General features: G+C 41.1%; 1 protein-coding gene and 2 non-coding genes across 3 annotated transcripts; 1 reads left to right on the top strand and 2 right to left on the bottom strand.

Moving 5' to 3' along the window:
* Positions 1–72,192: 72,192 nt before the first annotated feature.
* On the top strand, positions 72,193–225,693 carry LOC117272198 (contactin-associated protein-like 4). The gene is made up of 24 exons (XM_033650981.2): positions 72,193–72,398; positions 115,507–115,617; positions 132,267–132,460; positions 137,698–137,845; positions 142,720–142,926; positions 152,616–152,791; positions 152,900–153,028; positions 157,089–157,356; positions 157,607–157,750; positions 161,188–161,359; positions 175,057–175,163; positions 177,105–177,224; positions 178,686–178,886; positions 183,816–183,978; positions 185,782–185,909; positions 186,484–186,654; positions 189,799–190,017; positions 200,631–200,870; positions 205,948–206,172; positions 207,929–208,062; positions 211,057–211,144; positions 218,484–218,702; positions 220,829–220,900; positions 224,777–225,693. The coding sequence occupies exons 1-24, from the start codon at positions 72,314–72,316 to the stop codon at positions 224,971–224,973; spliced, it is 3,918 nt and encodes a 1,305-aa protein (XP_033506872.2). The 5' UTR covers positions 72,193–72,313; the 3' UTR covers positions 224,974–225,693.
* On the bottom strand, positions 162,633–162,715 carry trnal-uaa (transfer RNA leucine (anticodon UAA)). The gene has a single exon. It is a non-coding gene; the product is annotated as a tRNA-Leu (tRNA).
* trnal-uaa (transfer RNA leucine (anticodon UAA)) lies at positions 167,460–167,542 on the bottom strand. The gene has a single exon. It is a non-coding gene; the product is annotated as a tRNA-Leu (tRNA).
* Positions 225,694–278,072: the final 52,379 nt, after the last annotated feature.

The raw sequence follows: 278,072 nt of genomic DNA, 5'->3' as shown, positions 1-278,072 counted from the left end.
TGTCCGGGCTCAGCAAAGAGGTCTACACAGGATACTCATATACAAAACATGAAAAAAATTAGCTAAAATGAACTAGGTGTTTGAAAAAAAAAAAAAAAATCTGGATGTTTTGTGTGTTGTCTTGCTGTCCAAGGTGCTGATCCTGGTACCCCTAATGCAAAGAGACACTGACCAATATCATGTGTTAGTAGGTAGGTGTCTCAACTAGTGTGTATGCTTCTTAAAATTGCTGTATTCAGTATTTTTGTACACTGCCAATGTGCCAAAGAATCAGATGACTACCTGCATATGAAAGGGATTGTTACTAAGCGACCAACCGGTTCAACTCTCTCTCTCTCTCTCTCTCTCCATATATATATATATATATATATATATATATATGTATGTGTGTCATTATCAACTGACTTATTTTCCTTAGCTCTATGAAGTGTCTCAGTGTCTTTAAGCTATGGCTATTCTTTTTCCACCACCTTTTTGTTTTTGCTTTTGCTTTTATCAATAAAAGCTCTAAAAGCTGACTTTAGGCAACCTGCCCAGCACCAAACTGCAGATAAACAAAGTTAACGACTGGACACGGAACATTTAGATATTTTGTTGCCCCTAAGTGGTCAATACAGGTTTAGATAACTCATTTGCAATAGATAACAGCTGGTGTTGACAACATAATATTTTCATTATTCTTCCATATTTAAGGTATGCAATTGTTTTTCTGTTTTTTAGACTCATTCTAAAAAAAAAAAAAAAGCAAACCAAAGTTAACTGCTGTTATCTCAGAGGTCTGCATGGTCTCACAACATTGGACCTTCATTTATCCAGGAGAAGCGTTCTGCTGAGCCTGCATGCTCCTATTTAGGACTGACCTACTTTAAATTGCTCCAGTTACACCTGATAGATGAGGTCAGGACAACCACTGTTCCTGTGGTAGTCAGTAACTGAATACACATTTTAACTGTATTTTCGAATGACTTTAACCTGAAAAAGGTCAAGTAAGCCTAATTCAGTTAGGATTTGTGAAGTTTTTAAACTGTAGTTGCAATACTGAAGGGCATATTACACATCAAAATGTGGCATGTTACCAAACATGCTTTGCTGGACACTTGGGCCGGGCTGTGGGAGTGGAAATCTAATGTTATTAAGGCTGGAACCTGACATTATTTTAATCAATTGAAATGTCCCTATAGACAAAAAAATGTCACAATTTCAAAAGGCCAAGCTAATGTTGTAATGCTCTTTTTGTTTTAAACAACAGTACGAAACACAAAGGGCCGTATCTTACACCCGGCGCAAAGCGGCACACAATGCTGCTCAACTGTCGTTGCTAGTTTCAGACAGACACAGTTGTCATTTTCATGGCTAGATCCCAGTGTAAGTAGCACATGTACTTGCGCCCATCTGTGACCCCATGGGTGTGTAGGTATACAAGTGAGGTGTGGTCAGGCCTGTTGATGCTGTATTGCTCTTATGAGCCAGCAGGAAGCTGTTGTGCCATTGACCAATAAAACCTGGTTTAAAGTCAATGGCAACGTATTTTTACTGCTATTTAAAGGCCGTATTCTGATAGTAAGATGCGCCAACGTAGGGGTGTTCACAGTGTGCATACACTCTGCTGTTACACACACAGGGACATGTGAAGAGGTTGTGGGTGGGCGAACTAATACATCATTAATGAGAAAAATATTGGAATATATGTAATAAAATATATAACATTCTCTAAAATGTGAGCAGAGCTGCTGAGCTGCTGCTCCTCAGCAGAATCGCCATTAAAAAAGATGCTGTGTGCATTTACACATGAGGAGCAGCATAATCCACTAAAATGTTAGTTCTGTTTCTTTGTTAACTTTATTACTGTAGTTTTTTGTTTGGCTGCCTAAATTCCCCATGATATTTGCTGCAGTGACATTACTGCTCTTATTACACACTGTCAGCAGAAAACTGCTCACTTCTCTAATTTCCCAAATCTCCCATGTAAATAGCAGTGTGTCATGTGCAGGCACACCTGGCTTTTAAAAGGAATGAGAGATGACACAGTGATTTAATGAATTCACACCTGTAATTAAAACAACCCCTTTGCGCACTGTGGTTTACTTTGTGCCAAGACTATGTGCTGTTTAACTGGTGCCATGTACTTTAGACTATAAGCTCTATAGATTATTTAAATATGGTTCAAAGATATTAAATTTACAGTTGTTTTAAATCGAGAAAAGCAGCAAATCTTAACATTTGAGAAGGTAAAAACAGCAAAAGTGGCTGTTTGGAGGAGTGGCTCAGTTTCATAGCTTTTAAGAAAAATGATTCAATAAGAAACCAGTGGAAACAGCGTTATATTATTGCAGGTCATGTAATATAATCTCAAATAGAACAAGCTGCGGATCCAGACTTAAGGCACTGATGAGGGAACTTTATGATGACTTTTCGTCTGAGAAATCGAACACTGACCTTGCAGTCCCCCCTCTGAATTATAATCAACTTAAATTTGAAAGTTAATATCAGTACTCTGTGAACTCAGGCTGTACAGAATGAGGAGATTCTTCTGTTAAATTAAAATTACACGGTGGCTGTGGCTGCCACGGTTGGTCCTCCAGAGTGTGGCTGTCGTGGCGGCACCCCAGGCCTCATGTCAGACTCCGTCAGTGGGGACAATCTTTAGCTGCCTCCCCAAGGAGTCGCTCCCTCCTCAGCATCCGCTCCACTTCACCCTCAGCCCTTTGTGGCTCCTGCTGATAAGGCCAGGCTAATATGTGCTCAGTCGCTGGCTGCATGGGAAATGATAAACACAGGCTGAGCTGCTGTCCACTCCATCTGGACAATAGACGCTGGAATCTAACTTCAAAAATGCAATTGGATTTAATCTTGAACACAATCTCAAAATCATGTTTTCGTTACGCTTTAGAGTTTTTTCTGATGTTATCTGAGACTGTCAGTAACAACACTTGTAGTAAATATTTCTCCATTTGTTTGCACCAATTCATGAAGTTACATTTGTTATTTGAATAATGTACATTGTATTTATTAATCTATTGATTTTTTGTGGAGTAATTTATTGTGTAAACTATGAAAGGTCTGTCGCAAGCCCAAAGTCACATTTTTGTGTAGTTTAGGCAGTTGGTGAGACAAAACAAGTAAAGGTATTCAATTTATGATAGCACAGAACAAAAAGAAGCAGCAAATCTTAACATTTGAAAAGCTGAAACCAGCAGTCGTTTGGTATTTTTATGCCCTCTGCGATGGTAAAAGCCATGTCCTGAGGCACTTCTGTTTTCACGTTGTCTGTTTCTCCATCCCAGTCTTGTGAACACAATGTTCCAAGAAAACCTTGAGGGAATTTCTATAAATTTTGAACAAATGTCTACTTGGACTCAAGGATGAACTGATTAGATGATTGTGGTCAAAGGTCAAGACCACCGTGACCTTGCTTACATCCCATTGTTGTGAACGTGATATCTCAAGAGCTTCTCAAGGGAATTTCTGTCAATTTGGCACAAATGTCCACTTGGACTCAGTGATGAACTGATTAGATATTGGTGGTCAAAGGTCAAGGTCACTGTGAGCTAGTCTGTCTCATTCTCATGAACATCATATCTCAAGAAAACTTTAAGGGATTTTCTTCAAATTTGACACAGTTGTCCACTTGGACTCAAGGATGAATTGATTAGATTTTGGTGGTCAATTGTCAAGGTCACTGTGACCTCACAAAACATGTGTTTGGCCATTTGTTTGTATGACTGTCTTGATAACAGCACTAGGCTACTCCACAACTGAATTTGCCACATAACGTTAGCTTCAGTCGCTGTATGGGTAGTCAACTCATCTAATACTGATGGTAAGTTAGAAAGTTAACAATGTTATTTGCAATTATTTTGTCAGAATAGATTTTCATCAGCAGTGGTGGTTGTTTAACAATAAAGACAACAACTCCCATGATCCCACGCTACTTCACGATGTCATTGAAGTCGTTTGTTATTGTTTTGGTTAAGAGATCCCTAGATGCAGAAATGACATACTGTGCGTTTAACTTATTGTTTACCACATCTCTACAAAGGATTGTGTTTAATTTCAAAGGCTTGTGTGTTTTATTAATAAGATGCCTGATAGAAGATTTCTCCATTAATGTAGGTTTTATCAAACAGCTGAGTGACAACTGGCCTCAGAGGATGAGGAGGCGTGACCATTCCAAGATGGATGGAGAGACATGAGGAGCATTAACGATGGTGGACAGTGACAGGTCAACCCACACACATGCAGACACTTGTATGTAGTCTTTTATCTCTTCTCTGAGTGTTTGAGTGTGTGTGACCACCTCTAAGAAACTCCCCTCCCGTCTACACACATGTAAATCCAGACAAGACCTCCTCTGTGTCCCTCACTACCAGTTCTGCATGGCAATTATAATCTTCTCAGTCATTTAAACGCAAACACACACTCACTTAAGAGGCTGTCAGAGTTCCTCTCTGACTCCTGCTAGCAGCGCTGCATGATGATTACATTCCCTACAGTCATTTCTGTTGCCAGTAGCGGCACACCACTCTGCTCTTAACCCAGACTCAATGCTTACAGCCAGGTGGGCCGAGTGTGCCGACTTGCTCCTCGCTTTCCTCAGAGGCTCAAGTGAATCTAAACCAGAGAGAGAGGCTTTATATGCAGCACAGCTACTTCACGCTGTGTGGCTTTGGTATATTGAGCTTTTCTTGAAGAGGTTTTTTAGTTTCGTCAGTAAGCTCCCATCAAAGGAGGTGTGCTTATAGAGAGCCTAAATAAAAACTGGCTAAAAAAGAAAAGCTGAAACGGGTTGTTGTGGTGTTGGTTGCTAAAAATGGTACAAATTAAACAGATTAGTTTGGTGAGGAGATAACTTTTCTAGGCTGGGGGAAGTTTTACAGATATCAAAAGTTGGTTCATTGATTTAATACAAAAGAACTGACTAGTTGCCATAGATGTAGCAGACCAGAAAACACTCATATGAGCTGTTTTTGGAACAGTCAAGTTTGCTGTTTTGGAAAGCGCCAGCAAAAAAGTCATTTTGTTGCTCAGGTATGAGGACATGTTTACTCTGTGAAACCCAGGGACCTTCTGACCATGTAGCTAAAGCCGAACTGGATTGCTTGAAAAACATCACAACAACTACAGCTACCTTTGGTATCACAGCTCTCGGCCGGCTTTTGTCTCCACATGGCTTTGAGCTTCAGTGGTTACTGCAGGCTGTGGGAGAGATCTCTATTAAGATTGACCTGAGTGACAAAAGCTGGAGGTAGCTAAAAAATCCCTCTCTGGTTGGCAGTGTAAGCCAGTCACTACAGAAAGAAAAAACAGCTAACCAGCAAGATAAAATCTGCTGGGAGGCTGCTCAGTCTCTCAGAACGCTGCTCTGAATTTCTACCATTTTTTTTAATCAGAGACAGGACTGTAGAGTGTCTCCTTATCTGTCAGAGTGAGCTGAGAACTCATCCTGTCAAAAATATATTTTACACCCCACTCCATCCTAACCAGATTTTCTCCCTTTACTGCTCTCCTCTTGCAGAAAGACCCAAAGTGTTGATGTGTGAGCTGGTGTGCTCTCAGGTGATATCTATTGCTGCCTTTAAATGGCAAACATCAGGTTGCATTTGGGAGTTGTGAGATCACTGATGCAAAATGACTGACAGCACAAATGGGAAATTAGAATTTAAAGATGCTACATTTTCTGTTAGTATTATGGAGCAAGAGAAAAGCAGAAAACAGGAGTAGTTAAAACATTAAAAAAAAAAAAAAAACAGTGAACTAAACTCCCACCCCTCTGTAGATGTTCTACTCTGCTCCATCATCAGTCATTTTCTAATGTATTTGAAGCTAAGCATCACTGAGCAGATGGCCCGACTCATTTGGCACTAACTAACTCCAAAATGAGAGATCTACTCTTTGGGGTAAAGTGACACCTACTTCACAAGTTGATTGATTGTCTGAAGCTCCCAATTTGGATGGGATTTAAGACTGTGGGGCTGGTTCAGTAATTCTAATATGGGATATGCTGAACAGATACACTACTGTACGTGCGATATCAATAAGAAACCTGTAGACCTACTGTTTTCGGGTTGTTTGTTGGTCCTGCTGTATTTAAGCACCTATGTTTTTAAGTGAATCTTAGAGGCCACCGCTGACAAGGGTTAAGGCTTTACCAAAGAGAGAAACAAGAAGTTTGTGCCTCCACGATGTTTGGCTGCCTTGTTTTAATTCCCTCACCACTCAAAGCAAAGGTGCCAGTTTTCTCTTGACATTTTGATTTGATGACTGACAGCAAAATGGCAATGTTACCAAGTTAATGAGATTTATCCAGAAAGGCCAATCTGCTGATCCACAGCGACGCTGTGACATTTCTTTCGCTGCAGATTGATCGATAAGTGGCCAGACCTTCCCCACAGGCTAAACATTAAAACAAAAACACAGAAAAAGAATGGACTTTAAATGAAATCTCTGGCTGGAGCAAAACAAAAAACTTTTTCTCATGCACAAGAGATTGGGTTGAACATTTGCAATATTCTAAAATATGGAGAACATGTTAATGGCATTGTCATTATACCGGTACAGGAAATGTGCTTTGAACATTATTTATTCAGAACTTTAGCAGGGAAAGCATCTTTTTTTTTGCTTAAAATCAGAATGTGAAGGTGCCGTGTTGTCCATCAAAGCATCTTTACAAAAACACCACACAAATGGACATCCTGTATAGCTTGGAAAAAATAATCCCTGAAAACATCTTAAGCAAGTTTAAGCGTTTGATGAAATCAGTTCTTTTGCCTTTAGATAAATTAGGACTGTTATTTTGTATATGAGTTTTGTGTTATATATGCAGCCAGGAGCTTAAACATATTCATAGTTTGCTGAACAACCAACCAGCCGCCGGCTTTACATCCATGCTAGCAGCTGCAGCCTGAGCAAAATATAAATTAGCTACCTGCTCACTGTCCCAACTGCTCAAGTTGACTGTGGGTTTAAACGGCAACTTCCAAGTATGCATGTGTAACTGTCTTCCTTCAAAGGAGTACTTCACCCCCCAAATGTATTTGTGTATCAGTTACTCACACCATGTCACGTTGAATTTGTGACGGGGCAGTGATAGGCCAGCAGCTCCTGTGTTCAGCGAGGTAGAATTACTGTTTTTGTCACTGGCTGAGGTCTGGCTTTAAAAAGAGCATTGATAAGTTTCACTTTTAGTTCATTTCATCATTGGAAAGGGCTGTGTGTTTGGGAAACACTGGGCACACGACTGGATAAATGGACTTGGATTATACTGCATGAGTTGTGTGAGAGACACAGATGTTTTGATATAGTTTTGCAGTTGTTGAATGAAGTCACCTATGACTTGAACTCATCAAGAATTTTCCTAGTTTTTGGTTTCTTTGCTCAGCAGCAGAGGCATGCGAGAAAACTTAAACTGAAGAAACAATCTGATCTGCTCAGCTCATCATTTATTGAAGTTGCGTCATGAACAGAGACAACACAAATAACTTTCTAGAAAAACATGAAAACATTTGATACATTTCTAGGTTTTTTTTTTTTTTTTTCAACATTTTAAACCCCAACAGACTGAACTTCTCTGTTGTTCGGATGACACATTTTTATAAACATCTTTTGGCTGTAGTAGTGACACAGATCAGTAGTGAAAGTCACAGAGTCAGATCTACGCCAGCATTGTGTGTGTATGTGTGTGTGTTTGTCAGGCATTAATCCAAAAACTGTTTCTCCAACTTGCCTGAGGGTGCAGCTGTCTCCATCAAGGGCAAATGGAAGCAAATAATAGAGCAGATTAGCATATAGTGTCAAGAAACAGCTCAGGGATTTGTCGCCACACTTCTGCTGCACACTGTCTCCAGTAAATGTATTCACTGCACAAAAAACACGGGGAAAAACACGTCCTCCTAAACTTGGGACGTCAAGGCTGAATAGCTGTTTTGCTTTTGCTCTGTATTTTGCTTTTTAAGATACTGGAAGCAGCTAAACCTCCATCTGAAATCATTAAATAAATCCTGCAGATCGTTGCAGCATCTGCTAACACAGCATGCTTGGTTAGATCAGTGAGTTTCCTGCTCCGCAGGGAGACTGTCGAACAAAAGCAGGAGGAACGGCACGTTGTGATTTCACATGCTCGGTTAAGTTTGACCAGCGTGTCGGCTTCGAGCGTCGTCGTCTTGCCTGATTACTCCCAACAAGTTCCACTTCTCCAGTACATTTGCTGTCAACAAGTTCCAGTGGAAAACATCACACGCTTTCATTTCTGAAGTCATTTGCATAATAGCTGCCCTCTTGGGCACCGTGAGCCTTTTGAGGGGAAAAAATGCTTATATTTTTCTATTTTTCTTCTATCTAGGATCTCAGACTTTGTGCTTTAAGAAATAGATTGTATTTTTTCTCTCTGCATAATGCTGCAATACAGTTTCCTAATTGCCCCAGTAATATTTAAAACAAAAAAGAACTTGGGTATCAGGAAACGGATGAGAAAAAAAAGGTGTTTGTCTGTTCCCTGTTAGGACGGAGGAGGTGTGTTGGCAGGAAGTGGAGATGTTTGTGTTTGCTGAGCTGCTTTGGAGGGAAAAGACGATGTTTTCTCCATGTTTCCGTCACTAATCGCTGTTTAACAGAAAGCTGCCAGAGCAACACAACAGTCCTGGAAATCACAACAGAGAGAATAAAAGTGGGGGAATCCTTCTGCTCTGTGAAATACAAGTTAGCAGGTTTAACTGTGGAGCTGTGAATAAAGCCGCGATGCTGCAGGATTGAAGGGAGAGAAATAAAAAGAGCAGCTGAGATGCTGAGAGAGAGAGAGACGGGCAGTCATTCTGAGTTATGTAAATTTCCAGAAGCTGGTTCCAGTCATCGTTCCCATTGTAGATTGTGGTGTAATTGTGCTGCTGTTTGCTGCTGATAAACCTTTGGAAGAGTCCGGTCTCCACTGGATTCTATCAGGAGGCTGTCAGACAGAAAGTTTTGGCTCAACCAGGCAGCCAGGAGGGTTTTTGGTAGCAGCAGTTTTTCCTCTTTGTCTCTCTGCACTGTCAAGATGACACAGCATGTGAAGAGAAGACAGAGGCAGCAGACAGAGACAGATATCAACACCTCAGTGTCATCATACGTACACGCAGCTTGCTGAACGTCTGTTATCTGCAGCAGCTCACAGTACTGAGAGTGCATGGACTCTGAGTTTAGACGGTCCCGGTGGAAATAAAACCACTGACTGTGGAGGAGATGCTCCACTGGTGGAGCTTCACAGGACTTCTGTGTCTGTTTCTCTGCAGTCTGTGGCTCCATCAAACACTTTCCTGACAGTTTGCTCTCCGGTCACTTAAAGTTTTAACACTGAAGTCTGCATGGAGGCAGTGCTGGAAAAACTTGAATCAGTTTAATATCAGTTGTAATATTCATTTTATCCTCCAGCTGAACTGAGTGTACTCAATAATGAGTGTCACTGACAGAATCACCAGATTTACTTGCTGGTGAGCAAAAGCCAAAATTTGCAATATGTTACATCCTGGTTTAAAGTGTACCAAAAGACCATGAAAGCCACAGGAATAGTCATGATGCAATTAATCTTTAACTGAGGTAGAATCCCACAATAAACAATGCTTAGATCCTCAATCCTGATCCTGATCCATGATGTTGTGAAAAGTGATGAGATAATTTTCTGATTTGTGTACTGATGCGCATTTGAATGGCAAAACTAATAATCAGTGATAACTATCATTCAAAAGCAAATCTTACAGTCTTATCAGCCATTATTAAGATGAATTCTTAGTAGAGAAGAGCAATCTTCAGTGAAGGAAGAAGTATTCAGATCCTTTCCTGAAGTAAAAGTACCAATACCACACTGTGAAAATACTCAAGCACAGGTTAAAAAGTCTTGCATGTCAAATCCTTAAGTACAAGTATGTATTATCAGCAACATGTACCAAAGTACTCACTGTGAAGTACAATGTCTCTGTCAGTGTTTTAATATGAATATATTCAAAATTGTGTTAATTTTAACTCCTTTATACACTTCTGGCTTCTTTACATCAATGCATTATACTCTATAACGGGGGTGTCAAACTTATTTTAGTTCATGTCCCACAAACAGCCCAGTTTGATCTTAGATGGGCTGGACCTATGAACCACCGCACAATAACCTATACGTAATATCAGCTCCAATATTTTCTATAGATGGTCATCCTTTTGCAAAACAGATGAACAGCCTTAGACGTCTCCATTGTTCTATCTGAGAACTGTTTTCTAGTCACGGTGGGAAAACCCTCTGAAGCAGAGTTTTGTGTGAAGTAGGCAACGCATTGTTTAACTTGCTCCTGAAACCTGGCACCTCTTTGTGTCATCATCTAGTGCAGTGGTTCACAGCTGGTGGGTCGTGGCTCTATTCTGAATGGACCGCAAGTGACTTGCAAACGTGACAAGTTTGTAAAAAGGACACTTTATTTTTAAGTACAGTGAATTTCCGGCAAAGAGCTTGGATTTCAAAGTGCTGTTTCCTGCTGTAGAGCGCGTGACTAACGGACAGCTACTTGACAGAGACCACAAACTAGCTGGCTAGGAGAAATCTGGACCCCAGTGCTGGACCAGTTGGGAACCACTGATCTAGTGGGCCGGTTTGGACCCTTCGGTGGGCTGGTTCTGGCCCATGGGCCGTATGTTTGACACCCCTGCTCTATAAGATCAAATATTTGTAGGCAACATATCGAAGAATTGTAGTGTAAAAAAGTAGCTATAGCTGTCGAACAATGTAGCTGACTAAAAGTACAGTATTTGCCAAGAAGCTGCAGAAATTCTTGAGTATCTTGAATTCGTACTTAAGTTGTGCGTAAGGTAAAATCTGACCTGTGAATCCATCTGAGCCAAAAAGATGATCACACCAAATGAGAAAACGCATGCTTAAATATGTCAGTGGTGCTAGATTGGAGTGAATTTATGAGATATGAAGAGAATAGTCCTAAACCCAAAGTAATATAAGCACACCTTCAGGTCAGCCAGCGCAACAATAAAGCAATGAGATTAACAGGACCTAAGACAAAACATAATCAGTATTCTCTTCAGCCCTTTATACATTCAGTCACATTTAATCCAGTCTGCTTTAATCATTAGTTTTAAAAGAAAATCCTTCTCACTAAATGCTTCCTTTCTGTTTGCTCAGGCGTAGTGTGGAGGACAGAGCTGTTTGATGACTTTAAGCCACTCGGAGTGAGGATTATAATCATTCCGCAGGACTGTCTGGGAAAAAAAAAGTCTCTCAGAAGCAGGAAGCACGAACAATGTCAGACTTCATGTTAATGATTTAGTATGAATACTGTCATTTACTTGCAGTAATATCACAGACTTTGTTCTTTGTTGTGGTGATATAAAAGTATACTGACATAGCTGATGACTGTCAATATCACTTACTTACCAGTAGCTATAATTTAGAAATTATGAATGATCTGTGGAGGGTCCCAAAAATGGAACGCTAAAGTTAGGCTGTTACACATTGTGCTGTTCCCATCACTATGACATGAACACAGTGAGGTGATAAATGGGATAAAGCATTAGAACTCACAGCTGCTGCAGACGCACCTGCCTCTCACTACTTGTTAACCTGATAACTGTCATTAGGGAAAACCATCGGCAACTAATGAGACATCTGTGCGCTAAACTATTAAATAATAAACAGCAGCTTTTGCAGATGAAGAGGAAAGCTCCAAAACAAACTTGTTGTGCCTGTGGATGTCTGGCTCTCTGAGGACTCTTTATCTGCTGCCGCTGAATGCTAATGGAAAACAAAAACCCCTCATAAGCATTGTTTCAAATTCTCCCAAACACAACAAGTCCAAGGTCATTTCATCACGGCAACAACAACAGGAGGTGTTTTCGTCCAGTGGGAGTTGGTCTTGTTCAGTGACTGAAGCTCGCTGATGTAGACGGCTGTCCTTGGCTAAACTGAACAAATTTCAGATGAACAGTGAGCTCTGATAAAAGTGAAGCTTTAACAACTCTGACTAGATTTAAAGACAGACACTTTGAATTCATAGTGTGCTGTGTTGCTTTGATGATAAGGGGAATATTCTGAACAAAAGATCGCTTTAATCAATATTCAATACACTTTGGGAACCGTAGTTGTAGTCTAAAGCTGTAAATCCTTTATGAGCCACAACAATATGAAACAGAGTCTGTAGCTGTGAAGAACAGAAGGAGGACAGTAACATATCCCAGGCCTGCTGTCTGCCTAAAGGAAGCCAGAAGTGTGTTACTGCTTACCGCAGGGCAAAATCATTAACTTATTAGTACATAATTTGCGTAATTACATGCATTTTTACAACACATACAAAATTAAAGCAACTGCAACATTTCATATTTCAAGTCTGATAACCAGACTCACTGGACTCATGGCAGACTTGTCAGGCTTGTCCAGTTCACTAAAGTCGGTCTAAGTGCTGCTCAACAGATTTCCTGAAATCTAGTTGAATGAGTGTAGGTTTGGGAGGTGAAAAATCTTGAGGGCTTTTCCTTGTGCTTACAGTATGTTACCTTACATACAACTAGCATTGATTAAACATTAATCTGGCAAGCCAGTAAGAACTGGGCATCTTCCCTCTAGAAACAGATTAGGTTAGATCAACAGATGAATTGTGTGACATCAACACATGTTCCTGGACTAGTGTGGAAAAGACAGACTCATTCATAGATTTGTACATTTTGAATTCCTGTGCTCATGTTATTAGAAATTATTATCTAATAAAGGAACTGATATTTAGCCATACATTCAGTAGGGTTACATACCATTGCATTTAAGCTGGTACTGGTTCTGGTACATGTAACTCGGTACTGATACCAAATGGTACCTTTTTTCAGTACTTTCGCTGTAATGACAAAGATGTAAAGGGTGATATAGTACACTTAAACACAATTCCACTCCTCTGCTCTTTTCTAATCTCACACGGAGCTAAACTTCTGTTGCTGTCTCCCTGCTTGTGTGTGTATGTATGGCCCCATTGCCACCAAGCACTTTTGGTATAGTACCTTTAGAACCAAAAGTAACCCATACAAACGTGTACCTAGACCCTAGACCTGTTTAGCATTTCCACACTTAAATGTAGGCGGGGTTGTTTTCACTCACTGTGCTGTCCAGCTTTCACTGTATTCCTCCTCACTGGTGATACAGACAAATGTCTGCACCTCATTTATCATCCACAGAACAGGGTAGACACACCAACATTTTTTTTTCTAAAAAAAAAGAACAGGCTGGAGTAAGAGTTTCTCTCAATGGGATATTCAAAAATAGCTGGTTTGTGCATTGACTCCTTGTCAAGTAAGAGCAGGAGTTTGGTGCTGCAGGAGCGCACCAGAATGATGCTCCACCACGTTTTTCTCCAAATGAGTATTAGAATATATGTTGGTTGAAATTCATAAACAATTTTTAAATGCTTAAAGACCCAATGGCTACTGAAGCATATGTCATTCAACAAGGACAATAAAAACAAATGGAATGGTCATAATGACATTTAAGGTGTGCTGATTGATTCTTGTCGTCAACTCCTACACCTTAAAAGTTGCCAGTAGCTGCTGGCGGTAGCCTTTGAACAGCAGAGTCAATTGAATTATTTTTTCTCAGTCTGTAGCTGCTGCTAGAAGCAGCAAAACATCCTCTCATTTTGTAGTTATAGTTTACTAGTGTATGAAAAACTTGCCACAGTATGAACAGTGGTTACATCATCTTCAAAACCAGCCACAACTCACCCCTGATGGTTCTCTTTTTACCAATCAACTGACTGCAATGTTTCTAGCTTTATCTTACAGTACCAGATCAATGTGCTAGGTACCCCAACAGAGGGGTGACGGAAATTGGGATTGTTAAATTGATAACATCCACAACTTTTCACAATGGAAACTGAAAAATAACCATTCCATTGTGTACTGAACTCAACTGAACCAGACTGCTTGGTGGAAACAGGGCTTATGTGTTTGTGTGTCTGCTCGTCTAGCAGTGATACTAGGCTATTACTAAAATAATATGCTATAGAAAAGAAAATGGACCAGATGCAGAAACTACTGCAGCACATCGCCGCTGCAGCCATAGTTTTTGGCTCACTGGGAAGCCAGTTGAGTGACTGCAGAACTCCATGGCCACCATCCTGGCTTCAGGGCTCTTTGGCCTGCAGGAGAGCATACATTTCAATATATATGAAGAATGCTTCTGATCATGTTTAATTGGACTACCTCTTATAAGCACATATCTCAGGACATCAAAATCAAAACACAACACAGCCCCCATTTTCCTATAATTAAATTACAATAGTTCTTTGCCAGAAATTTCCTTAAAATTTAGGAAATATTTGCCTGTAAAGTCACCAGTTGCATTTCTGGTTTGTCTGTGGTCAACATAAAGAATGGTCCACTTATTTTGTCATGAGAAAATGACCATCTCTCCTAAGTTACATAATAAGACAACATTTCAATTACACCAACATCAATCAATTTAACTGCTGACTATAATCGTGTCCTGCATTAACAGAAAACAAAAGTAAGACTACACACAGTGACACAAATAATGCGGGAGCAGGAGCTTATACCCAATGCAAATGGACTACAGCAGCGTATATTATCATTTTATGCATAAACATTCACTGTGTGTCTCCTGGATTGTGTTTGTTCCTAGAAAGTGTTGAGAACAGACCCAGCTGACTCTGCATGCTGCGTGAATTCCTGGCTGGTTTTACACCTCTGTGCTCAACATTTTAATGATGAGCCTTCTGCTCATGGAGAGTTACTGTTGACTGTGCTTAAAAAGAGAAGCAGAGGTCTGTTCGTGCCAGACATCAGAGACAGCAGCTCTTAGGGAATTTTGTGTTTTCCTCATAGCAGACAGTAATTGCTTTCTTCATTCTGGCAATCCTGGCATCTTTTTAGGCTATTTCATAGTTCTGCCTCTATGTAAATGATCTGCTCTGGTTTTTAGTATGCACACTGTTTCCAAATCAGGCTCCTTCATGGCAGAGTGAGACTGGTATTTGGTCTGAGGCAGTTTTATCATCTTTCTGCTTGGTTGGCGTTAGACTATATGAGCTGATGAGCCTTTACAGTCTGTACAAGCCTTTAACTACAAGGAACAACACATTTCAGTGGTTACATTGTGCAGCGTCTTGGTAATGACAAAGAAGTACAGACTAAAATTGAGAAGAAATTTGATGCTACATTTAAAGTGATTTTTACATTGAGGCTATGAGTGTGCAGCTGCTATTCTGTAAGAGAAAACATCTCTCAACTGCCAAACCCCAAGTCGAGTTCACAAAGCAGCACAACACTGGCTTGTCTGCTGTGTGTGGTCAACATTTTTGTTAAGTTTGTGTGTGCTGCTTTTATGTCTGCCGGATGTTTGGTGATATCTTCCTGGCAGTAAGATAGCTTTCTGTTATCATGAGGTTCAGACTCGCTCAGTTTCACCTCTGTGAACAACTTTAATGTTTTGATTTCACCCCAGTTTTATCTTTTTTATTATTTGTTTGACTCCGGTCTTTCCCACAGTGTTTATAGCCTCGCTGAAGACCCACAACAATCACTGCTAAGTCACTGGTTCCACTCTGTTTCCATGGTAACCACATAAAGGCCATTAGCTGGGTGCAAAGGAGACAGGACCTTTTCTTTTTCCTCTCTGTGGCTGCTTATCATTTCACTGCTGACGTGAAGATTGGCTTCATCGTCAGCATCATCGTGTTGCATCGTGTCTTTACTTTAGGTTGGTCTTGCTTTAACTCAGACTGTGAAACTTAAAACTTGACCTCCACAAGGCTTCGTCTGTGTGTCTGTGTGCATTTCTACTTTGCCTATAGATCATCTTTATGCTGTGATTTAAGTGTTTAGTGTTAAAGATGAAACATGCTTTCCAACATTTTAAGGAAGATAAGTGTATTATTTTTGTTTTGTACAATCATAGAGTGAAAAAAGGAAAGAAGCACAACGCAAAAGTTTGTGCACCCCAAGACATTTGAGCTCTCAGACAACTTTTAACAGGGTCTGAGACCTTAATTAGCTTATTATGGCTCTGGCTTGTTCACAGTCATCATTAGGGAAGGCCGGATGATGCGAATTTCAAAGCTTTATAAACACTCTGACTCCTGAAACCTTGTCCCAACAATCAGCTGCCATGGGCTCCTCTAAACAGCTGCCTAGCACTCTGAAAACTAAAATAACTGATGCCCACAAAGCAGGAGAAGACTATAGGAAGATAGCAAAGTGTTTTCAGGTAGCTGTTTCCTGCAAAATGTAATTAAGAAATGGAAGTTAACAGGACCTGTCAAGTTGTGGTCTGGACAACCAAGAAAACTTTAAGAGAGAGATGCTCATAGGATTGTTAGAAAGGCAAATCAGAACCCCTGTTTGACTGCAAAAGACCTGCAGGAAGATTTATCAGACGCACAGGAGTGGTGGTGCACTGTTCTACTGTGCAGCGATACCTGCACAAATATGACATGCATGGAAGAGTTATCAGAAGAAAACCTTTCCTGTGTCCTCACCACAAAATTCTGCATCAGAAGTTTGCAAAGGAACATCTAAACAAGCCTGATGCGTTTTGGAAACAAGTAGAAAATAGAACTTTTGAACACGATGAGGAAAGGTATGTTTGGAGAATAAAAAGGGTGCAGAGTTTCATAAAAAGGACACCTGTCCAACTGTTAAACACGGAGGTTGATCGATCCTGCTTTAGGCTTGTGTTGCAGCCAGTGACATGGCGAACATTTCATGGGTAGAGGGAAGGAAGGATTCAGTTAAATTCCAGCAAATTCGTGAAGCAGACATCACACCATCTGTAAAAAAGCTGAAGATGATATGAAAAGAACACCCAACTTTTGCATGCAACTGTACGGAAAATTGCATTCATGAAATTCCTTTTTATATATATATGTATTTTAAATCAATTATGTGGGGTATATTTTAAAGGACTAGTGTGTAGGATTTAGTGGCACCTAGTGGTGAGGTTGCATAATTGATTGTTCAACCAGTGCCAAGTGAGTAGATGTGAAAACGCATATTGCCCTATTTAGAGCCAGTGTTTGATTTGTACCCTCCCCTTTCTATTGTAGAAACAACAAGGCGGACTCCATATTTAGATATTAACAGCTCATTTAAAGATGACAAAAACACACCTATTTTATGTTTTAGGTTATTATACACTAATGAAACATGAAACAATGAATATCACATTTCTACCAATCAATGCCCCTAAATCCCACCCACTGCTCCTCTAAGCCCATGTTTACACGAAAATGATCCACTGACAGCAGAATCATCTCTCATTTTCGTTTTGAAAAAAGTTCCGCGTTTAGACAACAACGTTTTGATAACAATCACCGTGCACACAGATCCACAAAAATTACCAAAAACGCTGCAGTATACATGCCAGGCTAGTAGCTGGTGGTGTGATGCTTATGCTTCCTTCTACAGAGCAGCGATGTTTAAAAAAAAACAAAATGGCAACCGCACAAACGTTTGTCTGGATGGACAACGAGGTGGAGCTGCTACAGTAAATCTACACTATGATGGGGAAGCATTGATAAATTCAACAGGGTGAGCAGCACAAGCAGAGCTCGGGAGTCCGCCATTGTTGTCGTGATGGTCGACTTTCTCGCGCATGCCTAGTGACTGGAAGCGTAATGTGCATGTGCAAAAAGTCTCCGTTTTCAGAGGAACTGCATATTGCAAGTTTACATGACAACGGAGACGGTGCCGTTTCCAAAAAAATGCACTCTGGAACCCGTATTCAAAACGTTGCCTTTTCAGGCACCCAAAACACTGCTGTCGTATAAACGATAGGCTAAAATGCAACTTAAGTTTACCGTTTTCAGTTGAAATCGTTGTATAAACGGGACCTAAGACCCCACAAAGAAAAACTGACTATATTCATTGTAGTAAACAAACTTTAACTGGCTTCATGGTGAGAGTATGCACATCATTAGCATTGCAAAAGGACAGCATCTTCAAATAGAAGCTCTGCCTACAGAAAACATTATGTCACTGAAAAATACACATGATCTTTGAGTTAATCAACTCCAGAAAATGTAACAAAATTTCCTTTATTCACTCAATAAACTAGGGAGTACAAGATGATATTTCCTTATCAATGACTGCGATTCCCCACAGTTAGAACAAAACTCGTAGTCAAGGCAGTTCTCTGTGGGGTTTGTTTCCTACTGGGAATACATGTTCTACAAAATGTATGCGCTCCCAGTATGCAGAGAAACTTTGGATGAAAGCAGCCACTAAACTGTCCTAAAAAAAGCTGTTCTTTATTTTCCTCCGGCACCATTTTCAAACTCAATTTACCCCCTAAGGAGATTTAACACATGAAAAAATAATTAAAGCATGTGAAAAAGAAAAAAAGCAAGAGGAGGGTATGAAGAGAATGGGAAAATTAAGGAAATGAGAGCAGAAGACAAAAGGGCAGACGCTGAGGGGGAAGGAGTGCACAGCAGGAGGTGAGGAGCAGAGAAGAAGAGGCATGTTGACTCCAGCCCTCTCATTATAAAGGTCATTAGTGGTTCCTCTCCTCTGGCGGCTGATTAATAACATCATTTAGATCAAAAGGCCGCTTAACTCAAGACCTCCGAATTATAGTTTAGAAAAAATAAGGTCATCAGAGAGAGGCAGAGAGTTGTGAGGCAGCTCTCTCGCTGCAGTCAACACAACTTTCTGTCTGTAGTCTGCAGCTACATGATTTTTAAACAATTCATTGGCGTCTATGTTAAACTCTAAAGCTTCAAAACTGAACAAATGTTTGTTTAGAAAGCAGCTGACTGCTCTTAAGTGCACTCAATATGGAGAAATAACAGACAGGAAGTGTTTTAATCTCTTTGTGTCGTCTGAGCTGGAACCAGCCACTAATGAAACAACATCTAAAACGAGTCTGACTGATTCTCACCTCACTTCAGTTTGATTATTTATCCAGTCGCACCTTTTTCCTCTCGCCCCTCTGTCTTAACTTCATAAACCTGGCAGCACATTTGACACTCTCTCTCTCTCATTCAGCGGTACACCTGGCTCAGTTTGAGTTTTAATCTTCCCTCTCGGCAGTCTTCATTATGTGTGTAATTGTCCTGTTTCTTTAGTGGCTGACTTTGCCTGCAGCTCAGAGAGCAGAACAGAGCTGCAGCCAGGTTGTTAATGACAGCAGAGAAGAGCCACAGAGTCAGACCGAAGGTTCAGGAGACTCACAGACAAAGTAACTGTTACCTGCTTCATTTGTCACATCAAACCAAGACGAAACAATGTCTTCACAGCTTGATGATGTTTTTATATGTGGAAATATGTGACAGTATATGCAGCTATCACTCATATCAATCAGGGTCTGACTACTTAAATTGCTTAGGTTTAAAGAGGTGAAGTAACTTCTGATAACTGCCCTCAGAGATGATTCTCCAGCTAAAGTTTAAACTGAATAAAAAACTTGAAACTGGATCTGTTCCACCGAAATCACAAGGTTACTTTTTCTTTGAAGTTTGCCTTGCAGATCGTTTCATTAGCAATCTGACTCTGTCCAGGTAAAACTACACAGAACTGCCGCTGCTTTGTAATGAAACGGCAAACTGCAGAGAGTCTGCAGAGACGAGAGCTCTCCTCCTCCACATTTACAATATCGCCAGCCAGCGCGCTGCAGGCATCCTGCTGCGCTGATCTGAGACACAGATCAAGGTAGAGCAGGAGAGAGAAAAAGACAGAAAGACTGAGATAAAGGATGGCTGGTTCAGACAGAGGAGAGACAGAAAGGCAGCGTGTTGCAGCAGGTGGAGAGAAACCCTTCTCATTGTATTAATACTGACGGTACAGCTCTGCTGCTTCACTCCGCATCTGAGATTCTCACCTCTCCCTGAGCTCCGTTTAACGCCTCAACAGTTATGAAATCATTAATTAAGCCTGTATCACATCTACTCCCACAGAGCCCAGTGTGTGTGTGTAGTGTGTGTGCATGTGTGTGTGTGTGTGTGAGGTCGGCAGGCAGCTACCCTCCTGCTTTTCAAATGCAAATATAAAGAAGAGAAGTCATCGTGTTGTTCTGCAGTGTTAACTTCTCCACGGGGAAAATGTCTCTACTAAATTAAACAGGACAGGGATCCCACATCTGCGTGAAAACAAAAAGAACTCTTTGATTGATTACCTGCAAAGAATGAAGGTTACTCTGTTGTCGTACTGCGTTAAACTGTGGATGACAGTTCATAGCTTTTATATTTTCATGAATGTGAGTTTCTCTTTGACTTCAGGGAGGCAGGTTGTCATCAATTGTAGAAGTCAGTTCATGCTTGTACACTTTTACTGCGGCCTTGGATTTGTTGAATTTTCAACTTGTGGTTTATAAACCTCCAGGTCTTCACAAGATTGCTTACTGTTGAGGGGAAATTTTTAAAAAATTACATGTACTACATGTTTCTCGTTTTGATCATATCTTACAAACCAAAAGTACTATACATGTTGATTCAAGTCAATCTACTGATTACTTCTGCACATCAGAAATGCTGGTATGATGCCATAGTAACTACTTGAGTGTTGTTGCATCATCAACGCATTAAACCGTTACATTAAAATTGGCCCACAGTATAGTCCAAAGGGAAATTAAAGCTGTGAGCTCCTTGCATGTAAAGTGTGAATATATATTAAGTCTTTAGATGCCTACAAATAAACAGAACCGCAGCTGTAATCTTACGGCACATACCAGGCTCTGAGCATGACAAGTTCTGCCTCTCTGCATGTTCGCTTACAGCCACTCTGATGTTCATTTATCATCATGCACCTCTTTTTATGTATGCACATCTAAAGCACTAGAAAATCTGGACTTTTATAAGCAAGAAGCTCCCGTTTTTTACGCTGTAAAAGACACATGAAGCATCTGTTCGCCTTGTTTGCATTGAACTAACTCAACTCCTGACACTTGATACATTATGTTTTTTTCTGTTGCTACAAAAACACCCTGACAGCTTAAGATGCAGTGGATTCTTCTCTCAGCAAACTTTTTTACACTGAGCTGTCAGACCCAACACTGGATGGATAAAAAACATCGCTTAGCAACAGGGAACTATTTTTTCCTCAGTGGCGGGCTAAAGATAAAAGTCTGAAACACAAAACACACAAAACTTTTCTCTTTCTTGAGACTTCAAACAATAATCACAGCATCACAGCAGTGCCAGTGTGTCACAGTACACACAGCTTTCATTCTCATGTATTACTTCTAAGGGCTTACCCAATAATATATATTATTAATAATATCTACTTTGGTGCATACAACAGTATGTGTTGTACTTTGGTTGTTTAATATTCTTAGGTTTTTAATCAAGGAAGTGTGTTCTTTTTTATGGAGTTTTGGATGTGGATTTTTTGACTGCTTGCAGGGCTATGGAGCAGTGTTTGGGTGTGTAGGTACCCATTTTGTGTATGGTCAAGAGCATGCTAGTAACGTGATGCACTTCCTGCTAGTGTTGTAGTCAAGACCACTAAACTGAGACCAAGTCATGACCAAGACCAGAGTGTTTCAAGGCCAAGACAAGACCAAGACTTTGAGGGGTCGAGACCAAGTCAAAACTAAGACCAGAGACAGTGTCACACACTTACATGATAAAATGTCGAACATGAAAACCATAGACACTCCTCAAACTGCAGATTCCTCTTCATTCACCTCTTTTATTGCTATTCTTTATGTGTGTGTGTGTGTGTGTGTGTGTGTGTGTGCGCGCGCGCACGCACATGCACTGTAAGAAATGTGTTGATAAAATATATAAACAGAGGTGAAATATATGTGTGGGAATTTTGTTTTTTTACAAATACAAACACCAAAGGAGCTGAAATCAACTTTTGTAGACTTTTGTTTTTTGTTTTTGCACAGTTAGTTTATTGATATCCCCCACACAGTTGTGGTCTTCCCAAGTCCTCTTTGTCCAAGAGCGAGACAAGATTCAAAAGGCAGGTGACTTCAAAAAGTGGTCTTGAGACCAAGACCGATCTCAAATACTACAACACTGCTTCCTGCCAGTGATTTTCCAATTATTCCACTAACTGACAGATGGTAATGCACCAAGACCAACAGAGGACTTTTTGGTAACAAACACTGAAGGACAATAAAACTTTGATAGAAGAAAACTCCACAGCATACCTTTTACAATAAAGAAAAATTCTTGTAGCAGCACACTTAAAGGATATGTGCTGTTGTTTCAGATCAATGGAAAACAGTAAATAATATGTATAGTTAAGTATAGTCCTGTTTATGTGTTTGCACTCATCTGAAAAAAGACATAGGCTGTAGCCCAGGGACGCCAGGGGCGCTGGACAACGTGGGAAGGTGTTGTCGGGAGGAACATCAGCATGGCGGATTTGTGGAAGATCCCGCAGGCAAGGCTTAGCTTTTTCATCCGAGCAACATATGACACACTTCCCTGCCCACTGAACCTTCACCTGTGGCTTGGCCAGGAAGAATGCTGCCCTCTCTGCAGCAAACCAAATCGAAGGTTCAACCACATCCTGTCTGGCTGCGTGACTGCGTTCTTCCAAGGTCGATACAGGTGGCGGCACAACCACGTCCTGACCAAGTTGGCAGAGGTACTAGAGAGGTGCGGGCAGGAGCTGAACTGAGGCCAGCCTCCACCAGCAGACAACCACATCTGGTTCATCAAGGAAGGCCAGGGCATTACAGACAGTACACCAAGAGCCACACCAAGGGCAATCCTTACTTCCCAGGACTGCAGCATGAGAGTCGACCTTGGCAGAAAGATCCAGTTTCCCAGAGAGATCACCAGCACGAGCCTCCGCCCAGACATTGTGATATGGTCCAGCAGCATCAAGACCGTGCTCCTCATCGAGCTAACCATCCCATGGGAGACAGGGATCGAAGCTGCCTCAGAGAGGAAGAGGCTGAAGTACTCAGACCTTGCGGCCAAACGCAAGGAGGCAGGCTGGAGAACCACCATCTATCCAGTTGAAGTAGGATGCTGTGGCTTCGCGGGTACATCAGCCATTCGCCTCATGAGGTACATGGGGATAACTGGAGCAAACCAATGCAAGGCACTCAAGGACTTGGCAGAGGAGGCAGAAAAGAGCAGCTTCTGGCTTTGGTTGAGGAGAAAGGACCAGAGTTGGGGTGCCACATAGCCAGAGGTTGGCTGGGTGGCGCCCCGCCCAGGCCTAGCTGCAGGGGGTGGCAGGGAGACGTCCCTGCTACTGCTTCACCACCTGGAGGCATTTCAGGTTTAAAGGAGCGAAACGTTGATGATTGGTGACACCTTGTTGATGACCCTGCAGCTGGCCAACCATTAGGCACCGGAGGAGGTGTGACAGGCAGTGATGCCATAGCAGGCAAACACCTACTTGTATACTCAATGTTCTCAGCTCCTACACTAAGCTGCTAAAGTGCTGGAAAGCGCAAGCTCATAATAACCTGCAGAGAAAGTCAACTACAGTTCAGAACATTAGTGTGAGGTTCAAGTAAAGCTTCTGTGGTTGAGTATAGGAGAGTGTGTTAGATAAAGTGATCATAGTTTGATGATGCAGAGAGGGGAAGGTGTGAGCTAAAGCATCATTACAATTCAGCACAGACTGAACCTGCTAACCTCCATTTCAAAGCCATATAATGTCAGGCTGCAGAGATTGATGTGTGTTAATCTTTTTTTTTCTAAGATATTTTTTGGGGCATTTTTAGCCTTTAATGGATAGGACAGACAAGTGTGAAAGGGGGAGAGAGAGAGGGAACGACATGCAGCAAAGGGCCACAGGCTGGAGTCGAACCCAGGCCACTGCGGCAACAGCCTTGTACATGGGGCGCCTGCTCTACCACTAAGCCACCGATGCCCTGATGTGTGTTAATCTACCAGGAGATGATGATTGTGATGATGATGAGAGGAAATCTTCCCAATCAGAGACTATTTCGAAAAAGAATCTCAAGCAGTTGTGTTTTTTCGGTGATTCCCACATAATGCATGGTTTTGTCCCTAAAATGTAATCAGTGCTCAGTTTGCAAAGCTTTGATTGGTCACACACCTGAAAGCTTTGATTGGCTGAGCATCTAAACCGACACAGAGCCTCTGATTCTGAAGACGGATACTGAATGCTAAACTGCCTCAAAATCACACCAACAACCATCCAACAAGAAAGGAGAAATTATTCAGAAACCAGAACACATTCAAGTCTTTTTTTAGTTTCATCATCATCTTTGTGAGTGACCATCTGAAATGCAACAAGATGACAATTTACAACCAAGGAATACATCAACCAGGCTGTGAGCAGCAGCTGTAACAAAATGTTTGTCTTTAATCTGTGTCAAGGCTTTGACATCACTTGGTGACAGTAAAAAATGGACACAGATGGTTTTAGTTAAATTGTCTTTCACTGATACACAACAATACAACAACTTCAAAATAATAACAAATAGAACATATATTAGACTTTCCACGTTGTGCCTTGAATTTTGATTTTTATATTTGAGTTAAATTAAACACAGGAAGGAGCAAGCATGCTTTGTCAAATTAAGGACAAGAAAATCAAGAAAATGGCCAAAAGAGGACAGAGGACCATAAGATTTGGTTGAAAGGGACAAAAAGCTTGTAACTGGACCTTTGAGCAGAATATCTGCGAAGAGATGTTCTCACTCTGCACATGAAATAGGTGCACACACAGTATCATTGTCATATTCATGACACGTACGCGCCAGCTAATTTTGTTCTTACCACTGTGCATATGTTGATGAATCAGAATCAGTCTAAATTGACAGGCGTGTGGCCGCTATCTGCAATCAGCATACTGTCACACTCCCATTTCTCTATATAAAGAAATAGGTTTACCTAGAGATGTATCATGGAGGAAGCGGTGACGTATCTTCTACACACATATTAAGGCCCTGACACGTCAGTGAGCGTCTGTGAATGTGAAGGCAGTCACAAACAGCTGATAAGCCTTCATCACTCTCCTCAAACATCTTCTAACAAGGCTAGACAGGGCATCTTATCACCTGCTTGGTGGTTGATCTGAATCTTTTATTTACCCTGCATGGCTATTAATAAGCTACCAATTAACCAGTTGGCTGGAGCGAATGTGTGCAGTTTCTGTCAAATAAAAACTGGGACACTTTGTTTTCATCGTGTAAGTTTTTAATTACTAACTGATGAGGATCAAAGGGCGTCAGTTTCATCATTATTTAATACATTTGACCAATCCATTAGTAAATTAACAGATTGAAATATTGTCTATTAAAGCCTTCTAAAAAGACAAGTTTTAATATGTATGCATTTAGTTAAATGTTTGTGTTTACACTTTCTACGACAGCCGAGCCTTTTGTAATTCGTGTGTAGGTATGGTCTGAGGTAGTTAAAAATTTGTTTGCAGAGTATGATCAAATTCACGTAAGAATATATTAGATACCAGATTTACACAGTTTATGCACAGATTGGCGCACACGCAATGTTCGTGAATGGGATCCATTGTTCCCAGAGATCAAGAATTAGCTTAAAGGAGCTATATGTAAGAAATCTAAAGCAAATAATCATAAAATCCTCCTAATATGTCACAGAGACTAAGGAATAATGTTCATATAACATACTGATCTCACCGACAACAATAGTACAGCCAGAATATTCGCATTTTAAAAAAAAAATTACGGTACGCAAATCATGTTTATGTTTTGAATTTGTGTTTTGGCCTGTTGCGCCACCCATCGCCGTCTACCAGTCATGCAGTCAGTAGAGTCTCAGCATCAGTTACAGTTATGACTGAGCTACAATGGCTGACGGTGCGACTAAACCCAAACAACCTCGTTATGATTCCCAAAAACGCCAAGACAAAACTCGAGGCAAAGCGAGGGTCTATATAGGAGATGCTTTGGAACGGTGGAGACAGTTGAAAGCGGAGAAGAATTTGAAATCGGATGTCGAAGTGGCTACTCTTCTCCTGGACAGGTAAGCTTTAGCCAAAGTTGGCTAACTAGCATCATAGCTAGACGGGGATGGACATTTCGAATACTTTCAACTGTTATTCATTTTCGATCATACACTGTAGCCCATGTGCAGGTGGGTCATCGACCTGACTGATTTTTTTGAGAAACAAACGTTAGCAGCACAGCAAGCAGCATTAGCAGTGTCCCGGTACATAGCATTAGCAGCCGGCTCCTCCTCAGCTGTATCCTGGCAGCAGCGTTAGCAGCAGAGTAGCCGGACTTGCTCGAACGGTCCGCTGGAAAACTGAAGATCAAGGACGCGGCGACGCAGCCCTTGCCCGTGGGCAAACAAATCAGTCTCCAGCGTGCCACTGTCCAGGAACCTCGAATCTGAAGGGGAGGGGGGGCGGACACAACTTGCGGCAGTATTTTGAATTTGAGTACAGTAACCATTTAGGCCACATTCTTACATATGGCACCATTAAATGCTCAGATATAAAAAAAAGTGAGTGCAGTCTGGTGTCCAGACAGGATCAGATCTCAGGTTCTTTCAGACTAACACAATGAATGCCTTGCTTCTGGGCTCATTGGCAGCTCATCAGAGGATTAAATGACATAGATTTGACCTTGATATACGTGAAAGAGAGATGGAATAAATGTGTTTGTGTGATCTCCCCGAGGAGCTCCATTCACCATCTGAACACACAGCCCCAGTGTCCCGTCTGCTCGCTCTTTTATTTCCACACCTGGAAGGCTGATGTGTCGGACAAAAACAACCTTTTATCTCTCCTTCTGCCTCCTCTCTTTCTCTGCGCTCTTTCATTCAGCCAGTGTTCGAATTCCTTACATCAAAGTTGGCAGAATAATGCGAATATCTCTTTTCTTTGTTCCCTCTCGCTGTCTGTCTCTTCTTATTACCTTACACCCTGCACTCTATCACTTTAACTTTCTCTGCCTCTGTTGCTTGCTCCCATTTGAAATCCATTTCTGTACCTGACAGACTGAATGTCTCTGTCGTTTCCTTGAGGTCAGTTATATCATGACTGGGGCCTTAGTAAAAAGAGTTTTTCAATGACATCTGTAGAAGCAAAAAAGTCAAGGTCCCGAGCCGGGCCAGTTAGCTCGCGACCTCGCTCTTCTCCTCTCAAACGGACTTTCTTTGTCTTCCATTAGATATCAAAAACTCAAATACTCAGAGGTCAAAAAAATCACTGGAGACACGTAGAATCAGATACAACTGAGTTTAATGTGCTCGCAGGCAACAAACACATCACAACCCAAATGAGCCAAGCTCCGGAGCAAGGCTGGAATTTCTTTGTTTGCGCTTGCTCTTTTATCGTAGAATTTCTGCTGAGTCATCTCTTTCCCTTAATCCTTCCCACTTGGCTCTGATCGTAACGATATCCCACCTCTGCTGAGTCACTTTTTCTCCACCATAATGGTGTCATATTTCTGCTGAGTAATGTTTTTCCTAGATCTAAGACCGCCTCCTCTTACTAGGGTCATTCTCAGGACAAGCTGTAATTCCCCTAATTTTCCACTAGTGTTTTCTGAACCCATCCTCATGCTATTTTTAGAAATGATTCACAGTGAGTCCTAGGTACTTCTCCACCACAATGCTTAAGTGCTCAATGAGTGTGTGTGTGTGTCATAAGAATACATGAAATATTAAACCAGTGTGTAATTTGTCAGTTGCACAGATTATATTGCTTCAACACATATCTTTTAAAGGTCAGCTAAAAGGTACAGTATATGTCTTCAGTAAATCAGTACATTACACTACACATCTACAGCACCAAATATAGCCGTCATTCGTACATGTAGACCAGTAAAAACAAATTATCCTGGCAGGTTTTGGATCGTCTGCTTTTATAACATTTTGTTGTAATTGTCTGACAGTCGCCACAGGCACACAATGAATTTCCAAAAGGACACTAAACTAATTAAGTGACTTGAAAGGATGTAATCTGTCTCTACCAAATAAAATGCATCACAGCACAATGGTGGATTAACAAATCTTTCTGCTGCTGTTTTTATACGTGGACACATTCAGGTTAAGGAGAAAGCCGTGGTCTTTAGAAAATAAAAATAAAAATAAAAATATTTTTTGCTGATGTTAAACTACATTTTTGCGTACAGGACTGAGCCACAAAATTGGGTAATAATGCCCAAAGTTGTAAGGGAAAAAATGGTTTATAAAAACCTGGCCAGAGTAAGGGACAAGCGAGGAGGGCTGCTGGAAGGGTTTTTTTGCTGAGTTTAAAACTTAATTTTTCACTTTAAGAAAATGTCTCAGGGACATGCTTTGGCATCAAGGACCGTCCTTGACTTAAATTAAAAACATTTTAATGGGGTTTTTTTCATGCGTTTGATCTAATGACACAGGACAGAAAAACACTCCAATACATATCCCACAGTTCTTTTAATCAGTGGAAATGTCTAAAAATAGCAGTACTACCAGGTATTGTTCAATCAACACGTCTTTCAACCTTCAGTGCCAATCAGCCTCATCAATTAACACGCTCTCCTTCAGTTACCTCAAAAGCGATTTAGTTTCTTTTGTCACATATCAGCCTTTGGATCATGGAGCTGAAACGAAAGGATTGGATTTAGTTTACAAGGATGTCTTTGTGTGTTTTGGTTTAGCATATTTTAGGAAGGTGAAGGCTAAAGAGGACCTTAGTTTTATCAAAGGTCATTGAACAGGATGTGGTGACCTGCCTGGACCTGACCTCTGATATCAGGGAAGAGGATTCCCATGAGATTAGGCATTTAAAGCACACAGAGAAATCATTAAGCTCTTATTAGCTTCATCGCTAAAAGCTGTACACATCAATAGCAGGTCTGGGCTTTGTGCCATACAGCCTCTTTAAACCTACGACACACTGGCTGATATTTAGGATTTACAGCAGGAATTCACCTCTCGAAGTAAATCACCAGCCTGAAGATGTGAGGAGGCAAAGCGTCCACAAATGAGATAATTGTTGTGTGTAAGCGAGGGCTCAGAGAGGACATTGATGGGAGTCGAGGCGTTGATAATTCTTTCAGGTACAGGCTTTGGTTCACTGTGATCTCTGTATTTTTATCTCCCTCATTCATATTCAAGACGAGACGTTCAGACTGTGTCGAACGGATGATAATTACACAGAGCTGAGAGAGTTTTACTTAAACAGCCAATGTGATGTGACTGAACGTAGTCCAGCGCTTCTGATGGGAGGACTGGTTGGACACCAACAGCCCACGATCCTCTGCTGTTTGATTACAGACTACCATTGGCAGTTTCAGATGGAGCTGTGAGCTATTCATCTTTTTGATTCTGTATAGTTCACCAGAAACAATATGAAGAATCACATATTTTTACTGTTGATGAAGCTCAGTTGACTATTTGCAGAGCCCCTCCCTGAAACAGTCATCATCCAATCACAGCTTAGCAACCATAACTAGTTGCCTCAAATTTTGGATTTCTCAACTTGCCAAAGAGATCTGTGTGTGTGCACTTCTGCCTTTCCAAGACCAAACACATAAGCTAATGTATAATAAGTGTATCAGTATGTTTGTCTGATTTTAACAGGCTCCAATGCCGCTAACATTAGCATACCTGGCTAAGTAGCTTACTGCTTACAGTAATAACCTAGCATCACATCCAAGACCAGAGGATAGCAGATCATTAGCTACCTACATTATTTTGTGGGGTTATAACTGCCTGTCTTGGAGCTGCATCCTGCTCTTAAAGGGAAACTTTGGTAATTTTCAACCTGTGCCCTGTTTGCCCTCATTTTTGTGTCTAAATGACCAATCGGGACACCAATTTTTAAAATTGGTTCAGTTTTGAGAGACAAGACTCCAGCCATAGCAGCAAATCAGGCTGCACCATAATCCCCGTGGGCACTTGTGCACCGTCAATTTATGTGTAATAAAACTGCTTGTTTTTGACACTGACAGGCTCAAATTGTTATTTGCAGTTTTCCTCAATACTGGACCAATTTAAGAAATTTGTTGTCCCCATTAGTCACATAGACACAAAATCATGGGAAAATTGGGTCCAGATTCAAAAACAGCAACGTTAACTTTCTAAAGTTAACTGCATTTTGGGAAGTTTGGCCTTTTTGGAAAGCAGCCTAAAGTGAGACAGTAGATTTTATTCTTCCTCTTACACCTGAAAAGTTTAATGTATAACCAATAAAGCACAATATTACATAAGGCAATACACTCAGGGTTTGCTGCTATAGCATTACTTGGTCATGTATGATCAGTAGCTTATAGTGGTCAGTGTTAGATATTGCTGTATAGCTGGCTAAGTTGCAAACAACAGTTTTTGGTTTTACTGTTCCTGGCTAAAAAATTATTCTGGTGAATAACTGCCATTGGCTAAAACCACAAAGCCAATCACAAGCTGCTAAATATGATAAAAACAAAAACTTTATCCCAGCCCAGCCCTCAGGCTTGGGCAGTATTTTTCCAGACTTCCATACCTTCATGACATTTCACCAGGGTAAAAACTGAGCTGTTGGGGACAGACATTATTGTAGCATTTACGACATTGTCAAGCCTATAATGTTTTGTGTCTGATATGTAGTTAGCCTGCTTAGCCAAGCCTTGCTGGGTTTAAATACTTACAGCTCTTGTGTAAAGAATAAATAGGAAATAAGCGCCCCTCCTCCATTGATTCTTACTGGAGGACTCTTGTTGCTGGGGTGCGTAATGACACATCAGTGGTCTGAACAGAGATGATAGGCGGGTTGTGATGCACTTTAAGGTGTGAATGGAAGTTTGACACCCTCTTAGCCACAACTGTCATGTTGAAAAGGGTGCAAACAGCTTTGTCCATGTTGGCTGGCTCAATAAAAAATTCAATAAAAAAATGTGCAGCACAAACTTCTTTACTTTTGCATTGATTTATTTAAAAAGGCCAGTGTTTTGGTCTCAGAGAGCTTTCTCAAGACAACCCTCACAAAGTGACACAGTGCTTACATAAAACTCACAATAGCAACTCATCAAATCAAGGTCACCATGACCTATGACTTCAAACAACTTCTGTGATACCTGACACCAAGGAAAACATTCTTTACTTTTAGTATCAAAAGCAAAACAAACAGACAAAAGATGTGCATAATAGCACTGAAAATACTGTAAACCAGGATATTCAAGGGTTCAAAAAGATTGGAATTCTGTTCAGAGAAAACAATGTTGAAATTGAGTATTCAAATAAAGCAATATTTAAGTGGCACACATTTTTTGACAATAAAAAAAATGTGTAGCCTATACACACATTTGAAAGACCAACTCTTAATAAACCCACAAAAATGGAAAAGTAATCTCTGAAGTAAAAATGCCCTGGTCCATGTTAGACACTTGATAACAGCTGGGGTTAGAATAGTTTCACAGGACATTTTATAAGAAGACCCTGAGATCCAGGTCCTCATTCATTCCCAAAAGTGTGAGTCAAGTTCAGTGATCCAGTAACCTTTACATTTCAGGAGAGCTTCATTCAATTTACCTCCACGTCTGAAAATTTGCACCCTCTCAATACCATTATACCAGTATGAGGTAACAGCATGTTTCATCTGTGCAAAGTGGAGGGCAACGGGACTGTCTTTATTCACAGTTTGAATGGCTCAATAGTGCTCTGCCATTCTGGTTTTTAAGGATCTGGTTGTCATGCCAACGATTACTTTACCATGAGGACACTTGATGAGGTTGATGACCCCAGTGGCACTACAGGAAATAGTGCCCTGGATTTTGTGCTCTTTTCCTGTTATGGGGTGAGAAAAGGAGGAGCACGGGGATGTGTGTTGGTATCGTGTACATCGTCCACGTTTGAAATTTACCTCTGGTAATGGTGACAACAGCTGGGAAAGGTCTTTGAGACTGCAGCGTTGACCTTTTTAAAATAAATCAGTGCAAAGGTAAAGAAGTGTGTGTGACTTTTTATAGAGCTAACTTTTCTGGGGGACCTGATTCCCTGCACCACCAAATAAGCAGGAGGTGTGCGAGTTGTCTTCGACTCATGTTGGCTGGCTGACCCATCTCATTGGGATCAAAATACTCCCAAACAGGGGCACAGGCCTAAGTAGTCCTGTAATGTTATCCCAACCACTCGCTGCACAGCTGCCATCTTTCTCAGCTCAGCTGCCTGGTTCACCAGTAGAGAGTGACCTCTGGTGGTGCATGCTGTGCACTACAGTACATAGTCTTAATACGGTATCTCTGTATCAGTTTAATAGAAAAAGAAGTGTTTGTGTTTTTGATGGTAATGAAAATCAAACCTGCGGAATTTCTAATTACCCTGGTATACCATAATACTTTGATACCACCAAAGCCTACTTACCCTCACTTTTTGTAACTGCTTTTTATTTTCCATTTTCTGAGTTGCAGGTCAAGAGGAATACACTCTGCAATTACAAAACAAAACTTAGGTCTCAGAGTTTAACTTAGGAATTATGAACTCAGACCTTTTCAAACTTAATAGTTTGTTAATTCACTCTGTTTAATCCAACTTTGCACAGTGCTTATTTCCAAGAGGCCCAGAGTTCATGAGAGGCCAGAGTTTATTTCAGAATCACATGAATTATTTTCTAATGGCTGTAAACAGCATTCATTTAATCACAATTAAGATTCTGAACTGCTGAATGTCAACATAACAGTGTCAGTTTTCATTTTAATATTTATTCATCACACAAAGAAACTGACGATGTGGTGTGAGATTTTGTTCTCTCTCTCTTTTGTCGGGTCAGGGCATTAATTAATTCTACCGTGACAAAAAGGGAATATTAAGCATCTAATTAGTCCTGGTAGAACGTAAATGAGTGTTGCTATGAATAAATGACCTGCTGAATCAAGGCTGCTATTTTACACCTTTGAGGAGAATTAAAATGCATTTGCAGGTTTCACCTTTAGAGACAGAGGGAGGGATAACATAGAGGGAAGATATAAAAGCAGAAGACCAGTTCCACACCTTTATGGTCTTGTTAAAGCTGTCCTCTCTCCTCTTCTCAGATTACCATATTACCACATTATTTGCCTCCCTGGCCCTAAAGCAGAAATAATCCATTAACCCTTTGAACCTGCAGTCACTGAAGCACAAACAGCTCCACTCTGATTCAGTAGAGTCATTAGCGTCTCCATTAATTCTTCACACTCAGCAGTTTGGCTCCTGTAGACAACTATTCAAACAGCCGTGGACTAAACAAGCACGTCTTCAGTTACTGAGAAAAAGCTCATTACGGCAGAGTGAATCAGTTCTTCCTAATATTCAGCATGGAGAGGAAGTCACAATTCAAATGAAGCTGTGCAGGTCAAACATTACAAGGCTGAACCAACAGATGATTGGTGACATTTTGATGGCGAGCACCAAGACTGTCCTGAGCTCTGTGTTCTGTGCAGTAAAGTGTTTCAGCTCACAGATAAAAATGTTGAATTATCATATAATTGCTTGACCTTTGCTGCTGATGGGAAATGAGGTGTTTAACTTACTCTGTCAGTGGAGATCGAGTCTCATTTATGACGGGACTGAGGAGGACTTAAAGGGGTCCAGAAGGAGGCGTTGATGTTTGAAGAGCACCGTTTTTTGTTTTTTGTTTTTTTTTGATAAGGAAGTTACTCTACAAGGTTTTATTAAATCTTGTTCACTTTGAGGGTACATCAAATGTGAAACGTATTTGTTGACACTGAAAATAAAAGTTGATCTTGAGATGGCAGCAGAGCAAAGGATAGACTGTTTTTATCTACTGCTATAAAGCATCAAGTGGACAGTAACCTCCAGGTCTGTTACTTGTGGTCATATCTGTAATTAATTGTCCAGCTTAGAACAGACAGTTATTTCCAATGTTGTGCAGGATTTAAAGTCCTCACATCAACATATCTAATATTAAAGGCCATATATGAACAAAGACAAAAAGAAGTAGCATGTGAGCTACTATATGCAGTAATCCTTCAATGCAATTCACTGTGAAACTGACAGTTTGCTCAGTCTCATATTGGCTTTGTTGTACCAGTTAGGACAGGACAAATTATACCTTTACCCAGTGATTGTACATAATTTTCTAGAATACTGTAGCTCCTCCACCCAAGGTTGATTTTAGCGCTGGTCATTGTGTACTATATTGCTTGCATTGTTCATTTTAGGCAGAAACCGTGCTTAGGGGGCAAACAAACTTGAGTTTGATTGAACCAAACCAAACAGGACAGATGTGAAAGCACCCTAAGCTGTGCAAGGTCTGGTTTTGATCTTTGTTAGGTTAAATGATGCTCTTATATCAAAAGTATTTCACTTCTGTCTATTCGGTAGAATAATTTCTTCAAGTTAGGCAAGGTACAGAGAAGGGATACTGAGATAGACTGACAATACTGAATTTGTCAGTCTTATTCCCTCTGGTAGATATAGGGTACTAAAATAATCTTTTGACATGCTGAAATCTGGTGTTTTTAGCTAGCTACAGGCATTTTGTTAGTGTTTCAGCCCTACATGTTGTAGTGCTGGTTGTTTCCCCCTCTGGTGGGTGTGGTTTTGTGTGACATGTTGCGCTCTGCCTCTAATGTCTGAGTTGTTCAGCTTGAAATGTAGCTAAAAATAACCCCATTTTCAGCAAATAACCTGGACCATATCAACTATGTGCTACTTGTCAGCACCAGTTCACCCAGGTGGAATACATTTGTTGGTGAAGAAAGTGGAGCATCGAATAGGGCCTGATTTTTAGTTAGTGAAAATCCATCCAGAGCCAAAAAAGAAATAAATACTGGAAACACAACTCCAATGAGATGAGAATTTTGCTTCGTGTCTACTGGATGTCTAAATAGGAAATTGTTTGCCATGACTTTATAAAGCAGTTTTATGTCCAAGGTGGGATTTTCTGTTCTGACTTGGATCATGGTGAGGATAATAAATCTGATTACACATTTGTACCGCGTTTGCATCATCTTTTGTCCTGTAACAAGCTGCTGGTGGACTGATGCACAGAACTTTTGCAATGGAAGCTGACTGCTGCATGGAAATATCCTCACCTGTTGTGGAATTGAGGTCAAAGCTTTCTCTAGGTTTGTTTTCTTGGCGGATGCAACAACGCCCAGTAATATCTTACCTCTCTCACTCTCTCTCTCCCTCCTTCTCCCATTCTCGTAATAGATGTTTACATGGGAGGAGAAATAGTTTGCTCAGATCAGCGGCTGCTGTCAGTAGGAGATTGGTGGAGGAGAAACTAGTGTCAGCTGTGACAGGAGGGAGCCCCGCAGAAGAGATGACCAACACTGACAGGAAAAAAGAAAGAGGAGGAGTGAGAGAAAGAAGAGATAGAAGAGCTGATGACAGACGGAGACAGACAGACAGGCAGGAAGAGGACAGCACAGACACAGTGAGTGGGGAAAAGAGGCAGAGGAGGAAATGACATATGTGAAGGAGAAAATTAATCTAAATGGAGAATGTAGCCTGAGGCAGCGCTAAATGCATTAAGAGTTAGTGAAGAGCAGGAAATTATGTTATTACCAAGGAGTGTGAAGCAGGTTATTAGACATGAATAATTGTCCAAATGTATATGTGGGCAATTTCCTCTTTATAGGTTCGGTCCCTGAAACCAGAACTGCAGTACTGCGGTATTTGAGTGTTACATTAGTTACATTATGGGAAGTGTCTTTTTTTAAATCTGACCCAAACTAGGGAATGTAACAGAATGGTGGTGTTGCAGAGCGTTGCATCAGTGACACCTGTCGCACAAACCAGAGTGGATTAGAACTGTCAAGGTGAAATGTACTCACACAGTTTGGTGGGAAACAAGCAGAATTTGGACTTTATTTTTCTTCAAGTTCTTTTTTTTTCCTCCAAGTTGAACATAAAGCCTCTTCCCACTGTACCAAAAACACTCTTAACACCTGCAACATCTGGCTTTTGTCTTTAGTGGGAAGGGTTGCAATCAGCCAAATTACTCTGCAGTAGTCAGGTATTTAACGGCATTTCAAAAACCTGCATACATACGCTAATTTTGGTGGGAAAAGGGTATAATACACCTTTATTAAATACTTCATCTTTCCTTGCAAACGCTGCAGCATCCCCTCTGCTGTTAACTTCTTGAATCATTTAAACATGCACTTATGCAGACACACTGGAAAAACAACAAGCAGTATCTTCACAACAAGAAGATTGCCCGTCCCTCTCCCTTGCTGTCTGGGCATAAGTGAGTCCTACTATTTTATTGGTCAAACTTCAGGCAAATTCTTTAGTCTATTAGCATTTTCAGTCCACTGAACAAGCAGGCAGGGTTTTGCTGGCTTGCTCAAGACAAGTCACATCATGAACATTCCATATGTAACACGGATCAAGCTTGCAATCTTCCACCTATTCCCTTAACCGAGAGTCTTTGTCTGAACCTGGACTTTCAGTTGTCCACTAATCTGTGGTCAGTCCTCCTTGCTATTAGCTGGTTCACTTCTTGGAGTCGTCCAAATCCATCAGTGTTCTCAGAGCGTCCAGTAATCTATAGATGGTCACTCTGTTCTAATAGCAGGTTTAGTCCGCTGACCCTCTCCTCATCATTTCACACCACCGAGACAGCTTCTCTCTTTTAGCGGCGTTTTGTTCCAGATGAGAGCAGCTGTCAGTCACAGCTGACGGGTTAGAGATGCTCAGGGGTTGAAGCCTCCCATTGTGAAGCTCAGGGTCTAATATCACGCTTCACAACACTCTTCAGGGATCCCCAAAAATCAGGCTTTCAAACAGTCACTTTAGAGCCAGAATGTCTGAGAGAAACAAAACTTAAAAACTAAAAGTAACTGATGTGTAAACCTCCTGAATAAAACACCAACATCCTAAAAAAATAGAATAGCACTTCAAATAGTTACAAGAGCTGTCATCATGGTTTCATTATTTAAAATACATGTTTAAGGACACAAGATGGGCTGATGAGGCTACTAGGCTACATAGCAACTGATATCAAGGGTTATCTCCATCCTGGATCGATGTTTTACTCCAGGAGGAGATGCTGGAGTGTGTGAGAAAGAAAATGTACTTAATTCCTTAAGCATGTAGGCAATAAAAAACTGAGATGTGCTTAGTTTTTGGACTTTTATGGAAAAGTACCTATGTGCTGAAGTTCCCCCTCTTTTTGGGGCTTTAAGTGGTTTCCTGAGTTTTGCCAAGTCAGACCTCTTCTCAGTGTGTTTCCAGATTGTGAGAAGAGTCTCAGCAGGAGGAGTTGGTGCTTTTCCTGCCTTGCTGTGATAGTTCAATCACTTCTCCCCTCTGGCTTCTTTCCTTCGGCCTTCGTTCTCGTTTTTTTCCTGCTCCAGGTTATTCTGACATTGCTGCTACAGGGTTTAATTCTCACTGTTCTTTGCTCTATGCAACATGTTCATTTCTTAATAACCATAATTTAATATAGTGGAAATTACTGCAATTTCTCTGAAATTACAAAGCAATCAGCACTGCCAGTACAGGGTGAATTACTGACTGGTTTAAATTAAAATAGAAATAATAAACCTGGGAGCACTTCAGCGTTATTAATAATCTATGTTAATTTAACGACCTGCCCAAAATTGTAAACTTAACTCCTGCAGCAGTTTGATGCAGATAAATCTCTGTAACAGCCCAGTTGTCATGTTAGACAGCTCAGAAAGCAGCTTCGGGATCTCATCTGTTGTTTCATCCCTGCAGATGTCAGACTAGACATCCTCACTCAGACTCTGAATCTCCTCACAGGATCTCTCTGCTCACAGTGTCTGTCGACAGCCTTTTAGTTTACAACAGCACCAGAGGTATAGATGGCATTTGGCAACATGTTGCATTTCAGAGTGAAGAGCAGCATTCACGAGCACATAAAAAATGTGACCTTCAGGTTCTGCAGTGATGATATGAGAACTGCAGTACCTCTAGGTGATACAGTCTCTTCTATAAAGACAACACAGACAATTTAGAGGGGTTTGTGCTGCAGAAAACCTACGTGATATATTTTCTGAGCTCTGGCTATATCAAGGTTGATGCCACAGTGGATGGTCCGGAGGGACTGTCAGAAACTCTGTACTGCTGTGACTGGCTGTTTAGCTGTGGAGCAAAGAGTGTTGATTTTGACTCCTTTGACTACAGCCACAAAGCCTTTCTGCCATCATTGCATCTCAGCAAACTGCACTAAGTCCACAGCTCCACATCCAGGTGTATGTGGACACTGGCGGAACGCTGACAGACAGCCCACGACCATAGGCACGGAGCCTGCCGACTTCCCACCCTCCTTCTGGTTCTCTGGCGGAAGAGCAGAGCACAGCCAGTGTTAGTGGGGCTTGCTGGAGGCTGCGTAGGGGCTGTGGGATAGAGCCAGGCGGCTGAGAGCCAAGCCAGGGGTTCATGCCCAAGGCTGAGTGCCTGCTGCCGGCTGTCCTCCAGTGTCTGGTCACCCCTGGACGTGGAGCTGTTGACTTTGTCTTTTTTTTCAGCGATTCCGTGCCCCTGCTTACCGAATGTTTGTTCGCTATGATTGGACGAACACCATTTCACACTATTGCCAATCACAGCAAAGCAAGGCTCCGGACCATCGAGTCTGAATCAGTCAAGTTTAGTGCAACTTATGAGCTGATTGGACAACATCTTATTTGCATACTTTCGCAACGTATTGTGGTTGCAAAGTTTTGGCCTCCTACTTTGGGTCGTCACTTACAACTGAATCTACTGTTGTAATACAGTGACAATATAAGCTGTGTGTCAGCCTGTATGGCACATTGCATAGACTATCTGTGTCTTAACACATGGCCCCAGTAAACTGTACCCAGATATCAGCAATCACATTTTAATTACAAAGTCATCATTATAGATAGAAACAATGGCTTAAGTGCTGTGAGAACAAGGACTTAATGTTGTATCCACCACCAAGATGGCCTCCTTGTGCAGAAGGATCTTTGAAACACTAGCATTTGCGTTTCTGGACAGAACCTTTTGAAATTCTTCAGTCAGTTCGCTGCAGGTCTCTCCTCAGGACTCCCTGCTGAAAACGTCTTTGGTGCTCAGCAGGTTGAATTTGGGTGGTTTGATGTACTCACACAGTTTGGTGGTTTGCTTTATAAATAGAGTTTGCAGAGGAGCTCCTTGACCAGCAAATGCAACACAGAAACCTACAGCAGCTTAATGTATTCCAAATTCTCCTGAAAAGTTGGAGGCACATTTGCATGCATTTTTTTTCATCACCTTCATTGTTGTGTTAGGTCATAAATGTAGAGTCTGACGGAGAGTAATCATACATTGTGTCACAAAGAATTTATGGTACTGTCTATGGCCAATAATCAGAAGAGTCATAGAAGTGTTATTGGTATTGCACCTTTATTCCTTTATGGTGATATTTATAGTCATTTCCAGTTCCACCTTTTCAGGTATTTCCACCTTTTCTGTGTCTCAGTTGATAAGAAACTGAATATTTTTTTAATTGTTAAACAAATAAGCAATATGATGACTTGAAAACAACATCAACAACAATTATACAGGTGTGTTAGCCCTCTTTAAAGGCATAAGTGCACATGATGCTATTCCTAAGTGACCGGTGTAGATTCACCACAAACCGCATCCTGGGGGTTGACATTTTCCCTGGATCAGAGTTTCATGATTTTCCGTCTGAATCTGGACGTTCAGTCACGCCATCATGTTGTCCAGTGATCTGTGGTCAGTTCTCAGTCCTGTTAACAGGTTCAGGTCTTGGTTTTGTCCGAATCCGTCGGTGTTGTTCAGTAATCTGTAGACAGTCACTCTGTTCTAATAGCAGGTTTAGTCTGCTGACCCTCTCCTCATCATTTCACACCACTGAGTCAGTGTCTCTCTCTTTTAGCAGTGTTTTGTTCCAGATGAGAGGAGCTGTCAGTCACAGCTGATGGGTCGGAGATGCTCAATGGTTGTTGGGACTCTGAAGCCTCCCATTGTGAAGCTCAGGGTCTAATATCACGCTTCACAACACTCCTCAGAGATCCCCAAAACTCAGTAAAAAACAGTCGGTTGTAGCCTACAGACAGGGTATTCAGAGCAAGCTGTGAGGTCAGTTTATAACCAGAGGGTCTGAAAGCAACCAAAAAAAACAAAAAAATCACATGTAATTGATGTTTAAATCTGTAAATGAAACACCAGTGGCTGGCTGCTGTAAAGATGGAGTCGGTGTGTAGTCATCATTAGCAGGCATGGTGAGTGTGAAGTCAGCAAGAAGTCCTTTTGCAGTCCTTAATCACACTTTTTAAACTCACTTAAGGAACACTATCACATGTATAGATATGATTTATTGAACTTACCATAATGTTAGTACCCTAGAGCCATTAATGTATAATGCTATGATGTAATAGACAAGCATAGCAGCACTTATGTTATTCAGCGCCATTAGCCTTTGTTTTAATGATGTGCTTTAACCTTATCATTCAGGGATTTGCAACCCTTGAGAACAACAGGCTTCTTGCAGGCTCACAACTTTTTTACCAGTGGGTTAACAATCTAACACTGTGTGGATAAAACTTTCAATAATATTGTCAGACACTTTTAATAATCATAGCATGTCAGTGGCAAAAACAAGCACTTTTAGTGGATGTAAAATGATGGTGGGACATGCCGTGAATATTGAAGCCTGGTCACTCTCTCACTTAATACTGGACCAATTTTAAGAAATATTGTTTCATGATAAAACATGATTCCTGCCCCCGAAGTTCCCGATAAATACATCTTTCCTGGAGATGCTCTCTGTCTTTTGAGGTAGTTCCAATCACGCTGATGTATATTCAAGTGTTAATTTTTCTGATACGTTTGGTTTTAATTAGTTATTTGATGCTATAAAAAGACGTCATGATTAACAGATGTGTCTGTGTTCAGTATACTCACAATTAATGAAGCTACTCTCAGTTGAGTCGAGTGTGTGTAAGGGCAGGAGCCCAATAATGCAGATCCACTGTCTGATCACTACTGCACAAACTCTCTCCAAATGATGTCACCAGTGCAAAATGCAGCCCCTGTATCTGGGATATATTGGCATCATTTTTGTATATAGTGGGAGGAAGTGGAGATGCATAGTCCATCTTTATATACAGTCTATGGTTTTGTTCAGTAATGCAGGTATGTGGCTGCCACTTACTGGTAATGTATTTCAAAAACCTCCATTGTTGACATTTTTATGCCTCTGTGCTGGCGGTAGTCATAGCCAGAGGCATTGTGTTTTCGGGTTCCGTCTATTCGTCCGTCCGTCCATCCTGTTCTCGTGAACACAATATCTCAAGAGCGCTTTGAGGAATATTCTTCACATTTGACACAAATGTTTAAATGGACTCAGTGATTAACTGATTAGACTTTGGTGGTCAAAGGTCAAGGTCAGTATGAGCTTGCATCCATCTCAGTTTAATGAACGTGACATCTCACGTACACCTTAAGGGAATTTCTTCATCGTTGAGTCCCAGTGAATGTGTTTGCCAAATTTGAAGTGATTAGATTTTGTTGGTCAAAGGTCAAGGTCACTGTGACCTCGCATCTGTCTCATTCTCTTTAACGCAACATCTCAAGAACACATTTCTTCAAATTTGGCACAAACATTTACTTGGATTCACCAATAAATGGATTCATTTTGGTGGTGATAGGTCAAGGTCATTGTGACCTCACAAAACATGTTTTTGGCTCAAGAAGTCTTCCAGTAATTATAACTAATGTGTGAATTGCATTTTACAGAAATGCCTACTAGAATAAAATCATGAAGTGATGACATTTTATATCCAAAGGTCAAAGTCAACTTCACTGTGACATCATAATATTCTGCATAAAACACTTTTCTGGCCATTAATTAACACCTTAACTCGGGAACAGAAGGGAGACATTTGGTCAGACACTGAAATAGTGACACTGATCTTGAAACTGTGCTGATATGATTTTATGTGCTGTCTGGGAAATAATTTGTGTGAAACATCCATGTTTCCACAAACATTGATGTAAACTGTAAGAGAAACTCCAATTGTGTATCACAATTGCAACTCAAAAAAATAAATCAATAAACATCCCACCAAAAACTTTATACCTCTGAAACAACTTGACATTTTTTAGAAACAGGTTGGTTAGATAAATTCAATAATGAAAGCTGTTGGCACAGTCAGTCACTCAACCCATCAGTCAGTCACTCAGTCAGTCTGTCACTTGGTGCTTTAGAGAGTCAGTAAGTGGAAAATCACCTGTCAGTCGCTCCAGAGGGTTCTGGTTTCCCACTAACAGACTTACTGTAGTCCAAGCTGTTGGCAGGAATTCTTCCCAACAACAAAAAGATATTTTAGTCCTGTACGAGCTTCAGGTTATATCCTGAGGTTTAATCTTCACATTTGTCTTCTTGAATTACATTGTACCCCGCCCCTTCACCAATCACGAGGGTAACGGAACACGTGTAATTACAGCAGTATATTTCACCCTGCTTCTATTAACCTCAGTCCATTTCTCTCCTCTTTCTGTCAGATTTCACAGCAGGTAAACTGTTTCTCTTATCTGTCTCGCTGTCCTCAGTGAAATTACTGCAGCGGCTTGTTCTCTGTTGAAAATATCTGCAGGCAAATGCTGCTTCACCAACGCTATCTCTCCATTTCTCTCTGTCTGAGTGTGTCGCAATAAACAAGATGGTTGTTCCATCCTTTATTCACTTGAAAAGACAGAGATAATCTGCAGTAACAGCACGATAGTTTCACAGCATGTTCTCAGATACACACAGGCCAATTATCTCATGCAGAAAGCATTAACTTTATATTAAAACTAAATAAGTGTCAGTGAGTGTGACTCTCTGTTGAGTTTGTGTCAGTCAAAACTCAATTCAGGGTCTGATTTTCTCCCATACCAGCAGAAATGAAAGGAATAGGCACGTCGAGAGATAAGCTGTTGGATCAACATGATATTTCAACCATTTACCGGACACTCTGTCAACACGTCGGTCTGCCTGATGTGAGATAAACAGTAATTGTATATCCTTCGTATATTTGAGGAAGCTTAAGGAGCTCTGATGTCTCTTATCTTAAAAAGAGACATTTTCACTTCTGAGGCTGTTCAGTGTGTAAGGGAGATAAACCGAACACAGCTTCATAGGTTCAGATAATTCACATTATTTTCATGTATATTTTTGCTCCTGTCTGACATTGTGTGAACAAATCTCGTCTTAGTAAAGTGAACAGAGATCTGAAGCACAACTTTCACAAAGAAAGAAAGAACATTTCCATTTCTGAGGCTGTTCAGCTTAATCAGATTCACTTCAGAAAGTGCAGACATTTCACGCTTTATTCAGACGTTTTTCTGTCTAAGACTTTCTGAATACATTCAGTCCCCATTAAAGAGACAGCAGAGCAAAGAGGAAAATCCCCTGTAAGTTAAATTTTCCGCTACTGTTATTTCCATTATGACCGAGTATGCTCCTCACTCATCATTTTAACTTCAGCACTGGTGCAGAAAGTTGAGTATGAAAACCAAGTGTCATATTTATGCTTTTATATCCAAAGTGTGACACATGAATGATATTCTACACAAGGGGAAAGGGGGTGTAGTTTTCAGTAAGAGGCAAGAGTAACTTCACTTGGTATGGTATTAGTTAATTTCTTTTTTTTATGTTTCTCAGTTACCCATGACCAAACTAGTTTTGGATCCATGGTATGAAAATCTTCGTAAAGCTAGTTTAAAGGGCTGGTGAGCATGATTGTCAATGAGTCAGGAGACATTTACAGAGGTGAGGCCAGTGGTGGAGGGTTTGTTCATTTAATTTCAGTTCATTGCCCGGACCTGCAGGGGCCTTTAAAATGAAATGTCTTCATGGGACGACTTTTCAGATGGGGATTTTGTGATATTGGAGGAGGGTTGTGTGAGCTTGTAATATGTCCAGTGCCAATAAAGCTGAGTGTAACGCAATGTTTAACAGAGTAGTGACACTGACAGTGAGGAGGAGGACCCCGGAGAGCGTGGACCAATAAAGCCATCACTCAGAAAGGCTCTCCCCCAACTTTCAAAGCAGCCGCAGCAACACAGAAGGACCTGAGAAATAGGGATCACATGGAAATATGGTGATTGTGGAGGAGGGTTGTGTATATACAATGTGATGTATTGTAATATGTAACAGAGTGGTGACACTGACGGTTGTCTCCCTGGAGGTGGCACCAGCACATATATACTGTGAGGTCTTTTAGTACATCAGCTATTGGCTTTTCAAACAAAATATAAACTGGCCTGCTACGGATTTAATCCTATAGTTTCTGGATTCTTTTCACACTGTTTTTTCTGGATGGTTTTGGTGACAATGACAGCGAAATGCTGCTGCATACTTGAATTTATTGTTGTTTTTTAGTCATCGCTATACTTTAGACTAGCTGTGACAGCAGGGCTGGTATTATTTTCACCTTGTGCCTGTGTGTGTGTGTGTGTGTGTGTGAGGTGGTGTGTCATCATGGCAAAATGTGGTCCCGGAGGCACCTATCATAGCGAGAGCTACCCCAGAAGCAGTTTTGAATACTTTGCCAGGTGTTTACATGTCTGTCTGCCTGTGGACAGATTTTGCCACATGATAGCATCACAACAGTGCCAGATGCAGTGAATGAAGGCCAAATTTGAGATGGGTGTGGTCAAGGGTGCTGCAGGCAGGGGGGTAGGAAGTACAAAAGGGGCCCTTGGTCCCACCACTCTACGCCCCTGGCCCACATATGTTTTAGGTTGTGGATCACTGTATCGTGGCTGGAGTGATCCCTTTGCAAGATGTCTGGTACTTATTTGATAATTCATTGACTGCTCTCTGTTGAGCCAAATTGCCCCTCTGGGACATTAAACCTTTACTCCTGCTGGGTCTGCAGTTGAAGAGCCTCTCTGGGCACCGGCAGGTTTCATCTGTGGGCTCCCAGATTTTTCTCTGACTGGGTTTAGGTTAACGTAAAGCCCTGGATCCGAGGGTGTTGCTTGTGGTTCCCAGGCTCATTCTCCAGAGTCCCTGCTGCAGGCTGCTCCTGCAGTCATCCAGCTGGTTTGATAAAATGACTTTGTCAGTCTGCTCCCTCATTATCCAGCTGCTCTGCTCTCGCCTCAGGTTTGTCTCTTTTTTCTCTTTGTTGGAAGTATTTTAGAATAGTTGGTGTCAACTAATAAGATCTTGAAAAGAAATGAAGCTCCACTGAAATGACTTCATCCAGAATAATTTGATTTTCCCCTGACTCCGCTGGCTGACCAGCCATCCATCCATCCCTCAGTCTGTCTGGCCTGTCTGCACATCCCATTAACCAGCCAGTGTTCTCGGAGCCATTTGGTCACATTTTCTCTCTTTCCTCTCTGCACTACAACAAAGTTGTTGTGATACTGAGCGCAGATGCACTTCAGCAGCAGTGACTTAAATGGGTAAACCAATATCCATTCAATAACATCACATTGCGACAAAAAATCTGCCGGGGTAAGTCCACATTGAACTCTTGTGCATGAGTAATTTATGAACTACATCATTAATGTTCTCACCATAATTCTGGGCTTATTGAAATTTCCCTTAAAAAAATTTAATGAAGGTGAATTGAAATTCTATTTTCAGGTTTAATGAAACCCTCTTTTCCTGTGTTCCTTTTAATGAGGCCATTAATGCACAAAAAGCTCTGGTGGAATCCATTTACACTCTGGTTATCTACAGAGCCCTGATTGACGAGTTGATTAGTTTCCTCTCAGCACTACTCAAAATTAAAATTTGATACTCCCTTCAGAGTATCACGCTTCCTGGACTTGCATATTTAGATTGTTTAACTACCACATAAAGCCTATTACATATGAAATAGTAAATAGTGTATAAAGTTACAGCCAAAGTGAAATCCATGTGTTCCAGTCAACTGCAAAGAGATGATCAATGGGTTAGCAGGAAGGTTATTGTCTTAATGCAATAAGTTGATATATGCCCCACTGACTGAGTTCAATACAGTAAATGCAGCTATTTTTGACTTGGCAACATCAATCACAATTATTTTGCTGCGGACGAACTTGTTGCACCGTCTCCACTTTTCATTATTGCCTCCAAAAAATAGAGGAAAGTGAAATATGCTATTTACTCTTAAAAGTTATGATCTCTGAGACGTCTGCCCTTTTCACTCGTGTTATTCTGATGTCTCTTGTTGACTTTTAGAGGGCAGAGTCAGTAGTGCAGAGCTGCTGTCTGCTGCGGTGTAATCCAGCAGTAAGCGTATTAATTCCTGGCAGAGACGAGCTGTGGTGAACCGACCAACAACTCAACCGTCTGAAGCTTCCAGGAGGCTGCTGCCAGTCTGATCAGCTTTGTTCCAAAACAACAAAAAACCCGAGTTGCCCTGAAAGAGAAACCAATAGGATTAGTGAAGCTGCCGTCTGTAGTTGTCTAACATCAGTGTTTCAAGGATAAAACAGAGGAAAAGTTATACTGAGCTCACTTTTAATGCCGTTTGGATCTCCTTTCTTGTCTGGCCTGCTTTCATCAATCCAGGATTATTAAAAAAAAGAAACCTTCGGGCTGTTTTTAACCTTTATTGAACCAGACGTGTAAAAAAAAAAAAGAAAAGAAAGTTAAATTTAAAAAAATATATATCTATAGCATTAGGAGGAGTTGCTCCAAGGTGCAGGAAAGTCAGATAAGATAACTCAGTCACACACAAAGTTGGGTCAGGTTCACCTTCATCCAGCAGTCTGAGCCTGAGCAGAAGGAGCTCAGTGCCTGGCTTAAAGGCTTTAACCGCAATTAGTCTTTTTTATGTTTAATTTCTATACAGGTTAAACAAATAAGACATTGAGCCCTTAAGTTTTTTACCATTTATGATATAGATAAAGCAGGATTAAAACTAAAATCATGTTGGATTGATGCAATCATATAAACATGGTATTTATTTCTGTAATCATTGGACGAATTAAATTAAAAAAAACTCACACCATCTGCCTTTGGCTACAGATTTGTGTTGCTGTGTGCTCATGTTGTGCTGCTCTGCACCATCCAGGCAACATGATTTGAAGGAGAACATCAAGAAATGTCTTTCCATTTGCTCCCCTGTAATTGGCTTAGCTATTTCAGAGTGATGACACCAGTGATGTGACTGGCTGGGAGTGAATTATTATATTATTCAATTTATATTTTTACTTCACCCTTTTGCACTTTGCTGTGCTGCACATACGTGAACTAAAATAGCAGGAGTGCTTGGAGACACCCACACAATCTGTACACCTAAAACCTGCCGCTTTGCATAGTTTAAAATATAGCCGGCCCGGTAACGTGCTAATTGGTAAGATTTAGCGGTGCTGGTTGGCAGCTCCCAGTATTTATTTTAGGATAATTGCCTCCTGGATCAAACTCCATACTCCAAAAGCAGACATGTAAGTGTATCTATTATATCCAACTCTTGCGAAGACAGCAAATAAACGTATTTGACCCAAAATGGCGAACTTCTTCAAGGCGACTTTTTTGACCAGACAGTATCTGCCTTCTCTTAAAGAAGGCTGGATAACACTCACGAATGTTAAAACCTTGTCCACTTTCCTCAAAGACTCTTCTATACTAGTGGTACTAAAAATAGATCTTGCAGTGCTACAGTAAAGATGTTCACTTGGACTCAGTGATGAACTGTTTCGATTTTGGTGGTCAAAGGTCAAGGTCCCTGGGACCTTGCGTTCATCTTATTCTTGGGAATGCAATATCTAAAGAATGCCTTGAGGGAATTTCTTCAAATTTGGCGCAAACATCCACTTTGAGTCAAGGATGAACTGATTAGAAATTGGTGGTCAAAGGTTAAGGTCACTGTGTCCTCGCCTGTTGTATTCTCGTGAATGTGATATCTCGAGCAGCCTGAGGGAACTACTTCAAATTTGGCACAAACATCTACTTGGATTCAACAGTGAACTGATTCGATTTTGGTGCTCATAGGCCTAGGTCACTCTTACCTTGTCCGTCTCATTCTTGTGAACACCTTGAGGGAATTTCTGTAAATTTGGCACAAACATCCACCTGGACTGAAGAATAATTCAAGAATTCTTACGCTAATTGTGACAAAGTTTCACACAAAGGTCTAATAGCATATAATGATAAAGTGATGATATTTTATATCCAAAAGGTCAAAGGTCAGCTTCACAGTGACATCATAATGTTCTGCATAAAATACTTTTCTAGTCGTTACTCAACATCATATCTCAGGAACAGAAGGGGAGACATTTGGTCAGTACTGAATCTTGGGTGTTCACCTTGAAACTGTGCCAGTGTTTCCCCTACCATTATATTAGGGGGGTGCCCCATATATCATACATTTTCCTGAACAAACCCGACAGACTTTCTGATTTTTAAGTCCAAACTCGATCCGAGCCCGACGCCGTTTATCACCTGACATAGTTATTGTTATGGACAGAGTGTAAATGACCATCAAAAGACTGCTGTTACACACAGTCAAACACACCACTTGCACAGCAGCGCAGCAGGGTACTGTACACACACTCAGTTGGAGCGGAGCCTGTGTTGCTTTCAGGTGTTGTCACGTAAATAACAAATTCCAGCACCTGAATAGGCCATAGCACAACACAGCAGCATGTCACGAAAATCTTAAACTGTTTCTTCAGACACACCAGGGATGTTATTCTTATAATACTGACCTCTGGAAATACGGCTGTAGTGTTTGCAGGGGCCCGCAGTGATGAAGACATGCAGCTGCACACAGACAAAAACCTGTCAACTTAACAAAACCAAATTTCTGTTCTCTGTAAGATCAGATGAAGTGCAGCTCACCTGTAGTCCACCCAGCAGAGCTAGGAAGTGCTCCTCTGAGGAAACCTGCTGCAGTCTTAATCATCTGACTGTGACTGGCAGCCTGCAGGCATTTTACACCATCTGTCAGGTAAGGCTTAAACAACGCAGAACTATCCCTACCTGAGGCTCTCCAGCTCTATCTAACAATCTTACTTTCCACACAAAAGACTGGATCTAGTTTGCAGGGGACTTTTTATGCACTTTTCAGAGGGTTTTTTTTTTTTTTTTTTTGTCAGTCATTAATTCTTAGAGAAGTTCATTAAATCCAGGCAGCAGAGGTAATTATATGAGTCGTTAAAGCGCATGGCTGGTAGGTGTTTTTCGTCAATCCATGATTAATATTACATATTCTTAGATTTAATCTCGTCAGAGAGGGACTTGATTAATCATTGATCATTAGAGGATTGATGTCAAATGGACATGAAGGTAATTTGAGTGCTGTTCTTTTGTTTTCAACATATATTTGAATGCTTTTTGTGTCCCAGATGAGTTCTTGTTTTAACATATGAGAGTCTTATTCCACGGTATAGAGGATCAGCTGTACACAAATTCAGCAGACTCAGTCATTTTGCTTTTGCTACATGTTAACACACCTGCAACCTATTTTGTGTCCTGACTATATTTAAATCCTCAGGGGACCAACTCTAGTTTTGTTTTCATAGACTGCACTGAAACTGGCACAGGTTGAAGAGCTTAACATCTCTACGACCGCTTTAATGCTGACATTGTTTTGTTGAAATGTAGCTACGAGTGCATTTTATAAACTTACTAGAGAGACGAGACAAACTCTTGCTGGCAAGAAAGAAACACAGCTCTGATTTGATATTTTATTCACCAAAAATAAATAACTGAGACTTCTTGTTTCAATGTACTCATCATATTAAGATGATAAGATGATGCACATCAATTTAGTACTGAACACTCAAATCCTTGTTCCAGGATGGGGGAGCCCTTCTGTGCAGAGGTTGCATGTTCTTCCTGTGTCAGCGTGGGTTTTCTCAGGGTACTCCAGCTTCCTCCCACAGTCCAAAGACATGCATGTTAATTGGTGACCCTAAATTGCCTGTAGGTGTGAATGTGAGCCTGAATACAGGGCTTATTTGTGGCAACAACTTGGCATAAGTTAACATTTAAAACCTGTTGAACCCGAAAGTCCCCCAGCCAATTGGGGGACTTTGAGAGGGACTTTACAAGCACAGTGTGTAACAATACACTGATCACGAAGAATATAGTGATGTTGCACATCAAATTTAACAGCAGGCTGTAAAAAACCTTTTTACATGCCCCAAACACAGCTCATACAACAACTAAATAAACAACAACAACAACTAACTCCAACAACTCCATACAGCACCGATATCCCGAACCACTCGGTATATTTTGGGCTCTAACTCGACCACATGTTATTCAAAATACACGCCATTCATCTCAAATGAAAGCTGAGACTCCACTGTTTCCACACATATGCACCAAATCACTCTACCACAAACCATCAGAGAGCTACAGGCCAAAGAACAACAACAACAGAAATCTTTTCGCCAAAATGTATTTGTAATATGTCTCTTACCTTGTTATTTTTGCAGTGAAATGCGCATTCTGCTGTTGATTCACGTTTCATTCTCGTATTACCGGATGTGGTCCGTCATTCAAATGAGTCCGGTGGGTATAGTGTCATTCTATTGGCTCTAACGAATCAAACGAGGTGTCAGTCACTCAAATCGGCCAAGCCGTTGCGGAGATACGGGCCTCCAAAGCTCAGAACAGAAACTCAGTTTCAAATGTAGTAGGTGTGTATTGGTCAGTTTGGAGTGGGAAATAAAGTAAAAAAACTAAACGGTCAGTTGTGTGTGTATATCCTAAACATCAGTAGGGGTTTACAGAAACAACAAATGAAAGACATAGGATTGTACATGACAAAAATCACATGCAAACATGGTGCAATTTTGGAGAGCTCGTCTGAATTTTCTGTACTAAAACCTCTCTTACTTTATCAGAATCAACCTTTGCAGAGTTAATGTTCACATAATGTACTATGATGTGATAGAGGTTTAGAGCTGCAGCTGCATCATTCCAAAGGGATACTCATCCTGAAAATGCTTTTTTTAAGGCGAACCTCAAAATGTTTCATTTGTGCTGTGTGCCATCTTCATTTACTCCTCACATATAACACATATACTGATATTTACACATCTTAACAAATCTCACAAGGGTTCCCTTTACCATGACACCAAAAGTATTCAAATAGACCTTGTGGTTGCAGAGATATAGTCATTTCATTATGGATATGCAATTTTCGAGCAGAGACCTATAAAATAGGCTTAGGGTTTAAAAGGTTTTAACGAATCATCTTCTGATTTTCAGCGAAGCACATGGGTAGTTCCACCAATAGTATAGTGTTATCAAACTCAGCTGGCCAATAAGAGCTGAGTAGTCTAAAAACAGCATGCACACACACACACACACACACACACACACACACGGACACACACACATGGACACGGACAGGGTTTCAACACACACTACTTCCAAGCACATGTTGTTTAGGTGTCCATTACAGCCTGATATCCAAATGAGTGTGGGTGAATGTGCAACAGAAATGGACAATTGAACTGCGTTTGAATGATTAGCTTGTGTTAGCTTGACCGCCAGCTATCGGACACTTAACTTAGTAGAGCAGGGCAGAGAGATGGAAGCAAAATATATTAAACCCGGTGTTAATACAGCAGAACTGGAGAGAGGGGTGAAAAATAAATGGAGGCGGGCATGGCTGGAGGAGGTGGGCACTGAGGGCAAACCATTGAACTGGGTGCTGGGTGCAATACAGTAAAGAATCAGCAAGACTAAGGTAAGTGTGGGTCAGTGGGTTATATGCACAGCAGCCATCTTTAACAAAATTATAGTCAGACAATTGACAAAGATTGCCGCTGTGCAAAAGATGTAGATCAGCCCTGTGATAGTCTGGTGACCTGTCCAGGGTGTACCCTGCCTCTCGCTGGGATGTCAGCTGGGATAGGCTCCAGCCCCCCTGCAACCCCTAACAGGATAAGTGGTTACAGAAAATAAATAAACACTCAAATCCCATTGAGGGGCTTTGTTGTGATTATTTTTAAAGTATATATATATATTTTTTGCCTTTGATGGACAGGGCGGTTGACATGCAGCAGGGGGCCACAGGCTGGACTTGAACCCAGGCCACTGTGGCAACAGCCTTGTACGTGGGGAGCCTGCTCTATCCACTAAGCCACTGACATCCCTGAAGTATATCTGATATTTGTGAAGCATAACTTTTATTCTTCCTCCAGAGGTTTTATTTTTTTGAACACTGAAATAATCTTTATATTTTCTTTACTTTTAAGAACTTTTAACAACTCAATTTTAACTAAGAAAAGAGTAGTCCAGTGATGTAGCATCGCTAGGGTTGGGACTCGTTAGGATTTTAACGATTCCGATTCCTTACAGATTCCTTCTTAACGGTCCGATTCCTTACCGATTCCTCTTACCGGTTCCTACATTATATTCATTATACTTGCTATAGTTAAACAAGTATATAATAAACACAAATGCAATCATACAAATACAAAAACTTTATTCTAACTGTTGCACAGTACAATTAAATGAAAATACACATGTGTGGTGTGTATTTCAGATTTAGAGCTTGTATCATCTCCCTGAGAATATATAACAACAAAAAGTGATTCTCTGATTTCTACAGTAACACTTTTACCTCAAATTAACCACAGCAATGTAATAAAAAATACTTATATGCATTCATGCTTGGGCACTGTTATTTACGTGACAACACCTGAACATAACACACACAGACACACTGACTGTTTGTTTCTACCTCTCTCCTCGCTGGAAGTCTCGGACCTCCCGCCGCCCGCCCCCGCCTTGATTAAACGCTGAAAATTAAATAAAAGAGGGAGACAGGTGTCTCCTATTTTATCTTATTTTGTTATATTTCTGCTGCTCCCCTCGCTGGAAGCGTCGGACCTCCCGCTCCCGTCTCAAACACGGAGGTCTCCCTCTCCGCTGAGCACGCCCGGCCTGTTAAATAGCCTGTAACCATGACAACTGTGTGACACAAACTCAGTGCTTTAGTGATTAGATACTGTCGGGCTCGGTCGGGTTCAGACAATCTAGGAACCGTTTGCAGGAACCGTTACGCCAAACGTGATGGAACCGGTTCCGGAACCGGAACTTTGGACCCGGTTCCAAAAAAGAACCGGATCCGGATGCCAACCCTAAGCGTCGCACTTTTTTTTTGTAACTCAAAATCAATGCAACAAAACCATATATATATTTATTCTTTTTTATTGCATGTATTCTTTTCTCTTCTCCAAACCTGGTACCTACATTATCCACAATGCTACTTAACCCACTGACAGTTCGGTCTGATATCCGGGTGTTCACCGCCACAGTAGCAGTGGCTGGTGTAGCTTTGAGCCGCTAGCTTCAAACAGAGATGAGGAGCAGGCTACAAAGGTCTGGTTCTGTTAACCACATTAAAAACACTGAGTCTTGTATTTAAATGGTCTCATAGAGTTTAAATGTCTCTGCAACTCCATTCATCAGTTTAACAACACTAATTGAAGGCTAAATTAAAAGGAGACGTGAAACCGGTTCCGGCAAAATGTGATTTTTATTCAGATGTGTTGGCAGCCAACAACATGACTCTGGGATGCTGACGCACAGTGGGAAACTTTCTCTGCCGCTCTGCCAAAATCAAATGTGTTACATGAATAAATTATTGAAACTGGAAGAAGAAAGAAGGCTAAAATGGGATCAATTGGATCCAAATGGAAATATATTCAAATTTGTCTTCCTTCATTTGTTTATTGGGGGAAATAAACAGGCTTCAATTGATCTCAGTCTGTGAAAACAGAATGAAAATCATGTTATTTAAAAATATAAGTAGGATTTGAGTGTTTTTAATGTGGTGCTATTTCTCTGAAATTCAAATATATATATTGCTGATACAGTCAACTATCAGACACTAAAAGTCTTCTGCAGGAACGTTTTTCAAATCAAGGACAAGGATACTCAAACACGCATATCACTTTGAATTTGGCATTGAAAACACAGGACCACACACACTCTCACTCCCTCCAGCTTGCTCCTTTACCTTGATGTGTTATTGATAAGGCTGCAAGGTAAAGCCATGTCCTCTCTGAAGGTCAAACATAAACAAAGAGGGATAGAATTTGAAACACTAACACACACACTGCACTCACGCTCATCCACCAGCATGAAACTGAGGTGATCTCCAGGGAACATTGCAGCCCATTTGGCAAGAACATAAAGACTAAGTGTTCCTGTTTGTAGCCAAACAACAATGTAAATATGCCAGCAGGTGTAGGAGTGTGTCTAGACTGACTTTAAAATCAAAATCATCTTTATTGGCCGCATGTATTGGACAAATACAAGGAATCTGGCTCTGGTTGGATACAAGATACTGGACATAAGAAGTCTGTATATTCTGTACAGACAAGAGGTATTAAAATAGATATGTTGAAGGTGTACATACACAATCATCTAGACAACAACTAAACAACAATGTACAGTATCCATATACAGATTAAATCCTTGCTGAAAAGTGAATTAACGGGCTGTGGTCTGGTCATCTCTTAATGTGATTTTCTTTTCATACATATGTTATGAGCATTGTTTGTTGAGGGAGCCTTAGATCTTCATTGCCAATGACTGCTTGTCTGTAATTGTTGTGCATATGACAATAAATAAATGAGTTGAAACTTAACACGTTATGGCCTTAGATCAGATGTGGGTTGTGAAGGATTCAAGTTTTTATTCTCGGGTTGTTTTATATATATAGATAGAGTACTTTTGAGAGGCCTAAAACTGTAAAACTATCCTCTATCTCATAAGGTAAGGAGCAAAATCAGAAAAAAAGCTATTCTTATTTTTGGAATAATTCCCAAGTAAGTTTCCATGATCGTGAATTAACGGATGACTCTGCGGAGTCCATTATGTCCTGATGGTGGAAAAAAATAAATTAGACCATTTATTTATTTTTTTAATGTGTCCTGCAGTCAAAATTTAAAGTTTCTCACAAGGCATATCTGAGTTTGCCTGGTAACACCTGAGAGTTTGACTAATATTTTGAATCCGACTGATATTTAAAAAAAAATTTACCGAGCACACTATGTGCCTGACCCTCATGGGTTTACAAGACACAAAAGTATAGTTGCAGTGGTCCAACATTCCATTACTTTTCATTTCAGACCTACAGTTATTTCAAAGCTTGGGCTTAAACAAAATTTTGCCTTCTCTCTCCCAAGCTTGGCAAATAAAATGTGCAACAAAACTACTCCAGTTAATAGGAACAACTTTAGATACAACTTGTCATAGGGAGGTATTTCTAGTACACTCAGCTCATAGAACCTTTTGGTTCAGCTATGTGCCAGAAAGCTAACATCATGCCAGCAGGATGCAAAGTCATTAATGTTGCATACAGTTGGCAAGCAGTAAAAATAAACCGTAAAATAAAAGTATATTTAAAAACAAGACTAGTAATTAGGTGTTAGCTTTCTTTGTACTGCAATAAATTGTAAACAGAGGCTATGACTGCAACCCTGTTGCCATGGTTACTCACTGGAACTACTTACTTTTTATCAGGAGTAAATGGACACCTTGTAGTCAATTAGAATCGAGCTTTCACCCAGCAATGTTACACGAGAGACGGCTGTGATCCGGTCGTAGGCCGAGTGCTGATTACAGTCACAACCGTGATGATATTCAGTACAACAGCATGATCTCGAGTGTGATATTGCTTTTATACAACAGTTCTACAAGTGTTATTTATCAGCTAACAGTAACAGGTTATTCAGCTCCTCCAACACAAATAGTTCCACAGATGTTGAAACTGAACTGGTGCCTTGCAACACAAACACTTTCCTGCACACTAGCTTGCTACTTTGTATAGGCCAAAGCTAGGTCTGCAAGTTATCTGCAGGCCAGCTGCTTAGTATCGTGCATTTAACTATGTTCCCATAGTGCCCCTGTTGACTGTTGCTTTGGCGGCCTGTATGATTCCAGTGAGTTAGCTTGATTAGCTAGTATGTTGCTCCATCCTTTCCTGCTCTCCATGGAAGGTCACCAGTAACTTTTTTGCAAGCTTTCAGACCTGCAACACAAACAAGTTTTTATGTTTTTATATTCCGTGACACATTATGGATAACAATTCACATCGTATTTTATGTATGTACTGTATGTATGTATAAAGCATCTCGCTTGTGCCCACTCACTGCCATAATCTCCCTCGCCCCGAGTCCTGCATCAGACAGTTTCTGTATGGCAGTGGCCCCCAGGCTGTGGTTGGTGTAAGATGTGTGTGTCCCTGCCTCACTGCACATCCTGGATAACATCTTTGACAGCTGGTTTACTCCCGGGAGAATGGCAGTGTACCAAAGGCTGTCCGTCGCAGCCGCTACCCTCCTGGGCTGCAGGCACAGGGCTTTTGCATCAGGTAGAATTTTGGTCAGGTATTTTTTCAGCGATGATACTGGTCAGAGGGAATTTCCTCGCTTTTCAAACATTGCTCCTCTATGATTTTCTCTGTTTTTCTCCAGTGGGTCTTTATGATGTTTTGTCTCTTCACTGAATGTCATGGTGAAATACTTCGTTCCATTTTTGTCACGTTTGAGGATGAATGAGTCGGGTTTGAGATCGCAATTGTCTTCTTTGCCCCTGTGTCCAAAGTGCAACTGAATGTCATACCACACCATGTTCAGTAAACCTTGGGGATTGTCCGGACTTGGTGTTGCAGAATATTTTAAGATGTGCAGGTCTTCAGGTGAAATCACAGGATGATGTGTTGTTCTGCCTTTCCCTGCCCTTCTTATCTCTTTAACAACACCTTTGAAAACATTTTTAGGTGATATGAATTCGGAGTCCGGCATTAAATTCTGTTAATGACTGACCGGAGGCACATTGATGTATCAGTTTAAACCAGCCTGAAGCCGGTGGTCACTGCTAATGCTGGAGAGCTTCCCTTTAGTTGTCCGGATAGATCCATAAAACTGCCTCAAGACTGTACCCAGCTCGGTCTTCTCAACGGACTGAATGTTCGATGTTTGTATTTTTGAGATTTAACTAAGTCTGAAAGAAGTTCCAAGCCCATCTTGTCTGCCTTATTGTGTTTGCTACATTTTTGCTCTTCTCTAATTTGTCAAGGTCAGCTGATGTCATAAACGCCAGCCTCTAACCTCCTCCTCCTCCTCCAAACCCACAGAACGCTGTTACATTTGTTACATGGTAAAGAGCTGTTTTGCTTTGTAAGCTCTTTCTAGCGAACTGTAGGCTCGACATAACTCGGTGCTATTTGGCTTAAATGAGTATTTAATTAACAGCAGACAGAAGGGCAACCCAATTATTACAGCCCTTTCTACCCACAATGCAGTGCATCAGTATACAGTACACAGAAGAGTTGACTTCTCTTTGAAACTCATTTCTGGCTCCCAGCAGCTTGATCTCTGCTCTCCTCTCAAAGAAACTCTGAGTGCCTTTTCTGTTTTAGCCAACTGGCCGGCCGGTCAGGCAGCAGGCCTCCAACAGCCTGCAGCTGCTGCTGTGAATATAAAGCAGAGTCAGAGTGCATCGATCACTAGCCCGCTCCATCTGGTGTTCAACAAAGAGTAAATACGAGCGTGGACCAAAAAAAGATGAAGCAGCGGCTTAGAAACAACTCACATCATGTCAGAGACACTTTGAGCCTTTAATGCTTTGGTTTTGTCCATTATCTACCAATAACTGTTCTACTGAGAGCTCACTGTGGTTTTGAGCCACTACAATACATACTGATGATGATTGTACCACTTTCAGACAGAGAATTTAGACTAACGGCCTGGTCTAGACAGTGGCACGTCTTTGCAAATTGCCACAAAATATATGGTTTTAGATGTTCAGTATCAAAGGGACTACTCACTGTCCTCTTTCTGTTGTTGGCGAGCGCACCACTTACAAACTAGCAAGCTTTCAGAGATTCTTTTCATTTCATCTGTACTATGCAGTTTACTCCAGTTCTGCTCTATAGATCATACATCATGTCAATCAATAAAAAAGTTTAATTGAACAGGAAGAAAGTGTCTTAGCTCAGTTGCTGTTTGCAAACCATTCCTTTATTTTGGATCATTTACACTCGGACAGTGGCTAGATAAACGTGGATGGTGCAACACAGCTACATAGATATAAAAGCTTATTCCATTATTGGAGTTTGCAGTTCTCTGTCCCCTCAAAGGTCAACATTCTCAAGACTGCTTTCCTATCCCATTCTCACCCCCAACGTGTCAAATACAGACGCTTGGTCAGTGGCCCTACACATCAAAATATGATGAGCTAGGTATCTTTCCTGCATCAGTTTTGGGCGCCCAGGGACATTATGTCACAGGAAATTAACAGTTTCTGCTTGTAAAATGCCTACAGTCTTTTTCAAAATGAACTTTCAACATAGGAAAAAAAAATGTTTTAAGGTTTCCTTCTAGATTTAGGCAACAAAGCATTGCAACTGTATTTGGTTCCACAAGGGACACGAACAGCAGGCTCCTGAGTTTAGATTGACCTGCTCACCATATGTGGACTTTCTCACTCTTAATACTACAGTAGGCTAGTTACCCAGAGCATCACAAAATGCCGCCTCCCACTGCGTCTCATTCCGCTGCTAAGGGTCCCTCAGTGCATCAGTATCTGACGCACTGAGGGCCATTGACCAAGGGTCGGTAATTGACAGGTTGGGAGTAAGACCGGGTTGCCCATGCTTGGTCAACAGCTCAAATTCATAGTTCAGAGTTAGCCAGAATTTGACTTGATGCAAAAAAAAATAATATCGATAATATAACCTCCATCCACGCTGTTTATATGTTAGAGTTATTTTGACATTTAGAAACGTGACAGCAGATGTCACTAATAACATAAGCGGGATCAGACAGTGACTATGGTGAACTGACCTAAATGAATAGCATTTATTTCTAATCAATATTAATGTAGAGACGCACACAGAATTACTAACAAATCCTGAGTCAGTGTTTTCTCAAAAACTACACAAATATTCAGCTTTCCCTAATTATGCATGGAAAAATGTTCTCAAACATGACGTTAAAGACAGTATCAAGTGTGTGGAAATTAACAGAGCAAACTCAATGGAGATGCTTTAGCCAGAGATTAAAGTTGCAGCCAGGATTAATTGCCAACCACAAATCATCCACATAGCACTCTTATAGTATCGCTCACTTAGTTTCAGTTTTATTCACATTCAAACGGCACACTCAACAGCCTCTCTCTCTCAGCTCATTCTCATGCTGCTCTCCTTTCTGTTTTTCAAAAGTCCATTCAGCGTCTGTTTGGCTATTTTGAAAGTTACCATGGCAAGGGAAAAAAAACACTCAATTGTTGATGATGTGGTGCAGAAGTAACGTGTTGCCTCTCCACAGGGATCACCGGTTCAAAATATAACGACAGCTTAGACTGGCTAACTCTGAGGTTTAATAATGAAAGGCCCCTGGGGTGTCAATGGCTGAATGAGTGCTCAATCAAATAAAAGCGTGTTTTTATGGAAGTATATTGACCACAAAAGATTTGAGAGCGCACAAAACTAAAAAACTGAGTCCCCTGGGCACGGACTCAAAGGAAAAGCTGAGTGTCACCTGTTCCAATTTCACCTGGAAGTGCAGGGTCATCCTGTTAGACACTTTCTTTTACTTAGGTCCCATTGTTGTTTACTAGGAAACACATTCATATGCAGATCAAGGTGTTACTTACCACAGGTTGTCATTTTTACATTCTGTGTGTGTATGGATAAACAAATTCAACACAATGTGTTAATTAGTCAGTTCCAGAGGTACTGGCAGTGTCACAATGTAGTGAATACAAGGAACAGGGGTAGGATACAAATGGAGATGAAGCAGGCAGAAGGGATCAGTGATTTATTGGTAGTATAAAGGCTTACGCTAAGGCCACACTGCCTGCCTGAGCAGCGCGTGACGGCTACCTTGCTGAACTGCTGCGGCTCGCACACTTGAGGCGTTCACACAGACAGTGTTGTTGCTGGGGTGTTGCTGCAGAGCTGCCTGCTGCTGTAATTACTGTATTACCAAGACTGAAAGCCAATACTTTTATGGACCTGTACAAGCCACTGCATTGTCAACAACACGGTCATGCAAATATTTCACAACAAAAAGCCTCATGTTAAAGGGATAAAGGGATTCTGTCACAGAAACATTATCAGAGGAACAGAGAAATGGACACAGGAAAGGTTGAGTAAAATAGAAATATATATCTTCTGGGAGTAATCTAGTTAGTGAAACTGTAGTGAAAGGTGGTATAATGTTAATCACACAAAAAAAGAATAGGTGAGATTCCTATTCTATAGATGTTTCGCAGCTTAATAGCGCTGCTCACGCGGACAGAGTGGCTGCACTGACCTCTTAACACGGGCACATGGCAGAAGAAGCAGCTTTGATGGTCTGGCAGCGAATTAATGGAACAGGGCTGGGCTGCCCATGACTGAGAATGTTCCTATTTGACCAATAGTTGTCATTTAGGGCCATTAGTGGACCAGTCACCTGCATGTTTACAATATTAATTTAATTATTATAGTATATATTTTGGGTGGGGCAACACAATGGTTTGAGTCCAAGGTGTGAGAAAGAATAGTATCAGTAACATTGTTAACACTGTGCTACATTACAGAGAAATACAAAACCGTACTAATGAACCTTCATTGATACAGGCCTATATTTTACCTACAAGTGCACGTCACACACTGAGCCTGTTAATGACACTGTCGGCAAAGCAGTAATGATTGTGCGAAGTGGCTAATGGGCATGTAGCTATTTACATGCTTCAGATGATACATCATGTTTGTAGTTAACAAATGAAGATGAGTTTACATATCACCTTGGGTTCGTCTCTCACCTTCTCAAAATGATCCCACACTTTGGATTTCCTGCCTGACATGTTATTAACTAGCCTGTGTAATAACTGCAGGTACCAGTCCTGGCAATTAACGTTACTCCTGTCTGACTGCTGAGTGTGGCCACTTCCTGTGTCTGTCCTTTCAAATTAAATTCCCATATGGTCCAGTCATATACAGTACAGGCCAAAAGTTTGGACACACCTTCTCATTCAATGCGTTTTCTTTATTTTCATGACTATTTACATTGTAGATTCTCACTGAAGGCATCAAAACTATGAATGAACACATGTGGAGTTATGTACTTAACAAAAAAAGGTGAAATAAGTGCACACTCTTGGCATTCTCTCGATGAGCTTCAAGAGGTAGTCACCTGAAATGGTTTTCACTTCACAGGTGTGCCTTATCAGGGTAAATTAGTGGAATTTCTTGCTTTATCAATGGGGTTGGGACCATCAGTTGTGTTGTGCAGAAGTCAGGTTAATACACAGCCGACAGCCCTATTGGACAACTGTTAAAATTCATATTATGGCAAGAACCAATCAGCTAACTAAAGAAAAACAAGTGGCCATCATTACTTTAAGAAATGAAGGTCAGTCAGTCCGGAAAATTGCAAAAACTTTAAATGTGTCCCCAAGTGGAGTCGCAAAAACCATCAAGCGCTACAACGAAACTGGCACACAGGAGGACCGACCCAGGAAAGGAAGACCAAGAGTCACCTCTGCTTCTGAGGATAAGTTCATCCGAGTCACCAGCCTCAGAAATGGCAAGTTAACAGCAGCTCAGATCAGAGACCAGATGAATGCCACACAGAGTTCTAGCAGCAGACCCATCTCTAGAACAACTGTTAAGAGGAGACTGCGCCAATCAGGCCTTCATGGTCAAATAGCTGCTAGGAAACCACTGCTAAGGAGAGGCAACAAGCAGAAGAGATTTGTTTGGGCCAAGAAACACAAGGAATGGACATTAGACCAGTGGAAATCTGTGCTTTGGTCTGATGAGTCCAAATTTGAGATCTTTGGTTCCAACCGCCGTGTCTTTGTGAGACGCAGAAAAGGTGAACGGATGGATTCCACATGCCTGGTTCCCACTGTGAAGCATGGAGGAGGAGGTGTGATGGTGTGGGGGTGTTTTGCTGGTGACACTGTTGGGGATTTATTCAAAATTGAAGGCACACTGAACCAGCATGGCTACCACAGCATCCTGCAGCAACATGCCATCCCATCCGGTTTGCATTTAGTTGGACCATCATTTATTTTTCAACAGGACAATGACCCCAAACACACCTCCAGGCTGTGTGAGGGCTATTTGACCAAGAAGGAGAGTGATGGAGTGCTGCGGCAGATGACCTGGCCTCCACAGTCACCGGACCTGAACCCAATCCAGATGGTTTGGGGTGAGCTGGACCGCAGAGTGAAGGCAAAGGGGCCAACAAGTGCTAAACACCTCTGGGAACTCCTTCAAGACTGTTGGAAAACCATTTCAGGTGACTACCTCTTGAAGCTCATGGAGAGAATGCCAAGAGTGTGCAAAGCAGTAATCAGAGCAAAGGGTGGCTATTTTGAAGAAACTAGAATATAAAACATGTTTTCAGTTATTTCACCTTTTTTTGTTAAGTACATAACTCCACGTGTTCATTCATAGTTTTGATGCCTTCAGTGAGAATCTACAATATAAATAGTCATGAAAATAAAGAAAACGCATTGAATGAGAAGGTGTGTCCAAACTTTTGGCCTGTACTGTAGGTTTTGATTTATTTTGACAGGGAGCAACTACTAATAAACTTTCATGTTTGTTTCTTTCTTTCTTTGTTGTTTCTACAACTAAGCGACAAATGAAATCTTACATACTACGTTTGGTCGACTATTAGGGGGGCAGCCCTATGGTATATGCAAACTGAGAAGCTGATGAGGGAATGAGATGCAGTTGGGGAAGGCCAGGCAACTGAGAACAGGTGTGTGGATGGGTGGAGCAGTCAGGTGATGGGGAAAGGAGAGAAAGTCAAAAGGCATCTCGTGGTTGGATAGAAAATGACAATGAAAGTACCTGAGGAATAGGGAATGTGGTCTGTTTTTTAACTTGGGACTGGTAGTAATATATCCCCATGCCTCCAGTCTTAACAGTAAAGTAATGTACACACTGGACGCAGAAGTGTGTTGATTTATCAGTTGATGCATGAGCAGTCCGGAGCAGTCGCCTGACCATTCACACCGAGGGCCAGATGCATTAACGATGTGTAAGCACAAAAATCATGCATACTCCATTTCCCCACACATAAACTGGTATTTATAAAGGCAGAATATGCAGTGAGAATGTGTACACCTCACACATTCCTCAGACCAGGTGTTCACACAGCTTTAGCTGAGGTAACTGCGGATGATATGATAATGACGAGATAAAATATGAGATGATACAAGAGTAACATTGTTTTTAGGTTGTTGGCCAATTTCAGTCAGTAAAATGTCAAGCAAAGGCACATTTATAAAGTTAATTTGAAATTACTTAGGAGCAATTAATTTCATCATTATTGTTATTTACATTAATCTCCTTGTTGAGGGTCTTTTAATTTCATTGTTGTGAAGCACTCTGGAAAGTCAGTGTCAGCATGAGCACTGTGAATGAATCGCTGATCATCTTTTTGATGTCTCATAATGATGATGTTTGAGATTTTGCTGTGATGATGGTTTGTAGAAATGTGATGAATTAGTGGTTATGGACACTACAAATTGCCACAGCGGCGCATAATGAGAGAACTTTGTCAATGCAACGCAGTCAGTAAAACTGCACTTTTGTCACCGTATTTCTCACTGACAGGTGTAAGTAGTAGGAGAGGGGTAAAAGTATTGATATGCAAACAGGTGTTTCAGGGCATTTCACCATCCATTTATGGTGAACAGTGGATGTGGAAATGAGGCTTGTGCATGTGTGCTCAGAACCACAATGATCAAGACTTCTAAAATAGAATCAGGTGTATGCATGGCTTTATAAATCTGACGAAAAGAATGCGCATGCGTATCTCTGCCTTTATGCATACACACAGTTTTACTTGTGAGTTTTATGCATGCGGCCCCAGGTAGATGGATGGGAAATGGCAATGAAGGGGGCCTGGGGAAAAAGGAAGGGAATGGTCTGTTTTTTACTTTGGACTGCCAGTATTATATCCCCCTACTTCCTGTCTTAACACTGAACTAACCACATTGTGGCTGAAGCTACATATTTAACGCACAGACATGAGAGTGCCATGGGTCTTCTCATCTGATGAGGCAAATGTTGATACTGACAGCCAGTAGTTTTCATCCATCAACATGGCTGAGCCACTTACATTACTCGTCACTATGAATATTTCCCCGCATGCAGATAAGTCCATGCTGTCTTCACATTTTGGTTTGATTTCCTTCTCCTGCTAAAATCTCCAAACTGACAAGACGAGATGTTACACTGTCTACCAAATGAGCTCCATCCAGGTTTGACTGGCGAACATCAGAGAGAAACTTCAAGGGATGGCCAGTCTGTGCTTGTAAATGAGGGAGGCTGGGTTGCACTATCATGTGAGACTGACGCTTTTTCTTGAGTGCTTTGTCTGATATGATGCCAAAGGATTCCTTTAGTGTCTGTGTGAGACATACAGGGCTTTCAGCTAACTCCAATGTAAACCCCACCATGGCTGGACACTCAGAGCAACTGAGATAAAGACGAAGACAGTTCAGCATAGGAAGGCGATCAGGGTGGACTGAGGGGTCAAACCAATACAGGACTTTCACCAGGGAGGCCGCTGTTATTGTCTTGTGTGAAACCAAAAGTCAGAGTTATTTGAACTTGTGACTTTATAGTTACGTGACATACATCAGTTGACATAACATATTGGGCTCTAGTTTTGCAGACCGGGCGAGGCGGGGGCGCAGCGCACCTGCGCTTCGCCAACTGGGTGTGGCCAGGCGGATTTTGCAAGTTTGGCACACCGTGCGCCTGGCGCAGCTACTCCTCTTTCCCACCTCTGTCCCTCCTACCTGCGCAAGTCGGAAAGAGGGAGGAGAGAAGGCGTGGAGTGGGTTTTACACACATCACACCAATCAAATGAGCCCCTCTCCTCACCCTTAAATGCGCCACGTGAAGGCGTAATGAGAGTTTACTCAATTCGCCATGGCAGAAGAGAGCAGCAGCGTCAGATGGCCAAACTTCTCCCAGGAGGAAACTGATGTTTTGGTCCGGGAGGTCCAAGCTCGCAGTGTCCGAATATACGGAACTGCAAGCAGACCTCCACGGGCTGATGATGCAAAGGTAGCCTGGGAGGAGGTCACCACAATTGTAAATCAATGTTGCGTTTCCCTCATGCGCGCGCGCTCTCTCTTTCTCTCTCGCAGTCTCACTCTGTTTCTTTTCTTTTGACTTTTCTAAGATGACAGATGCTGCATATATACTCCCTATCTGATGCTGTGGCTGTTTGTGGTTGGCTGAGAGGGATGTGAACTCATTAGTTTGCAGCTGTGTTAACCAAATCAGGTTGGGTTTCCATTACGCGTGCTAAACGTGCCAAACGGTGCCAATCCCCTTTGATCTGACATCAGATGTGACGGGACAGTCGATATAGAGATACATTTATGTGCTGATTGCAGATAGTTGCATTGAATAGTGGTTTTTTGGCTATTTATTGGAAACCTGCCTGTGAGGTTTTGGTGATGTGTGCGCACTGTCTGCCGGTCAGCCAAACTTCGGGTTACACCGGCTGCGCTCCCCCTGTGCTGACAGTAGACCTGGTTTCAGCTGATGAGCTTTTAGCGCACCTTCGGCGAAGCCTTTTGGCACAAAACTGTCACTGCGCCAAGCTGGATCTGTCGACACCTCCCCCTGCTGCGCCGCCACACCCATCTCAGCACACCTCGGTCTGCCAAACTACCAAACTGAGCGCGCCTCGGGTTGCGCTGCTCGAAACTAGCTCTGCGCGGGGTTTGCCACCCTGCGCTGCGCCGGGAAACTAGAGCCCATTAACTTATGTACATCAGTTAAGTTCAGAGCAAACTTTTTTTTTTTTTTGACCCAAACTATGGCCTTTTCCTGAACCTTACCAGACGTTCATCTCAAAAAGACACTGTTAATTTAATGACTATAAACTGTGAACACAGAAGTTTGTTTTAAAAACCCTGTATACATGTAATAAGAGGGAATTGACACATCCAGAATTGACACTAGAGGGGTATCTATACAACATCACAGACTGTACTATAGGGTCAATTTACATGCTGCTGTATTTGACAAGTTGGGGATGAGAACGTGTTGGTTTACCAATGAGTAACTTTTTGGCTACAATCTACTTTCTCTTTCAGCTGTACAGTCTTCATTAATACAGACATATATTGATAAAGACTTAACTTTTTAGCTTGTGGAGTAAAAATCTGTTTTCGTTTTATACTCTTCTCTGCAAAAGCACAACACTGTTAGCAAAGACAAATAAATGGCATTTTTTCTTTGACATGATGCAAATTGCTGCTGAGAGATTTCATCAAATCTTTGAAACACAGCGACAAGTTATCTTCTTTAAACAAAACTGAGATTGCATCACTTCGGTGTCATTGTCGTTTTAACAGAAGAAGGTTATTTTTCCTTAACAGAAACATGTTGTTTTAACGGTGCTGGTTGAAAGAGCATCAGACCTCTATCCATTGCTCCTTTTCCTGGTTTTAGATTTCAGTAATTTTTATTTTCTAATTCTCCTTATCTTTCTAACTCTCCTGCTGTGTGTGTCACCGTTTGCGTTCGACTCTCTGGATTTACGATTAAGTTTCAAATCTTCCCTGTAACCAGAGGCCTGTTGTTTCCTCTTGGTGTGTTTGTAACGTATCTCAGGTTTGCAGTTTTAAAATCTCTCACCCGTCTGATTTGAACATTAAACAGCCAGCTGGTTTCTCTGTGTGAGGTGTGTCTGCGGGCCACCGAGGTGTGTGAGGCTCATGTTGAGAGTGTGTGTGTGTTAGAGCACGGTGTGATCCCTTGTTTCTCTCAGACTCTGGCTTCAGTGCTATCTGATTCCCCCGCTGTGTTTGCTCTCAACAGGTTTTTTATCATCCGATTCCCCTGCTGTCTATACTCTCAGTAGGTTTTCATTATCAGATTCCCCTGCTGACTCTCTCTGCACGTCTTCCCCTCTCCTCTCTGTTTTCAAGGCTTTTTCTTGACCATCCAGTGAATATAACCAAAAGCTTCTCACCCATAAATGTATTCAGTTAATAATCAGTGCTGGACCTGATCTGTTGAGCATGACACCATAACCTCATCCCTGGGCACTTCTGTGTTACACAAATTGGTCTGAAACTCCTGCTGTGTATTGATTCTGTGTTGCTGACCCACCTGTTGTAATAATCAGTACCACAGTCACTCTTGACATCCAACGCCGGTAGCCAAGTTTCCATTCAATTGCAGTGCAGATTATAAAGGCAGCATATCACTATTTGCTATGTAAAGATATGGTGGAGTAATGGCAGTATTGGGCTCGTTACTCTAAAAATGCAGTATATCTCTCATTACTCGTTACTCTTTTCAGAAGTGATAATATTACTATACTTATTACAGTAAGTCATTACACTACTTGTGATATTACTTTTCCGTTACACCCCATAAAATTGGTATTTGCATTATCTCCCCAAGATTGAGATGTTTGCCTCTGTGTGAATATCAGGGTAATCGCTGTTAAGTGTAGCTAATGCTAGAGAGCTTCTGTTTACTTTGGGGGCTTTCTGTTGCCTGAGATTAGTATTTTCCAAAGGCTCTGCCTAAAAGTTCATCCACATATCAAGCCACAAGCCTCATCACTTCTTTGTAGCAGCAGCAGCTGTCCACAATTAAAATCCAGTGTTGGTTGTGTAGCCAGTGTAGGGCTACAGCTGAGGAGGGCTCACCTTTGGTGGGGTGTCTTTCCTGGAGCTTCATTTTTGTTGTGTTGTTAGTAGCTGAGGTGTTTCAGACTGGAGGTTTGGGGAGGTTTTTTTTTTGCAGTAGAAAAAGTTTCAGTCGGACTCCCTGCTGCAACAGTGTTCTTGTCATCTTTCCTCCTGACAAAACCAAAGTAATGGGAATATTTCCAGCCGCCAACTAGCTTGCTGCTTTATGACGTGCAACGACGATTACGAAAATGAGTCAGCTGATGTGATTGTTGTATTTCACGTTAGTATTGATGTGAGAACAAAAGCAACGTTGTAACGAGTTGTTTGATTTTGGAGTAATTGTAACGTTATTACTGAACTTTCATTAGTAATTAGTTACACTACTCGTTACTGGAAAAAGTAATATTATTATCATGTGTGTAATCCACTGGCTATATCATCACCGCAGCTTTGCACTGCGCTCATACACTGGTTATCAGGATATCAGGACAGCGCCGTCAGAGAAGCATCGCGACTACCCTCCAGTTTCCTCTTGGTCATTGTGTCAACTGTGTCAGCGTTTTTGCAGTTGTTTAGTGCTGTTGCCATAGTTAGCACCATTAGCTGCTAACTGGGGTCACATGGCCAGAAAAATATTGTTTTTGAAATCTGTAGACTCACATTGCTATTCTGATTACATAGGTTAATAACTACAAAGAAGAAAAAAATTTGGTGGAGCACTTACTCGGAGCATCAAAGGGAACAAAAGTTCGTCTGAAAACAACTAACTGAAAGCAGAATATTATAACATGCAACCTGTATGCTGCACATATTGTATGACACTGACATCAGCCACTCAGAGCAGTGCATAAATTAGACACCTTTAACAACTATGTTGATTGTGGTTTAGAACATTGTCAAGTATTTATTTGTTAAAATAAACAAGTAACTAAGTCCACTAAAAACAATGTCTTCTTGCTGTTCCCACTGGTTTTCTCCTCATCTGCCTGGCTGTTTTGTAGCACCTGATGTTCCTCACAAATTTAACTGAAAGAAAGAGAGACAGACAGAAAATAAATATTAGTGCATAGTTAAACTTGAATAGAAATATACAAATTACAGCATCACTTCTGTTCTTCAAAATCTCTTTTCCAGTACATGGCATTTGTCCTGAGAAGCAGACTCAAATGAGCTGAAGAGATCGTTAACCTTTCTAACTCTATTGATCATGACTGAATGATAGTTATACTGATGATAATCCACATTAAAAAATGCACAACAACCAGCTCTACTGACCCCCCTGGCTCTAAAGTGCGCTATTAAACTGTCTGATAGCAGCACAGGTAATTATTATGAATGTCTACTTACACTGCGGGATGCCAGGAGTGTCTCCTATCATGTTGCGTAACTCGATTTCTTTCAGCCTGATGTTAAGCTCACACAGTTCGTCTTCCTCGCTCCATGAAGCTGAACCAGGAACCTCTGCTGTCATGCTGAAGACCTCAAGAGGCTGGTAATCAGGCACTGCCAAACACCCCGATGCCGTCCAGGCTGCTTTAGCTTCAACCTGCTGACTGGTTGAGCTGTTATGATTGGCGCCAGCTTTGCAGTCCTTGTTAAAAGAGTCTGTAGAGGAACTGCTGGTCAGAAAGTTCAGCTGTGTGGGTTTAGGGTCAAAAAGTGCCCAGGTTTTCTTGTTTTCTGCTGTTTTGTCATGAATAGAGGGGAAATAGCTGGCAGCAGCCATTTTGCTCAGAGAGTGCAGTATTTTTGTTTAGATTTCAAACTAAATGGCATCATTAACAGTTCTAGAACCAGGAAAGGTTGTAGGTTCAGTGTCACATAATGTAGTCTGCATAAAAATAAATAATGTAGTCTGCATTCTGTAAGCAAGGATGATCAAATATACATAGTAGCCTAGAGGTATAATTTATATCTTAAAAATGGGCCAATATAACGATAATTAAATAAATCTTTTAAAAGTTACAAGTTATTTATGTTCTGATGTAATGTTTAAAGGGGCTCTATGCTAAATTCAGAGCGTATGATTGGTTTGTACATGGTTCTCAATGTGGAGGTGGCTGAGCTGGTGTCGAGCAACTAACAGTTCTAACTCCATGAACAGCGTTATACAATGGCAACAGTGCTGACTGAGCTAAGGTGCTAACAAGGGGGAAACCAGAGGGTGGGCGTTATCCTCCCACGACAATATCGTCCCAGTATCAGTGGTAATCACCATGTAAGCACAGTGCAGAGCAGCGATGATTAGCTAGCCAGTGGGACACACACATGCACAAACATTCAGATGCATGGCCGAACCGTCTTACCACAACAAACCACAGAGAAGCTCAGATTACAGCACACACAGAGGGAGAGTGCCTTCATTCTCTGCTTAGGACACCATTACTCCACTTCATCTTTACAACTCAAATAGTGGTTTGCTGCTGTATTAATGCTCTGAATATCACATACAGAACCTTTAAAGAAAAACTATCAGGGCAGCTCTTACAAGAGAGTTAGAGAAATCAGCATCAGCAGTTTAAGATATTGGAGAACACTGCATGCATCATTGATGAAATGAGCCTTGCTCAGAGACTGAAAGGTGATGGCAAGATTTTGGAGAGACTGCTGGTTCTGTGCTTAACCTAGCATTGCACAAAGGAGGAAACGGTCTGTCAATAGTAGTGTTTGATATATGCTGAAAAAATGTCAAGAATGCAGAGCGATGGAGTCATGGTTCAGCATGGATGGGCAGCTGATGACAAAGGTATGATTTTAATAAACACAATAAATAAAAGTACCATCTTGCTCTAATAATGAGATAGTATAAATATATAACGGAAATTTCTGGACATTTGGGCTCCTCCCTGAAATGGATGAGAAATATCTTTCCCCTTAGTCTTCCAGGTATGTTGATGTTAGACTGCATGTGGTGACCCCCAGCTACTATAGCCAGGTGCATGTGATCAGATCTGTAAGCTTCCAGACTGCTCCTGCATTGCCAGCAAACTAGAGTGCAAAGCAATGTGCCAGCTGCAGACCTGCAGCAATCAGAGGGAAGAGGGGAAGGATGAAGAAGTTGTTGTCAAACTGGTTGGCTACAATGATCATAATGAAGATGGTAATGAATAAACAGGGTATGAATACTTGAGAAAGGATATTAGTGTGCAACCCGGTCACCAGGATAATATGACAGATACATTGTATGTTTTATGTAGTGGAGATGGAAGCTTTATGTTTCTTTACATTTCAGCAACACTTTAGCTAACGTGTGGTAAGGTTTAGGCATAAAAACCACTTGGTTATGGTTAGGAAAAAAAATCATGTTTTGGCTTAAAATACCCAGTATGGGTATGGCACAATCCTGGTTGGACACACAGTGACTGTGTAAAAAAATAAATGCTTTTTATTGCACCAACCTGGCAAAAAATGCAACGGTGTCTTGGTTAAAAACAACCGCTTTTCGTAGCACTTTCATTGATGGAAACGCAGCAATGACTCGTTAAAAAACGACCGGTTTTCGTGTTTGTGGATCTTGTGCATTTGTCTGCAGCTTGGCCAATGTCTCACGTTGGTGTCACTCCATCCACCATCCCCTACACCTTCTGATGATAAAGTCAGTTTATACTGCGTCTTTTATGAAACGTTGCTACGATGATATGTATGAATGGTACAAACAGAATGTATTCACAGTTTGCAGAAAGAGCCCAGTCTCACACTGAAGTCGTCGAAAGTCACATGGCCAGTGACTTGCGGTGTCAGAAACCAACGGAAAAAGGCATCCTTTAGCGTTGTACTGATAAGAGGCCGGTTGCCGTTATAGTTTAACAGCGTCTGGTGGGAACAAGGATGAAAGTTAAGGCAGCGAAAGTCCAACAGGGGTGGACAGGAGGGGAGGTGAATGGGTCCAACAAACACCGACTTTCACCCGAGAGAGCAGTGTTCGAATCCCGAAAGATTCTAAGGCCAAACCCTGTTCTTTTTTCCTAAACCAAACCACATGTTTTTGTTGCCTAAACTTAACCACGTTTTTGATGTTGAAGGGAAAAAAAGTCTAATTGCTCTGTTGTAGTGCTTTTATTCTGAAAGAGTCTGTATGTAAATGTTAAATTTCCTCTGAAAGCAGAGGTGTATTTTGAAAGAAGACAATGCATGTAACAGGCAGAACTTGACTGGGTGTCCCAAAACATCAACAATCAAAGCACCCAGGGTAGCTTGCACGAAAGTCCATGACCAAACATCAATATGTGAGGAGGTCAGGGTGAGAATGTGTCGGCAGAAACATATGCCAACACTTTCCTCCGATAAGTGGGCTGTAGTATTAAAGTATAATCTGAAGTTTTGATGATAGTGATGATGGTCACTATAGTAAAGTTGATGAAAGAGGTAGAGTTCTTCAGTGTGACAAGATTTTTTTCATTCTTTGTATCGACAGTTGGTGTCATTGAAGGTTGATAACTGTGAATAAGATGCCACTTGGGAATAGTTATCATGTTGAAATATCATCTAGAGATACAGACTTTTTCAAAATACCACACTAGAATTTGTCACCTTGGTTTGTACCAGTCAGTCAAGACTGTGTCCTGGGTGATGGATTGTAAATGGTGACCTGTCGCTGGTTAGTTGTCAGCAGCACACTCAGTAGAAGATGAAGTGGAGGACCCAGTTTGGCATTGCAGAGGGTCTGGAGACCGCTTTTATTCAACACAGTGACTGAAGAGGGGGTTTTCGGAGGAGGAGGAGGAGGAGGAGGCGCACTGAAGTTGGAGCAGTGACCACATATTTATACCATCTCTCTCTCTCCCTCTCCCTCCCTCTCCCTCCTTCCTTCCTCCCTCTCTCCCCTCAGTCGGGTTTGAGGAGATCTCTCTTGGAGCTGGAGAGGAGAGGTTGGCCGTCTCTCTCCTCCAGCAGCCGCCGGGCTTCTCTGCAGCCTTCCCGCCGCTTCATCATCATGGATTTTGGGACTAAAAGAGTCGCTGGGATTATCGCTCAGGTCGTCCTGCTTCTCTCCAGCTCGTACGGGACAACCGGAGAAGGTGAGCGGGCTGTGCGCTTTTTTACTTTCCCCGGAGGAGACCTAGCGAGTCCGGGCAGCGCAGACCCGGAGGGGCGGCTGTAAAATGGGGTTTCATCCCTCTGTCATTCAGCCTGGGAAATTGCAAACCCTCTGATTTCTGGAATAAGACATTTGCGCAGTGTGTCTCATTTACTTACTATAAGTGCAGTTTTCTAGGATTTTGTTGTAGGGCTGTGCGGTTTTGCACCTATTGGTTGCGCATCAGTTATCGGTTGTTAAAGAGAAATAAGGATAATTAAGGCGATATGATGTGAATAATCATTAAATATTAGCGTATTTATAATAACTTGATCACTTCTAACAATAATTAAGGTCGTTATTTTTGCAGTAGCTGTAAAGCAAACCATGTCTAATATGTAGGATATAACTTTTATGCAAGGCCCTCGTCTTATTTATTATACCATGTTTTAAACACGTGTTTTACTGATCTCACTTCTTCCTGGAAAGCTTTGCATTTTCTGACACTGCTGCAGAGAGGGTTTGTAATTCACAGAGCTGTGTGTTTGGCAGTGAGAGGTCTCAGCTGTGTGTTTTTATCCTCAGTGGGCAGAAAGAAGCATTATCGCCACTATTAGAAGCCAGTTCATCCACCGTGTGCATAAAACAAGGTTATCTGTTTTCATTCTGGTTAATTTAGTGCTCAGTGCAGCATGATGAGCATCCTGGGACTGAGCCACATTTTTGTGCTCTCACACCCCGCCAGAGTGTGAAGGTGTGTGAGAGAGAAAAGCGGTTGTATGCAGGTTGGAGAGGTTTGGGTTGGGACTGAGAGGTTGCTGGTTTGGGGTCTGTGATTTCTGTTAAGGGGAGATAACAGTTTTTCTTTCCGTAAGTGCCACAGAGTCATGTTTGACATCAACATGAGGCAGTTTCCAGGTCTCAAGCTGTGTCAGTGTGTGGATATGAAGTGGTGCGTTGCTGTTATGCTTCCCTGCCACAGGAGAGAGGGAGAGAGGGAGGGAAATCCAAGTGGAGAGATGGGGAGAAACAGGATGAAGGGAGGAGAGAGGAGGGCAGTGTTGTACGCTTCTATGTAATTGAAACAGATGGCGGAAAAAGTCCTTCATCCCTTTGCTGTGTTATTCTCGGCTTCCACGACACAATGATCTCTTGTCCTCATTTTCTCTTCTTCATTTAACCCTGTTTGCCAGTTTCGTGACTTCCTGCCTTTGTTCTTCAAGATATTGCAACATGCGTGCAGAGCAGTTTCCATCCTCTTACTTTACTGTCTCCAGTCTCTCTTTCTCCTCACATCCACCTGTCTTCAACCCCACCGCACATACAAACTTATGGTGTGCAGTCAAACCCACAAATCTTTATTTTAAATTCCAGTGGACCTCTCAGAGTTTCAAAAAACAAAGGGATCATGAGGCTATAAAACATGGATTCTTAGGTTTGAATTCTTCACTAAGAGTACATGAGATACGGTCTAATAGTGTGGAATTAGATAAACTACTTGAAAGGAAAGGGTAAAACTGGATGTTAATATCTTTAGGAATCCCCATTTTTCACTTTAGCAAGGATATTATACCCGCACTTGCAGCGTAATGATACCAAAAGTGTTTTCGAGTCGGATCCTCCTGCTGCAGTTTAATATTACAACCATCGGCTTGAAAATGGCACCGAGAGAGACAGATTGCGTCTTCTACAGTTGGTTACAGACAGATGAAGGAAGGAATGAGGAGATGAGTGAGGAGGAAAAGAGGCGTGTGTATGAAGACAACATTCTTAGAGTATAGCTCCTCATCCATCCTTCCCCCATGAAAGAAACATCCACAGTCTCACCAAAACATCCGATTCTCCCTTTTTCCCCCTCCTGTTGTGTCTCTTCTGCTCTTCCTGACTCAGATCTGCTGCTAACTTTCGGTCCTCTCTTTTCCGACTCATCTTTCTCTTCCTGTTGTTTCCTGTCAGGCTCCCTCCTCCTTTATCCTCCCGACACATTTGTCTTTATTTATTTTCATACCCGCAATTTTTTCCTTTCCCCTCTTCTACCTGGATTTCCGCCCTCCTGCTGCTGTGTCGCATTTTCTTCTCAATTCTTCCTCTTTTCCATCCTCCTCCTTCCTTTCTAGTTTCTCTACCTATATATGCATATTTTTTTTCTCCCTGTTTCATGTCCATATCCCTTTCTCACTCTGCGTGTATTCACTCTCCCGCTGCTCACTTCCGTCTCGCACTGTGGTTTCATCTGAAGGTGTTTATATTTGGTTGCAGCTGATACAGGGTCTAGGAATATTTTGTGAACCTGTTCAGCTTACAGCCAGTAGTATTTAACATCTTTGCATCTTTTTCAGAATTTGTATATCAAACACAAACTTCTCCTGAAAGAGGAGGTCTACTTGTATAGTTTCCATCCTTTTTTTGACTCCATATTTTGAGACAGTTTATTTACTAGCCCTGCACTCCCCTGCAGGTGTTTTTACTTCCTCTGTCTGTACCTCTGCCGGGGTTGAAGGTGGGTGGAGCTTAATGAGGTCACCTGAATTCATGTACCAACAAGCATTATAAAGATGTAGTTTGACCCACCATGGCTTCTTCACCAACGCTAACAAGGGATTCAGGACAAACACACTCTGTACATGCCCACACTGTCCTGAGAAGAGGTCTTTTCAGTGAAAGCACCATGATATTAGCTATTTGATCAAATATAGCTAATATAGCATCTAGAGGTGCAGCCAGGGGGAGGAAAGGGTCGGCTTTGGGAACCTCAGAGTTGTATCTCTACTTTTTGCAGATGAGCTGGTTCTGTTAGCTTCATCACACCGTGACCTCCAGCATGCACTGGGGTGGTTTGCAGCCGTGTGTGAAGCGGTTGGGATTAGAGTCAGCACCTCTAAATCTGAGGCCATGGTTTTTTGCTGGAAACCGGATTGCCCCCTCTGGCTTGGGAGAGAGTTACTGCCTCAAGCAGGGGAGTTCAAGTATCTGGGGGTCTTGTTCACGAGTGATGGTAGAATGGAGTGTGAGATGGATCGGTCGGTTTGGTGCAGCATCTGCAATGATGCAGGCGATGCGCCAGACTGTGGTGGTGAAGAGGGAGCTGAGCCAGAAGGCGAAGCTTTCGATTAACTGGTCCATCTACGTCCCAACCCTCACTTATGAGGGCCATGAGCTTTGGATAGTGACAGAAAAAATGAGATTGTGGCTGAAATGAGTTTCCTCCATGGGATGGTTGGGCCCAGCCTTAGAGATAGGGTAAGGAGCTGGGACATCCAAAGGGAACTTGGATAGAACCACTGCTCCTTCATGTAGAAAGGGGGCAGTTGAGGTGGTTCGGGCAACTGATCAGGATGCCTACTGGGTGCCTCCCGTTAGAGGTGTTCAGGGCATGTCCCACTGGTAGGAGGCCCCGGGGCAGACCCAGAACACCCTGGAGAGATTCCATATCTCATCTGACCTGGGAACACCTTGGGGTCTCCCAGGAGGAGCTGGAAAACGTTTGAGAGAGGGATGTCTGGGGTGCTTTGCTTGGCCTGCTGCCCCTGCGACCTGGCCCTGGATAAGTGGATAAAAATGGATGGATGTTAATAGATGGATCAATGATCAAATATTGCCCATATATTTGATGGATTATGTGTATTTGATCAAAGATTTTGTAAACAAAATCATGAATCTTATTAGAAATGGAAATCCAGCTTTGATTCTTGACATTTTTTTTAAATTGATCCTTAGAACGCATTCATGACATATAACCCTTTTTTCTGTTTCATACCTGCCATACACAAGTTAAATCAACTAGAGTTAGGCAATCTTGTCCATATCCTATCGTCCTATCGCCATCTAGTGAAATCGCCAATGAACAATGTCATCACCGGGGGGGGGTCATTACGCGTCGCCGCTGAAACGTTCACTTATAGCCTCTCTTTGGCGTTTCAGCAGCTTTATAAAACTCTTGAACATGTAATGGCTCCTTAATTAGCAAGTTGACTTTACATAGACGGCATATCTTTTCAATTTCTCCTGACAGTGTGTTGTTTGGTTTGTTCACTGCTCCGCGACATGTGCGTTAAGGCCCGAACATACTCGGGCGGAACATATGCGGAACGGATTCCGCGGAGGTCCGTGCGGACTCAAAGCGGACGTCCACAAGCCCTGTGCGCGCAAAGCTCAGATTTTACGACCACGCGGACTCCGCTCCGTGCACCAGTGACTGCTCGGCATGTATTTTTCACATCGCAGGGATTTTTCACGGACATTTTTACAGAAAACTACAACGCGGAAGTGCACCCCCCGCTCTCTCACTAAGCAGCCTCCCTCTGTCTCCTCTCACTCAGCCTCGTTCAGCCTCGATCTTGTCAGCATGCTCCACACACATGCTGTCTCCCCCCACACCTCGCGATTGCATTGTCATTTAAAGAAGACATCGTGAAACAACCCTTCTATCGCCGATGGACGATCGGATCGCCCTGATGCATTGTTGGGATTTTGGCAACAAGTCCTTCAATTAACACAACAAAATGCATTATTGTTGTGTTTCTGATCTGACACTTATGTCAGGAAGACATAGTTTCTCTGTGTTTTCCATTACTGTCAAATGATAAATCAGTTTTACGATGGGACAACGCTGTGGTTAAGGTTTGGCTAGGTTTAAGGAAAGATCATGCACTGGGGTTAAAATACTACTACCTTAAGGTAAGGGGACATCTGCTGTTATGGTTCCAACAATATACATATAGTTAAAAGTATACTACGCAGGTTTTTTTCTAAAAACAATGTAAGTAATCCTCCTCAGTCACCACTTCTGAACGAATAAAAGTGTGTGGCTATGTATTTTTCTGCAGAAACTCTGCCATCTGCCTGTATTTTCTTATTTTCTGTGTTTGGGATGTTTATGGGCGTGTACGTGCAACCGACAACCATCCACAGTATACCTTTAAGGTTATGGAATGATCGTGGTCATGGTTACCAATGTTGGAAGAACAGGAGACTTGTCGTTCATCTTGGAGGGACAGTCTCAGTTTTGGAGGTGTGCATGACTATGCATCTTTGAGCCTCTGAGACCTACAGTTACTCATAACACCCCTCATTGTGTTGCTTTGCAGAGGCTTCCGTCACAGCTGTTTAATGATGATGAGAAAATGTCTGTGATACATTTCTGCCGTTAAATGAAAAAAAAAAATATATATGGAACATGTTTTACAACCTATTAAATATGTAAAATAGGAAATTACATTAGTTTTTCTTTTGCCTTGATCATTTTCTCTCCCTCGCTGTATATTTCTCTCTCTCTCTCTGTCTATCTGTTTATCTCGCCTGCTCTGACCCAGCAGCACACTCATCATGCACAGACCATAAACCACAGCAGCATATTAAGTTAGGACTGCAGAGGTGGAGGGATCCCAGCCACAGGTTTCAGACCAAGCTTTACATCCCGCCTCCCCACCCCCTGCAGACAGCTCACTGTTCATAATGGAGGTGGTGCTAAATGACAACAAAGTAGAAATACATATTTAAACAGCCACAGATGGTGCTCCGATGACTTGTTAGCCGGAACAACGAGAGCGAGTCACTGGTGATGAGATTCAAGGAAGTCAGCGTGTGAAACAAGCTACCCCGCAGGGCCGTAAAGCCACTGCGTGTTTAATCGCCTTCCAGTATTACAATATGAAAGAGTCCCTGTGTGTTTAGCAGCTGAGAGACTGGCAGCCAAGCGACTAAAATGTAAGCAAAAATGCACCTTTCAACTGCCTGAAACCGTGGTTTGTCATTATACTCATTTTTACTGCAGGTTAGTTCGGTGTTCAAGGATAAAGGTGTGATGTTCTTTTCACCTTTTTTCTCTGAGGAAAAAGCACAGAATGATTCCCTGAAGGTTTGAAAAGGCTGTAAACAAATGAATGTTGTTGTAGTTCAGTGTTGTTGCTTGCTTATCTTTTGTGTCTCTCCAGATATTGTATATTAAGTGGCTGAAAATAAACTGATGACTGGGCAGCTAAAGCTCAGGTAGTCTCTATACAGATAATTGCATAGGTATGCAGAATCTGTAGGCAATGGGACAAGATTTTGGTTTTGGAGATGTTCTGGTTTGCGTTTGTAGTCCGAGTAGTATTGACCAATCACGTTTGAAGGTGGACTGTCTGTGTGAGGAGGTGGAATACTTTGGCCAAAATGCCATCTCGGAAACCATCGACTATCGTCTGTAAATGTTTTATCTTGGGTTTTTTTCTAAATTTACTTGCATTCATAAGCAGATATCTGTTCGTAGAGATAAGCTGAAATGACAGAAAGTCTTGGCCCGGGTATCCAGATTTCCCGAAATACTGGCTGTGTCCCTCAGTGGCTTTATCGTTGCCAGACCGACAGCTGACGAGTTCTGAGATTGCGGCTTAGATGATGCAACAAGTTGGCCATTAATCATCAGTGTTGGTGGTCGAATCCCAGACTTTCCTGTCCAAATGTCGATGTGTCCTTGAGCAAGACTGAACCTTGAATTGCTCCCAATGAGAACAAGCATCTGCCGAATGTAACATGATGTAATGTAAAAACAAGTGCATGTCTGTTGTGTTTTGGTGGTGACTACACTTTTGGGAAATGGAAGACATTTCTGGGATGCAGAAAGTGGTATAGTATACCTAAGTTTATGTCTTTGTCAGCATTAGAATGAATGCTTTGTGAAAGTAAATTAGGCAAAGACTAATTATTGCAACATGCTGAATATCACAGACTGATGAGATCGAACAGTTTCTCACTTGGGATTTTACCTAATGTAACCTGGTACCAGGTAACCTGAGGCTTTGACCTCTGTCAGTCTGTCAGGTTCAGTTATTGTATTAAAATTAACTTTTTAAGACCTTTTTAATGCCACACAGGACACAGTTGAAAACAAGTTTCATAATCATGCAAACCAGAATATGAGAGTATGATGGAAAATGAGTAGTGATTATATGGACTGGACTTCTTTTCTGTTCTTTTATTTCAGTATTTTCCATCAGTATATTATACTGATCGTTTGATAGCTTGGTGTGGGAGCTCTTCTGTGCAGAGTTTGCATGTTCTCCCTGTGTCAGCGTGAGTTTTCTCTGGGTACTCCGGTTTCCTCCCACAATCCAGAGACATGCAGGTTAATTGGTGACTCTAAATTGGCTGTAGGTGTAAATGTGAGCGTGAATGGTTGTCTGTCTCTACATGTCAGTCCTGTGATAGTCTGGCGACCTGTCCAGGGTGTACCCTGCCTCCTGCCAGATGTCAGCTGGGATAGGCTCCAATCCCCCTGTGACCCTCAAGAGGATAAGCGGTTATGGGAAATGAATGAATATTATAAATATTGTTAACATTAAATTAATGCGGCCTGGACCTGGATAAGTGACGCATGTGACAGAGATGAATTAAGCAATTAAAATGATGAATTTCATTTCAGTCTTTGCTAAGGCTGAAACTTGCCCATTATGTGACGACCATTAACTTACTGTAGCTAACAGTAGTGAAGGTGTTTTTTACAGGTCTGATGGTGACACAAAATCCATAGAAGCCTATCAGACACAAAGCATTTTGCAGGGTCTCCTGACATCCCACAACCAGATACTAAGACATTTCAAATAAACATAATTGCCTACAGTAGGCAAGATAAAAATATTTAAGACTTTTATAAATTACATTTAAGATGTTTTAATACCATCTAAGGCCTTTTTACACAGAAACTGAATTAAATTAATTTTTAGACTTTTGAAGACTTGTGGATGCCCCAGTTTGCTCTCTGCAATTGTGAACAGTATGAGTATTTGTTAGAACAGTCCGCACAGCCCCTCTGTTCAGCTTCTCTTAGCGTGCATTTAAAATGTTTTAACGGGGATGCTTGCAGTCAAAGATTTTGTATCATAAGATTAAAATTGTGGAATTGAATTGAAATGAGTCTGAAAAAAAAAGCAGAAGTGTTCAGCAGACCTTCCCTGAATAACAATAACAGCACCATTCGAGGGTTCTTTCATTAGAGACAGTTATGTTTTTTTCTTTCTTTCTCTGTTTATTGGTTCTCTGCTGTGTCTCTAATTGTGCCCTCAGAAAGTTTTGTTGTCTTATAACTTGTTTTGTTCTGATTTATTTCACGGTTCCTCCGAGCACTGCAGTGCTGTGAATTCCTGTCTGTATTAATTACTGGATTTAATTAGCTTTGCTGTATTGTTAGCTGGTGGTTTCTCTCAGATGCCTTCAGAAATCCTTTTGATTCTTTGACTTCGCTTTTACCCCCTTTGGATTGCAACTGCTTCTGAACACATAAGCTTGGCATGTCTCCAACATGTCAGCCTTATTTAGGCTTGCTGTGATGCAAGCCTTGTTGTTTAGTTGTGTCATAAAAGTGCACTTTAAGTGTTTCTATCGTACTTTGCAGTGGATGTTATATAACTATACAGTAAATCTGGACGAAGAAGACAGCAGCGTCTTTGGCTGCAAGCCTCGTCAAGTTGCAGGAGGCTTTTACTTTTCTCAGTCTCTTACTTAATGTTGATTAGGATATAAACTAAAACAGAACAAAATGTTACACAATACTCCTGCGCTTATGAGGACATAATGCATCCTCTAGCCCCCAGCCACACATGCATAAAAATAAGATCCAAAACCAACTCTGATGGCCTTTGCACACAAAGTCCGTATTTTTCGTATTCATGTTTTTTAAGCCATCATCTGATAAACATTGTTATGCACAGAAACCTTGCAAACCAAGTCCAATGCTTTTTATTGTCATATTGGTTCCAAAAATTTGCAGCACAAGACAAAATGGAAAGACACTTTTCATCCCTCGCCTCTTTCCACTTGAGGTATCGTCCTGGCTGTCACCACTCTCTCCCACTGTCTTGCATTTGGCACAGTGGCTACCTGAAAGGGCTGAGCTGTCCCTCCTCTCCGACTCCACACTGTCTGGCTCTCTCTCTCTGTCTGCATGCGGTCCACATCCACCTCCTCCATCATCATCTAAATGAATATTTCTATCTGACCTCTTGAAAGAGAGCTGAGTTATGAAATGATTATGTGCATTCTGTTCCTCTCTCGTGTTGCGGATGTGTCCCGCAGATTACGCCACATTTTTTCAGCTCTCTAAAGACTTTTGACCGATGTAAAGAAACGCAGAAAATCAAACCTGTTCCGAAAACTTTAATGACAAACAAAATTAGTGGGGTATATATGCAAAGGTGATTGACACAACATGAGGTACAAGATTTTAATTTTGGATGGACAGTACGTACTTGTGCAACAGCCTTTAGAGGGAAATTCCATAGACCCTTTTAGGCCAGATGTCACAATGATGTCAGTTTGTTAGCTGGAGACAAAACACAACTTGCCATTGCGTTAGGCTACATAGGAGTCTAAAGATGTTGCTTTGTTGTGATATTGGGAACCAGAATAGAAGGAGTCATGGCTCAGAACTTACATTTTATCACACACCAGCTGCCACTGCCCGTCAACCAAAATAAAGATAACTGTGGTTAAATGCGATGAAACAAAAGGACTGGACAGAGGCGATCATCAAAAATGCTCACATGTGCAGGTCAGGGAAAAGTATTACTGTTGTAGGGATAAATAATGTTATGTGTATTAAGGGTTGTCATGCCCACCTACTCAGAAATGGGGGAGGTATTAAGACGACTGTTGGATTTCTCCATAGCACTAACTTTTTAGAGCATTATCTAACGTTAGCTTTGCCTGAAAACCATTCAGGTGTCGTTCTCCTCTGTAAGATTGGCCTAGTAATAAACCACAAAGCCGGCCATCCCACCTTCAGCAATCCTGTCAAGTCATCCATCCACTGAGTGAGAGCATACATGTCGGCCAGTCTGGTCCTGGTGGCCAATGTTTACCTGTTCAAGTAACGCTCCTGGAGATTGAGTGACCTGACATGGTGTGTTCGAAAATTCAGTCTGATGCTCCACACAAAATGAGAGCCCTGTTGGTCGAAGAAACAGAATGTTCTATTTCTACATGAATTAACAAACGATTAAGTTAATCACACGTTCACTTTGCTCGGCACTGTGCTGCTCCATCTCCCCACACAAAAAGCCAAGTGTGCGCTGCTCCGTATAACCAAACGGTACATTAAGCCAGCGCTCCGAATTTACAAACAGTTCAGATTGTGCATTCTTTTGTGCCGTAGCGCACTCTGAATGATTATTTCTGAATCCACCACTTGTATCATCGTCCTCCATTTTCTAAAACAAGCCAACAGAACTCGCTAGCTAGTGCTAGCAAAATTTTGTGGAGAATTGTTTTGCCTCCAGCTCAGTCCCGCCCACCAAAAACGTCATACTTTTTACTAAAAGTAAAGGGTCTATAGATTTGTGATGATCCAGTGATGTCACTTGAGTCAACATTGGTTGGTGCTAAGACTGCGGCGTTGAAAATGAAAGAAAGAAAATGGGGGTATGGTGTTAAGTTTGTGTATCTCCTGCAGGCTTGCATTACATCAGCTGCATAACACACACCAAACTCTTAGTCTGACTTTACAGTGGTTGGGTTGCGTTGTGGGTTATGTGGGCTCCAGATTCAGATAAGGAAAAAGAATGCATTAAATTATAAATGTTTTTATCCTATTTTTAAACTATCCAGTATGAGTTTGAAAATCTTGTACAGGTACAGTACTCTTTTAACTCTCAGAAATGTGGAAAGTGTAGAAAGACCAAAATGTTCTTACTCAAAAATACCCTGATTCTCAAGGTCTAAAACTCAAATCGGTCCTCTTACAGAATGCAGCACATTTATCTTTAAGCTAGAAACAGACACTGTTTATTGCCGGTTCAAAATTAATGACTGTGTATTGGCCCTCCGTGAAAACATCAGGCAAACATGAGGCATAGTTGACATGGATAGGAAGATACAGCTGCCTGGAGTTAGACACATATCCACCAGTGAGGTTCAAGGATCTCTCTAAAGTGTTATACCTAAAGTCACTTAGGGTGTTTTCACACCTATAGTTGGTTTGCCCTGGTCCAGATTGGGTCCGTCATTACAGTGTTGCATATTGCTTTTGTGTTTACACTGCAGCATTTACAAGTTTTCTAATTGCTCAGAATTTCCATGTAGGGAAAGTCCAGAAAGCAAACAGAGTAAAGAAGAGCTGACTCCTGTTCTGCTAACGTTCCACTTTCCAGTTTCACAACAGAGGGACAACAATGTGTGTTGATTTTGGCCCTGGACACTGTTTATTACAATGTTTGCATTTATCACTTTAGGCAAATGATAGTTTGAAAATGAGGTGCGGCTGGAAAATAATCTGTTGATGAACTGCAGTCGCAGGAGATGCATATCAAGACAGTTCAGAAGGAGGCGCACATTAATCCTCCTAAACTGTGACAGGTTCATCAGCTGAAAATATTTCCTAAGATCTATCAGGTATGCCTGTGGTCTTCAACACAGCCCGCACCTGTTTAGCACTGGTGTGAACAGAGAATGCAAGTATAGGCTCTTTTACAGATGAAGTTACACACAAGCACAAAACAGCAGGCTATGGGAGCTGGTTTAATCCAAAAAAGGCAATGTGGTTCTTTTGGGTTTGAGTTAGGGCGGCACCACAACTGTACCAAGCTGCACCAGCTGAGTTCATTTGTAACAGGGCCGAAAGCACCTCTTCAACAAGGTATAGGTTCGGTTATTTGTGATAGCTGTTTACACCTGCCCACACAAACTGCACGACAGGGGTTTACGCTCCAGGGTTCGATTCAGCCAAACGAAACAAGGCAGGTTTGAAGTCACACTTCATTTCCCAGAATGCCTTTCAAGATCTTTCTCAGCAGCTTATTCTCTGGTGTGTGCTTTATGTGTAGGTGGATGGAGCGATTGTGATAAAGTAATGAGCTTCCAGTCGAGAAAAAGTAAGATTAGAGAGAAAAAAAGAACGTTGCCACAGCGGGCTGTTCCTGGTTGTTCAAATTATAATAAGGCTTTTGAAGAGGCTCCTTTGGGTGCAAAATTGGTCTCCCACATCCTCTATGATGAATTTCTCTGTGTATGATTGCTGAACATTGGTGCAAAATTGAGACTCTTGAAAGAAGCTCTTGCTGTTTAATTGTGTGGAGCAAACCATTTCCTGCCATTGTATTAAGTGTTTTGTTGTTATATTCTAAATTATTAACAAGTGGAAATTGTACCTTTAGTCTCTTCCACTTGGGTATGGTGTTAAGTTTGTGTATCTCCTGCAGGCTTGCATTACATCAGCTGCATAACACACACCAAACTCTTAGCCTGACTTCACAGTGGTTGGGTTGCGTTGTGGGTTATGTGGGCTCCAGATTCAGATAAGGAAAAAGAATGCATGAAATTATAAATGTTTTTATCCTATTTTTAAACTATCTAGTATGAGTTTGAAAATCTTGTACAGGTACAGTACTCTTTTAACTCTCAGAAATGTGGAAAGTGTAGAAAGACCAAAATGTTCTTACTCAAAAATACCCTGATTCTCAAGGTCTAAAACTCAAATCGGTCCTCTTACAGAATGCAGCACATTTATCTTTAAGCTAGAAACAGACACTGTTTATTGCTGGTTCAAAATTAATGACTGTGTATTGGCCCTCCGTGAAAACATCAGGCAAACATGAGGCATAGTTGACATGGATAGAAAGCTACAGCTGCCTGGAGTTAGACACATATCCACCAGTGAGGTTCAAGGATCTCTCTAAAGTGTTATACCTAAAGTCACTTAGGGTGTTTTCACACCTATAGTTGGTTTGCCCTGGTCCAGATTGGGTCCGTCATTACAGTGTTGCATATTGCTTTTGTGTTTACACTGCAGCATTTACAAGTTTTCTAATTGCTCAGAATTTCCATGTAGGGAAAGTCCAGAAAGCAAACAGAGTAAAGAAGAGCTGACTCCTGTTCTGCTAACGTTCCACTTTCCAGTTTCACAACAGAGGGACAACGATGTGTGTTGATTTTGGCCCTGGACACTGTTTATTACAATGTTTGCACTTATCACTTTAGGCAAATGATAGTTTGAAAATGAGGTGCGGCTGGAAAATAATCTGTTGATGAACTGCAGTCGCAGGAGAAGCATATCAAGACTGTTCAGAAGGAGGCGCACATTAATCCTCCTAAACTGTGACAGGTTCATCAGCTGAAAATATTTCCTAAGATCTATCAGGTATGCCTGTGGTCTTCAACACAGCCCGCACCTGTTTAGCACTGGTGTGAACAGAGAATGCAAGTATAGTCTATTTTACAGATGAAGTTACACACAAGCACAAAACAGCAGGCTATGGGAGCTGGTTTAATCCAAAAAAGGCAATGTGGTTCTTTTGGGTTTGAGTTAGGGCGGCACCACAACTGTACCAAGCTGCACCAGCTGAGTTCATTTGTAACAGGGCCGAAAGCACCTCTTCAACAAGGTATAGGTTCGGTTATTTGTGATAGCTGTTTACACCTGCCCACACAAACTGCACGACAGGGGTTTACGCTCCAGGGTTTGATTCAGCCAAACTAAACAAGGCAGGTTTGAAGTCACACTTCATTTCCCAGAATGCCTTTCAAGATCTTTCTCAGCAGCTTATTCTCTGGTGTGTGCTTTATGTGTAGGTGGATGGAGCGATTGTGATAAAGTAATGAGCTTCCAGTCGAGAAAAAGTAAGATTAGAGAGAAAAAAAGAACGTTGCCACAGCGGGCTGTTCCTGGTTGTTCAAATTATAATAAGGCTTTTGAAGAGGCTCCTTTGGGTGCAAAATTGGTCTCCCACATCCTCTATGATGAATTTCTCTGTGTATGATTGCTGAACATTGGTGCAAAATTGAGATTCTTGAAAGAAGCTCTTGCTGTTTAATTGTGTGGAGCAAACCATTTCGTGCCATTGCATTTAGAAATATTTAAGTGTTTTGTTATATTCTAAATTATTAACAAGTGGAAATTGTACCTTTAGTCTCTTCCACTTGCATAAAGGTGTCACAGAACACCTTGTCATCATACTGCGTGAAGTTATTAAGGGCATCCAGGAGACAGAGCAACACTGGCATTCATTTGGAGTCGTGTATCTGTCCACCTGATTAATCTAAATCTAACATTCAGTCTGTAGCTCTGTTTCTGGGGCTGTATTCACAAAGCTTCCTAGTACAAAGAGTTGCGCTTGGTGACATAATTCTAAGAAAATTCTTTGAATTGTGATGTTTTCTTTGAATTTCCACTCAAAGTTTAGACTAGGTCTTTGTAAAGATAGAATTTATTCACAGAGTATCTTTGACCTTAAAAGAGCTCCGAAGATGAAAAACTATTCGGAGCAGGGAGGAGGACTTTCAGGAGGCTTAAGAGTTTCTTAAGCAGATAAGAAAATGGAGTAGAGAGTCAGAGAGGTAGGAGAAATGTTCCTCAAATGCTGGATGACAGTGAGTTAATGAAATGGTACACATTAGATGGTGCGGGGATGATATCTGTGGTCGATCTCATTAGGGATACGCACACATTTCCCACCTAACACAATAATGCTATAACACCAGAAATAAAATGATCACAACACTAAGATATTTGAAAACTAAAAATGACAACACTTTCACAGTCAGCAGATCTTTCTTTTCCACCGGGTGTCCACACCTTACAGGCTCACAAAAGGGTGTGTCTGTGACAATCAATCACATCTAGCAATGGGGTCAACCACGCCTCCTCACCAAGATAAAAGTTTCTGAGCCTTCATTGCTCAAACTTGCTCCGAGAACTTTCCTAAATCACCCCTAAGCTAGGAATACTTATCAAAAAATTTTAAGCTAAGTTAGGAGGTTAGCTGCTAAATGCCTCACTATGTTCAAACAGCTCATCACTTAATGTGTCTAACTGCCAATTGAGGGTAAACTAAAAAATTAAAGTTGTGTTTCGGAAAACCAGAATGAGTTAAAAGAGGCTAATACGCTCAAATATAGCTGTGAGCTTCTTCACGGGTTCATCAACAGGCATGTCTAGAAATACCAGAAATAGGATACCAGAAATTTTGTAATCACTACCAATGAAATTCCACGATACTCGATACCCGTTGTCATACCTCGGTTAAACCTCTCTCACCCAATAAATCCCATGTACATAGACATACACATAAACTTTTAAATTGTATTTAATTCTAATGTTGTTATCAATCCCGAAGCAAAGGAAAACAGGAGTCTAAATGGGCTCATGATTTTGATATTTTAATCAGAATCAGAATCAGAAATACTTAATTGATCCCTGAGGGAAATTGTGATAGCCGACAGTATATTAACATATTTCTCATCCATTATTGTTGTTCTTCAGCACTTGTACATTTAAGATGTGACAGGCAGCCTTTGAGGTAGGCCATTTGTCCCATTCAACCTCTGCTAGGATTGGATGGCGGGGTACAAATTAACAGTGACAAGTGCATGTTTTACCCAAAGTTGAACTTTTTTCAATGGTCAGCAACTAGAGAAAAATGCAAACATGCAGTGTTCAGCGCAGAAAAGACGTTCAGCGCCTTTTCTCTCTGCTGGCGTTTGTAGTATAATGGTAATTTGTAGCGTTCCCATTGTGAAGAATTAACAAAATCCGCAGGCCTCAGGAAACAGGAAGTGCTTTTCTTTTTGATGAGTTGAGAGCTGAAGCTGGAGCTGTGGAAGTATTGCATCCCTGGTACCTACATTACCTACAAGACTATAAAGAAACAAATATTATAATGTTTTCACGAGTTTGGCATCGACTTAGTATCAAGTATTCATTCTTGTGGCGTCAGCACAGGCAACTCTTTTCATCTTACACATAGTTAGTGGACCTATTGTTAATACATTATTGTTTAGTGCAGCTTTGAGCCTTGTTCTCTTTCCCTCCTCAGCCTTGCACCAAACTGTACCCTGAAGAAAACTGAATAAAACACTCAGGAAACAATTAATTCAGCTCATCGATCTTCTCAGCGACGCCACATTTTTCTACAGCTGTTATATCGCGCTATCAAATTTTTATTAGAATTACAATGAGGCTACTATTACTCATGTAAGAGTTGTAAGTACCCTTGGGGTGGTTTCATTAAACAGATGTACATAGATAAGTAAGTCGTTATTGACAGAGGAGGATCAGGATGGATCGATAAGGAGAAGACTTGTGTTCTCCCTGTGAGAAAGAAAAAAAAGAGTGAGATGATGAGAGGATATTAAACTTTAATACTCCCTGTGGGGGGAATAGGTCACTGACGCTTGGTATAAGAAAAACAATCCATACAAATCCAATAGATAAGAATATAACAAATCCAAAACTGCAAGCAGAAGTAGTGTCTGGCCTGTTATTAGGTGTCAAAGATGGGGGAGGACTATGGATTGAGACAGTTAAATAAATAAATAGATAAATACAAGTGCAATAACAATAATTATTTAGCTGAGTTGAGGATGAATCAATATTTAGCAGATTAACAATGACCTCTTTAAAGGTGAATCATAAGCTGATTAACAGACAAACATATTACAACATTCAAGAAAGTAAATTACAGTTGAGGGTTTGGATCGGGAGGACAGATAAATGAAAAGTATTGTCATGAGCAGCTGCAGAGAGCCAAATTAAAACCTTATCACCTTGATGGAAAAGCTTTTGTACCCGGAGGAGAATCTGCCATTTAAAAGCCATAACCAAAAACAAACAAACTCCCTGAAACCAATACGTTGTCCTTCAACCATCAACTCCCCAAAGAGCCCACCTATCATTCATTTAATAATCGTCCACGCTGACTTTTCTCTCCACATTTCATTTGTTTCCAGTGCCAGGGGCAAGGTCTGGCTGAAGCTGTTTATCAGAGTGAATTGAAGGAGCTAAAATACGTCCTGAGTGGTTTGATATTTGTGTTTCTTCACTCTCAGTAACTCAGCGTCTGAGCAGCGAGGCCTCAATCACTTAGGTAAGTGGGGCTGCTTTTCATCCCTTCTTCACAGAGACACTGTATATTCAGTATAGCAGGTGTGACGAATCAGAACTGAACAGTGAAATACTAACTGCTAAACCGCAGTGATTAAACAATATAAATTTAGAGAAAGTTGCTGCACGAATGCATCAGCATGTAGTTGCTACCTTGTTGGCCACATACAGCATTCAGGATACAGATAGACTGATTTGTCATCAATATTTCTCCAGAACTATTATTTGGTTCACCATTTGACTGTCTCGTTTGTGTCTTAAAAATAATACAGAATAAAGAATAGAGTTTCTGCTTTTCTGTCAGCCAAACTCAGCTCTCAGCATCCAATTCTGAATTGTCTCTGCCATACTGTTTATCCATTGGAGATACAGTGTTATTGGAGAAAGGCCTCCAAACTGTCCTCCCCTGCCAGCATGACTCTTGGACACCAAACAGTACACTGGTTGTCTGGTTGTGGTCAGTCTGCGGTCATTCCAGATAGAAGTGAAGCTACACTTCTAGTCAGCTAGTTGGTGGTAAAACTTCTAAAGATTAACTCAGGCGACACCTCATTTCACCACCTATGTATCACCTTTCATCAGAGACTTTAATTAATTGAAGTCAGTTATTTTACTTCACATATGGACAGAGAGAAAATCGTGGCTGCTCTGCGCTTAATATGCTCTTTGTTTGTCAGTGTCCATCGTAGGCCTACCTTACCCTTGGATCTACACCGATCAGCCAAAACATTAAATAACTGAAGTGAATAACTTTGATTATTTTGTTTCAATGCATTGTTCTGCAGAGAAACATTTGATTCCGACATTCATGTAGATACCACCTGACATGTGTCACCCACTCAAACACCGTTGCAGACCAAGAACCCCCTCTCATGGCAACAGTACTCCCCAATGGCAGTGGCCCTCAGCAGAAAAAAGCAGCATGTGTGTGACAAAAAGCTCAAGGTGTCGACCTGGCTTTTAAATTTCCCAGATCCTAATCTGTTTAAGGATTCTTGTGATGAGCTGGTACCCCAGATGTACCTCTAATCCAGGGATCTCTGGGAGTGTCCTGCGGCGTCTGGCACCAGTGCGTTGGCGGCAGATCCATTTAGTCCAGTGGGTTGTGAGGTGGGTTAATATCACGTGCCACAGATGCTCATTCAGATTGGGATCTGGGGAATTTGGAGGCAAGTTTGATACTTTGAGGTCTTTGCCACATTCCTTTGGCCATTGCTGAGCGATGTTTGCAGTGTGGCATGGTGCATTATCCTGCTGGAGAGCCACTGCCACTGGGGAGTGCTTATGCCATGACAGTGTGTACTTTGTCTGCAACAGTGTTTGAGTGGGTTGAACATGTCAGGTGGTATCCACATGAATGCCAGAACCAAAGGTTTTCCAGCAGAACAATGCATTGGAACAAAATAATAAAAGTTATTCACTTTAGCTTTCAGTGGCTTTAATGTTTTGGCTGATCGGTAGGGATATCCTGATCCAGCTTTTTCACTTCCGATCAGATACCGATATTACAGCCTTGAGTTCTGGCCGATACCGATACCAATCCAATCCAAGCATGTGTTATACATATTCACTTATTTTATTGTCAGTCATGTTAGAAAAGGTTTGATCAAGCGATATTACTCTAACATGAACAACTTAATCAGGTTAGTTAGAATGATCCACAACAGCTGGTATGAGAAACTGACCTGTTTATTGTTAACAGGGTTAAATAAACAAACTTTAAACTTGAACATTAACATTAAATAAAAAATATAGCTGGTTTGCTTTTGCTGCTTTGACCCCTTAATAGAAAATAAATCAACAGAAGAAATCTTTAAAATGTCTCACATTGAAATTAAAATAGCAGCAAGACTCCACACACTTGTGCTTTGCCCCCCTAATAAATAAAAAATAGATTAACACCACAAGACATTGTTGACATTTAACAAACAATGCAGCCTTTCCTTTTCAGTTATTTTTGTAGCTTCAGTGCCAGCCTGGTGCTGCTGTTTCCTGTGTGTCTGCATGCTGGCCTGGTGGATTGATAGTAAGTGCAGGAGCGGATCACTGGAATGGACTGCTTGAATCACAGAGCACTGGGCTGGCTGGAAAACCTGGATTGGACTCCATGAAAAACTGGATTGGAGTTCTTGGATCGGCATTTTTCCATGCAGTCCGATCCGATGCCGATACACTTTTTTTGCTTATATCGGCGGCCGATACCGATCCGAATATCGGATCAGGACATCCCTACTGATCGGTGTATGAAGATATTTTAAAAGAAAGAAACTGCATTATTAAGTGATATTCATTTAGGAACGGGTGCAGACTGACCATCAGGAAGTTTCTTTAATTTTCCTGGTTGGCTGGTCTTGTGAGGGCTGTTCTTTTTTCCCAACCCTGACATTATGTTAACACCAGATGTAGCCACACATGTATCCTTCCACCGATCTCTCCAAGTCTGTCACTAGCTCTCTTTTTCAGCTTGATATGGGCCGCTTGAATGCATTTATCATGAGTGTCAGTATATGAGTGCACTACCATTGTAGTGTGGCCTGATTTGACCACAGAAATGCAGGTGATTGCGTGCTTGAACTCAGTTATTTTTAGAACAGGCCCTGTAGGCAACTGATTGGTTCCCTAAAGGCAACCAAATCCCCATGAGCATTATGTTAACCCATAATAAAGCATATGATGTTTGATTGTCAGCCCAGTACTAAAAATGTTTGTTAAGTACTTCGAGATGAAAACCTATGAACTTTTCAGAAAGGTGCCAGTGTTGTCACTGTTGCTTTTTAGCGACTGTCTATCCTGAGCTGTTTGAAAAGTTAGATGCGATGTTACTGTATACATTGTAAGCTTGTGTAAATAGCGTAAATATTTGCAGTTACTATACCCAGTAGTGGAAATGGTGAACAGTGGACAACAGTTAGCAACCAAAGTAGTTGTGAAAACTCTACGCGGTAAAAGAAAAAGAGCTCCATTCTGTGCTCTTTCCAACAGCAGGACCAACAATAATACCACTTGTATTGTATATGCTAGTAGGGAAATGTTAAAAAGTTGTGTGTTTCCACTTCACTACTGCTGTAGTTGAATATCTACAAAGTAATTACCGTTTAGAGAGCAATCAAAATATCAGTAAGAAAAAAAGCCATTTTCACAGTCGTCATCTTCAAGTATACTTTCTTTCTCTCGCTCTCAGTCTCATCAGTCTTCCCTGAGGTTTTTATCTCCCCTCTGAGCTGATTTAAAGCCACTGGAGTGTGGGTTATAATCATAGCCTAATGACAGATAATCTGAAGAACACTAAATGACTTTAATCCCAGCCTAATGACAGATAATACCACTGCACACCCACTGCGTGTGTGTGTATGCGTATTTGCATTTTTACCCTCGTCCCTGGGTGTTTAAATGATGTTGACTCACTGGTTCCTCTGACTCACCACTTTCCCAGTCCAGCCCCAAGTTTTAAACTTCCAGCTAATGAAATTTAAACTTTGTGAAGTACTGCCTAAAAGTCAAATTTAAAAAGCTTTTTGTGAGTCAGATGAAATTCATTCATATTCAAACAGCTCCTGCCCCGTTGTCCTGTGATTATATTTCATGAGGGCTGACATGATGGACAGGTAATCATATTCTCTTGGCTTTGAACTCGGTGACCAGTGTCTCAGCTAATTAGGCTGTAAGATCTGCATGGTTTGGTTATTTACATGCTCAGAGTTGAAGGAACAGTTTGATTATTCAGCTGCTGCTGGCTGTGGAGGGATTTAATATTAGTTACAGTAAATTATTGAAATGCTGGAGGCTGAATGGCAAATTCAGGAGTGTTATTGCTCACCCATTGAAGGCTATTCATCGCCTTAAGAAAGAGTTGGTTATTTAAGCTGTGGAGGCTCCAGGGGAATATTAGGGGTGCTTGATTAAATCTCTGAGCTCATGAAGTATCTTTCATCTTCTCCAGGATTAATCTGGTGGAAAAAAATGCTGAGAATGGAGAGTGTGAACCAGAGCTTATTCCAGGTGTGGGCTTGCCTCATGGGAATTTATTGCTTTTTAGTGAACTGCATGTTTGCAATGAGAGGAACAAAGCCGCTGCAGTTTGGTATGGCTAACTTCCCAGCTATCCTCCTGGTCCTTTATGATTCATGAGCGGGCAGCATCAGCCAGAGCCTGGATGAGGAAGAAGGAAAGTAGCTGAGGGTAAACCTCCCTCATATTTCTTCTTTAGTGTCTTTTATGGAAATGTGTGCAGGCAAAGTGGAGCCATGAATGGGATCTGATGAAGTCAAGGTTACTGAACGGATGTGGAGCCACCAGTCATGAATCTGGATTTATTAAACCAGGAACAGGTAGTTAAGTGAGGAGCTAACGGAGGACTGCAGTCCATCCATTTGATATTGGGGCCTGCTGGACTGCTGTATTTGTTCAAGGCTGTCCCCAGAAGAAGTCTGGCTCTCCAAAAAATGAAGCCATTTATCAAATGGAGCTGGCGTCATCACAGATGACTTGCTGTCGCCTCAGATATCAGCTTTCATCTGCTGAGGTCATGATACTCTGTCACTCTGAGACAATGGACTCAAACAACAAATGGATTTTTCACTTACAACTCTATTTGCACCAGTGGGTGCATTAGTTATGGCTGTCGTAATTGGATATTTTACTGGAGACATTAAACTTACCAAGTGTAACTGCATTAGTTACCAAGGTCACCGTGCTCTTTCAGTCTCTATTACAGCCTCTGACTAGACATATTGTCCACACACAGGAAAGTGTTTGCTGCAGTTGGATCAAACACATCATGTTATTCCAAACAATGATTTATAGGGAGCTTGAATGTGTTCATATCAAACTGTCATTGAGATAGCTTATATGCAAAATTGGGACTTTGGCCTGAGGGTGGCGCTAGAGAAATATATGCCAGTGTAAGGCATAAGGTGGAGAATGAATGTGATTAGTAAATCTATGATAATATAATAATGTTTCTTCATAGAGCACTTTCCAAAAACCCAAGTTGCAAAGTTGCTCACAAAAGGAAACTTGTTAAAATCTACAAATTATAAAATCATTAGATTTTTTGATTAAGCAAAGTTGAGAAGTAAGATCAAAAATCAGGATAAATGATTTGAAAGATGTTTCCGATGTCTTTGAAGTCAAGGCGAGTGTCCATTCTGAGCTTTTCTACTGTAAATGTCATCTTCTTTGTATAAAGGCAGAAACTGTGGCCTGACGGTGGCACAAGAAGGAACATCAGGGAGTCTTAAAGATAAGATAAGCCTTATTGATCTGCAGCGGGGAAATCGATTGTTGCAGCAGCACAAAGACAGACATAAAACAGATGAATAGAGGAAGAAGAAGAAAGAAAGAATCAATATAGAATAATAAGGAGATTGTTAGAAATAATTCTCCAGTGACTTTGAATATTCTCTGCAAAATTAATAGCAATCTAGTCTGATTTTCCACTGTATGTTAACACTAGATAAAGTTCAAAGGACCAACTAGAAATTCAATCGTTTGTATGGCACGTTGACCGATAAAAGGCAAAAGTGACTTGTGACTTGTCTTGAAAGGCAACACTGAAAGTTGGAATAAAAGTTGACTGTTATAGTGGAGGGGACATAGACTGGTAATACCATCCTGATCTTGATTCTCTGTATCAGTCTGGTCTTGAAGTACTCGCCTTGACAGACAAACCCATTCAGCCAGTCAGCGTAACAAAACATCTTCATAATTACCAACAGAGCCAGTTTATAAATCAAGCTTTTGCTGAGTCCAGTGACGAAAACGTATTTTCCCCTGAGAAACTCAGGGAAACTACTGTGTCTGCAATAACTTCGCTTACTGCTGTTTGTACTCTACTTAATGTTAGAGTTAGTGCTTGTTGCTTCAGGAGCCGCCATTACTTTTCTGCAAGCTGTGGTCTGCATTTTATATCATCAACTACAATGTAGTTCCTGATTGGCTGCTTATGTTGTCAACCGTGGTGCAGATCCCCAATTGGCCCTGATTGGATTTTAATTTCTGGATACGAGGCTGAAACAGGGAGCGAAACAGAATGTTAAGTTCACCTCATTAGGATGGTCTTACCAGGCTAGAGGGGAGACATAGTATTGTATTAATAATGCGGTATTTGGGGCTGTACCCGACTCAATATTATGTCAGTCAAATCAGATTCGTCCGTTTAATACAAATTGTTGATGATTTTTTTTTTTTTTTTTTCTCATATAAAGTTTTACACGGCTCAGCAGGATGTTCAGTGTAACAGCGGCATTCATGTAATATACTGAATAAGCTAAAAGCGCTAACCACGGCTCAGATACGTACATGCAACATTTTATGCTGACACTAGAAATCAAACAAATGCCAGGGACTGTGTTGTTTTAAGTAACTGAGAGCTGTAAATTCACCACTTTCAAGCAGAAGAGAGAAGACAAAGTTATCTCAGAGCCTTTGGCAGAATTTATACTTCTGTGTTGAATCGACGCCGTACCTACCGTGTAGGCGCTGCATACAATGTAAAATAGGTTTGTGCTAATAATGTTAGCATGTTATACTGTATTTGTTTGGAAAATGTGTTTAGCATAAGGCAGTTGTTTTGTTGGTGAACCTTGTGAGTTGTAACAGAGCCGAATTTTGTAATGTTACGTCTGTTAAAAGTTGCTGTTGTCCCTGGCTTCATTTGAGAAGTTTGCTAGCTGCTAGGCTAATTTATACAATGTAAAATGCCATAGGCTTGTGCTAAAAACAGTAGCATGTTGTATTTGTGGGGAACATGTGTCCAGCAAAAGACAAGTGCTTTGTTTGTGAATGCTGTGAGTTATAGTGAAGCCAATTTGTGTACTTGTGTTTGAAATTGTCTCTATTAAGCAATGTTTAATGTGTGTTTTGAATCAACTAAACTTCACAGCACTTCACAGAAACCCCACTGCCAACTAGTGTTTTGGAGGTGTAACTGCAGAGTGACACAGACACACCACCGTATAAGCATAAGTGCTCACAACGGTGTAGGCGATGTGCGTAGGGTCTGCCACACAACTATAAATCCGGCTTTATGGTGAAAAGTTTCTCCTCCTCTGTGCTGCTGCATCGTGTCTGCAGCCATCTTTCCAAAGAGTAGCATGGAAGTCAAGAGCATTCTGCAGCAAAATCTGGGGACCAAAACGTCCCTACTGCTCTACTGCTATTATACCAATATTTGGACAGTCTCTTTCCTACATGACATTCAAAGTGTTACACTCGGGTTTACATGTGTGTACAGTGACAGAAATAGTTGTGTCAAAAATGAAAAAAAAAAGAGGACTTAAAAGCCTGGCTCCTTTGTCACCTCCACACACCTGACCGGTCGCTCTGTGAAGTGGGTGTGAATGTCAGATTGCTTCGTAAAGTAGCAGGCATTGTTTGATCATGGCCCCTCAATGTCTGAAAGATGCCAGGGAAATGGGTTTCTGAGGCTGTTATACCATCAGACAATCAGTTCACTATACTGGTATCTTAAGGTGACTCTCTCAGACCCATCACAAGTGAGAGTGAGAAGTGTTAGTGGTGACTTACACTTGAGGCTGAAAATGTTCGACCTAAGATAAAAAGGTTTAAAAAGGGGACATCATGAAGAATTTCTGGTTTGGATGAAAATGTGAGGCCACCAGTGACCCCACAGCAGGCATTTTGAAAATACATCTGTCTCTCATAGCCAACACCATTAGTCCACCTTGTGCTACCATCATGGAACGGGTTGGACGTCACCACTGTCTCTGTAAGCCTTGCAATAGACAACCTTTCAACCTCATATTTTGCGACATAATACTATAGAACTATAGGGCTGATATGTTTTTTCCATTAGCACGATGCATGTCTGCCAGGGAGCAAACCAGTGCATCTACATCACTTCATACATCACAGTTTAGGCTCTTAGATGTCCTCTTTACACACTGAGATAGATGCTGATCAAAGTCCGTTTCCTCTGTTGTGTATTTTTATAAGCCTGGTGTCCACAGCCCTGCAGACTGCTGCTCCATGGTGCCTGCTGATGAGAAGAAACAGGGCCCGTCAGCTTGTATTAGAGAGGAGGACAGAGCTGAGTCAGTGGCCATTAAAGAAGGAAGTGTAAGGCTGAATTTCAACACAACAAGACAGAGTTTAATCAAAGCTAAGCACTAAGGTGAAAAAGAGGAGGAAGAGGAAGGAGGAGTAGGGCGGACAGTGTGGGGGAGAGGAAAGAAGAGGAGGAAGAGCAATATAAAGTATGAGAGGACAAACTTTAGGGGTCAGAGTCTGCAGGCTGTCCGGTTGTAGTATTCCCTCCGTGTTTCTCACAACTCCAGTGACATTTTCTACTGCCTCTCCATTTCATCCCTCAATGACTTTGCCATGTGTGTGTACGGGCCACCATCTGCTTTCTGGATGCGCCGCCTCACATCTTTGAGATGATTTGACTTCATAAGATGAAGGAGGAAGCAGAGGAGGAGGAGAGAGGATGACAGGGAGGATGGCAGGTATGAAGGAAAGTGAGGAGCATAGGCGGGGGACAGAGGTGAGCGAGAGAGGAAAAAATAAGTGGAGGAAAGTGGAAGAAGGCTGAAGATGGGGTGCGAAGAAAACAGGGAGACAAGCTGAAAGAGGAAGAGGAGGATTAGGGTGAGAGGAGGATGGAGGAAGAGTAGCTAATAGTTTCCCTGTCTGTTACCCTGCTGTGACATTCTCAACAGCCTCTACAATTTCACCCCCGCTGGTTTCTTGGGGAGTGTGTGTGTTCATGTTCAGCCCCAAGAGTACTGAATTTCTGCACGACTGCGCCGCTATAAATATTAATGCTGTGCCAAAAAAGTGAAAGTTTAAGCTGCTGAACAGCTGCTTCATGATATTGGTTGGTTGTGTCAGTGTCAGTATGGTTCTTTTAAACAATTATGATGGAATAAGCTTCAATTTGACGAAATCTGGATTAAATCGGATCACATCCTATTGTGTGCCTGTCTGCTGAGGATAGGAACATCCGGGCTGCATCAGACACAGCCTGGGAATGTCATCTACCAAAGCCATCAGAGTAGTTTAAAGCTGCACTAATCAATGTTTATTTATTAGCAATGGATCAAATCATCATGTGTAACATGCAAGGGGTGACTGTAGTGACAAACCCATAGAGAGCTCCACTGATTAGGTGTCTTTCTATCTCAGCACCAATCGCTTTCAGTCTGATGACAAATGCCCCCTAGGGGTTGAGGGCCAACATTTCATGCTGATCTGTTGTAGCAAGCTGATATCAGAGCCAAGACTTCCTCCTCCATGCGCTGGTCACTTCAGCTAATCTCTGTAAACAGATTTCTGCATATGAATTAGGTTTACAAAGCTACCTTGTCATACGATAGCTGATGGGTTCCGAGATTGCATTCCAGCCAATGTGTTCGGCCTCTCCACACGCACTGTTAACCTACCGTTTAAACATGATTGGTCAATATTCTTCAGACTACAAATGAACTACAAACAGACGCCAGAACATTCTCAATACAAAAATCATATCCCGTCACCTGTTTAAAGAAATTAAGTGCCTTTTAGCTCATTGTTTTGGTTTTACGGTCAACAGCTTAAGTGTTTTTGTTCACTTTTCGTGGATGTTGCTCTGTGTTTGTTGGATGTATGAATAGGCTGCTTTATGCAGTCATGGTTTTTTTTTTTAACATTATTACATCAGATGTATTGAGCTGATTAAGCTTAATGAGCTGTTAAGCTTTCATTCACCCACCGAACAGTTGTCATGAATGCAACAATTAGATTCAGCTATAGAGACCAAAATTGTTTTTTGTACCAGGCTGTAAACATGTTTATTTCTGCTGAAAAGTGGGGCATTTCACATTGAAGGTCTATGGGGAGGGTGGCACGGTGGTGTGGTGGTTAGCACCATTGCCTCACAGCAAGAGGGTTCCTGGTTCGATCCCAGAGTTTGCATGTTCTCCCCGTGTCAGCGTGGTTTTTCTCCAGGTACTCCGGCTTAGGCCACGGTCCAAAGACATGCAGATTGGGGATAGGTTAATCGGTGACTCTAAATTGTTCGTAGGTGTGAATGTGAGTGTGAATGGTTGTCTGTCTCTATGGGCTCTAGTTTCCCGGCGCAGACTGAGGTGCGCTGAGATGGGTGTGGCGGCGCAGCAGGGGGGGAGGTGTCGACAGATCCAGCTTGGTGCAGTGACAGTTTCGTGCCAAAAGGCTTCGCCAAAGGTGCGCTAAAAGCTCACCAGCTGAAACCAGGTCTACTGTCAACGCAGGCGGAACGTAGCCGGTGTAAGTGGAAGTTTGACTGACCGGCAGACAGTGCGCACACATCACCAAAACCTCACAGGCAGGTTTCCAGAATGTCAGGAACATTAACGATAAAATAAATAGCCACAAAACCACTATTCAATGCAACTGTCTGTAATCAGCACATAAATGTATCTCTATATCGACTGTCCCGTCACATCTGATGTCAGATCAAAGGGGACTGGCACCGTTTGGCACGCGTAATGGAAACCCAACCTGATTTGATTAACACAGCTGCAAACTAATGAGTTCACATCCCTCTCAGCCAACCACAAACAGCCACAGCATCAGATAGGGAGTATATATTCAGCATCTGTCATCTTAGAAAAGTCAAAAGAAAAGAAACAGAGTGAGACTGCGAGAGAGAAAGAAACACAACATTGATTTACAATTGTGGTGACCTCCTCCCAGGCTACCTTTGCATCATCAGCCCATGGAGGTCTGCTCGCAGTTCCGTATATTCGGACACTGCGAGCTTGGACCTCCCGGACCAAAACATCAGTTTCCTCCTGGGAGAAGTTTGGCCATCTGACACTGCTGCTCTCTTCTGCCATGGCGAATTGAGTAAACTCTCATTACGCCTTCGCGCGGCAGATTTAAGGGCGAGGAGAGGGGCTCATTTGATTGGTGTGATGTGTGTAAAACCCACACCAGGGACAGAGGTGGGAAAGAGGAGTAGCTGTGCCAGCGCGCACGGTGTGCCAAACTTGCAAAATCCGCCTGGCCACACCCAGTTGTGCGCTGCGCCTCCACCTCGCCCGGTCTGCGAAACTAGAGGTCCCAGTGTCAGCCCTGCAATAGTCTGGCCCTCTCCAGGGTGTACCCTGCCTCTCACCCAATGTCAGCTGGGATAGGCTACAGCCCCCCACGACCCTCAAGAGGATAAGCGGTTACGAAAATGGGTGGATGGGTCTATGGGGATTGACCGGCTCTAGTGGTCATTAGAGGAACTGCAGTTCACCTCATTTCATACACAGTTTTTGCAGTCTGATGCTGCTGCTGAGGGAGCAGAGAGTAGCTGCAGGATCTTTGCAGGTCCTGACCGGTCATATCAAAATGCCTTGATAAATTCTACCCCACAGAAATAAACAGCAAAGAAATTTAATTTCTGTGAAGTGCATTATAGACTTGGAGATAAAACACTTCCAGTTTCAGCAAAAGATTAAATTTAAGACAGGCAGACAATAAATGTGTGTAATACCGCTCTGGAGCTATGCCACCTACAATCCTCTGCTTCCTAACCACCACCATCACCTCCAGCATCTGTTTGACAGGAAGTGGAAAGCCTATTTGGTGTGAAGAGGTTATCTGTTATCTAACGTAAAGGTCTTTCTTTTTACTCCTGTGAGCTGAAAAGACTAGGACTTGGACTCAAGTTTCTATTCTGATAGACTTTTTCCAGAACAGTCTGCTCAGAGAAGGATGTGACCAACAAGCTGTGACAGGAGATATTCACCACCATGTTCTACATTTCTGACCAGTGCCCTAATTGGAGTCTGTTATGGCTTTTTCCTCAGTGTAAAAGTGCTGCATCAACACTCCCCAACTTCTATAAAGGACAGAAACTTTTATCTTAGTTAGTTGAAGAAGTCTGAGTAGCCTTTGTGTTTGCAGCCTCAGGAAAGCCGAGCTCTGAGTGGTTGATCGGCAGGAGGAGATGGAGAACATCACATTATCTGCAGAGAAGTTTTTTAAAGAGCACTTATCTTCTAATGTCTCCTGAGGGAGGACGGCTGTAAAGTAAAACTAAGTAGATGAGAGTGCGGCTCCTGTTGTGGTTTAGTGAAGGTGTAAAGAGGCAACACACACACACACACAGACACACACACACAGTGAGTGAGCACCACAGATGCCTTTGGTCACGACATCCAATTTCTTTTCTTTGGAGCCTATATAAAATGTGTTATTGCAGTGCCAGTGCAGTGAGGTCTCCATAGACCAGCTGTTATAGTGAAGGTATAAAGGGGTTGTCTCAGGTGTGATCTTCATAGCATGGCTTTTCCAATGGCTGCAACTGCCCTCAGGTTACTGGAAAACATGCTTCTCTTCACTTCAGTAGTATTTCTTAGATAGAGCTCTTCTTCTTGCCCACAACTGTGCTTTATAGATTAGCGATGTGTGTGCAAAGCCTTTGAATAAACGAGGTAGAAAGGTGCAGTATTGGCTTGTGTTGATGAATTGGGCCAGGCACTGGCAGGTGCAATGTAGATAATACAAGCCTCTGAGTATCTGCTCTTTGATTGATTGTTTGATTGATTGTAGGATCAAAAGGCAGTTCAAAGGTGGGTAAGGACAGGGCTAGACAAAGGTTTTGCCTGTCACCTACTGCAGGGCCTAATGATGGGTCATAGAATCATTTAACTTGAGCTTCAATACAAATGCTCACCCAGTGTTTGGCACATTTGACTGTGCATTTATAACTAATTAGACCCATATGCAGCCCTTCTATCCATGAACAAAATAAATCAGAATAGTTTCTCTTCTCTTTACATTGTCAATCTGGCAGGGCTAAGACATTGAGAACATTTTGAGTCAGTATTTCGATATTGATTATATGACAATATTTTTGTCAAGGACCATCATATTGATACACGTTAGGTCACACCCCTGTTAGATAAGATTTTGCTTTAAGGCCTCCATATGAAAATAATTTGGTTATTACGTATGGTTAAGACCAGAATTCTATAATCGTCAATTAAAGTTCAGTAAATCACTTATGTCACATGGAATCATACGAGGTACAACTCAAGTAAATTGCCATCCTATCAGCTCCTCCTCAACTTGTGCATTGTAATTTAGTCCTTTCTTGCCTCTTCTTACATTCTAGGCTGCGGCCTAAGTGCGGCATCCAATATGGTTCTGGTAATCCACGGTTTCTGTACTGGAGTGATTTACCTGTAGTTTTGCATACAGTTGCTTCTGTCGTTTTACAAATGAAATCCACTACAGGCTCAGTGAATTAATTGATTTAATTTGTGACATCGGTGTGGTTATAGTTTGTTTACATATCTCTGTGACAAATCATATGTCAACAAGACGGCTGCATGGCCACTCGTCCTGAACAAGGGCAACGCCGCTTTGCAGCTGCCTTTAAAAGGTGCATAGTATTGATCCAGAGTGTTTATTCCTCTTGTGGCGTAGGGCGAGCAGGAACAGGACGGCACCTCATATACTGACCGTCACACGAGGAGATAACCATGGAGGAAGCGACATCCATGATCAGAAAATAGTTAGACCAGACCAGTTAGTTGGACCAGTTACAATCTGTAGATCATATAATAAGCAGCTGCCCCATATACCGGCCACCGAATGGCGATCGTGGTCTAATCAACCTGGATGATGACATGCTGGACTGGCTTGCATCAACAGAGCTGACGGTCTAAGGACGTACGCCAGAAGAAGAAGACATTGGGTTCACTTCTATAGTTAATTAAAAAATAAAAATAAACTTTTCCCATTTTGCTGGGGACCACTGGGGGCTCCTACTGTAGACCTCTGGTTGAGACCAACTGATGTACAGTATATGCTGCTTTCAGCTGTGTCCCCAGGTCAAATCTGTGGTGTTGAAGTTGTGGCAGCCTACATTGCTGTCTGTCATAGTGCCTTTCTAAAATAACCACAAGGGGGCACCAAAATAAAAAAATAAAAAATCCATATCTATATTTATTGTGAAAATAAATAAAAATTAAGCAATCATTATTAATTTAGATAATGTATGTGGTTGAGAAGAGGCCTTGACTGTTGGTTTAAGTCAGCTTTAGCTTTCTAGTGAGTTAAATAAAGTGTGTTTCTTCACTATAATGCAGCATTTCAAGTCAGAATTTACTCCTGTGGCTTTGTTAACTTGGTCCTGACCAAAGAAAAAAATAACTGGCATGTGTGTTCATGGAGTGGAAAAAGCACAACACACTTTTTTTTTTTTTAAACCTTTTTTTTTTTTTTTTTTTGTCATGACTTATCGGGATAAAACTTGCAGTGTGTTATGGGGTGTGTACATGGAGCCATGGTTAAAAAATGGGTTAACATAACTAAGTTGATCATTTGCTTGACAGTCCACACAATCACCTGATGGATTTAATTGTGGTACAGCATTAGAACTGATGCTAAAATTATACTCGTAATATCACACAGTCTTGTATTAGGTCTGCAGTGCCTTCACACCACACAACAGAGATGGGTTGGAAATGGATAGATAGATAGATCATCCTTTTCAGGTGGTCTTTGTCTGCACCAGAGTTTAAATAAAAGCCTTCACACCTGTCTCAACAAACTCAACCAATTCGTACAGGCATTCACACCAGACATGTTATGTGTAAGAGCAGTTTAGGCCCAATCTATTATATAATCCTTGAAATTGTCTCCTTTTCAGTAGAGTCCCAAAACAAACACTCAAAAAAAAAAGAAGAAAAGCCCACCCTGCCGTGATATGACAACCCAAATACCAGACAGTACTGTTTCTAGTCTCACAGCACAATATAAGCATGATATTCAAGCATTGCTCAACTTTGCACTTAGAAACATATTTAAGCACTGGATTGCTGACTGTCCCTATAAAAAGACAAAGGTACGGTGTGCTGCTCCGACAGTCATTTGCATAAAAGTAGTTTGTAGTATAAGCTCCTCTGCTGCTGCAATGCAGTGTTTTCAGTTTTATGAATCCCCACTGTCCAATTCACTCTTTCATTTTTGAAATAAATTAGATTTGCCGAGGTGCTTTGGATGATGTGAATATCCTTGTGCCACGTATTTTATTTGAATGACAGAACAAAATTACATTTTGTGCCAAACTGCTTTTTTCCCACAGAGACTTGTTGCTCTACTGCTCTCTATTAAGAGACATTTGCAGGCAAATTTATTCAAATTATTTACTTAGTGCAGCCAGTGAATTAGTAGATATTTTATTATACATATCTCCTCCTGGAGCCATTAGTGAGAGTGAAGTAGCCCGCAGCATTCCCTTTAAATCTGCATAATTCTGGCGGTGCAATTCACAATGAACATTTCGGGCTTAAGCAGTGTTTGTTCTTGTTTCTCAGCAGTTTGTTTCAACTCTCTTGTCTGCGCTTGTGTGCGTTAAACCTGGCAGTTTAAAGATGAAGAGATCTTAAACGCTGTGGCTCATCGCTGTGTTTGATCACTTCATTTGGTTGATGTCGGTCTCCCACACAGCCACCCACATCGCGGCTCAGTGTGATGAGCCTCAATGAGGAGGAAGATTGTTCTATCCTTTTAAAGGCAGCGGTAGATTGGTGCAAAGTGGTTTATGCATAAGGATGCCGTTTGTATGAATATGTGTGTGGGTTGTATTCTTGCACGTACAGATTGCGCTGTACATAATGAGCTTATTATCTGGTATTTTTGAGCTGGATAAGGGTTGAAGGCCAGGAGGAATCAACATTATGCAGGAGCGTGTTTGACGGCTGGGCAAAGAACTGGAGACAAGTGACAAATATCCCTATTGTTGTTAGCGGTGAGAAATGGAAAGTGCTGAGCTGCTCAGTTTGGAAGCTGTCCGACAGTTTTCCAGGGGTCTGTTTAGAGAAAGAGCAGCAGGGAACTAGTTCTTCAAAGCACTGTGAGACATTGAACTATAAAATAGAAAACAAAATAATAACTGCTTATCTATCTATTTCCAGGTTTATAGTAATGTGTAGGGCTGACCCAAAAAATTTGAAGCTTCGAAGCTTCGTTCAATGGCACGGGATTTGATTGTGAAAAAAAGAATTTGAAGCTTCGGCGCTTTAACGCAACACTAACCCCCACCAATCCAATACTGACACACGAGCACACTCAGAGCTGGCAGACATGTCCAAGAGGTCATCAGATGTGTGGTTGCACTATAAAATATCCCCCGACAACCCCCAGAAAGCAGACTGCCAGATTTGCCAAAAGCAATTGGCATATCACAACTGAGTCTGGTGTCAGAGACACTTCTGATGCTGAGTTGAGCATCTGTTTGATTGTGCTGCAGTGTGCGCTGAGGGTTTTAATTTAGTGTTCAATCAAAAGTTAAACACTACTTATCACCGACCATTAGTGTTTTTCGTTTGTGAATATTTTTATCTTAATTCTAGTGTTGGAAGAAACTACGTTTTCGCCATAATTTTTTTTTCACCCCAATGTTTTTCTGGTGAGGACAGTGATTTATGGTCCGGCATCCTAGCATTGCCTGTCTAACAAGGTTTCCAAATTTGGCAGGACATCATTTATCTGCGCTCTCCATAGCTGGTAAAAAATCATATCGAATCTGGTTTTTGATTTGACCTAGAATGACTGCTTCACTAAAGTAAGAGATTCTTCATCGTCATCGAGACAATAATACCCACATGGTTAAGGTTTGGGAATGATTGTGGTCATGCTTAAAAAACAAGACTGACTGTCAGATCAAAACAGGAAACAAACAGCTATATCCTGTGTAAAATGTTTTTGGTGACTCATCCATCCACCCCAAACTCCTCCCAACACAGACGGTGTTGCTCTATAACAACATCACCTCCTTCCTGTCCAACCCAACAGTTCTACATACATGTTGTCCATATTGCCATCATTGTATGTTTATAATTCTCAGCCTTTTTAAAGCCATCATATTAAAAAACCACAGCTGCAAATTGCACTTTATGTCCAGGTAAATAGAACTGTTAGACTGCATGAAGTAAAGCCTCAGTGGATGAGTCAGTGGTTTAAGGCAATATAAATATCTATATCACAATAGATCTACTTATCTGCATGTATAACAATAAAATGACAATGAAATAAAACATGTACAAAATGCTATTTTTCCAATTTAAAACAACTATAAGTTATATTTTAGATTATTTCTGTTTGGGACTGTCTTATCCAGTGGACAAACAACACAAAGGTGAAAGATATGCTAACTAACTATTTGTACCAACCTCAATTAAGATTATAAATAATGTTGCTTGATTCTTTAGGGGTTGTGTTGTGCTTTGCTTATGGTGCTCTACATAACTGGGGTTATGTACGATATATGAATGGCTGATGTGCAATACTGTTATGTGTAGTATGTGGTAATACTATAATTGGAAAGCAGCAATACTTGATGAATGAATTTCCCTACAGGGACAATAAAGTGTTTTGCTCTGTATCGTAGCGTATCGTGTCGTGTCGTATCGTATCATATCGTATCGTATTGTATCGTGTCGTAACCAACTGGACTAACTGGTTGGTTTGGGAAATTTGATTAACTCTTCCATGTTTGATGAAGAGCTACTTCACTAAGCTTTCTTACTGTAACCATCCAGGACTGTGGATAAGACCGTATTAAAGATGCTATTCTTTTAGACGTAAAACAATATCAAATCAAATCAAATCAAATCAAACTTTATTTGTATAGCACTTTTCATACATTAAAAATGCAGCACAAAGTGCTTCACAGAATAGTGAAATGAGGCAGAAGCATTTGACTTGATGATGAATGCTTGGACGGAAAACTTTTGAAAAATATTTCCCAAACTTGAATTTGTAACTCACAATGCAACTTTTCGTTTCATCTCTGTGCTCTGTGAGCGAGCAGTGAGAAAGTATGATAATGGAAAGTATCTGACTGTGTTCTTTTTGTAATGCGTTCTTTGTTTGTGTATATCCAGGGAGGAGCAGGCTTGAGCCCCTTTGGGTCAAACTGGAGGTAGAAGTTGTGCGGATTAGTAAAATGAACATTGACGTTTTCTGCTTGAGGATGACTGTTAGTGCTCTGGAGCAAAAACAAGCATGGCTGGAGTCTCATTATCCTGCTTACTGCTATATGCTTTGAATGGTTAAACAAGTCGGCCCGGCTCACACTGAGAGGCACTGAACTCTGGGTTTGTGGGGCTTATAGAGCTCTGAAGTGCAGGACCTCCTGTTCACTGCTGTTTGTTGAGGTGATGGATGGAGCTCATCAGTATTCGGGGTCTCCAGCTCTGTCATGGACTCTGTGGGTAAAACTGTAAAGAAGTGGACAGTGCAGGTGAATGAGCTGTGGTCTCTCTCTCTGTCTCTCTGTCTCTAGTCTGCCTTGTCAGTGTTGATTGAAGGCCTCAAACCTCCAGAGGTTTTTAAAAAATCTTTTGAGGCTTTAACTGCTGTCAAACTCTCCATTTGTCCTTTCAGTGAAGTGATAAACTTCACAAAGTATGGATGGATGAACTGGCCGCAGGGTGAGTGATGGGTGTCCAGGAGAATATTTGATTGAAATAAAAAGATATTTCCCATCACTCAAATGTCAACATAATGGTTTCCTGCTCCTGCTGGTCGAGCTTTGTTCAACTTCCCTTATTTTATTGTTTCACCTGAGGCTGAAAATCTTTTTGTGAGCCAGTATGAGATCAGTTAATGCTGTTATTCTGCAGTTCACTAGAGATAAGACAGCTGTCACTCCCTGTGCTCAGTTATAAATTGAAAAATAATCTCATCCCACAATGACATGCTCTTGTCATAAATCTTGCTCTTTGACTTGATTGGAAGTGATTTTGCCTTGAAGTTAAAAGCATTGTCTAATAGTGTTAGTTGGATTCTGGTTTATTCTTCCATTAACCTGGATCAGAAAAATAAAAATGTCAGAGGACAAGAGTTTTTTCTAAGTTTACCCTCGATTAGAGGTTGAGGCTGACAGAAAAAGGAAGGAAGCGCAGTTTGTTCCGAGCATGAAGGTGCAGTGGTTTAATATTCAGGAAAGCTCTCTGTCCAATACAGCCAGGGTCAGTGTCGAGGTTCAGTGGCTGCAGAGTCCAGCAGGTATTCAACATTTAGCTCCATTTTCCTCTGAGCTGTCTGTGTTTGTGCTCCACTGGTCACAATGTCAGGGACGTCAGTGCTTAAATGCCAAAGCTCAGCTGAGGAAAACCGGACCGGTGTTTTTTAAACTCCTCTGCTCTCTCTCTCTCTCTCTCTCTCTCTCTCTCTCTCTCTCTCTCTCTCTCTCTCTCGCTGTTGAGTGTTACCTCAGCGAGGCTGCGCTCTCACCACACATTATCTCCTCAGGGATTACAGCGCTCGGCATTGGAGAGCCGTCCCTCTCATTTCACCTCTTCAGACTACTGTAATTCACCTGCTTTTCACGCTGAGGGCTCCCGCACCACCCACAGTAACAAGTGTCTGCCAGGTCAAAGCCTGCAGGGATAAAGACTTTCAGGAGGAGCTTCAGTGGACCAAAGAGCTGGAGGCCTTCTGATCACAGCTGAGTAGCTACACCGCATTTAAAACGGTGGCATCAAATATGTATGAAGCTCAAAACGGCTCTATTACTAATTACATAATTAAGAGGTGTAAAATCACTGTACATCAAGATGCTAAATGATAACCGCTGTAACAAACTGTCCTAAATGAACGGTAGACTTTTCATCGACACTAAGGCTCAGCCAGAGGAAGTAGTTAGACTGTAAAACTTTTCATATACACAACTTAAACTTTTGATGTATTTCTTAGATCTTGACTGTTTTTTCACTTGTGGGCAACAGATACAACTAACACATTAAAGTGTAAGTTCAGTATTTTTCAACCTGGACCCCATTTTCCCATGTTTTTGTGTTTAAGTGACTAGTGGCAACAACAATTTCTGATATTGGTCCTGTATTGAGGGAGAAGGCTGCAGCTAGGTCCTCAAAACAGGCTGCAATGCAACTACTAAGGCATGTTCATTCTGTCAATTTATGTCCACAAAAAGTGCTTGTTTTTGCCACTCAGATTGTTATTTTAAGTGTCTGATAACATCATGGAAAAGATCCCAACAGAGATAGATCTTTTTGTCAGAGTAAGATCCTTTTTGTTTAACTCAAAACAGCCCCAAAATCACAATCCAAAAAACCCACAAGACTCCATTTAAATAGATAGTAATTTTGGCATGTATAATGCCAGCATATTTTCACATCTGACAAGGGTCCTTTTTTATACAACGACAATTTTTAAACCGAAAATGGTAAACGGAAGTTGCGTTTTGGCTGATCGTTTACACGACAGCGGCGTTTTGGGTGCCTGAAAACGCATCGTTTTGAAAACGGGTTCCAGAGTGCAGTGCTTTGGAATCGGCACAGTCTCCGTTGTCATGTAAACTTGCAATATGTCATGTAAACTTGCAATATGCTTTTCGCACATGCGCATTATGGTTTCAGTCACTAGACATGCACGAGAAAGTCGACCATCTCAACAACAATGGCGGACTCCTGAGCTCTGTTTGTGCTGCTCACCCTACTGAAATTATTAACACTTCTCCAGCAAAGTTAATGAAGCACCTCCACCTCCTCATCCGTCTAGACAAACGTTCGCGTGGTTGTCATTTTGTTTGTTTATACACCACCACCCTGTAGAAGGAAGTGCAAGTGCACATATACTTTATTAATCCCCCTGAGGGGAAATTTTTTCACCCTTTTTGTCATTAACACACAGGTCTGAAAGACACACACATGCACAAACAGGACCTATATGCACAAAGTGGAGAGATGTCAGAGTGAAGGGGCTGCCATGGTCAGGTGCCCCGAGCGGCTGGGGGGGTTCGGTGCCCTGCTCAAGGGCACCTCGGCAGTGCCCAGGAGGTGAACTGGCACCTCTCCAGCCACCAGTTCACGCTTGAACAGGCAATCCTCTGGTTCCCAATACAAGTCCCTATGGACTGAGCTACTGCTGCCGAATGGTGAGACTGAGCCAAAACAGTAAAGTTGTGTAAAACCAAAACCTGTCACTACCACATTAAAAGGAAGCCGTTACTAAAATTAAGATAAACCAGTGAGACCACTTTTTTGCAAACTGGCTGCACCACTGGCCACTGCAGGGAACTTGCTCTTTATTGCTGAGCAGAGACAATGTACTGTTCTTGTCCTGGAGTTCCTTCAATACTGTAATGATACTAAAATATCACAGTTCAGCCAGAAAATGACCAAAGCTGTGGTGACATCTGTCTAATTAACTTGTTAAAGATCCAGGTTAAAATGCAGCCCTACAAATGGAGTGTTATTCCCTCTTAAAAAGTGAAATCATCAGGCTGTGGTGGATATCGAGAGGCAGATGAAGACCTTGTGCTGTTGAGATGAAGTACACTAATGTTGACAGAGTAATCGAAGCTCAAGACTTGTTGTTAGAGTTGTGGGCTGGGATCGGACCACAGCGTGAATCATAGTAATTGGCTCTTATCTCAGCGGTGGAGAACAACAACCATTAACAGAGAGGCTTTAGATGGAGGCAGTGTTAGTTTGGTTCTAGCTTACAGTTTGGAGCTTGAGAGGAAAGCTGTGAATATTTATTGAACTGATGTTCATGAAACTCTGAGTGTATTTCTGTGTGTTTCTCAAAAAAACAAACCTTCATTTCCGCTGTGTGTCTGTAACTGTTTAGCATATTGTTTCTCCATGTTATGCATTTTTTATAAAAGCAACACATCCCCAGTGCTTCAATTTGAAGAAAAAAAAACTGCATTAATTTATAGAAGTCAATTAAAACAAGCCCAATTACCATTAACTATTGCATTATGAATAATAAATGATGTTTTTATTGCAGCCAGTCATCCATAAACCATTACAGTGTGAAACGTGAAGGTTTCTACTGACAACACTGATTCGTCTCCATCAGGATCCAGCCTGTAATGAGCCAGTCAGGACGCCATTTATCTTCACAACATGACATGATTACAACATTCATTTATCCATCTGGGCAGAATCACATCATTCATCCATCTAAGTTATTACACTGTTCATTTGTCTAATATGGTGGTGTTACAGCTGAAAGACCTGTTTCCACCTGGAGAACATTAAACATGCATCTCAATGCTCTGCTACTCATGCTAATATTCACAGACTCAGGAGGATCAATGATGAAGCTGTAAAAACCTTTTGATATCTTAAAGGTATTTGACTCTCTGTATTTTTAATTGTCCTATGGAACTCTTTTAACTGTTACAGTGGATAAATGCTGAAATGCATGATGGTCAAGTTGGATGCCACACTGTATTTTTTGAGTGCAGATCATTTTCACCTCTCAGCATCAGTGAGCACCCGTCCTGCTGTTAATAATTCAACATTTTTTCACACAGGCTAAAAGATGAAGAATAATTACCTCCAGCTGCGTCTGATATTGTAACATCCTCAGCGTAGTTTTGTTGACCTCTGCTCTCTGCTGAGTTTTTCACTCTGCAGAGGAGTTCGGATGCGTCTCTTCCTCATCTTTTATTATTTTGGACAATACATGTATTTAAACTCATGCTAAGAGAGGAGACGTTTCTGCTTCAACCTGCTGTTGTGAACTGCTGAGTGTCTGGAGCGTAATGTCAAAGTCTTGTTTTCACCTTGCTGACATTAAACCTGCAGCTCAATGATATAACTCCACTTCTCCTCAGCTATTAAGGCTAAAAAATGCAATGCTTCTGGTATTCTACTTTTCTAAAAATCTCTTAAGTGCTGAATCACTCAGGATAAGTGTTGTGGTACTTCTCTTTAACCATCTCCACTTCTCTGACTGTCTTGGTTTTGTCTCTTTCACACTGAAAAGATGAATGGATGGTGCTGTGAATTGTGTGCAAGTGTAGAAATACTGCAGTTAAAGGCAGCTTGTTTGAAGATTAGTCTTTAATTATAAATCTTTGTTTCAAGTACAAAACACTTCAACTGAGGGCAAAGAACAAATCAACTCTTTGGGAAGCTAATAACAGCGCTAAATAGTGTGAATGTGATTTGTGTTATTTATTTCGGCTTCAGTAGGCTTTTTAGGTTGTAATTAGATTTCAGACCTAACCAAGTGATTTAACTGAGAGAGCAACATTTAAAGTGCAGTAAAAGACTGGTTTTCATTTGTCCTACTACATGTTTGCATTTATACAGCAAACTTTTGATGAATTTTCTCTTCCAACGCCTGAGCATATCATCCTGAAGAAAAAAAACACCAAACTTAGTGAACCTTGTAAGTTTTAATGGAGCCGAATTTTGTACTGTTACCTTTGTTAAATGTCACTGTTGTTCCTTGTGTCATATGGGAAGACGAAAAGTCTACTAGCCGCCAGGCTAATTTATACAATGTAAAATGCCATAGGCTTGTGCTAAAATCATTAGCATGTTGTTTTTGTGGGGAAAATGTGTCCAGCAAAAGAGAAGTGAATGCTGCGAGTTACAGTGAAGCCAATTTGTGTACTTGTGTTTGAAATAGTCTCTATTAAGCCATGTTTAATGCGTGTTTTGAATCAACTAAACTTTACAGCACTTCACAGAAACCCCGCCGCCCACTAGTGTTTTGAAAGTGTAACTGCGGAGTGACACAGACACACCATCGCAGAAGTATAAATGCTCACAATGGCGTAGACCACGTGTGTAGGCTACAGCGTAAGCTCTGCATAAGTATAAATCCCGCTTAAGGGTACCAGGCCCTTCAAAACCTTCTATGTGATGCTATTTACCCTGATATTTATTGTTACTGTATCATGCATTTTGTTATTGGAGTTTGCTTTTATCATGAGCTTAGCAGAACACAATGCTAAATAATGCTATATAACACAATGCTATGGTAAACTAAAACAGTGCACTCAGTAGAGGCTGTTTCAGAAGCTAATTAAAATACACCCCTCATCTATTTGTGACGGTGCCACATCACATTGCACAGCAGAGAGACAGGCACAGGCACAATATGTTTAATTTAGATATAGTGTCATTATAAAGACTGAATGTATTTTTAATAACTAAAACACTGCCAGAAATCTCAGATCCTTGTATTCATAACTTAAATTTGAACAGTGCTAACTTTATCTGTAGGCTGCAGCACAACAAAGTAGGAAAAAAACAACAAACATCACTAAAACAGACAAAGAAAAGAAAATATAACAGCCTACTTACTTACTTATTGAAGCACAAATGATGGGGAAAAATGACTGAACAAAAAATCCCCAAAAAGATCCACTTATGAAATGCTCCTGGTGTGATATGACGCCGTTCAACGGATGGAACAAAACCAGGTTGCAGCGGCTCCCAGTGGCTCAGTGGTTAGGGCAGACGCTCCATTTACAAAGGCATTGTGCGTCCCGCAGATGCTATGGGTTCAATTCCAGCTCATGGCCCCTTGCTGCAGGTCATCCACTCTCTCTTCCCCTTTCACATACAAATCTGTCCTGTCAAATATAGGCAAGAGCTAAAAAGAAACAGATTGCATATGGCAGAGAAGCCAATAAAACTGAGCCTAATTTTTCTCATAATATGCCTAACTTTGGTGGATCATTCCAATTTCGGGTGTGGAGTGATAATGTAGATTTGTTCCCCAGGTAGAGTGATTCTTCGGTTTTTGAGCCACGACAAAGGCAAAAAAATGTGGCCTGCCACAGACCAGAACAGGCTTGTTTTTAGCCAAGCCTATTTCATTTTTATTTAAGAGGAGCGAGGAGTCAGCAGTCAGTGCCGTTACAAAACAGTCAGGTTTTTCAACAATTGTGAATCAACGCAACCACGAGGGGTCCAAGTGCGTACAGTCATACGTGTGCACATAAAAATTAGGCTGAGAGTAGTCCAGTAGTTTGAAAGACTAGCTGCATACAGACAAAAAACTCATACTCAGACACTATCACGCCTGCTGGAAATAATAATGAGTAAAAAGGCAAGAACAACCTTTGAATTTAAGGAGTAAGCTACTGTCACCCTCATCCATAAGCTACTTAAAGGGGAAACTCCCCTACCGATTTTACACATCAAAATCTTCTTACAGGTCTTGGGGAGTAATACTGCATAAGTGAACACGGAGCGGCAGCTTTGATAAATCAAGGTCTGATTAATTGCCTCAAGTGGCAACATTGATTGGTGCTGAAGAATTAAAGTTAAAATGGTTAAAAAAAACTGAAGTTAAAAAGATGTGATTTTACCAGACCTCAGCCTGCTCGTCATCTCAGCTTGAGGCTGGAAGCCACATTAGCCACTACGAGCATAAGACGCTCAGATATCTGACCCAACTGTCAGTGATTGAGTTGCATTGTGGGTATGTGTGGAATAAAAACGATGATATCCCTGGCCCTGCTGCATCGGTTTTGATCCATTTTGTGTTTATAAACATCCATCATGAGTCAGAATATTATAGACGTGCAGTGTTAAATGGGTGAAGTAATAAGGTCTAGACTAAGTAATAATAATAATAATATAATTTAGAAAATAAACTATTGATAGTTTGGTGTTGCTGGTAGGAGGCCTCGGGGCAGACCCACAACATGCTGGAGGGATTACATATCTCATCTGGCCTGGGAATGCCTTGGGGTCCCCCAGGAAGAGATGGAAAGCCTGGCTGGGGAGAGGGACGTCTGGGGTGCTTTGCTTGGCCTGCTGCCTCTGCGACCTGGCTCCGGATAAGCAGATGAAAATGGATGGATGGATGGATGGATTAATAAACTATTTATTCAGCACCTTTTCTAAACACAGTTACAAAGTGCTTTACGTCGTTGAAATAGGAACAAAAAACAGTGGGACTGCAATGAAATGAAATCAGACAACTGCAACAATACAAGTTAAAATGGAAATAAAATACCCAAAAGCTAAGAAGACTATAGGAACTTGAGTTCTTATAACAGCAATGTAACAGGTGCAGATTGTATAGAGGGCAGTTACACTGACAAAAAAAAAAAAGTACTGACCCTAAAATGTGCAGATGTGACAGAAAAAATAATTCTCCTCTTCCAGAAATTCTTATAGGCTGGAGCCTATCCCAGCTGTCACTGGGTGAGAGGCAGGGTTCACCCTGGACAGGACGCCAGACTATCGCAGAAACATAGAGACAGACAACCATTCACGATCATATTCACACCTACGGACAATTTAGAGTCACCAGTTAACCTGGATGTCTTTGGACTGCGGGAGGAAGCCGGAGTACCTGCAGAAAACTCACGCTGACACGGGGAGAACATGCAAACACGGAAGGGCTCCCCCACCCTGGGTTCAAACTAGGAACCCTCTTGCAACAATGCTTACCACTGCACCACCGTGCCGCAACAATTTTAGAATAAGCTGTTCATAAGATAACAGTGCTCTTTTTCTGCTTTGTGCTTGGTTGACAGAGGTGTGTGACAGCGCGCTGGTGTCCAATCTGCCACCTTCATCCTTCAGAAGCTCCTCCCAGCTGTCCAGCAGTCACGCACCGGGCTTTGCCAAACTAAACAGGAGAGACGGTAAGGAAGAGTTTCTGCTGCTGACCAGTCTGGACACATTAATACCTAATTGTGCTGAATTCCTATTAATATTGTTATCGTCAGTGTATTAGGGAATAATGTTTGTATTGCCTGTGTTGTTTCTTTAAGTGAGGATGCAAGGTTATCTTTCAGTCCAATGAAATTTGACATACCTGAGTCTAACAAGAACAGTAAAGGGGAAGCTAGAGGCCAAATCTCTCCTGTGGTACTGACGAGCTGCTCTGCTGCAGCGACTCTCAGTAGAGAAGAGATTTTGTTTAAGCTCAGGACACAGAGCACAAAACATAGCAAACAGGAAAGTTTTTTACTTGGTTCACAAAGATAGGGGATCAAAAAAGAGAAAGAACAAGCAATAGCTGCTTTGTCCCATCTTTATTCCCTATAGATGCTGTTTGTACTGAAGGTTTATGCCAGAAAGATAAATGTGAATGGTGTTTGTGCAACACAAAAAACCCAGCAGGGAGTTCAGTGCTGGATGCTGATGTGAGGCTTTGACGAAATAAAGATCATGGTTTGTTGTGCAGCTTTCTGCAGGGAACAGGCTTCACTGCTTTATCCCGACATCAAAGCCCAGAATCAGCTGGGAGGGTGAGATGGGTTTAATCTGGATCTGAATGATTTTCACCACCTGGGAAATGAAAGGAAGCAGAGCCTGCAGTACACTGCTCAGTCCTCAGTTTGTTTGATGGTTAGGACTTTACGCAAACAGTGTTTTTGTGGCAAAATGCTGCCAGTCTTCTTTCTTTGTTTGCTGATCTGACTTTGATTTTTTTGGCAACAGTGGATTGACAAGGCTCTCTCTTCTGGTACCAGTAGGTATCTGTATCACCTGTAACAGTATCCAGCACACTGAATTATATTTAAAGGTCAGCTTTTACTTTAAAGTGTAAGTAAAGAGTCTGACTCCCGTCCAAGACTGCCATCATTACAAGAAGGGAAGAAGTGAAGGTTGCCCTGATACTTGAGGTCATGTAGTTGTGTAGTTGAGACTGTAAGAGCTAATTTTCCTTGCTGCCCTTTGCTAACACTTGCCGGTCTGAAGCCTGTCTGCTGTAATGCTGCTGACATTTCCTGGTCTTTCATTAACTCTTACAAGAGACAGGCGAGCCAAAGATGTCTGATATAAAAATATATCAAACATACTGTATGTGGAGACCTGCAGTTAAACACTTTAATGAAAACTGTGACCTTTGGCCGTTTTCATATTACATATATATATTTATTTATATATTTATATATATATATATATATATATATATATATATATATATGTGTGTGTGTATACTTTTTTTTTCAAGATATTCTTTACTTCACAGTTGCTGCTAGATATTTTTAGTACCTTGACAAACTTTGACTTTTTAACCAAAAATAAAAGCATGTGTGGGCAGTAATGTCCATCTGTCTAGTGGTCTGAGAGGGTGTCCTACTGTTCAGCATAGTCTTTATATCTTCCCACGTGGTCATGTACAAATGCACTTTATGTCCGAGTAAACAGTCAGACGAGGCTGAACACCTGACATTGCTCCATAATGCTCAAGTGTCTTTTATGAGGAAATAAAAGATTTACTTAAGACTGTCTCTGACCAATGGCATGATATATTCCAAAAACCAAAAAGTCTGACACTGTATCTTAAGATGAGAGCACTATTGTTTGAAGAAATCAAACACTCAAGCCAGAATGGATTGCGCTCTGCTGCTTCATCGGTGCCCAGAGTACTTTCTGCTGCTCTGAGAGTGTGGTGCTCTGAATAACCGAATGGTATATTCCAACAGAGCTCCCAAGCTAAAACTGCTGTCTGTCTCTGTTTTGATGGACAAATGCATGATTACAGGTTAATTAATAAACAAAGTTAATGGACAGATATACCCTCTGTTTTATTTCTCTCCGCTTTGTGATGTATCAGTGTAGTCAGGCATTAGCTTCATCTAGGGTTTGCTTTAAAAAATGCTTACGCTACAGATAAAAGAGACAGTGTAGTTTTCCGTAATTCATCACATGTGGCACACAAGGAGCAGCACTGGCTGGCTTGCTGCCCCCACCATGGGAGTGCCACAGTGCATGCCATGCACCATAACAAAAACCTAATAAATTGATGATAGAATTTGTTGTCTACAATTTCAGTTGACCCCACCTGCCCCTGATTGTCTTCACTACACCCTACAAGCTCTCTCAGCTTTTTCAGTCTAATGAATAAATAATAGAAAGTCACAAAATATCAAGAAAGGTAATATTCATCTATTCTTACACCCATTTTCAGAGAATGGGTGTAAGAATACAGAGAATACAGTTTCTCACTAAGACTAACATTAGCTTAATTGCCTCGTTAACTCAAGGTAAAACACAATTAACTCTAACTTTGAACTCAACAGAAACAAAATAAAACTCATCAAAACCATCTCAGTTAGTCTTGTCAGTCTTCTAGTTGGTTAGTCCACTGTTTCAAAAATCATCAACTCTGATTTTGTCCCATAATACACCAAGTTAGATGTGAAAATATTGTTTCTTACCTGCAGTCTTTCTCAGTTGTCGCTGTCCGAGTGTTTACACTCCTGTAACATTATCCCATCTCTATGACTGTCAGCTCAGCTCCCTGTTCAATCAGTAGAGTCTAACCTCTGGTGGCATGTTCACTATATACAACATATCCTTAATACAGCATTTCTATGTGAATTTAATTGAAAAATTAGCACCTGTATTTTTGACAATATTGCAAATCATACCACTGAGATTTTTGTACCCTGATATACCGTAATATCATGTTACCACCCAAGCCTAATGTAGAACCTGAAACGCTTCCACACACTGCTTCTCAGATCGGTGTTGCAATTGTCTTTTCAGCGCGGCTTGGCTCGCTACTGCCCTCCTGTATTTTTATCTATTAGCTTAGTGAAGTGAAAGGTCAATAGGGTATGCATTGGATCAGTCTGATGGTGAATTTTAAAAGCACCATCTGCTGGAGAGGGCAAAGTACTTTAAATAGTTTGTTGCACTTATAGACTGTACATTTTGAATCTGAACAGGTCTTTACAATTCAGACTCAGTACTTTACCCACGTTTAAACTAAAGTTTGAGTTTTTATAAGAAGTCCTGACCCTGCAGAAGAACTCCTGGAATGTAATGGATTGGTGATATATGTTATGAATATATGATTAACCATTGCGGTTTCGCTTCCACAGCAAATAAAATGACAAACAACAGTGGTAACATTCATGCATTTCCCTAATCTAGCTCTAGCATGTAATAGGTAGATAAGGAAAGCTGTGTGTGTGTCACATTTCCCCCTCAGCAACATTCATGGTGCAGGATCCCGAAGAGCGATTCCAGCTGCTCGCCGAGGAAATCAATGAATAAATGAACATCTCAATCTCATTTCCATCTTCTTCTGCTGCTGCTGCTGCTGCTGCTAACACTCTGCCAGTTGTTCTCTGAGGAGCAGCTTCGCTCTCAATTCATTTACCCACATACTGTGAACAGGGATTATCAGTGTGGGAATACTACCTACGCAGCATTTTTACAATTTTGAATCTATACATACATGCAGAATCATCCCAGTACTATGATGTGAATATGTCGTTTTCAGATAGGGATGAATTGGGATATCATAGCACCACATAAAGATCATATAAATCTAATGAACTAGCTTTTAAATGGGACATGTTAACCCTGTAGAGGAATTATGTAAATGTTGGGCACGCTGTGTCCTTTTATGATATGGTACTCTAATAAGAGTCTTGCAGTTCTGTGAGGTTATACTTCGGCACAGTAGGCGTCATTAATGTTTATCATTTTAGTTTAGCATGTTAGCATGCTAACATTTTGTAATTAGCATTAAACTCAAAGGGCAGCTCAGGCTGATGGAAATGCAAGTATTTAGTCATAAACCAGTGTATCAGACAAATTTTGACTTGATGATGGCACTTGATCACTGCTGCTCAAAGTGCAGCCCACAGGCCAATGATCACCCTCAGAAACATTTTGTGCTGCCCCAAACAGGAAATGTATTGTTGTATGTAGGGCTGTAGTCAACCAAAGAACATCTTGGTCGACTAAAGTCGTACATAATCTTCGACTAATTGATTAGTTGTGGGGAAAAAAAAAATCTGCACGTTATTTTTTACTTCTGCGGTGGTGTGTCTGTGTCACTCTGCAGTTACACCTCCAAAATGCTAGCCAGCGGTGGAGGACTCTGTTAAGTGCTGTAAAGTTTAGTTGATTCAAAACACACAATAAACATGGCTTAATAGAGACAATTTCAAACACAAGTATGCAAATTGGATTCACTAAAAATCGCAGAATTGACAGACAAACACTTGTCTTTATCTGGACACATTTCCCCCACCAATACAACATGCTACCATAATAGCACAAGTCTATGGCATTTTACATTGTATAAACTAGCGTAGCGTCTAGCGATCTTTTCCTCTTCTCATATAAAACCAGGGACAACAGCAACATTTAATAAAGGTAATGGCACACAGTTTGGCTCCATAACATATCACAAGGTTCATTGACAAAACAACTGTCTTATACTAAACACGTTTTCCAAGCAAATACAACATGCTAACGTTGTTAGCGCCAGCCTATGGAATTTTACATTGTATATGTTAGCCTAGCAACTAGCAAACTTTCCCTTGTCTCATATAAAGTCAGGGACAACAGCACCATTTAACAAAAGGTAACGGCACTCAATGTGGCTCCATTGCAGCTCACAAGATTCACCGACAAAACAACCGTCGCACTAAACACGTTTTCCAAACAAATGCAGCATGCTAACGTTATTAGCGTCAGCCTATGGCTTTTTACATTGTATAAATTAAATTAGCAACGAGCGGATATTTCCTCTGTTCATATGAAGCCAGGATAAATCCGGAAGTATAAATCCCTGAAGGATAAGTCACACACGACTTAAAATGCTATTTTAGTGGAGGCTTTACTGTCTTCACAATTTATTGTTTCTTATCTGTGAAATACAAGTAGGCCTAAATACGAGCTTCGTTTCCACTGAGGGAAACGGTGTCAGTATACAGAAACTGACAGGAGGTCTGCGTCACCACGCTGCAGGAAATAATGGATTAATCCTAGAAGGCTATTGATGTAGCACTTTTCTCCTTATGAAAGTAACATGGCGATTATTCGACCAATGAGAATTTGGACTGTTTAGGAGTGCTGCTGGATACAGTTTGGTTATTTAGAGCACCACACTCAGAGCACGGAGTGTACTCCGGGCACAGTCTGAGCAGCACAATGCCAGGAGCAGTCAAAGTAAAACTAAACCGTTCATTAACTGATTAAGAATGCTCCATTTCTTACAACTACAGCACTCTTATTTAAGTTTTGTCTACTGTTTTTCTAACTTACTGATGAAATCGGCTGCTTTCTCATGGAAACTTTGCACCCCATGGTCTTAAACTTGCTTTCACTCACCTTTGCAGCAGCTGCTCCTCTGATCTGATCAATCTGACCACAAAACTGATCATCTGATCATCTGAAATTCTCCACCCCGTGATTCAAACTCAACAAACTGCGGCTCAGGAAAGAAAAACTTTATAAAAAGTTCCACCTACACTGTGTTCACAGACCCACGAAAACCCAATCGAATTCGGAGTCAGGACACAGAATTATCACAAAGGGACACACAAAACAAACACAGACACAAACACTGTATTTTGATTCATACTAATTAATACTTTCACTTACAATAGGTCATATTTACTACGTTACTAGACTAGGAGATTAGGAAAGACTACGGGTTGCATGGCAACTAATGGCACTTCACAAGTGTTGTGACAATAACGTTCTGTTATCAATGCTAGCGCTATAACAGTAGAGTAGAGTTAGAGATTTTGATGGACAACAGGCAACTTCACTTTTCCTGTGCGTCCTTGAACATATATTGGCTCAATAAATTGGCACTCAGTCTTCTCAGTCCACTTTGAGTCCCCCTGCGTTAGATGAAAAGTCCACAGATCACCAAAGCTTTGTCAATTCATCCTGAATGAGAACATTTATGCCTCTACAAAATTTGATGGCAATCCATAGTTACTGACATATTTCAGTTGGGACTAAAGTAATGGGCCCTATCTGTATCCTGAACAAGTCCATGGACACGAAGAGAGTAGAACTTGAGCGCAAATAGTGAGCTTAAAAAGATGGTAAGGCTGACTGTTTTTTTCAACATCGCAGCTCTGCCAGAGGGAACAAAAACCTTGTGTACTATATTTTTTACAGAGGCTTTACCCAGCAGCAGTTTCTCTCTGCAGTGAGACCAGAGGACCTGACATTGTGCTTCAGACTTTGACCTGATGTAGCCGATCACAGTGGCGGCCTGATGGCTCTGAGTCTGACACCAGAAGTGGATAAAAAGCCCTGATAGTCTATTGATTGGAGATGAATGGCCTTTTAGCGCAGACCTGAGGATGAATGAACTATTTCCCCTCCTCACTTTTTATCTTTTGTTTCACCCTCGCTTTCCACCCTCTTTATTCCATCTTCTGTGTCCTGCTGTAATCATTAGTTTCACTCCGTCTGCCGTCACATTTTCATTTTCATTGGTACGAACTAATTTAGCCAGCTCTGTCTTCCTGCCAAATGTTAATAGCAGCCTTCATGTTTAAACCTTTTCTTTCTTCGGTAGGCGACGCTGACAGTTATCAGTGATGCCACTGCAATTATGCTGGAATGGACTTGAAAATGATGATTGTGCCACAGTAATCACTTTCCCAAAGAGTGAGATTTGAAGGTGGAATTAAACTTTAATTGGAACCTGTAAATTGGGACTGACTGTGTAACAACGGCCAACTCATCAGGTATTGACCTCCATATTTAGTTGTCCTCTGGGGCTTCTGAAAAGTTCCACTGTTAACTTTTATGAATGCAGTGTTTCCTTAGTTGTTTTGTTTGCAAGAAACCATTCAGAACAAATACGATAAATCACCCAAATTCACACACCTGAACATTAATTTCTCTATAGAAAAACAGCCTTGTTTTCCATAGATTATTAAAAAGTTAAAAACAGTCTCATCACAAAGACCCAGTCTGTAGATTCTTGAGCTTTGCAAACAGTTTTGTTATCACAGTTATCACCTGACTAATGCAGCTCAGAGCATCTTTCAGCTCATTGTTTTGGTTTCCGGCCTGCAGCTTTACAGTTTGAGGAACAGCTTGCCCAAAAATAAAAAAAAATCATATTTTTTTTCCTCTTACTTGTGGTGCTATTTATCAGTCTAGATTGTTTTGGTGAGTGCTACGTGTTGGGGATATCTGCTGTAGAGATGTCTGTCTTCTCTCCAATATAATAGAACTAGATGGCACTCAAGCTTGTGGTGCTCAAAGAAAAAAATACATTTGAAAAATGTAAAAACAATGATGTCTCTTTCCAGAAATCATGACCCAGTTACTCAAGATAATCCACAGACCTTGTTGTGAGCAGTTTATGCTGGAACTATTTCCATTCTTCCAAACTACAGCCAGCAACCATATCACCATGTCGAAGAAAGTGTGCATCTACTCATGGACAAGAGGCTTGTGATAGAGTGATATACGTAGTTTGATACTTCTAGCTCACCTACCACCATTGAGCTGGCATTAACATTACAGCTCAGCCGAGGAGGACGCCATAATGTTTACAACTTGCGCTGTCATAAGTCCGAACCTTGCATCTGTGAGTAGATGCACACTTCCTTCTGGCTGGTGATACTGTTTGTGGGGTTTTTTATGATAGAAAGAAAATAGTTCCTACATGAAACTGCTTACAGCAAGGTCTGTGGATTATCTTGAATAACTGGGTCATATCTCCAACACTTGGCAATTCACACCAAAACTATCTAGATTAATAAATGGCACTACAGGTAAGAGGAAAAAAAGTTAGCAACTAGTTGGTGAACACGGTGCTGCGTTTTGCAGCTAAAGAGACAAATACTTTTGTTTGGTGTTGGTTGGGACCAGAACGGAGCTAAAAGGAGAGTTTGCCATATTATAGTGATGACATCTCAATGTTGTGTCTACAGCATGTTTCTCCCCCCGGTTTTAGGTGTATATTGTTTATGTTGTCAAACTATTTTAAATTGAAATATAAGATAATCATACATACTTTGCACTGATGACTGTCCCTTTAACAAGTTTATTAAGAAAAAAAGATATGCTCTTTTCTCTTATTCGATATGACAACCATGCAGTCCACTTTTTGGAACTTTTTTTTTTTTTTTGATAGTTCTCGTGAATAAATATATTAAATATCTTAATATCCTAACACATATGAAGAACAGTTTCACTGAAGTGTAATTATCTTTACTGCAAATTGTGTTTGACCAGATTAAATATATTAGATAAGAAAACAGTAAGAAAAAAAAAGATTTAATCATCATAAGATAATATATTTTGACTTTCTTGAAGTGGCCTTTTTGCAGTGTGGCATTTAGAAAAATGTAAATCTCTCCTGCTTCACCTGCAGAGAACCTGCAGTGTTTTCCAGCCTGCTGCTGCTGTCAGTACTGCACTGAGCCCATTAGCTTCCTGTTGGACTCTCTGTCAGACTGACATGTTATCAGGCTGCTGAAATTACCCTCCAGACTTTGTATTCTCATGCAAATGACCAGCGCTTATTCTGGACCTGGCACTTATAACAGTCTGCCTGTAACATGGCTTTCCAGCTGCCTTTGCATCGCTTTAAGCTGCCTGTCTCTCTGTCCTACTTCCTGTCTGTCTCTTCATCTCCTTTCCGCTTCACTGTCCCTCTGCCTCCCCCTCTCTACTTCTCTCAACCTGTCTGTTTGTCTGTAGTTGTCTGATGGAATATCAGTACATCATTGATGATGAAACAGTCATTTGTTTAGTTATCTATCCATCTGTTCCCTATAGAGAAGTAGCCAGAAACATCCAGGCTTAGTCAGGCTGTCAAGCGTTGCTGTACTTGGCTGCACCTCCTATTATGTCACAATTAACCTCAGACAAAGACTACATTCACACTCAGCCAGCTAATTCTGGAAACATAATTTTCTCTTTGTTTTGTCCTGCCGTCCTCACTAAGCCTCATTTTTCACACTCTTACATGGAGCTCTTCAAATATGCACTCCAACAGAGAAATGCTTGAATGAAAGTGGGGCTGTGCAATATATTGTTATATGAATATGTTGATATGAGACTACATACTGTCTTAGATTTGGGATATCATAAAATGGCATAGGTGTTGTCTTTTCCTGGAGTTAAAGGCTGCATTGCAGTACAACTGATATAAGTTTCTAAACTTACAAACTGTTCTCACTGTTCTAGCACAGAATTCTCACTTATATACTCACCGGCCACTTTATTAGGTACACCTTGTTAGTACCGGGTTGGACCCCCTTTTGCCTTCAGAACTGCCTTAATTCTTCATGGTGTGGAAGACTCAACAACGTGCTGGAGACATTTCTTCATTTCTTCTTCTGGTCCATATTGACATGATAGCATCACACAGTTGCTGCAGATTTGTTGGCTGCACATCCATGATGTGAATCTCCCGTTCCACCACCTCCCAAAGGTGCTCTGTTGGATTGAGATCTGGTGACTGTGGAGGCCATTGGAGTACAGTGAACTCATTGTCATGTTCAAGAAACCAGTTTGAGATGATTTGAGCTTTGTGACATGGCACGTTGTTCTGCTGGAAGTAGCAATCAGGAGATAGGTGCACTGTAGTCATAAAGGGATGGACACTGTCAGCAACAATACTCAGGTAGGCTGTGGTGTTTAAACCATGCTTAGTTGGTACTAAGGGGCCCAAAGTGTGCCCAGAAAATATCCCCCACACCATTACACCACCACCACCAGCCTGAACTGTTGATACAAGGCAGGATGGATCCATGCTTTCATGTTGTTTACACTAAATTCTGACCCTACCATCTGAATGTCGCAGCAGAAATCCAGGCTCATCAGACCAGGCAACATTTTTCCAAACTTCTGTTGTCCACTGTTGGTGAGCCCATGCGAAGTGTAGCCTCAGTTTCCTGTTGTTAGCTGACAGGAGTGGCACCTGGTGTGGTCTTCTGCTGCTGTAGCCCACCTGCTTCAAGGTTTGATGTGTTGTTCATTCAGAAATAGTCTTCTTTGTACCCTGGTTGTAACAGCCAATATCCATGGTATATCAGCAGAGAAATATCATATTTACACACTTACATTGGTGGAAACTGAGAATATCAGAGGAACTACTTGAATCATGATGACTAACTTGTAGGGCTGCATGACATGAGGAAATGTGTGATATGTGATAACATTGCTAAAAATCTCGATAATGATATTATTTGTGATAAATAAACAGACATAAAAGTGTAGTCAGTTCTGCCCAGAACACAACAAATTGCTTGTTGCATTAAAAAAAAATAAAGGAAATTATTTATGGCATTCTTTAATTCAGCAAATTAGACACTGAACTAAATACAAGGCACCACTAAGTTACATTTTAAAGTGTAGTTTTCTACTGACACATTCTTTCAACTCACTCAAAATATCCCTGAGTGCAATGTCACAGTCTTTCAGGATGTGTTTATCACAAAAGTTGGCATAGCAGTGAAGATAAAAAGTTATTGAATTGTGCATCAGTTGTTTGTTGCAGCAAGTTAAACTGCTGTATATTCAACAAATGAAACCAAACAAAACTGAACGAGATATCAAACACAGTAAATAAAATGACGTGTTCCTGTAGATCTGCTGTTACATCCCCACTGTCTTAACTTTCTGCTGAGCCTTCAGGCTACAATGATGATCTCAGCCTCTGTTTGGCCACCTGAGCAGTGATGTCACTCCTGTCCTGACATCCATTATCCTTTCTCAATACGTGGTCAGATCCCGTGTCTAAACAGACACTGGGGGAGAGAGATTTCTTTGATTCAAAGAGACAGCTGTGACAGAAAGTGTTCAGACCATCAGCCATCACTTCACCTCAATTGCATTAGTTTCAGTTATACTGTCAAGGTGGACACAGTAAATCTTTGTAACACCTCTCTGTCTCTGAACTGTTTCCCTCTCATCTCTTTCTCTTTTCTTCTCCAGTCTAATCTTCACCAGTAAAGGTCAGAGTGTCTGCTCTCCTCTGTTCTCCTGTCACTGGACATGTCTGTTAGTCAAGTGTTTATTAGTTTTGGCCTTTAGCTCTTTAAAGATCAGCCTCCACCAGCCGCCAGACCGACACCGATTCATTTTCACTGCTGAGCTTTTCTCTTCAGCCTGCCGCCCACATTGTTCAGAGGCCTGTCTGACTGCCAGCAAAAGCTGCTGAAGTTCCAACTTTTGCCCTTTTGAACTCATATGACACTCAGGCTGGGAAAATATGCTGTAATATAACCACTTAAAATGAACTAATAGGTAGAGACATGAGTGAGGATTTCCAACAGGCCTTGGTGTCATCACAAAATAACAATTTCAAGAAACAATTTAGGGAAACAGTGTCAGTAGAGATGATGATGATGATGATGATAGAAATGGTGTCTCATTTTCTGTTTGTGTGAGGTGCATCTCGGCACACAAGATTCAGACAGAGGAGGCCTGAATGCTCCGGCACTGTTATCAGTCACAAAATTGAAAGCACCATACAGACTCATAAAATGTAATTGAGTGGATCATCAAAATGGTTCAATTTTGGGAGCATTAAATTGCTTGATAGTTTTATATTTTTTTATATTAAGAGATAAAACCTTTCAGTATTTTTTGTACACGCAGCCAGTAAATTTTAATGTCAGAATGACATTAAATCTTTACCCGTCACATGTCTGTACAAGTAGGAAATTTGGCTTGATGGTGGCACTAAAGATGACCAAAAACATTAGGAAGCACCATGCAAAAGTTTGTGCACCCCAAGACATTTGAGCTCTCAGACAACTTTTAACAGGGTCTCAGACCTTAAAGGGAAATTTCAGTTTATTTCAACCTGTCTCCTATCGTCCTAAATTTGTTTCAAGTGACTAGTGACATAAAAATAATAGTTAGCATGTTAGCCGTTAGCCTAGATACAGCCGGGGCGCATAGTAGCGTCAGACCTGTTAAAACGTAAGTGAACGGGCATCCCTTCAAGTGCAAAGTTAGTCCACTAAACAAGCTTTTTTTCCACAAAGACCGCCTCATATTGTTAGGATAAATGTCAGAGAACATATAGAAAACAACATGTAAACGTGTTGTCTTACCTTACTGGTGTGCTGCCATGTTTGTTTACCATTTAGCTCTGCTTTCCAAAGCGAGAACAAGCAGCGATCTCATATCGTGCCTGAAATCTCGCGAGAACAAGCAGCAACAGCCGGAAGGCAGAACCGGACAGTAGCCTGAAAAGTTCATTCATTTATTTTATGAAAGATTTATAGAATAATGGCTGACTTTTTGCCAGACTTCGACTTTGTGGAGGAGGAATTTGATTTTACAGAGTTTGATGGCCGCCCTTATTTATTTGAACCAGAATACACTAACGAAGAGCTTTGTGAAATTGAAGAACGGAGGAGGAGAGAGAGAGAGAGGTGCAACAGGTAGAGGATGAGAGAGGAGGAATGGCTGCTGCAAGGCTGCGTAGCTCTGGAGATTGGTGGTGTACCTGTGAATGCTGTGCCCCAGTGCCCACAGAAGAGGAATGCCTCTGTTGCAATGAATGGGACCGGTTGCAGCCTTATTTTCACGGTCTGGATGTGACCGAGGACAAGATGCCTCCACCTCCAGCTGGGCTTTATCTAGAGCTCGCGAGATATATTTCGGCCGCGCTTTGGAAAGCAGAGCTAAATGGTAAACAAACATGGCAGCACACCAGTAAGGTAAGACAACACGTTTACATCGTCGTTTTCTATATGTTCTCTGACATTTATCCTAACGATATGAGGCGGTCTTTGTGGAAAAAAAAGCTTGTTTAGTGGACTAACTTTGCACTTGAAGTATGCCCGTTCACTTACGTTTTAACAGGTCTGACGTTACTATGCGCCCCGGCTGTATCTAGGCTAACGGCTAACATGCTAACTACTATTTTTATGTCACTAGTCACTTGAAACAAATTTAGGATGATAGGAGACAGGTTGAAATAAACTGAAATTTCCCTTTAATTAGCTTGTTAGGGCTATGGCTTGTTCACAATCATCATTAGGGAAAGCCAGATGATGCAGATTTCGAAGCTTTACAAAATACAGCTGCCTGCACTCTGAACACTAAAATTACTGATGCCCATAAAGCTGGAGAATGCTATAAGTAGATAGCAAAGTGTTTTCAGGTAGCTGTATCCTCAGTGCATAGTGTTATTGAGAAGTGGCAGTTAACAGGAACTGTGGAGGTCAAGTTGAAGTCTGGATGACCAAGAAAACTTTCCGATTTTGGTAGGAAGACAAATCAAAACCCCCGTTTGACTGCAAAAGACCTGCAGGAAGATTTATCAGACTCTGGAGTGGTGGCGCACTGTTCTACTGTGCAGCAACACCTGTACAAATATGACCTTCATGGAAGAGTCACCAGAGGAAAACCTTTCCTGTGTCCTCACCACAAAATTCAGCATCAGAAGTTTCGAAGGAACATCTAAACAAGCCTGATGCATTTTGGAAACAAGTCCTGTACTGTGGACTGATGAAGTTAACATAGAACTTTTTGGACACAGTGAGCAAAGGTATGTTTGGAGAAAAATGGTGAAGATTTAAAAAGAACACCTGTCCAACTGTTAAAGATGGAGGTGGATGGATCATGCTTTTGGCTTGTGTTGCAACCAGTGGCACGGGGAACATTTCACAGGTAGAGGAAAGAAAGGATTCAGTTTATTCCAGCAAATTCAGGAAGATCACACCATCTGTAAAGAAAGCTGAAGATGAAGAGAGGGTGGCTTCTACAACAGGACAGTCATCCTAAACACACCTCGAAATCCACAATGGACTTCTTCAAAAGGCACATGCTGAAGGTTTTGCCTTGGCCCTCACGGTTCCCCGACCTAAACATCATTAAAAATCTGTGGATAAACCTCAAAAGAGCAGTGCATGCAAGACGGCCCAAGAATTTCACAGAACTAAAATCCTTTTGAAGGAAGAAAGGGTGAAAATCCCCAGACAAGAACTGAAAGACTTTTAGCTGGTTACCAAAAGCATTTAGAAGCTGCAGTACTGACCAAAGGGGGCGCTACTAAGCATTGACCATACAGAGTGCCCAAACTTTTACTTAAGGCTGTTTTCCTTTTTTGTGTTTTTGAAACTGTAAAAGATTGAAATTAAAAACTAACCTCATCTCATCCTTAACCTCTTGCCTTACTGAGATCACTTCATCTTCTACATACGTAACTACTCACAGAAAACAAAATGTTGACCAGGGGTGCCCAAACTTGTGCATGCCACTTGATTCTCGTGAGTATTTTTTGGCTCTGGACCAAAGGGTCAGGCAGACTGAAATGCGTTCAGTATGACAATAACCTTCAGAACGTTGCACTCCTGTAGAAACAAATCAAAGAATGGCCACACAACTAGCAGGAAGAGGAATTAGACTATAACAGCAGTTCTGTTGAAACACTTGATAAAATCAACACAGACTGAATATCAGCAGCCTGATAAAGCCCCAGTCTGACAGCCATGGCGTATTAGGAACAAAAATTAGCAGGGGGCACATTAATTTGTCATTTTATTTATTGTAGTGTGTCTTAGTAGAAAACATCAGTCTACTTTTGCAACATTCTCTGTGATGCTCCAGACGCCATGGTTGTTGACCTCCTGCCAGATTTGAAGGAGTCATTAACTGAAGGTTACAGGATGATTGGCCAGCGTTCAACTTGGAGTCTAACGTGTCTCTCAGCCAAATCACAGCTGGAATTTAAGGCAACATGATCCACTAATCTGACAAATTGACCATGTGAAAAACTGTTATGTTGTCTGATCCTGCTGTAAAGTACATACCCTCTTCTTCATCTTCATTTTGTTATTGCACTGCAAAATAGGCTTTTTGTTTTTGGAGATTCAGCTGCAGATATAGATCTATTTTGTCTCTTACCAAGACCATGTTCACACGTAACAGTTTGTGCTTGTAACTTCCAGCTCGAACACAATATTCGCTTGCTGCTGTCAGAGGGAAAACAACCGAAATGTCTTTCTCAAAGTCAAGAAGCATTTAAGATGGCTTTCAGTGTGTTTGTGTTTTTTAAAGCTTTTCTACACTCGCTTTGCATCAATGTGTGTTTGTGTGTGTGTGCACAGCGGGACGCTGTCAGCAGCCTCCTCCTTCAGAATCTGCCCATATGGTGTTTAAGCTCTGAGTCTTCGTTTTGGCCCAGCAAAGTATTTTCCTATGTGCGCGCACACGCGCACACACACACACACACACACACACACAGAAACTGCTTACTTTTTCAGTGTTTGAAATGTCTTTATTGTGCAGCAGCCCATACGATCAAATACAGTTTATCTGTCCAGGCAGACTTCTGTCAACTACCCCCTACATTTAGACATGCAATTAGGACATTGTGCATGGAAATGGAAGAAATACAGCATGCTGTACATTTCTGCATTGTATAGAATCCATCAATAAGTGGCTTTAATCCAGTGTTACTAAATATATTGTATCAAAGTCCCTTGTTGTTGCTGTTTTGCATGAGACAGGTCACTGAACACGTGCCCATTTCTTCAGTAATTCAACTCTAATCAATCATCTTGTTGTTTTTTTTCTGTGGGAAAGCATTTCAAACTGATGACCTAGAGCACAACCAATCAATACATTACAACACACCCCCTAAATTGATGACATTTAATACGAGGAAGGATACAAACAATCAATGCTTGGCACCACATTATTGTTCATGGGAAACAATATCAGCTTCTTGTTGCTACTTTCTTTATTTTGCTTCATTTGTAATGAGCTGACGCCACTTTCAGGCCAACACAGAGACCTGGAATACACCTGAGGGTTGGTGTTTTGATGATGGTGGTGGAGAAGGCTGTGTGACACATCATTAATTCATATAATTTTCATTTTCATCAAATAATTCATTTCCCTGTATGGAAACATTTGTGTGTGCTATGGTTTTCAACAAGTTATTCATTCAGGTTTCTTTCAATTTGTCCCCTGTCCATATATTAATAGTATACAATGTCTACATTGGCTGTGAATAGGTTGGACTTTAATAACGTCTTTACATGGTAAAAAAGCTTTTTAGTTTGGATACATGCAGTCCTTTTAACCACAAGAATGCTTAAGTCCTTTTTTGTGTCAGAATATTGAAAATATTAACAGATTTTGGGGGCAGAAATGATTGAACGTTTTTGGAGCTCTGCTGCTTTGACAAGCTGAATATCAAATGCTGATTCATTTTGCATATGAAAGGATAATAATATGCGTGTGTTTCTCAGATAGATATGAAAAGAAACACATTCCTGATGCCACCGTGGGTCACACAGCAAATGTGAGTGATTTAAATTCATCAGGAAAGTTTTTAAAGTGTGATTTATATCCCATCATAGCTTCAAAATGGATTTAAAGGTTTTCGCCGCGGTTCAATCAGCTTTCTTCATTCGGCTTTCATAACAGGAAAATGTGATTTTAGTTCAGAATGAAAGGTCACGCAATGCAATTCATTTTTTCAGCATCTACCAAAGCTTATTTCATCTCCTCCCAGGTAAATGGAAGTTTAATAAATCACTTATGTATGCCGGTTTGTCTCCTTCTCTCCCTGCAGGAGCTGGAGGTTGGTCTCCTCTCACCTCAGACAGGTATCAGTGGCTGGAGGTCAGCTTGGGCGAGCGGACCAAGATCACCGCTGTTGCTACTCAGGGCCGCTACGGCAGCTCTGATTGGCTGACGTCGTACCTGCTCATGTTTAGCGACACGGGGCACAACTGGAAACAGTACAGACAGGAGGACAGCATAGGGGTGAGTCCATGCTGGATTTAAGACTACAACACATTGCATATGCATGTTATTTACATCCCTTCATGTAAGTGACCTCATTTTTACGGCTTTAGTTCCTTTTAGTCCTGCACTGACTCTATTTCTCCTCAAGGATCCATAAACATCATCATATTTTGTTTTGTGTAATTCACATGAAGTGATGTAGTGTGAAGCAGTGCCGCTGTATGAGGCTCCATCTATCCTGTACAGATAAACTGAGTCATCATGAGTTTATCTCTTCATTTATAATGCATGAAGCAGCGCTGAAGCTCCGCTGACTCTGCAGACCTGTTGAGAAAACACTTTAGCTGCTGATCACGAACACGGAGGCAGTCAAGTGGCCCGATATTGTTTTATTTATATATTTTTGTCCGCTTCTCAGTGTCATTTCTCTCTCTCTCTCTCTCTCTCCCACTGTCTTTGACTCTTTAAAAGAGGGAGTAAACATGTTGATTTCATCCATCACAGCTACTGTAGGTACAAATGTTTAAAAGATGTTAAAGAACAGGACTGAATAAAAAATGACAGATTGTGTTTTAGACAGCAGCTCATCATTCTCTACCTGGAGGGTGGTACCAATACTTTTCATGGGCAACTCTACTCATGATTATTAAGTTATTTTATAAGAAATACTATTTAAAAAAACATCACTCATACACATACATACACTGTAAATAAGCTGTAAGGTTGTCACAATACCAAAATTTAAAACTTTGATACAATACTGGTATAAGATAGTGATACTTGATACCTCTTTTGATACCATGACAAAAGAGAAAAACAAGTCCTAGGTACACAAAATGTATTTGTTTATCCTACAAAACTACAAACATTGCTAATACAAGTCACTAAACACAGGCCTCTGGTCACATGGTAGGTTAGTTGCTGAAAAAAAAAATGCTGTAACAGCCACAGGTGTCACCTTCAATATGAGTAACTATATTTTTGAGAACCTTGGTAGGCTTTATTTTAAAACTTTTAATGAAATTGAATTATAGAAATGTCAAATGTATTGAAATTTTTTGAAAATAATATACAGTGTATATTAAAATTCCTATAAATGTTACAGCAGCCTAAAGATCTGGTTTACAACTTGTATTTTCACGTGTTCACATCATCTGTCTGCTTAGACACATAAGTGCTTTTTGTATTAAATTAGTTTATTTAAAGAGGACAATCTCATCTACACATCCAAGCTCTCTGCAGGAAGAAAGCTCTTGAGTTTGCGCACCTGTTGAAAGGACACTTAAACACATGTTGCTCCACTCTGAGAACTTTACAGGCTGACACATGACATGCCTGCACACTGGTGACAGTCGTGGCTGAAGGCATTATGTTTTTAGGTTTCCCACTGTCCAACACATTCTCACACTGGCCTCGTCACCAGAGTTGGGTAAGGGTTACTTTAAAAGTAATCAAAGTACTTTACTGCGTTACTTGTTTTTAAAGTAACCACTTACTTTACTGTGTTACTCCCTGAGTAAAGTAACTCAAGTACTTTTAAAGTACTTTTGAGTATTCTACATTTCCTATTGGGCAATGGACCACAGGGTGCTTAACCTACATTTTTTGTCTTTGTCTTGTTACGGACCACTTGCCCTTTATTGAGATCCAATTCTCCCATCACAGCCCTCACTTTGACCAGTAGAAACACAGAATGATCTGCTGCCGTAGACAACTGTATGACAACAACACCCCAGTATTTTTAATATTTCCTCTAGGGATGTTACCACACAGAGTAAAAGGGGGAAATGATGGTGTGAAACAGCAGAGGCACTTTGTCAACCCGTTGAGTTAACGTTACTGTCACTAGCATCAAGCTAGCAAACAATGTTACGTCCTCATAATGGAGACGGACATAAAATAATAACATTAACAAATAGCGGCAGGGCTTTTACTCACCACAACTGCAGAGGCTCCCAGCTTCATTTGAAACAAACTGCATTATAGACGGTCCGTTATTTATTAATCCCTCTGTGTTTTTATATTCTTACTTTGTATCCGCTCCCGTTGTCTTTATAAAGTTAACAAATCGCCTTCATGTCAAAGTCAACACTTCCTGAATTTCTTTCAAATTAAAAGCCCCTTATAACCTCGGCTGAGAGAATCCCTCCATTTTCTAAATAGGCTTTTATTGTGAAACATTTGTCAGAACTTCCTGTGGAGGATACAGTAGCTTGAATGTTTACATACGGTACTTCAAATGTAGCCCCTGCCATCTGCTGACGCTTTTACGTGACTACAACAACATTTCGGCTGGCACATGAACAGACACAGTGACTCAAATAATAGTAAAAGCAATAAAAATAGGACAAGAATAACCTGACGACATCACACACGCCGTGAAAGACAACCAGGGATAATTGGTGAGTACCACTGTGTAGTGTGTCATGTCTGTCGGCCAACTCACGGCACAATTTTATGACTCCACAATCGTGTAATGTGACATAGTGACTTTCAGAACAGGTAGAAAAGTCGTGTAGTGTGTACCAGGCATAATGCAAGTCCTCCTGAGTCTGACCTGTCTGTCAGCAAGTCCTACTCCACCTTTTTTTAGACTCCAACGTAGACAACGGCAGCATTTCTTCTACCACGTAGCAAGCCACAAGCTCCGTGGCTTCTTTCAGATTGGTTATTAGAACCAAAAGACAGCCGTTGCTGTTTCGGAGCTGAAGGACCAGCATTCTAAAAGTAACGGAAGTAACTGATGGCTTGTTTGAAAATGTACTCAAGTATTTGATTACTCAAACAGCAAACTAACACATTAGGTTACTCGTTACTGCAAAAAGTAATCAAAGTACTTATACCCAACTCTGCTCGTCACATATCAGCGTTTAGTCATGGACTTTCCACGTCCAGATACAACATGGAAGATACCCTGGGTGCGTTGGATGTTGACTTTCTAGGACGCTGTGTCAAGTTCTGCATTCATTCATGCATTGTCTTCTTTACGGAAATTTAACATTTCTACAGTCTCTGTCAAAAGAACTCCAAAAACAAAAGCAAATGGTTGGGTTTAGGAAAAAAGAACAGGGTTTGGCTTTATAATCTTACAGGATGTGACCACTCTCCTGGGTGAAGGTCAGTGTTAGTTGGACTCATCCACCGCCCCTCCCACCAGCCCTACTCAGACTTTCGTTGTCTTAACTTTCAATTGTGTGCCGCTGTGTTTCCCCCTGATGTTGCTGAGCACCAATAATTATAACAGTAAGGTTAAAAAATAGCTTTGTTGTCAATGTCTGATGCCACAGGTCATTGCCCAAGTGCCAGATTTCGACAGCTTTGTAGTGAGACCAGATTGGTTAGTCCATCCCTTACAACCTTGTGAATGCAATATCTCAAGAATGCCTATAGGGATTTTTTTTTTTCTCAAATTCAGCACAACCGTTACCTTGGGCTTAACAGTGCTATGATTAGACTTTGGTGGTCATAGATGAAAGGTCAAGGTCAATGTGACCTCGTCTCTCTCATCCTTGTTGATGCAATATCTCAGGAACACCTTGAAGTAGTTTCTCTAAATTTGGCACAAATGTCCACCTGGACTCAACAATGAAGTCATTCAATTTTGGTGGTCAAAGGTCAAAGGTCAAGGTCAGTGTGACCTCACAAAACATTTTTGTCCGAAAGTCAAGAATTCATGTCGAAGGTTGAAAATATGTTTGAAGCAACTATGTTTAGAATGTGTAGCTTCTTTGCAGCAACATTCATATTTGAAGCATTGTCTACTGTCATGGCTACATGTGAGTCTGGACAGACATGGATGCAAATTGTCACACCACTGTCCTTACTTCTACAGTAAAAGCAGTGGGTATTATATTTACTAATTGTGTTTCAATATTAGCAGATTATTTTAGTATTTTTCCATTGCTGATCATGAGAAACAACGTGGCAGCAACGTGACACAACATAGCCATGAAAGTGAGAAAGCTCAGCTGGTCTCTGTAGAGCTGATTAATGAAGAAATCAGTCAGATGGACAGCAAAGGCAGCGAGGCATCACCTCCCACCTTCTGGTACACACACGCAACTCTTCTTCAGTGATTTTCCGTTGCACAAGTGTCGAGTTGGTGATGGTACATGGTTCAGTATACAGCCACAAGAATACTAAGTAGTTTTGAGTAGAAATTAAACACAGTGATGAATCCTGTCAGCACACAGAGCCAGTTTAAAAATATTTTTACATTTCTTACCTGCATGCTCCCTGTGAGCCTTCTACCACATCAAATAGTGCAATAAACATGGAGAAAGTGTAATATTTTCCAACTATTTGCTCGGATATTTATCCAGGGTAAAGCCACATTTGTTACAGCGGTGCAGAGAGGAGTTTTTGATTAAAAGTAGAGCCGAGGCAGTTTCCTCACATGGAGGTAATCCAGCTAATCTCAGCATTGAGGATTTTCTCTGAGAGAGCAGAAAACGACTCCTTGCGGCTTAAAAGCATGTTGATCTGACACTTAACATAAACTGAGCACAATCCAATCACATTTCAAAGTGTTTCCCAACTTCTCTGCATTAGTCAGTCGAGCTTACAGAGTTTGTCGGAGGAGAAAGTTGATGGCAGAGCTGCTGGATCGACGTCTACTGGGCTCCTGCTCTTAGCGTAGAGGCCTGAAGAGCAAGGAAGAAATATTCTGCTTTCTCCTTTCCTCTTTGTCTCGGTCCTCTTTTTTCTTTTTCCCAAAGCCTGTGGGTGCTTGAAAATATAGCAATCCATCTTTCTTTATCGTCCCTCTCTTCTTTATCGGTTTGTTTCCTTCTGCCTGGAGGGCTGGGGATGCGGACGCAAGTGGTGATTTTTTTTACTCTCTCCCTGTTCTTCTCAAATTTCCTCTCTCCCTTTTATTTCCTCTTCTCATTTTCTGACGTTACTGCTTATCTCCCTCTCACCATGTGATTTTCCTTGCCTTTCATTTCGTCCCTCTGTCATTTCCCTTTGATACTCTTTTCTGTATCTCCTCCTTTCCTTTTCTTCTACGTCTCTGCATTCCTGTTTTCTATTCACAGTTAATCTCTCTCATCATGTCTTTTTCCACTCACTCTGCTCATCAAAGGCTGCTGTTGAAGAATTCACGTCGTCTTTAAATGAGATTCTGTCCTTTCCTCAGTGTCATTTGTTGAGTTGAAGGCCCTGCTGGTTGTACGGTAGTTTTGAGGAGTTTTCCATGTAGTAATAATGTAGATACATAATGAGCAAGTCTTCATTGTGTTTGTTTTTTTCAGTCTTTTCCAGGTAACAGTAATGCAGACAGCGTGGTTCAGTATAAACTACAGCAGCCGGCAATCGCTCGCTTCCTCCGCCTCATTCCTCTGGACTGGAACCCTAGTGGAAGGATTGGACTGCGGCTGGAGACCTATGGGTGTCCTTACAGTAAGTCTTTTTATCTTTATGGGATTGACTAAACTTTTGAGAGCTGTCACCCAGATGAATAAACTGTGGACACTGGTGGCACTGGTTTCATTTAAATGACCTGCTGAGTCTGTTTACTCTGCTTCAGGGAAATTTTGTTTGCATGGAGGATTTAACAAAGACAAATCACCACAACTGAGGAATCGGAGAGAATCAACATCTCACCAATCGATGTAAAACACATTCAATTTGGTTCAAAAGAAAGGGAACACTCTCGCCAATTGTTGTTTTTGTGATAACTCACAGATACACAGAAACGCCAAGCACCTTTTTTGGAAGTAATTCTGTTTTTTACAACAGATTTACACTCTCACCTCTGTTGTTAACAGTGAAAACAATGTATCACACAAACAAAACTGTGTGTTAACAATTTTTTTTGTTCCTCTTTTGTTTCCCAGATCACATAACATACTGGCAGTAACAAACCCTGGCATCAACACAATGAACTAAACACACATCCCACAAAAACAGTTTTTTTAGGGTTACACAGTCCCTCTTATTAGTAATAGCTCCATGGCACGTTCACAGTTTTTGTATTTGAGCCAATGATTGTGTCATAAGATTAATGGATTCTCATTTAAAAAATAACAAACATCAGTATCACTGCCCTTCTTACTATCGCCTTAAAAACATGTTGTAGATTTACTTTCTAAATGTTTAAATCTGCTAAAGGTTTAGGATGAGCATGACTTCACATGCTTTAAATCCTCAGTGATTATGACTCTTCGTCATCTTCTTTATCCTCTTCAGGACTCGGTTGAAGAGGCAGGTGTTTGTAATTTTTTGTCCTCTCAGCTTTATTCCCTGCGGTGTCTCTGCCCTGATTTCTGTCCTCACTGCTGTTTGTTTGGATATTAGAAAAAAACATTCATGAATATCAAAACACACATTTACATATATGCCCAAATACATTTATCAAACAGTAAATATTAATGTGCAAACATGATTTCCATATGGACTGTCTGTGTCTCATATTCTATCTGCAGCGGTTAGTGTCTCTATTATTTCTGGCTCCTCCTTTTATCTGCAGTCAGGCTGTAGTCAGACTGGGAGCTTTGAAAATAAAAAGAACATGTTTGTTTTTAACACTGATTCCTTTAAAACGTGAAATATATTGAACAGCAACTTCATTTGTACTAATACACAAAACAGGTTTTAAAAAGTTTCTTCTGTCATGAAACATTATCTTACAAGTCAGGTCATCTTCCCTTTTTCAGCATTTTCCCAGTACTGATTTAAATGTTTATCACACTGTAAATAAACTAAAAGTCTGTCAGTGTGATTACTTTTGCTCCTCTAACAAGAAAAAGAGTCCACAGCCATGGTAGCAGCTCTGTGGCGCATAGTGCTGCATTTAGCTAAATGCTAATGTTACCATGCTAACATGCTTGCGATTAGAGATGCACCGATCCAGCTTTTTCAGTTTAGATACCGATCCAGGTGCTGTGGCTTTGAATATCAGCCGATATCCGATACCGATCCGATACCATGGTTGACCTAAAAAGCTATACCTTTACATGTAGAACAGAAAAGACTAGAGGCATCAGGCATTGATGACTACACAGTTCTTTCCTAAGATAAAATGGAACAAGATGAAACAGATAATGCAATGATGAACTATTTATTTTTTAACAAAAATAAACAATTGTGCAACAGCAGTTGAAATAGTGTGAAATACCTCCACACAGCACATTCTCTCCTTTGCTCCATGACGTATGATGTAGCTCACGTCGCAATAGATTTAAAGGGAAAGGATCGCCTCAGGTATAGGTTGCATTTTCCAATACCCGATCCATCTATTTTGATGATATCAGGGAAGATATTCGATCCACATATCGGATTAGTGCATCCCTATACGCTATGACAATTTCCATACATTTGCTAGTTATCGCTAAGCACAAAGTACAGGTCAGGCTGATGGTTTTGGTCACAAAGCAAAACTTATGACAAATTGAAATTCACTTTATCCAGAGGGGAACATTAATGAGAGAATCAAGTTTTATGGGAATCAGTACAATAGTTGTCAAGACATTTCACTCAAACAAATGTCAATTTCATGGAGGTGCCAAAGTAAAAGTCATGGGATCACCAAAGTCAGTTGGCTTCATCCTCAGGGACCATGAATGTCTGTATATTTTGATTATTTATCACAAAATTAATACACGCAACACATAGCATTGTCGCCATTATCGCAGTAAGTAAAGTCACATCTTGATTTCATAAGTTATCAGCCGTATGTAGCCTTCAGATCAATATTTTGGGAGTTCGGTTTGCTTTAGGAGTAGTGTGGTCCACGGAAGATACTGCACGTCTCCAGGTGTGGAATATAGAATACATCAAATGGCAACAGTCTACAGCACACAGAAACATCTAATGTTCTCCTCCAGTTTTAAGTTCATCTGAAAGTGAGGGGCTTCATAACCACACTGCAGTGCCACGTCAAAGTAAAGACAAAACTATGTATGTAGGCTATAGTGTGAACAGAAAGAGGACCGAGGTCCCATCAGAGCTGAAGTGGACCAGAAAGAGAACTGAGTCCTTTTTCAAATGAACTGACAATGTTGGTCCACTTTTTGGTGCACCTTCAGAGGACTGAGTTGGATTTGTTTAAAAAGGACTATATGTGAAAACACCCTCCGTGTTATCTTCACTCATGTGGTCAGAAAAGTGAGCAACATCCAAACTTGAAAACTTGAAAGCTCTAAATTCCTGGAACATTTGGAGGTAACATAGAGGCAAGATAAGATTGGAACCTCCTGGCACTAATTCATCACATTAGTTCACCAAGTGGAAAGATGATTTATGATAAAACTGTTTTGTGTCCCTTAAAACTGTCTTTGCCGCTGTCCCCTCTGGAAGAAGATGGATTATGAAAAACATTTAAAAGATGGATTTTGATAAATAGCCCATAGTAGTTTGGAAATATTCTCCAGTTATTTAAGGACACAGTGGATATATATTCGGGTAATATGTTTATCAGCCAGCGTGACGGTTGGCGGAGGAGTCTTGTGGTTTTCCTGGCAGTAAACTAATGTAGCATGCACAGTGAAATCCTCCTGAGAAAAACAAATGTAATATACTGAAGGGAGGTGATATATAGCTGTTAGCAGCAAACAGTTTACCGCAGTGTGAAAAATGTATTGTGGGTATTAGTCTGTTGTTGAGGCAACAAAACAAAACATTTCATAATGTGTCTTGGCAGATTCAAGACATCCACGTTTCTCTAACAGTCACAGGTGTTCACACTTAATCAAATCTGGGGCCAAAGTAAAGGCAAACCCAATTAATGTACCTGCCACATGATGTTTCCCTGACATATGACAGAGTATTGGGCATATTGCTGCACTGGCTATAAGCAGAAGTGTCCCAAGTGCCCGAGTTATGAGCCATAAACAAGCACCAATCTATTCTTGGCATAATTATAGTCAGATATTAATGTTCTAGGATGAAATGTCATCTAGGACTAAATGGCTTGTTACTATATAGAGTAGTAGAGTGGAGTTAAAGTCATTTTTCAGCTTAATACACTGAGGATGACTCAGTGCTCTGGAGCCTCATCTTGCTGCTCTAATCAGCAGGAAATACACTGTACAATCCAATAAGAGCATTACTGCAAGCGAAGTGGTTGTGTGATTGTGTGCGAGTCCTGGCGTTGGGGAGTCAAAGAGTCGCCAAGTTCATTAAAAAACGTTCAGTCAGAGGAATTAGTTGTACTGCTGAAAAGGAAATTGATGCTGAACTCGGCCTCTGCTTCTTTTTTTTTTAGCAGTTTAGTATTTGCAGTCCATTCTTTATAGCCTACACACCTCCTACGCTCAACACACACTGTTCACCTCACCTCACCTCAGCCCAAACCCCTGGTGAGTAAGTGAAACCCTTAGATGAAATTTGCTGATGAAAGGTGAGAAGCAGATTACAGTCTCAGTCCATAGACTAGTCCATAGTGTTAAAATAATGATCATAGCCATTTTGACTTCACCCATTGGTTTGCTGACACCTGTTTTGAAGCCTCGAGTTTGGCATTTTGACCCTCACCATCTCAGATTTTTTTGAGCCAGAAATAATGAAAAGTGATCGTATTTGGACGAGAGGGTGGACCTAACCCTAACGCTAGCTGCTAGCCTGGTTAGCAAAGTGCACAATATGCATTTACAGTCTATGGTTAACTGTGATAATGCCAATGCTAATGCTTATTTTTGCTAGCAAAACACCAAACATAGCAATAAACCAACATGTACTTACCATAAAAAACTGAATGTCTGACTCCTTGAAGGGTCTTTTGGTACGAGCAAAACTTACGAGCGAAATATTTTTAGGCAACCAATCTGTTACAACACTTTGAAGTGAAAACAGTTATAGCTCCAACTATGGTTATCTTCTGTGAATTTAGAGATCCGCCATGATTATGTAACCTAACCAATTGCCATGGTAGCGACCTGTCAACAAAAGGTGCCCATTTGTCACTCAAAGCAACCACGCCCTCATTATGCATAACTTAGCCATTCAAGGAACTGCAGTTTTTGGCACTTTTGCATTGGCTTCATTTTTTAGCACGGAGGTTCAGTCTCCTGCTGCAACCAACAATACCACAGCGGCAGACTGAAATTCTGTCCAGATGTATGAGTCAGTGTTTTTTGTAGAGTCGTGGGAACGTTATTTAAGGACTTTTGGAACAGACGACAGTATGTTCCTCCACACTGACAGACAATGTAAATATAAAGCAAATGAAATCACTCAGATGTTATCTGATGAAGGGAGATATACTCATTGTTAACCTGTTGTTGTGGTGAAGTTTCTGTTTTATATGTTTCTTTTGTTTCTGTTTTGCCTTCTAGCCTCTGATGTTGTGAGTTTCGACGGCGGCAGCAGCAGTCTGGTGTACAGGCTGAGTCCCGGGCCGAGGCAGCCATCCAACGACGTTGTCACTCTGAAGTTTAAAACCCTGAGGAATTCTGGGACACTGCTGCACGCAGAGGGAGAGGGAGGACTGGGCCTCAGTCTGGAGTTAGAGAGAGGAAAGCTGCTGCTGCTGCTCAGACAAGGTACAACACACCACATGCATACTCAAATCCACTGACAAATACTGTTAGGCACTGACGTCTGCTCATACATACTGATACATTACAGTAGAAGGAAAATATGAAAATTAAAGTGAGCCGGTGCTCACTGGTATGCAGTACTGGCACTTTTACATTTTAATCTCTAAATTAAAAAGAAAAATACCTTTGAATTGTAAGTTGAAATGTCTTTGTTCCTTGATTTTTGGGTTGCTGGAAAAAATTGAGAAGATAATTCCTTACAATGGCTGATATTTCCTGATACATATGCCAACAAGATTTTTCCTGAGGGGAAATTCACTCTGTTCTCATACGCACAGATTTGAAATACACACACATGCACAAACAGGACCTATACATGGATTAAATGGAGGATGGCAGAGTGAGGGGGCTGCCCATGAACAATTTGGGGTCCTGTGTCTTGACTTGACCTTTTGTTTCTGATTTTCAGTTTCAGTGAGAAAAAAAAACCCTCCAGCTGAAACAGTTTGATCAGCCAGAACACATTTAGTTCCTTGACATGTAATTTATGACTCACTTTGTGGACGTATTGGAACAGAACATCTGTATAAGGTTGAGGACAATATAAACCCCTCTGAGATCACTTTAGATTGGTTGTGGTTGGGTGAAATGGACGACACGCACACTGCGGCCTGATTGGTTTAAATTTTGGCTCTCACTCTGCTGCTGCGTCTCTGTCTAGTTGCTGCCATGATGGATGGTTCCCGTTCACTGTAGCATGTGTTCAGGCCGAACTGTGCAAGACTTGATGCATGGCTTACAGTCTGTACAGAAGGAGGTGTGTGTGTGTGTGTGTGTGTGTGTGTGTGTGTGTGTGTGTGTGTGTGTGTGTGTGTGTGTGTGTGTAAACAGGGTTAAACCAGTGGTTGTCAGGCTGCCATGCTGAATCATCACCATATGGCTCACCTCTGATCAGGAACCCCATCTGGCTGCTGAAATTCTTTCTCCATCCATCCATCCATCCATCCATCCATCATTTCATCCCTCTTTTGCCCTCTCCTCATTTCACATCTCCCCAAAATCATTTCTCCCATTCCCTCTATTACTCTTGCCTTCTGTCATACCCACTGATATATATTTCTCACAAATGCTCTTTATCAAAGCATCCTTATCTTCCGTCATCTATTCCCCTCTCATATGTCTATCCTGCCTTTCATCCGTCTGCACACGCTGCCCTCCGCCTCTTCTCGTTCTGCTCCATCTCCTCTCTCAGAATGCAAACCTGTGAAATAACCTCACCTCAAGAAAAGAGGACGGCACATCCTTAAAGGAAATCATGATATCAAGAGCCCTTAAAGACTTTGTGCATGTAAAGAATCACCTGTTCAACAGAGACATCTTAGGAGTGTCTGTATCACCGTTACAAGTGGATCACCTTGACAGACTGTGTCACCTTCAGGAAAAACACTTTCATTGTAACACTTAACACACCTGTGATTTAAGTGAAAACTGTTCCCCTTAAAACAGATCCTGTGGCACCTTAAAGAACAGTTCCATCTTAAAGACTGTGTCATCTTAAAGAAAGTCTGTGTCACTGTAAAGAGCGACTTCAGTTCAGTGAGAGCAAATTAAACCCATCCATTGAAAAGATGGAAGAGAGATTGGAGAGGAGTTTTGCTCCTGCCAGCACAGACGAACACTAAAACAGCAAACAGTCTCTCTTGTTCCTCCTCTGTTTTCTTATATTTCTGTCCCTCTCTTCTCCCCTGTGTTTGTTACATGGCTCTTTGCTTCTGTTTTCTTCTCTTCTGTTGTAATTACTGTAGTTTGTCCTGGTTTGTCTCCACAGATCTCCTATTGTGACATTTTTTCCACATCAGAAGAGACCACTTGCCTTTTTGTGTCTTCTTTCTTTTTCTCTCTGTCTCTGAGACACACACACACACACACACACACACACACACACACACACACACACATAAATATCTCTCCTTTCCTCCTTTCTCTGTTACGTGTCTCTGTCTTTTGTGTAGTGTTGCTGTAATTCCAATACTTTGGGCAGTAACTACAAATGTATCTAATTAGTTTTCAAATAAATAACGTAATTACAATGAGCTAAATTTAAATGGACTCCTTACTCGTTACTTTTGTCTTGATCATAGCAGACAAACGCAGCCTGTCCCTGGATTTTTTTTTTTTTCCACCCATAGTAGTGAGGAGAGAGAGGCAGAGGAAGAAAATGTGGAAGGTTGACTATTGCACGCAATGTTTCCGTAAGTTATTTATAACTTAACATTATGCAGAACACCGCGGGACCCGGCGATCGACAACTTCATCACTAGTCACCTGACGGCAGCGCAATAAATGGCGTGAATTAATCACCCAGCGTTAAATTGTTGCTGCACACAATGGCTCACACTTAGGCATCTTGAACTTGTTCTCCTGGTATGTGGACATTATTTTTCCCTCCTACAGTGGTGAGGTGTAGTCTATGTGAAGGATTTGAATTACTGCTAAGGTTACAAAGAATAAACCTCAGTGTGTGAGAAGCTTTTATCGCTTTTATTTCATTAAGCCTATTGTGAGAAGAGAGAACTGTCAGACGTCTGAGAAACAGTGGTTACTTTACTTCGCTCTACCAAGAGTGTTAAAATCTGACTTCTGTTGCTTGATTTGAAGGCCTGTCAAGGCTGCAATAAATAGGCCTATTAAAACATGTCATGTTTTGTTTTTCCTCTATTACTTTCCATTGTAGTGATAATGGGTACGATCAAAGAAACATTTGACAGTTGTCTTGTAGCACACTGTTCCACACTGCACACTGTTATGTGCACCTTAAAGAGAACTTATGCACATATTCAAAAGAACCACAAAAGTTACGTTTCCAAGTAATTAATTACTTTCACATGCAGTAATTGGTAATTCAATTACCTTTGAAAGAAACAACTGTAACTACTTACTAGTTTTCAGTAACTGTGCAAACTGTTTTTCAGAAGTGACCATAAGCCTTTTTTAGTTCAGTGTCCTTCAACTTTCTGTCTCCTATTTCCCACTTTATTTCTCCTTCTTTCTCTCTATTTCTCTCCCTGCGTGAGTTTTTTAGGTTACAGATTGTATAATTTAGGTCATCTGCTGTGTGAATTGACCCTGAGCTCATGCATGGTCCGCTCTGCCCTATTAACACTAGCACCTCCAGGTCTGACCCCCTGGAGTAGTTGCAGTTGGCTTTATGAGGCAACACTGAGTAACAGCCCTTCACAGAAGCGGCAGCTCTGTCTGTCTGGATAACAGCGGAAACAAGACACTGATAGTTAGAAACCAGACGGCAGATTTATCTGCCTTCAGATAATTCACATTACAAACACTACTATTCTTATGAAAGCATGTTTTTTTCCCCTACATGCAGAATATTTTGGTTGCATTTTCTGCCTGTACTCAGCTTTATGAGTTTTTTTGTTTTTGTGACTTGTGTACCATAACTCTTAAACCTGACCTGATTTTGTTGAACAAATTTCAGAACAGAACAAGAAGTAGCAAAATTATACTTGATACTGCAGGTTAGAGGTAAACTTTGATAATGTAGAGCGGCTAAAGCTTTGTATTGATGCCATCCATCCATCCATTTTCATAACCGCTTATCCTCTTGAGGGTTGTGCGAGGGCTGGAGCCTATCCCAGCTGACATTGGGCGAGAGGCGAGTACACCCTGGACAGGTCACCAGACTATCACAGGGCTGACACATAGAGACAGACAACCATTCACGCTCACATTCACACCTACAAACAATTTAGAGTCACCAGTTAACCTGCATGTCTTTGGACTGTGGGAGGAAGCCGAAGTACCCGGTGAGAACCCATGCTGATGCAGGGAGAACACGCAAACTCCGCACAGAAGGGCTCCTTCCTTGGATCGAACCAGGAACCCTCTTGCTGTGAGGCAACAGTGCTAACCACCACACCACCGTGCCGCCCTTGTATTGATGCTCGTGTTATAACTTTATTGACATTAAAAGATTCATTTCAAGGAAAAGTTGGCGTATAGATTTAGTGAAGACATCAGGAGGCAGCTAGGCACTTCTGCTCAGATCATAATATGTGTTTTGTATGACTGAAATTAGCCCATTTTGAACACAGTTGCCTGCATAAAAAGCTTCAGTCCTTCAAGAAAACTATGTTTGCTGATTGCCTCCTTTCCACATGATGAAACAGTGGTTACCTCATAAGTTTAAGCCACCAACTTGGCTGCACTGCAGGGTAATCATAATCGGCGGACTCTGCGTTCGTAGATAAACCTGCATCACATATCAAATTACCTCCACATTTTGAAGTACCAATTTAAAATACTGATTAAACAATGCTGTGTTAAAACCTCTGGGAAAAATACTTGGCTGTTGTCACTATTTTAACTGATGCAGATTGTGACATTTTTGGCTTTTCAGTGGAACAATATGCAGGTAAATACAGTGTAGTGGTACGAACCCTTCAATGTTATGCCAGTTTACATCATCCAAGTCAATATCTCCCACTTATCCCCACTCCACACTTTACTTTTATGACGTACATAATGATTTTGCTGGATCACCTCTTATGATTGACACAGAAAAAGACACCATAACTGCTCTGAATTGGACTGTCATCATTTTGTTATCTTGTTTCTGCACTTTGGGTCATGATGCAAAATTGACTCTCTACATTCAAACAATAGAAAAGTGGATGATGTTATCTCAATAGCTGTGTCACTTCACCTTTCTCACTCAGTAAAAGAAATTACATATACTGTATATATATAAATAAGAAACACTGAGGCAGCAGAATGGCTCCAAACAAACTCCTCTCTCTCGTGGATCATTACAGAGCTTCGGATTTGAGCTTAATATGTGACAGACGTGGTACTTTACGAGAGTCGGTTTCTGAAATGATTTTATCAGCCTGTTTTGTGATAAGAGCTGTCACTGTCTTTTCCCATAGTTTGATTTAGAGCAGCAGTAATAGAATAGCAGACAAGATACAATGAGGTGTTTCTGTCTTGAGGACGTGTAGAGTAATATGGAAATATAGACTTCAGCACAGACTGTGGTATCGTCTGTAGAGTTTGTCCAGAGATTTTTCTGAGCATGTTTGCTTGCCTGTCACCTTCCTGTACAATGAAGCAATGCAACTGCAGTCTGTGCTGACCTCTTAACAGCTCTATCAACAGTTTACTGTATTGCTCATCACATTTTGTTAATAAAAACAGGTCCTAATCATGATAAAGAAAGTTAATATCAGAAAAAGGTAACTTAAAGCTTTTTTTCTGACATCAGTTGAATTTCCTTGAGATATGCAATTTTGTAGTTGGCCAAATGCGTCTCTGCACTGTTTGCAAAACTGTTAAATTTCTAAGTGATGATATCCAGTTCTTGAATATGCTTCATTTGAGGTGAGAAATAAATGATGCAGCTGCAGAATTATGCTTCATTTTATATCTGTACCACCTAGCTTAACTTAGTTTAGGCAGCAAGTCACATCATTATCACACGTTTTCCTGATTAGTCCAGTGTGTAGCAAAAAAGCTAATTATGAGATATAGTCTGGCATTGTGAGTTAAGTCATTTATTACTTTAATTGGACCATTTTGTCACAAAGTAATTTCAACAGCTTTATCAAATCTGTGTCAAAACTATGGCCTGTGTCAAAAGTATCAAAAATTGACATCTTAATATTAGAGGGAACAGTGAATAATTAGAGTAGAGTGAAACAGAAATGTTTAGTGAAGCGTGTTTTATTCTAAATGCAAAATTATGAAAAATAATGATACTGCTTTTTGAGTGTTTGTTACAATAATGACATGTCAGTTTTCTTACACCACCAAATCTGAGCTGTTGAAAAATATAATTATACAGAAAACGATTGAAGTAGACAAGCGAGTTTCGGCATTTGGCCAAGCAGTTGTTACTTTGTGCTCTGTAGCTGAAAAAACACATAGTAAACTAACCTTTACAAGAAAGTGCACGTATTATTTATACCACATAACGAAATATGAGCTGGGTTAGGCTTCAGCCGCTGCCCCCTGCTGAAATGTGCAAGATAGCCAGTTACATAGAGAAAACCTGAGGGATACGTAATAAAGCATTTTATCAGCTCTACAAGCTTGCTGTATTTCATTTCTTAATTCTGTTATTCAGTGCAGAATTAAACAAACACACTCAGTAACAAAGTGTATTTACTGTAACAAAGGTCAGTGATGACGACCTCAAAGTCCTTCGTCTCCACTGCCAAAGAGACAATACTATGAGAAAATAGAGTAACACTTTACTCGAAGGTATATATTTAAGGGTGACATGACACTGTCATAACTATGACATGACACTGTCATGTACATGTCATAAACGTTTATGACTGCTGTCATTAAGTGTCATTTGTTTTTTGTAATGACAAGTTGACATTGTTTGGGTTGTCTTGATTATGACAAGTTGACATTAATTAAAGTGACATTACCAGAAGTTGGCTTTGTCATGACAAGTTGATATTAAATTTGTTTGGAATGTTCTGGGATGTCCTTATAATGACAACTTGACATTAACATAAAGACATCTTCTGGTAATGTCATCCTGGTTAATGTCAAGTTGTCATAATAAGGACATCCCAAACAAATTTAATGTCAACTTGTCATGACAAAGACAACTTCTAGTAATGTCAAAGTGACATTACAACTTCTAGTAATGTCACTTTGATTAATGTCAACTTGTCATAATCAAGACAACCCAAATTATGTCAACTTGTCATTACAAAAACCAAATGACACTTAATGACAGCAGTCATAAACGTTTATGACATGTACATAATGTTCATGACAGGTTCATGGCAGTGTCACGTCACCCTTATGTAGATACCTTCAAGTAAAGTGTTACCGAAAATCGAAAAAGATGCCCCGTGGGAAGAATGGCCATGTAAAGTCTGTCCATTCTTGATTAAGAACTTTGTTTTCCCTGTCTTCTTTTCTCTATTTAGAACACGACATGTAAAATAACTTTTCTCTTACTCTTTTGTTTCTCTGACTATAGTCTCTCTCTCGCCTCTCCTGTGTGTATCTGCCTCACTGGAGTTGGAGTGCTTATCTTGATGAACAGATTTGATTGGCTAAGTAGCATCACGTGAGATGATTGAACACATGGAATTGGTCTGTGGTCTTCTAAACCAGTACGAATGTCACACAATGCATCGCTTAAATAGAAATACTCTAGAGAAATGTCATAATTCTCAGTAGTTTATTGGTTATAGGTTTGAGTCTAGATCATAGACGTCGGAACTAGGGGTGCTTTAAAAAAAATAAAGAATCTGAATTTAAACTCAATTTGTCTGACTTACATTTATCTCTTTCATATCATTAATGCATAGATATATGCTTTTGATGTGATATGCAGCCTGCCTGACTACATACAGTAGCCTTGGCATCCAGGATGTTGTGTCCATCCTGCAAACCTTGCAGCCCCAAACCCACTCCATGCTGTCGGAGGTGGAGAAGCTCATTAAGCTCTGTCTGGCCCTGCCCATATCTGTCACGGCATCCAAGCGCTCTTTCTCAGCCTTGTGCAGGCTGAAAACCTGGCTGTGAAACACCATGACGCAGGAGAGACTAACACATTTGGCCATTATGAACGCTCACAGTGACCTTATGGATGAAAGCCATGTCTCAACCCTGCTTAAAATCTTCATCAGTAGGTCAACTGAGAGAAGGTCCACTTTTGGAAATGCATGCAAGCCCTGAGTCAGGAGCGCAGACTTTTCATTTTTTTTCATTCAAGGTTACAAATAATGCTATGTTCCTTAAATGGCTTGATTTAGTTATCAAAGTTTCATTTTCTTAACAGTAAAGATGCCGTGTTCATCCATTCTAGTTCTCTTATAACTGCATGTTATTATAAAATAACTTCAAATCAAATCCTTAATCATTGATAAGTGTGCGTGCTTCCCCCGCCCCCCCCAACAAAAATCCCGCCCCCCCCTCAGATAATAGTTCCAACGTCCATGGTCTAGATAGGACAATGTCTGGGTCCAGATCCAAGGGATGGAGATGGATGACAGATAATTTTGCTAACAAGTGGGATGGCATTCCCTCTCGTCCCCTTTTAAACCACCTACTGATTCTAAATATGAATATCAGTGGAGGGATTCTCTCTTTGTTCGCCTTCTGATCTCTCATATCGATTGCTGCTTTCTCTTCTCAGTCACTCACACAGCAATCAAATCATCCATTCAATGAAACCCTCAATCACAAGATCCTCTTCATCTCTTCTCCACCTCCAACAACACAATAACTGTCCCATTAATCAGTGTCATTTAGTACATCTGATTTGCTTTTAAGTCTCTCATATTGATCTCACTGTCTCGCTCTCTCTCTTTCCCTCAAATAACTCCTCACAATAAATGTTTTGACAGGACAGATGTCCCCTATATTATGGGCTCCATAACTCTCTCTCTCTGGATGAAGTTATTTGTCATCCAAGCTGCAGACAAATAAACCCTCACATAAAATGGGCTGAAATATCAAAAATAAATTTGTCCATCATCTTCTGAACTGTCTCTGTTTCTCTCTTTGAAGTTGGAATTGTCTCTCCCCAAAGAATATCTAATACATTTTTAATGGCTGACTGTATTCGGCTCCTTCTCTCAGCAGACATACAAAGTTTCTCTCGCAGGACTTTGGGTGAACGAATCCCCAAATTTCGACCTGCTGGTGCTCATCTATCATTAATTATCTCTCGCTACGTTTCCTTCGCAGTTTCTCGGCATTGTCGCATATTTGGCTTCAGCTCTGGGTGCATGTATGCAGATATCCTGTAGTCCCTAATGAGATGAGAGAGGGTGACCTCGGTGTGCTCCTCTCTGTGGGATCCTGGGAGAAGTGAAATATTTAGACACAATGCGGAGGCTGCTGTGTTGTAGCTGTCATTTGGCTCGCGTTCCCTTGACACCAGGTCAGATTGTTAGAAAGAAGCAGACGTGCGGGTCAGATAACAAACAACAGACTGTCAGATCAGATAACTATAGATAGAAAAAGCAGAAAACAACATATCTGAAAAGAAAACAGATTAGCTGCTTAACAGAAGCAAACCTGCTTATTAAGGTACCATAATAACAGACTTCATACACTGAAAAAAAAAACACACACACACACTCACAAGTCAAAGAACTTAAAGAAAACAAGTGAAGTTTCATTTTATCTTGTCTCATTTCATGCATGATTTTTTTTCTTCCTTTTCTAATGCTGGATTCAGACTTTGCAAATTAAACAGCGGTGGTGTGTTTTACAGCATGTGTCCAATAACATTTGTGTCTTGTCTGCTTTATCCTCTCCTGCCTCCCCTTCCTTTTTTCCATCCTTTTCCATCCCGTTTTCTCTTCTCTCCTCTCTTTATACCCTCTTCATCTTTCTCCTTTTGCTTGACACTTTCCCTCCACGTCACCTTCATCCTCTCTATTCCTCCTCCTTTTTTCTACTCCTGCTTTACACCCCTTGTCATTCTTGTCATCTGACTTTCCCCTGATCTTCTTCTTATGTCCCCCCTCTGTCAAACCCTCATCCTCCCTTTCCTCTTTGGCCTCCTTGACTTTGTCGCCTCCTTCTTCCTCTTCACCTGCTCTTACCTCTTGCTACTTCTCCATCACTCCTCATTCTACTTCCTATCTGCTCTGTCATTTCCTCCTACTTCTCCTCCTCATCACCTCTTTCAGGTGGGACTTCAACCTCTGAACCCCGGCGTCTCACGTCCCTCGGCAGCCTGTTAGACGATCAGCACTGGCACCATTTAGCAGTGGAGCGGCGTGGCTCTCACCTCAACCTCACTGTGGACAAACACACAGAGAGGGTTCAAATCCCTGCAGAGTTCAGCCACTGGGACATCGAGCAGGTGGGAGGGAACGCACAGAAACACACCTACATAAACATGCTTTATGTGTATATAAAACCAAGTATATTTCATTTTTGCTATTTTTTGTGTGGTTTTGTCTCCATACAGCTGAGTGTAGGGGCAGTCCAGGACCTTGTCACCAAGAGGAACTTTCATGGCTGCCTGGAAAACCTGCTGTACAATGGCCTCAACCTGATAGAATTAGCTAAACGCAAAGACCACCAAGTTACTGTTGAGGTACGTACATTTTACCGTGGTGGTAACTAGCTAAACACACCCAGTTCCTCTTTGCTGACTTTGTTCTGACAAAATAAAAACAACAGGCTGTTTCAAGAATCTATTTGTATACTGTAGTCAAACTTTTCAAAAGTTAACTGTGTTGTGAATTTAGCCTGCTGGTAGCTACACGGTAATGCTAACTTGATTCATTTTGCTCAAAGGTTGAGTCCATCCACTTTCTTTCCCATGTTTTTTAAATGGAAAGTCCCACACAGCCATTTGCAAAAAGCACTAATGTAGGTTACAGCACTGATGCTCTCCTCTCCCTCACCCCCCACACATGCTGTTTGTTGACAGTGTAAGCATACTGAATCGGGTAAGTGTTAGCTTGGAAGATTTAATCTTGGAGGAGGAAGATGGTGCTATTTCATTATTATTAAACCTTTTTTAACCAGGTGAAGACACATTGAGATTCAGTGTAATACTGCATTTATACTGTATAATCACGTTAATAGATCCACAGTCTGTATTACCTACAGTAGATAGTGTTCAGCATACTACCAGTTTGATGCAGACAGGAGTACCAGGACACAGAAGCTAAGCAATGTTGCCTGTTGTTGTGGACCCAGCGATAGTTCGGTTCTGAAAGTTTCACAGTAACACACACTAACTAACCAATCAGAGGCAGCGGTGGACCAGCAAGTCCTTGTATTCTGAGAAGTAATTACTGTTTCTGTAAAAGGAGTCTGGTGGCTGTGGACTGGGGCAGCTGCAAAATGTATTTTGGCCTCCTGAAAACTGACCACCAAAATATTGGTATCTGTATAAGCGTATGCTATATGCAAATTATTTTAGTGCCTCACTTTGCCATAAGGCAGCCCTTTGTGACAAGGAACTGAAGCCATTATAGTGCCCTTTATAGAGCCACCAGACTCTGTTGTGTTATTGTGTGACTTTTCAGAATCGAACTACTGTGGCGTCCACAGCAGTACGTGGATTTGTATGTAGCAACATTACAACATCGTACAGAAACCTTCGTCATGTCACATGGGGAAAAGTCTTCAGAAGGGCTTGGGGAAAATAGCATTTTGAAACTAAAACATGCATACTGAGACCAAATTTTGAATTTTTCGATTTGAATACATGAGGAACACTAATTCAAAACTATGCTCCAAAGCTGACTGATAAAGAAAACTAATTAAAATAATTATAAAATAACAGAGTTGCCCTTTAACAGAGTGATAGTTTTATCTAATTAAATTACTATGTGTACTGTGAAATGGCTTACCGTAAGTAGCAAAATCACAGAGAATTATCAGCCAACTCTGCAGCTCTGTTGAGCTTTTTAGCTGTCTTTTAGCTCAGTGTTTTGGTTTAAAGGGATACTTCGCTGATTTTCAACTGTCTTGTATCAAAACAATCTGGGTAGTATGTGTATTTGAACTGTCTTACCAGTGCCAAGATATCCCTCTCCGCCCCCCCATGAAAGTCTCGCTGGCTCTCAGGCTGTTACTTGAACTACAAGTTGCACTTCCGTATGTTTGTATTGTCAACCCATGCTGCCACCACGGACACAAAGTAGAAGTATAGTATAGAGCATAGAAGCAGATCAAGAGACAGACCAGCTCCTCTCTCTCTCTCTCTCTTAAGCCCGGACCGCAATCCAATCAGATGGTAAAACTGAGCAGTGCTGATCGAATATATATCAAGATTGTGTCACTGTATGGCCTATTTCTCTAACAGTGTTTTTAGAAGCATATATTAGGGCCTTGTTTAGCTGTAATAGCGAGAGTTTGTGAACAGGAAGTGGGCACCATACTGTTTCCTGCATAGTAAAAACGAAGGCCAAAAACCTGAGATTAAGCAGTAAAACTAAGCAGCACAGATCAAATATAAACCAAGATTTTGTTATTGAGTTGCCTATTTCTCACCACAAACGTTTCCAGAAACATGTTTTAGCTTACTGTTTAACTGTAATACGAGATTGTTTCTTGCCAGCCGGCAGCCACTGTTTCAAATGGACTATTCGCATTACGTCACCCATCAGCGGGAGCATTTATTGGTCTGGTGCGATGCAGCACTTTCTGGTACTTGAAGGTTTTCTTCCTCTTAAGCAAAAGCATCCTTTTCCTCTGCTTTCTCTGGTCTTGTAGCACCAATTTCAAAAGTGTTTGTGGCATTCTACTGCATAGACATCCCAGTTTTATTAAAAGGCCATCATTCCAGCAGTGAAATACTTGTTTAATGGAGCGTACTGTTTCTGTTACTGTTCAGACTCAACACTCTCAAAAACCTAATTTCTAACTGTAGCCGACAACGGAAAAGCTCTGATAAACTAATTGTGCACCACCTGCCCAGCACCATACAGCGCACAGACAATGTTAGTAACTAGCTAGTGAAGAGAATGGAATATCTGGCAGATGTGGGTGGTGACTAAACCAGGGGCCAATATCCAATGACAAATGAATGTTAATGTTGCGTCATGTTTGCTAATAGGTAACTGTAATCTTTAGGTTTCTAAATAGGTAACTGTCTGCTAACACGATTTAATAAGACTCACTTTGTTCATATGCTTGTTTGGAATAAAAAGGTCCAAGTCTACATGACAACAATCAACACTGCATGTACTCATCATCTTCAGATATATAACTGTATTGATCAGTTAAAAAATTAGCAATTAGCTCAAAAGGGTGAATCCATGGAAAATACCAGCCTGCAAATCTTTTGTGGCACCACATAGAGCTGTCCTCTGTTCCTCCCATGTGATGATGACAGATCACGTTAATCATTTGGGGAAAGCTTTGATGTTCAGCTCCTCAAACTCTCTGAGCTCTGAGCTTTTATATCTCAGAGAGAATGCAGCATCAATAGCTGGAGCTGCACCACCTAGAATAAAATCTGCTAAATCTGGCCCTTCAAAGCTGATAGAAGATTCTGCTTGGTGTTATTTGTGACTTATTCATTACAAGAGGTGCTAACAAACACCATGAGGACACAAGTTCCCATCAAAGCTTGGCCGGTGCCAACCAATCCCTCATGTGCATAATGGATCAGGTTGTGTTTGTCTGCATGCAGGTGTCTTCATACATGTTAACATCTGCAGAGCACCACTGGGAAATCATCTGGACGATGCTGTTAATGAGCTGCTAGCTGGTTAGCGATGCTGACGAGGGCTTAACAAGGACAGTGAGTGATGAGTGGACAGAGGAGAGTAGGCGATGGGTAGACTTTCAGTAACACTTCTTTGTCTTATTCATTAGGATCTTTAGATGTTTGTACAATCACAATAAGTGGATCAAGCTCAGTGAAGAGCAGCTCTGAACCATTTCTAATAAACAGTCTCTCATTACAGTAAAGGACCAGAGAGCAGAGAAGTGAAGGTAAAAAAGGTTCAGAGATTCACATGCATGGCTGAAGATCTAATAGAGGCTATTAGTTGTGGTCCTTTTTAATACAGAGACCACTTTTGGCCATTCTTAAAGGTATGATAACAAAGTGAAGTGAAGCCTTAAATGATGTGCGTAAGTGTGTGAGAAGGATTTCGGGAGTGCATGTGTGATGGTGAATGGCTTTTGGCGGATTTTATAGCTTACTTTTTACTTTGTATTTTGCAGTGATGCCCGCATCCTCCACCATGTATGTCCATATATCACTTTAACAGCTCTACAAAGGGCTTTTAGATGTCATCTGTGTTTCCTGAGCATTATAAAGATAGCAGGCTGATATTCCCAGCAGAGAGCTGGGACTGTAATATATTACTACTGCAGCCTTAGCAAAGAACCTGGTGTCGTTACCACTACTCAAAACAATGGACCGCAACGAAAAAGTCCATATAGCACTGCTCACATACACACCCACCTCCCTCCATGCCTCTGAGCTGGGTGACATTGGGATTTTTCAGTTTGCATCATGGCTTTTATTCTCAAGGAGACTTGCTGATGAGATCACTGCGACAGAGGTCACATCGACACGCCCTCTGCAACTGATTAATATTCATGTTTTATGTTGTTTTATCTCTCTAGTAATCATTTTTTCTGTCCCGCCTCCTCTCTCTCCCCTCTGCATGTTTCTCTCTCAGGGCAATGTGACCTTTTCTTGTGCTGAGTCGGTGTCCGTCGCTGTGACGTTCCCAGGCCCCCAGAGCTTCCTCCAGTTGCCTGGGGCCATGCCGTCCTCGTCGGGGGGCTTGTCCGTGGGGTTCCAGTTCAGGACGTGGAACAAGGCGGGGCTTCTGCTCACCTTTATCCTGCCTCAGGAAGGGGGCGTGGCCTGGCTGTACCTGAGTGAGGCCAGACTCTGGCTTCAGATCCATAAAGCTGGCAGGACACTGCTGGAGCTCAGTGCAGGTCAGTTTAAATGTCAATCAAATCAGTTTCTAACCCTTCACCTTTTGTTACCAGTGCCTGAAAGTTATATTTTAGCCTCACCTATAACTAATGTAAGCCTTAGCTTCCTCACTGCTAAATTCTTACCATTGAAATAACACTGAAAATCTCACATTTTATTCTGTTTGTAAGCTTTGTAATACTACTAAAAAATGCTACATAAATGAAAATGCATATGATATAACTATGATCAATATAAATGTTGTTCCAGGTTCTGCTCTGAATGACGGTCAGTGGCACTCAGTTGAGTTGAACTCCAGACAAGGTCATCTGAGCATTGTTGTAGATGGAGAAGAAGGAGGTGTTGCTCATGCCAGTCATCCTGTCACCATAGGAAGTCAACTCTTCTTTGGTGGTAAGAGTGAAAGAAATAATCCCAGAGTCTGCTGTCAAACTGTGAAAGGTGCCAATCACTGAGCTGTTGCAGTGCACATTTCTTTAAAGATATACTTTGCAGGATTTTCCCAGAAGAACAATGTATAGACTCACACAGAAGTAATCCTTCTCAGTCATCGCTTATGAGCCGCTAGAAGTGTGTGTGCCAGGTGCCAGACAGTAAGCAGCAGATGATGCAAAAATAGCGAGGTGAAACGCCAAATCAATGTGAATCAGGGGTTGGCTTTTACTTTAACTTATGCTGTATTTCCAGTCACCAATAATCCTGCATAGTATACCTTAAACTTCACTGTACCGTACTTGCCCTTGATAGTACTTTGAATTAGTACTCAGTAGACATTCCAGCAGTAGAACATCTGGGTTGAGCACTGATCAGTATTCAAGAGTAGTTTTGCAACACATAATTAATGTCCCACTTAAAAGCATTTTACAGTAGGTCTGGGGTCATGAAGCTATATTTCAAATTTTAATTTAATTTTTCCCATTTTAAAGCATATTTACCTGAATGATTAATTTAATATTCGTCATTTATGGATTACTTTATTTCTGCTTCTTTCTTTTTTTTCTTTTTTTTTTTTGTCTGGATTTATCTTCATTTCCTTTTTCTTTTGATGTCTGCCAAGGCAATGCAACCCGTCTGAAGGTTTTCATGTTATTTATTTTTTTAATTTGTTTTTCAGCAGTACAGTACGTTAAAATTAAATTTAATTAAATTTTCTTTTCATATACAAAGAAGTTGCCACTTTTTATCACTATACTTAAAGCTGCAGTTGCAGTATAAACAGTAATAATGTAGACATTTTGTGGCCTTGTACATATATATATATATATATCTATATATATATATACAGTACAGGCCAAAAGTTTGGACACACCTTCTCATTCAATGCGTTTTCTTTATTTTCATGACTATTTACATTGTAGATTCTCACTGAAGGCATCAAAACTATGAATGAACACTTGTGGAGTTATGTACTTAACAAAAAAAGGTGAAATAACTGAAAACATGTTTTATATTCTAGTTTCTTCAAAATAGCCACCCTTTGCTCTGATTACTGCTTTGCACACTCTTGGCATTCTCTCCATGAGCTTCAAGAGGTAGTCACCTGAAATGGTTTCCACTTCACAGGTGTGCCTTATCAGGGTTAATTAGTGGAATTTCTTGCTTTATCAATGGGGTTGGGACCATCAGTTGTGTTGTGCAGAAGTCAGGTTAATACACAGCCGACAGCCCTATTGGACAACTGTTAAAATTCATATTATGGCAAGAACCAATCAGCTAACTAAAGAAAAACCAGTGGCCATCATTACTTTAAGAAATGAAGGTCAGTCAGTCCGGAAAATTGCAAAAACTTTAAATGTGTCCCCAAGTGGAGTCGCAAAAACCATCAAGCGCTACAATGAAACTGGCACACATGAGGACCGACCCAGGAAAGGAAGACCAAGAGTCACCTCTGCTTCTGAGGATAAGTTCATCCGAGTCACCAGCCTCAGAAATGGCAAGTTAACAGCAGCTCAGATCAGAGACCAGATGAATGCCACACAGAGTTCTAGCAGCAGACCCATCTCTAGAACAACTGTTAAGAGGAGACTGCGCAAATCAGGCCTTCATGGTCAAATAGCTGCTAGGAAACCACTGCTAAGGAGAGGCAACAAGCAGAAGAGATTTGTTTGGGCCAAGAAACACAAGGAATGGACATTAGACCAGTGGAAATCTGTGCTTTGGTTTGATGAGTCCAAATTTGAGATCTTTGGTTCCAACCGCCGTGTCTTTGTGAGACGCAGAAAAGGTGAACGGATGGATTCCACATGCCTGGTTCCCACTGTGAAGCATGGAGGAGGAGGTGTGATGGTGTGGGGGTGTTTTGCTGGTGACACTGTTGGGGATTTATTCAAAATTGAAGGCACACTGAACCAGCATGGCTACCACAGCATCCTGCAGCGACATGCCATCCCATCCGGTTTGCGTTTAGTTGGACGATCATTTATTTTTCAACAGGACAATGACCCCAAACACACCTCCAGGCTGTGTGAGGGCTATTTGACCAAGAAGGAGAGTGATGGAGTGCTGCGGCAGATGACCTGGCCTCCACAGTCACCGGACCTGAACCCAATCGAGATGGTTTGGGGTGAGCTGGACCGCAGAGTGAAGGCAAAGGGGCCAACAAGTGCTAAACACCTCTGGGAACTCCTTCAAGACTGTTGGAAAACCATTTCAGGTGACTACCTCTTGAAGCTCATGGAGAGAATGCCAAGAGTGTGCAAAGCAGTAATCAGAGCAAAGGGTGGCTATTTTGAAGAAACTAGAATATAAAACATGTTTTCAGTTATTTCACCTTTTTTTGTTAAGTACATAACTCCACATGTGTTCATTCATAGTTTTGATGCCTTCAGTGAGAATCTACAATGTAAATAGTCATGAAAATAAAGAAAACGCATTGAATGAGAAGGTGTGTCCAAACTTTTGGCCTGTACTGTATATATTTTAAATATTCATTTAAAGTTGTTGACATTAAATATTGTACTGTACAGTTGGTGTTGTCAGTACTCTCTTCTAAAGTTGTGAGCGCTGTGAGCCAAATTTAACTCATGGCTGTTTTATAATGAAAGTTATAAGCCTGCTTTATCTTCTCCTCTCTTGTCTCTTCTGTCATTTCTCTCTTTACTCTGTCCTTCCATCATTTATCTCTCCTTTTCTCTTCCTGTTTCCCTCCCTTGCCTCTTTCTCTCCAGTCTTTTTCCTTCCCTCTGTTTCCCTCTCCTCCACTGACATCCCCACTGTGTCCTTCTCTTAAATCCCATCACTTTTGTCCTCTCTTTGCTCAGCAGTATTGCAGTCCAGACATGTTCTTTGACTGCCTTAGGCTTTTTATCATCCCACACATGCACACTCGCACATTTACACTATCTCCTTTTCCACATTTAATGGTCTGCTGAGGAAAAAAATTCCCATTTTCATTTGATCAAGGCTTAGTTTCTGTTTGCATTATTCCAGCCACTTAAGAATACACAGATCATGGCTCAGCTTACCGTGTGGTAGAACACGTTTAGTAAACCGCAATATGTCTTACCCCTATAGAACACTGTACACAATGCACATTAACGTCTCCAGTAAATGAGTATTTTTTTCGCCATTTACTTAACTCACAGCGCATTTTAACTATCACAGTGAGTTGCTTTCAGCTCTGATTTTTCTTCCATTTGTGTGAATGTTACCCAAACACTATATTAGCTTCTCCTTTAAGCCCAATAATCTTTTATTTTATGTCACTGTATAGTCACTGTTTTTCTATTGACTTCTGCTTAAAGCCCATCTCTGTCTTTTTTCATTACTGCTGTCTTGTCAGCCTCCACACTGTTTTTGGCTTTACCTGCTCTCTTTGCTTTCCTGTCCAGGTTGTCCTGCTGAAGAGGACAGTCAGGAATGTAAAAATCCCTTCGACATCTTTCAGGGCTGTATGCGTCACCTCAGTGTGGAGAACCAGCCGGTGGACCTGATAATGGTGCAGCAAAGACTGCTGGGAAACTACAGCCACCTGCAGATCGACATGTGTGGCATCATCGACAGGTCAGATCCCCAAAAACCTGCCTAGCCCTGCCATGACTGAGAAACCAATGCAGATATGCTTACCAGTGTATTCCTTAGAAAAGCAGTCATGTGCAGCCATAAAACACACCAGATGTTGTCGCTGATCACCTCTCAGTATCTGCAGCATTGAGTTTTGACCCTTCAGGGAGTATGGTTGTGGTCTACCTGGGAGTATTCAGTATAAATAAATTGGCCCTGATTTGCATTGTTTTTCTGGTTCAAGGATTTTTCACCTCAACTGGGGGCAGTTACTGAGATATGTTTTTGTCTCTCTAGGTTTAAGGGTGTGTCAGGGTGAAAGGATACAAGCACTATAGCGTTCCAAACAGCCATCACCGCACCATACAGCACATTCAAATATATATTTAGTCTTTTAATGAGTTTTTCCACTGAAGAAGCCACGGCGCTCTTTCGCTTTTGTTGTGGACAGCACTGAATCCTGTTTTACACCTTCAGTGTTTTGTAATTTATGACAGTAGACAGTCTTTACATCCAGTGATAAGCTCTCTTCTACTAGGAGCTGTTTTGACTGGGTCAAGATGGGCTTCATGATGGGGTTTGCAGTGAAAATGGCCGCTGCTGCCATGTTTGGCACTTTTTCCTGTCTCAGGATTGGCATGCGCAGCAGAGAGCTGATGGGAAGAGTGGGGAAGACCATGATGCAGAATGGGGGGACATTCCGCAACTTCATGGCCATCGTTATGGGCATGCGCTGCTGAGGCGGATGAAGAACAAGATCCTCCTCCTCCTCCATACAATTATACAGCTATGGGGCCTTTTCCAGTAACTACAAGTAGAGCTTTCTGTTTGTTCGATGCTGTTGCGCTCTCACCAGCAGTCTAGTTTTGTCAATAAAAGCTCATTTTTTTGTGGTAACAGACATTTGTGACACGATCTCTGACCTGCGCCTTCTCCTACTGAATGTTCAGCACAGCCCATAAAGTGTGCCTTATGTATTTCATAAAGATTGTATTACATTTTTGCTCATTAATGAAAGACAGGAGTCAGAATGAGTTGATGGAAACAGAGCCCATATATTATTCATGACATTACACAAACTATAAGGTCTGCCTTTATAAGAAAAAAAAAAAACACTGGGAAATTGGAGTAAAACCTGCCTGATTCACTGAGGGGGAATTTTGAGAAATTACAGCCCAGTCCAAACCTGGCAAGTCCAATGACTAAACCACTTGACCATCCTTGACAAGCAATGTTCAGAAGATGGTTTTTGCACATAAATTTTCACCTATAATACCAGGAGTGAGGTTTGAACCCACGTGGGCATTTGCCCATTGGATCTTAAGTCCAACGCCTTAACCACTCGGCCATCCTGGTTCTACTCCCATAGCTTGTAAAGTTACAGAGAGACCACTGTCTGAAGTTGTTCTCTGTCTCTGTTGTATGATCCAACTTTATATGAGACACAACTACTGAGGAAGTGAAATGTAATTTTTCTTTTCTTTGACTTTTTGGCAGAGTCATTTATTTGCGAGGTGAAGTGGTGTGAAGTGTTGAATCCAAGAAAATAAGAAACAAATGCACACAAAGAATCGAAAGCGTGTGCTCACACTCGCAGTATTTCCATTAAGGAACAGAGAATTATTGTTCAGTGGAGACCTGAAGTGTGAAATAACCACTGACAGCCCTGTTTGTTTTATTTCCCCCGATATCTGACAGATCAAGATTTCTCAACAAAAAAAAAAACAACAGTTTTCCTCTCATGTGTTTCTCACTTAAATAATAAGTGTTGTTCTCACTTGTGTATCTGCCTTTTTGTCATGATTTGTCAGCTTTGTTTCAGTTAGCACCATGGTGATATCAGAAGTGTGAGACGCCATTGATAAAGCAGCATTCTCCTAATTTATTACTTTCCATTCTCTGAGGACTTTTCATTCTTACTCCAGCTGCCTTTTGCTAATGCTATGTAGATTTTATTAAGGCATCTATGAAAGGCCTTATGTTTTCTCTGTTGAGGTGCCCTAATAGCCTACAAGCACCAACAATGAGCCTGTCTTCCAATATTTCATTTCAGGTCTCTTGAAAATAATATTTTAGTTGGATATCATATGTGTCATACAGAATAAGATACACTGAAGAAAGTTAAAACATAATCTAAAGACTAAGCGTCTGCAGCCAGGCTAGGGACAGCATTGCTTTAACCTAAATATTTAAGCCAAATATTTTGTCATAAACCAAAGTATTAGACAGTTTATCATTTAGGCCCGATGTTGGTGCTAGATGAAAAGTCAGAGGATCACCAAAATTTACAATTCATCCTTTGGGGGATATGAATGTTTCTACAAAATTTAATGGCAATCCATCCAACAGTTGTTAAGATATTTCAGTGGGAACCAAAGTGGTGGACTAACTGAGAGATCACTAGACTTTGCAGGTATTTGGTCATAAACCAAAGAGTTAGTCAAAGTCAGTGGATCATCAAAGCTGATTAGCAGTTTACCCAGGGGGTGTCCATGGTGTCCTTGAGGAAAAGCTAGAGGATCACCAAAGTCAGTGGGATTCATTGTGTGGGGATCATGAATGTCTGTAGAAACATTTCATGGAAATCCATCCAACAGTTGTTGAAATGTTTCAGTCTGGACCAAAGTGATGGTTACACCTTCTGACAGTCATTGCAAGAGTCAAAACAGAAGACATTACGATAAAACATTGTAGGAAATACCACAATTTTCTCCTCCATATATGATGGAGAGATGCAGACAGACATGCAAAACAAGAGAGCAGCGATATCATTATTGTTCATAATAATTTCCATTTTCATCTCTGTCAGAGTAATTTATAGTCACCTTACATCAAGAGAGTAAGTCATGTGGAGCAGAACCAATTGCCTGATTTCTCAGTGTCACACTAAAAACAGTTAAAGACACACAGTCATTTACCTTTATATATTCAGTACATATGAATACAGCTACACACAACGGCCACATCCTCATCAGAGAAGGAGAATCTGCTCCAGTGGGTTTAATTAAATATCCTCTTGTTTCTACATTTATTGGATTATTATCCAGCAGAATTTAGTTCTCGCACAGATCTGCTTACTGGAACAGAACAAGAGAAAAATCATGGCTCCCACTGTGCTTTCCCTCATTGTTCCTCTGTTGATTAAATGTTGGGTCCATGGGATATAAAGTTCAAAGCAAAATGGAGTTACAGATCCTGCCTCCATACACCTCTCTTACCTCAGAGCGGGGTGTTACATCTGTGTTAGTGCGTCAGGACGAAGACGTAATAGCAGTGCAACCCCATGCAATGAGTACAACATAGAAGCAGTCATGCATTTAATAGATTTGACCCGTCAGTCTTGTTACGGGGCTTGAACTGAATCAACGCTCGGGTCTAATTTACTTCAGTTCTAACCCGAGTTCACATTGCAAGTAGCGTGGTCAAAAAGTCAACATAAGTCCATCGTTTTCCTGTAGAGGTGAACGACCTAGGAAATGAGTGTAACAACAACATTGACAGCCATTCAAAGCTCTCCAGTTTTGTACATGTTTCCTCTGAAAAAAGGGAAAAAAAAAAAACAGTGGATAGAAAGCTCAAAACGTATATGTACTTACTTTACTGTACTTCTTGGTAGAGTTAAGTCTGCAGGTGGGGCTAATCCTGGTTGGCGATTCATTAATTTTTTAACATGGGAGATGGACCCAGATGGACAAGTAGGGCAGGTTTACAAGGAGGATGCATTTTGGTCATTTTGCTAACTAAGGGGAAGGCGTCCCCCCTTAAATCACCTCCATCCATCCATTTTCAACCGCTTATCCGAAGCCAGATCGTGGGAGCAGGCAGTATTCCAGACGTCCCTTTTCCCAGCAACACTTTCCAGGTCCTTCTGGGGGACCCCAAGGCGTTCCCAGGTCAGACAAAATATGTAATCCCTCTAGCATGTTCTGGGTCTGCCCCGGGGCCTCCTACCAGTTGGACATTCCCGGAACACCTCTAACTGGGAGGACCCAGGAGGCATCCTGATCAGATGCCCGAACCACCTCAACTGACCCCTTTCTACATGAAGGGGCAGTGGCTCTACTTTGATCTCCCTTCAGATGTCCGAGCTCCTTACCCTATCTCTAACGCTGAGCCCAGCCTCCCTTCTGAGGAATCTCATTTTGGTCACTTGTATTGGCCACCTCATTCTTTTGGTCATTACCCAGAGCCATGACATGTTCTAAATGGCCCAGATATCACAGGGGATACCTAAACTTAAGACTGTTTGTCTTAAGCCAATAGCCTATAGCATTTGCTATACAGAAAACTGTTATCCAAATAGATGTAACCATTTGAAAGAAATCGCTTAACAGTATAAAAAAATACAGAAAATACATCACACTAGGGTTGGGTACCATTCACATTTGAACCAGTACTTGGAATTTGGTACCGGTACCCAACGGATCCTTTTTCAGTACTTTACTTTCTCTTTACCAACCAAGTTGTTGCTGAGTGTTAGCTAACACTGGTGACAATGCTAAGCTAATATCAACCAAGACAGTGACAAAAGCCCAATTATCTCCAACAACAATATATCTAACTAGCTAAATAATCAACAAAGATGTCGATGAAGTTGTTTATGCCTTACTTTGTTACTCTTAGTTTTGATGTCCATGGAGGGTTCAACTTCTTAGGCACTGGCTGCAGGCATGCTCATATAGTACAGCTGCTTCCAGGGACTTGGCTTTTAGCTTCTCAAACAATGTAGACTCTTAAGGTTTTAGGCACAGTTTGCATTTGACCATGTGCCTTGGCCAGCTTTGCATTTCACATTTGAAATATTGCAGCGAGTGTTGCCTGCGCAGAGTTATAAAAAGTGTATGCACACTTGCAACTGCTTTTAGCTCACTGTTGCCCTGACTCACTCTGACGTGAAGTGGCTGCAGAGGTGACATTGTCTCATTTTTTCTCTTTCTCTCTGTCTTCAAAGTTACTTTGTCACCCAGATGCACTCTCAGGTATAACTGATTTGACATGAATTTGTAATTGGTAGCACTGAGGTTATCCAGTCAGTAGTCATAAAAGTATGTTTTGTACGCAGCTCTACATTATACCGAAAATACCTGCCGAACAACACATCAACTTAAGCAGAGGCTCAGAGTATAACAATTTGATCAACCGAGCTGATTTTCATTGAAAATGTGGAATATCTATAGTTACAAGTGATTGGAGGAGCTGTAACTGTGCTTTTCCTCTTTTACATTGTGGTGTTACTGTCCGAGCAAGGAATATATTAGTAACAGGAGTGGGATTTAAACCCACAAGGACATCTGTTCATTGCATCTTGAATGCAACACCCTCTCAAGTCAGCGATCTTGGTGTATAATGAAATTGGTCATTGTTCGGACACAACCCACACCGACAATTCCCTCACAAATGACTTCTCACGGTTTTGCAAATAATGAGTCAATATTCGCAGGAACACCGAGGGTGTAAGGAGTGGAAAGATGGTATACCGCTGTGAAACGAAGGGGTTGGAGGTGCAGAATGTGTCATTGTGAATAAAATAGAATATATCTTCATTGTCCGCCATGGGTGGAAATTTGTCTTCAGCTCACCAAACACAAAAGACAACACTGTAAAAGCAGACAAATAGTTAGTAAAACAAACAAAAACAGTGTCTTTATAAAAATAATTTACACAAAACACATTGACACACAAGACCACACTTTTTGTCCCATCTCCCAACAGTCAATTTTGACTGACTTAGTTCTTTTCGTTTTACCAACACGTCAGCCCTGCTTGACAAGTTGCTGTATTGCTCCCTTAAGGACTTGATTCTGACATTTACAGTTGTCATCCTGGTTTTTTATTGCTGCTGTTCATTGCACTCATTTAATCCATGGTGATATGAGGGTTTTGGGACACATGTTCGCTACGAATATTAGCTCTGTATCTCACTTCCACTGAAGTTCAGACAAATCAGGCCTGTGATTACTGTCATCTGCTGCTGATATTAACATTGTTTTTCTGATCAATGACCTGTATCAGATGTAACATCATCAACCAAGTAGATTTGTTGTACAGTTTATATCACTCAGTATTGAAAGGAGCAATTTCAAATGAGAGACAAATATGTTACCAGGAGTGGGGTTCGAACCCACGTGGGCATTTGCCCATTGGATCTTAAGTCCAACGCCTTAACCACTCGGCCATCCTGGTACTTCTGTGCTTTCTTAAGTGCAGCTCATCAATCCATAGTCAGTGGTTCTGTGTTTGGCGAAAATAGATAAATAAATACCAGAAGTAGGATTTGTGTCAGTTACATTTTGAGTGCAGTACCTTAACCAATATTGTTAATAAGTTATTCATGGACACATTGAGGGCCTAAACTATACCTTATGCAAATGCACATCCGTTGTTACTTTAAGATACTCAAGTGCACCCCCTCAAGTGTTCACATCTATTGTAGACAAACTTAAAACCAGAGGAAAGTGTATTTGACCAAAGGTTTCCCAGCCAAACATTGCATTGTCATGAGATGATCAATGTTATTCACTTCACCTGTCAGTAGTTTTAATGATGTGGCTCATGGGTGTAAGCTGGTCTTATACAGACTCTGTTAAGTCTATTGTACTATCATTGCTCTTGTCAGTGCACTAGACTACTCATTTAAGCAAAACTGGGGAACTCATTACAGGCAGAAAGAGATCAGATGTCACTTCAGCCAGACTGAGTTTGATTACTGTACCTCAGCACTCATTACAGCCCTGAAACTCTGACACTCTCTCACACACACACACACACACACACACACACACACACACACACACACACACACTAAATGCATAAAATAAAAGAACTAGGCAGTGCTTTATCTGCAAGGCTCCGGCGTACTCTTAAATTAAAGCAGTGTAGAGATAAATGAAGGTAAAAATCACACCGTAGCAGGCAGACGGGCTGCTGAGTCAGCGCTTTTATCTAAATAAAAGGGGAGGCTGCAGATTCTGCACAGTCATCTGTTTTCTCCTCAATATTCCTGCCTGAGTTTGGGCAAACACACACTCACACATTGTCACATACATTTATATAAGTAAACACACTCTCTAAAACATGCATTTAGGAAAACAAAGACAGGGGGGAAAAGATACCACCAAGCTTCACAAACACCGGTGACGTAAAATTGTGTGTGTGTCTGTGTGTGTTTGTCTCAAACCTCCTGGAGGTGCCAGCCGGTCTTGCAACAGATGGAAAGCAACCAGTGTGAATAAAAACACTGTTACTCATCCTCTCCTGTTGTCCTCTTTCTGTCTATCTTTCTCTCAGCAGAATGAGGTCAGACGAAGTCTTTGTGTGTCTTGCGAGTGACACAGTAGAGCAGAGGCTGAGCTGTGTTATTTTAAAGCGTCAGTTTAACATTTAGCCATAGCTGTGTTTTCATGTGTGCATGTTTTGAGGTGTCAGTCTGAATGATTTGTAGCACAACCCCCCACTGTGGAGGTGAATGGAATTTGTTTTTGGATCTCACAAATCTACAGCAAAATGGTGTCAACGTTGGCGTTACACATGCACAGACCTCACCATCAAACACATATTCCCTGTGAAAACCATTGACAATGTGTTTTGTGGATCACCCAGAACTAATAGACAGACGTGTAAAAGTTGTATCATTAATAGTCCTGTTACAGATATGATACAAAACAGTGCACTGTCACATAAACTCAGTTGCTAGTTTGTTATACCTGTAGCTTAAGTCTTGTTGAGACAGTTTTTTATTTAGATGTAGATAGTGTTGTGGTGGTTAGCACTGTCGCCTTACAGCAAGAGGGTACCTGGTTCGATCCCGGGTGCGGGAGCCCTTCTGTGCGGAGATTGCATGTTCTCCCCGTGTCAGCGTGGGTTTTCTCTGGGTATTCTGGCTTCCTCCCACAGTCCAAAGACATGCAGATTGGGGATAGGTTGATGGGTGACTCTAAATTGTCCGTAGGTGTGAATGGTTGTCTGTCTCTATGTGTTAGCCCTGTGGTAGTCTGGCAACCTGTCCAGGGTGTACCCTGCCTCTCACCCAATGTCAGCTGGGATAGGCTCCAGTCCCCCCGTGACCCTCAACAGGATAAGCGTTTAGAAAATGGATGGATGGATAATTCAGCTGTATTTTCTCTTTGATGGCTGTAGTTTGTGGTGCTGTTGAGTTGTGTTATACTGACGTTTTAGTAACATTTACTGTACTTGTATGTATAAAATGTAATAGGAAATGAGTTTACAGTATTACATGTGATAACCCATAGAGCTTTAGAAAGTCAAAACCATTTGTGCCAACCTTGAGTGCATGAGTGCAATGGTCAAAAAAGAAATTATGCCAAGGGGAAAACTATATGTCAAGAAGATCACTAACCAACAGAGACAATAATGACATACTGTACTGTATCTAATGTAAAGAAAGTTGATAAAGAGGTAACCGACTTCTTGTTTAATATGACTCCCCTTTGTAGCAGTGTTAGCAATTTAGTTATTTCAAATTTCAAGTAATTTTGGGGCGTCAGTGGCTTAGTGGTAGAGCAGGTGCCCCATGTATAAGGCTGTTGCCGCATCGGCCTGGGTTCGACTCCAGCCTGTGGCCCTTTGCTGCATGTCACTCCCCCTCTCTCTCCCCCCTTCACACTTAACTATCCTATCAATTAAAGGCAAAAATGCCCTAAAAAATATCTTTAAAAAAAAACAAGACTCAGAAGTCAGTCGGGGGCTGTATTCACAAACACCCTGAGAACACTCTCAGAGAGCTCCTAACAAAGCCATAAGAAATTCTAGCAAGGAGTCCTAGCTGAGGAGTGATTTTGAGAAACTGTCATTGCAACTCTGAGCAAGGAAGGGACTGAAACCTTTACCTTAATGAGGAGGTGTGGTTGACCCCGTTACTAGGTATGACATATTCTTGTAAAAAGTGTGATTGGATGATTCATTTTAAAAAAAGCAGAAATAAAAATGCACTCTTAACGGGCATAGAATGGACAGTGAAATCAATAGGCTCAATCATAGAAGTTAGTCTCTATTAAGACATGATGTAATTGGAAATGCTGACATAATATTTCTCCTACCTCTTCGTCTTTTTCCGCTATTTTCTTCTTCTTCTTTCTTCTTAAGCCACTTAAGGGTCCAGTGTGTAGGATTTAGGGGGATATATTGGAATAAATGGAATAAAATATAATAAGTATGTTTTCTTTAGTTTATAGTCACCTGAAAATATCTACATAGGGAGCGGGTCCTCCTCTATGGAGTCAGCCATGTTGCACCACCATGTTTCTACAGTAGCCCAGAATGGGCAAACCAAACACTGGCTGTGGATAGGGCCATTCCCGTTGTTGTATTTTGTACGCTACCTCTCCATGACTTGTAGCATCAGAAAACCACTGATTTTCTAACTTAAACTTATTTTGTTCTGGAGAGGAAGAGACCTGTGCAGATAATTCTGCTCCCAGTAAAAACCTCCTGAATGGGGGTGCCCACTAGCTCACTTGGTAGAGCAGGTGCCCCATGCACAAAGCCACGTCCTTGCTGCAGCAGCCACAGGCTCAATTCCAACCCACAGCCCCCTGCTGCATGCCATCACCACCATCTCTCCTCCCCACCCTAAGAGGGTGCCATCGGATAAAGGCAAAAAATATCCTTGGGAAAAAAAAAAAAAGAAAGAAACCTCCTGAACATCTGGATCTTAGAGAAAGAAGATGAGCACACGTTTGCAGGTGCTAGGCTAGCAGCCTGTTTCCAACATGCCAAACAGCACCAGAGAAATACTGATTTGTAAAGTAGAACTGCTTTTTTCTGTTTATTTACCAGTTCAAATCATTGGATTCGTTTGTTTTGGAGAGGGGGAGACCTCTGCAGATAATCCAGCTCACTGTAAAAACCTCCTGGACAATGAACACTAAAGGAATTCTAATCAGGAGAAGTTTCATCTGCAGTCCTCACTGTTAGATATCACTAAATCTCCCTAAATCCTACACACTGTTCCTTTAAAAGTCCTCCTCCCTGCTCCTTATAGGTTTTCACCCCAGTAGCTCTCTTAAGGACGAAATACTTTTAAAATATCTTTTATCTTTATCAGGATCTAGTCTTACCTTTAAGGGGAAATTCTTTAAAAACATGTTACTTCTAAGAAATTTCTTAGAATTTCATCACTAGCAGCAACTCTTTGTACCAGGAAGCTTTGTGAATACAGCCCCAGGACTTAAAGTAGCTGGTTTACTGAAGAGTGTGCTGTCATCCTGCCATCCTACTGCAGGTTGCTAAATCAGTTCCTATAACTCTACCTACATGAACAAACAGCTTTGCGGGGCCCACATTTCTTCTGCTGCCTGCTACATACACAAACATACATTCTGCTTCCTGATTATAAACCACCCATTTCCTCTGATTGAAAAAATGATCACAGGCTTCCAGGAATTACGTACCGTGGGCAGGAGTGGCATTTACATGTTTCTGACAGGTCAATGTAAAATGCGTGAGCAGGTTGAAATATAAAAACGGATGTTCATAAATATAAAGGCTTTTTCTCCCATTGTTTTTCATTTCAATTCCTGAATGGCCTTGGTAACTTTTAAGCCTTGACCACATCCAGTGTACAATAGATCATCTGTATGCAGAGGAAGAAAAACACACCATATAGTGCAATGCTTCTTTGTCTTTCCCAATGTCAGTATATCATTTTCAATGTCAAATGTATTCTCACAATCACTGCCACCCTTCTTCGGTTTCTTTTTATCCCTCTCCTCCTCCTCCTACACAGGACTGATGTCATGATGGTTACAGTATTATGATATTTATCTATAAATAACACAGAGCTTCAGTGAAGTCTCCTGGGAGCTGGATTCATTTAAAGAGCTTCTTCAAACAGTCTGGCAGTACTTTAGAAGAGCAGCTCAGTTCAATCAGAGAAGATCTGCTGCTGAGAGGAAGTGCGAGGATATTTTCTATTCAGCAGAAAACTTTTCTCCTTTTTATATAAAATGAAAGAAAGATCTAAAGAGAGAAAGTAATGAAATTATGCTTTTGATCTCTCTGAGGAAAGGTGAAAGGTGTTTCAAATTAATATTCTACACAAGTCATTCTCCATTCAGCGGCAGAATGTTGTTTTTTCCAAACCAGCGAACAACTTTATAAATACAAGAAATGATATCAAAAATGAAAGACGTTCTTTTTGACATTCTATTCCTAAAGAACCTTGAAGATCTTCGCTAAAAGGTTTTTCCCTCCGTGAAATGGGAAGCTGCATTTCATAAGAGGCTCATTTAGTTTAATGAAGTAGTTTTATCTTTGAAAGTTAGTGTGAGTTTGAAAGCATGGTTCCCCCAATCATCAGCATTTTTAGGATGAAGCTGATGATAGATGATATGTAACCCCAAAGTCAAGTTACATTCAGAGCTCTCGAAGATTTATTCTTTCTTTATTTATTTTATTTAACTCCACACATTTTTCTTCTTCGTCAAATCCTGCCACCTACATTGCTCACAGTGGAACTCGAATCGCTGACAGGTTGGCCAGGGATTTTGTGTAATGGTAGCAGCAGTTAATAAAGCCTCAAGTCGCTAGCCTCAATCAGAGATGAGAACTTCACACCCTGGTTTAGATTTTAGTCCTCCCAAGTGTATACTTACTCATTAAAGGAGCTGTATGCAACATTCAGAGCATATTTGCCAAGGCTGTCTGCACACAGTTCTCAACATGGAGGTGGCTGAGCTGGCAACTGGCAGCTAACAATGCTAACAGTGTAAACAGACAATGGCCGCGTTTCCCAGTTAAGAGCGATCTTAAGACTTAAGAGCACAGTTAAGAACATCATTGGTAAGAAGGGACGCTAAGATACTAGTGTTTCCCAGATGCGTTCTTAATGCCCTTCTTAGGATCGCTCTTATGATTGCTCTTTAAGAAGCTCTTAACAGGAGCTGGCCACTACCGCGGTGCTGAAACGAAATCAATCAATGTCAGGCAAATCGATCACCCACCACTTAATCAGTGCATAAGAGCGATCTGGGAAACGCGTTTTTCTTTCACGGGAGGCTTAAAGGGATAGTGCACCCAAAAATGAAAATTCAGCCATTATCTACTCACCCTCATGCCGAGGGAGGCTCAGGTGAAGTTTTAGAATCTTCACATCCCTTGCGGAGATCCAAGGGGAGAGTGGGTAGCAACATAACTCCACCTAATGGAGGCTGGGCGCCCCAGATTAAAACGTCCAAAAACGCATAATTGAAACCACAAAATATCTCCATACTGCTCGTCCGTAGTGATCCATGTGTCCTGAAGCCCCGACATAAAATGTTGATTGGAAAAACGTCATTTGACCAATGTTTTTAGCCTCATTGTAGTCTGTAGCTCTAACTAACGTGTGTGCACCTGCGCAAGACCGTGAGACATGGGCAAATGAGTTCAAATGATGTTTTTCCAAACAACTTTCTATGTCGGGGCTTCAGGACACATGGATCACTATGGACGAGCAGTATGGAGATATTTTGTGGTTTCAGTTATGTGTTTTTGGATGTTTGAATCTGGGGCACTGTAAGCCTCCATTAAGGTGGAGTTGTGTTGCTACCCACTCTCCCCTGGGATCTGCGCAAGGGATGTGAGGACTCTAAAACTTCACCTGAGCCTCCCTCGGTATATGGGTGAGTAGATAATGGCTGAATTTTCATTTTTGGGTGCACTATCCCTTTAAGAGCGTTCTTAAGAAGCTCTTAGCACTAAGAGCGATCTGTGAAACACGGCCAATACCATTCCACCACCGTGGGTTGGCACGGTGTTATCAGCCATAACCCCCATATAGGCGCAGTGCAGAGTAGCAGCCATTAGTCAGGGATACACATACACACTGGGTCTCACATCCACTGACATGCCCGCTGCATGGCTGGACCAGCTGCCACAACATGAAGCAGAGAAGCTGGATTACAACACAGAGGTAGCTTGACTTCATTCTCTGCTCAGGACACCATTACTGCTGCTGTATTAATGCTCTGAATGTCACATGCAGCTCTTTTAAACTTCTTGATTACTTGTAGTACAATATGTGGCATAGTCTGGTTTCTGTCATTGTTTTTATTCTGTAGACGCATGCAGAGAATTGGAGGCAAAACAAGGCCTCATGGTTAGCAGTTTTGGAGGAGAATCATTCTCTGGGGCAACAGCAAATAGGTCCAGTAATTGAGCAAATATTGAAATACTCTGTAAATTGACTGTACATTGATTGCAACAATATATTCCTTTTCCCTATTAGTATTTGCCTTTTCGACATTCTACATGTAATATCCGGATGATTCTATGAACCATGTAAATGCTTCAATAAAACCTATAACTGCAAAGATACCCTCCTTAATATTTTTACAACACCTTCAGATTAAAAAATCATTACTCTCAGCTCACTGTGCATGTTTTATAACTCAATAGAAATCATAGTTGCCGGGAGGAACTTTGTTTGATTGGGCTTTATGAGAAAATCAGGCAGTGTATCTTTAATTTTGGTATCCATCATCTATGTGTGCAAATGAAGCAGGTGTATCCAGTTAAAAACCCCTTTTAGTCAGAAGTGAATCAGCTAGAATATAAATGAGAATTTCACATAAAAGATTTACTCCTGATATTAAAAGATAAGAGTAGTGTTTGCCCTCTCTGTTATTTGGCAGCACATAAAACCACCCTAAAACGTGTTAATATATTCTCAAATTGTGCTTCATCTCTCTTTCTCTCAGGTGTTCTCCCAGCCGTTGTGAACATGGCGGCCGCTGCAGTCAATCCTGGACTGTCTTCCACTGTAACTGTTCTGTAAGCGGCTACAGCGGAGCGACCTGCCACAGCTGTAAGTCACCTGTCAAACATCAGCACATGGCCACAAAACCAAATGAAGAAAGGCACAGATAGACAGGGAGAGACGGTGAGACGGGGCAGATGAGATGAAAATTAGGACTGAGGCCGTGTGTGAAACAATAATTAAGATTTTTTTCCCCCTCCTGCATAATTTAAACTCAGAGGCAGTGCAAACAGAGAGATATGAAATGATATGAAACATCTTGTGGTACAAACCCATTAAAACATATTAACACATTAAACAAATCACATCCTAAATGACATCATACATAAAGTGCTTCATACATTTTGCAATAAAAACACTGACTAAACAAACAAACTTGTGTAGTTTTTTAGTCCTGCTATTTGTGTGATTGAATGGAGGACATATCATTTTTGTTATTATTGTTATTATTGATGTTATGTAGGGTACAATATTACTTGCATTTACAATGTGTGAGAGCAAAAGAGTGTGTTTCTTGATTTTTTGTTTACATTGTAGCCTGTGCACATTTCTTTAGAGATAATTCCAATTCTTTAAAACCTGGATCTGTGGCCATTTATCTATTGGCAATAAAAAATATCTTACTCAACAAGTTCATTACTGAGATCGTAAAAACGAGGCAACTTTGCTATAAAGAAGTTGAAGGGGCAAGAGACATAAGCAGTCAGACAATAAAACAGGTTTTACTGTGAACAAACCAACAGTTGAACTTATTTGGAAGAAATAAAAATTGTAAGATTATTACCCAAACTGTCCGTTGGTAAACGTCTATCACAGTTTATGGGCCAATTATATGGTTCAAATTTGACCTTTTGTACTGACCGTACTTGCATCATGCACAGTTTTTCTGTGCAGTGACGGATTACTGCCAAATTTAGTTGAGTGCTCACTTAGAATTTTAGCTTCAAATAATAAGGTTTTACGGGTTATGCTCAGTTTGTCTACAACCTGACCTTTTGCATTTCTTGCTTTATTGGATTTTGTTGAGGCGTGTCACCATGTTCCCACATCACAGTGAGTAGTTTGGTGAGTAAGCATGAAGAATAGAAATTATGGCCCAGACTACAAAAATAAAACCACAGTTTTCATAAATTGGAATCAGCCTTTAAAGAGACCATTTCCTGTGAGCTATTTGTGGTAACTGCACCTCCTTCCTATCCAGTGGTTACAGTATGTGAGTGATATGATGAAGGTTAATGAGACTGTAGCTGTGACTAAGCTGCCAAACACTGAATGCATACATAAAACCTCAGCAGTGAGGTGAGCATTGGTGAGATCTACCAGTTCTGTACCGACTCCCTCGAGTCAAATCCTTGAAACCAAAAGAGAAGAGTTTCCCACACGGTTCACCTCTGGTCTCATTTTTATTGCTGACGATTCTGCGAAACCTTTTTCTAACCAGCTGAGGGAATGTGATGAATAAAAGGCCGTTGGCTGTGGAGAAGAAGAGAGATAAACAGGTGAGCAGAGTGTGGGAACCTTCAGATATGGATTTGACTTGAAGGGCTTGATTCTTTGATTGCAGAGGATGCACTGGTGTGTGTGTATGTGTGTGTGTGTGTGTGTGTGTGTGTGTGTGTGTGTGTGTGTGTGTGTGTGTGTGTGTGTGTGAGGCAAAGGGAGGAGGGAGGAAGACTTATGGAGACAGCGAGGAAGAGGCAGGGCTGATAAAGGTCCAAAGTTTTATTTATGGAGTCTTTGTACTCCCATCAGTCATTACCCTCCTCTCCAGTTGGATTAGTCTTCACTTTATGGGACGCTGCTGCAGAAATAAAACTTCACATGATTCTCTTCACTCTGGTTATGAGACGGTGATTCAGTGGTGGCAGCGCCCATAATCCTCCACAGTGTGTAATCATCATCCCCTCATAGCTCCTGTGTGCGTCTGCCAGCTGATGTGTTGATGTTGATGTGATTCATGTTGAGCTGATCTCATTATTTTCCTCCCAGCTGTGTACGAACAGTCCTGCGAGGCGTACAAACACAACGGCAACACGTCGGGACATTTTTATATCGACGTGGACGGCAGCGGACCAATCAAACCACAGCTGGTCTACTGCAACATGACAGGTGACGCGCGCACACACACACACACACACACACACACTCTACCCTCCTCCTCTCATCATCACTCACATTTTTATGATTAAAATTTACATAATTTTAAATGATGATGCTCCTGTCATTAGCTCTGATCCACTTTATCTTCTACCCCTCATTTTTCTTCTGTCATGTCATCAGTTTAATATGAATAATAAGGTCACTGCTTCACATCATTTGTGTACGTGTATAAATCTTAATAAGGATAATATGCTGTTTTTTTGTTTTCTGTCACTCTCTGTTTCTCTTTCTCTCAAATTTAAGTTCAGAGCTGCTTAAATTATGGCATACAGTAATACGTATACAGTACAGCCCTGTCTATAGTTACACTATGTCCAGTCAGTGTGCTGTACTTCTGGGAACATTTTGGTCCCCAGAGTTTGCTGCAGAGTGAGTGCTCTTCACTGTTACGCTGCTCTGTGGCACAGGCAGCTGCAGAAGAGGTTTTGCCCCATAAGGCTCCAAAATAAGAAGGCCTTCTGCCTTCTGTGTGGAAGCGGTGAATTTACAGTTCACAGCAACTTAATACAATACAGTCTCTGGCTTTTGTTTTATATCTAGTGTTGGTAAAAAATATTGCACATGTCCGATCCGTCATCAGCATAGTTTGCTTGTTTACTATATTACGTGATTGTCACTGTCACACTGAACGTCACACCAAACCTCTGTTAGACTCTTAAACTCTATGTGGAAAAAAGGGAACAAATAGTAAAATATTGGTATTGAACAGCCAAATCTGATTCGACTGACATAACTCTGTGTTGGGTACAGGCCTAAAGATCAGACAGAAGACATAGCTTGGCATTTTGGAAAATACTGTAACCACCACTTTCATATTTGCTCTGTAAAAAATGGAGCTAGAGCCAGGAGGCAATTAGCTTAGCTTAACTTAGCCCAAAGACCGTAAATGTAGGAAAACAGCTAGCCTTGCTGTCTCCAAAGTTGAAAATTACGCTAACAGCACCTCTAAAGCTCACCAATCACCACATTATTTCCCATTTGTTCAATCAGTACAAAAAAATTAAATACATAGTATGTGTCATTAAGTTAGCTTTAAATGTGCAGGTAGCTGTGTTTTGGGGCTAATTGTTTACCTCTGTTTCCAGTCTTTGTGCTAAGCTAAGCTTACCACCCACTGTCTGTAGCTTCATATTTTAAGTACAAATGTAAGAGTCGTATCAGTTTTCTCTAAGAAAAATAATAAGCCTGTATTACAAAATGGCAAATTATCCCTTTAAGTATGGGTGCCAGAGCAGCAAAGATGACATCTAAAATGTGGTTTACCTTTCTTTGCATGAATGGGTAATGGCTGCTGTTGCAAAGGCAAGGATATGATACAACACATATTCTGTAAATGGGAATGAATAATTACTAAATGCAATTAATCAATAGTAATTAATTAGTAACCCATATCTATTTATCCCCTACCAGAGGAGAACACATGGATGGTCATCCAGCACAACAACACAGAGCTGACCAGACTCCGACCGTCTCCAGATGGGAACCAGCATTCAGTTCACTTTGACTACTCGACTGAAGAGGAGCAGCTATTGGCCGCCATCAGCCAATCAGAATACTGCGAACAGGAACTGTCCTACCACTGCAGGAGGTCCCGCCTCCTCAACACTCCAGGTAAGGGCCTGTTCAGGAAAGGTTTGCTGGATATATCCTCATTTACCGTCTTAACAGTCCAGGGCCAAACCAGGTATTCAAACTAGTAACTTTAAAGGAAAAGTTCAACATTTTTGCTTTCTCAATCTGAAAAGATTGACACTATAGGGAATGGGCATGTCTGAAATTTTCTTCACCCCTTCTTCGTCCTGCAATGAATGAGTGCACTGGCTTTCTACTGCGCCACAGCGCCACTATAGCAGCTGGGAGGTGTATTGCACGTTGGTAGTAAGAGGCTTACATCTGAGATAAAAATGCATGTTTATTGAACAATAATGGATATACAAACACACGGCAACTCCCTGTACACCTTCCTAACATCGGTGCCTATGAGGTGAGTACATTACATGTTTGATTTGAACGTGACATGATTTGAACGGTTCGGTGCCTTGCTCAGGGGCACCTCGGCAGTGCCCAGGAGGTGAACTGGCACCTCTCCAGCCACCAGTCCATGCTCCATATTTGGTCCGGACGGGGACTCAAACAGGCGACCCTCCAGTTCCCAACCCAAGTCCCTATGGACTGAGCTACTGCCGCCCTACTGAGGTACTGATTGGCAGATATTACTGCTGGACAGAGACAGGGGGGCTGTTTCCCGTTTCCAATCTGTGTGCTAAGCTAAGCTAACCAGCTGCTAACAGTAGCCTTATATTAAATAGAAAGATAAGCACATTGTGCTGTTTCATATATATGTTGACACATGTTGTGATTGACAGACTATAGATGATTCTTAATTTCTTGTAACTTTATATTTTAACACCTTGAATCATGAACTCTACTGAAGCCAAAACTTAATTTTATTTTATTCTGTCTTTGTGATTTTATTTAGAAAGTAGATCTAATTTTAAAAAAAATCTTCTCTAATCTGAATCCCTTTAATCTTTTCTTTGTGAGCACTTTGGTGTTTTCTCCCCTCCTTTTTCCCTCAGTACCTCTCAAGTGCACATTTAAGAGAAGACTGTAAACAAGATCTTGTTGGGTTAAATAAAAGTTAACATAAGCTTGGTTAAGCCGGCACTCTTTAGCTGGGATTCTTTCTCGACCAGAAAGAACAAAATCATTACGATCTGCAGTGTGGTTTCAGGGATTTTCTTCTTTCACAGATGATTCAGACAAATTGATCATTCAGGATTTGTTTAATTCCTCCTCCTTGTAATGAGTCATGTTTTCTCTGTTTTAGTCATGTGTTTTTGGTGCTAGTATTGGCTCACAGTGAGTATTAGCAGAAGAGGGAAAATCACTTTGATCACCAAGTTCTATTGAATTTGTCTTGGTAGCGGTTAATCCAGCAGTGTACACCTTCACGCAAGTCTATATGCAATGAAAACATTCAGTTTGAAGAGACAACACTAGACACATCTGTGAGCAGTACGGCTCTATAGGTTTTCCAGATGGTTGGTCCACCACTTCGGTTCAGACAGAAATATCTCAATTGGATGGATTGCTATGAAATTTTGTACAGACTCTCATGGTGCCGAGAGGGTCACCTACTGACTTTGGTGATTGTTACCTGACTTTTCCATTAGGGCCACCATGTGGTTGACATTTGTGTTTTGAGTGAAACGTCTTGAATCTATCAGATGATGTGCCATTAATCAGGTTCAGACATTCATATCCCTTTCCTGGGGAATTTTTTGATCCATTGACTTTGACCAGCTCTTTGGTTTATGACCAAATATCTGCAAAATCTAGTGATCTCTCAATTAGTCCACTACTTTGGTTCCCACTGAAATATCTTAATAACTGTTAGATGGATTGCCATCAAATTTTGTAGAAACATTCATGTCCCCCAGAGGATGAATTGTAAACTATGGTGACCCAGTGAGTTGTCATCTAGCACCATCATCAGGTTTAAATTTGTTCAGTACTTCCCATCAGCTTCAGCTCTACTTTGCGTTTAGTGCTAATGATTAAATGATAGCATGCTAAAATGCTAATTTCAAATCATTAACATGGCAACCATTGTATCTGCCAAATATTGGCATTTTTGCATTTTCACTGTTAGCATACTGATGTTAGCATTTAGTTCAAAACTCTGCTCAGCCAACAGTTTTGTTGATACCACAGACTGTAAAAATAATGGGGGTAGCTACCATGACATCACGCCTTGAGTTCAGCGCTTTGGCATTCCTCATCTTGGTATTTTGAAAAATTCATCCCCCATACAGTGTCATGAATGTTGAAATTAGCTACAGAGAGCAAAACTGTATTTTGTACCAGTCTGTAAACATGTATTTCTGCTGTAAAGCTGAGTATTTCGACGTTGGAATCTATAGGCCCGTTTCCACCGCAGGAACTTCGGGGTAATTTTACGGGGCTGGGGCCGTTGATGCGTGTCTCCACCGCAGGAACCACCCCCGAAGGACAGAGTTCCGGAATTTTTACAGGGGCTAAACAAGTCCCTGCCTCGGAGTAGGTACTCAGAATGGCCCCGAAAGACTCCTGGCTGGGGCTTGGGGATTAGTTGGTGCTGATTGGATATACTCAAGGAGGGATGTGATGACAACAGAAAGCAACAAAATAGCCGGCATTTTTAAAACTCAGCAGACGAGGGTTAGCTCGTTCATATAGCTTCTGCCACCATGTAAAAAAACTCACTAATTGGCCCGTGAAAAAAATATTTTTTCCAGCGGATATCTTAGTTACAACATGATTGAGTTAGCAAAGCAGTTTTGTGTTGATATGTGTGGTATTTATTCAGTTTTGGGAAATCACGATGTCTAGAAAGCATCAGTGGCTGCAGCTGACAGGGACAGCTAACAGCAGCAGCAAAGCTAACATCAGGACGTCATCTGTTAAAAGCCTCCCGTTGTCGGATACGACATGAAACTACTCCAGTTAGCTCAATCATGTTGTAACTAAGACATCCGCTGGAAAAAATATTTTTTTCACGGGCCATTTAGTGAGTTATTACAGACACCGCTATCGGCTAACGGCGTCCCTACGTCGCCCCGGTCATCATGGTCGCGCAACGATTACGTCACATCCAGAGCCCGTAACTTTACAGGAACCTTCGTCGTACTCCGCTCTCTCAGTGGAGACACGGCGGTTGAGAGGGCCGAACGAGAGGACGTTCCTGTAGTAGTTCCTGCCTCCCAGGAACTTCTTCAGTGGAAACGGGCCTTATGGGGATTAACCGGCTTCCGGAGCCAGCCTCAAGTGGTCAATCAAAGAACTGCAGTTTTTGGCACTTACACGCCTCTGCTGGGTTAATGCAGCATGATTGTTATGCATATTTGAGCAGAATATAATGCTGAAACAATTAGTCAAGTAATTGATTAGTTTATAGACAGTAAAAGTAATTGACCACAATTTGGATAACCAGTTAACATTTGAGGTACTTTATCAACTATACAGCTACTGGTTGCAAAGACACATCCTCAAAGATTCTCTCTCCGGTAGAACTACAAGACTCTATAAAAGAGAAATTTGATTGGTTAAGCAACTTTTTGGGGGTGGGTAATAAAATGATGGATGAAAATAGTGAAAGTGGTCGAGAAGGAAGAATGGGCAGGGAGATAGAAGTTCCATTATAAACCCCCCTGCTGCTCTCTGGGAAAATAAAGAAGTGCTGACTCAACAGAGACCTTTCCAATCACCTTCTCTCACTCCTCTCCACCTACGCACTCTCACAATGCGAAAAACACTTTTCACCGTATACTATCATTTCCCTCCATCCAAAAACAATATATTCAGTGTTAGGGGTAGCAGCTGGCAAACATCCCCCAGCTTCAAACACTGGATTCATCTTGCGAGACTGAGAGATGGGGGCTCTATCCAGACAGCGCTCAGCTATTTCCTCACAACCCTGCTCATCTCAGGACACAATACAGCTCACAATTTTTCCATAGAAAGTGAATCTGTATAACTTTTGTGTCCTGCAAGCATCTTTTGGTTGATTATGGACGAGGGCAAGCGTCTGCAGTTCTGTGCAGTTTTGTGAGTAATGGTCTCAGATAGGGCTGCACAATTAATCGAAATATCAAAACAGCAATACGCCCAAGTGCAATATCCAAATTGCAGGAGCTGCAATTTTTTGATAAAGGTGAAATGTGTCACAACATACCAATATAGATGAAGCACTGTGGTCCTACAGAGATGCTCCAGTCTACAAATTATATTCCAGACATAAAGGAACATGCTAGTTTGGTAAAAACCCCAGCAAAAACTACATTATCATCATTTTATTTTACTTTTTAATAAAAATGAAATGCAAAAATTACTATTCCTAATTAAATCGCAGTCCATACCGCAATGACATTATCCGTCAAAAATTATCATAGTATGAATTATTTTGCATATCCTGCAGTCCTACTGTCAGAGTTTGACCAGTAAAAAGAAGATGCATCTCTCTAATAGATATCTCTTGCTTTATTTTTTTTTTTCTTTTAATAAAATTCATATGATTTAGCTTGTCAGTGTGCATTAATAAGGTTGCATTTTTACCATAATGTGAACAGAAACACTCAATAAAATAACCTCAAAGACACCAAGAATTCATGAAGCTTTTCTCCAAGCATCATTTTGGGGGGAAAAAAAAAAGTTGTAGGGAAATGGGGTGAGTTTGTGGTGTTGTTTTTGTTGTTTGAGATCTATTTTTAAAATTTAAAATGTTTTGTTTTGCTGGGGTTGAGCGTAACTAAGTACATTTACTTGAGTATTTCCATTTTATGCTGCTTCTACTGCACTACATTGCAGAGGGAAACATTATACTTTTTACTGCCCTACTTTTTTTTTAATAACTTTTGTTATGTTTTGTTATGATGTGTTATAGATTAAACGACCCAGCAGTATATAAAGTCTTTAAAATTAGCTCCACTTTTAAACACTAGAACTTTGTTTGACCTGCTCTCGGAAATTAGGGTGTGTTTGCTTGTGTGTGTGTTTCAGAGGGCTCTCCGTTCAGCTGGTGGCTCGGTGGTCCCGGTCCTGGTCGTGTCCAGACATATTGGGGCGGAGCTCAGCCAGGCAGCCAGCAGTGTGTCTGCGGCCTGCAGGGTGACTGTGTGGACCCACAACACTACTGCAACTGTGACGCTGACCGCATGGAGTGGTACTGAACATTATAAACATATATATAGACATAGTTATTATTACTATATAAGCAAAGATTTGTGCCTTTTTACTGTCTTTATGTGGGTCACAGGTATGGGCTTAAATCATTCAACAACTCCTGATTAGTTTGTCATAGAGGTGATAATTTCGCTCTTGTCATTTGTGTGACCACAGGTAATAGACTGCACAGTTTTGAGAGATCTGCTTTGTGGACTTGATTCTAGTTTGTCTTTTTAACTTTTAGTAGCAGTCCATTTAGAGACATTTAATTCAGCTTTATTGCCTATAATTATGCACACATGGGGGCTTAAAAAACAGAAGCCCACAGCAGTGTGTCATGTTAGTAAGTTAATCAGGACAAGCGGGACATCCTTCACCTGACAAAAACAGACTGAGCCTGCAAAGTAAAGATTTCACTCCTACACTGGAGGAGCTGGATAGCTTTTCATCCAGCAACGCGATTGGCTGTGACCAGATAAGATCAGAGGAAAATAAAGAAACAGATCTGGCCTATTCGATTTAAAGTTGTTGCATTATAAAACGCTGCTTATTTTGACACAGTTTAAAATTAAAGTAGATAAAACATGCAACAAGTAATTTACAGCAGAAAAATGATACATCACATAAGTGAAAATAGTTGAGACACATAATCAATTGCAGATTTAAAAGTTGGTCATTGATTGGCAATCCTAATCAGATGTAAATTAATCATTGACAAAAACTATGATTTTGCTTTTGTATATTGGAACTTATATGAGCTGGCAACCCATACCCCTTTAACTTGGAGGACATTTGTCCAAAAAGAAAAGGATTTTTTTGACCATCGTTATAAGTTGACCGATCCTGCTCTCTTCATCACACCATGGTTCCTTCTTTCAGCCATCTCTCAGTCCAAACTGTCAAACTGTTCAGTGCTGACACTGTTTTTACAGACCATTCATCAGATCCTCAGAGTGCTATGAGAATATGCCGCTCGTTTCCAGTCCGGGAAAATTCTCACCTGACAACAAGATTGACACGAAGATTATCAGAGGCGCATAGAGCTGAACATTGGTGTAAATGGACAGGGCTGCACACTCAGCTGTCCATCGGGAGTGCTCTTTTGGAAACTAGCTGTCACTGAAATTGGCATCGATGGAGTGTTGAGTGTCAGCATGGCAATGATACGATCTGGCTCTCCATGAAAATGTCCTCCTGGAAAATTGCCTAAAAGGCTGCACAGGTTGCATCAGCTCGTTAAAGTACTACTGTAATTTAGCAGAGCAATTTGCTGCCGTGTTTCTGTAAACAAATAAGCAAATAAGCTATAGATTGTTTACACTAATACTTCATCATCTCATTGTCCTTCTGTTTTCTCTTCTGCTGCAATTTCTGTTTCTTTGCTTTTAATGGCTCCCTCCCTCTCTCCTCCTCCTCCTCCACCTCCTCTCTCATCTTCTGATTCTCCTATTCCTTCTTCTTCTTCTTAATTTATTCCCCTTTTCTTCTCCTCCCTCTTGTTTATTGCTTCTCCCCATCTTGTTTCTTCATTACTCTTTTTTCGTCTTCCTCCTCCCCTTTTTATCTTTTCCTCTTGTTCTGCACTCTTCTTCGCTTTGCTTCTTCATCTCTTCCTCTTCTTTCTTCTTCTTTATCTCTTCCCTTCCTTCTCCTCTTTGTCCTTAATGACCTTCTCGTCGATTCTTTCTCCCTCTGTCCTTGTCTTCTTCTCCTTCTTTCCATTCCGCCCCTTGATCACTTCCTTTTCCTCCTGCTCCTCTATATATCCGTTATATCTACCTTCCTCCTCCTCCTGCTGCAGGACTGAAGACTCTGGCTTGCTCACCCATGAGGAGAGCCTCCCTGTACGTTCTCTCGTGCTAGGTGACATCCAGAGACCAGGGTCAGAGGCCGCCTACAGGGTGGGCCCGCTCCGTTGTCATGGAGACAGTAAGTCCAGTTCTGGTTGCCTGGTTACACATGATGGAGAGATGACCAAAATCTTCCTATTCTGGAAAATACTTAAAAACTTAAATCCACATTCAACCAAATCCGCCAGTGATTTTAAATCAAGCAGCAAATGATAACTCACTGTTTCTGAGAGACTAATTCCTCATAGGTCTGCTGTTAATATGGAAATACAGGATTTGGAGTTTAATGTGGTAAATGTATTCTCCTGGGTACAGTACCTCAACGTCTAGATGCTAATTATCGTTAGCAGAACTGTTGCTAATGCGTATTTCCTTTTAAGTTTTCACACTCTAAACCTCCCTTCTCATTAAATGCATTACAAGGTAAAACAAAGCCTGCTGTTTTTCTTCAATTATTCGTAATTACAGCCGTTCTATTATCTACCCGAGCAGATAGATAAATAAATGTTAGGCATGATTAATCAAGCAAGACCACACAACAGAAATCATACCCTTGTGTAAGCTCATTACCGGAGTGCGTTGCCTCATTTGTTTGCTACATGATTTCCATTTAAAGATCTTGACAGTATATTTTCTCTTCTTTTTTTTCTCAGAGAACTTCTGGAATGCTGCGTTCTTTGACAAGGAGACGTCGTACCTCCACTTCCCCACCTTCCACGGAGAGCTGAGCGCAGATATCTCCTTTCTGTTCAAAACCACGGCCTCCTCTGGTGTGTTCCTGGAAAACCTGGGCATCAAAGACTTCATCCGGATCGAACTGAGCTGTGAGTAGCAGCTGCAGGGTGAAGATTTAATCCAGATAAGAGTGATGTGTCAGTGAAACCTGGAAGTCAAAGCCTTAATCTGGATCCGTGTAAAACCCAGAAGTTACCCACATAATCTGTACCAAACTATCCTGGAGGGAAAATATTGTTTATTTTAGGTTGATCTCAGCTATCTCTACCTTACTGTCCTGATTTAAACTGTGAATGTCATACAAAGTTTAACAGCTCAGGGAAGCTGGGAAGCCTTTCCACAAATTTTCTGTACCTGGCTGCAGGGATTTGTTCCCATTCAGCCACAAGAGCATTAGTGAAGTCATTCACCGATGCTGGGTGATTACACTCGGCTCTCAGTCGGTGTTCTCATCCCAAAGGTGTTGAATGGGGTTAAGATCAGAGCTCTGCACGGGCCAGTCAAGTTCTTCCGCACCAAGGTAGAGAAAACAATTTTTTTATGGGGCTGTTTCACACTGAAGCCCACGAAAAATAAAATAAATGGAATAATAAATCTGAAGTAAGCAGTATCATATTATAAAGAGTAGTTTAAATTGAGTTTAAGTAAGAACACTCAATAACGTAGCTAATCTGCTTCATCAGGACTTTTTTGTGTTGGGTGAAATCACCTTTTTCTAAAGCCCTGTTTCCACCGAGCAGTAACATTCAGTCTGGTACACTTTTATTCCGTTTCCACTGTGAAAAGTTGTGGATGGTACCAATGGGACCGTTCCGTACCGTCCCCATTTTTGGTTACCCCATCTGTTGGGGTACCTAGCACACAGATCTAAAGGTGGAGCTGTGATCTAATTGGATAGCCTAGATCACATCTTTAACAGACAGGTGCTCTTGAAAGCTCTGTCTATTCGCTCGGATGATGTTCACCCACTCAATTCTGAGTATAGGCTCCTTCCTTCCTTGTGTGTCCCACGGGCCAATAAAAACAGGTACAAATACTCTTTTATTCCTGTGGGCTAACTGCAGCCTGTTTAATTTTGTACAGAAAATGTCGGCAAGTAACTCGACGATAAAGGAGGTGTAGACTTCTATCTGTCACCGGTAATGAGGAAATATACTGAGTGCTGGACGGAGCAGTGAGTGAAAACAACCCTGCCCACATTTAAGGGTATGGTTTGCAGTGGAAACACTGGGGTCGAGGTACCATGTCTGAAGGGTTACTTTGGTTCCAAAGGTACCATACCGAAAATGTTTGGTGAAAACTGGCCTTAACTGACCCACGGCCTATAGACGGTGGTCCAGCAGGAACATTTTGACTGATTGCAACACAAACTTTTCATAAAGACTGACAGCTCAGGGAAACAACTAGCCTGGCTCCATCCAAATTGAGAAAAAGAAAAACAATACAAGGGTCTAAAGTGGCATAATAAACAAGTTGAGGTTTGCATCTTTAACCTGAATAGAGCAAGAAATGTAAAATGGACACAAGTTTTTTTGGTAGGTGTTGCAACCTACTCTTCTTTTCTTCACTTTAGGTTTCTGTTTTCATTTCTCTGACAATATTTATTGTCTCAGCTCTCTTTTCATAGCTTTCTAGCTGTTGCCCACAGTGCATATCATTTAGAATATGACAGCAATAACCTAGAGGGTATATTTGACTTTATGGGTCCCACAACATCGTTGCGGGGTAGCTGTTATAACTGCACAGCCCTCATTGGTGTGTTGTCATTTAAAATATGGCTGAAATACCCACAGGGGTGTTCTGTACTATGCTTATGGTTATGCGGCTCGGTATGAGATGCGTGTTTATAGTTTGGTTTAGTTTGCCATTTTTGCATCGTGCTCCATTTTGCATTTTCTTTGAAATGGGATTTGAACGGGGGGCACAGAGAATCTAATACAGGGACACTGCCGCACCAACAGCCTCTCTCCTCGGGGAAATCATTGTCAGCATGGTTGTTCCAGCTCTGAATACTGCTGCTCTGTTGTTGGCATCCTCAGAGAACAATTTCTAAATGAAGTTACCGTATGATGCCGGGATACTGTTTCATCTTTTTCTCGTGCTCTCAGAATAATACATCCTCTCCTTCCCAAACATGAAGGATGAAGGATAAGACGCCTGTAGTCTCCAAAATCAACTCTTTTTGTTGGAATGAACATGACAGAAATTTTGCGATCTAAGCAGATCACTTGACAGGAAGAACAATAGAGAGCCGACGTTAAACCGTTCTGTTTCTATGGTGAGAAAACCGCATTCAAAATCTCTAATATTGCTACTAATTTAAAATCCAGCCTTGGAACAGAGAATTTCTCAACAGTCTGTTATGTGGCTCACCTCACATGTCTACAATTGGCAGGTTTTTGAAAAACAAACTCATATCTTTGTTTTTCAAATGCCTTTTATGAACACTATTTCCCATAAGTCCCAGATATTCATGAGCAAATTGTTGGCTTGACAAAAGAAGTGAGTCCATGGCCATGTTTGTAGTGACAGCAGAGGACTGAACACTGTAGAAATCTTTAGACAAGAGTTTAAAGCTTTAAAATTGATTAAAACTGACTTTAGAGGAGAGTGTTGGGGAATTTTATGGATATAGACAAAACAAAATTATGTTGTAATAAGTACCCGCGCAGCTGCACTTGTATTCTTTTCATGGGAGCTGTAATTGTTGTTAAACTTTGTTAAAATCACAAGGTGAATCAAGGCCTGAACTTCTTACAGCACCTGCTACAGTGGATACAGATTTGTATGAACATGTTTCTGAGATAGATGAAAGAAATGCTGCATGAGATATTGCACTGAGTCTCAGAAGCAAGTGGAGAATGAAATGAGCAGGACTGCTGTATGACAGTATTAGATTTACTGGATTGTGTATTGTGGGAAAGTATTTCAGTCCATTCAATCACTGAATTAGCCATCAGAGGGCATTTCCAGCAAATTACTTATTTTATAAACTGTTTCTGGATTGAATAGGACAAAGTTAGTATGACCATGATGTCTAATCTATTAACTAAATTTCAAGATTGAAGGTAGCCTGATGATTTACTTATTAAACCCTGGCTCACTCCACAATTCTCTGTTGATTTGCCTCTTTTGTTTTCCTCTCTGCGGCCATCCTCTCCGTAAATCATACCTTTACCTCTGACTCCCACTTCCTGTCTCATCTGTCTCCTTTTCTTCTCCCTGCCGTCCAGCCTCCACTCAGGTGGTTTTCTCCTTCGACGTTGGTAACGGGCCACTGGAGGTTAGCGTGGAGTCGAGCGTCCCGCTGAACGACAACAGGTGGCATCGAGTCCGAGCTGAGCGGAACGTCAAGGAGGCGTCGCTTCGATTGGATGAACTCCCTGTTGCCACACAGGAGGCTCCTGCTGACGGACACTTCCACCTGCAGCTCAACAGCCAGCTGTTCATAGGTGAGGATGAGATTCATGTTAGCAGTTCCCTCATTAGTAGCAGCACTGGGGGCTTTGATGTCTCTTTGTCAACATCCTTCCAAACACAGACACTGTTGTATTTATAATAATAATACATGAGGTAGGTGGATATAACAGTATATACAGCATGCTTAGATTTATATTTGACAAATATTTACTTTAAAATATAGAGTGTATTCAAACTCCAAAGATCTATAATTTACTGGTAAAGTGGATGTTGCAGGGTTATTGCACAGGGATTGTTCCTGACACTATGTGATTGGTGTTCATCACAGTGAAGGCCTGTGGGAAGACAGTGTTTTGTGTCTGGTTGTTTTTGTGTACAGCGTTGGGAAGCGCCTGCCAAATCTGCAGTTTATTAAGTGTTTTTCTGTCCATGTTGGTAAGTGCCCAGTCATGACGGATGTCCCTTATTCCTTCTGCAGTTTGCTGTTCTATGGCATATGTCTTCATTATTTCTGTATGTGTGATTGATGCACCAGCAATTCAGGCAGCAGCGCTCTGTTTTGTGCATAACAATGAAGTCATGTTAAGTTGAATACCAATCAGCAGTGTTGGTCAGCTTTAATAGAGCTCTGTCACAGTTTTTATTATCGGAGGAACATAGTTGTGTGCACATTGTAATTTCAGATAAAGATACAGACAATAATCACCTTTGATTTATTGCAGTGAAGGTGCCACTCTCTGGTTTCACATAGGAGAACGGTCCAGCTCCTCTGCTTTGAAATCACAGCTGTCTCACACATGCTGCATGAGCTGCTATTGATTAAATGACACCAAGTGTTGCTAAATATGGAAGATGCCAGTCTGACACATTTATCAATAGGGGATCCAGCACCTTACCTCTCACTCCACAGCTTAACCTACTAGGGAAGCAGCAGCATGTAGAAATAAGTACCACAAAGTACAGACTTAGGCCCAATCCTATTTCATATTTCTACCCCTGCCTCTTGTTTTTTAGTGTCAACTTGGCCCCTGGGAGCAGAGCTACAAGGGGTTGTGGTTGAAAACTTCCCCTATGAAGTGGAACAGCCTTTCAAGACCCTGATACGTCATTGATATTATGCTAGTTTTTACATAAACTGACATGTCGAGTATTGCTGGGCATTGCAAAAATGCCATCTTCTGCAGTGATGATTTGTCTTGCATGGACTTACTTACTGGCTTACAATTTGTTCACAATTTAGGTTTTACTATCAATCAGTCAAGCAAGTCACCAAATTAAAAGAACACTGCTTCTCTACAAGTCAATTAGCGGTGCTCTGTAGGCTAATGTTGGCACAAATGTTAGAGGGGGGTAACCTGGAAATCTAGATGCCCCGCCCCTAGCAAATTTGAATTTGCTCTGCACGGGGATCTGGCCCCGACGAGCAGAGCCCGTTGAATCGCCACCGGACCAATCAGATCAGTCTATCTGACAGAGGCGGGCTCTGGGTGGGTGTAACATGATGACGACAGCGCTGCGCTGCAAGAGTCGAAAAGTAAACAGCCAAGATGGCAGCTGCCGAAGGACTGCGTCCATTCAATTTAGCTTTGGAAGAAACGCTAAGCCAACTACACCCTTCGCTTCCAGGAAGGCCGTTTTTGCTGTTTTGCCGATGGGATATGGCAAAAGCATAATATATCAGTTAGCCCCACTGGTCAGCAAACCAATGGGGCTTAGTGCAATGAATACGTCACCTTGTTTTTTGCTCTGATTGGCTATCGTGCTATCCAATTGTGTGTGGCAGCATTTAATATGCCTCAGTTAGTGCCACCCCTTGGGTAGGAAGGGTGTATCGGTGAGGGTCAGACTCAAAATCTTTCTCGATTTGAGTCTGGATTTCCAGGCTGGGGGGGGGGGGGGGGGGGGGGGGTAACAAGGTCAGCAACTTTGCTGCTGGACTTTGATTAAATTTCAGGCGTCATATGCCATCAAAGGGTGAGGAATGCGATGTGGAAGTATGTTAAATTTGGGACTGTCCTGCACAAATCAGCAAAAGCAATGTAACTCCAGCAGCTAACTGTTAGCTACCAAGACATCAGCATACTCAGTCTTTATTCTGTCATCCTTGTTGTAAAGAAAAGGACCATAATACATTGAATAGACATTAATCTAAGATATACCAACAGTTAGTGAAAATTGTATATCTTTACTAACAAAGAAAATACATGCATTTGCTGCTCATGCTGCCATCTTGCCAGTGATTTCTCATAACACTCGGTTTGAAGTGTGCCCCTGACAAACCTCCACTTGGAGGGCCATATAGCCCTAACACTTCACCCTACCCCTCTATTCCAACAAGAATCAGGACACCCTTTCCCTAGATGTGTATGTGCAAAGCAGAGGGGTAAGGGTGAAGTGGTAGAGGCAAGGGGTGTATTGGGATTGGGCCTTACTATACGTCTATCCTTAGAAAAATGCTAAAAATATTCTATCTTCTTTCACACGGGCTAATCTGTTATCGGCTAAATCCTGTTGTTTGATCAGCACTATTGAATATAAAAGGTGCCGAGTCGGCACATCTGTTCAATAAGGCTTCTACTGCCTCTTATCCACGGTTCCTCAGTGTGGACTGGGATCCACAGACACTATGGTTACCAAGTCTAATCTTCTCCTACAGAATCATCTTCTTAAGGGAAAACAAATAATCTGTTTCAAAGTCCTAAACTGCTATTGGCTAAATGCTGATCAGCATTTTGACTATGAAAGTGCTGAGTCGAGGGTTTCTGACCACTGAACAATAATCAATAGATAAATATAACAAAGCATGCACCAGGGAGCAGTGATATGTAGTGTAGTGTGGTGTGTGATGTGATTTCTTGCAGTGAGGGTCAGTAAATAATCTGTAAATGAAGCTGAACCTGTAATTGATTCATCAGGCAGTCATGTAATTAGCCACCAGCAAGCTGAGAGCCTCTAATCCTGCAGACCTGCCTATCTCAGCGTCATCAGTTCAATACCACAATCTGAATTCTCTGTGTGACCCTCACTTGAGCTACAGGGGAAAAAATAATGAAAATCTGCCATTTATTATCAGGTGTTATCATTCTGCAAATATTGTGTTTGTCACTGCACATCAGTAAACACACACTGCGGAGGGAAACCAACAAACAATAATGAGATTGGATGAAGGCAGCAGCAGCAGGGAAATCGAGGTGCATATTGATTGGCTGAATAATCCGCTCTGAGGTCACCAACATCAGCCTTAACCTGAATATATTTACCTCTGAATTATCAGTGCAATAAACTGGAGTAAGTTGCTTAGATGTATGTGTTGGGATGGAAATGTGCTTGTATTTATCCTCAGATTGGTTTGGTTTGGACTTTGGGCAGCATCAAGGTCAAGGTGTTTAATTTGGATTCTTGCAGCTGCTGATGTGCCCTTCAGCAGCACTATGCTCTGCCATAGTGTCCTTCAGTAAAACTCTGTTTGGAATGTGAAAATATTAAGGCACCATTACACTGTGTGAGTGACCGTGAACGCAAGAATAATTTAGGAGCAGCAGCCTGGTTTTGCTTGAAGAGACCAATTTGTAATTTAATTGCTAATTAGGCCTTTCATAAATATTTGCATACCCTCTTAAGCCCTGTTTGCACAGGACAAGTATTACCTGGGGACCTCTAGTAATTTGTAATAATTGGAGAGGTCTGCTATCTCAATCCCGTGCCAATCTGCCATACCCATAATTTGTCAAGTAAAAATTCTGCTGCAAATTACCTAGCATATTTCGCCAAACACAGAGGTCATTTGGCAATACTACTCCCCATTTCAATATCATATGATGGAGTCTGCGTTAGAAGGCTTATCTTACTACATAACATGGAGTCCCACCCCACACAGAAATTAAACCATGTCCCCTCGCACGTCCAGTGTCTGGTTTTGTTCATTGCTACCACGTTGCTCTTGTTGTTCAGAAAGTGTAAGAGGGGGTTAATTTCAGTAAATTCAAGTAAGGGGTAATTTCTAAATCATATGAGGTCCCCTTTTAATACTATTCCCCTGTGAATAGGGCTTTAGTTGAGATAGGATGGTACATAGCCTGTACATAAAAATGGACGACATGACAGCTCTCCAAAAGTGAAGCCAAAACATTTCTATCACCACTGGTGGCTGGCTGCACTAGAGATTATAAACCCCGCCCCTTCGATATCAGTGGAAGGGACATAGTCCAAACAAAACAATCAAAGTACATGTCAAATCATTTTTTCCCAAAGATGGTCACTGCCATTTTACACAGTTGTCAGTGCGCTGATGTATGTTCAAGTGTTCATTTTTCTGACAAGATTGGTTTTAGCTAGTTTTGGTGCTATAAAAAGGGGGTTTGACGACATGATTGAGAGGTGTGTGTGTGTGTGTGTGTGTGTGTGTGCGTGCCAATCAGTGTGCTCACAATCAACAGCGCTGCTCGTGATTGTTTGGATGAGTGCATGGACGGGAACTCAATACAGCAGAGGTCTCCAATAGACGTCACAGCTGCACAAGATTGCGCCTGACATATCTGGGAAATAATTTTTGTACAGTGGCCGAAAGTGAAGACACATTGTCCATCTTTATGCAGTCATTGGCTGGTACAAGCTTGTGTAAGCACACTTAATATTTTGTTACACAGGAAGAAAACATACTGAATTTTGATGTAAGAATACAAAGAAATTTATATTCTTTTGGGCATATATTGCTAAAAAGGTGCAGAATATGGCCGTGTTTGTGATCTAAAAGGGTTAAAAATGCATTTTTCATTTCATCTCGATTTTAAGTACAAGCTCACAGAGCATCGAGCATGGCTGTGGACTCGTGTCTGGTTTAATTAGGCCCTGCCTAAAAGGCTAATGACCATGTCTTTCAAATTCAGCTGCCCCATTTGTAACAGCAGCTTCAGTAGTATCAAAACCTAAGAAGATATATCTTCTCTCTCTGCAGGGCCACAGGAGGCATTATCACCGAAAAAAAAAGCTTGATGTGTTTAAGCAAATGTTTTCATTTCTATGTTTGGGGCTTGGTGTTTGACGGCTAGCTCTGCAGGATTGCTATGCACATATACAATATCTTAGTGTGTGCAGTACATTCATGAGCACACAATCCCTCCCTGCAGACATGCAGCACTGTGAAGGCAGAGTATTGAGTCATTTGGATTCACAGGCGTCAGCGTTGGCTTGTCTAAATTCATGAACCATCCTACCACACGCATTGTATTTATGAGTCTTGATTTGTAAAGCAAACTATTCCATTGTTTGAATCATAAGCTGCTGTGTTGGATTGTACAAAGTCATAAGCCATATCTCAATGTACACACTGTATTTATGAGCCATAATCCTGCCTTGCTTTATAAGGCACTGAATCCCATTGTTTTGATTAATAAGCCGTGTTATTGCCTCGCAATGGTTTATAATCCAAAGCATTGTTCATTTTCCAATTCCTTTATTGCTGTTTGTATTGTGCTAAAAATCCATACGCAGCAGTTTTGAGTGAGCTCAGTGGTAAATGCAGAAATCACTTCCTTTGTGAAGCTTTAGAAGCAATTATTTTGCCTTGTTTGGAGAGTTAAGCTTCTGTATATTTGTACTGCATTGCCGTGTAGCAACTGATGTGCTCGACACAAAGTTTGCTGCTCTCTGCCACTGTGTGTAGACGAAGCACCCTCCTGTACGAGGATTTTAAGGATTCCTTTGATCTTCGCTTCACATATCCCTCGAAATGCAGCAGCGTTGACGTCAGATCATCCTGTAGTATATAATGTAAGCTGTATCTTGACAAGTGAAGGTTAGCTGGTAATCTGTGTTGACTGATGTTCTTTTTTTTCCCCCTCTAATCGTCTTTGCAGCGGCACAAAACACAGTTTACTCACGTAGTTTATTTGAAAAACTGCTGTGTCAAGGTATCTTTTCCATGATAGTGGAGGTTACATTAACTGGAAACAGTTTAGGGAAGACTGATATCACTATGTTTTCTACAAATGAGGGTGTAAACCCCTGGAACACAGACTGGGACTGGCCATCTGGACATTTGCTACCAGGCCACAAGGACACTTAAGCCTTGTTCAGACTGTCAGCCCAAATCTGTTTTTTTTTTTGGCCAGAGTGATTTTAAAAAGTCTGGGCAGCAAAAGCTCCTGAAATATAATTTTTGAAAATCACATCACAACTACATTTGATTTGACATGCACTTCCAACTGTATTTTCTATGGATGGGTTATATTGCGTTTTAGACACCCTGCCTGCTGAAATTGGATTTCAAAGTGTCTTTTGCATCACTAGCAATGTAACACACAACAACAACATCAAGTCCAGAGTGAGCAAAATCCATGGTGCTACTAGCAGAGCTCTATTTTACCACTCACAGTCCCCAAGTCTCAATGGGTTCAATTGGTTTTTGGTTAGATGTCTGAAATAAGGTCTGTGGTTAACACAAGCTTAAGAGATATTTACATTTTGTTCCACAACATTAAAAATGTCAGCAAATACCATACTCATGAATTTTGAAGCTTTTACATCTTAAAAAAGGCAGTTGCTAACAAGTGGCTACATGAGACTATAGAACATCATCACGCCGATCTGCACCGAACATGGCTTTACAGTCTTGTCGTGGTGGAGACGTTGGGTCATGCAACCGTAGTGTAGCTTTTTTATAGCCTAACGTTAGCTTTTTTCTTCGGGCGAATGCATTTACACTTCAATAATCATAACAGTGGTGTTCATTTGTGAAGATTATTTTGCTGAAAAAAAACATGAAAGTATCATAAACGTTTTTTGCCACAGTGCTTATTTTCAGCCAAGAAAAACAATGGAAAAATCCCATAGGCTTTTTTAATAAAGGAACCAGTGTGATGCTAAATTCTGCATTGGCCCACAGAAAAATGTCATACTTGGAGCACTCTAAGGAGGACAACATGGAGAATAAAAGTCCATGAATATATGCCGAAATAAATCGTCCTGTCTTCACAAATCCTTCACATCACAGTGGAGATCACCTCATATGTAAATAGTGTGTATTCTTATTCATTCTGATTGATGTACAGATACTGTATGTTCTTTGCAGCATCAGCAAGCATGCACTGTACTCTATGTACACTGTCTTTGATCATTGGTTTGATCTCTATCTCACACAGCAGATCGTCCTATAATGTTATTTGTATCATCAGACAATATCATGTTTTCATGTTGAGACTTTAATTCTCTTATCCCAGCTGAGGCTGCACTGTCAGATATGTGGTTGAACCTCTCACATCTCCTGAAGTTTGGATTCAACCTTTGTATGTTGTGCTTTTCCAAGCGTGATGTTGAGGCTCGCACATGCATCACCTTTGATGATTACTTTGATACTAATTGTTTTGTGTTCACACATGTGTTCAAATGTGCGTTAGTACACACTGTGCAGATTTCAAGTTGAGACACTAGAGGCTGTGCTGTTTGATATGATGTCTTTGGGGTCGTACTGATGCCTTTGGTCAGAGGTGAAGTTTATCTGCATTTGGATTCTTTGATGTTATCTTTGATCTCCACGTCATTACGCTCTTTTAAGTGTTTCCTGTAGGCAGTGTCTCCATTTGATGCACAGTGAGTGTTATCCATGTTGGAGCCGAAGAGCAGCTACCACTCTGATAGTGTGCCTGATAGGAGAGTTTGTTCTCTAATGACCTTCCTTTCCTCTGTTTTGTTACTTTGATCAGAGGTGGTGCTCCTCAGGGAGCTGTTTCTGGTCCCTTCTGGAATCACAACTTTTACGCATGCTGCCATGTTAACCTTTAAAGCAATGCCTAAAGTTTCCTCTGTTATTGCTATAGCAGTACAAAAGAGTTATTTCGGGTGAGTGAATGTCCTTTTAATTTCTGCATAGACAATGTTAGGTGGCAATTGGTGCACTTCCAGTTCTTGGATGGGGATGAAACTCCTGGTAGAATCACCAGGAAAAAGGATGAATATCTAGAAAATTAATAAGAAAAAAAAACCCAAAAGCTCTATACCTTTGTGCTTAAAAACCTAAGGAGAGAAGTCCTGACTCAGTAATTATTCCAGTAGATAACATCCAACCGAGTTTAAAATGATCTTCTGTGGGGTGCTACTGTATCTCTGAACCTGAAGTTTCCACTTTGTCAGATCTCACAACACATTTAACAGTTCACCAGTGCACTTTCAGATTCTTACTCAGTTTCAGATAAAAATGAGGCAGCGTTTTGTTCTCATTTACATGCTGAATTTGCGACAAACTGTAATTTACATCTCTCTTCTTGTTCCTAGCGAGATATTTAGAGCCATCTGTCTCAACAACCTGGTGGAAAAACATGATCTTATAAACAGTGTAAAAGAAATTAAAGCTGATAGCTGTAATTAAAAGCAGGGATTTATAGTAGTGAAAAATACCAGGGTAGTATAAAGTGTAATAAAATATCTCTGGTCAGAGGTTCTTTTAATTAGTGTCTTTAAATTTTAAGAATAAAGTGTTCACATGACATGACAGTCCCACAAGTGAGGCTAGATGCTACCTTTAAGATACCGGAATAAAGAGCTCTGGTGTTCTCCTACTGTTACAGCAGTTCACAGTTATTTAAGGACAACCCAGTTGGATACTGACATCCAGAGTTAGAGTTGATTCAGTGTTTGTAACCTTGGTATCTTGCTTTTGTTCACACCGAAGAGAATTGCCAGGACTTTTAAAGATTTTGAGAGGGGGCCAACTTTTTCACTAATTTCATCCAGCTCTTGTTGTCACAAGAGAACAAAACAAAGTGCAAAGTGTACTAAATGTTTGCACAGACATGAAACAGCATTATGTTTCAAGTGCTATTGTGGTTCAAAGTGTGGTGACTTGTGGGTAACTGTCTGATGTCTGCCATTTACAATTTTTAAAGGTGGCGTAAAATTAGATGTAATAGCTGGTATACATTTGCTGTAATTCTGACACTGATTAACAAAAGACATTTACATAAATGTCATAATACACATGTAAGGTCATATTATTAATGTGCATGTGAGAGCAGCCAGTGTGTCACCCCTATGAATGATTGCTTAAAGATTTCCGATTCCAGGCAGGAGAGTCTCTGTATTGGAGTCATTTAAAGTTTCCTGAATCTTATTATCTGAATGTTGAACAATGACTTTCAGTGGACTTAATAAGGATAAAAAATGACTCTTCATTGTGTTGTGTCAGAGGAAATGTTGAGGCAGGTTTCATATCCTGTGTTGCTTAGCTGGTTCAATAATTCATACGAGGCATATCGGAGAAGAGAGAGGAGGCTTGCAGGAGAGTCTAACAGCGCTCTGTGATTTATTGGTGTGAAAAGCTGCTGCTGCTGAACAATAGGAAGTTGTCAGCTTCAAACTCTGAGAGCAAAGAGCTGCCAGGTTTGTACTCTGAACACAATAACAGTTTCAATCTCTGATCTTTGTAAAAATGGGAGGTTGTATTGTTTGAAGCATGTGAACAATAGGTGACCATGTTACACCGCAGAGGGAATGTGCAATGCTGAATGCAGAGTTTTATCTTTTGTATCTGAAGTGTTGAACAATAAAGGCAGCGTGTGCTGTGTGTGCTGTCAGACAGGCAATCAGCCACTTATCCAGCGAGCAGCCAGCACGGCATTAGGCAGACGGACAGCTGATGAAACTTATGTCCCCAGTTCAGTTTTCCACCTACAGCTTGTTGCCTCATTGCTGTTTCATCGCTGTGTCACTTCATACGAAGAGTGTTGACAGTTTAGAGCTTCTGGGGGTGCAGAGGTGACATGTGGATCTGCTGTAGATGACGGGAGGAGGAGAAATAAGAAACTAGAGAGAAAGAAAACGGATTTGTCAATACACAGACAAGTGTGTTAAAATAGATCGTTGGCTTAAGACAGGAATATTTGTCACCACTCTGTAGGGCTGTACGAAATAGTTCAAAGCTTGAAGCTTCATTCATGACGTTGACATTCAAATTTGTAAATCAAAATTCAACTGCTGTGCAGCTTCTTTTTTTTAACATGTCTAATCATTCTGTTTAAACCTGGTATTTCTGCACAGTTGCGGTCAGGCTGGAGTAATGTTATTAGTATTTTAATATTTGTAGATTTAGATTCCATGCAATCCCAACATTTCCAATAACCCCAGAGCATTCTAAGTCCAAAAGTCAAAATTACAAAAGAAAAACATAGATGTAATAATTTCTAAAATTCACAACATGTTTTTATCGAATTAAATTTTCTACTTGTTTGTTGGTTTTTGGCTTTTCGAAAGCAACATTTCATTGGCCTGCTTCCTGAACACAAAAGGAGGCATGCACCACTATGAATGAGGTGGTCTAATTGCAGGCTAACAGCACCATTAATTACATTTATTCATTAAGGAAAGTTGATTCAATTATAAATAAAGACTGACTCATTTAGTCTGATGAATCACTTTATTCAAACTGAGGATTTTGTTTGAGGATTTTTTATTTTGTTTAGGGTGATGACGTCATAAATATGACAACAGACGTTTGAGACTCCATTCAAAAACCTTAACAGAAGCCTTTAATGTAAAAACTGACATTTGGTACAACCCTGCTACTTAAGTGTGGGAGCTCCGGAGTCAGCTGATTAATTTAATGTCTCAAATGTAAATGTTATGCTAATGTCATGCGCTGTTTATATGCTGTTAGGAGGCACAGCGTCCAGGCAGAAGGGCTTTCGGGGCTGTATTCGCTCCCTGCAGCTGAACGGCGTCACCCTGGACCTGGAGGAGAGGGCGAAGATCACACCCGGGGTTCGACCCGGCTGCCCGGGTCACTGCAGCAGCTATGGCTCACTGTGCCAGAACCAGGGTCGCTGTGTGGAGAGAGCCAACGGCTTCCACTGTGACTGCAGCCTGTCCGCATACACTGGAGTCTTCTGTCACACAGGTAAACACAAACAAAGACACACAAAAGTAAAGTTTTCCAGTGGCAGGTGAAGTTAGTGACTCCACCAGCTGCTTTGCTAGAAAAGCTTATGATAATTTTGTAGCAAATTAAAGCTGCATTCGTTATTTTTTTTCCCTTGAGGGTAGAACAAGACAGCAGATGAACAGCCAAGGCATATTATTGCCTTATGAAGTTGTTATGGGAAATACTTCAGAAAACAGCTGTTGATTCACATTTCCAAAAGACAGAGAGCCACACTAGAGTTCATTTAGAGTTTTGTTTCTGTGCACCTGATCAGTGTGAGTCCAATAATCACCCTCCTTTTAGCTCTGTTTTTGTCTCCACCAGTTGTTTCTTTGGTACAAGACGCTTGACTTTCATCACCTGCTGTAGTCACTAGTTGTGTCTGTCTGCCATGTGATGCGGAGGAGTTAGCATACAGTCGGTTTACAGTGAGACAGAACTAAACAGTAAATGTGCCATATCACTGAAACAATGATTTAAAAGGGGCTAAAAAGCTCTGAAGAGCTGAGGGGTTTGTGATAAGGTTCAGTATCACTCTATATTAAACTTTTTCATCAATTTTCCGTAACCGCTTATCCTGTTGGGGGTCATGGGGGGGCTGGAGCCTATCCCAGCTGACATTGGGTGAGAGGCAGGGTACACCCTGGACAGGTTGCCAGACTATTACAGGGCTGACACATAGAGACAGACAACCATTCACACTCACATTCACACCTACGGACAATTTAGAGTCACCAATTAACCTGCATGTCTTTGGACTGTGGGAGGAAGCCGGAGTACCCAGAGAAAGCCCAAGCTGACACAAGGCGAACATTCAAACTCCACACAGAGGGGCTCTCCCTAACACCCCACCCCAAGTTCAAACCAGGAACCCTCTTGCTATGAGGCAACAATGCTAACCACTGCAAACTCACTGTTCTAAGGTTACGTTTTGTAGTCATACTGTATCGATGTATTATAGTGGTAATAAGCTGTCAGAACATTGACGCTTCACTTCTCAAACCACCTTTGCAGTGTCACCCATGTCTCCACTTATAATTTGCTCAAAATGTTCATGTTGTTGCCCAGTTGTTGCTTAAATGCACAACTTCAATTCAGTCCAGTGTGATGGTTTTTGTTGTATCTGTAGGTTAGAGTGCTTGGCTCTACCTTTGTTGGAAACCCTTCTGTTCTCGGTCATTGATTGGCTAACCTGACAAACCCACTGCTGGGTTATCTTTAGATCTGAACGCTCCCAGGCACCAATCTGATGCTCAACATGGTCTTGCTTGAAGATATATTGAGAAGTCATAGTTTATATTTAGCCATACTTTGGTAGGATTGTGCCTGTGGACACACTGAGCTTATAGATGGACAGCAGAAGTGGTTTGAGAAGATTCTTTAGACATTTTATTGGTTTTATTTAGCTGACCACAATAACTGTGAAAGGCAAAAGTACAGCCAAACTTTTTAAAGTCTAAAGATGGAAAAGTATTTGATATTCAAAAGTTAGATTTTGGGTGGAGTCAACCTTCAGTGGCGTCACCTGCCTTGACCTCCCTGTAGGAGACTTGTCAAACCCTGTTACATTAACGTGCTGCACGATGTCACTTCATGCCTCTATCCTCTCCCTCTGGTCTGCATTTACCGTTGTTTGCTCATAATATATCTCAACAGCTAAGGTTAAAGCTGTGTTGATGTCCTGTGTCCGCTTGTAGTTCTTTGGGGAGAAGAGTCCCAGCAGCACTTATTTTGAGCAGAGTCTTGAACTTCTGTCTCAGTAAAGATGACTTCTAATAACTCTTATGGATTAAAAATAACAGTGTGAGTAATGACATCCTCCATGTGTGGGTGTTCATCTGCTTTGTCTAAAGATTAAGAATTTATATTATATCAGAAAACTTTTCACCACTTGCACTGTACTGAACATTCGTCAAGAAACGCTTAGCTGCTACGACATCAAAGGTTTAACGCAAATAGTGTTTGTCTGATGTGTTGGCGTTTTATTTTAGTCATGTATTTTATCTGTAATAATGCGTCATCACATTGACCTTTATGCTGTCCATGTGTTCTTTAACTGAAGTGAGCACAGCCATTTCTAGTTTTTGAAAAGGACTCCTCCGTCCTCCCACAAAATATTGATATCTACTGATATATGCCCCCTCGTGCTGAGTCAGAGTGAAAGTTTGTTTTTGATGCCTTTGTGAGTCACAGTGACACACTCCAGCTGTGTTTAATATTTAAAGTTCATCTCTGTTTCCTGTTGAAAACTGAAAGCAAGGTTTCGACAGATCTAAAGACTATTTTCTCTTTTTTTGTCAACTCTCTACAGATATTTTGAGAACATGTTTTTATTCTTCCGCTAACGAATCAGACATGCAAAGTTGTTCTGCTGCCTCCCCAGGAAGTTAATTAAAGCTCTGAAAAATCTGTAACGTCAGTCTAATTATATGTTTTGTACTGTGCTCTTGAAATTATCATTCATTTACTGGTTGAAAAAAAACACCTTGAAATGCAAAAAAAATAAATAAATAAATAAAGGTTTCAAAGTAGAATTTTGTTCATAAAGGATTAAGAACTTAATGAGGGTGTTAGTTCATATTCTCCAGTAGTGATTAAAGCTGAAAACAAAGAGAACAGTGTTTCGGGTACTTTTGAGTGCTGCAGGGGGTATGTGAAGTTTTTTTAAAATGTTAATTTAAAAGATATCGGTCAGGCATGATTCCTAAAATAATTATACTATAATAGGTTCATTAAAAAATGTAAATCTAAGTTTGATAAAACAATTTTACATCCAATATGCATATTTTCTGGTTATCTTTAACTGGGGTAAACTGCTGCAGCAAAGTCAATCACCTTCATGACGACGTTGTTCACTGTGTGTTTCTACCAACAATGTTTTGCACTGGTCAGGGGGTGCCTGGCTGAAAAAAATATTTTAAAGGAGGTACATTATTACGCCTCCACGTGAGTGAGGCATTATGTTTTCAGGTTGTTTGTCCCATTCTTCTGAACACAATATCTCAAGAAAGCCTTGAGGAAATTTGTTCACATTTGGCACAAACGCCCAATTGGACACTTCAACAATGAACTGATTAGATTTTAATAGTCAAAAGTCAAGGCCACTGTGAGCTTGCATCCATCTCATTCTCATGAATGCAATATGTCAAGAACACCTCAAGAGAATTTCTTCAGATTTGGCATAATTGCCCACTTTGACTCAAGAACGAACTGATTAGAATTTGGTGGTCGAAGGTCAATGTCACAGTGACCTCACAAAACATGTTTTTGGCCATAACTCAAGAATTCACATTTGGTAATTATGACAAAATTTCACACAATTATCAAACAGGATAAAATAAATGATGATGAAATGATGACATTTTATATCCCAAAGGCAAATGGCCACACCAATGTCATGACATTCTGCCAAAGCACTTTCTTAGTCGTTATTCAATGTAACTTGACTGCTTCAGAGAGGCATACAACCGCAAGGAGGTATGTCTAGTTGAAAAAAGTCTGACAACCACAGTGAGACTTAGAAAGTTAAGAAAACATTAATCAATAAAAATGTTTGATGATCAAATAATTGTTGATATAATCTAACCAAAAAAAAAAAAAAAGTTGCTCAAGCTTTTTAAATGTGAACATTTTCCTGCTTTTCTGTTTGTGATAATTTTGAAGTCATCACTTTGCTACTGTTGGTACTTTTTTGTTAAGTTAAATAGTAATTGGCCAGATGTCCATAGGGTGACTATGTCCAGGGACTACAAGATGAAAAATAGCCTTTTGGCTAATCTGTTTTATTGGTTAACAATATTTTTTATTACGCAATATCTCTGTCAAATAAACTCATAAGCCCTGGTGAATTCTGGAACTTCCTCCTCTGTGCTGCATGTAAGCAGCATATTATAGACAAACGCGTGGCTTGTACAAATATGTATTTTTTTATTTTCTGTTTTGAACTTACCTCCCTGATGAACAGAAATTGCAGATCACCAGAGACTTTGATGGATTACACACAGCATTTAATGATGGCTCGATCAAGGAGAATCACAGTGGAACATACAGAGTGTAACACGGTGTATGCCGTTTAGAGATCCTGATGGTGGCCTTGTCCAGACCTTGTATTTAACCCTAGGCAGCATGGTGGTGCAGTGGTTAGCATTGTTGCCTCACAGCAAGAGTGTTCCTGGTTCAATCCCATGGTGGGGTAGCCCTTCTGTGCAGTGTTTGCATGTCACCCTCTGTCAGGGCGGTTTTCTTCCACAGTCCAAAGACATGCAGGTTAGGTTAACTGGTGGCTCTCAATTGCATGAATGGTTGTCTGTCTCTATTTGTCAGCCCTGTGATAGTCTGGCGACTGGCGAATGTTTTCTTCACCAATCTACAAGTGTGTAAAGATTCTATTGGTCACTGACTCTAAACAACCCAATAGCTCACCTTGCTCACTCTAAATCACCTTGTCTTTCTCACCAGTCATGCACGACAGCATATCTAGGAAGAGACTATGTCTGCTGAGTCTGGGGCACAGGACAACCTTTCGTTTCGTAACTTTGGTTGCTGTAGTAACAGAGCCAGCCAGTGCCTCTTATCTGGGTAGCTGTGATTCCTCCATCACAGTTGGAGATAATGGATGAAACATGGCTGCAACAGAAGTAGAGAAGCCTAACCTGAAGGCCTCTTTTAGGCCTGCTGCTGACCCGAACATGACCTTAAGCACACCTGTCTCTGTCTGCCTGAGGATGAGGGTTCCAATATAGCAAAATTCCTCCACACTTCCAACAAGATAAAAAATATTAAGTTGAATACAGGGCTTGGAAACTGCGACTTAAGTCTGTATTACTATCTGTTATGATAGGGATTTGATCTTATTGTTAGTGGGACTGTCACTGGCACTGTCCTTCTAAGCCAGAGGTCGTGGGTTCGAGTCCCATTTGGGATTAAGAATTTACCAAATTTAATCAAGCTACCATGTTGAAAGTCAAGTTGTCACCACACCAAGGAGTGAATTAAAAATTAGTCACACTGCTAAATGTCCATGTACATTAAATCAGATATGTTCTTCCTTCAGAGGTGTCGGCTAGCTTCAAGTCGGGGACATCCGTCAGCTACACCTTCAAGGAGCCGTATGAGCTGAGCAGGAACAGCAGCGCCGTGCCGTCCTCCATCTACTCGGACATGACGCTGAGAGGAGAGAACATCTCCCTGAGCTTCAGGACCAACCAGAGTCCGGCTCTGCTGCTCTACGTCAGCTCCTACTACAGAGAGTACCTGGCCCTGCTCATCAACAAGCATGGTGAGGAGGCTTTTATTTTGAAGGAGTTTGTTTAAATGGTGTATGTTTAACCTTGTGGTGAAGTGTCTTGTTTTGATTTAAATCTTCATCCTTTTTAATGGTCTCTGTCCTTGTTTTTTGTTTTCCTATGTGGGTTTCATTTTGTTTGAATTCTTCTTGAACAAGATAATTCAAACTTGAGGATAAGACGTTTGCACTGAAGTTTCTTCTCTTCCTTTTTTACCTGCAAGTTTCTTGCTTTTTCCTTTATCTTTGATACAATGCTCCTAAATTCTCATTCTTACCTCTAATTACGCCTCTTTGTTTCGCCTCGTTGTCTCTTTTGTTGTTCTATTCTGTCCTTTCCTCTTGTTTTTATCCACATTTTTCAAACCTCAGAGATTACAAGTCTATTCAAGAGTTTCCTTTTTGCCCCTTTTGATCTTCCTCCCTCAACTTTTTTTCAATTACTTTTCTCTGTTGGCGTCTCCTCCCAACCTCTCATCTTACCTCTCCTCCCCTCTCCCTCTCATTCCTGTCATCTTCTCCTGATATCGACCTCTCCTCCTTTCCTACCTCCTCCCTCTCCTCTTCCTCCTCCTCATCCTCTGCTGTGCTCTGCAGCTTTACCAGATCAGGATCTGTCAGATCTTTCCTCTCTCTGTATTCACCCCGTCAGCCTCTGCTGCCTTTTAATCCGTCCAGCCGGGCTGGCTATTATGTTTTGTCTCAGGCTGGAAAAAAAAGTGCTCGCTGGTCTTCTCACTGAGACCTGATGAGTGATGCTGAGGGAATAAAAGTTTGGTGGGCTGCTAATGGTTGGCAGGTCAGTGTGCTGCTGAATAAAACTGCAGAAAATTTGCTGATGTGTTTTATACACTTTTGTGTAAAATAATTATGTTTGGCTTTTAAGAGTAGTAGGAGGCACTTTGAATTTAAAATTACATTTTCAGCATCCAGTAGTCTAATAAAATTGGCACTATGCTGCCAGATTAGCTGTAAATGGATTTTTTTGCTGGTGTTAATGACTCAGAGAAAGCTGATGGACAGCAGGGCATTAAGGTTTCAAGCTGACCGTGGAGTCGTCAGGTAAATGCACTTAAACTGAAGTGTCCAATTAAATCCCTGAAAGCTTTCTCTTATTTGCCCAGAGATGGCTCATTTCTTCCTACCTCCTCAGCCCAAACACAACCTCTCTACTTAAGGCATCATTTAAAGAATAAATGTGTTATCAGAGCAGCTGGTTCATGTAGCTAGAGGTCCTCCTACAATAACTAATTATTCCTTCACATTCCCTCTGAAAGACAAGTAGTGATTAGTGGTTGTGAGGCTTTCATGTATTATTTATTGTGTTTATTAAACTAATACAGCACATGCTGTAAAAAAATCTTTTGAAGGACAAGTTGTAAGTTCTTATCTTTACTTATCTTTTGTTAATATTATGAATATTAGGATAAATAACTAGATTTGATTACATTAGTTACTGATATGGAATTAGCCCCTCTTGATAAAGAACTCTTAATTAATAGAGCAACCACTTCTTTAAAATGCTCAGATTTATCTTTAAAGGATTGAATATGTGTTTACCCTGTAAGCCAAGATTACAGGATATGACAAGGCCACTGTCAGGAAAACAAAAACTAGATCTTGGCACGTTTTAAATTCTAAGGATATTAAAGCATGTCTCTTACTCTGAAAGAACAGCTCTGGAGGTTGATTGCTTTTTGTGATATCTAAAATGTAATCCCATGTTCTGCTGTTTGTTTTGTGTGTGAAGATGTGCTGGAGGTGAGATACAAACTGGACAGCAGCAGAGATGTTGAGGTGTTGAGGAGCAGAGTGAAGAGCCTGGCCAATGGACACCTTCACACTGTAACCATCAGGAGACTGACGGACTCTGTGACTGTGCAGGTAAAACCACCTCAGTAGTTTGACAAGTCTTTGCAGCGAACACCTTAGCAAACAATAGCCTACAAACACACCAAGCAGACACAAAGTAACATGAGAATACCTTATTGCAGTCTTGTTTCTGGCCATCTGACAAATGTTAGTTAAATATTAACCCTCTGTTTTGCTTCAGTTTGATCTCAACCAAATCGATAAAATATGTCATTTTTAGCTGTGGTTAAAATACCCCAGATATCTGCCAACTTTTCAGTTTAGTATGGAATGAGGTAGTAAAAATAGACTTCAGATTGTACATGGTCACTGTCAGGGTCATTCTGAACAGGATTGCATTGAAAACTTCAGCAAACCACTGAAGGAAAAACATCAATTTATTTAATTTATGAGAGCTTTAAACCGAGGAGATTTTCAGCGTGTTACATTTTCGTTTGAGCTGTCTTTTCCTGTGCAGTAATATGCTGTGAAAATACTTAATATAAAGTATGTTAATAGGAGCATTTTGAACAGAAATCCATTGCGCTTCTCAGCAAAACTAATACGGAAAATTAAAGACATTAAATATATGATGTGCGATAAGTTATTGCTGTAATACAAGTCTTAAGTCGTCCTTTTTGGCTGCTCCAAACACTGGTACCGTAATAGCACAAATAGACGTGCATCAAAATCCAGGTGTCACTGGCTTGACCAGGATTTTGCAAACAACAGCTCACTTTACCACTGTGTTTTACTTTGCACTGTGCTGCTCTGTCCTGTATGTCCAAGTGTAAGTGTCCTCGTTTCAAGCTCCAGCGTTATAAGTAATAAATGGGTTTTTTTTATTGGATAAGAAGATGGACATGTTGTTTTAGAGTGTGTGAAAAATGTCAGTTGCATGAGTCAGTGCACCAGAGTTTGAAGCCCTGTGTTTAGTGCGGGGCAGGTAGCATGAGTTTGGTTTGTCAGAGATTATTTGAAGGAAACAGCTGGCTAGATTGTTACAGTATACATAGGGGCTGGCGAGAACCAACTCAACTATACATTGAATGTGTTTCAAAGGAAAAACAATGAGCTAAAATAAACTTAAATTTGCCGCAAAGCTGCAGATTGATTCAGTTGTAAAATAAAAAATATTACTTACTGCAGGTTTAAGGACAGAAAATGCACAATCATTGCAGAGCTTCTCTACCATAGGATGGACCGTACCAATTTATCTGCTTATTGGCCTTTTTCAGGAAAAGACATGTACTCTGTTAGCGTGGAAATGGTGGAACACCTTGTCTACAAAGGACATGTTTCAGTCACGTCTGGTTTGCCTCTGTTTGACTGAACCAGCATGCTTACATTTTAAGCACACCTGCTTACAGCAGCAGCATAACCGCAGCTCACTCCCAGCCGCTGTGAGCAGAAACCTCTTGGTAATACTTTACTTTACGTTCTCCTATATGCCAGCATTTAATAAGCGGTTTTAACACACTATAATGCAGTTGTGGGCAGATATAAGGACTGCCTTAGCAATTGTGAAGACATCTCTTATATATTTACTTTGTGTTTTAATGTATTGTCGTTCAGTATTTGTTTATACACCAGCCTCCACAACCACTCCGCTGGGTGCACACAGGAGTAAGATGTTGACAAATACAATATGAAACACATATGTCAACTTACAGCTATTATAGCGTGTTATAAGTCATTCATTAAAGGTTCTGTATGTAACATTCACAGCATTAATGTAGCAGCAAACCAGTTTGCTATGTACAGATATAGCAGAGTAATAGTGTCCTGAGCAGAGTCTGAAGTTATGATACCTCTGTGTGTTTTAATTCGAGCTTCTCTGTGGTTTGCTGTGGCAAGCCTGCCCGGACGCACATGCATGTTAGCCCATTGGCTAGGTGAGTGCTGCTTTGCACTCCACACATACAGTTGTTACGGCTGACATCAGGATGTCATCAGTGCTGAAGCATAGTACCCATCCTCCAGTTCTGCCCTTGTTAACACTGTTAGCTCTTTTAGCACTGTTGCCATTGTTTAGCGCTGTGTATGGAGTCACCACCTAGCTGCTGGCTCAACCACCTCCACGTCAAGAAACAGAGTTCCCTTAAATGTTTACATACTGTATATAGGTACTAAATAGGGACAGTTAAAGTGAAGTGTTGCCACGTCTTTTTGGCCTCCAAGTCTTTTTTCTTTCGACTTACACACTGAAGTTAAAACACTGTGTAACTGACTGCAAGTGTTGTAAAAACGCAGCTGCTGCTGATGTGCTGTTTGACCTTCTTCCATGTTTGCCAAATGAGGCTCCGTTCTCAAGGGCAAACACAACAACACACATACAGATGCACACACAGGCAGTCTCTTCCATCCACTCCTCGTGTGTACTGTGGTACAGTATTGTGATATTCATCTGTATGATAAAGCCCCCGTCAGCAGTTTACTGTCCTGGATGCAGCTACGGCAGGGCAGCAGGGACAAACTCCACATTAAGACAACTCCAGATGAAATATGAAGCATTATAATCATATCTGGATCTACTGAATGTCTTATCTTGTTAACAACAGCCTCAGATGATGTATGAGGTTAACTTCAGCCTGAATGTCTGTATAATTATCAGCACCCTGAGATGAAAAACAAGGTGACCTCTTCTTGCATGGGTGCAGCCTCCTGAGTCTGACTGTGTTGTGAGGCTCCATTGAAATATGAGTTGCATCCAATGTTATCAATTTCCATCATATTGGGTCATTATATCGTTACTATAACGGCACAGGTGACAGTTAAGTCTGAAGATCTCAACAAGTATTTACAAAAGGTTTACATTATATTGGGTGTGTTTTGGCCAATTAAAGATTATTGCTAGTGTTTCAACAGCACATACTGTATACATGCTCACCACAGTCCGGACAATTCCCATCATATCTTTTGACACTCTCAAACATAAAATCTCTGTGTATACGATATGTACTGTTGGTAGTCACTGAAGTTGGACGTTTCCAAATGCAAATTTAGGAAATAATTCTCCTCTTTCAGATTGACCAAAATGCCGGAGAGGAATTCAACCTGACATCTGACGGAGAATTCAACACCATCAAGTCGCTGGTATTGGGCAGAGTGCAAGGTAAGTGAGGAGGCAGTAAAAGCAGAGACGAGGCCTTTTTAGTGAGAGAGCATTTGGACATACACTCTTGATTAACAGCTTTAAGATGTTTTGCCTCGTCTCACACACAGTTAAGTAAGTAAGTAAAGTTTATTTAGCATAGGACATTTCACGGAGAAACACTAGACAGCACCAGTTTAAATAAATGAGTCTTCAGCTGCTTTTTTAAGGCATCAACAGAGACTGTAACTTGAATGTCTATAGGAAGAGTTTAACACAGTGTTGGAGGCAGCACTTCAGAGGCATTTTCACCTTTGTTTCAGTTGAGCATGAGGTACACAAGTAAGCCCAGGTCAGAAGACCCAAGTTACCTAAAGGTGATAGAGGGATAGAGCAGATCAGAGATGTACGCAGGTGCCTGACTATGCAGGGCTCTTTATATGAAAACAACAACCTTAAAATTGATCCTGAACTTGTTGGAAATTCAATGTAAAGAAGATCAGATGTGTACAATGTGAGTCGTCTTGTACCTGGTCAGCAGCCTTGTGGAATATTTAAAGGACTAAATGTAGCTGCAGCTGTTTGCACATAATGGAAATATTATTCAAGTTATCTGAAGGAGAAGTCTGAGGCAAACTGTAAGAAGTACTTTAGTATGAAGGTTCTGTTTTCAGTGACGGACTCAGGATGTTTGAAGGGCAGGGGCAAAAAGGAATAAAGGGCACCTACTGCAAGACATGGGGACAAGAGGGCAGCCAAAATGGCACATCCACTTCTTTTCATCCAATAGGGCACATCGTCTTGTTTTGATCACTCAAGAGGGCAGCCAAAAGGGCACATCCTCTCGTTTTTGTTAATCAAGAGGGCAGCACTTTAGCGCAGCATTTTCAACTGAGGCAGCACCGGGGGGGCGGGGGGGCGGGGGGGCGGGGCGTGGGTCGAGTCCATCAGTGTCTGTTTTGTTTGTATTTAATTTCACTCACAGTCTGAGCAGTGAAGATTAGGAGGTCATGTATCCAATCAAATCTCTAATCTAATTTAAACTAGACCACACTGCTTCCTGCTACACAAGACAGAAAAAAAGATTAAACCTCTGGAACAATTTTTGTTTTTGTTTAGAGATGCATGTGTTTCTTGCCTGTGGATGGTTAAACATTATCAGGTTAGCTACAAAATAAAAGATAGCTAACATGGTAGCTAATGTGTGTTGTTGCTAATAGGCCTAAAGGCATTCAGTAGTTTGTAGTTTAAGCAGACTTATTGGTTTGTCTAATGCTGTGTTCAAATAGAAGACAGAGGTTGGAATTTCCCAGTTGAATTTTCTAACTTCTGATCTTCAAGCATCCCAAGTGTACAATGCTAATGACTGTAACAAACTTATGTTTCTTTGGCAAATGTGTACACAGTTGAACTCTCAGCAGTGCATATATAAACAATACTGAAGGAAAAGCAACACATGAGGCGGCACAGACATCATTATACATCTTATTTTAAGGCATGTTGATCTTCAAAGATAAGTAAATGCTGTATACCCCTAATGTTTCCACACTTTTAGGCATTTTTTACAATTTCCTGAATAGCTTGTGTGCAGAGAAGTTAACTTTCAGAGACTGTTTACCATATTCACCTACCTTAAAACTTTGGTGGCACACTTTGACATCAATTTACATACAGAAAAGGTTATACTATATGATAGTTAATAAACTTCACGTTACCTTTTAGTTGATGGTTTGCCAGTTAGAATGTGTGCATCCGTGAGTGCTGCCACTGTTGTGTGACATCAGATAACTGCTTCTTCTTGAAGTCAGGGCAGATGGATTTGCCTCAAGTTTACAAGTAGGAACTCTGACATTGAGTGGCATTCCATTCTACTTCTTCAAGTAGGAGGTCAGAAATATCAAGCTCCAAGTTGTCTGGAGCACAGCATAATGTAATTATCTACTTGCAACAAAGGCTGTGTCCAGAGTGATTCGTTTTTAACTGCTAGTTTACTATTTTGTGCATCTGCTGTTTTATAGATTTTGGTTATTTAACACCAAATAATAACATAGTTCTGAAGTTTCCAATAAATAAATCGAGTAAAATATCAGTGTTAATATTTTCTAAGTGGGTGAAAATCAGATAATAATAAATAAAAATGCAAACCCAGACAGAAATCTCATTATAAAGTGCTTGTTTGCATCCAACTTTATGCATAGTCTACTCCAATTATGCTGAATCTGTGCTGGTTTCAAGTTAGCTGTCAAAACAAGTCTAGAAGAGTTTGATGCATAATTGATTAGTTGTTGTGAATATCATGTAGCTGCTTTCACTTTATATCATTACCAGGAGAGATAAAAAGAGAGAAATGTGTTAGACAGCGTCGAGAAGCCTCAGCAGGTATGGATATTTTCAGCATTAGTAAATGGGTGCAGGGTCAAGTTAAACCAGAAGTATACTTTCCTGTAATGCACCTGCACCGATTTTAAGCCTGTTAAAAAGTCCTTACCCTCTGGGAGGGTTTAACCACATCCTCACTGAGCTCCTGTGTGAAGTCCTGGACAGGGAGCATTTATAGAATCAGGGCGAGACAGTAATTGGCTCAGTCATGACTTATTCATGTTCTCTTTGAGCGGCTCTATCAGAGACGGGCTGAGATATAAGATGTTAATAACATGAGAGGCCGCAGGCTGCAGTCACAGCTCTTTGATAAGACAGAGACACAACAACTGCATGGTCAATTTAACAGGAAACACATTGGCTATTAGAAACAGCTTTCACCAGAGGCATGCATCAGGTAATACCTAATAATGGCCGTAAGAACATGATTAATTTTGCACAGAAACAAAATGTATCGGGAGGTGTTCTCTTTATGATTTCTGTGAGTATTTTTATGCCTCTGTGCAGGCAATAGGCATGGCCGGAGGCAGTATGTTTTCAAGTTGTCCTTCTATCCATCCCATTCTCGTAAATGCAATATCTCAAGAACGCCTAGAGGGAATTTCCCAAAATTTGGCACAAACATCCACTTGGACTCAAGTCAATAGATTTACTCATCGAAGGTTAAGGTCACAGTGACCTTGCGTCTGTCTCATTCTTATGAACGCGATATATTTCAACAACACTGTGAGGGAATTTCTTAAAATTTGGCAAAACCCCCCACTTTAACTCAAGAATAACCTGATTAGACCTTGATGATCAAAGGTCAAAGGTCAAGGTCACTGTTAGCTCACAAAACATGTTTTTGGCCATTACTCAAGAATTCTTATGCTAATTATGACAAAATTTCACACAAATGTCTAATAGGATCAAATGGTGAAGTGACGACATTTGATATCCAAAAGGTCAAAGGTCAGCTTCACTGTGACATCATAATGTTCTGCAGAAACACTTTTTTGGCCATTATTCAACAACATAACTCAGGAACAGAAGGAGAGACATTTTGTCAGATACTGAATTGGTGACACTGATTTTGGGTGTCCATCATGAAAGCATTGTTTACTGTCATGGCTGCAAATGACTGGGCAGACAAGTAAACTGTAACTACAACTTGACTGGTTTGCGGAGGCATACAGTTGCGAGGCAGTACTTTGCATTTTGTTTAATTCAAGTGGCCTTTTTCTGGAATATTTTAATCAAGTACTCTTAAAAAAGCATGCAGCAGTGTGTGATGTCATGTGGCACCCTAAATAAAAAGTAGGCTATATTTATTTATGTTTTACTACATTATGATTTACTTACATACCTGCATGAATATGTGTTATTTGGTAATTCTTTGTTTTTCATCTTCTGGTATTTCTGATCTGCTGGTGCTAAAAACTATAATTACTTGCATTTTTGGGCATGAAGATGATTAAAAAATATGCCATATTGAGAGGAAAATTCTTTGGCAGCTTCATTTTATGATGTTGGCCGCTGATATCTTCCTTTATCCGTCCAAATCTATTGTTAAATAATTCAAATCCACTAAATGTACAATAATTGAAATCAATGTGTCATAGTAAACATGCACACCACATATCTTGTGGAGTAACTAATACAGATCTTTTGTCCATTTGGATGTAAAGCTCCAGTGTATTGTAACTCAGCACAGTGTGTTTTAACCCTGTCATGTCAGCTTGTGACCGGTCCTCCCCTCTGTCAAACCAGCGGAGGCAGAGTCAAATCAGGATCAGAAAAGCAGCAGGAAAGTTGATTTTTCTGTCGTTTCCTGTCAACCCTGTCATCCATCAGCCTAACTAATGGACCCGGAAGGAATTCAGAGAGAGGGAGAGAGGTGATGGAGTGAAGCGTGTATCAGCTGAGAGGAGCTTACAGGCTGCAGTAATGTTTCCTGCTGCTCTCATCAACATGCAGATGTGTCCTGGTAAAAAACACAGTCACCTCTCAGTCATCTGAACAGACACTGATGCAGCTGCTTACAGCGGTAATGTCGGCTTTCACAGCTGCTGTTTACACTGTTGCGAAGGAATGAAGGTGAATGATGAAGGGATTTAAGTCAAAAGTAAACAGATAGAGGTGAGAGTGCACATCTGTCTTGTGGAGTGATAGATGCAGACTGGGAGCTCAGTCACTGACAGTGTGTCTGCTGTAATGAGGCTGTATTTGTAAGGTTATGTGTGCGTGCTAATCATTAGAGTCAATGTTCTGCCACTGTTGTCCTGCTCTGATAACAGGGAAATGTGAGGTAGAGTCAATGAACCTGTCAGTGTGTATTGTGATTTTTATTGAGCGAGTCATCTTACTGGATTAGAGAGTATAGCCTCTTAACTAAAGTTTAAAAGTCAAAACACTTTGGACAGATAAATAAAGATTTCTGAGCTCTTTCTCTGACACTCAGTGGTTCCTGTCAGTTTACCTATGCTCTGAGAACCATAAAAAACACCCATCCCAAAAACGTGCTTCATTTCACATTGAGCATTAAAAATGTACTTTCTTTCTTTAATCTTGAAATGAGTGTCAGTATTTCAAAGAACAAAGCAGGTCGTCACACTTGTATTGAAGAAATAGTTCAGCATTTTGGAAAGTACACTGCTTTTATTGCCAAGGGTTAGATGAGATTTGATACCAATCACATGTATTGTAAATATGTAACTAGTCAGCTCCTGTGGAACCACAACATGTTTCTGCCTGATCGTGCATCTCATTCACAAAAACAAGGCACACTGTAACTGCTACAAACTCATTATACTAATCACAGGTTTCCCTCACAGTCTCCACCCATCAACACAACAATGAGCAGAACTGTGAAACACACTTCTTACCGGTCTATGGAGTGGACGAGCCCCCATTTGTCACAGCCCAGCTCAAAAGCTATGACATAAGTGATAACCCAGAGCTGTCCTCAGGCTGAGAGAGAGAGTGAGGCTGAATCCAAATGTCCACCCTCTGGACATGCAGACTGAGCCCTCGCGGACTTCAGCTGGACATAGCGTAATGTATTTACTGTCATCACGTAAAATCTGCGAGGGCAGAGACTGCATGTGGCTGATAGACAGCCCTTGACTGTTTTACTCATTGCCATGGAAATGTTCAACTATCACTGCTGTCATTTTCACATATGTCATATAAGTTGATGAGTGCCTATTAATCTGTCCCCAAGCAGACTCTCTGGAAGTCTGCAGAAAGTCCACTTGAGGCCCCTTATGGACTGGATGAATTGTAGCTTTGGAGAGCCCTTAGCACTCCCAGACTTTCCGGGAAGTTCGCAAGTCTGCAATTGCGGTGAAGTGTGGACATTTGGATTCAGACTGAAACTGACAATAGAGGAAGTAGGAGTACACACCGGGCCCAGGTGTGGCTCAGTCAGCCACAGACCCTCCTCTCAGCAAGAGAGCCATCTAGAGTATGGGAGGAGGGTCATCACATTTGCTCGCTACAGTACATTCAACAGCAGATGGAGAAGAGCAATTTTATCATTTCAGTATCAGTACTGTAAATTTAACCCTATGGGCCCTAGGCGTTTTTGGGGTATTTTTACTGCCTTTACTTTTAAGCTCATATCACAGTCATTATAAAGGCTACATACACATGCTATATTTTGTTTTGTTTTTTTTCAGGTCAATCAGGGCTAACCAGATTTGCCATCATTTCATGTCCTTCTATGTGCCTGTATTTTATATCAATTTTTATATCAATGAAAAGAACAAATCTGTATGACTAAATTCTTACATTTTTACATGTATCTCACCATAGCAAGTTGGAAGAAGACATATTCTGCCACATATGAAGAGGGGAGACTCTCTGGAATCTGGCAATATAAGAACCATGATGGTGGGACATTCTGTCACTTCACAGTTGTCCAAAACATGTGGTTTGTTCCAGGCGGACATGTTTGCCAGTATTTTTTCATTATTGCAAGAAATTCCATTGACTCATTCACAAGTCAAAAATGTGTTTTATCTATGACATCTAAGATCATAGAAAAATAGTCAACCAAGTGCAATGATCCAAGATAATATTTCCCACTTTGTTTGCAGTAAACAAAGTTTGTTATTGTTTTTCAGTTTCAGTTATATACTGGGGGGGCATTTTGGGCATTGGGGGACACACATGTCCCCCTCAATGTATATGGTGACTACGGCCCTGTCATGCATGCATAATTAGGCTGCAGTTGTCTGGGTGCACAAAGGTGAAGTGGCTGGTCTTGCCATACAAAGTTTGATGGAGTGTCAACTGGACAATATGGAGATATTTGCATCTTGAAAGCCGGACTACAAATGTGGATAGACAGGGAGAAACACACGCAAGCCTAAGACGTGGTAAGATATGATATTCCTCACTATATGAAGTGACTGATAACAAGATCTGTATAATGGATTTTGAAGAAATTCGTCAGGTTTTTATTTTGTAGACAATCAATCTGTATTTATAGCATGATGGGATGACAGCACAATGATGTGTGTGGTATCATTGGAAAGCTCTGCTCCTGCGCTTTCATGTGATATGCGTGGCATTTCTGTGCGAGCCTGCATTTGCGAGTAATCCATCCAAGAGTAATGTGTGTGCAGAGCTGTATGAAAGCTCTGTTATTCATGATTTTAACTTTATCATTTTTTTCGCTATGAAAACATTGGACTACCGACAAGTGCTAGGTCTTGTCGGAAAGCTACACTTCCGCTGTTTCACGTGATATGCGTGGCTTCTCGCTATGACACTTGCGGAGAAAATCAATAGAGAAGAACAGGTGTGAATTTGGACGCACTATGCGTCATTCGGGCCCATAGGGTTAAATGATTAAATCTGATATTTGATAAAGATAAGTAATCTTGTCAGGAACCATCTGGGTTACATTGTTAAACTTGTTTCAAAGGAACTGGTCTTGATTTGTTTAGTAAGATATTCAAGCTATTCAAGCCTCCCTCTCATTTTCTCTCTCCAGAGTCCGATGAGATGGATCCAGACGTTGCCAGGCTGGCGTCTCTCGGTTATACCGGCTGTCTCTCAGTGGTCCACTTTAACTCCATCAGCCCTCTGAAAGCTGCTCTGCTCTACCCAGACACCAGCCCTGTCATCATCACCGGACCTTTAGTCCAGTCCAACTGTGGCTCCTCGGCTTCAGCCAATCCCTACGCAGCAGAGAACACACACCACCTGTCAGGTAAGAGAGGAGGAGTCAGGTTTGTAGGTTGAGTTGTGTTACTTGACTAACATGTTATGTGCTGTGGATTGTTTTTAGGTTCTGCGGTGTGAAAGGAGATCTGTTTTGGGTTAAAAGACTTGTAAGGAATTTGAAATGTGTCCTTTGGTCTCAAGTAGTGCTTGTTCTGGGATTCTTCCAGTCTGCCACAACCAGTCTGTCCTCCAGCTGACTTTTCTTATGTACTTATTTTTATTCATTGCCGATACAGTGGTTTGTGTTGGTTGCCAACAGTTTCTTGATCTGCTGTCTATACAAGGCCGATGTATTCCTGCCCTTTAGGATGTAAACAAGGCTGGCTTAGAAACTGGGCAAAGCAGGCAACTTTTCTAGGCAGCAGACTCCCAGGGACCCCACAAGTACCAGCTCTACTATGTGTCAGTTCAATCAGGAGAGACTCATTCTGAGTGAAAGAATTTACATGTGCAGAAAAGGATGACTCCATCGTGATGTCACATATTTTAAGGGGGGTGGTGAAGCCGTTGTAGAATAGGGAATCCCTCTATTGAGTCCAGACCCTAGAGATGAAGAGGGTGCCTAAGATCTGCATGTGATGAGAAGTGGACTTTTGATGAATTCGACCTGGGCACTGAATATGATGACTAGACGTGGATGGGGTGAAGGAGGGCACGGTGATTCAGCATAAAATGACAGCTGACAGCAGCAGAGAGGAGAACAGTTTAAAACTTTACAGCAACAACGTGACTGGCCGATAGAGATCATGGCAAAATTTGATTGGTTTAACTGGAAAAGCGAATGCCCATCATCAGTTGATTAGGTTGAAGCAGAGGTAGTGAGAAAGAGAGAGTGTTGGGAATGAATGAAGCACAAAGGTAGTCTTCCTGTCTGAACTCATGCTGAGCTTCATTTAATTTAATGAATTGCTAATTCATTAGGGAATTTGCACAACTAAACCACTGTGTGAACTAATGTGGCTTCTGCACCATTACCTAATAATGTATCCATGTCAGAATCAAGTTTTAAGACCTTAGTTTTTCTTGTGCAACAATCACAAGTTAAAAACTGCAACAGATATATTTAAAGCCATTTAGTTCAGCAGAAGCAAGTTATGAACACAACATCATGTTTTGCGTCGATATGGCGAACAAACAGTTGCTTATTTACACATCCAGCAGCTATGGAGCAACATTAGAATGCAGAATTTAGCTTTGCTGTTGGCGTCTACCAAACCCTGAAGGAAATCTCTGGCTTTTTAGCTGCTGAATGCTCCAGTGTGTAACCATTGTATACTCTGCAACTTGGAGGCAATGGGGTACTTTCATTCAGAATACACAGAGGGTGGAAGGTGGGGACGGAGTCAACAGGGGGCTCAGTGGTAAATTTTTGCCCTGTGAAGTTGGTTGATTTCTTCCATAATGACTAAAAAACTGGAATGAGTCGCCTGGCCATATGCTGTTTTGCAGCAGTCATGGTTGTTTACAGCAGATGGGAGTTGAAAAGCAGAAAAAAAAGACAATTTAGAGGATGTTATTGTCTTCTCATTTTAAATGTCACAGCTTTTCTCTGTGTCCTAGATGCCCAGTGTTGACCCTTTCCTAATGTTATGTTTGGGAAATATGTAACAGCAGGTTGGATAAGAGACAGACAAAAGTAGTGTCGTTAAAGTGAGAAATCTGTGAGTTTCTCCCTTTGTTTCTGCGTGTGTATCTATTCTTGGTAGGAGCTGCTATTTAAAACTGTGTAATGGGCTCATTAAGTATGTACACCTTGTTGAGGAGACTCATGACAATGTGCCTGATGAGATAATTAATTTGGACCACAGAGGGGAGTTTCCAGTGCCTTTCCTCTGGTCTCGTTTTCATCCAGATTCATGTTGCTTTAATAGAGTCCTCTGGAGAGCTGCTGCTGTATTCCCTGTCTGCTCTGAATGATGATACTGTGATGTTGTCTCTGAATTTCTTTCCTTGTCTCTTTTTTTCTATTCTGCTATTTTATGCTGCTATTTTCTTACCATATTTTCTCTCCACCTCTCCTTTAAATCATCTCTGCTTTTCTGATATTCCTCATATTTTTCATTTTCACCTCTTGTCCATTTCCCTCTTTCATTTCTTCTTTCTCTGCTGTAGACCAGTCCGGTTCAGTGGGTTCAGGTCAACCTTTAGTCAATGCCATCAGGACTGACTCGGCTCTGATTGGAGGTACTGAACTGTTTCACCACGTTTTACAATGTTTGTACTGGACTTCTTTTATCTATCAGAGTCAGAGATTACATTCAATATTTCATTGATGAGCGAAGATCTGCTGGAAGGTGAAGTGACGGGTTAAAAAAATCCCATTAAATGTTTTTGCTAAATGTTTCAGCGCATTCAGATTGATTCAAAGTGAAGATTGATTTGTTCCTGTGAGCGTGTAGATAGGAAAAAGTGAGAGACATTTGAAAGTGTCTGTTAAATCTGTGTGACTCTGGGTACGTCCCAAGTCCCTTAAAATTACTGCTAACCACCTAACCTAGCCACCTTACCTAACTGTTTAGTCCCTCCCACTTAGGAAAACATTTAAGGAGTCAGGAGTTAGGAGTGAGGAGCGAGGATTGCTGATAAGAGACATGAGACGGCCTTACTCTGAAGCGTCATGTAAAGCGACGTCTTTTTCTGGTGACGGCAGCACGGCTGGATCTGCTGCATAACGGAGCCAGCATTTGGCGTATATCCCAAGTCACATTATATTCGCTGATCAAAGCTGTAACACATGACATGCAGGACAATTAATGATGGGCAAATGTGTGTGTGTATGTGTGTGTGCGCTCGGTGTTATATCACTCGAGCAGCTGCACATTTAACAGCCACACATCACCGACAGTCCGCTGAACAACGCAACGGGTTGTGAATGAAATAAACTTAATTGCAACATGACAGTCTTGCATGAAATATCATCAACGTTACTCTTTGTAGTCACGTAGGCATGTGAATTACAGCGTTTCATTGCAAAGAATGCATGTAACGGGTACACTTAAGCTGTTTCTCCGCCTTCTCGTTCAAATGAGCCAGACGTAGGGGGCGGGTATTTATATGTCATGGCCTCAAGCTGAAAAAGACTTCCTGTTAGGAACCTCTCATGTTACCTTACTCATCGCACCTAACAGATCCCTCCTAACGCCTAACGCTAACTCCTTACTGGCAGGAATAAGAGGCATGAGACGGCCTTAAAGATGGCGGAGCTCGAACGACTTCCGGTTCAAGTAAGGAGTTAGGAGTTAGCAGTATAAAATAAGAGACTTGGGACGTACCCTCTGTGTCTCAGTGCACAAAGGACAGCTGAACTAATTAAACCCCAGCTGAAATGACTTGCTGATTGAGAAATGCTCGTGCTGTTATCTTCAAATGCAAATCACAGTAATGCAGTGCAAAATTGATTTCAGCTGTATTTTTGGAATTGCAATTAAATGAAACTTTCTCTGGGTAATGAAATGTGCTGAACAGAAAAGTACAGCGGAGTCTAAATATGTGACATTCTGTTCCCTGTGCATTGAAGTTTAGATTAGTAGAACAAACAAGACTGCGGGGGAAAAGAGCTCACAAACCCAAGGGAGGCAGAGATGGGCAGAAATCATCACAACAGTTTCTCAAAGCTGTGTGACCAAAGTCCGCAGTGATAGATTTATTCTACAGGAAGACAGTGTGTCAGTCAGCAGGCAACAAGGCTTCCAGGATTCAGACTTCCAACTGTCACAGCTGAGTTAAAATATGGACTCTGCTCAGGTGGTAGTCAGCTGTGGTGAAACAAGTATTCAAATAGTTTACTCACATAAAAGTACCAATACCACAGTGTAAAAATACTTCATTACAAGCACAAGTCCTGCATTTAAATGTAATTAAAATGATCTAAAGTGAAAGTACTCATGATGCAGAGTGGCTGCTGTCAGTGTTATTATATTAAGGATCATTGCTATTTGTGATAGTGTTAATATGTAGGTGGAACTTTAAAGAGGATCTCTTATGCTCATTTTCAGGTTCTTCTAGAACATGTTTACATGCTTTAATCTTCAAAAAACACTTCATTTTCCACATAATTTATGGGCTGAAACACCTGTATTCACCCTCTGTCTGAAATACTCTATTTAAGCACATCTCCTTGATTCCCCCTATCCGAAAAATCTGCTCTGATTGGTCAACATTTCCAGGACTTTCACATCTGTGCTCTTGGTGCCTCTGCACCACCATTGCAGAGAATAGCAGCATTTTCTACTGTGAAAAATCATCAATACAAGCTTATAAACCAAAATCTTCACAAACAACATATGACCAAAAATAGCATAGCATGGCAAGCATAAGGCCTCATTTACACCGCAAGCGCTGCTCGATTCACGCTGCTTTCGCGAGCAAGCTCGAAAATAGAAGAGACGCCATTTTTTTGTGTGAGTCACAGGCGAATGGTTGCGGTATTCAACAAAAAACACAAGTTTGCGTGTGTTGTGACCTCTCTTGGCTACTGTAGACATCTCCCCCTTGACCAAGCGAGACCTTACAGGCACATGTTTCACGTACTTACCCATTTGTAGTGCTAAATATTTTCTCCAAGCATTGGAATAATCACTGGCGCGCAAACCTGTCCACCCTGAGCTTAGGGTCCAAACTCACTTCTACTTCTTTGGGGTTTATTGGAGATTTGCAAACATGGTGCACTACCGCCACCAACTGTTCGGATGTGGTTTGTATTTTGACGGGACAGCAGCGGCCGCTGCGCGACACATCTCTTCGGTTTTGGTGAGAATACACGTGTGCTGCTGCGATGCTTGTGGACCGCTTCGTGAGCGCTACGCGAATGCATCGCTTGCGGTGTAAATGAGGCCTAAGAGGTCCTTGTTAATGTTGTCATTACAAAAGGTGGAACTAGTTTTTCTGACTTTATACATTTAACCTGTAACAATGGATCATATTTTATACTGATATATTTTATATGTAAAATCCTAATTTGAAATGTATAGCTCAAATATAGCTCAAGTATAGCTTAAATCATTGTAGCGAAGTCAAAGGAACAACATTTTCACTCAAGCAAAGTACAGTTACTTTAATATTCTGCTTAAGTACAGTATGTGAGTAAATGTACTTAGTTACTTTCCACCACTGGTTGTCAGGCAGTATTTTTATTTTTTAGCTGTTTGACTTTATATTACTATCAACAACTTCCAAATAATGTGTCAGTGTTTTATATTCTACAGAATGGTGTTTCTGGCCCCTCCTCACAGCCTCAGCTTATTTTATTGTATAAAAGGTTTAAATTAGATTAAGTCAGGTAAGTTTAGTAGCAGTAAGTTTGAAATCATTGGGAAAAATCTACAATTTATTACCACAGAAGCATAATGTAATCTGACAAAAATTAAAGCAGACAATGTCATCACTATCAAGTCTCATAAAACTGATTGTCACACCGAACTGAAATGTCAACAAAACAGTTGTTTTCCAGAAGACAGTGAAATTACACATCTAAAATAATAAGGTAAACATTTGAAACTGGTTCTCTATGTAAGTGTGAGTGATGAGGGGTAGATGAACCATGCACAAATGGAAAAGCTGTAAATATCATCCTTTAATCTTACTTTAAACTGCCCTTTTGATTAATGTTTTTATTTAGTTTACTGTGGGATACATCTGTGCACTGGTACAGAACATGTTTAGCCTAAATTAGCACAATGGTTGCAAGCAAGGGAAAAGCAGTAGCCTCGACAAAAGTAGTGATACACCTTCCCTCATTACCGAATGATCCTGCAGTACATGTAGTGCCTTGTTAGCTTGCAAGCTAGCCACTAGTACATTCTAGGTTTTGATTACGAAATTCTAAAGTGTGCAAAGTTTTAAAGGTATTAAGACTGCGCGTGGTCATTGTATTCAGTTGATCAAGATATAACTCCACAGTCTAAGCTAATTTCACCTTGAATCGTATCGTATTGTATCGTATCGTATCGTATCGTATCAAATCAATATGATTAGATACGATTGGATATGATACGATATACGTATCGTATCGTATCAAACAAATATTTGTCCTAATCGGAGTAACTGTCCTATACCTTGCAGGTGTCATAGCAGTGGTGATCTTTGTGATTGTGACCGGCCTGGCGATAACTGCCAGATTCCTCTACCGGAGAAAAGAGACGTATCGAAACCAGGAAGTAAAGGGAGTCAGACAGGAGGACAGCCCAGATTTTCCTTTCAATAACCAGATTGACTCCCAGAATGTCTCCACTGAAAACCCAAAGGAGTATTTCATTTAACTGGAGGCCAGATGACCTGATGAACTGGTGGTTGCAGACAGGGGAGTCCTGCCACGCCTCAGGACTTTACGCCGCACTCAGGGCCTCTCAGAGACTTCACTGGAGGCTCCACAGGATATGAAAAAAAAAAAAAAGGAACAGTGCACATAGTTTTGTCTTTTACTGTATATAATGTATATACTGATACAAACAGGCAACAGTGCTGGACCTATATGGTGTTGTAAATATTCAAAGATGTAAATGTGGAAGTCATGTCTACAGCTAACTAGTGTCACTGTCATATTGAACTGAGATTCTGTTTTGTGAATTTTGTTTAAATGGTTTAAAGTATTCAAACACAACTTTATGTCAGTGATTCAGGGTGCATGGAATGGTGGCTGGGGTCGTTTGGTTAATGCACGTTTCTGTGAGGATAATGAATGGATGTTTGCTTAATTGGAAATGGAAATGTTTGACCTGTAATTAAGCCCTCAGGAAGAGTATTATATAAGAGCCAGTGTTTGGTAGTGTGTTGACGTGTAATGACTTTTTGTGCAGAGCTTCAGGGGAGGAACAGTATGCACTCTTTAGAGGCTGTGGAGCCCTGATGAAGAGTAACCTGTGTGAAAATGTGCAAACATTGTCAGAGTCCTTGCAGCCTGCAAACATCCACCAAATACCAGGACATTGTATGATGATTTTCTAACTCCAGACAGCACATGAATTAAACATTTTCTTGAGTGATTTTCTTTTTTCCAGCAGTGTTGTGCTACCACAGACGTTTGGTGTTAACAAGAGACGTCTTCAAAGTCAACATAGTCTTGCTCCAATCATTGCCATGAGCACATTTGAGCTGTTTGAGAAACGGTGCACTGCAGTCTGGAAGCTGCTGGTTGAGAGACTTGGAGACTTTTTAGACAGTAGGGATAAATGTCCACTTTATTTCTACTTGTTTTTCTTTCTCTTATACTTAGTTCTGTCTTTCCTCTCTTCTGTTCTTCCCATCGTAACATGAAACCACAACAAAAGCCGGCAACAAAAATAGATCCATGAACTCTGAAGGTTTCTAGTTTGCAAGCATGTCATGAAAAGGCTCGCACAGGTTCTTCACTCAACTCTAAAAGTTTTCTAGTCCCTGCTGTATGCCGCCTGCTGGGAGCTTCCTCTCCCAGCTCTCTAAATGTCTCTGAAGAGTAAAGCTTTTAACACTGACAGCAGCGTAGACTCTATTACACTGTGGCTGTCTGTCACCTCCTTCACTACACGCAGAGACAGTTAATGTGTTTTTGAAATGCTAATCTGCTTCGGTCTGACAGGTGGATTGTGTGTGACTCCACTGAAAGCAGAGAGATGATCAGAGTGAGACGGAGAGATAATCCGAGAGACATTGTCGAGCAGACATGAATATAATGAAAACAGCCTGATATTAACACTTGAAAATGAAGCAAATCCCCCCATGTGTTAATTCAACCCATGTGTAAAGAGTGCTGCTGATAGAAGGAGGTTGAGAAGCAGAAAGAGGATCGACAGCAGCTGTTTTTCAAATACACACCACTGTCTCTCCGCAGGACCCCAAAGCGCAGATGGGATTTTAATGACGAAAGTTGCGAAAACTTCAAAGTGCATTATTCATCTCTTTGTTTGTGTTTTCTTTTGTTCTCCACCTCAAAACAGCTGAAGCCACACATTGTTGTCTTTGCCACAACTTTGATTCCAGAGAGTTCATTCTATGGTGAAGAAGAAGAAGCCATCCTGCAGCAGAGCGACTGCAGTGCAGCACTTGATTGTCGAGAGGAGCTCAACAGGTAGCCTTGACAGCCAGATAATCTTGCAGACTGAGCGCAGCTGGAGGACACTGTGTAAGAATACAGTGAAGTAAAATGCTTGTCAAGATCCAGAGAGGAACATCTGAATTTTTTAGACAGCATCCACTGAGAACATAAGCAGCAAGTCACTGATGTATGCAGTGATGTGTGCAAACAAGCAAGGAAACAGATGTTTGACCTTCAGCCTCAGTATAGAGTCACTGTGAACAACATTTTTCTTTGTTTTGTCAAACCAATTTCAGGCAACAGAACAAGACTATCACAACAGTTTTACATTCGATCCTGTATTCTTGCAGTTATTCTTACACTTAAAAGGTGAATGTTAGGTCACACCAGAAAGTAACAGCAAAATGCATCCATGCGTCTATGAAATATTTGGTTGTATAGCCTGTGTGATGTACAGACTAGTCATATGACTATTTGTAGACTACTGTAACTGACGAGCTAACCGCTAACACGCTTGTTCATCACAGTAGCTCTCAGAGCTTCTTTCTATTTTCTGTGCACTGGGCATTTTGTTCTCCAGATTGTACATCATGTCATTAAGTAAAACAGTTTTTGAAGAGGGAAGCTGTCATTTAGCAATCTGGATCTATACCATCAACTCCTGTCTCATAACCATCTCCAAAATATTCGTCTTTTTTGGAGCAGCTTATTCTCTGACAGAGGAGGTTAAGTGAAACTACAGGGTGCAACACAGCTAAGCTGCGACAGCTTCACTCAGTGTGGACTCTCTGGCTCTCTATTTCCTCAAAGCTACAACTAATCCGCGGCACAAACTTGTGGGTCAAAGTTCACCAAAGTTGAACACCATGTGAAAAATTGTCCTGGGTTTACTTCGTCCCTGTGGCCATATCCACTACCCTTGGTGATTTGACTCAGATGAATTATTTTGACATGAGTTTTTGCCATTTTAAATGCTGATGAGACCAGGCCTTACAGCTGGCGATATTCTGCAATTTCCTCATTGTCATCAAATCCCACAAAAACACTGAAGCAAACAATAAGTTGTGTAGTCAAAACCTGATTTATGTAACTTTCTTCTCTGTGCCTCGGAGCTTTATTATTGACCAAAAACATAAAAAAAAACACTGCAGTGAGCCACACTGTTGCACTAGGTGGCATGTTCCTGCATTAGCATGAACACACACACTGTAGTTCATCCTAGTGCTGTAAATTCTCTCCAAGCCACCAAATGTGTATTAATCCACTGCTGAAAATAGTCCCAGACAAATGCACTGTTTACTCCTGTTTAAAGGGATAGTGCGCCCAGAAATAAAAATTCAGCCATTATCTACTCACCCATATGCCGAGGGAGGCTCAGGTGAAGTTTTAGAGTCCAAGCGTTGGATTGTTCACTCACTAATAAAAAACGTGAGCTGGGATCAGAGCATCATGAGACAGGTTAAGCCTAGTTCACATTACACGATTTTCACCCCGTGGCTGAGACTATCGTAATCTTTTGAGTGTTCATATCTGGCAACATGTGTTTCTGTCAGCAGGAGTCTCGCCAACTGTGTTACGACCTGTGTGTGCACACTACAAGATTTCTCCACCGAGCCCTCACCGACAGAGCCCCAGGTAACACGGTGACGTCACCAAACTACGTTTTTTAACTTGGAGACAACACATAAAGGCATGGATATTCTTCCCAGTGTTGAATCAGATCAGATTACTAGATGGATATATATAGAGAAAGACAACGTTTAGAGAGCAAGCCTAAATAAGCAACTTCACTTTAGAAACAAGCCCAAAGTCGCGGCTAATAAGCTGACCTGACAAGTGGCAACCCTGTGGCTTGTCCTCCTCACATTTCGTCCGTCCTTCTGTGGCTGACATGGGACGTATCCCGCCTCTCATTGGCTGATGCTCTTTGTCAGTCCTGTCAGACTTCTCCAGTTTTCTAGCATGCCAGATATCCAGTCCCAGTCACAGACGAAGGGGCGTAGGCTTGTTCACACATGAGGACTCATCGTGGCAGACTATCAAGGTGGCTCTCAAGATCCTCTGCAACGTCAAAATGGCAGTGAAAGTCGTATAATGTGAACTAGGCTTTAGTTAACCAATGGGACTGAGGTCGTGGACAGGTCAAGGAAGTTGAACACATTGCTGAATTTGTTTTTTTTTGTGGGATTTGTTGACAGTAAGAAAAAAACAGAGTAACAACAGCTTTACCCTTCACAGAGTGAATTTTATGAGGGACAGTGGTGAGTCTCTGACACTGGTTGAACTGTGTTCAGTGTAACTGTAGTGTTGATAATGAATCACAGTGATGTTGTGAGTGTGAGTGACATGCTATAGACATTTCCAGATTTTACCCATAATTCTGGTTGTTTGGTCATGAACAAAATCCTGTTTGATGAAAATAAAAAAAAAAACCATTGTTTTGTTTTGTTTTTTCAAAGGATCGTGTTTTTTGTTGTAGCCAGAGGTTTTTCTGCTTTACAGATGATTCACCAGAGGAATAAATGTAAACAGGATACACTCTCATTGTGCTTGTGAGCCAATTTGTTCTTACATTCACATGTCTGAAGGACAGAGAGCTGACTCCACAACAAAATAAAAGGAAAATCGCATTTGTTGTGTTGAGATTCTTTTTAAAATAATCAAACCAAACCGTTGTTTTGTATCTTTATCAAATGAAGCTGACACGCAGCATCCAGGACAATTTACATACATTTACATCTTTTACATTTGCTTCTCCGAGCCGCAGTGTGGGAGGATACAGATCCGTCAGCACTGACATTTCTGATAGCTGTTAACATTCTGCAGACCACAGATGAGGGAAATATGTAAAGCTGCGAAGCATCGAGGAGCAGAGGATGTCAAAGTGATTCTCTGTGAAGAGCCACTTAGCCTCTCTGCCTGTTTAAACACTCGTGACGCCTGAGACGATTCCGCTGCCTCAGATCAGCGATCCCCTGTTTGATTCATTTAAATCTCCCCTTAGTGGTTGTGATCAGAGACGAGATGCGAAGCTGATAACTGACATCTTTGGCATCATCAGTGATATCAAAGACTCAGTGGAGAAAACTTAAGCAGCATTGAGGATCAACTAATCTGCTGCCAACTGGAATTTACATGTGATGAAAGATTCAGTCTCTTTTGGCAGTGATGTACACAGTTAATGTGCTTGATTAGGATGATGATACCACAGGGACACAGCTCCATTTTAAGAAAACATGAATATATCATTCTGGGTTAACATTTGAGAAACGTTTGATGTGATGGAGCAGCACATTCAATCTGCGGTGGCATTCATGCAGCTCATGGGATTATATGCAGCGCACTACTCTGTGTTCCTTTTTAGAATTACTCCGTGGTGGAAGCTACAGAGATGCCTTTGTGTTGAGACTCAACACTGTGTCACAGAGGGCTACACTGCTCTGTGTCTCACATGCATCTTTTAAAACTACATTTAAGTGTTAAAATGATCAGTGGGGGCCAATTTGTAATTCCTCCTACATGTTTTCTGTGCCAGTGGTGTTGCTGATAATAAAACTATCAGCTGAATCTGTCCAGCCCCAGCACATCTACCCTATATGTATACATTCATATTTAGCACAAATTCTGTACTCTGACTAATATGTGTAAAGATATTGAAGGACATTATGAAATGAACCAAAAATTTGTAAGATAAATTAAGAAATAAATGAAGAAAATTATTTCATACAAGGGACAGTTCACCCCTAAAGTTCACCCCATCATCATTTGTTGACTTTGGCACTAAATTAAAAGTCAGAGGATCAAATTTGCTACTATTCAACCTGAGCAGGACATTAATTTCTGTGGAAAATGTCATGGCAATAGAACAGGCAACTTGGATATCTTTACCAAATTTTGTTCATATCCATCCACTGCTGAGATAAGTGAAAACTTTGACCTGCTGGTGGTGCTAGAGAAATGTTTAGAGGAACCACCAAAGTCATTTCAATTGGGAGAGACTTATTTACATGTGCACATAAGTATGAGAAATGTGAAAATTCCTTGGCGATTAGACCCCATAGCGATCTATTCATTTCTATATGAAATGAGATGATCTGGATGTGAAGAGGAGTGGGCTTTTGATGACTTCATCCTGAGCTCTGGATAAGGTGAATGGAGGTGAATGGGGAGGAGGAGGGTGCAATGATTCTGCCTAAAATGACAGCTGACAGGAGCAGAGAGGAGAACAGATTTAAAATTTGGCAGCAGCAACATGATTGGCTGACAGAGATTGTGGCAAAGCTCGATTGGCTAACTAGGAGAGGGAACGCCAATAATCAGCTGATTGGTGGAAGTGGTGGGTGTGGGATGAAGAAAGAGTTGTGAATGGATAGAGTATAGTCCCACTCTCACCTGCGCCGACTCTCACTTTAAGATTGGAGAAAAAAAACGCCCCGGCTGCTTGTATTTCTTTCAACCAATCACAGTCGTTCTGGGCGGTGCCACAGCAATGGTGCGCTTGCAAAAATATTGCCGGGGGGGAAACAGGTTTTGGTGTAACATGCCCACAAAAATATCACCTACAGGACGCGAACCATGGCAGAAAAATGGCTTCATCTCCGCAAGATCAAACACCGCAAAAGTTAGTAAAGGACGTGTTGAAAACAGTTGAAAACTGCTACATAATTGGAGGTGGTAGGGCGGGACTTCAGCAGGTGGCTCGTTCAGCCCAATGAAAGGCTGATCTATGCAGCGAACTTCCGCCTACTCAGACTAGATAGAGTATAAAGAAAGTCTTCCTGATTGAACTTAAGCTGAGCTTCATTAGAATTCATCCTCGGAGGAACATGAATATTTGTTAAAAATGTCATGTAAATGCATCCAGTACTTGTTGAAAATGTTTCAGTCTGGACCAAAGTGAGTGACCGACTGACAAAAAATTCAGTGCCATCTGTGGGACCATGTCATCAGTATAGCTAACAACAAGTGGACCCAAAACAAAATGTGCTAATACTGTTGATCTTCACAACACATCATGATTTATTTGGACTGCAAAGCCAAGTCTAAAAATTAAACTTTAAAATAATTATCAGACAGTGTTAAATGAGCCCCAACCTGCAGGACTGGCTGATGTGCAATCCAGTAGATGAAACATGGAACAGGTTCACAAAGAGTGAGTATCCTCCTTGTCTGTTATTACTGTTCATCACATTTTATCACCAGGTATATGCAAGACAGTGTATTTTGTTATAGAACAGATGCTCAGTATTGCCAGGTTGTTTTACAGCGGTGTCACAATGTTGGATGGATTAAGATGCTGCAGGACTATTTTACTCCAGTGCTACTGGCAGATCCAGAGTTACTACAGCACCACGTCCACACAGATGAATAATTTAAACTCAATTTGAATCTCTTTGACTGTGCTTTCCTTTGTTTTATAAATCTAAAGACTGAATGAGACAGGTCAACTCTATCTGTAAGTCACATTAACAGACAACAATGAAGCCTGATACTCATCTTCATCATCATTTATCCTCTCTGTCTGTCATTACAGATTGATTCTGCCTCTCCTTTTATTCCTCCACTTGGCATGTTGACCATTTTAATGACTTAAATCCCTCAATTATTCCCCCCTGCTTCTCCTCAGCCATGTAAACAGCAGCTTTAAAAGCTATAATTACTGCAGCATCCAGCTGTATTAGTGTCTATGCAGATGACGGAGGGGTGAGCGTAGTTGTACAAGGACAGTGTGTTATTGTGATAACAGTAACGTAATTATGTGGTGATGATCCTTAGATGAAAATGCGTAAGACTGATGTGGTGATGATAAACAAGCAGGTTTGATTTCAGCAGATAACACAAATGTTATGTCCACATAATAAACACATAGGGGCTGATGTGACAAAAGAAGCTTACTTAGCCAAGATAAAAAGAAAATGATTATTTCATGATTACAAGAAACATGATTGCAAAACTTGCTGTATTAATGCTTCTATTCACAAGAAAGGTGAGAAAGATCTCTCTGTCTCTGTCTCTGTCTCTGTCTGTGTCTCTCTTTCTGTCTCATTGTGTCATACGGATTACTGTTAATTTATTATGCTGATCTGTTCTGTACGACATGTATTACATGTCTGTCCGTCCTGGAAGATTGATCCCTCCTCAGTTGCTCTTCCTGAGGTGTCTACCCTTTTTTTCTCCTGTTAAAGGGTTTTTTGGGGGGAGTTTTTCCTTATCCGCTGTGAGGGTCCTAAGGACAGAGGGATGTTGTATGCTGTAAAGCCCTGTGAGGCAAATTGTGATTTGTGATATTGGGCTTTATATATAAGATTGATTGATTGATTGATTGATTGATTGATTGATGATACATTTTCACCTCCACAGTCCTGAATAAAAAAACAAATGGCAACCTCTGTCTCCTGATGAAGTTCATGCAATGTGACTGAAAGCTCCAGAACACCTTCTAAGTCGACGTGAGGTGAGATGTTTCTGTTAGAAGCTGTGTGCAAGGTCAAGAATTAACTTTCAATCTGAATGCCTGACAAATGTGAAAAAAAATATGTATTATTGGCATGTTTGGCAAAAAAATTCCCCCAGACTCAAGGATGAACTGGTTAGATTTTAGTGGCCGAAGGTCATGGTCACTGTGACCTTGCATCCGTTTCATTCGCCTGAATTTAATATCTCAAGAACACCTGTGGCACAAATGTCTGCTTGGACTAAACAATAAACCGATCAGAATTTGGTGGTCATAGGTGAAAAGTCAAGGTTACTGTGACCTTGCATCCATCTCATCTCATCATTGTGTCTATCTCAAGGGAATTTCCTCAAATTTGAAACAAATGTACACTTGGACTCAAGAATGAACCGATTAGAATTTGTTGGTAGAAGGTCAAAGGTCAAGGTCACTGTGACCTCACGAAAAAATTTTTGTCCTTAACTCAGGAATCCATACTGCCTAATTATGAGAAAATTTCACACAAATGTCTCATAGGATAAAATGATGACGTGATGACTTTTTATATCCAGAAGGTCAACTTCACTGTGACGTCATAATGCTCTGCAAAAACACTTTTCGGGCCATTTCTTAATGTCATCACTCAGAAACAGAAGGAGAGACATTTGATCAGATACTGAAGTGATGACTCTAATCTTGGGTGTCCACCTTGAAACTTTACTGATTGTATAGATCTTCTGTGCTGCCAAGGGGAAGATGTGTGTGAAGCATTCATGTTTCCATAGACCTTAATGTAAACTGTAAGTTGACTTGACTGCCTCATGGAGGCATACAACCAGAAAGCAGTAATTCTAGTTCAGTCAGGAACACTTAAGTCAAAGAAAACTTTATTTACATTTGCAGTATCATATTTGGCAGTATGGCTATGTTCTGCAGTCTCTGTGCCTTTCCTACGCAGAAAGCCTAAGGCGGAGAGAGCACACCTCTCTGCCCTTCCATGTGCATACATGGAAAGCCTAAGGCAGGAAGAGCAGCAGCAAAGACCCCCGGGAACAGAACAGAGCAGCATCAGTGACAGACAGAAATGACATTGATAAATCAGACACAACATGAAAAGGAGGAGCTGGGGTGGAGGCCGGTTGCAAAGTGACTTGCAGAGGAAGCAGCAACAGTAGGCAGGCCAGAGCAGTTTAAATAGGGCGCCCTGAATGAGATTTGCCGAATGGTTGCATAGAAAGGAATCATGTGATCTTTCAGCTACTCCATCAGTTGATTGGGCTGTTTGAGATTACCTGATGTAGCTGGTATGTGAGCTGAGCTTGACATTGTGTCCTGCCTGAACTAACGCTATACTCGATTTCTTGCTACACTCACCTCATGTGTCATGTCTTGCTAAGCATCCTGCCTTTGTGCCTGTTTTCAACCACACCAGTGTTCCATGAGTTCTCCATTGTGCATTTAGTCATTGTGCTCTCCTTGTCCTTTATCAATGCATCTGCATCTCTTTCAGATAGTAGGCCTAGCAGTTTCTTAGAGTAAGTTTTTTTTTTCTCCCAGTGTTGTGAGTTCCTAGTTTATTTGTTACAAGTGTTCTAGCCTTTTGTCCCAGAGTTTATTTTTTTCCTAGCATTTTGCTAGATTAATCTTTTACCTGCATGTCTTGGAGCTCCCATTTGTAAGCTGTTTTTCACATTAAAACACTGAACTCTCCACTGCTGTCTCATCCTCTGTTTCTGCATTTGGGTCTAATCCTTATATCCCAAGATTATCACAATGCTGACAACCTACGAAACATTTAAACACAGTAGTATTGAGACTTATGGTATTTCTGTCACTAGACATAGCTGTCATCATTATTCTTTGTCAAGGTTTTAGTTTAGTGTCTCTTGACATTTTAAGAAGTGTTTATTTCTTTGAAAGTGGGCTGGGATGGATTTGACAGCAGTGGAGATTAGATGGAAAGACATGCAACATACATATAATAGCTCCTAACAGTTTAAAGCTGAAACAAACAAACACAGCTGAAAGGCAGTTTAGTTCCACAACTTGATGCAAATGGTATTCACCTGTGATATGCAATCTTTAATTACCCCTCCAACCCTCTCCTTGTGGTCAGCAGTTCTCCATCACATGATGAAGATGATGGTGTTGTTTACCCTGCAGGATGGAGTTGAGCCTCACACCAGCAGCTCCTGACAGAGGAAACTCGAGGATTCCTACTGACTGACATCTGCTTACTCGTCACTGTGTGTTCAAATATTTCTTTTATGGACACTTTGCATTAATAAGGAAATGATATCCCTTTATTCTTCACTATATTCACTTTGGTACTGAAAGGGAAGACGACTCAGAGTTTCTAAATATTAACTGCTGGCTCTGTAATCATTTAAATATTAATGTCCTAAATCAAATTTAAAGATTAAGGTCTGCTTTTCCACGAGTGTATTAGGAGAAATGAGATTAGCTGAACCAATAAAATCACTGAGACCACAAGGAGTTTTAAACCTCAGCATACAGCCACTGGTGCTGTAATATTATTGCATTATGATGATGCAACAGCTTACATTTTGTTTCTAAATGAGACGCTTAGAGCATAACTTTATATTGGGATGTCTTCAGGGCACTAAATGGCACTGAATAAAAAAACGAAATTCGTTCTCGACATGGTTGTTTTATTTAATACAGAGAAGCCAGTCAGACCTCTGTGTACTCAGAACATCTTATTGCTCAATGTTGTGTCCCTGTTGCAGTGGTATTATTGTTGAAAATGATTCTCCTCTATATAACAGGAAATATTGAAAGGTCCAATAGAGTTTACTGTCTGTCAGCGCCGTCTTTACAGTCTCTGTGCTGACTTAATCAAATGGCTCTGGTGTTTCTCACAGTGTAGGTGGGCTGAACAATTACCTGCAGGTACACAAGCTAACAAGAACACATAATGAAAAAAACTAGAAATAACTTATAGAAACACTGCTGTATATACAGCTGGCTATTCCGGGTCTATTAATTTTCCTCATTGAAAAAGTTATGTGACTGGCATTTGGGTTGGATTACAAAGAAACTCCCCAGGAGGGAGGACAATTGTGTCAGAAAAGCAACATTTCAAAGCAACACTAAAACTAAACTAAATACATTTTTGCCATTTGTACTCTGAGAAAAGTACACACGACAGATAATCTGTGGAAAATGATTGTGTTCCTCCTCCTCTTCCCACTGCTTCTAATGGTAGTTACAAGAATTTATCGCAGCACACCGTCAAAAACCAGTCAGAGCAGCAGAGTCTCCAACACAGCTGTCAATCATGTCAATGACTCCTCAAGAACTGCAGTCAAACTGTCAAACTCTGCGGTGCTGATCAAATTTTAATCGAGATTCTGTTACTGCATTGCCTGTTTCTCTCCTCAGATGTTTTCAGAAACATAAATTAGTGTACTGTTTTGCTGTAAAAGGAGTGTTTGGTGACTGTTTCCATCATGGTGGCTGGGTAGCAATCTTTCTCATTTTACAGCTAAACAGTACACTAAAATATGTTTCTGAACACATGTAACGTGAGAAAAAGGCAATGCAGTAACAGAATCTTGATTCATATTTGATCAGCGCGGCCTAGGTTGATACTTTGACCACAGCTGGCATGATTAACAGTTAAGCCCTGTTCCAACCGAGCAGTACAGTACAGTACGGTTCAGTTCGGTACGCTTTTTTTTTTTTTTTTCCATTTTCACTGTGAAAAGTTATGGTTGGAACCGTTCCGTACTGTCCCCATTTTTGGTCCCCCCTCTGTTGGGTTACCTAGCACACAGATCTGGTACTAAAAGGTGGAGCTGTGAACACTGCAGTCTGTTGATTGGTCAATAGTGGACGGTCACTCTGCTCAGGGCTGAGTTGTGGCTGGTTTTTAGGCTTATGTTACCACTGTTCATACTGTGGAGAGCTTTACATGAACAGTAACTATAAAATGAAAGGATGTTTTGCTGCCTCTCGCAGCAGCTGTAGTCTGAGAAAAAATAACTTAATTCACTGGGCCGACTGTCTGCAAATTTTAGGGTGGTACATTTACTTGTAATGGGACTCAATGCTTGAGTTGACGACGTGAATCCATCAGCACACCTTATATGTCAATGTGACAACTTTGACCATTACTTAAGCTTTTATTTTCTCTCTTGGATGACGTACACTTTTAGTAATGAGTGGATCTTTAAGCGTTTGAAAATAGATATTAATTTCTACGGGGTCATACTGCATATATCCCAGTCTTCACTCACAGAAGAAGCGTGGCGGAGCATTGTTCCTGTGGGCTCCAGCAACACTAAACCCCTGTGCTTGCCTGAGAAGGACCAAATGCACAAACCTGCTATTTTTAAATATCCTATGGAGATAGACTCTCTCTGCAGCCTGTTCTATTTTGTTTTGAATATGTCAGCGAGCAACCTCGTTCTGTAGATGATAAACACAGTGCAGGCTGATAAAGGAGGAAATACAGTGGGTGCAGGACAGAGCAGTGAGTGACAACAACCCCGCCCACATGAAAGAGTACTGTTTGCGATGGAAACACTAAGCAGAACTAGGGTCTATGTCCCATGTCTGATGGGTTGCTTTTGGTTCCAAAGGTACCATACTGAAAGTGTTTGGTGGAAATGGGTCTTTAAAGACTCTTCGGCTCTGATTGGTTATTTTCATTCACATGTAGTAAGGCCAATACAAGCGCTACAAGGCAGAGGAGTATGATTTAATTCACAGAATATCTGTCTTATTTAGTGCTAAGTAAGGTGTAAGCCTGTGTACTGTATATAAAAACTTCAGGTTAGAGGTTACCTTGACTCCCAATTTGCAATTTATTTAACAGTTTACATCGAAAGAATAATAACTCACATTCGTACTTTGGGTTGATTTTAGATGAATGTGTTTTGTTCTTAAATTCACCATCAAAGCATTTTAAAGTGTTGCTTGTAAGTGTCAGGGGGTTGAAGCTCACAGAGAGCACAGAGTAGAATTTGATTTTGTTCATAAGAACCTCCTGTTGGCTGTTGTCCGGACACATATGAAGATATTAGATGATCTCGTCTCATCACACAGCAGTAGAGTAACAGTGGACTCTCTGCTTCAACTTGAAGCCCTCCACGTTTTGTCATGATGCTCTGCTGGAAGAAAAAGATCTCTCCTCTCATAGCAGGCTGCTGGTAATTATCCAGCCCACCCACAGTTTATAATCTGAGCGGCTGTGGAGATGTTTCTCACTGCAGAGTTTGAATTCAATCAGATGAGTAATTGGATGGCAGAGTTCGTCCTGCTAATTACCAGCCCACCTACAGCATGTAGGAGCGAGTCAGTCCACTATCACTCCCCTCCTCGTCTCTTTCATTCATGTGGTGATGATGAACACACTTCATTTCATTCATGTGTGGGCTTGTTAACTGAGAAGATCAGACATTTGATGCAGATGCCTTGACTGAACAGCTCATTACAATCAATTAACATTCAACAATGTGTTCTCTTTTTTCCCCGATAATATAGAGGAGAGGACTAATCTGAAAAGCCTCATCAGTCATTTTCTAAATCAGTCATATCTACAAATATACCTCAGTTTCAACCACGTCACCAATTACCCAGTGACGAGCTCAGACAAACCTACTTCAGTGGAGTGCAGACGACTCATCAGGTGGTGGGTTAAGTTAAATCTCTTTTTAACTAGTAATGATACAGCAGCAGGAGAGGAAATGCTGTGTCAAAATTTAGTTTTATCTTTTCACAATTTATAAGTATTGGCGGAGACAACCCAGTACCTTTTCATCTGGATTAAGCCACAACAAGCCATACGAAATGTCACTGATTGGACATAAACTAGGGGGGCTACAGCTCATAGTCGGCACCTCAACTCTTTGTCCATCAGGCAGCCCCAGGAGGTATTTTGTTTACTTGCCACACAAGCAGGTGCTTCAAGCTGGCATAAGTGGTATGCATCAGGGAAGTCACTTGCTGAGGTGATTAGTTGGAAATAAAACCCACTCAACCCCCTGCTCTAGTTAAAGCCGTGGGCTTTAGACATAAACTATATAAAAGAAATGGACATAGCCACCGTGACATCCCCCACTGGTTTGTGGACTCTCATTTTAAAGCCTCAGGTTTGGCATTTTGGCCGTCACCATCTTGTTGCTTTGATTGTCTGTTTGTTTGTTTGTTTTTCGAGCCAGAAGTGACCATATATGGACGAGAGGCTGGAGCTGTTGAGGAGCAAGGGGTGGATCTGGCTGAAAACCCAAGGTCACCGCTGTGGTAGCGACTTGTCAATCACAAGGTAACCACGCCCTTATTTTGACTGCACTTGTGTAGCACATTTCTGGTCTTCCCACCACCCAAAGCACTTCACTACATGTCAGTGAAGATTCTCAATCATCCAGGTCATGGTATGCGCACATGGCCGAGTCTACCATACAAGATGCCACCTGCTACTCAGTAACCATTCATGCACTCTCATACAGCAACAGAACAGCTATCAGGAGCAATCTTCTGATTAGTGGACAACCGGCACTACCTCTGAGCCACAGCTGCCACCATAAAGCATACGGTAATTTATCATTTATTTTATTCTTAATGGGACCATTTAACAACATGAACATCATGCTGTATTAGAGAAGACTTGAGAGTAGCAATTGAGACCACACACTCATCAGAAAATGTTAATTGAGATCATTAATAAAGTGAGAAGTAGCGTTATTTTCTCATAGACCTCTACACAGTCGGGCTTCTTTGTGCAACCAGTGCACTCGCCCCCTGCTGGCCATTAGACAGAATGCAGGTGTAAAGCAGATGCACATTAGCTTCACTTCACAGACCCAGAGATAACCGCTTGGCTTATGGCCTGAATGAGAGGGGGAGCAAAGATGGCTTCCTGTATGTCTCGTCACTCGTTGACTCTCCTGTTTCTCCTCAAAAGTTGAATCATGAATAATTTCTTGAATTATTATTATTTCGATGTGAGTCACAGCTTCCATTGAAATGCATGTGTTCAAAAGTATTTGTGCTGAGTAATCTATTTCTTTGTGAATAGGCCATGACAGTTTTTGCGCAATAAAGCAACGTCACACAACCTCACACAGAACTCTAATGTAGTGGCTAATAGCAGTTTGTTATAAAGGTGCAGGAGGATGGTGATACAAAAGAAAAACTGTCTAAATGTTTGTACCCTAAACATCAGTAAACATGAGGCGTGCCGAAGATTTAATCAACAGGGCATCAACTCTAACTGATCAATGTCTTTACTCTCTATCAGATTTAAGTCTTTACCCACTTATCAGAGGGGTTTAAAGCATTTAAAGCCAGCAGAGTTTTTCAGGAGACAAAAGAATGTAATTAATAGTCGAGGTTGTCTGGATTCTGCCGTGTCGAAGGCCTGCAGCCTCTTCCTCACAGCTCTCCACCTGCCCAATAAGAGCGTGCAGAGGTGAAACTGAAAAATCTTTTTAGAAAATCAATGTATTATCGGATAGCGGGGCTGTGAGGTGGCGCGGCCGTGATAACCGATATGTATCAGGGTGAACACTGACTCCTCGTCATGGAGGCACAGACAGAGAGGAGAAGCTGGAAATGTTTTGGAGAGCGAAGGCGGCGAGTGCGAGGATAATCCTTTTCAAAAGTACACGTTGTCTGCAGGGAGCCATGTTTAAAAAGTTGTCCTTCGCTGCTGTTATTTCACTGTCACAGATTAGCTCTGTTTCTCCAGGGACTGTTATTTTTCCATTAGAGATTAGGCCGTTGTTATCTCCTATTAAGAAGTAAAGGTGGGAAGAGTCAAGGTGCTCTTAAACCGAAGCTCTTGAGCAATCTGATAAATATTCTGTGCAGACCCAGCGACTATCTGCTCCATTTAAGCGTTCTGTCTCTTAGTTTTTGGTGCCTTTTACCTTGTTCTGTCTGTCCTCTTTCCTGCTTCCATCAACCCTCTTCAATCTGTCAGAAGATTGAGTCAATCAGAGACGGGTGACAGCCATTGATGTGGCACCATGCGGAAATTCACAAAGATCTGTTAAACAACCATCTGCAGTGCCTTCAGACTTTTCTGACAAAGTCTGACAAGCGTTTCACTGACAACAGCTAGAACTGGTTATGATTAACTGCATGATGAATTTCTCTCTTCTTCCTTCAGCTGTCAGAGGTCAAACTGAAGATTGGATATCTGTAACAATGGCTAGAAAGTCTGTAATCTAGCTAGTCAGTTAACCTGAACAGTGTCAGACAGATGTGTTGCCAGCAGCCATATCATGAAGAGGGCTGTCATGATTTTATTATCAACAAATAGCCTGAATTTACCCAAATAAAACGCCTGTGCAGCTGCCTGTCATAGCTAATGACACACACTTTCAGATAGTCTCTCCTCCAAGACATTAATAGTGTTGCACTCTGTTGTACACACAAGTAGTATTAGTGTGAAGTATGTAAAAAGAGTTTCAGAGTGACGCTCAAACTCTCTCTCACCTCTGCACACCAGGAATATGTATTCATTATCTGTTTCTGGAAAGAAAAAAAAACTTTCCAGATGCAACCCACAAGCTCTGATGGCAGAAAGATGTAGGGTGAGTTTCAGAAGATGTCTGATAATCTCAGAAGTATTTTGTTGGAAGCTTTCTGGGGCTTGAAACATGAGTGTTGAGACTCCATTATCACCTTACATTATTGCCCAAAATATGGCTATAATGGACTACCAACACATGGAAGAACCATATTGTTGCACTGGGTGATGTGATCAAAGATGGTGAGCAGAACCATCTGGATTCATTTGTCAAACTCAACCTTACGAACTCCGGGGTGTCAGTGAGTTTCCTTTGCACATTTTGGCATTGATTTGAAAACTATATTTCGTTCCCCTCAGTGAGGTCTTGTCCTTTGGTAGACAGGTTTTCTGTCAAACATTATCAGACATCTATAGAATAAGCATATTTTCACATGATAATGTGAATTACTGTTGATCTATGTGTGTTTGGCGTTGCCCATGATCAGATGAAGACCTGTTTGGCTGAAACTTCAAAGGTGCAATGTGTAAGATATACTCAGAATTTTGTTTTAAAACGTTCAAAAAATGAACTGACATTATCAACAGAATGTGAAGCAATAATGGTGCTGACATTATGTCAAAGATATCTATGTGTTGTGTTGCAGAGATATCTACTGAAATGACAATGCCAACCAGCTACCCCCAGTCCTCCTTTCCTGTTATACTACTTGTATCTTGAGAGGCAAAAGTGAGACACTGTTGTGTCCAGTCTGCCGTCAGTCCAACTTGAGAGGTAAAGTAGTACGAGAAGTAAAGCTGCCCTGAGGGCTTCTCATTCAGCCACCCAGGAAAGCCACTCGGTCTTGCAGCCATGTTTTCCCAATGGCCACTTGCGGTATTGCAGCAAAGAAAATCCCCTGCAGCCCAAAAAGTATTTTCCCCTTAGACCATCATTATAAAAGAGACGTCTGTAACACTGTTGACAGGACACCTTGACCTGAAACAAAGGTCAATTGTGACTCTTCATATTATGAATTTTTGATCCATGCTGATTTTATATTTGTAAAACTTTTCATCAAGTTGAGAAAAGCACTTTAAAAATCCGTAAATCACAATGTAAAGACTACGAGCCAAGCGAGAACTTGTGGGCGGGCCCGTGGGAGAAACACTACTGCACATACATGCTTTGGTGTATGCACCAGGTGAGCAACTCCACTGGAATGAATAGCCACCATGTTGGGGTCTGGTATCTAGTAATTATTAAAATCTATGTTCTCAATGGCTATCAGCGATTAGCTGAGTTTTTTGGATGACTTCTGTCATTTTATTTTGCTAATTTAATGGTTTGTATTTAAAGAACAAGTAAGAGCCACTGCTCAGCAGACAGCGAGCAGTGAGAACAAGAGACAGCGGGGGAAAAAGGCTGCCTCTGTGAATTAAGGATTTATTTTGACCAAAACCAGAGTGTGTGGAAAGACTAACCAAGATGGTTTTGGTGTGGTGTATTTTGTTTCTGTCAAGTGTTTTTATGATGCGTTAACAAGGAAATTAAGCCAGTCTTAGTTTGGTGAAAGAGAGAAACTTGTATTCAGGAGCACAAAAAATATATTGGCATTGTACGTTTCTGCAAACCATTGATATGTTACATTTCTGTGTTATTATGTAGCAGATACACTGAAACTCTGCATTTATGTTTAGGCACAAAAAACATTCATTAAGGTTAAAAAAATTATGATGTTTTGGCTCAAATACCCAAGTCTGGTTGCACAAAACCCCTGGAAACATGGCCACAGGTTGCTAAAAAACAACAGGTGCTGTTGGTCTTGAACAATGGTCTGCAGCTTGGCAGGTGTCTCACCTAGGTGTCACATCACCCACCACCCCCTTTACCTCCCGATGACGAAGTCAGCTCATATACTACGTCACTTTAAAAACATTCATGTGATACATATTAAATGTACAAATGTAACATATCCAACATTTTCTTCTGGCTACTGGGCTGATTTCTGTTTGATAAGGTTTAATAAGGTAGTAATGTTTTCATTTATTAGTTGGCTTGGAGGTGAAATCCTGCCCCCTATTAAGACTTGGACATGGTTTCCTCATTGAACTTTGTAGTACAATTGAGGGTCTTCATCAGCCCCAAGCAGTAAACAGGAGGGCTTGAAGGTGAGCTTATATCGGGTGACAGTGAAACTGAGAAGATGCTGCTGGGTCTGGGGTTTATGTCTGTCAAATATCCACCTTAAAACTAACTTCTAACTAACCTGGACTGGAGTTCAGAACAAGAAATTAGAGCATGCACAGTCGGTGCCCTTGTGATGTGTACAGTCTGCACAGGCACAAACAATGGGCACATTTGCAAGGGGGTCTGTGCGGACCCTCGTGGACATGGGTGAATGACAACATTTATGTCACCCAGATCAAAGTGGACCCTTGTGGACACGCAGATGCAGAAACTAAGAATTGTCCCTTAGTTTGGAGCGTGTGGCCCACCATTACACATTGCATCTTTTAATGATAAACTGGATGACTGCAAAACTATAAAATTTAGACAAGACTGAAGTTCAAAGGTATGTTAGATTTGGCTACACAAAAAACAACAGGTTTTGTCTTTGGTTTTAGTCCTAAAAAGAAAAAATGACAGCTGCCCCATCCTTTTATAGAACAAGAAACTATTAAGTATGATGAACAGACTAACAGTACATGCAGCAAACCTTTCATCTCAGAGAAACCGTCACTTTGCTATGAGAGGCACCACTTTCTTGTTTGCAGCATCAGTTCCCTTAAAGCATCAGCTCCCTCAGCTCTGTTTGTTGTAATATAATGAAATTCAAAAAAGATGCCTCCAGATGCCCAAATGCCAATTTCCTCATGTTCGCTCTAAATTACTTGGACCCTGGGTGATATGCGACGTGCCCAACTCCGTTTCAAATGTTTGAGATGGTTATGAAAATTGCCGTGTTTTCAATCATGTATAATTATCCCAGTAGGAGGCCTCCATTTTCCTCCAGGTGATGCCACTAAGATGCCCCATTATAGTCAATGTCATGAGGCTCTCTACAGCTAAAGTCTCTCATTTACCCTGGGGCACACCTCCCCATTACACACACCTCTAGGCTGACATTTACAGGAGCCTCCTATGTGTTGTTATCTCACACACAGAGATGGTAAGCTATTTTCTGCTCAGTGGGGGGGCCTCCATTTCATTACCTCTCAAATTACTGCCTCTGTTTCTCTCTCTCCTTCTTTTCCACTTTCAATTTGCTGTTTTATTTCCCAGCCATCGTCAGCCTGCTTCTCCTCAACTTTGTCTTTTTTCTTTTGCACACCAATTTCATGAGATTAAAAGGGTCTCACCAAGTCACAAATGACTCTTATAACAGCAGCAGTAGCAGCAGGGGCATATATTGTTTAATTTAGCTTCAGTTTACCTTTAATCCAGGTGACAGGCAGAAGTACAAAGATGCTTTGGCAGTAGCCTGGCAGGGTGTGGACAGACGGCATTACCGTGTCATCTGCTGTGTGTTTTGGTGCCTGATAAGACGCTCAGAAAACAGTTTATTAAGCCGAGCTACACAGGAAATAAACTCTGTAAATATGACCACAAATCTCTGAGGTAAACATGTCTTTTTTCTGTTGTGACAGTGGGATTTATATGTCAAACCAACAGCAGAGTAAAGTAGATTATGGTAAAGTGTTGCAGGAATCATTAGTGTCTTCCCAGTCAGTGCAGACGCTTTAAAAGGGCAATGTATTCACCCAACGACAAGGCAAGAGAAATGTTTTTGAGGCATAATTTAAAGCCAGTTAGATGTCTGCTAAAAGGAACATGAATAATGTATTCTCCAAATAGATTTATTTCACCTAAGATGGGTTTTCTGTATTTATTTGTTTGTTCACACACACAGCAGCAGAGCTGAGTTAGAGCTGATGGCTAAAGTTTAATTTCCCCACAGGGCAGAGTTTGGCTTTAGCTATCCTTGTTTTCATTTGTTGTTTCATAATGTAGACGTCGCTGAAGCCCGGGGGGACTGCAACCTTGATTAAAGGCTGTACAAATGAAATTGACTTGACTTGTAGGAAAATATAGAGCGTGTTTAATGCTGCGCCAGGCCAGATGGTGAATTGTTTTATCAATAACACCAGAACACAGCCTATATCAAAGTTTGGCTGCGGTGGTAAGAAGCATCTGATCCCCACCAACTGAGACCTCCACCTTAACCCTGACTCCCTAATTGAAATTCAGGAGTGGTGTGGATATTAGTGAGAAATCCTCTCCACATACCAAGTGACAAATTGAAGCTTAGGAGAGGAAAAGAAAACAGCTGTGATTGAACGCTCCAGTCCAGAGGAAGCTGAGATCACCAGTTGTAATCTTTTCCCCCTTCTCGTCCCTTTGGTGTCATTCAGTGTAAAGCTACACAGACCGACTGCGTTTGTAAACATATACGTAAACAGCATATGATGTGCTTTTTTTTAATGGTAAAAATTAAAAATATTTCAGATTTTCAGATAGATTAGATTGCAATTTAATGTCAGATATACCACACAATGCTTCACATGCATACACATAACAAAACAAAAAACATTTAACCACACAACAAAACAATATTACAAAGACTTATTAAACACAAACAAGTATCTTTTTTTTTTTGATACAGCACAGAATTGCAGTATTTTGTGTGACGATAATGTATCTATGTTATATTTTATATGCATAAATCATTTTTGCAAATACACATTTTGATACAACTTTTGGTGAATAATAAAAATCAATAACTTTTTTGGTCCACTAGGTGGTGCTGATGTTTTTTTCCTGGTGAGGTCAGCAGAGGTCTCATTCAGCAGCATTTGGCGGGAAGTTCATCAAAACAACGATGGAGGCATCAGAGAAAGAAATCAGAAACATGCCTTTGGCCTTTAAATAAAAAATCTGGACTTATTTTTTAACACAGAAGGAAAAAAGGACTTGGATATGACACATGCCATTTGCAAGCAGTTTCATATGAGAATTAAATACCCCGGGAATACTACGAACATGAAGGCTCACCTCACACTCCACCATCTAGAGACAGTGTTAGCCAGCCAAGCTAAAGCTAAACCCGCTCTGCTGAAAAATCAACCAACACTTGACACACTTAGCTTGACACATCCACCATCCCACTCTGACAGAGCTAAGAAAATAACAGTCCATCACCTGCTTTATGTGCAAAGATCTGCATCTACACAGCGTTGTTGTAAACGTAGGCTTTTGCTACATGCTAGAACCACTCTGTCAATATGTGACTCCGTCCTGAAGTTATCTCACCCACGCAGCCGTACCCAAGCTCTACAGAGAAGTGAAACATAAAGCTGAGGAATCTTTGAGTATAGCAAGAAGGGTGTCACTAATTTGTGACGCCTGGACTTCAACGTCAGTAGATTCATATATGACTAAAATGGCCCCTTATCTCACAGAGAACTGGCAACTGCTGTCTCACATTCTCCAAAATAGAACAGTATATGGAATCACATTGGACACTGCAGACCTCCTGCAAAATGCAGCATAAGAATGTATCAGACAATGCTTCTAAAATGGGTGTTGCCATTCAGTTAGCGGGATACCTGCTTTGCTCACACGCTTAATCTAGCCTCACAGAGGGAGTCAAATCTGCTAACACTTCAGTTTGTCAGGTGTATGCAGCATTTCTGACAGGTTTTATGTTGGTGTCGGTCAGTCTGTCTGCTTTGCATCACATTTAGCCACAATAATAATGATGAAAGTCAGATGAACAAACTGAAAACTTTATCTTTTGAGGTAGAATTGAAATTGACAAAGTTTTCCTTTGGGGAAATAATTTGCAGTTGGAAAAAGGGTAATAAATTGCAATATATCGCAATATAGTGTGTCCCAATACTCAGCATATCGCAATATCACAATAATATCGTATCGTCACCTAAGTTTTGTGATAATATCATATCGTGAGTACTCTGACGATTCCCACCCCTAACGATACACGTCAGGTCACTTTTGGAAAATGTTTGTGTGCACTGATATCTAAAAACACAGGAGTTAAAGTTATAATGGTAGTGTAGCCGCAAATTCGACATCAATTTATGTAATCAACATGTATGATACACTGATTTTTTGTTAGATATGAAGGTGTTTGGAACGAATGACAATCTTGTTGTGAGCAGTTTCACATAAGAACTCTTTTTTTCCTACCAAACTAAACTCGAAATCACCTTGCAGAAGGAAGCGTGCATCTACTCATGGACGAGAGGCTCGTGTTTGCAACAGCATGAGATGCAAACATTAATAGCCTCGTCCTCGGCTGAGCTGTAACGTTAGCTAGCTCTGTGGTGCTCGTTGAGCTCGCAATAGATGTACACTTCCCTCTTGTTGTGAGCAGTTTCATGTAAGAAGTACTTTTCAACTCACACCAAAACAATCTAGATTGTTAAACAGCACTACATGAAAGAAGAAAATTACATATTTTAGATTTTAGAGTGATTTGTCTCTTTCAATAAACAGTGGCTTAAAGTTTGTGTGCAGAGACATCAGTTCAAACAGCAGTGTTGTGTTTTCTTCTGCTGCTGCTTATTTCCTCATTTCCTTGCTGCTGTTGGTTATTTCATACAAACAAAACTGTTCTCAGATTGTTTATTTGAATTGTTGTTTAGAGATGCAGAGATGTGTGGGTAGCAGAAATGTATTTTTCTTTTGTTCTAACTTGTTAATCATTCTGCAACACCTTTGGTGGATCCAGTCCCTCAGGTTGGGAACCATTGATTTAATCATATAACTGCCTTCAAATAAAATGATAACAGTATTATTACCACAGTGATGATGTAAATGGGGTATTCCGTTACGCTTATATAGTGTGCATCATAATCACCGCCAACATTGTTTTATTTTTTTATGGTTTTTAATATCACATCAGTAATTATATCCATAGTTATCATGAGCTGCCCTGGGTGCTGATGAAGTCAGTCAGAGTGATTAATTCACCACACACAGGAAATATGAATGAATTTATTCTGGTGGCATCAGAGATTAAGACCATCTATATCACCACCCACACTGTTTTTTCACATATAATGACATTTATCATAATTATTTTATGCACCTCATGCAGCATAAAGCACCACGTGAAACCCCTTAGTGTCGTCACAGCTCCATATCACTGGCTTTATATGTAATCAGAGCTCTGATCACATCCATATTCAGATCCCACCTGGATCCATATTTCTAATCGTCCATATTGACGGCGGGCAGCGAGCCAGCCAGACTTGGTGTTAAAGGTCGTCCACTGCTCAGTGCCATTACTCACACCGTATCTCTGTAACACATCAATGATGCTGTTTGTGCCCCAAGGTCAGCGTGATGGATTATTAGTTTACAAGACTTTGAACTGCACGAGACACAGATAGATTTCAGTGAGTCGGAGAAAAAGCCGTTTTCTCTCACACACTGAAACATCAGAGTGGCCAAGTGAAAAATGACCTCAGTGTCCTCCTGAGTGGGACGATGAACCACAATCTGTATCACTTTGATCATCACGTGCAACAAATGTGCAGGAATTTGTCTTCTTGTTGACACAGCTGAGATGTTTGGAGCAACATACTGTAGATCATGAGCATCGGACAGTTGAACAGGGTCTATGTTGACCATTGTACAGTTCGATGATGTGGTGTTGACAAGTAAATGCATCAATTTGAAGTGCTGTTATTTATGATTCTGATTTGGTAATAAGTGAGTACAGATTCTGTGTGTAGCACCAAAAATCTAAATCAAAACCAGGAAAAAGTATACAGCGCAATTTTATTTTAATTCATTTCACACTCAATACTGTGGCGGTTAAGTAATCACTCTGTCCAGTAAAGTAATGAAAAAAACCTCTAAACAAGACAAAGCTACTCATGACCCTTTAAGCATTTAGCCACAGTATGTTCCTTCTTCTTAGATTGTTTTTTTGAGGAATGATGACTATGTAAAAGTATGTATTTTTTGCAACATTTTTTTTCCAGCTTTTAATCATTGTCTAACTCCTGTTGCAGATGGAGGACAGAACTTCCCTTAAGAAAAACCTTTGCATTTCTCCAAAAACTGCTTATCCGAAGTCAGGTCACGGGGGCAGCAGGCTGAGCAAAGTATACCAGAAGTGCCTCTCCACAGCAATGCTTTCCAGCCCCTCCTAGGGGACCCCAAGGCGTTCCCAGGCCAGACAGTATATGTAATCCCTTCAGCATGTTCTGGGTCTGCCCGGGGCCTCCTACCAGTTGGACGCACCTGAAACACCTCTTAACATGAACAGAATCAGGAGCCCCTTTTACACTGCCAGATTTTCCGCGAAGCTGCAGCTGCTGCGAGCATTTAGACACACAGAGCCAGATTGGCGAGTTGATCCAAGGTGCCCAATTTTCCGCCTCGTAGGGTAGTCATATTGGCAGAGCCCTTTTAGTTTATACAGACCAAGGCTGCCTTCCGCAACGGGAGGGGCTGTTGAGGACTTGTGGGAGGAGCTGACCCACTGGCGGTGGATAAACAGGAAACAGCTGATAACAGGAATTAGCGAACATCTAGTAGCAAGAGGGAAACACAAACCTGACAGACACTGTAAAGATGAGCAACTGGGGAGACAAGGAATTGTGCACCCTCCTTGTCCTCATAAATGAAGAGGCCATTAACCGTCAGATGACGGGGATGGTGAACAACGGGCTGACTTATGAGAGAATCGCCGAATGACTGACTAGCTACGGCTTCCCTCCCACGTCACTGGTTGCGTCACACGCTGAGCTACACGTTTTGTTCTTTTTGCCACACTCCTAGCCTGAGTGTCAGACTGAAGCTCCCAGAACCTTCAGTCTGACATCGCCTCCATTGAAGGCGATTTACAAGGGGGAGGGAATTAGATTTTTTCCCTAACCAATCAGTAGAGATCAACGACTCACCCAGAATCTGACGTCATTAGTATCCATGCCTCGGGGGTGCTGAAAACAAGCGAGCATTGCCCGTTTAAAATGTCTCCGTCGTCGCGCACGCCCAGCTGCATCGCCGTTAAATCCAGTTTAGCAGCTTCCTTACTTTGGTCCTCCATTAACGCGAGTAGTGGCGAAATACCTCGATAGCATTGTTAATGTGGTCTGTAGGATCTGTAGCAGTCGCCATTGTTGCTATCCTCACCAGTTACCCACCGGCGTACAGCTTGACATCAGCGTGACGCTGATTGGCTAATCGCTAGACCCCCGGCGTTCATTGGTCCGTCCATCGTTTGGACGAGATAAATCGCAAATTCATTGAAGTATGCCAGACCAGAGATGCAAGCCTACTCAGTTGAGTGGGCGAGGTCTATGGTCTGGAACCAGGCTACCACACTCCCTGATTTTGTTTTGATACTGCCAATGCTGAAAAAAGACTGATTGGGCTTTCCTGCAAATTTGTGCAATTCCTATCTAAAATGGGCTAGAGACAAGGGACACCCCTGGTGGAGGCCAACACCCACTGAGAACATGTTTGACTTTGTGCCAAGTATGCGGACACAGCTCTCCCCTTGGTTATACAAGGAGCAGATGGCTCGTAGCAGCGACCCCGGTACCCCATATTCCCAGAGTACCCCCCACAAGATTTCCCTTGGAACACAATCGTAAGCCTTCTCCAAGTCCACAAAGCACATGTGGAGTGGATGGGCAAACTCCCACGACCCCTCGAGCAGCCCTGCAAGGGTAAAGAGCTGGGGCCTCATGTACAAAGACTTGCGTGGATTTCCTACTGAAACATGGTGTACGCTTAAATCCAGAAAACGTCGTACGCATAAAAATATCCAGATGTATGAATCTGTGCATACACATGAATCCAAGCACATTTCCTTTGTACATCCCAATCAACGCGGAATTGAGCGCACATGTTGGAGTACCCAGCCCCTCCCTGTCCACGCCCCTATTTAAATATGCAAATCATATTTAAATGAATCCTGCACCCAAAATTCCCCTCTCTGCACGATCAGAAAACTAAAACAAAAGAATGAGTAAGGCGGGAAAAAAGAAAAACTTCACAGAATGCGAATTGGAGATGCTCACTGAAGTGGAGGCGCACAAAAATGTACTTTTTGGCACGCTGTCCTCCGGCATCAATACAAAACGCAAGGTGAGTGAGTGGGAGAGTGTGTGTGAGCCTGTCAATGCTGTGGGGACAGAAAAGCGTACTCACGCAGAATTAAAAAAGAAGTGGTCCGACATTAAGGTGGACGTGAAGCGGAGGAGGGCTGCCCACCGTCAAAGTGTGGCCAAAACAGGTGGGGGGACAGGAGAGGAGGAGCTCACCCTGTTTAAACAGAGAGTCGCCTGGGGTCAGTTGAAAGCAGACAAATAATTATGTGAACTGGATTTACAGTTTCCATTTGTTAATTTTATACACCACTTACACGGATCACACACTGTTGTTGTAAATTAATGCAGAAGTGCACCGGGGAAAAGGTGTGGCTGATTAAGAAATGTCACACTTTACGCACGGGTTTATTGACATGAGTACTTTACACACAGAGACAATCAGGGGCTTCTTAGAAAGCTCTGAAGCTGTAGTTTAACCAGCAAAAAACAGCAAGTCACTAACTTTAACCACTGACTAGTACTGATGCTGTGAAGACAGGATAATATTTGGGGGCACACATGCTCAGTGCGCATCAGGGGGATTAATATTAGGACAATTAAACAAATAAATTACTCACCAAGAAGCCACCCATCGCGCACAGTGCCAGCTTGTAGTCTGTTCCCAGCCATGCTGTTACTTAGAATGTATGAATCATGCGTTAAACCAGGCCACCTCGCCACAATGTTGATTAATTGCATTTGCGCATCACATATGATCTGTATATTGATCAAATGAAAATGCTTCCTGTTGACATAAACAAATTCATCCTGTGATTGTGCTTTTATACTGTAGTCATGTGTGTGCAGTCGATAGCTCCGATAACGTTAGGAAAACCGGCTGTCGTTGCAAATTGCGCTTTAATGTTGGCCTGTTCAGCTATGGGAATTTGATATACCTGGCTGACATGCGGATAATTCCGTCCCACACAGCTGGCATGACTCGGCTCAGGGTCGACTGGCACAGTTCCGATCGGTCGGCCAGCTCCCTCTGGAATGCCCCTGGAGCTAAGGAACCCCAGTGTGGTCAGAACCTGTATGGATACAGGCAGCGCATGGCTCCTCGCCGTATTGCGCTGCCGGCTGCAGCTCTGCGCACAGTTCCAGGAGGATAGGCCTCAGGAACCTAAAGCAGCTGATGAGCCAGTGCCATCTGTCTCTGAACACACGCTCTCTTCGTATTGCGCCATTTACAAATCTTCTACTACTGCTAAAACAGCCGTTGTTGTTAACGGTATTTTCGGTACCACTTTGCGCATGCTTTTATATCCACTCATCTAATTGCAGACACGTGGCTGTGTTAATTGTTCATCAGTGTTAATTGTTGATGTTTCTTTGATGTGCACATCACACTGAGGACCAATTGTTTTCACATTTATTTATTCTAACAGCTTCTCAGCATCACCTCTGTGTTGCCCAAGGATCAACAGCTGTAGAAACGTGCGTACGCCAGCCATGAAGTTGGCGTGAGGCACCGCACATTTCCATGGCCATTTCACTCTTGATACATCTGGACTTTGCCGTGGAAAAGGACGTATGCCACGTTTTTGTGCGTACGCACCCTTTGTACATGAGGCCCCTGGTCCACTTCTTCACAACCAGGATCCGCATTGCTCCGCAATGGAAACAAAAAATAGTTTTTGTAATTGCCCTAAGTCAAGGACACATTGTAGCATTTTCTGGGCAGTGCCTTACAAAGTCATGTTGGCACCTTGTGCTAGGAGTAATAAAAAGCTTATTACAAATAAAAAGATAGAGAGGAAGTGATTTTAAAGATGTCACTGATTCTGCAAGCCTAAACCAAAGAGTATAGGAGCTCTATACAATTTTCAGAGCATTCATAAAGCAAACCACTATTAGCTATGTAAAGATATATCGGAATAATGGCATCCTGTGTGTGTATTACACTGGCTAGCTAATCGCTGCCACTCTCACTGCGCAGTTACTGATGATATCAAGACGACATTGTTGTGGAAGAATAGTGCCCACCCTGTGGTTCCCCCTGTGGTTAACACCATTAGCTCTGTCAGCACTGTTGCTGTTGTTAGCACTGTTCACGCTGTTAGCATCATTAGTGCCTAGGCCAGCTCAGCCACGTCCATGTTGAGAGCCGTTTGCTGACAACAAATCATAGATATGCTCTGAATATTGTATACAGCTCTTTAAAATTCTAGAAATAAGGGGAGTGAATCCTTTTCATTCACATTTAACAGCTGTGTGAGGAGCTCTGTTACATCTCATCCTGAGAGATTCTCCTCCATGCTGCCTGTTTTTCACTTCTAAATGATTAATAATTCAACCTTGTTTTGCCTCAACATTCATTTGATTCTTGTTTTGGCTGCTCTTTGCTCTCGACTACGATCGTGTGTTTGGGATTGTTTTGTTGCAAAGGTGCAGGATTCCTCGGGTGACTCACCTGGGAAGGAAAACAACATCCAGGTTTTGCTTGTGGGCTTTTCATGTTCAGTCACGGTTCAGCCTAATACACACCAGTACAATAAAGCAGCTTGTTACATCAACCCTCACCGTGTCTCCGTGTTCAACAGGCCTGCTGCGGTTTGACTGTTGTTTTCAGCTCCAGTCTCGGGGGTTCTGATAAGAGTTGGCATGGCTCAATGCTCCTCAGGGTTTTCACAGCTCTAAAAACAGTTTGATGAGAGCAGAAAAATAACTGCAGAAATGGAGGAAACTGTGGTTCGTGGAAAGAACCTAAATATATGGAACACCTGCAGATTACACCGCCCTGTCAGGTTTCACAAAACACAACACAACATTTGTCCTGAACCACGATTTGGGAAGATGATGCAGCACGGTGACTTTCAAAAAGCAGTTTTTTTTGTTTGTTTGTTTATCTGGTGGGGATCTGCATGAGCACCAAAGGCTGCCGGCCCATTAAGCAACATAAGCAGCTGTTTAGGGCCACACCTGTCGCTGAAGAGCCACTCGAAAGGCAGCATCCTGATGCAGACAGCGAACTAATCGGGCCACATGCTGTGCACATCTGAGACAGAGTGAGCTCTGTCAGTGTCACCTGTTACAACTCCTGTGTTCATAGGGAAAATGAAAAATCGTCTTGTTGTTGGAGGGTGAGTGGAATCAACCAAGCAACCTACACTTCTACAGAAATGTTTGTAGTTTTATTCTGACTTTGTTTAGTCACACCCTGCTGTCCTTATCACCTGACCATTCCCCCCCTACAGACCTGCTCCTTGTTTGTCATCAGTAAGCAGATTGTCTTCTGAATGTTGTGTCGTTCCCTTCTGTCTCCAGCCTTGTCTTTGTTTTCCCAGCCTGCCTGTACAATCTCTTGCTTGTGTTTTGAGACCCACCTACCTGCCTTAGTCCCTTTGATTTTGTCTGGCTGCCTTCAAGGTAATGACTGCATATTTTATTTTTATAAAGACTGTTTTTGCCTCTCACCCTCTGTGCAGACATTACTGGCTTAAATGCACTGCACACTGTGAGCTGCATTCCTGATGTGGTTTGCAATTGAAAAATAGAACTGCCTCCTATGTTTTTTTCCCTTCTGTGATGTGTTGCAGCGATGAGGCCAGTTAATCATGACTCACTGCCCTGAAACAAATCATGCTATTGATTATTAGAACTTCAGAGAATGCTTTTACTTGCAGTTTGTGGTGTATTTCAGCCACAAATGTCTGCATGTAGGATCACCTTCTCTCTGCCTTGTAAGTGTGTGTTTGAGTCCTCGTACCTGAGCCTGTTTCACAAGTCAGGGGTGAGTTGGCTGTTTGGAAAGTTTGTTTTCATTGTTTGATGTAAGAAGAAATTATTTCAAGCCCCAAAGAGGGTACATACTTTTTGTATTACTATTCTCTAATACTCTTAAACCTCTTTCAGATAAAGGGAGCATGTTTCCAAATATAGTTTTGCGTCTGTCATTTCAAGTGATATAGTGATAATTGTAGTGTGCAAATGTCTTAGTAGGTAAAATGTATGAATTACCATTGCAGGTTGTGGCTGCGTACGAGCCTGGCTTCAGATTGTTGTGGGGTGTTGCTCCACGACAGGGACCCTATAACTGGACAGTTTGGCCACATTTAGAATGACAAACAGCAAGCATACCTTGAATCTACTTGACCTTCCTGCGACCCTGCGTCCTTATATGAGGACATTACATTTCAGGTTTGCTGCACTTTATACTTCATTCTGCTCATTTTAGATCTGTTGTTCTCATTCACGGACACTTTATTTGCCATATAGCCCAAAGTCAGCTGGGATAGGCTCCAGCCCCCTCGCAAACCCTCCCAGGTAAAGCAGTTACATAAAATGAAGGAATGAATGTACTTTATACTTCATTTGGCTAACTTAGACCTGTTTTCATCGTTCGTGGACACTTTTATTTTAATCTAGTTGTAGCAAAAGCACAATACACTAATACATGTAAAAACAAGATGGTGAACATCTATGGGGTGCCGTTTGTAAAGTGGCTCACAGTGAAATTAACAGCAACATTTTTTAAAGTCAGTTATTTACCACATTTACAGCAATATTTGAAATATGTTAAATATAATGTCACAGTTAAATCTGAATATTGAATGTTAAACCTAAATGTTAAATCTAAGTCTTAATGTTAAATGTTAAATCTAAATGTTAAATTTTAATGTTAAATCTAAATGTTACATCTAAATGTTAAAACTAAATGTTAAATCTAAATCTAAATGTTAAATGTTAAATCTAAATGTTAAATGTTATACCTAAATGTTAAATGTTAAATCTAAATGTTAAATGTTAAACCTAAATGTTACATCTAAATCTAAATGTTAAATGTTAAATCTAAATCAAAATGTTAAATCTATATCTAAATGTTAAATGTTAAATCTTAATGTTAAATGTTAAATCTAAATGTGCTTGGTGAAACTAATATGCAAATGCACACTGCCGGTCGCCGAAAGTACCAAAATAAAAGCCCGGGTGGTTAGACTGTGTTTATAGCATCAAATAATGAATTAAAACCAAACTAATCGGAGAAAATTAACACTTGAACATACATCAGCGTTATGAGACCTACCTAAAATAACAGAAATAATGTTTGAGGAAATTTTATTTGACGTGTACTTTTAGTACTTTTAGTGTCCCATCTGCTAACATGGAGGTTCAAAACCTGATCAAATTTTATGGTTGAACCTCTTTTGCATGTTAAATGTTTATAGATTGATAGGGCTAATTTGACAAATATTAGCAAAAGTAAGAGGCTACAATGTTGCTAATTAGGAGGTCCTCATTTGAGTACATTGGGACTTTATTGTTGTATAATCACAGCATTTCGCACAGGCCAATTAGGTGTGACAGACTGTTCCTACAGACAAAAAGGGCATTTCTAGCTTGGAGTATGGAGCAAGGAGAATTTGTACAGAGTTATAAAATGAACAAATCACAACACTTTTTGATATGTCGCACTGTTTGAAATGTTGTGTTTGCGCAGCCATGTTCAGGTATTTAAATAAACAGTTTTATCGTAAATGGACTTGCCCTTGTAGAGTGCCTTTCTAGTCTTCATTTACACACACATTCACACACTGGTGGCCATGGCCACAACTCCTCTATTTCTGGCTCTTCAGCATCCCAAGATGTAAATGTTTACAGTTCTTTTTACATCATTTACTTTGTTCATCTTCCCTTTGAGAGAAAATTGATTTCTGGCCACCTTAAAACGAATTTGTTTACAGAAACCAAAGGATAAACACGTGTTGTCCCCACATGCATGAACACACCAGCTACAGTTATATCATCCCGGCTACAGCAGTATTTTTCATGCATTTGTTCATTTCTGCCTCCTTTGATCAATAAAACCCATCGAAACCACCAGAGCAGATGGCACGGATCTCAACGTACATTATTTCATAATCATAGTCAGCAGGAATACCAGCCGTCTGACGATAAACCACTTTCTCTGCCCAGCTGAAAAGTGTCATGTATTTAACACCTAGTTAGAATCTCCTTACATCACACACACACACACACGCACACACACACACACACACAAGTAATTAGAGGGAATAAATTCATGCATGGCTGAAAGAAAACACCTGCAGGCATAACGAGATTTGATCCATATTCATTCCAACATTATTTGGTTGTTTATTCACATCCGCTCCAGTCGGAAGAGAAGAAGAGTTATTCCATTACCTGTATGTTAGATGTGGACCGGCCTGCTGTCTATTGGAGCCACTTAACTCTGACACAAACTCTGCCGTTCTGCTCCATGATTTTCTCCTTTTTTATGTCCAGCAGGCTGCTCCATGGCCAGTTTATGTGCTGCTGGCAGTCCTCATTCTGTCAGGATGATTGTTTATATTTAATGTGTCACACTGTTCCAGTATGACCTCTGCTGGGACGTTTTTATTTAATTTTAGGTCTGCTCCCATTACCCTGGTCTTTAACACCTGACATACGTCCAAGCAAATGTTTTTGTGGCTTCTTCTCTGGGGCAGAAAAGTGGCTGATGGTATGGCACTGTCATATGACACGTTTCACCAGCATACACTAATTATTGAACTGGTATTGTTAACAACATCTCGGTTTTCCAACATGTCCTGGAACATGGTCACAGGTGTGACGTCACTCCCAGCTCTGAACTCCAAATTCTGAGGTAAATGAAACACAGCAAGAGCACCCAAACTTCTGTTTCACTCAGACTTTAATGAGTGACAGTTTCCATCCACTATAATGTTATAGCAATAAACTACCAGTTTTACCGTGTTACCACCAGGTGTAAAGTGGCATCTGTTGCATGCCACTCTTATGTGGCACACAGCAGCAACATACCAATGTTCAGCAGCTGCCTATGCCAGTAAAGGATCATCATAAGCCATTGGGAAGATGTGTCAGTGGATCACCAGTGACATACTGTTTTCATGTTCCCCATGCTGGTCATATAGCAGTGACAAGAGCAAGAGCTGTATACCATCAGCAACTTTTTAATCTTGGCGTGACTCCTTATGTGTTTCAGTATGTCCAGTTTTCTAAAGCAACACTGGCCCTCCGATTGGGACTCCTGTTATCCACCCTGTGACACCAAGGTCTTTATATACTTTATTAATCCCAGAGGGGAAATTACTACTGTAGCCTTACGTATCCTGAGCCTCTGTATTATCTTCCTTGTTTGTTGCCAGTCACCAGTACTATCTAACATTAGTGTTTACGTTATATTATAAAACTCATCATTCATCACTGACCCCAGATAAGTTTCAAAACTCCAGGGTTGCGTTTGACTGTGCAGGAAAGGTATTGCTTCTAATATAACATATAACGTTATATGACAACCAAGTGGCAACCTCCAGGGATGACGAGTGAAGCCAATGCGGAAGTGCCAAAAACTGCAGTTTATTGAATGGCCGCTCGAAGCAGGCTCCAAAAGTGAGTCAATCCTCATAGACCCCCATATTTAAATGCTCAACTTTACAGCAGAAATAAACATGTTTACAGCCTGGTACAAAAAACGGTTTTGGTCTATAGCTAATTTCCCCTTTCATGACAACTGTACGGGGGGTGAATTTTTTCATAACTCATCTGTTTAAATTTTATTAAGGCATAAAGTTGCGCATCATTAAGGGCGTGGCCACTTTGAGTGACAGGTGGTGCCATCACGGGTGGCTAACTAGCCGCTGGCTGTCTACTAGGTGTCATCTCAGCTAATTCGCAAGTCACTGAACCTGACCTCTCAGCCATGTGTGTGCCTTTTGGATATTTTGTTTCGTGAGGGAGCTGGCACCAAGCTGGAGGGAACATGAGCGGGAGCAGCCAACACCACAGGGCTAGCCAAAGTAGCGTAGCTTGTAAGCCTAGCTTGTTAGCCTTAGCTAACTTAGCAGCCTTGAGCGAGGTGGGCGTGTTTAAGCAACCAGGCTTCATTTGGCCCGCCTCTTTGCTCATTTTTGACTGGCCGGGAGTTTGGGCACTGCCAAGATGGCGACAGCCAGAGCAGCCTACTTTGAGCTTCAAACCCGCTCCTCAGAAACCAATGGGTGACGTAACAGTGACTGCATCCATATTTTTATACAGTCTATGATGACAACACAGCATCCAGTTGCTAATGGCTAACGTTAGCCTACTGTAGCGCAGCCTCTGAAACATTAACGTTATCTTCTCTATACTATACTTGGTGTGTTACACTCACTCTCCTCTTTGGTGTATCTAACATTACCTTGCCAACACCTACGTCTATCATGGACGTAATGAGGACGTAATGGAGGAGGGGGGAGTAGGCCTTTGGAGGGATGTGGAGTTGCAGGAGGAGGAGGATGGGATTTTGGAGGGAGGCGGGAGTTGTGGATGTTCAAATGTGCTGTGTGAAATGCAAGAAAGGTAAACTTTAACAATCCTATCCCACACTTAAAAAAACACTTCAACAAGCTGCACCAAGCTTTACACTTGATTAAATGTATGTTACATTACGTGACACTATGTTCTGGTTTTAAATATGTTATCTCAAAAGATAGAATTTATTCGATTGTAAGGGAAATACCATATAAATCACCATTTTAATAAGAATGATCTCATTAGAATTCCTTGACAGCAGTAACATGTCATTAATGAAGACTTCCAGTATGAGGACCAACTGGTTAATTTGGCACATCTGGTTAACTTCCCCACCTCCATTAAAGAGCAATGCACACCTGTTTCTTTAAAATGTATAATAGGAGCCATTCAGCACTGTCTCCTGCACAGTGAACACGACAGTCTCAGATGGGGCCGAACCCACAGAGCAGTTATAGTATAACGCACACTGTATAACATCTCTGGTAGATCTTTACAGGCCACTTAAATCCTCAGTGTTAGTCCACACCGTTGCCGGCTCATTTTTCCATCTGCTCCAGACAACCAGATGAAAGGCAATCATTCTGCTGCCTGGCGGTCTGTGTTTTCAGGTGAGAAGGTTTCATTATGTTGATTTCCCAGGAGCCTCACATCTCCTCGGTACGGCCCTTTGTTGGGTCATTTCTGTTCGGTTTCTCAGACCTTCTCATTACTCTGCAGCCCAGTACCAAAATATATGGATCAACAAATGATGCTGCAGCTCCATTTATTTTTCTCCAACAATACCTGTTATTTTTCTGTTCTAATACCTGCTACCTTTCTGCTTCTCCTACAATATCACTTACTTTTATATTCCTCACTGCTGTTAAATTGCCGGCAGCCATTAATCATGACTCTCGGTGTTTGTTTCTCAGTCAGCTTGCAGTTTGTTGAGGCTGCCTCTTCTTCCCAGAAGGCCGTTGGCTCGCAGCTTGTTACCGTGTCAACTCGCTGACCACCCACAACTCTGTCTGCGTGTCTTGGCCTAGCCCCAGAGGCTCATGGGTAATCCTTCATCCACTGTCTGTGAGTAAACAGAAGTATCTTAATCCATCAGTTGATATTTTGCCTCGCTAGCCAAGACCCCAAACGCACTCCCACTCAGTCCTAATTAACTGTTCGCAATCAGACAATTACTGTATCTGTCAAAAATTCATTATCAGAAAAACTTTTTCCAGGCCTGAAGCTTCCAGGATTCAAGTGGGTGGTAAAAATAATGCTGATGATGCTTAGTGTGAGTAATTATATAAAAGATGTGTCGAATGCAGTGTTAAAATGGATCTTTTTAAGGACTATAGGTGATTTAAACAGACAAACAGGTTATTAAAGTGGTTTAAAAACATGACTTTGTCCAATCGTCCTCCACAGTGTGTGTCTGCTTCATGTCTTGACTTTTGAAACCCACATTAAATTTCAAAAGAGACTCTAATCACCACTTTCCAATCTCCTGAGCTCCGTGTTTACGCCGGCTGCAGGAAACTGGAAGATTGGGTCTTTGTACCGCTGTGAGTGCAAATGAATCTGAGCAGCTTGAAGTGATCCTAATCAATTCGGCCGAATGTTTTCCACAAACATGTTGTCTGTGCAGAATGTGCTGATTAGGACTAAAACAGACATGAATATGATGATGATTCTTTTCTTGGGTCAAGAATTTAAAATTAGATTCCTGGAGACATCGTGTCGTATCAGCGCTGATATGTAATCATATTTGAAAAACCAATTCTTTTTATAACAGAGGTGGTGTGGCAAGTGCCTGATCCAGGAAAGCTTAAAGGAATAGTTCAACATTTCAGGAGGTAGGCTCATTCGCCGTCTTGCTGAAAGTTACATTAGAAGATTGATACCACTTTTATATGTGTACAATATATATAAGGCTGCAGCCTGTTAGCTTAGCTTAGCATAAAGACTGGAAACAGCTAGCTTGACTTTGTCTGAGGGTAACAAACTCCCCTTTAAAGCACCTCTAAAGCTCTCTAAGTAAAAATCCATGACAATATGACAGCTAACTTTTGGCAAGAGAGCCAATAACTAAAATGTCCTAAAAAAATGTTGAGAATAAATTTATGAATACTTGATGTAAGGCAGGTACACTAGGATACATACTTTGATTGTGATTACGTTATATTCAAATGATTTAATTCATCTGATTATATTGTTTTTTTTATGAGTATTATCTCATAATGATTCCTTGAAAGTGGTAACCAGTTTAAAAAAAAAACAAACATATATATATATATATATATATATATATATATATATATATATATATACACAAAATCAAATACCAAATAGTACAGCGTTTGTAATGAATATTTTTGCTTTAAAGTCTCTTTCTGGGGTCTTTGGGGGTTTTCTGTCATGTGTGTTTGTCATTAGATTTTGATATTTACTACTTTTCTTTTCTGTTATATGATCATTTTACTTATATTTTGTTAACAATGTTAGTGGCAAAAAAAAAACAAAAAAAACCCAACTTTTTGCCTATTTTGTTTTACCTATAAATTATAAGGTACTTGAAAAGTTGATCAAAAATAATCAGCTGTTAACCACTATGTAAACTTGAGCACAACACAGACAGATTTTGGTTTGGCTCTGTGTTTTTTGTATTGTTTGTATTTTGTGTTGTATTCATTTGTTAGCTTAGAGGTTCTGTATGTGACATTCAGCAAATTAATAAAGCAGCAAATAACTATTTGCAGAGTGAATATATAGAGATGTAATGGACTCCTGAGCAGAGAATGAAATCGTGCTACCTTTGTGTGAGTTGTAATTGAAGCTCCTCTGTCAAATGTTGTGGTAGATCTAACTGCTCGTGCATCTTAGTGCATATGAGTACCTGTGAGTGTTTCCTGCTAGCTAGCTCATTGCTGCTACTCTGCACTGAGCTCATACGGCAGTTACCACAGATATGGGGATGAAGTTATTGTGGATGCGTAGCACACATCCTCTGGTTTCTGGAGGAGGGTGTCAGCACTGTTGCCGTTAGCGCTTTTTATGGAGTTAGCACTGACAGCTGCTAGCCACTGGCTCAGCCACCTCCATCTTGAGAAGTGTGTGCAGAAAGTCCTGCACCAGACTCTGAATCATAGATATGCTCTAAATGTTGCATGTAGCTCCTCAAAGCGATGAATTTTAACATGGATTAATTACTGAACAGGCCTGATGGGCACAGGCCTGATGGGCACTGGCCCAGGGACCCAAAGTGTCAGGGTCCTGGCTTTTGCTGGCAAAATGTCACTCAAATTAACTAATTGCTGACCAGGAAGAGACTCAAAATGACCATAAAGAGAAATAAAACGCCTACAAAGAGACACAAAAAGACTACAGAGACATAAAAAGACACAAAGCAACTACAAAGTGACGCAAATAACTACAAGGAGATGGAAAGCAACTATAAAGAGACTCAAATGACTACAGAGACACAAAACAGCTACAAAGAGACATAAAATAGCTACAAAGAGACATAAAGCGATTACAAAGAGACATAAAGCAACTACAAAGAGACACAAAAAGACTACAAAGAGATCCAAAATGAATACAAAAAGACACAAAGCAATTACAAAGGGACACAAATAACTTCAAGGAGATGGAAAGCAACTATAAAGAGACTCAAAATGACCACAAAGAGACACAAATGACTACAAAGACACACAAAACAGCTACAAAGAGACTCAAAATTACTACAAAGAGACACAATATGATCACAAAAAGGGGCAGAACAACCACAGTCATAAAAACACAACACAAAACCACAGATAGATGCAGCGTAACTGCTACCAAGAGTTGCAAAAACAAAAAGCAGCCATTCTAATGAGACAACACGTCTGGTGAAAACAGTAAATCCCCAAAGGTGTTAGCTAAAATTAAATATTGGCAAAATGATCAGCTTTTTGCCACTGACTCTTGAAAAAGTTGTTTCTTTCTGACATGTCACTTCTCCTTTGCTTATAGGAGTGACGAAATTTCTTCACCTCATCTCGTCTCTATACGAAAGCAAACGCATTCCTAATAAAGTTTGTAAGAGGCTCTGTGTGATTGGCAGTCTTATAAATCATACCGATTAGTAAACATGCATTAATGTAAAGAACATGTTTTTTCATTCACTTCTTTTGTCCTAATAATTAAGCTGTATGCAAACCATTCATAGATGGATGGTGGCAGAGAATACTAATTAGAACTGTAAATCATGCTTAATGTTTGAAATACTTTGTTGAATATTTATAACTGTAATTTACTCTATTTCCACTGTAATGTGACTCATAAATTAATCACCATCTGACCTTTTCTTACTGCTCACATATTTCCCTCCCCACACAGCACATCTACATTGTTTTTTAATCAGCAGAACAATACCCAGACAGCAGCTGTAGAAATTAAATGTACTATCTTAAGGTTATATTAGCATAATAAATATACAGTACAGCGCTGCTTTGTTAGCCTTAAGCAAACACTGATTATAATTAGTGATTTAGATTATAGTTTAGTGAAGAAGATGAAGGGCATATTATTTGTTTGTTTGTGTGTGGGAGTGTGTGTGTTTGACCTTGAGCTTGTGTGCATCATTACGTTATATTCACATGTAAAAATCCAACAGAAAACTCCTTGATAAACCTAAGTGCTGCCTTTTGTAACTCTCACTCACTGTACTCCTTCCCAGTGGCGAGGAAAAATTGCGACTTTACAGAGATACATTGTTAATCTGATTGTTCTGACCCCGCTGCTCTTTGCTAACCCGTAATGGATCATCTGCGCACTCACAATGGCCATGAAAGAGAAATTAGACTCGCAGAATGGAGGCAGTTCAACTCCGCAATCTGCATAATGAACTTTAAGCTGCTGAACCCCGACTGTGACTTTCTCTTTGCTTCACTTTCTTGTCTCCTCTCTCTCATAACAGGCTGCAGCCGGCTGATAGTGGGCCTTCAGTCAGGGAGGACAGAGCTGTGATGTTTCTATCAGCAGACAGGCAAATGGATGAACTTCCAACTGTGTCTCTGAAGCCCCACCAGCCCTCCTCCTCCTCCTCTTCCTCTTCATCCTTGCCACTCTGCCCTCTCACCTCCACATCCCTTCTTCTGTCAGCCCTTCCCTTTGTCACATTTTGTCTTCTTGTGTCACTCTGACTCCTGCCTGCTCTTATACAAACCATTGTCATTCCTTGTCTGTATTTCACTCCTCTATCGTCCCCTTTCACTTTGTCATGACATGTTTGTGGAGCTGTGAAACATTTCCATGTGAAAACAGCAGAGTCCCATTAATCATTTCAGACTCCATCGTCCTGTTTGTGTGTCCGCGTTTTGAGGTTTGGGCTGGTAGTTGTTGTTTGGGTGGTGCTGTCGACTTTAGTGGGCAGCACAGTCGCCAGAAGAAAACGCTGGTATAGCACATTTCTGCTAATCACAGATATGTTACATTTGTATGTTTCATACACATCATATCAATGTTTCTAAAATGACACATCAGCAGTTCTAATTACATGCATATGAGCTGACTTGTCACTTGTCATCATGAGGTGGAGGGGATGGTGTGAGACCCACAGGTGAGACAGCTGCCAAGCTGCAGACCACTGTTCCAGACCACCAAACACCAACACCAATTGTTTTTTAGCGAGACATTGGCAGCATTTCCAGCTGCAATTGTGCCACCAAAAGTGAATATTTTAAGCCAGAACATTTTTTCCTAACCAAAGCAAATGGTTTTTGTGCCTAAACAAAACCACATGTAAACCAAGGCTTTGTTGAAACATAAAGTTTCAACATATCTGTTATAATGTACAAATGTTACATATCTGTGGGCTGTAGAAGCATAAAATGCCAACACTTTTTCTGGTGATTGGACTGCACTGGGAGTTCATCAGTGGTAGAAGAACTCAGATCCTTTACTTGAGTAAAAGTAGAAATGTCATAGTCTAAAAATACTCAATTACAAATGAAATACCTGAATGTTATAGAAGTAGTAAATACAGAAGAAGTACAGAACTATTATCAGCTATCAGTTTTATTACAGAATGTTACATCATTCCATTACATCACTAATGAATACATCTAACAGTATTTTAATGTTGTAGTTTGTCGACAAAGAACCAACTTTGCACACTTTGCATACTACTGGATAGAGTAGTCATTTAGTACCACATTATTTCTTAGAAATATATCATATGTTTTTTTAAAGGGATAGTGCACCCAAAAATGAAAATTCACCCATTATCTACTCACCCATATGCCAATGGAGGCCCTGGTGAAGTTTTAGAGTCCTCACATCACTTGCGGAGATCGACAGGGGGAGCGGCTAGTACACCTAATGGCAGACGGCACCCCAGACTAACGTCCAAGAACACAAAATTGAATCCACAAAGTATCTCCATACTGCTCATCCGTAGTGATCCAAGTGTGCTGCAGCCGCGACATAAAAAGTTATTTCGAAAAACGTCATATGAACTCTGTTTTTAGCCTCACTGTAGCCTGTAGCTCTGACTGCTTCTCTGTGCTCCGCGCTCACATGTGCGCTCAGGGTAATCGGGGATGCACGGTCTCTGAAGAGCAGCAGTCTCGTCAGTACTGATGTCCAGATTCTCAAGTGCAGGCATGCCAATTCCCAGTCTGAGCAGCAAAGACTTTCCTCATCCGTTGGCATTGCTTTGCATTTGAAACAACTACACCACCAGGTTTCCAGTGCTCGACTCCGGTATTCTGCGGCTGGCTGAGGGTTAGGCTCATGAGCTGCGGTGGCCGCTTCGTCCAGTAGCCTGAGTTCCGCATCCGTATACTCGGGCTCAAAGAAATACGGCTCAACAAAGAAATGCTGTTCCTCCTCAGTTTCAAAGTCTTCAGACATGTTGGGCTGTCCTTTGCTAAAAGACCGTAGTGCAAATTATCTTTTAGCTACTGTGGTTACTGTTGTCTCTCCCTGCGTTGCACTTGTCACGTGATGTAAACACGGGTAAGCAAAGCTCATGCTTTTGCTGGTCTCGTGCAGGCGCGCACACGTGAGTGCAGAGCACAGAGAAGCAGTCAGGCTACAGTGAAGCTAAAAACAGAGTTCATATGACGTTTTTCGAAACAACTTTTATGTCAGGGCTGCAGCACACCATCACTATGGATGAGCAGTATGGAGATACTTTTTGGATTCAATTTTGTGTTCTTGGACGTTAGTCTGGGGTGGTGTCTGCCATTAGGTGTGTTAGCCGCTCCCCCCACCGATCTCCGCAAGGGATGTGAGGACTCTAAAACTTCACCAGAGCCTCCGTCGGCATATGGGTGAGTAGATAATGGCTGAATTTTCATTTTTGGGTGCACTATCCCTTTAAGCTCAGCCTCACTCCGAAGATGTCAAAACCCGTTGCTTGGGCAGTGACTTGTGGCGTCAGAAACCAACAAAAAAAAAAGGCATCCTTTAACGTCGGCATGATACGCGGCCAGTTGCTGTTAAAGTTTAATGGCACCCAGCAGCATCAGGGGGAAATGTGACAGGACAAGGACAAAAGTTAAGGCAGCGAAATAAACTCCAACAAACACCAACCTTCACCCACGAGAGAGTGATGTTCGTGCCCCATGAGATTCTAAAGCCAAACCCCATTCTTTTTTCCTAAACCTAACCACTTCCTTTTGTTGCCTAAACCTAACCATGTTTTTGTTGCCTAAACCTAACCACATGCTTTTGTTTTGTGTGTTGTTAAAGGGAAAAAAAGGTCAATCTGAGATGTACGGACATAGTGCGTAAGAGTTAAATTACCTATGAAAAAGGAAGTGTATTTTGAAAGAAGAGAACTTGACACGATGTCCCAGAACGTCAACAACCAATGCACCCAAGGTACCCTGCACACTGTGGACGTGGAAAGTCCACGACCAAAACATCAATATGTGACGAGGTCGTAGTGAGAATGTGTTGGTTTTTTATGTAAAAAGTATCAAATAAATGTAGGGGAGTAAGAAGTGTAACTCTTCTACTGTAGTGCAGTAGATATGGATGGTAAATGGTAAATGGACAAAAAAAAAAAAAAAGGAAAAATGGTAAAAAACAAAGGAGGTGGTCATGGACTTCAGGAGGCACAAAGCTGACCCCACTCCTCTATACATCAACGGAGACTGTGTGGAGAGGGTCCCCACCTTTAAATTCCTGGGGACTCACATCTCCGAGGACCTCTCCTGGTCAGCAAACACGACAGCGGTGGTGAGGAAGGCCCAGAAGCGACTCCATTTCCTGAGAGTCCTCAGGAGAAACAGACTGGAGCAGAGGCTCCACCATTGAAAACATGCTGACATTCTCCATCACTGTGTGGTATGCTGGCTACACAGTGGCTGACAGGAAAAGGCTGCAGAGGGTGATAAGGTCAGCTGAAAAGACAATTGGCTGTCCCTTGCCCTCCCTGGATGACATCGCTAGCTCCCGATGCCTCATGCGAACAAGGAAGATTATTCGCAACCACCTCCATCCAGGACACCACCTGCTCAGCTTGCTGCCCTCTGGAAAGAGGTACAGGAGCATAAAGAGCAGAACAAACAGACTGAAAAACAGCTTCTTTCTGTGGGCTGTCAGGACACTCAATGCTCACATGAGTCACTAATGCCTCCTTTTACAGACTCTTATAGACTTAAGTGCAATACCTTCTTTTATTAAGTGCAATACAATCTTTTTTACTTATTGTTTTTATTATGACATGACCTGTATGCCCTTGTCTTGTTCGTCTTTTTTGTCTTGGGTTGTCTCCACTTGTTTTATTTTTGCTCTTATATTTATTCCTAATGCACCTTCAGTTGTGGCACTCCCAATTTCGTTGTATAGGTGTCTGTACAATGACTATAAAGGCTATCTTGAATCTTGAATCTTGACCTGCACGTGTATAGCACCTTTGTAGTCTTCTGACCGCTCAAGGCGCTTTTACACTTCGAGTCACATTCACCGATTCACACACTGGTGGCCAAGGTTGCCATACAAAGTGCCACCTACTACTCAGTTTAAATGCACCCACACACCGATGGAACAGCTATTGTAAGCAATTTAGGGTTCAGTATCTTGCCCAAGGAGGGCTGGAGGTGCAGGGGATCGAACCACCAATATTCTGATTAGTGGATGACCCAGTCTACCTACTCTACCTTCTGACCCACAGTAGCATAACATAGAAATACTCAAAGTTCAAGTAGCCTATCTCAAAATTTTGCCTAAGTACAGCAACTTATTCTCATTCTCATCAAGCAAATTACATGGGTTAAGTTTAGGGAAAGAAACACGGTGATGACAAATTTGGTTTCACATGGTTCCAAACAACAGTCTCCTGGAGGAAAGTCCTGTGTTCTGCAGCCTGCCTGATTATGTGGGTTATATGCAAGTTGTGGTGCATTACTTTTATAGGTATTTGTATGAACAGTGAATGACAGCAGCCTGAGTACAGTACTAGAGTTAATGTACTTACAGCATACAATGATATTTAAGACAATAGAGTGTTAAACACACTTTGGCAGCACTGTGTTTGTGGTCCCTTTCCTGTTTCCATCACTGGAGTTCATCTAAAAGCTGCTGTTGAAGCTGAAATGAGAGCTGCTGCTATTTACCATTGCCTGAAGCTGTTTGTCTGATCACCAGCTCACCAGATGTTTGTGCCAGCACATAAACTCCTCGGCCCGTCAACAACATTTTTGAAAACCTTTTTTTTTTTTTTTTTTTTTTGGATTTTAGTTAAAGCTCAAAGAAGCTGGAGAAAAGAGAAAGGCGAGGGAAAAAAGTGGTTACGAAGACGAGTGGATGTGAGAAAGTGGACATCAGAGAGTAAGGGAGGAAGAGAAGCTTGACAGAGGAGGAGGAGGAAGCCGGAGAAAGACTGTCAAGGTGAAGGAGGGGAACTGTTTTACTTTTCCCTTTGTGATGTTCCCCTGAGGATCTCCATTTATCTCTCTTCCTCTCTCTCTCTCTCTCTCTCTCTCTCTCTCCTTTCTCTGCATCAAATAGAAAGTCCCTGGTTACGTTTCCACCTCCCGGTTCTCTCCAAGTCATTTGGCATTTATATTTAAGCCCGAGGAGATGCTGGAGAGCCAACGTTCACTTTACCCTGGGGTAAGTCTGGATGTGGCGCTGTGTCTTCTCTGCTTGTGCATCCTGTCATCTCTTTATCCCTTATCTACTTTCCTGGCTGTTTTTCATCCCCTGTTTACTTGCAAGCCAATCAGAGAGTCTAATCTAGAAACTTTAGCAGCATTACGCCCACAGCCAGATGCATCAGTCTCTCTGTCTGTCTCTTGTGGACATGGAGTCGGAAACAGACTGTCCTCAGTGAAACAAACTTCCCGTTGGCGTTGTGACTCACCTGTCCATCATGACAGACAGAATAAAGCTTTTAAGCTCCAGGAACGTGACCTTATTGTTGCCTTTTACCTGCGTTGACCTGCTGTAACTAATGTGACCCTTACCTTAGCTTTCCTTTGTTTTTCTTTTGCATGTGTATGTGTTTTGCTCAGGTGGATATCTTCCTTCAGTACTACTCTGTTTGAATGACTAAATCCCTCCAGGGCCTTCCTTTGTCAGTCGAAAGCTTCAGCAGATCACTGATACAGATCCAATTTAATTACTGGCTTCCCAACAACTTAAGAGATGTGTTTCTTGCTTCTCCAAGTGCTGATTAAACAATTCAAAGACAAGACAATAGATACCGTGATGTTTTATTGTTACTACCCACACTGACTTTGTTAAATTGAGACAAACGCTCAACATTTAGTCATGCTGTCTTCTCCAGTTGAAACAATCATGCTAACTACTCCGGTTGTGTTTGCCAAATGGAATCAAAAGTGGGAACTTGTGTTTTCTAAATGCCACAGATCTGAATGGCTCATCAGAGAACGATAAAGAGCATTTCATACACAAATAAAACTGACACACGCTGCTAAAGGAAATTAACAGCTTAACAGGGTCATTTGTGTCTGGTCTCATCTCAGTTTGGGAAGCTCACACAAACACTGCTGGTAATTTTGCGGTGATTGTTACACCCTCTCTGGGATTTCTTCTGTGTGAAAATTAAGTCACAAAAGGCAAAAATGCTTTGTTGGTGAGGATGAGCCACATCAGAGGCTCAGAGCAGCCCTTCAGGAAACACAAACAAGGACAAACATGATCTGATTTGGACAGTCTGGGGACAAATGAATCACAACAACGCTGAGGTATCCTACAGCGTCTCCTCTCTGGCTGACCTGCGCTGACACGGGTCAATGGACGAGATTGTTTTGTGGTCACAGGGAGAAGAAAATAAAAACAGAGTTTGGAAACTTGAGGAGAAGCTCTGCGGCCGACTGTCAGAGACACTAATTGGTTTTGCTGCCTGAGGTGGAAAACTGTGCGGTATTCTGAATCCACAGCTGCACTGCAGGTGATTGACAGTTTAGGGGTAAGAGACCGAGCTCAGACAGAAGCTGAAGGCCGGGCAGAGGGCAAGGACCAGTGGAGAGGTTTGTTTGGTGCCCAGGATGGTGCAGAGGTCTGAGGCCAGGGGTGCAGGACGAGGCTAGGCTCTGGCTGGAGGTGGACCAGAGGGCTGATCCAGAGCCAGGAAAGTCTGTCAGCTAATTAAAATCAAGTTAATTCAAATTAAGACTTCAGTTTGGAACTCATAAACATGAATTAATTTGATATGAATGAATAAATGCACAGACTTTCCAGGTTAAAAACACTCAAGAGACCTTTCTGTTCTGTAGAAAACACACAGTGTACCTGCTGGAAATTTGCTGTGTGTCTCATACATGTTAAGTTAAACCACAGTGTTTCCCCTGATAAGAATATAAACAGTGCTAAGCATTAGTCAGTGGCAGAATAGGTTTATAGATCTTTACATTTAGCAATACTGCAATATATAGAAGCTTTGCATTAAAAAAGGTGAGTTAAAGGAACACATCATTCCCCAAATGATCGTTTGTAAATCAGTTTTTCACCATGAATTACACTGAATTCATGATGAAAATGTTGTTTTCTCACATGCCGTGAATGACGAAAACAAAAAAGAAAATTCTTGATGAACTGAAGTCATAGGAGTCCGCGTCTAACAACAGCAAAACTACATCAAAATATCAGTTTAGAAACTTTAATACAGCTTGTGGAGTATTATCCAAGTCTCAGGTATCCATTCATATGCTCAGTACTTCCCCAACACATGCATTTTTTGCCATAACCCTGTGATTTGAAGCACTTCTGCATAAACAGTCTCAGGCACAGACAAGTAGCATGCCTGAAACTGTTTATATGGAAGCGTTTTAAATAGTAAGGTTTGCATTCAATGTTCAACATAACATGGGGTGAGTAATTGATATACAAATGATCATTTGGGGGGTGTAGTGTTCCTTTTAGAAAAAGTATGTGAGTACTACTGGGAAAATGCATGCTCTGAGTTTTCTGCTCCTAAGACAATGGAAGTGAATGGAATACAATAAGTGAGGCTTACCATATAGAAAAAATACATTTAAAATAATTCAGGTGTCACTGTAGTTTTCAGCTGAACTACTATGTTCTATGTACTTTCTGTAGATCATCCACAGTAACACAGACACAGGCTCTAATTCTCCTGTAATTTTTCGAACGAGATGTAACCAACGTCATAATCCATTTACTTCCATTGTCCCAAAGGCAGAAATGTCAGACAGACATTTTAAAACCTGGATTAAACCAAAACCATCTGCGTGTCTAGATACCACACAAGGTGATGAAACATGATGTCCAGAAACTTCTGCTGAGCAGCAGACACTGTAAAATTGGAAAATTGAACATCACTACATTTCCCAAGATTCTTTTCGGTTAGTCACATAGATTATGTCATCATTAACTGACCTGTGAGAATAAATTTACTCAAAAAGAGAAGACACTTTTGGTTCATTCCAAATCGCATACTTTTTCTTTTTACCTTTACTAGGTACTTGCAGCTGCCCTTAAAAGCTAAGCACTGTTGCATGCTGTATGTACACAATCGGGACATACTACTTCCTCATAACCCTACGCCCTGAACTTACCTCTGACTTCTCTTACTACAGTACATGTAGAGAGTAGAGACTGCCATCAGTCTGCCAGCATACTACATTTGACAGACTATGTACTGCAACATACTTATTGTTTTTGTAACATTGTATTTTAAGGTTATTATTAAGTCTTTCAGAGCTGGGGGAAGACATACATTTCTGTCGATTTCCAGCACATGAAGGGGTTGACAGAAATTACATTTTTGAGACATTTGAGACAAAAGTGGCAGTAGTATTTCTGAAATCATTTTTGTAGAACTCAAGAGCATTAAAACTATGAAATCTTGACAGGAAATACAGGATAACGACAAAAAAGTAGTACAGAATACAGCAGTCTGCTGGAGCTAGAATTTATACCGAGATACTGGAGTAAAGATGGCTAAATGACCTAATGCAATATTCAAGAATATGAAAATATCACATATTAATGTTGAATGAGATGTATGCTAGGGAAGAAATTGGAGGGGAGTGGAAATAAAAGGATTGTTGGAAAGGGACAAAAAATGGGATGGTGGAAGATTTGTTTCAGTGTCATCATGTTTCACACTCCAGTACAGCAGGTGGCAGCATGCAACTCCACATTAGCTGGTAGCCTGCATTATTAGACTAAGGAAGCAGGAAAGAAGACAACGAAGAAGAGGAGGAACACCTGCATTACAGGACCAAAATCTGACCACAACAAGTGCATCCTCTGCTAAGGTACAGTGTTTTTGCTCTTGGGATAAACTAATGTGTTGTTTATCTGTGTGACTGTGTATTAAATTAAGGGTGGCTGTATTTTAGTGGAGGTGTTCTCATTTGTATGAGAAGCATGGCTTGTGAGCTAAAAAAAGTTGCAACTTTGTCCTCATAGTGGCACCAAACACTTTGAGTGGGGAGCACTGGGTTCATTTTTGTTTATGTCTCCCCAAGTTTGACAACCTTGACATTCAAAGAGTAGGTTTTTCTCTAAAACTCACCAAAGCTAGGTGAGTGTCCCTACTCTGGGGCAGTTTAACATTGAGCTTGAGCTTTAAAAAAGTCTTGATGGGAGCTCTCTATCTTTATCCTCCATTTTGGGGGGTTTGAACGAGGGCTTTGTGAGGAGCTTTTTCTCTACCGTGATTTATTTGGTGACTGTAGATGTTTTTGTAGCTGGTCTGAGGTCACTCTCCGTCATGTTACAGAAGTGCTTTCTGTCAACTTTCTGTTTTCAGAGAAGCAGAGGAGTTTAAATGGCTGAAATGTTGTCAGGTCTCCCCGTCCTTTCATTTTCTTTCCTCCCATCACAGAGGTCACAGGATCCCAAACAGGGCCCTGAAGGGTGGAAAACAGGCTTCTCGAGGGGATGATTCTCTGTCCATCTCAGGATCATTCATGGTGCTTTTACTTTTGAAACTGACCCCTGATAGATAACCTCCATGTGAGGCCGTGTCTTTGCTGTTTACTTCACTTTGGAAAGATATTGTTTGCCGGAATCCATTGAGCTCAAATAATTGTTGAGTCACAGGAAGTGTCAGTGCTGCTTAGTGAACTAAATATTAACTGTAATTCCACAACTGCAGCGATCTGTCTTTTCTTCCTCTCTTGTCTCCTCTCACCTTGGGCTGTGTTGTAATATTCAGCTCACTGTACTAAAATCCAAACTTTGCCTCTGGTCACAGGACAGGATAACACAGTGATTACTTTAATAATTCAATACTCCAGTAGTTCTCCACAAGTTGAAACTGTGAGTGCTGAAATATTTCATCTAAAGACAGATGGTGAGTCCTGGAAAACATATTTAATCGTACAACAAAGTTCGCTGAAGTTGCACCACTAACTGAGACGGTGAATATTGGGAGATTTGATTCTTTTCTAGAATATAAGCACTGGCAGCAGGGATTTACGTCGTAACAACCAACTGATTACGGGACGGAGTGGCGACTGCAGGAAATTAAAATCAAGACAGAGCTGAGTTAACGTGTTGTTGTCATTCTGCTGGAGAAAATAGGAGGAGAGCAGAACGGGATGAGTGAAGGAAATGAGGGATGGAGGAAAAAGATTACAGAGCTCAACAAGCATTTGATAGACTGTGACAAAAGATATCAGGGACTCAATTTACTAAATGATGCAGGTATCAACAGAAAATTATTTTAGAAATCGAATCTGCTGCAGCTGGTGGAGCTATGATGTCAAATCTACATGTATTTCAGTAAAAGTCCTGATTGGTTGATGGCATGCATAGTTAATGTGTAGCACTGTCACTACTTCCTTTAGTTTAATCCACTCATTATCAATACTGCTTTCCAGGGAGTCCTGAGTACACTATAAAACTACAATGACAATTAAAAGTAGATAAAGCACAACAATGCTGGAGGGTGGTCTTGAATGCAGCATTTTTGGCTGTAGGGATTTCCAGGTGGGCCCCACCTCTTGCTGCTGACCTTCTGCAGCCAGTAGTGGCCAGCATGGGCAGGTTATCAGACAGTGGGCCTCTGGGCATAGATATGCAAAGGGAACCACCTTTGCCACAAAGAAGGATGAGAAAACAGACTTTGTGGTGGTTTTGTGTCTGTTTGTGGTAATTTTGTGTCCCCTTGTAGTTGTTTTGTGTCTTTTTGTAGTTGTTTGGGCCTATTTGAGGTAATTTTGTGTCTCTTTGGGGTACATTTGTGTCTCTTTTGGTTGTTGCAAGTGAAGGACAGGGAGACCCTGACCCTGTGCCTGTTAGGTCTGCTCACTGGTCGTGAAGATTTAAATACCACTGTTTGTACTCCTGTCCCTTATGCCATCAGTATCCGCCATTTGCATAAGTTTTCTCAGTCTTTGTGCCCAGCTGACAGCTTCTGAACACGTAAGAGTCATCAAACAGAAGTTGTAGTAGTGGCTTAGACATTGTGACACTGTCTTTTTTTTTAAGCCCTACACATATTTTGGTGTAGCAGAAAAGGTATTCAGATCATTTACTCAAGTGAGAGTGCTCATACCACACTGTGAAAATACTGCACTACAAGTAAAAGTCCTGCAGTCAAAACTTAACCTAAAGGTCCAGTGTGTCGGGTTTAGTGGTAACTAGCAGTCAGGTTTCAGAACTGAAATGTCTTTGATGTGCCAAACGTGTATAAGCACTACAGTGGCCGGCACCAAACATGAAATGCCCTATCTATCTAGAGCCATAGTTTGGTTTGTCCATTCTGGGCTACTGTAGAAAAACCATGATGGACTCTGTGGGAGATGACCTGCTCCAAGTGTAGATATAAACTGCTCATTTTAAAGTAACAAAAATACGATTCTTATTTTCAGGTGATGATAAACTAATGAAAACCTTATGAATGTTATATTCAATTTTTACAAATAGATGCCCCTAACTCCTACACACTGGACCTTTGAGTAAAAGTATAATCAACTAAATGTAGCCTAATTGAGATATGAAAATTAAAAGTATTCACTGTGCAGTAAATTGTCCTGTGTCAGTGTTTTACTTTATGTATGAGGTTTTTTGGATTAATATTACTGCTGCATTGATTTGTATGTTGTATTTCACTGCTGTAGCTGTTATAGGTTGTGCTAATTTTAAGTCCTTTATACACTGTTGGGTAGTTTTATTCTACAGCAGTGTATTATATTTTATAAGATCATCATACGTTTGTAGTGTCCCTGTCCCATAAGAACCATGTATCTCTAAAGCCAACTTTTCAAAGAAAAAAAAAGACTGTTTTTAGGTTTGTGACAAAGCATTTTTGAGCTAATCCAGGAAGAGTATATTTATCTTAAGAAGTGAATTTTCTCAACACATGAAGGAACACTTCATTCATCAGATTATCATAAACATTAAAATTCATGTACATTTGGGGACACATGGTTTTCACAGGACAGGAAGGGGCTGAAAAACTGAATCTGAAAAGTAACTGTCAGACAAATGTAGTGGAGGAAAAATAGGCTGCAGTATTTTTACCTCTGAGATGCCTATCATTGCATGGCACTGTACGTTTCTGCAAACCAAAGATAGGTAACATATGTAACATTTCCTTACGTTTCAACAACGCCATGGCCAATGTGTAGTTATGGTTAGGCACAAAAAACACTTGGCTGTGGTTAGAATAGATCATGTTTTGGCTTACCTGGTTTTGTTGCCGCAACCAGCACTTGAAATGCCCCAATGCCCCGCTATAAAACACAACTGATTTTGTTGTTTGTTGGTTTCTAACAGTGGTCTGCAGCTTGGCAACCACCTCACCTAGGTGTCGCACCACCATCCTCCATGTCCTGTGTCATCAGCTCATATACAGTACATGTAATCTGAACTGCTACACTGTTGATATGTTGATGCGCTACGTATGAAAATCACAGACGCACAATGTTACACATCTGTGGTTTGCAGAAACTTACAATGCCAACATTTTCATCCAGTGTCTGGGCTGGAAATACTCAAGTGAAGTACAAGTACCAAGAATTTGTGCTTACAATCCTTGAGTAAAGGTACTTGGATAAATTCCACCACTGCCTGACATCCAGTGTAGCTTGAAAACTGCAATAGAATGAATAACAGGTAGACGAATACACGGGAATGTTCAAAGACAAACTCAGCTTCTCAGTGCTCAAACAGATCATGATGTTGGTGTCATGGTGCAGTTAGCACAGTCGGGTCATCATCACCTTTCCTCCCAGGTGAAAATAATGTTGACGATTCAAAGCCTCCTGTGGTGGCAGGAGTATTCACCTGAGTTATTAAAACACTCCCATAATCAGTTTCAATGCACCACTAGGCTCATTCTGCAAAAAGTAAACCATCTCTTTAATTAGCTTTTTCTAATTTACCTCGTGTATTGGGGGCAGTGCTCCCTATAGAGCTGTGAGGTGAGATGACCCGCTGGTTACAGAAGTATTTTTGATCACTGTAAATTCCCACTTTGAAAGTTTTCTTTTAACGATACCTTCTAGTAACATTTAAGTTTCCTTAATAATACTAAATGTTTATGTTATGGCCATTAGTTTTACTATTTTTTTAATTTGTTAGTTTGGTATTGATGACTGTTAGCAGC

The sequence above is a fragment of the Epinephelus lanceolatus genome, chromosome 12 (genome assembly GCF_041903045.1).
Source record: "Epinephelus lanceolatus isolate andai-2023 chromosome 12, ASM4190304v1, whole genome shotgun sequence".
In the NCBI taxonomy this organism is placed as follows: domain Eukaryota; kingdom Metazoa; phylum Chordata; class Actinopteri; order Perciformes; family Serranidae; genus Epinephelus; species Epinephelus lanceolatus.
This window is presented reverse-complemented; position numbering and strand designations above follow the sequence as displayed.

What these genes read in the sequence shown, in the direction of transcription:
- LOC117272198 (XM_033650981.2), top strand. Translation starts at nt 72,314, where the DNA reads ATGGATTTTGGGACTAAAAGAGTCGCTGGGATTATCGCTCAGGTCGTC. An exon ending in CAAACTAAACAGGAGAGACG is followed by an intron (nt 115,618 to 132,266) that starts GTAAGGAAGAGT and finishes CTCTCCCTGCAG; the next exon opens with GAGCTGGAGGTTGGTCTCCT. An exon ending in ACTGCTGGAGCTCAGTGCAG is followed by an intron (nt 157,357 to 157,606) that starts GTCAGTTTAAAT and finishes ATGTTGTTCCAG; the next exon opens with GTTCTGCTCTGAATGACGGT.